Source organism: Apium graveolens, chromosome 2 (assembly GCF_009905375.1).
Source record: "Apium graveolens cultivar Ventura chromosome 2, ASM990537v1, whole genome shotgun sequence".
NCBI classification, from domain to species: Eukaryota; Viridiplantae; Streptophyta; class Magnoliopsida; order Apiales; family Apiaceae; genus Apium; species Apium graveolens.
In genome coordinates this window covers 48,551,053-48,839,410 of record NC_133648.1, presented here as the reverse complement: position 1 = coordinate 48,839,410, position 288,358 = coordinate 48,551,053, and positions in this window count along the sequence as shown.

Below are 288,358 nucleotides of genomic sequence, written 5' to 3'. Positions count from 1 at the left end.
TCTTGACATCCATACGGTTGGAATGTCAGACATCTCATTTAAAAAAATTATTCGGACGTTTGGCTAACATTCTCATTTCAGGGAGTAGCCTTTTACTGGATTTTCCTTATAAAGTCATGCACCGAATGTTCGGGATTTTTAAATATTTTTTCACAAACCCAAAATCAACATATCTTGACATCCATACAGTTGGATCCTCGGATAGCTCATTTAAAAAAATTATTCGGACGTTCAGCTAACATTCTCATTTCAGGGGATACGCCTTTTACTGGATTTTCCTTATAAAATCATGCACGGAATGTTCGGGAATTTTTAAATATTTTTACACAAACCTAAAATCAACATATCTTGACATCCGTACAATTGGATCCTCGGATAGCTCATTTAAAAAAATTATGCGGACGTTCGGGTAACATTCTCGTTTCAGGGGATACGCCTTTTACTGGATTTTCCTTATAAAATCATGCACGGAATGTTCGGGAAGTTTTAAATATTTTTTCACAAGCCCAAAATCAAATTATCTTGACATCCGTACGGTTGGATCATTGGACAGCTCATTTAAAAAATTATTCGGACGTTCTGGTAACATTCTCGTTTTAGGGAGTATGCCTTTTACTAGATTTTCCTTATAAAGTCATGCACAGAATGTTCGGGAATTTTTAAATATTTTTTCACAATCCCAAAATCAACATATCTTGACATCCGTATGGTTGGATCGTCGGACAACTCATTTAAAAAAATTATTCGAACGTTCGGGTAACATTCTCATTTCAGGGAGTACGCCTTTTACTGGATTTTCCTTATAAAGTCATACACAGAATGTTCAGGAATTTTTAAATATTTATTCACAAGGCCAAAAATTAACATATCTTGACATCCGTACGGTTGGATCGTCAGACAACTCATTTAAAAAAATTATTCAGACGTTCGGTTAACATTCTCGTTTCAGGGAGTACGCCTTTTACTGGATTTTCCTTATAAAGTCATGCACGGAATGTTCGGGAATTTTTAAATATTTTTTCACAAATCCAAAATCAACATATCTTGACATCCGTACAGTTGGATCCTCGGATAGCTCATTTAAAAAAATTATTCGGACGTTCGGGTAACATTCTCGTTTCACGGAGTACGCCTTTTACTGATTTTCTTTATAAAGTCATGCACGGAATGTTCGGGAAGTTTTAAATATTTTTTCACAAGCCTAAAATCAACTTATCTTGACATCAGTATGGTTGGATCGTCGGACAGCTCATTTAAAAAATTATTCGGATGTTCGGCTAACATTCTCGTTTCAGGGAGTACGCCTTTTACTGGATTTTCCTTATAAAGTCATGCACGGAATGTTCGGTAATTTTTAAATATTTTTTCACAAACCCAAAATCAACATATCTTGACATCCGTACAGTTGGATCCTCGGATAGCTCATTTAAAAAAATTATTCGGAACTTCAGGTAACATTCTCATTTCATGGAGTACGCCTTTTACTAATTTTCTTTATAAAGTCATGCACGGAATGTTCGGGAAGTTTTAAATATTTTTTCACAATCCCAAAATCAACATATCTTGACATCCGTACGGTTGGATCGTCAGACAGCTCATTTAAAAAAATTATTCGGACGTTCGGGTAACATTCTCATTTCGGGGAGTACGCCTTTTACTGGATTTTCCTTATAAAGTCATACACAGAATGTTCGGGAATTTTTAAATATTTATTCACAAGCCCAAAATAAACATATCTTGACATCCGTATGGTTGGATCGTCAGACAGCACATTTAAAAAAATTATTCGGACGTTCGGGTAACATTCTCATTTCGGGGAGTACGCCTTTTACTGGATTTTCCTTATAAAGTCATACATAAAATGTTCGGGAATTTTTAAATATTTATTCACAAGCCCAAAATCAACATATCTTGACATCCGTACGCTTGGATTGTTAGACTGCTCATTTAAAAAAATTATTCGGACGTTCCGGTAACATTCTCATTTTAGGGAGTACGCCTTTTACTGGATTTTCCTTATAAAGTCATACACAGAATGTTCGGGAATTTTTAAATATTTATTCACAAGCCCAAAATCAACATATCTGGACATCCGTATGGTTGGATCGTCAGACAGCTCATTTAAAAAAATTATTCGGACGTTCAGCTAACATTCTTGTTTCAGGGAGTACGCCTTTTACTGGATTTTCCTTATAAAGTCATGCACGGAATGTTCGGGAATTTTTAAATATTTTTTAACAAACCCAAAATCAACATATCTTGACATCCGTACAGTTGGATCCTCGGATAGCTTATTTAAAAAAATTATTCGGACGTTCGTGTAACATTCTCGTTTCACGGAGTATACCTTTTACTGATTTTCTTTATAAAGTCATGCACGGAATGTTCGGGAAGTTTTAAATATTTTTTCACAAGCCTAAAATCAACTTATCTTGACATCCGTATGGTTGGATCGTCGGAAAGCTCATTTAAAAAATTATTCGGACGTTCGGGTAACATTCACGTTTCAGGGAGTACGCCTTTTACTAGATTTTCCTTATTAAGTCATGCACAGAAGGTTCGGAAATTTTTAAATATTTTTTCTCAAGCCAAAAATCAACATATCTTTACATCCGTACTGTTGGATCATCGAACAACTCATTTAAAAAATTATTCGGATGTTCAGGTAATATTTTCGTTTCAGGGAGTACGCCTTTTACTAAATTTTCCTTAAAAAGTCATGCACGGAACTTCGGGAAGTTTTAAATATTTTATCACAATCCCAATATCAACTTATCTTGACATCCATACGGTTGGAATGTCAGACATCTCATTTAAAAAAATTATTCGGACGTTTGGCTAACATTCTCGTTTCAGGGAGTAGCCTTTTACTGGATTTTCCTTATAAAGTCATGCACGGAATGTTCGGAATTTTTAAATATTTTTTCACAAACCCAAAATAAACATATCTTGACATCCATACAGTTGGATCCTCGGATAGCTCATTTAAAAAAATTATTCGGACGTTCGGCTAACATTCTCATTTCAGGGGATACGCCTTTTACTGGATTTTCCTTATAAAATCATGCACGGAATGTTCGGGAATTTTTAAATATTTTTACACAAACCCAAAATCAACATATCTTGACATCCGTACAATTGGATCCTCGTATAGCTCATTTAAAAAAATTATTCGGACGTTCGGGTAACATTCTCGTTTCAGGGGATACGCCTTTTACTGGATTTTCCTTATAAAATCATGCACGGAATGTTCGGGAAGTTTTAAATATTTTTTCACAAGCCCAAAATCAAATTATCTTGACATCCGTACGGTTGGATCATTGGACAGCTCATTTAAAAAATTATTCGGACGTTCTGTTAACATTCTCGTTTCAAGGAGTATGCCTTTTACTAGATTTTCCTTATAAAGTCATGCACGGAATGTTCGGGAATTTTTAAATATTTTTTCACAATCCCAAAATCAACATATCTTGACATCCGTACGGTTGGATCATCGGACAACTCATTTAAAAAAATTATTCGGTCGTTCGAGTAACATTCTCATTTCAGGGAGTACGCCTTTTACTGGATTTTCCTTATAAAGTCATACACAGAATGTTCGGGAATTTTTAAATATTTTTTCACAAATCCAAAATCAACATATCTTGACATCCGTACAGTTGGATCCTCGGATAGCTCATTTAAAAAAATTATTCGGACGTTCGGGTAACATTCTCGTTTCAAGGAGTACGCCTTTTACAGATTTTCTTTATAAAGTCATGCACGGAATGTTCGAGAAGTTTTAAATATTTTTTCACAAGCCTAAAATCAACTTATCTTGACATCCGTATGGTTGGATCATCGGACAGCTCATTTAAAAAATTATTCGGATGTTCGGGTAACATTCTCGTTTCACAGAGTACGCCTTTTAATAGATTTTCCTTATTAAGACATACACAGAATGTTCGGGAATTTTTAAATATTTTTTCACAAGCCAAAAATCAACATATCTTTACATCCGTACTGTTGGATCGTTGAACAACTCATTTAAAAAATTATTCGGATGTTCAGGTAATATTTTCATTTCAGGGAGTACGCCTTTTACTAAATTTTCCTTAAAAAGTCATGCACGGAACTTCGGGAAGTTTTAAATATTTTTTCACAAGCCCAATATCAACTTATCTTGACATCCATACGGTTGAAATGTCAGACATCTCATTTAAAAAAATTATTCGGACGTTTGGCTAACATTCTCGTTTCAGGGAGTAGCCTTTTACTGGATTTTCCTTATAAAGTCATGCACGGAATGTTCGGAATTTTAAAATATTTTTTCACAAACCCAAAATAAACATATCTTGACATCCATACAGTTGGATCCTCGGATAGCTCATTTAAAAAAATTATTCGGACGTTCGGCTAACATTCTCATTTCAGGGGATACGCCTTTTACTGGATTTTCCTTATAAAATCATGCACGGAATGTTCGGGAATTTTTAAATATTTTTACACAAACCCAAAATCAACATATCTTGACATCCGTACAATTGGATCCTCGGATAGCTCATTTAAAAAAATTATTCGGACGTTCGGGTAACATTCTCGTTTCAGGGGATACGCCTTTTACTGGATTTTCCTTATAAAATCATGCACGGAATGTTCGGGAAGTTTTAAATATTTTTTCACAAGCCCAAAATCAAATTATCTTGACATCCGTACGGTTGGATCATTGGACAGCTCATTTAAAAAATTATTCGGACGTTCTGGTAACATTCTCGTTTCAGGGAGTATGCCTTTTACTAGATTTTCCTTATAAAGTCATGCACGGAATGTTCGGGAATTTTTAAATATTTTTTCACAATCCCAAAATCAACATATCTTGACATCCGTACGGTTGGATCGTCGGACAACTCATTTAAAAAAATTATTCGGACGTTCGGGTAACATTCTCATTTCAGGGAGTACGCCTTTTACTGGATTTTCCTTATAAAGTCATACACAGAATGTTCGGGAATTTTTAAATATTTATTCACAAGGCCAAAATCAAAATATCTTGACATCCGTACGGTTGGATCGTCAGACAACTCATTTAAAAAAATTATTCGGACGTTCGGCTAACATTCTCGTTTCAGGGAGTACGCCTTTTACTTGATTTTCCTTATAAAGTCATGCACGGAATGTTCGGGAATTTTTAAATATTTTTTCACAAATCCAAAATCAACATATCTTGACATCCGTACAGTTGGATCCTCGGATAGCTCATTTAAAAAAATTATTCGGACGTTCGGGTAACATTCTCGTTTCAAGGAGTACGCCTTTTACTGATTTTCTTTATAAAGTCATGCACGGAATGTTCGGGAAGTTTTAAATATTTTTTCACAAGCCTAAAATCAACTTATCTTGACATCCATATGGTTGGATCATCGGACAGCTCATTTAAAAAATTATTCGGACGTTCGGGTAACATTCTCGTTTCACAGAGTACGCCTTTTAATAGATTTTCCTTATTAAGACATACACAGAATGTTCGGGAATTTTTAAATATTTTTTCACAAGCCAAAAATCAACATATCTTTACATCCGTACTGTTGGATCGTCGAACAACTCATTTAAAAAATTATTCGGATGTTCAGGTAATATTTTCGTTTCAGGGAGTACGCCTTTTACTAAATTTTCCTTAAAAAGTCATGCACGGAACTTCGGGAAGTTTTAAATATTTTTTCACAAGCCCAATATCAACTTATCTTGACATCCATACGGTTGGAATGTTAGACATCTCATTTAAAAAAATTATTCGGACGTTTGGCTAACATTCTCATTTCAGGGAGTAGCCTTTTACTGGATTTTCCTTATAAAGTCATGCACGGAATGTTCGGGATTTTTAAATATTTTTTCACAAACCCAAAATCAACATATCTTGACATCCATACAGTTGGATCCTCGGATAGCTCATTTAAAAAAATTATTCGGACGTTCGGCTAACATTCTCATTTCAGGGGATACGCCTTTTACTGGATTTTCCTTATAAAATCTTGCACGGAATGTTCGGGAATTTTTAAATATTTTTACACAAACCCAAAATCAACATATCTTGACATCCGTACAATTGGATCCTCGGATAGCTCATTTAAAAAAATTATTCGGACGTTCGGGTAACATTCTCGTTTCAGGGGATACGCCTTTTACTGGATTTTCCTTATAAAATCATGCACGGAATGTTCGGGAAGTTTTAAATATTTTTTCACAAGCCCAAAATCAAATTATCTTGACATCCGTATGGTTGGATCATTGGACAGCTCATTTAAAAAATTATTCGGACGTTCTGGTAACATTCTCGTTTCAGGGAGTATGCCTTTTACTAGATTTTCCTTATAAAGTCATGCACTGAATGTTCGGGAATTTTTAAATATTTTTTCACAATCCCAAAATCAACATATCTTGAGATCCGTACGGTTGGATCGTCGGACAACTCATTTAAAAAAATTATTCGGACGTTCGGGTAACATTCTCATTTCAGGGAGTACGCCTTTTACTGGATTTTCCTTATAAAGTCATACATAGAATGTTCGGGAATTTTTAAATATTTATTCACAAGGCCAAAATCAACATATCTTGACATCCGTACGGTTGGATCGTCAGACAACTCATTTAAAAAAATTATTCGGACGTTCGGCTAACATTCTCGTTTCAGGGAGTACGCCTTTTACTGGATTTTCCTTATAAAGTCATGCACGGAATGTTCGGGAAATTTTAAATATTTTTTCACAAATCCAAAATCAACATATCTCGACATCCGTACAGTTGGATCCTCGGATAGCTCATTTAAAAAAATTATTTGGACGTTCGGGTAACATTATCGTTTCAAGGAGTACGCCTTTTACTGATTTTCTTTATAAAGTCATGCACGGAATGTTCGGGAAGTTTTAAATATTTTTTCACAAGCCTAAAATCAACTTATCTTGACATCCGTATGGTTAGATCGTCGGACAGCTCATTTAAAAAATTATTCGGACGTTCGGGTAACATTCTCGTTTCACAGAGTACGCCTTTTAATAGATTTTCCTTATTAAGTCATGCACAGAATGTTCGGGAATTTTTAAATATTTTTTTACAAGCCCAAAATTAACATATCTTTACATCTCTACTGTTGGATCGTCAGACAGCTCATTTAAAAAATTATTCGGATGTTCGGATAACATTCTCATTTCAGGGAGTACGTCTTTTAATGAATTTTCCTTATAAAGTCATGCACGAAACTTCGGGAAGTTTTAAATACTTTTTCACAAGCCCAAAATCAACTTATCTTGACATCCATACGATTGGATCGTTAGACAACTAATTTAAAAAAATTATTCGGACGTTCGACTAAAATTTTCGTTTCAGGGAGTACGCCTTTTACTGGATTTTCCTTATAAAGTCATGCACGAAATGTTCGGGAATTTTTAAATATTTTTTCACAAACCTAAAATCAACATATCTTGACATCCGTACAGTTGGATCCTCGGATAGCTCATTTAAAAAAATTATTCGGAAGTTCGGCTAACATTCTCATTTCAGGAGTACGCCTTTTACTGGATTTTCCTTATAAAGTCATGCACGGAATGTTCGGGAATTTTTAAATATTTTTTCACAAACCAAAAATCAACATATCTTGACATCCGTACAGTTGGATCCTCGGATAGCTCATTTAAAAAAATTATTCGGACGTTCGGGTAACATTCTCGTTTCAGGGAGTACGCCTTTTACTAATTTTCTTTATAAAGTCATGCACGGAATATTTGGGAAGTTTTAAATATTTTTTCACAAGCCCAAAATCAAATTATCTTGAAATCCGTACAGTTGGATCATCGGACAGCTCATTTAAAAAAGTATTCGGACGTTCGGATAACATTCTCGTTTCAGGGAGTATGCCTTTTACTAGATTTTCCTTATAAAGTCATGCACGGAACTTAGGGAAGTTTTAAATATTTTTTCACAAGCCCAAAATCAACTTATCTTGACATCCATACAGTTGGATCGTCGGCCAACTCATTTAAAAAAATTATTCGGACGTTCGGGTAACATTCTCATTTCAGGGAGTACGCCTTTTACTGGATTTTCCTTATAAAGTCATACAAAGAATGTTCGGGAATTTTTAAATATTTATTCACAAGCCCAAAATCAACATATCTTGACATCCGTATGGTTGGATCGTCAGACAACTCATTTAAAAAAATTATTCGGACGTTCGGCTAACATTCTCGTTTCAGGGAGTACGCTTTTTACTGGATTTTCCTTATAAAGTCATGCACAGAATGTTCGGGAAGTTTTAAATATTTTTTCACAAGCCCAAAATCAAAATATCTTGACATCCATACGGTTGGATCGTCGGCCAACTCATTTAAAAAAATTATTCGGACGTTTGGCTAACATTCTCGTTTCAGGGAGTACGCCTTTTACTGGATTTTCCTTATAAAGTCATGCACAGAATGTTCGGGAATTTTTAAATATTTTTTCACAATCCCAAAATCAACATATCTTGAGATCCGTACGGTTGGATCGTCGGACAACTCATTTAAAAAAATTATTCGGACGTTCGGGTAACATTCTCATTTCAGGGAGTACGCCTTTTACTGGATTTTCCTTATAAAGTCATACATAGAATGTTCGGGAATTTTTAAATATTTATTCACAAGGCCAAAATCAACATATCTTGACATCCGTACGGTTGGATCGTCAGACAACTCATTTAAAAAAATTATTCGGACGTTCGGCTAACATTCTCGTTTCAGGGAGTACGCCTTTTACTGGATTTTCCTTATAAAGTCATGCACGGAATGTTCGGGAAATTTTAAATATTTTTTCACAAATCCAAAATCAACATATCTCGACATCCGTACAGTTGGATCCTCGGATAGCTCATTTAAAAAAATTATTTGGACGTTCGGGTAACATTATCGTTTCAAGGAGTACGCCTTTTACTGATTTTCTTTATAAAGTCATGCACGGAATGTTCGGGAAGTTTTAAATATTTTTTCACAAGCCTAAAATCAACTTATCTTGACATCCGTATGGTTAGATCGTCGGACAGCTCATTTAAAAAATTATTCGGACGTTCGGGTAACATTCTCGTTTCACAGAGTACGCCTTTTAATAGATTTTCCTTATTAAGTCATGCACAGAATGTTCGGGAATTTTTAAATATTTTTTTACAAGCCCAAAATTAACATATCTTTACATCTCTACTGTTGGATCGTCAGACAGCTCATTTAAAAAATTATTCGGATGTTCGGATAACATTCTCATTTCAGGGAGTACGTCTTTTAATGAATTTTCCTTATAAAGTCATGCACGAAACTTCGGGAAGTTTTAAATACTTTTTCATAAGCCCAAAATCAACTTATCTTGACATCCATACGATTGGATCGTTAGACAACTAATTTAAAAAAATTATTCGGACGTTCGACTAAAATTTTCGTTTCAGGGAGTACGCCTTTTACTGGATTTTCCTTATAAAGTCATGCACGAAATGTTCGGGAATTTTTAAATATTTTTTCACAAACCTAAAATCAACATATCTTGACATCCGTACAGTTGGATCCTCGGATAGCTCATTTAAAAAAATTATTCGGAAGTTCGGCTAACATTCTCATTTCAGGAGTACGCCTTTTACTGGATTTTCCTTATAAAGTCATGCACGGAATGTTCGGGAATTTTTAAATATTTTTTCACAAACCAAAAATCAACATATCTTGACATCCGTACAGTTGGATCCTCGGATAGCTCATTTAAAAAAATTATTCGGACGTTCGGGTAACATTCTCGTTTCAGGGAGTACGCCTTTTACTAATTTTCTTTATAAAGTCATGCACGGAATATTTGGGAAGTTTTAAATATTTTTTCACAAGCCCAAAATCAAATTATCTTGAAATCCGTACAGTTGGATCATCGGACAGCTCATTTAAAAAAGTATTCGGACGTTCGGGTAACATTCTCGTTTCAGGGAGTATGCCTTTTACTAGATTTTCCTTATAAAGTCATGCACGGAACTTAGGGAAGTTTTAAATATTTTTTCACAAGCCCAAAATCAACTTATCTTGACATCCATACAGTTGGATCATCGGCCAACTCATTTAAAAAAATTATTCGGACGTTCGGGTAACATTCTCATTTCAGGGAGTACGCCTTTTACTGGATTTTCCTTATAAAGTCATACAAAGAATGTTCGGGAATTTTTAAATATTTATTCACAAGCCCAAAATCAACATATCTTGACATCCGTATGGTTGGATCGTCAGACAACTCATTTAAAAAAATTATTCGGACGTTCGGCTAACATTTTCGTTTCAGGGAGTACGCTTTTTACTGGATTTTCCTTATAAAGTCATGCACAGAATGTTCGGGAAGTTTTAAATATTTTTTCACAAGCCCAAAATCAAAATATCTTGACATCCATACGGTTGGATCGTCGGCCAACTCATTTAAAAAAATTATTCGGACGTTTGGCTAACATTCTCGTTTCAGGGAGTACGCCTTTTACTGGATTTTCCTTATAAAGTCATGCACAGAATGTTCGGGAATTTTTAAATATTTTTTTACAAGCCCAAAATCAACATATCTTTACATCTCTACTGTTGGATCATCGAACAGCTCATTTAAAAAATTATTCGGATGTTCGGATAACATTCTCATTTCAGGGAGTACGCCTTTTACTAATTTTCTTTATAAAGTCATGCACGGAATATTCGGGAAGTTTTAAATATTTTTTCACAAGCCCAAAATTAACTTATCTTGACATCCATACGGTTGGATCATCGGACAGCTCATTTAAAAAATTATTCGGACGTACGGGTAACATTCTCGTTTCAAGGAGTATGCCTTTTACTAGATTTTCCTTATAAAGTCATGCACGGAACTTAGGGAAGTTTTAAATATTTTTTCACAAGCCCAAAATCAACTTATCTTGACATCCATACGTTTGGATCGTCGGCCAACTCATTTAAAAAAATTATTCGGACGTTCGGGGAACATTCTCATTTCAGGGAGTACGCCTTTTACTGGATTTTCCTTATAAAGTCATACACAGAATGATCGGGAATTTTTAAATATTTTTTCACAAGCCAAAACTCAACATATCTTTACATCCGTACTGTTGGATCATCGGACAGCTCATTTAAAAAATTATTCGGATGTTCCGGTAACATTCTCGTTTCAGGGAGTACTCCTTTTACTGGATTTTCCTTATAAAGTCATTCACGGAACTTCGGGAAGTTTTAAATATTTTTTCACAAGCCCAAAATCAACATATCTTCACATCCGTACAGTTGGATCCTCGAATAGCTCATTTAAAAAAATTATTCAGACGTTCGGCTAACATTCTCGTTTCAGGGTGTACACCTTTTACTAGATTTTCCTTATAAAGTCATGCACGGAATGTTCGGGAATTTTTAAATATTTTTTCACAACCCCAAAATCAACATATCCTGACATCCGTACAGTTGGATCCTCAGATAGCTCATTTAAAAAAATTATTCGGACCTTCAGGTAACATTCTCATTTCATGGAGTACGCCTTTTACTAATTTTGTTTATAAAGTCATGCACGGAATGTTCGGGAAGTTTTAAATATTTTTTAACAATCCCAAAATCAACATATCTTGACATCCGTATGGTTGAATCGTTGGACAACTCATTTAAAAAAATTATTCGGACGTTCGGGTAACATTCTCATTTCAGGGAGTACGCCTTTTACTGGATTTTCCTTATAAAGTCATACACAGAATGTTCGGGAATTTTTAAATATTTATTCATAAGCCCAAAATCAACATATCTTGACATCCGTACGGTTGGATCGTCAGAAGCTCATTTAAAAAAATTATTCGGACGTTCGGGTAACATTTTCATTTCAGGGAGTACGCCTTTTTCTGGATTTTCCTTATAAAGTCATACACAGAATGTTCGGGAATTATTAAATATTTATTAACAAGCCCAAAATCAACATATCTTGACATCCGTACGGTTGGATCCTCAGACAGCTCATTTAAAAAAATTATTCGGACATTCGGCTAACATTCTTGTTTCAGGGAGTACGCCTTTTACTGGATTTTCCATATAAAGTCATGCACGGAATGTTCGGGAATTTTTAAAAAAAAATTAACAAACCCAAAATCAACATATCTTGACATCCGTACAGTTGGATCCTTGGATAGATTATTTAAAAAAATTATTCGGATGTTCGGGTAACATTCTCGTTTTAGGGAGTACGCCTTTTACTGATTTTCTTTATAAAGTCATGCACGGAATGTTCGGGAAGTTTTAAATATTTTTTCACAAACCCAAAATCAACATATCTTGACATCCATATGGTTGGATCGTCAGACAGCTCATTTAAAAAAATTATTCGGACGTTCGGCTAACATTCTTGTTTCAGGGAGTACACCTTTTACTCGATTTTCCTTATAAAGTCATGCACGGAATGTTTGGGAAGTTATAAATATTTTTCACAAGCCTAAAATCAACTTATCTTGACATCCGTACGGTTGGATCGTCGGAAAGCTCATTTAAAAAATTATTTGGACGTTCGGGTAACATTCACGTTTCAGGGAATACGCCTTTTACTAGATTTTCCTTATTAAGTCATGCATAGAATGATCGGGAATTTTTAAATATTTTTTCACAGGAAAAAAATCAACATATCTTTACATTCGTACTGTTGGATCGTCAGACAGCTCATTTAAAAAATTATTCGGATGTTCAGGTAACATTCTCGTTTCAGGGAGTACGCATTTTACTGGATTTTCCTTATAAAGTCATGAACGGAACTTCGGGAAGTTTTAAATATTTTTTCACAAGCCCAAAATCAACATATCTTGACATCCGTACAGTTGGATCCTCGAATAGCTCATTTAAAAAAATTATTCAAACGTTCGGCTAACATTCTCGTTTCAGGGAGTACGCCTTTTACTGGATTTTCCTTATAAAGTCATGCACGGAATGTTCGCGAATTTTTAAATATTTTTTCACAAATCCAAAATCAACATATCTTGACATCCGTACAGTTGGATCCTCGGATAGCTCATTTAAAAAAATTATTCGGACCTTCAGGTAAGATTCTCATTTCATGGAGTACGCCTTTTACTAATTTTCTTTATAAAGTCATGCACGGAATCTTCAGGAAGTTTTAAATATTTTTTCACAATCCCAAAATCAACATATCTTGACATCCGTACGGTTGAATCATCGGACAACTCATTTAAAAAAATTATTCGGACGTTCGGGTAACATTCTCATTTCAGGGAGTACGGCTTTTACCGGATTTTCCTTATAAACTCATACACAGAATGTGCGAGAATTTTTAAATATTTATTCACAAGCCCAAAATCAACATATCTTGACATCCGTACGGTTGGATCGTCAGACAACTCATTTAAAAAAATTATTCGGACATTCGGGTAACATTTTCATTTCAAGGAGTACGCCTTTTACTGGATTTTCCTTATAAAGTTATACACAGAATGTTTAGAAATTTTTAAATATTTATTCACAAGCCCAAAATCAACATATCTTGATGTCCGTATGGTTGGATCGTCGGACACCTCATTTAAAAAAATTATTCGGACGTTCGAGTAATATTCTCATTTCAGGGAGTACGCCTTTTACAGGATTTTCCTTATAAAGTCATACACGGAATGTTCGGGAATTTTTAAATATTTATTCACAAGCCCAAAATCAACATATATTGACATCCGTACGGTTGGATAGTGAGACAGCTCATTTAAAAAAATTATTCGGACATTCGGGTAACATTCTCATTTCAGGGAGTACGCCTTTTACTGGATTTTCCTTATAAAGTCATACACTGAATGTTCGGGAATTTTTAAATATTTATTCACAAGCCCAAAATCAACATATTTTGACATCCGTACGGTTGGATCCTCAGACAGCTCATTTAAAAAAATTATTCGGACGTTCGGCTAACATTCTCGATTCAGGGAGTACGCCTTTTACTGGATTTTCCTTATAAAGTCATGCACGGAATGTTCGGGAATTTTTAAATATTTTTTAACAAAGCCAAAATCAACATATCTTGACATCCGTACAGTTGGATCCTCGGATAGCATATTGAAAAAAATTATTCGGACGTTCGGGTTACATTCTCATTTCAGGGAGTACGCCTTTTACTGATTTTCTTTATAAAGGCATGCACGGAATGTTCGGGAAGTTTTAAATATTTTTTCACAAGCCTAAAATCAACTTATCTTGACATTCGTATGGTTGGATCATCGGACACCTCATTTAAAAAATTATTCGGACGTTCGGGTAACATTCTCGTTTCAGGGAGTACGCCTTTTACTAGATTTTCCTTATTAAGTCATGCACAGAAGGATCGGGAATTTTTAAATATTTTTTCACAAGCTAAAAATCAACATATCTTTACATCCGTACTTTTGGATCATCGGACAACTCATTTAAAAAATTATTTGGATGTTCAGGTAACATTCTCGTTTTAGGGAGTACGCCTTTTACTAATTTTTCCTTATAAAGTCATGCACGGAACTTCGGGAAGTTTTAAATATTTTTTCACAAGCCCAATATCAACTTATCTTGACATCCATACGGTTGGAATGTCAGACATCTCATTTAAAAAAATTATTCGGACGTTCGGCTAACATTCTCGTTTCAGGGAGTACGCCTTTTAGTGGATTTTCCTTATAAAGTCATGCACGGAATGTTCGGGATTTTTAAATATTTTTTCACAAACCCAAAATCAACATATCTTGACATCCGTACAGTTGGATCCTCGGATAGCTCATTTAAAAAAATTATTCGGACGTTCGGCTAACATTCTCGTTTCAAGGAGTACGCCTTTTAATGGATTTTCCTTATAAAGTCATGCACAGAACTTCGTGAAGTTTTAAATATTTTTTCACAAGCCCAAAATAAACATATCTTGACATCCGTAAAGTTGGATCCTCGAATAGCTCATTTAAAAAAATTATTCAGACGTTTGGCTAACATTCTCGTTTCAGGGAGTACGCCTTTTACTGGATTTTCCTTATAATGTCATGCACGGAATGTTCGGGAATTTTTAAATATTTTTTCACAAACCCAAAATCAATATATCTTGGCATCCGTACAGTTGGATCCGAGGATAGCTCATTTAAAAAAATTATTCGGACGTTCGGGAAACATTCTCATTTCAGGGAGTACGCCTTTTACTGGATTTTCCTTATAAACAAGCCCAAAATCTACATATCTTGACATCCGTACGGTTGGATCGTCAGACAGCTCATTTAAAAAAATTATTCGGACGTTCGAGTAATATTCTCATTTCAGGGAGTACGCCTTTTACAGGATTTTCCTTATAAAGTCATACACGGAATGTTCGGGAATTTTTAAATATTTATTCACAAGCCCAAAATCAACATATATTGACATCCGTACGGTTGGATAGTGAGACAGCTCATTTAAAAAAATTATTCGGACGTTCGGGTAACATTCTCATTTCAGGGAGTACGCCTTTTACTGGATTTTCCTTATAAAGTCATACACTGAATGTTCGGGAATTTTTAAATATTTATTCACAAGCCCAAAATCAACATATTTTGACATCCGTACGGTTGGATCCTCAGACAGCTCATTTAAAAAAATTATTCGGACGTTCGGCTAACATTCTCGATTCAGGGAGTACGCCTTTTACTGGATTTTCCATATAAAGTCATGCACGGAATGTTCGGGAATTTTTAAATATTTTTTAACAAAGCCAAAATCAACATATCTTGACATCCGTACAGTTGGATCCTCGGATAGCTTATTGAAAAAAATTATTCGGACGTTCGGGTTACATTCTCATTTCAGGGAGTACGCCTTTTACTGATTTTCTTTATAAAGGCATGCACGGAATGTTCGGGAAGTTTTAAATATTTTTTCACAAGCCTAAAATCAACTTATCTTGACATTCGTATGGTTGGATCATCGGACACCTCATTTAAAAAATTATTCGGACGTTCGGGTAACATTCTCGTTTCAGGGAGTACGCCTTTTACTAGATTTTCCTTATTAAGTCATGCACAGAAGGATCGGGAATTTTTAAATATTTTTTCACAAGCTAAAAATCAACATATCTTTACATCCGTACTTTTGGATCATCGGACAACTCATTTAAAAAATTATTTGGATGTTCAGGTAACATTCTCATTTTAGGGAGTACGCCTTTTACTAAATTTTCCTTATAAAGTCATGCACAGAACTTCGGGAAGTTTTAAATATTTTTTCACAAGCCCAATATCAACTTATCTTGACATCCATACGGTTGGAATGTCAGACATCTCATTTAAAAAAATTATTCGGACGTTCGGCTAACATTCTCGTTTCAGGGAGTACGCCTTTTATAGGATTTTCCTTATAAAGTCATGCACGGAATGTTCGGGAATTTTTAAATATTTTTTCACAAACCCAAAATCAACATATCTTGACATCCGTACAGTTGGATCCTCGGATTGCTCATTTAAAAAAATTATTCGGACCTTCAGGTAACATTCTCATTTCATTGAGTACACCTTTTACTAATTTTTTTAAAAAGTCATGCACGAAATGTTGGGGAAGTTTTAAATATTTTTTCACTATCCCAAAATCAACATATCTTGACATGCGTACGGTTGGATCATTGGACAGCTCATTTAAAAAATTATTCGGACGTTCGGGTAACATTCTCGTTTCAGGGAGTACGCCTTTTACTAGATTTTCCTTATTAAGTCGTGCATAGAATATTCGGAAATTTTTAAATATTTTTTCACAAGCCCAAAATCAACATATCTTTATATCCGTACTGTTGGATCGTCGGACAGCTCATTTAAAAAATTATTCGGAAGTTCGGGTAACATTCTCGTTTCATGGAGTACGCCTTTTACTGGATTTTCCTTATAAAGTCATACACAGAATGTTCGGGAATTTTTAAATATTTATTCACAAGCCTAAAATCAACATATCTTGATATCCGTATGGTTGGATTATCAGACAACTCATTTAAAAAAATTATTCGGACGTTCAGCTAACATTCTTGTTTCTGGGAGTATGCTTTTTACTGGATTTTCCTTATAAAGTCATGCACGGAATGTTCGGGAATTTTTAAATAATTTTTAACAAAACCCAAAATCAACATATCTTGACATCCGTACAGTTGGATCCTCGGATAGCTTATTTAAAAAAATTATTCGGATGTTCGGGTAACATTCTCGTTTCCGGGAGTATGCCTTTTACTGATTTTCTTTATAAAGTCATGCACGGAATGTTCGGGAAGTTTTAAATATTTTTTCACAAGCCTAAAATCAACTTATCTTGACATCCGTACGGTTGGATCGTTGGACAGCCCATTTAAAAAATTATTCGGACGTTCGGGTAACATTCCCGTTTCAGGGAGTACGCCTTTGACTAGATTTTCCTTATTAAGTAATGCACAGAAGGATCGGGAATTTTTAAATATTTTTTGACAAGCCAAAAATCAACATATCTTTACATCCGTACTTTTGGATCGTCGGACAACTCATTTAAAAAATTATTCGGACGTTCGGCTAACATTCTCGTTTCAGGGAGTACGCCTTTTACAGGATTTTCCTTATAAAGTCATGCACGGAATGTTCAGGATTTTTAAATATTTTTTCGCAAACCCAAAATCAACATATCTTGACATCCGTACAGTTGGACACTCGGATAGCTCATTTAAAAAAATTATTCGGACGTTCGGCTAACATACTCTTTTCAGGGAGTACGCCTTTTACTGGATTTTCCTTATAAAGTCATGCACAGAATGTTCGGGAATTTTTAAATATTTTTTCACAAACCCAAAATCAACATATCTTGACATCCGTACAGTTGGATCCTCGGATTGGTCATTCAAAAAAATTATTCGGACCTTCAGGTAACATTCTCATTTCATTGAGTACACCTTTTACTAATTTTTTTAAAAAGTCATGCACGAAATGTTGGGGAAGTTTTAAATATTTTTTCACTATCCCAAAATCAACATATCTTGACATGCGTATGGTTGGATCATTGGACAGCTCATTTAAAAAATTATTCGGACGTTCGGGTAACATTCTCGTTTCAGGGAGTACGCCTTTTACTAGATTTTCCTTATTAAGTCGTGCATATAATATTCGGAAATTTTTAAATATTTTTTCACAAGCACAAAATCAACATATCTTTATATCCGTACTGTTGGATCGTCGGACAGCTCATTTAAAAAATTATTCGGAAGTTCGGGTAACATTCTCGTTTCAGGGAGTACGCCTTTCACTTGATTTTCCTTATAAAGTCATACACAGAATGTTCGGGAATTTTTAAATATTTATTCACAAGCCCAAAATCAACATATCTTGATATCCGTACGGTTGGATCATCAGACAGCTCATTTAAAAAAATTATTCGGACGTTCAACTAACATTCTTGTTTCAGGGAGTATGCCTTTTACTGGATTTTCCTTATAAAGTCATGCACGGAATGTTCGGGAATTTCTAAATAATTTTTAACAAACCCAAAATCAACATATCTTGACATCCGTACAGTTGGATCCTCGGATAGCTTATTTAAAAAAATTATTCGGATGTTCGGGTAACATTCTCATTTCAGGGAGTATGCCTTTTACTGATTTTCTTTATAAAGTCATGCACGGAATGTTCGGGATTTTTAAATATTTTTTCACAAGCCTAAAATCAACTTATCTTGACATCCGTACGGTTGGATCGTCGGACAGCTCATTTAAAAAATTATTTGGACGTTCGGGTAACATTCTCGTTTCAGGGAGTACGCCTTTTACTAGATTTTCCTTATTAAGTCGTGCACAGAAGGATCGGGAATTTTTAAATATTTTTTCAGAAGCCAAAAATCAACATATCTTTACATCCGTACTGTTGGATCGTCGGACAACTCATTTAAAAAATTATTCGAATGTTCAGGTAACATTGTCGTTTCAGGGAGTACGCCTTTTACTAAATTTTCCTTATAAAGTCATGCACGGAACTTCGGGAAGTTTTAAATATTTTTTCACAAGCCCAAAATCAACTTATCTTGACATCCATATGGTTGGAACGTCAGACATCTCATTTAAAAAAATTATTCGGACGTTCGGCTAACATTCTCGTTTCAGGGAGTACGCCTTTTACTGGATTTTCCTTATAAAGTCATGCACGGAATGTTCGGGATTTTTAAATATTTTTTCACAAACCCAAAATCAACATATCTTGACATCCGTACAGGTGGATGCTCGGATAGCTCATTTAAAAAAATTATTCGGACGTTCGGCTAACATTCTCGTTTCAGGGAGTATGCCTTTTACTGGATTTTCCTTATAAAGTCATACACGGAATGTTCGGGAATTTTTAAATATTTTTTCACAAACCCAAAATCAACATATCTTGACATCCGTACAGTTGGATCCTCGGATAGCTCATTTAAAAAAAATTATTCGGACCATCAGGTAACATTCTCATTTCATTGAGTACGACTTTTACTAATTTTCTTTATAAAGTCATGCACGGAATGTTGGGGAAGTTTTAAATATTTTTTCACAATCCCAAAATCAACATATCTTGACATGCGTATGGTTGGATCATTTGACAGCTCATTTAAAAAATTATTCGGACGTTCGGGTAACATTCTCGTTTCAAGGAGTACGCCTTTTACTAGATTTTCCTTATTAAGTCATGCATAGAATATTCGGGAATTTTTAAATATTTTTTCACAAGCCCAAAATCAACATATCTTTACATCCGTACTGTTGGATCATCGGACAGCTCATTTAAAAAATTATTCGGAAGTTCGGGTAACATTCTCGTTTCAGGGAGTACGCCATTTACTGAATTTTCCTTATAAAGTCATGCACGGGACTTCGGGAAGTTTTAAATATTTTTTCACAAGCCCAAAATCAACTTATCATGACATCCATGCGGTTGGATCATCATAAAGCTCATTTAAAAAATTATTCGGACGTTCAGGTAACATTCTCGTTTCAGGGAGTATGCCTTTTACTAGATTTTCCTTATAAAGTCATGCACAGAATGTTCGGGAATTTTTAAATATTTCTTCACAAGCCCAAATCAACATATCTTGACATCCGTATGGTTGGATCGTCAGACAACTCATTTAAAAAAATTATTCGGACGTTCGGGTAACATTCTCATTTCAGGGAGTACGCCTTTTACTGATTTTCTTTGTAAAGTCATGCACGGAATGTTCGGGAAGTTTTAAATATTTTTTCACAAGCATAAAATCAACTTATATTGACATCCATACGGTTGGATCATCGGACAGCTCATTTAAAAAATTATTCGGACGTCCGGATAACATTCTCGTTTCAGGGAGTACGCCTTTTTACTGAATTTTCCTTATAAAGTCATGCACGAAACTTTGGGAAGTTTTAAATATTTTTTCACAAGCCCAAAATCAACTTATGTTGACATACATACGGTTGGATTGTCAGACAGCTCATTTAAAAAAATTATTCGGACGTTCGGCTAACATTCTCGTTTCAGAGAGTACGCCTTTTACTGGATTTTCCTTATAAAGTCATGCACGGAATGTTCGGGATTTTTAAATATTTTTTTACAAACCCAAAATCAACATATCTTGAAATCCGTACAGTTGGATCCTCGGATAGCTCATTTAAAAAAATTATTCTGACGTTCGGCTAACATTCTCGTTTCAGGGAGTACGCCTTTTATTGGATTTTCCATATAAAGCATGCACAGAATGTTCGGGAATTTTTAAATATTTTTTCACAAACCCAAAATCAACATATCTTGACATCCGTACAGTTGGATCCTCGGATAGCTCATTTAAAAAAATTATTCGGACCTTCAGGTAACATTCTCATTTCATTGAGAACGCCTTTTCCTAATTTTCTTTATAAAGTCATGCACGGAATGTTGGGGAAGTTTTAAATATTTTTTCATAAGCCCAAAATCAACTTATCTTGACATCCGTACGGTTGGATCATCGGACAACTCATTTAAAAATTTATTCGGATGTTCGGGTAACATTCTCCTTTCAGGGAGTATGCCTTTTACTAGATTTTCCTTATAAAGTCATGCACGGAATATTCGGGAATTTTTAAATATTTTTTTACAAGCCCAAAATCAACATATCTTGACATCCGTACGGTTGGATCGTCAGACAGCTCATTAAAAAAATTATTCGGAGGTTCGGGTAACATTCTCGTTTCAGGGAGTATGCCATTTACTAGATTTTCCTTATGAAGTCATGCACAGAATGTTCGGGAAGTTTTCAATATTTTTTTACAAGCCCAAAATCAACTTATCTTGACATCCGTATGGTTGGATTGTCGGATAGCTCATTTAAAAAATTATTCAGACGTTCGGGTAACATTCACGTTTCAGGGAGTACGCCTTTTACTAGATTTTCCTTATAAAGTCATGCACGGAATGTTCGGGAAGTTTTAAATATTTTTTCACAAGCCCAAAATCAACTTATCTTGACATCCGTACGGTTGGATCATGGAACAACTCATTTAAAAAATTATTCGGATGTTCGGGTAACATTCTCGTTTGAGGGAGTATGTCTTTTATAGGATTTTCCTTATAAAGTCATGCATTGAATGTTCGGGAAGTTTTAAATATTTTTTCATAAGCCCAAAATCAACTTATCTTGACATCTGTACGGGTGGATCATTGGACAGCTCATTTAAAAATTATTCGGACGTTCGGGTAACATTCTCGTTTCAGGGAGTACGCCTTTTACTAGATTTTCCTTATAAAGTCATGCACGGAATGTTCGGGGAGTTTTAAATATTTTTTCACAAGCCCAAAATCAACTTATCTTGACATCCGTACGGTTGGATCGTCGGACAGCTCATTTAAAAAATTATAAAGACGTTCGGGTAACATTCTCGTTTCAGGGAGTACGCTTTTTACTGGATTTTCCTTATAAAGTCATGCACGTAATGCTGGGGAAGTTTTAAATATTTTTTCACAAGCCCAAAATCAACTTATCTTGACATCTGTATGGGTCGATCTTTGGACAACTCATTTAAAAATTATTCGGACGTTCAGGTAACATTCTCGTTTCAAGGAGTACGCCTTTTACTAGATTTTCATTATAAAGTCATGCACGGAATGTTCGGGGAGTTTTAAATATTTTTTCGCAAGCCCAAAATCAACTTATCTTGACAATTCGTATGGTTGGATCGTCGGACAGCTCATTTAATAAATTATTCAGAAGTTCGGGTAACATTCTCGTTTTAGGGAGTACGCCTTTTACTAGATTTTCCTTATAAAGTCATGCTCAGAATGTTCAGGAATTTTTAAATATTTTTTCATAAGCCCAAAATCAACTTATCTTAACATCCGTACGGTTGGATCATCGGACAACTCATTTAAAAAATTATTCAGATGTTCGGGTAACATTCTCCTTTCAGGAAGTACGCCTTTTACTAGATTTTCCTTATAAAGTCATGCACGGAATGTTCGGGAATTTTTAAATATTTTTTCACAAGCCCAAAATCAACATATCTTGACATCCGTACAGTTGGATCGTCGGACAGCTCATTAAAAAAAATTATTTGGACGTTCGGGTAACATTCTCGTTTCAGGGAGTATGCCATTTACTGGATTTTCCTTATAAAGTCATGCACGGAATGTTCGGGGAGTTTTAAATATTTTTTCGCAAGCCCAAAATCAACTTATCTTGACATCCGTAAGGTTGGATCATCGGACAGCTCATTTAATAAATTATTCGGACGTTCGGGTAACATTCTCGTTTGAGGGAGTATGCCTTTTATAGGATTTTCCTTATAAAGTCATGCATGGAATGTTCGGGAAGATTTAAATATTTTTTCACAAGCCCAAAATCAACTTATCTTGACATCCGTATGGTTGGATCATCGGACAGCTCATTTAAAAAATTACTCAGATGTTCGGGTAACATTCTCGTTTCATGGAGTACGCTTTTCACTGGATTTTACTTATAAAGTCATGCACGAAATGTTGGGGAAGTTTTAAATATTTTTTCACAAGCCCAAAATCAACTTATCTTGACATCCGTACGGGTGGATCATTGGACAGCTCATTTAAAAAATATTCGGACGTTCTGGTAACATTCTCGTTTCAGGGAGTACGCTTTTTACTCGATTTTCCTTATAAAGTCATGCATGGAATGTTCGGGGAGTTTTAAATATTTTTTCACAAGCCCAAAATCAACTTATCTTGATATCCGTAAGGTTGGATCGTCGGACAGCTCATTTAAAAAATTATAAGGATGTTCGGGTAACATTCTCGTTTCAGGGAGTACGTCTTTTACTAGATTTTCCTTATAAAGTCATGCACGGATTGTTCGGGGAGTTTTAAATATTTTTTCACAAGCCCAAAATCAACTTATCTTGACATCCGTACGGTTGGATCGTCGGATAGCACATTTAAAAAATTATAAGGACGTTCGGGTAACATTCTCGTTTCAGGGAGTACGCCTTTTACTAGATTTTCCTTATAAAGTCATGCACGGAATGTTCGGGGAGTTTTAAATATTTTTTCACAAGCCCAAAATCAACTTATCTTGACATCCGTACGGTTGGATCATCAAACAACTGATTTAAAATATTATTCGGATGTTCGGGTAACATTCTCCTTTCAGGAAGTACGCCTTTTCCTAGATTTTCCTTATAAAGTCATGCACGGAATGTTCGGGAATTTTTAAATATTTTTTCACAAGCCCAAAATCAACTTATCTTGACATCCGTATGGATAGATCATTGGACAACTCATTTAAAAAATTATTCGGACGTTCGGGTAACATTCTCGTTTCAGGGAGTACGCTTTTTACTGGATTTTCCTGATAAAGTCATGCACGGAATGCTCGGGAAGTTTTAAATATTTTTTCAAAGCCCAAAATCAACTTATCTTGACATCTGTACGGTTGGATCATTGGACAACTCATTTAAAAAATTATTCGGACGTTCGGGTAACATTCTCGTTTGAGGGAGTATGCCTTTTATAGGATTTTCCTTATAAAGTCATGCATGGAATGTTCGGGAAGTTTTAAATATTTTTTCACAAGCCCAAAATCAACTTATCTTGACATCCGTACGGTTGGATCATCGGACAGCTCATTTAAAAAATTACTCGGACGTTCGGGAAACATTCTCGTTTCAGGGAGTACGCTTTTTACTGGATTTTACTTATAAAGTCATGCACGAAATGTTGGGGAAGTTTTAAATATTTTTTCACAAGCCCAAAATCAACATATCTTGACATCCGTATGGGTGGATCATTGGACAGCTCATTTAAAAATTATTCGGACGTTCGGGTAACATTCTAGTTTCAGGGAGTACGCCTTTTACTAGATTTTCCTTATAAAGTCATGCATGGAATGTTCGGGGAGTTTTAAATATTTTTTCACAAGCCCAAAATCAACTTATCTTGACATCCATACGGTTGGATCGTCGAACAGCTCATTTAAAAAATTATAAGGACGTTCGGGTAACATTCTCGTTTCAGGGAGTACGCCTTTTACTAGATTTTCCTTATAAAGTCATGCACAGAATTTTTAGGAATTTTTAAATATTTTTTAATAAGCCCAAAACCAACTTATCTTGACATCCGTACGGTTGGATCATCGGACAACTCATTTAAAAAATTATTCGGATGTTCGGGTAACATTCTCCTTTCAGGGGGTACGCCTTTTACTAGATTTTCCTTATAAACTCATGCACGGAATGTTCGGGTATTTTTAAATATTTTTCACAAGCCCAAAATCAACATAGCTTGACATCCGTATGGTTGGATCGTCGGACAGCTCATTAAAAAAATTATTCGGACGTTCGGGTAACATTCTCGTTTCAGGGAGTATGCCTTTTACTGGATTTTCCTTATGAAGTCGTTCACAGAATGTTCGGGAAGTTTTCAATATTTTTTCACAAGCCCAAAATTAACTTATCTTGACACCAGTACGGTTGGATTGTCGGACAGCTCATTTAAAAAATTATTCAGATGTTCGGGTAACATTCTCGTTTCTGGGAGTACGCCTTTTACTAGATTTTCCGTATAAAGTCATGCACGGAATGTTCGGGAAGTTTTAAATATTTTTTCACAAGCCCAAAATCAACTTATCTTGACATCCGTACGGTTGGATCGTCGGACAACTCATTTAAAAAATTATTCGGACGTTCGGGTAACAATCTTGTTTGGGGGAGTACGCCTTTTATAGGATTTTCCTTATAAAGTCATGCACGGAATGTTCAGGAATTTTTAAATATTTTTTTACAAGCCCAAAATCAACATATCCTGACATCCGTATGGGTGGATCATCGGACAACTCATTAAAAAAATTATTCGGCCGTTCGGGTAAAATTCTCGTTTCAGGGATTACTCATTTTACTAGATTTTCCTTATAAAGTCATGCACAGAATGTTCAGGAAGTTTTAAATATTTTTTCACAAGCCCAAAATCAACTTATCTTGACATCCGTACGGTTGGATCATTGGATAGCTCATTTAAAAAATTATTCGGAAGTTCGGGTAACATTCTCATTTCTGGGAGTACGCCTTTTACTAGATTTTCCTTATAAATTCATGCACGGAATATTCAGGAATTTTTAAATATTTTTTTACAAACCCAAAATCAACATATATTGACATTCTTTCTGTTGGACCATCGAACAACTCATTTAAAAAATTATTCGGATGTTCAGGTAACCTTCTCGTTTCAGGGAGTACGCCCTTTACTGGATTTTCCTTATAAAGTCATGCACGGAATGTTCGCGAAGTTATAAATATTTTTTCACAAGCCCAAAATCAACTTATCTTGACATCCTTATGGTTGGATCGTCAGACAGCTCATTTAAAAAATTATTCGGACGTTCGAGTAACATTCTCATTTCAGGGAGTACGCCGTTTACTAGATTTTCTTTATAAAGTCATGCACGGAATGTTTGGGAATTTTTAAATATTTTTTCACAAGCCCAAAATCAACATATCTTGACATCTGTACGGTTGGATCATCGGACAGCTCATTCAAAAAATTATTCGGACATTCGGGTAACATTCTCATTTCTGGGAGTACGCCTTTTACTGGATTTTCCTTATAAAGTCATGCACAGAATGTTCGGGAAGTTTTAAATATTTTTTCACAAGCCCAAAATCAACTTATCTTGACATCCGTACGGTTGGATTGTCGGAAAGCTCATTTAAAAAATTATTCAGACGTTCGGGTAACATTCTCATTTCTGGGAGAACGCCTTTTACTAGATTTTCCTTATAAAGTCATGCATGGAATGTTCGGGAAGTTTTAAATATTTTTTCACAAGCCCAAAATTAACTTATCTTGACATTCGTATGGTTGGATCATCGGACAGCTCATTTAAAAAATTATTAGGACGTTCGGGTAACATTCTCGTTTCGGGGAGTACGCTTTTTACTGGATTTTCCATATAAAGTCATGCACGAAATGTTGGGGAAGTTTTAAATATTTTTTCACAAGCCCAAAATCACTATCTTAACATCCGTATGGTTGGATCATCGGACAACTCATTTAATAAATTATTCGGAGGTTCGGGTAACATTCTCGTTTTAGGGAGTACGCCTTTTACTAGATTTTCCTTATAAAGTCATGCTCGGAATGTTCAGGAATTTTTAAATATTTTTTCATAAGCCCAAAATCAACTTATCTTGACATCCGTACGGTTGGATCATCGGACAACTCATTTAAAAAATTATTCAGATGTTCGGGTAACATTCTCCTTTCAGGGAGTACGCCTTTTACTAGATTTTCCTAATAAAGTCATGCACAGAATGTTCGGGAATTTTTAAATATTTTTTTACAAGCCCAAAATCAACATATCCTGACATCCGTAAGGTTGGATCATCGGACAGCTCATTAAAAAAATTATTCGGATGTTCAGGTAACATTCTCGTTTCAGGGAGTATGCCATTTACTGGATTTTCCTTATGAAGTCATGCACAGAATGTTCGGGAAGTTTTCAATATTTTTTTACAAGCCCAAAATCAACTTATCTTGACATCCGTATGGTTGGATTGTTAGACAGCTCATTTAAAAAATTATTGAAACGTTCGGGTAACATTCTCGTTTCAGGGAGTACGCCTTTTACTAGATTTTCCTTATAAAGACATGTACCGAATGTTCGGGGAGTTTTAAATATTTTTTCACAAGCCCAAAATCAACTTATCTTGACATCCATATGGTTGGATCGTCGGACAGCTCATTCAAAAAATTATAAGGACGTTCGGGTAACATTCTCTTTTCAGGGAGTACGCCTTTTACTAGATTTTCCTTATAAAGTCATGCATGTAATTTTCAGGAATTTTTAAATATTTTTTCATAAGCCCAAAACCAACTTATCTTGACATCCGTACGGTTGGATCATCGGACAACTCATTTAAAAAATTATTCGGATGTTCGGGTAACATTCTCTTTTCAAGGGGTACGCCTTTTACTAGATTTTCCTTATAAACTCATGCACGGAATGTTCGGGTATTTTTAAATATTTTCATAAGTCCAAAATCAACATATCTTGACATCTGTACGGTTGGATCGTCGGACAGCTCATTAAAAAAATTATTCGAACGTTCGGGTAACATTCTCGTTTCAGGGAGTACGCCTTTTACTGGATTTTCCTGATGAAGTCATGCACAGAATGTTCGGGTAGTTTTCAATATTTTTTCACAAGCCAAAAATTAACTTATTTTGACATCCGTACGGTTGGATCATCAGACACCTCATTTAAAAAATTATTCGGACGTTCGGGTAACATTCTCGTTTCTTGGAGTACGCCTTTTACTAGATTTTCCTTATAAAGTCATGCACAGAATGTTCGGGAAGTTTTAAATATTTTTTCACAAGCCCAAAATCAACTTATCTTGACATCCGTACGGGTGGATCATCGGACAACTCATTAAAAAAATTATTTGGACGTTCGGGTAACATTCTCGTTTCAGGGAGTACTCATTTTACTGGATTTTCCTTATAAAGTCATGCATAGAATGTTCGGGAAGTTTTAAATATTTTTTCACAAGCCCAAAATCAACTTATCTTGACATCCGTACGGTTGGATCGTCGGACACCTCATTTAAAAAATTATAAGGACGTTCGGGTAACATTCTCGTTTCAGGGAGTACGCTTTTTACTGGATTTTCCTTATAAAGTCATGCACGCAATGTTGAGGAAGTTTTAAATATTTTTTCACAAGCCCAAAATCAACTTATCTTGACATCTGTACGGGTCGATCTTTGGACTGTTCATTTAAAAATTATTCGGACGTTCGGGTAACATTCTCCTTTCAGGGAGTACGCCTTTCACTAGATTTTCCTTATAAAGTCATGCACGGAATGTTCGGGGAGTTTTAAATATTTTTTTGCAAGCCCAAAATCAACTTATCTTGACATCCGTATGGTTGGATCATCGGACAGCTCATTTAATAAATTATTCGGACGTTCGGGTAACATTCTCGTTTTAGGGAGTACGCCTTTTACTAGATTTTTCTTATAAAGTCATGCTTGGAATGTTTAGGAATTTTTAAATATATTTTCATAAGCCCAAAATCAACTTATCTTGACATCCATACGATTGGATCATCGGACAACTCATTTAAAAAATTATTCGGATGTTCGGGTAACATTCTCCTTTCAGGGAGTATGCCTTTTACTAGATTTTCCTAATAAAGTCATGCACGGAATGTTCGGGAATTTTTAAATATTTTTTTACAAGCCCAAAATCAACATATCCTGACATCCGTAAGGTTGGATCATCGGACAGCTCATTAAAAAAATTATTCGGATGTTCAGGTAACATTCTCGTTTCAGGGAGTATGTCATTTACTGGATTTTCCTTATGAAGTCATGCACAGAATGTTCGGGAAGTTTTCAATATTTTTTTACAAGCCCAAAATCAACTTATCTTGACATCCGTATGGTTGGATTGTCGGACAGCTCATTTAAAAAATTATTCAAACGTTCGGATAACATTCACGTTTCAGGGAGTACGCCTTTTACTAGATTTTCCTTATAAAGACATGCACGGAATGTTCAGGGAATTTTAAATATTTTTTGACAAGCCCAAAATCTACTTATCTTGACATCCATACGGTTAGATCGTCGGGCAGCTCATTTAAAAAATTATAAGGACGTTCGGGTAACATTCTCTTTTCAGGGAGTACGCCTTTTACTAGATTTTCCTTATAAAGTCATGCATGTAATTTTCAGGAATTTTTAAATATTTTTTCATAAGCCCAAAACCAACTTATCTTGACATCCGTACGGTTGGATCATCGGACAACTCATTTAAAAAATTATTCGGATGTTCGGGTAACATTCTCTTTTCAGGGGGTACGCCTTTTACTAGATTTTCCTTATAAACTCATGCACGGAATGTTCGAGTATTTTTAAATATTTTCATAAGCCCAAAATCAACATATCTTAACATCCGTATGGTTGGATCGTCGGACAGGTCATTAAAAAAATTATTCGAACGTTCGGGTAACATTCTCGTTTCAGGGAGTATGCCTTTTACTGGATTTTCCTGATGAAGTCATGCACAGAATGTTCGGGAAGTTTTCAATATTTTTTCACAAGCCAAAAATTAACTTATCTTGACATCCGTACAGTTGGATTATCGGACAGCTCATTTAAAAAATTATTCAGATGTTCGGGTAACATTCTCGTTTCTTGGAGTACGCCTTTTACTAGATTTTCCTTATAAAGTCATGCACGGAATGTTCGGGAAGTTTTAAATATTTTTTCACAAGCCCAAAATCAACTTATCTTGACATCCGTACGGTTGGATCATCGGACAACTCATTTAAAAAATTATTCGGACGTTCGGGTAACAATCTCGCTTGGGGGAGTACGCCTTTTATAGGATTTTCCATATAAAGTCATGCACGGAATGTTCGGGAATTTTTAAATATTTTTTTATAAGCCCAAAATCAACATATCCTGACATCCGTACGGGTGGATCATCAGACAACTCATTAAAAAAATTATTTGGAGGTTCGGGTAACATTCTCGTTTCAGGGAGTACTCATTTTGCTGGATTTTCCTTATAAAGTCATGCATAGAATGTTCGGGAAGTTTTAAATATTTTTTCACAAGCCCAAAATCAACTTATCTTGACATCCGTACGGTTGGATCGTCGGACACCTCATTTAAAAAATTATAAGGACGTTCGGGTAACATTCTCGTTTCAGGGAGTACGCTTTTTACTGGATTTTCCTTATAAAGTCATGCACGCAATGTTGAGGAAGTTTTAAATATTTTTTCACAAGCCCAAAATCAACTTATCTTGACATCTGTACGGGTCGATCTTTGGACTGTTCATTTAAAAATTATTCGGACGTTCGGGTAACATTCTCCTTTCAGGGAGTACGCCTTTTACTAGATTTTCCTTATAAAGTCATGCACGGAATGTTCGGGGAGTTTTAAATATTTTTTTGCAAGCCCAAAATCAACTTATCTTGACATCCGTATGGTTGGATCATCGGACAGCTCATTTAATAAATTATTCGGACGTTCGGGTAACATTCTCGTTTTAGGGAGTACGCCTTTTACTAGATTTTTCTTATAAAGTCATGCTTGGAATGTTTAGGAATTTTTAAATATATTTTCATAAGCCCAAAATCAACTTATCTTGACATCCGTACGATTGGATCATCGGACAACTCATTTAAAAAATTATTCCGATGTTCGGGTAACATTCTCCTTTCAGGGAGTATGCCTTTTACTAGATTTTCCTAATAAAGTCATGCACGGAATGTTCGGGAATTTTTAAATATTTTTTTACAAGCCCAAAATCAACATATCCTGACATCCGTAAGGTTGGATCATCGGACAGCTCATTAAAAAAATTATTCGGATGTTCAGGTAACATTCTCGTTTCAGGGAGTATGCCATTTACTGGATTTTCCTTATGAAGTCATGCACAGAATGTTCGGGAAGTTTTCAATATTTTTTTACAAGCCCAAAATCAACTTATCTTGACATCCGTATGGTTGGATTGTCGGACAGCTCATTTAAAAAATTATTCAAACGTTCGGATAACATTCACGTTTCAGGGAGTACGCCTTTTACTAGATTTTCCTTATAAAGACATGCACGGAATGTTCAGGGAATTTTAAATATTTTTTGACAAGCCCAAAATCTACTTATCTTGACATCCATACGGTTAGATCGTCGGGCAGCTCATTTAAAAAATTATAAGGACGTTCGGGTAACATTCTCTTTTCAGGGAGTACGCCTTTTACTAGATTTTCCTTATAAAGTCATGCATGTAATTTTCAGGAATTTTTAAATATTTTTTCATAAGCCCAAAACCAACTTATCTTGACATCCGTACGGTTGGATCATCGGACAACTCATTTAAAAAATTATTCGGATGTTCGGGTAACATTCTCTTTTCAGGGGGTACGCCTTTTACTAGATTTTCCTTATAAACTCATGCACGGAATGTTCGGGTATTTTTAAATATTTTCATAAGCCCAAAATCAACATATCTTGACATCCGTATGGTTGGATCGTCGGACAGCTCATTAAAAAAATTATTCGAACGTTCGGGTAACATTCTCGTTTCAGGGAGTATGCCTTTTACTGGATTTTCCTGATGAAGTCATGCACAGAATGTTCGGGAAGTTTTCAATATTTTTTCACAAGCCAAAAATTAACTTATCTTGACATCCGTACAGTTGGATTATCGGACAGCTCATTTAAAAAATTATTCAGATGTTCGGGTAACATTCTCGTTTCTTGGAGTACGCCTTTTACTAGATTTTCCTTATAAAGTCATGCACGGAATGTTCGGGAAGTTTTCAATATTTTTTCACAAGCCAAAAATTAACTTATCTTGACATCCGTACAGTTGGATTATCGGACAGCTCATTTAAAAAATTATTCAGATGTTCGGGTAACATTCTCGTTTCTTGGAGTACGCCTTTTACTAGATTTTCCTTATAAAGTCATGTACGGAATGTTCGGGAAGTTTTAAATATTTTTTTACAAGCCCAAAATCAACATATCCTGACATCCGTAAGGTTGGATCATCGGACAGCTCATTAAAAAAATTATTCGGATGTTCAGGTAACATTCTCGTTTCAGGGAGTATGCCATTTACTGGATTTTCCTTATGAAGTCATGCACAGAATGTTCGGGAAGTTTTCAATATTTTTTTACAAGCCCAAAATCAACTTATCTTGACATCCGTATGGTTGGATTGTCGGACAGCTCATTTAAAAAATTATTCAAACGTTCGGGTAACATTCACGTTTCAGGGAGTACGCCTTTTACTAGATTTTCCTTATAAAGACATGCACGGAATGTTCAGGGAGTTTTAAATATTTTTTGACAAGCCCAAAATCAACTTATCTTGACATCCATACGGCTAGATCGTCGGGCAGCTCATTTAAAAAATTATAAGGACGTTCGGGTAACATTCTCGTTTCAGGGAGTACGCCTTTTACTAGATTTTCCTTATAAAGTCATGCATGTAATTTTTAGGAATTTTTAAATATTTTTTCATAAGCCCAAAACCAACTTATCTTGACATCCGTACGGTTGGATCATCGGACAACTCATTTAAAAAATTATTCGGATGTTCGGGTAACATTCTCTTTTCGGGGGGTACGCCTTTTACTAGATTTTCCTTATAAACTCATGCACGGAATGTTCGGGTATTTTTAAATATTTTCATAAGCCCAAAATCAACATATCTTGACATCCGTATGGTTGGATCGTCGGACAGCTCATTAAAAAAATTATTCGAACGTTCGGGTAACATTCTCATTTCAGGGAGTATGCCTTTTACTGGATTTTCCTGATGAAGTCATGCACAGAATGTTCGGGAAGTTTTCAATATTTTTTCATAAGCCCAAAATTAACTTATCTTGACATCCGTACGGTTGGATTATCGGACAGCTCATTTAAAAAATTATTCAGATGTTCGGGCAACATTCTCGTTTCTGGGAGTACGCCTTTTACTAGATTTTCCTCATAAAGTCATGCACGGAATGTTCGGGAAGTTTTAAATATTTTTTCACAACCCCAAAATCAACTTATCTTGACATCCGTACGGTTGGATCATCGGACAACTCATTTAAAAAATTATTCGGACGTTCGGGTAACAATCTCGTTTGGGGGAGTACGCCTTTTATAGGATTTTCCATATAAAGTCATGCACGGAATGTTCGGGAATTTTTAAATATTTTTTTATAAGCCCAAAATCAACATATCCTGACATCCGTACGGGTGGATCATCGGACAACTCATTAAAAAAATTATTTGGACGTTCGGGTAACATTCTCGTTTCAGGGAGAACTGATTTTACTGGATTTTCCTTATAAAGTCATGCATAGAATGTTCGGGAAGTTCTAAATATTTTTTCACAAGCCCAAAATCAACTTATCTTGACATCCGTACGGTTGGATCGTCGGACACCTCATTTAAAAAATTATAAGGACGTTCGGGTAACATTCTCGTTTCAGGGAGTACGATTTTTACTGGATTTTCCTTATAAAGTCATGCACGCAATGTTGAGGAAGTTTTAAATATTTTTTCACAAGCCCAAAATCAACTTATCTTGACATCTGTACGGGTCGATCTTTGGACAGCTCATTTAAAAATTATTCGGACGTTCGGGTAACATTCTCGTTTCAGGGAGTACGCCTTTTACTAGATTTTCCTTATAAAGTCATGCACGGAATGTTCGGGGAGTTTTAAATATTTTTTTGCAAGCCCAAAATCAACTTATCTTGACATCCGTATGGTTGGATCATCGGACAGCTCATTTAATAAATTATTCGGACGTTCGGGTAACGTTCTCCTTTTAGGGAGTACGCCTTTTACTAGATTTTTCTTATAAAGTCATGCTTGGAATGTTTAGGAATTTTTAAATATTTTTTCATAAGCCCAAAATCAACTTATCTTGACATCCGTACGGTTGGATCATCGGACAACTCATTTAAAAAATTATTCGGATGTTCGGGTAACATTCTCCTTTCAGGGAGTATGCCTTTTACTAGATTTTCCTAATAAAGTCATGCACGGAATGTTCGGGAATTTTTAAATATTTTTTTACAAGCCTAAAATCAACATATCCTGACATCCGTAAGGTTGGATCATCGGACAGCTCATTAAAAAAATTATTCGGATGTTCAGGTAACATTCTCGTTTCAGGGAGTATGCCATTTACTGGATTTTCCTTATGAAGTCATGCACAGAATGTTCGGGAAGTTTTCAATATTTTTTTACAAGCCCAAAATCAACTTATCTTGACATCCGTATGGTTGGATTGTCGGATAGCTCATTTAAAAAATTATTCAAACGTTCGGGTAACATTCACGTTTCAGGGAGTACGCCTTTTACTAGATGTTCCTTATAAAGACATGCACGGAATGTTCAGGGAGTTTTAAATATTTTTTGACAAGCCCAAAATCAACTTATCTTGACATCCATACGGTTAGATCGTCAGACAGCTCATTTAAAAAATTATAAGGACGTTCGGGTAACATTCTCGTTTCAGGGAGTACGCCTTTTACTAGATTTTCCTTATAAAGTCATGCATGTAATTTTCAGGAATTTTAAAATATTTTTTCATAAGCCCATAACCAACTTATCTTGACATCCGTACGGTTGGATCATCGGACAACTCATTTAAAAAATTATTCGGATGTTCGGGTAACATTCTCCTTTCACGGGGTACGCCTTTTACTAGATTTTCCTTATAAACTCATGCACGGAATGTTCGGGTATTTTTAAATATTTTCACAAGCCCAGAATCAACATATCTTGACATCCGTACGGTTGGATCGTCGGACAGCTCAATAAAAAATTATTCGGACGTTCGGGTAACATTCTCGTTTCAGGGAGTATGCCTTTTACTGGATTTTCCTGATGAAGTCATGCACAGAATGTTCGGGAAGTTTCCAATATTTTTTCACAAGCCCAAAATTAACTTATCTTGACATCCGTACGGTTGGATTATCGGACAGCTCATTTAAAAAATTATTCAGATGTTCGGGTAACATTCTCGTTTCTGGGAGTACGCCTTTTACTAGATTTTCCTTATAAAGTCATGCACGGAATGTTCGGGAAGTTTTAAATATTTTTTCACAAGCCCAAAATCAACTTATCTTGACATCCGTACGGTTGGATCGTCGGACAACTCATTTAAAAAATTATTCGGACGTTCGGGTAACAATCTCGTTTGGGGGAGTACGCCTTTTATAGGATTTTCCATATAAAGTCATGCACGGAATGGTCGAGAATTTTTAAATATTTTTTTATAAGCCCAAAATCAACATATCCTGACATCCGTACGGGTGGATCATCGGACAACTCATTAAAAAAATTATTCGGACGTTCGGGTAACATTCTCGTTTCAGGGAGTACTCATTTTACTGGATTTTCCTTATAAAGTCATGCATAGAATGTTCGGGAAGTTTTAAATATTTTTTCACAAGCCCAAAATCAACTTATCTTGACATCCGTACGGTTGGATCGTCGGACACCTCATTTAAAAAATTATAAGGACATTCGGGTAACATTCTCGTTTCAGGGAGTACGTTTTTTACTGGATTTTCCTTATAAAGTCATACACGCAATGTTGAGGAAGTTTTAAATATTTTTTCACAAGCCCAAAATCAACTTATCTTGACATCTGTACGGGTCAATCTTTGGACAACTCATTTAAAAATTATTCGGATGTTCGGGTAACATTCTCGTTTCAGGGAGTACGCCTTTTACTAGATTTTCCTTATAAAGTCATGCACGGAATGTTCGGGGAGTTTTAAATATTTTTTTGCAAGCCCAAAATCAACTTATCTTGACATCCGTATGGTTGGATCATCGGACAGCTCATTTAATAATTTATTCGGACGTTCGGGTAACATTCTCGTTTTAGGGTGTACGCCTTTTACTAGATTTTCCTTATAAAGTCATGCTCGGAATGTTCAGGAATTTTTAAATATTTTTTCATAATCCCAAAATCAACTTATCTTGACATCCATACGGTTGGATCATCTGACAACTCATTTAAAAAATTATTCGGATGTTCGGGTAACATTCTCCTTTCAGGAAGTACGCCTTTTACTAGATTTTCCTTATAAAGTCATGCACGGAATGTTCGAGAATTTTTAATTATTTTTTCACAAGCCCAAAATCAACATATCTTGACATCTGTATGGTTGGATCGTCGGACAGCTCATTAAAAAAATTATTCGACGTTCGGGTAACATTCTCGTTTCAGGGAGTATGCCATTTACTGGATTTTCCTTATGAAGTCATGCACAGAATGTTCGGGAAGTTTTCAATATTTTTTACAAGCCCAAAATCAACTTATCTTGACATCCGTACGGTTGGATTATCCGACAGCTCATTTAAAAAATTATTCAGACGTTCAGGTAACATTCACGTTTAAGGGAGTACGCCTTTTACTAGATTCTCCTTATAAAGTCATGCACGGAATGTTCGGGAAGTTTTAAATATTTTTTCACAAGCCCAAAATCAACTTATCTTGACATCCGTACTGTTGGATCATCGGACAGCTCATTTAAAAAATTACTTGGACGTTCGGGTAACATTCTCGTTTCAGGGAGTACGCTTTTTACTGGATTTTACTTCCAAAGTCATGCACGAAATGTTGGGGAAGTTTTAAATATTTTTTCACAAGCCCAAAATCAACTTATCTTGACATCCGTACGGTTGGATCGTCGGACAACTCATTTAAAAAATTATAAAGACATTCGGGTAACATTCTCGTTTCAGGGAGTATGCCATTTACTGGATTTTCCTTATGAAGTCATGCACAGAATGTTCGGGAAGCTTTCAATATTTTTTTACAAGCCCAAAATCAACTTATCTTGACATCCGTAAGGTTGGATTGTCCGACAGCTCATTTAAAAAATTATTCAGACGTTCGGGTAACATTCACGTTTCAGGGAGTACGCCTTTTACTAGATTTTCCTTATAAAGTCATGCACGGAATGTTCGGGAAGTTTTAAATATTTTTTCACAAGCCCAAAATCAACTTATCTTGACATCCGTATGGATGGATCATTGGACAACTCATTTAAAAAATTATTCGGACGTTCGGTTAACATTCTCGTTTGAGGGAGTATGCCTTTTATAGGATTTTCCTTATAAAGTCATGCACGGAATGTTCGGGGAGTTTTAAATATTTTTTTGCAAGCCCAAAATCAACTTATCTTGACATCCGTACGGTTGGATTGTCCGACAGCTCATTTAAAAAATTATTCAGATGTTCGGGTAACATTCACGTTTCAGGGAGTACGCCTTTTACTAGATTTTCCTTATAAAGTCATGCACGGAATGTTCGGGGAGTTTTAAATATTTTTTCACAAGCCTAAAATCAACTTATCTTGACATCCGTATGGATGGATCATTGGACAACTCATTTAAAAAATTACTCGGACGTTCGGGTAACATTCTCGTTTCAGGGAGTACGCTTTTTACTGGATTTTACTTATAAAGTCATGCACGAAATGTTGGGGAAGTTTTAAATATTTTTTCACAAGCCCAAAATCAACTTATCTTGACATCCGTACGGGTGGATCATTGGACAGCTCATTTAAAAATTATTCGGACGTTCAGGTAACATTATCGTTTCAGGGAGTACGCTTTTAACTGGATTTTCCTTATAAAGTCATGCATGGAATGTTCGGGGAGTTTTAAATATTTTTTCACAAGCCCAAAATCAACTTATCTTGACATCCGTACGGTTGGATCGTCGGACAGCTCATTTAAAAAGTTATAAGGACCTTCGGGTAACATTCTCGTTTCAGGGATTACGCCTTTTACCAGATTTTCCTTATAAAGTCATGCACGGAATGTTCAGGGAGTTTTAAATATTTTTTCACAAGCCCAAAATCAACTTATCTTGACATCCGTATGGATGGATCATTGGACAACTCATTTAAAAAATTATTCGGACGTTCGGGTAATATTCTCGTTTCAGGTAGTACGCTTTTTACTGGATTTTCCTGATAAAGTCATGCACGGAATGTTCGGGAAGTTTTAAATATTTTTTCACAAGCCCAAAATCAACTTATCTTGACATCCGTACGGTTGGATCCTTGGAAAACTCATTTAAAAAATTATTCGAACGTTCGGGTAACATTCTCATTTGAGGGAGTATGCCTTTTATAGGATTTTCCTTATAAAGTCATGCATGGAATGTTCGGGAAGATTTAAATATTTTTTCACAAGCCCAAAATCGACTTATCTTGACATCCGTACGGTTGGATCATCGGACAGCTCATTTAAAAAATTACTCAGAAGTTCGGGTAACATTCTCGTTTCAGACTTTTTACTGGATTTTACTTATAAAGTCATGCACGAAATGTTGGGGAAGTTTTAAATATTTTTTCACAAGCCCAAAATCAACTTATCTTGACATCCGTACGGGTGGATCATTGGACAGCTCATTTAAAAATTATTCGGACGTTTGGGTAACATTCTAGTTTCAGGGAGTATGCCATTGACTGGATTTTCCTTATGAAGTCATGCACCGAATGTTCGGGAAGTTTTCAATATTTTTTCACAAGCCCAAAATTAACTTATCTTGACATCCGTACGTTTGGATTGTCGGACAGCTCATTTAATAAATTATTCAGATGTTCGGGTAACATTCTCGTTTCTGGGAGTACGCCTTTTACTAGATTTTCCTTATAAAGTCATGCACGGAATGTTCGGGAAGTTTTAAATATTTTTTCACAAGCCCAAAATCAACTTATCTTGACATCCGTACGGTTGGATCATCAGACAACTCACTTAAAAAATTATTCGGACGTTCGGGTAACAATCTCGTTTGGGGGAGTACGCCTTTTATAGGATTTTCCTTATAAAGTCATGCAAGGAATGTTCGGGAATTTTTAAATATTTTTTTATAAGTCCAAAATCAACATATCCTGACATCCGTACGGGTGGATCATCAGACAACTCATTAAAAAATTATTCGGACGTTCGAGTAACATTCTCGTTTCAGGGACTACTCATTTTACTGGATTTTTCCTTATAAAGTCATGCACAGAATGTTCGGGAAGTTTTAAATATTTTTCCACAAGCCCAAAATCAACTTATCTTGACATCCGTATGGTTGGATCGTCAGACAACTCATTTAAAAAATTATTCGGACGTTCGGGTAACAATCTCGTTTGGGGGAGTACGCCTTTTATAGGATTTTCCTTATAAAGTCATGCACGAAATGTTCAGGAATTTTTAAATATTTTTTTACAAGCCCAAAATCAACATATCCTGACATCCGTACGGGTGGATCATCGGAAAACTCATTAAAAAAATTATTCGGACATTCGGGTAAAATTCTCGTTTCAGGGAGTACTCATTTTGCTGGATTTTCCTTATAAAGTCATGCACAGAATGTTCGGGAAGTTTTAAATATTTTTTCACAAGCCCAAAATCAACTTATCTTGACATCCGTACGGTTGGATCGTTGGATAGCTCATTTAAAAAATTATTCGGAAGTTCGGGTAACACTCTCGTTTCCGGGAGTACGCCTTTTACTGGATTTTCCTTATAAATTCATGCACGGAATATTCGGGAATTTTTAAATATTTTTTTACAAACCCAAAATCAACAAATCTTGACATGCGTTCTGTTGGACCATCGAACAACTCATTTAAAAAATTATTCGGATGTTCAGGTAACCTTCTCGTTTCAGGGAGTATGCCCTTTACTGAATTTTCCTTATAAAGTCATGCACGAAATGTTCGCGAAGTTTTAAATATTTTTTCAGAAGCCAAAAATCAACTTATCTTGACATCCTTATGGTTGGATCATCAGACAGCTCATTTAATAAATTATTCGGATGTTCGGGTAACATTCTCGTTTTAGGGAGTACGCCTTTTACTAGATTTTCCCTATAAAGTCATGCTCGGAATGTTCAGGAATTTTTAAATATTTTTTCATAAGCCCAAAATCAACTTATCTTGACATCTGTACGGTTGGATCATCGGACAACTCATTTAAAAAATTATTCGGATGTTCGGGTAACATTCTCCTTTCAGGGAGTACGTCTTTTACTAGATTTTCCTAATAAAGTCATGCACGGAATGTTCGGGAATTTTTAAATATTTTTTTACAAGCCCAAAATCAACATATCCTGACATCCGTACGGTTGGATCGTCGAACAGCTCATTAAAAAAATTATTCGGACGTTCAGGTAACATTCTCGTTTCAGGGAGTATGCCATTTACTGGATTTTCCTTATGAAGTCATGCACAGAATGTTCGGGAAGTTTTCAATATTTTTTTACAAGCCCAAAATCAACTTATCTTGACATCCGTACGGTTGGATCGTCGGACAGCTCATTTAAAAAATTATTCAGACGTTCGGGTAACATTCTCATTTCTGGGAGAACGCCTTTTACTAGATTTTCCTTATAAAGTCATGCATGGAATGTTTGGGAAGTTTTAAATATTTTTTCACAAGCCCAAAATCAACTTATCTTGACATCCGTACGGTTGGATCGTTGGATAGCTCATTTAAAAAATTATTCGGAAGTTCGGGTAACACTCTCGTTTCCGGGAGTACGCCTTTTACTGGATTTTCCTTATAAATTCATGCACGGAATATTCGGGAATTTTTAAATATTTTTTTACAAACCCAAAATCAACAAATCTTGACATTCGTTCTGTTGGACCATCGAACAACTCATTTAAAAAATTATTCGGATGTTCAGGTAACCTTCTCGTTTCAGGGAGTACGTCCTTTACTGAATTTTCCTTATAAAGTCATGCACGAAATGTTCGCGAAGTTTTAAATATTTTTTCATAAGCCAAAAATCAACTTATCTTGACATCCTTATGGTTGGATCATCAGACAGTTAATTTAAAAAATTATTCGGACGTTCGAGTAACATTCTCATTTCAGGGAGTACGCCTTTTACTAGATTTTCTTTATAAAGTCATGAACGGAATGTTTGGGAATTATTAAATATTTTTTCACAAGCCCAAAATCAACATATCTTGACATCTGTACGGTTGGATCATCGGACAGCTCATTCAAAAAATTATTCGGACATTCGGGTAACATTTTCATTTCTGGGAGTACTCCTTTTACTGGATTTTCCTTATAAAGTCATGCACAGAATGTTCGAGAAGTTTTAAATATTTTTTCACAAGCCCAAAATCAACTTATCTTGACATCCGTACGGTTGGATTGTCGGAAAGCTCATTTAAAAAATTATTCAGATGTTCGGGTAACATTGTCATTTCTGGGAGAACGCCTTTTACTAGATTTTCCTTATAAAGTCATGCATGGAATGTTCGGGAAGTTTTAAATATTTTTTCACAAGCCCAAAATACCCTTATCTTGACATCCGTAAGGTTGGATCGTCGGACAGCTCATTTAAAAAATTATTAGGATGTTCGGGTAACATTCTCGTTTCAGGGAGTACGCTTTTTACTGGATTTTCCATATAAAGTCATGCACGAAATGTTTGGGAAGTTTTAAATATTTTTTCACAAGCCCAAAATCAACTTATCTTGACATCCGTATGGTTGGATCATCAGACAGCTCATTTAATAAATTATTCGGATGTTCGGGTAACATTCTCGTTTTAGGGAGTACGCCTTTTACTAGATTTTCCCTATAAAGTCATGCTCGGAATGTTCAGGAATTTTTAAATATTTTTTCATAAGCCCAAAATCAACTTATCTTGACATCTGTACGGTTGGATCATCGGACAACTCATTTAAAAAATTATTCGGATGTTCGGGTAACATTCTCCTTTCAGGGAGTACGTCTTTTACTAGATTTTCCTAATAAAGTCATGCACGGAATGTTCGGGAATTTTTAAATATTTTTTTACAAGCCCAAAATCAACATATCCTGACATCCGTACGGTTGGATCGTCGGACAGCTCATTAAAAAAATTATTCGGACGTTCAGGTAACATTCTCGTTTCAGGGAGTATGCCATTTACTGGATTTTCCTTATGAAGTCATGCACAGAATGTTCGGGAAGTTTTCAATATTTTTTTACAAGCCCAAAATCAACTTATCTTGACATCCGTACGGTTGGATCGTCGGACAGCTCATTTAAAAAATTATTCAGAAGTTCGGGTAACATTCTCATTTCTGGGAGAACGCCTTTTACTAGATTTTCCTTATAAAGTCATGCATGGAATGTTCGGGAAGTTTTAAATATTTTTTCACAAGCCCAAAATCAACTTATCTTGACATCCGTACGGTTGGATCATCGGACAGCGCATTTAAAAAATTATTCGGATGTTCGGGTAACATTCTCGTTTGAGGGAGTATGCCTTATATAGGATTTTCCTTATGAAGTCATGCACGGAATGTTCGGGAAATTTTAAATATTTTTTCACAAGCCCAAAATCAACTTATGTTGACATCCGTACGGTTGGATCATCGGACAACTCATTTAAAAAATTACTCGGACGTTCGGGTAACATTCTCGTTTCAGGGAGTCCGCTTTTTACCGGATTTTACTTATAAAGTCATGCACGAAATGTTGGGGAAGTTTTAAATATTTTTTCACAAGCCCAAAATCAACTTATCTTGACATCCGTACGGTTGGATCATTGGACAACTCATTTAAAAAATTATTCGGACGTTCGAGTAACATTCTCGTTTAAGGGAGTATGCCTTTTATAGGATTTTCCTTATAAAGTCATGCATGGAATGTTCGGGAAGTTTTAAATATTTTTTCACAAGCCCAAAATCAATTTATCTTGATATCCGTATGGTTGGATCATCGGACAACTCATTTAAAAAATTATTCGGATGTTCGGTTAACATTCTCCTTTCAGGGAGTACGCCTTTTACTAGATTTTCCTTATAAAGTCATGCACAGAATGTTCGGGAATTTTTAAATGTTTTTTCACAAGCCCAAAATCAACATATCTTGACATCCGTACGGTTGGATCCTCGGACAACTCATTAAAAAAATTATTCGGACGTTCAGGTAACATTCTCGTTTCAGGGAGTATGCCATTTACTGGATTTTCCTTATGAAGTCATACACATAATGTTCGGGAAGTTTTCAATATTTTTTTACAAGGCCAAAATCAACTTATCTTGACATTCGTATGGTTGGATTGTCGGACAGCTCATTTAAAAAATTATTCAGACGTTCGGGTAACATTCACGTTTCAGGGAGTACGCCTTTTACTAGATTTTCCTTATAAAGTCATGCACGAAATGTTTGGGAAGTTTTAAATATTTTTTCAGAAGCCCAAAATCAACTTATCTTGACATCCGTACGGTTGGATCATTGGACAACTCATTTAAAAAATTATTCGGACGTTCGGGTAACATTCTCGTTTGAGGGAGTATGCCTTTTATAGGATTTTCCTTATAAAGTCATTCACAAGCCCAAAATCAACTTATCTTGACATCCGTACGGTTGGATCATTGGACAACTCATTTAAAAAATTATTCGGACGTTCGGGTAACAATCTTGTTTGGGGAAGTACACCTTTTATAGGATTTTCCTTATAAAGTCATGCACGGAATATTCGGGAATTTTTAAATATTTTTTCACAAGCCCAAAATGAACATATTTTGACATCCGTACGGGTGGATCATCGGACAGCTCATTAAAAAAATTAATCGGACGTTCGGGTAACATTCTCGTTTCAGGGAGTACTCATTTTACTGGATTTTCCTTTTAAAGTCATGCACAGAATGTTCGGGAAGTTTTAAATATTTTTTCACAAGCCCAAAATCAACTTATCTTGACATCCATACGGTTGGATCGTTGGACAGCTCATTTAAAAAATTATTCGGACGTTCGGGTAACATTCTCGTTTCTGGGAGTACGCCTTTTACTAGATTTTCCTTATAAATTCATGCACGGAATATTCGGGAATTTTTAAATATTTTTTTACAAACCCAAAAACAACATATCTTGACATCCGTTCTGTTGGACCATCGAACAGCTCATTTAAAAAATTATTCGGACGTTCAGGTAACCTTCTCGTTTCAGGGAGTACACCCTTTACTGGATTTTCCTTATAAAGTCATGCACGGAATGTTCGCAAAATTTTAAATATTTTTTCACAAGCCCAAAATCAACTTATCTTGACATCCTTATGGTTGGATCATCAGACAGCTCATTTAAAAAATTATTCGGAAGTTCGAGTAATATTCTCATTTCAGGGACTACGCCTTTTACTAGATTTTCCTTATAAAGTCATGCACAGAATGTTCGGGAAGTTTTAAATATTTTTTCACAAGCCCAAAATCAACCTATTTTGACATCCGTACGGTTGGATCGTTGGACAGCTCATTTAAAAAATTATTCGGATGTTCGGGTAACATTCTCATTTCTGGGAGTACGCCTTTTACTAGATTTTCCTTATAAATTCATGCACGGAATATTCGGGAATTTTTAAATATTTTTTTACAAACCCAAAAACAACATATCTTGACATCCGTTCTATTGGACCATCGAACAGCTCATTTAAAAAATTATTCAGACGTTCAGGTAACCTTCTCGTTTCAGGGAGTACGCCCTTTACTGGATTTTCCTTATAAAGTCATGCACGGAATGTTCGCGAAGTTTTAAATATTTTTTCACAAGCCCAAAATCAACTTATCTTGACATCCGTACGGCTGGATTGTCGGAAAGCTAATTTAAAAAATTATTCAGACGTTCGGGTAACATTCTCGTTTCTGGGAGTACGCGTTTTACTAGATTTTCCTTATAAAGTTATGCATGGAATGTTCGGGAAGTTTTAAATATTTTTTCACAAGCCCAAAATCAACTTATCTTGACATCCATACGGTTGGATCATCAGACAGCTCATTTAAAAAATTACTCGGACGTTCGGGTAACATTCTCGTTTCAGGGAGTACGCTTTTTACTGGATTTTCCTTATAAAGTCATGCACGAAATGTTGGGGAAGTTTTAAATATTTTTTCACAAGCCCAAAATCAACTTATCTTGACATCCGTACGGGTGGATCCTTGGACAGCTCATTTAAAAATTATTCGGATGTTCGGGTAACATTCTCGTTTCAAGGAGTACGCCTTTTACTAGATTTTCCTTATAAATTCATGCACGGAATATTCGGAAATTTTTAAATATTTTTTTACAAACCCAAAAACAACATACCTTGACATCCGTTCTGTTGGACCATCGAACAGCTCATTTAAAAAATTATTCGGACGTTCAGGTAACCTTCTCGTTTCAGGGAGTACGCCATTTACTAGATTTTCTTTATAAAGTCATGCCCGGAATGTTTGGGAATTTTTAAATATTTTTTCACAAGCCCAAAATCAACATATCTTGACATCTGTACGGTTGGATCATCGAACAACTCATTCAAAAAATTATTCGGATATTCGGGTAACATTCTCATTTCTGGGAGTACGCCTTTTACTGGATTTTCCTTATAAAGTCATGCACAGAATGTTCGGGAAGTTTTAAATATTTTTTCACAAGCCAAAAATCAACTTATCTTGACATCCGTATGGTTGGATTGTCGGAAAGCTCATTTAAAAAATTATTCAGACGTTCGGGTAACATTCTCGTTTCTGGGAGAACGCCTTTTACTAGATTTTCTTTATAAAGTCATGCATGGAATGTTCGGGAAGTTTTAAATATTTTTTCACAAGCCCAAAATCAACTTATCTTGACATCCGTACGGTTGGATCATCGGACAGCGCATTTAAAAAATTATTAGGACGTTCGGGTAAAATTCTCGTTTCAGGGAGTACGTTTTTTACTGGATTTTCCTTATAAAGTCATGCACGAAATGTTGGGAAAGTTTTAAATATTTTTTCACAAGCCCAAAATCAACTTATCTTGACATCCGTATGGTTGGATCGTCGGACAGCTCATTTTATAAATTATTCGGACATTCGGGTAACATTCTCGATTTAGGGAGTACGCCTTTTACTAGATTTTCCTTATAAAGTCATGCTCGGAATGTTCAGGAATTTTTAAATATTTTTTCATAAGCCCAAAATCAACTTATCTTGACATCCGTACGGTTGGATCATCGGACAACTCATTTAAAAAATTATTCGGATGTTCGGGTAATATTCTCCTTTCAGGGAGTACGCCTTTTACTAGATTTTCCTAATAAAGTCATGCACGGAATGTTCGGGAAGTTTTCAATATTTTTTTACTAGCCCAAAATCAACTTATCTTGACATCCGTACGGTTGGATTGGCGGACAGCTCATTTAAAAAATTATTCGGACGTTCAGGTAACATTCTCGTTTCAGGAAATATGCCATTTACTGGATTTTCCTTATGAAGTCATTCACAGAATTTTTGGGAAGTTTTCAATATTTTTTTACAAGCTCAAAATCAACTTATCTTGACATCCATACGGTTGGATTGTCGGACAGCTCATTTAAAAAATTATTCAAAAGTTCGGTTAACATTCACGTTTTAGGGAGTACGCCTTTTACTAGATTTTCCTTATAAAGACATGCACGGAATGTTCGAGAAGTTTTAAATATTTTTTCACAAGTCCAAAATCAACTTATCTTGACATCCGTACGGTTGGATCATTGGACAACTCATTTAAAAAATTATTCGGACGTTCGGGTAACATTCTCGTTTGAGGGAGTATGCCTTATATAGGATTTTCCTTATGAAGTCATGCACGGAATGTTCGGGAAATTTTAAATATTTTTTCACAAGCCCAAAATCAACTTATCTTGACATCCGTACGGTTGGATCATCGGACAGCTCATTTAAAAAATTACTCGGAGGTTCGGGTAACATTCTCGTTTCAGGGAGTCCGCTTTCTACCGGATTTTACTTATAAAGTCATGCACGAAATGTTGGGGAAGTTTTAAATATTTTTTCACAAGCCCAAAATCAACTTATCTTGACATCCGTACGGTTGGATCATTGGACAACTCATTTAAAAAATTATTCGGACGTTCGGGTAACATTCTCGTTTGAGGGAGTATGCCTTTTATAGGATTTTCCTTATAAAGTCATGCATGGAATGTTCGGGAAGTTTTAAATATTTTTTCACAAGCCCAAAATCAACTTATCTTGATATCCGTATGGTTGGATCATCGGACAACTCATTTAAAAAATTATTCGGATGTTCGGTTAACATTCTCCTTTCAGGGAGTATGCCTTTTACTAGATTTTCCTTATAAAGTCATGCACGAAATGTTCGGGAATTTTTAAATATTTTTTCACAAGCCCAAAATCAACATATCTTGACATCCGTACGGTTGGATCCTCGGACAACTCATTAAAAAAATTATTCGGACGTTCAGGTAACATTCTCGTTTCAGGGAGTATGCCATTTACTGGATTTTCCTTATGAAGTCATACACATAATGTTCGGGAAGTTTTCAATATTTTTTTACAAGCCCAAAATCAACTTATCTTGACATTCGTATGGTTGGATTGTCGGATAGCTCATTTAAAAAATTATTCAGACGTTCGGGTAACATTCACGTTTCAGGGAGTACGCCTTTTACTAGATTTTCCTTATAAAGTCATGCACGGAATGTTTGGGAAGTTTTAAATATTTTTTCAGAAGCCCAAAATCAACTTATCTTGACATCCGTACGGTTGGATCATTGGACAACTCATTTAAAAATTTTTTCGGACGTTCGGGTAACATTCTCGTTTGAGGGAGTATGCCTTTTACTGGATTTTCCTTATGAAGTCATTCACAGAATTTTCGGGAAGTTTTCAATATTTTTTTACAAGCTCAAAATCAACTTATCTTGACATCCATACGGTTGGATTGTCGGACAGCTCATTTAAAAAATTATTCAAAAGTTCGGTTAACATTCACGTTTTAGGGAGTACGCCTTTTACTAGATTTTCCTTATAAAGACATGCACGGAATGTTCGAGAAGTTTTAAATATTTTTTCACAAGTCCAAAATCAACTTATCTTGACATCCGTACGGTTGGATCATTGGACAACTCATTTAAAAAATTATTCGGACGTTCGGGTAACATTCTCGTTTGAGGGAGTATGCCTTATATAGGATTTTCCTTATGAAGTCATGCACGGAATGTTCGGGAAATTTTAAATATTTTTTCACAAGCCCAAAATCAACTTATCTTGACATCCGTACGGTTGGATCATCGGACAGCTCATTTAAAAAATTACTCGGAGGTTCGGGTAACATTCTCGTTTCAGGGAGTCCGCTTTCTACCGGATTTTACTTATAAAGTCATGCACAAAATGTTGGGGAAGTTTTAAATATTTTTTCACAAGCCCAAAATCAACTTATCTTGACATCCGTACGGTTGGATCATTGGACAACTCATTTAAAAAATTATTCGGACGTTCGGGTAACATTCTCGTTTGAGGGAGTATGCCTTTTATAGGATTTTCCTTATAAAGTCATGCATGGAATATTCGGGAAGTTTTAAATATTTTTTCACAAGCCCAAAATCAACTTATCTTGATATCCGTATGGTTGGATCATCGGACAACTCATTTAAAAAATTATTCGGATGTTCGGTTAACATTCTCCTTTCAGGGAGTACGCCTTTTACTAGATTTTCCTTATAAAGTCATGCACGAAATGTTCGGGAATTTTTAAATATTTTTTCACAAGCCCAAAATCAACATATCTTGACATCCGTACGGTTGGATCCTCGGACAACTCATTAAAAAAATTATTCGGACGTTCAGGTAACATTCTCGTTTCAGGGAGTATGCCATTTACTGGATTTTCCTTATGAAGTCATACACATAATGTTCGGGAAGTTTTCAATATTTTTTTACAAGCCCAAAATCAACTTATCTTGACATTCGTATGGTTGGATTGTCGGATAGCTCATTTAAAAAATTATTCAGACGTTCGGGTAACATTCACGTTTCAGGGAGTACGCCTTTTACTAGATTTTCCTTATAAAGTCATGCACGGAATGTTTGGGAAGTTTTAAATATTTTTTCAGAAGCCCAAAATCAACTTATCTTGACATCCGTACGGTTGGATCATTGGACAACTCATTTAAAAAATTATTCGGACGTTCAGGTAACATTCTCGTTTGAGGGAGTATGCCTTTTATAGGATTTTCCTTATAAAGTCATGCATGGAATGTTCGTGAAGTTTTAAATATTTTTTCACAAGCCCAAAATCAACTTATCTTGACATCCGTACGGTTGGATCATTGGACAACTCATTTAAAAAATTATTCGGACGTTCGGGTAACAATCTTGTTTGGGGGAGTATGCCTTTTATAGGATTTTCCTTATAAAGTCATGCACGGAATATTCGGGAATTTTTAAATATTTTTTCACAAGCCCAAAATCAACATATTTTGACATCCGTACGGGTGGATCATCGGACAGATCATTAAAAAAATTAATCGGACGTTCGGGTAATATTCTCGTTTCAGGGAGTACTCATTTTACTGGATTTTCCTTATAAAGTCATGCACAGAATGTTCGGGAAGTTTTAAATATTTTTTCACAAGCCCAAAATCAACTTATCTTGACATCCATACGGTTGGATCGTTGGACAGCTCATTTAAAAAATTATTCGGACGTTCGGGTAACATTCTCGTTTTAGGGAGTACGCTTTTTACTGGATTTTCCTTATAAAGTCATGCACGAAATGTTGGGGAAGTTTTAAATATTTTTTCACAAGCCCAAAATCAACTTATCTTGACATCCGTACGGGTGGATCCTTGGACAGCTCATTTAAAAATTATTCGGACGTTCGGGTAACATTCTCGTTTCAAGGAGTACGCCTTTTACAAGATTTTCCTTATAAATTCATGCACGGAATATTCGGAAATTTTTAAATATTTTTTTACAAACCTAAAAACAACATACCTTGACATCCGTTCTGTTGGACCATTGAACAGCTCATTTAAAAAATTATTCGGACGTTCAGGTAACCTTCTCGTTTCAGGGAGTACGCCATTTACTAGATTTTCTTTATAAAGTCATGCCCGGAATGTTTGGGAATTTTTAAATATTTTTTCACAAGCCCAAAATCAACATATCTTGACATCTGTACGGTTGGATCATCGAACAACTCATTCAAAAAATTATTCGGACATTCGGGTAACATTCTCATTTCTGGGAGTACGCCTTTTACTGGATTTTCCTTATAAAGTCATGCACAGAATGTTCGGGAAGTTTTAAATATTTTTTCACAAGCCAAAAATCAACTTATCTTGACATCCGTATGGTTGGATTGTCGGAAAGCTCATTTAAAAAATTATTCAGACGTTCGGGTAACATTCTCGTTTCTGGGAGAACGCCTTTTACTAGATTTTCTTTATAAAGTCATGCATGGAATGTTCGGGAAGTTTTAAATATTTTTTCACAAGCCCAAAATCAACTTATCTTGACATCCGTACGGTTGGATCATCGGACAGCGCATTTAAAAAATTATTAGGACGTTCGGGTAAAATTCTCGTTTCAGGGAGTACGTTTTTTACTGGATTTTCCTTATAAAGTCATGCACGAAATGTTGGGAAAGTTTTAAATATTTTTTCACAAGCCCAAAATCAACTTATCTTGACATCCGTATGGTTGGATCGTCGGACAGCTCATTTTATAAATTATTCGGACATTGGGGTAACATTCTCGTTTTAGGGAGTACGCCTTTTACTAGATTTTCCTTATAAAGTCATGCTCGGAATGTTCAGGAATTTTTAAATATTTTTTCATAAGCCCAAAATCAACTTATCTTGACATCCGTACGGTTGGATCATCGGACAACTCATTTAAAAAATTATTCGGATGTTCGGGTAACATTCTCCTTTCAGGGAGTACGCCTTTTACTAGATTTTCCTAATAAAGTCATGCACGGAATGTTCGGAAAGTTTTCAATATTTTTTTACTAGCCCAAAATCAACTTAGCTAGACATCCGTATGGTTGGATTGGCGGACAGCTCATTTAAAAAATTATTCGGACGTTCAGGTAACATTCTCGTTTCAGGGAATATGCCATTTACTGGATTTTCCTTATGAAGTCATTCACAGAATTTTCGGGAAGTTTTCAATATTTTTTTACAAGCTCAAAATCAACTTATCTTGACATCCATACGGTTGGATTGTCGGACAGCTCATTTAAAAAATTATTCAAAAGTTCGGTTAACATTCACGTTTTAGGGAGTACGCCTTTTACTAGATTTTCCTTATAAAGACATGCACGGAATGTTCGAGAAGTTTTAAATATTTTTTCACAAGTCCAAAATCAACTTATCTTGACATCCGTACGGTTGGATCATTGGACAACTCATTTAAAAAATTATTCGGACATTCGGGTAACATTCTCGTTTGAGGGAGTATGCCTTATATATGATTTTCCTTATGAAGTCATGCACGGAATGTTCGGGAAATTTTAAATATTTTTTCACAAGCCCAAAATCAACTTATCTTGACATCCGTACGGTTGGATCATCGGACAGCTCATTTAAAAAATTACTCGGAGGTTCGGGTAACATTCTCGTTTCAGGGAGTCCGCTTTCTACCGGATTTTACTTATAAAGTCATGCACGAAATGTTGGGGAAGTTTTAAATATTTTTTCACAAGCCCAAAATCAACTTATCTTGACATCCGTACGGTTGGATCATTGGACAACTCATTTAAAAAATTATTCGGACATTCGGGTAACATTCTCGTTTGAGGGAGTATGCCTTTTATAGGATTTTCCTTATAAAGTCATGCATGGAATGTTCGGGAAGTTTTAAATATTTTTTCACAAGCCCAAAATCAACTTATCTTGATATCCGTATGGTTGGATCATCGGACAACTCATTTAAAAAATTATTCGGATGTTCGGTTAACATTCTCCTTTCAGGGAGTACGCCTTTTAGTAGATTTTCCTTATAAAGTCATGCACGAAATGTTCGGGAATTTTTAAATATTTTTTCATAAGCCCAAAATCAACATATCTTGACATCCGTACGGTTGGATCCTCGGACAACTCATTAAAAAAATTATTCGGACGTTCAGGTAACATTCTCGTTTCTTGGAGTATGCCATTTACTGGATTTTCCTTATGAAGTCATACACATAATGTTCGGAAAGTTTTCAATATTTTTTTACAAGCCCAAAATCAACTTATCTTGACATTCGTATGGTTGGATTGTCGGACAGCTCATTTAAAAAATTATTCAGACGTTCGGGTAACATTCACGTTTCAGGGAGTACGCCTTTTACTAGATTTTCCTTATAAAGTCATGCACGGAATGTTTGGGAAGTTTTAAATATTTTTTCAGAAGCCCAAAATCAACTTATCTTGACATCCGTACGGTTGGATCATTGGACAACTCATTTAAAAAATTATTCGGACGTTCGGGTAACATTCTCGTTTGAGGGAGTATGCCTTTTATAGGATTTTCCTTATAAAGTCATGCATGGAATGTTCGTGAAGTTTTAAATATTTTTTCACAAGCCCAAAATCAACTTATCTTGACATCCGTCCGGTTGGATCTTTGGACAACTCATTTAAAAAATTATTCGGACGTTCGGGTAACAATCTTGTTTGGGGGAGTATGCCTTTTATAGGATTTTCCTTATAAAGTCATGCACGGAATATTCGGGAATTTTTAAATATTATTTCACAAGCCCAAAATCAACATATTTTGACATCCGTACGGGTGGATCATCGGACAGATCATTAAAAAAATTAATCGGACGTTCGGGTAACATTCTCGTTTCAGGGAGTACTCATTTTACTGGATTTTCCTTATAAAGTCATGCACAGAATGTTCGGGAAGTTTTAAATATTTTTTCACAAGCCCAAAATCAACTTATCTTGACATCCATACGGTTGGATCGTTGGACAGCTCATTTAAAAAATTATTCGGACGTTCGGGTAACATTCTCGTTTCTGGGAGTACGCCTTTTACTAGATTTTCCTTATAAATTCATGCACGGAATATTCGGGAATTTTTAAATATTTTTTTACAAACCCAAAAACAACATATCTTGACATCCGTTCTGTTGGACCATCGAACAGCTCATTTAAAAAATTATTCGGACGTTCAGGTAACCTTCTCGTTTCAGGGAGTACACCCTTTACTGGATTTTCCTTATAAAGTCATGCATGGAATGTTCGCGAAATTTTAAATATTTTTTCACAAGCCCAAAATCAACTTATCTTGACATCCTTCCGGTTGGATCGTCAGACAGCTCATTTAAAAAATTATTCGGACGTTCGAGTAACATTCTCATTTCAGGGAGTACGCCTTTTACTAGATTTTCCTTATAAAGTCATGCACAGAATGTTCGGGAAGTTTTAAATATTTTTTCACAAGCCCAAAATCAACTTATCTTGATATCCGTGCGGTTGGATCATTGGACAGCTCATTTAAAAAATTATTCGGACGTTCGGGTAACATTCTCGTTTTTGGGAGTACGCCTTTTACTAGATTTTCCTTATAAATTCATGCACGGAATATTCGGGAATTTTTAAATATTTTTTTACAAACCCAAAAACAACATATCTTGACATCCGTTCTGTTGGACCATCGAACAGCTCATTTAAAAAATTATTCGGACGTTCAGGTAACCTTCTCGTTTCAGGGAGTACGCCCTTTACTGGATTTTCCTTATAAAGTCATGCACAGAATGTTCGCGAAGTTTTAAATATTTTTTCACAAACCCAAAATCAACTTATCTTGACATCCGTACGGCTGGATTGTCGGAAAGCTAATTTAAAAAATTATTCAGATGTTCGGGTAACATTCTCGTTTCTGAGAGTACGCGTTTTACTAGATTTTCCTTATAAAGTCATGCACGGAATGTTCGGGAAGTTTTAAATATTTTTTCACAAGCCCAAAATCAACTTATCTTGACATCCATACGGTTGGATCATCAGACAGCTCATTTAAAAAATTACTCGGACGTTCGGGTAACATTCTCGTTTCAGGGAGTACGCTTTTTACTGGATTTTCCTTATAAAGTCATGCACGAAATGTTGGGGAAGTTTTAAATATTTTTTCACAAGCCCAAAATCAACTTATCTTGACATCTGTACGGGTCGATCTTTGGACAGCTCATTTAAAAATTATTCGGACGTTCGGGTAACATTCTCGTTTCAGGGAGTACGCCTTTTACAAGATTTTCCTTATAAATTCATGCACGGAATATTCGGAAATTTTTAAATATTTTTTTACAAACCCAAAAACAACATACCTTGACATCCGTTCTGTTGGACCATCGAACAACTCATTTAAAAAATTATTCGGACGTTCAGGCAACCTTCTCGTTTCAGGGAGTACGCCATTTACTAGATTTTCTTTATAAAGTCATGCTCGGAATGTTTGGGAATTCTTAAATATTTTTTCACAAGCCCAAAATCAACATATCTTGACATCTGTACGGTTGGATCATCGAACAACTCATTCAAAAAATTATTCGGACATTCGGGTAACATTCTCATTTCTGGGAGTACGCCTTTTACTGGATTTTCCTTATAAAGTCATGCACAGAATGTTCGGGAAGTTTTAAATATTTTTTCATAAGCCAAAAATCAACTTATCTTGACATCCGTATGGTTGGATTGTCGGAAAGCTCATTTAAAAAATTATTCAGACGTTCGGGTAACATTCTCGTTTCTGGGAGAACGCCTTTTACTAGATTTTCCTTATAAAGTCATGCATGGAATGTTCGGGAAGTTTTAAATATTTTTTCACAAGCCCAAAATCAACTTATCTTGACATCCGTACGGTTGGATCATCGGACAGCGCATTTAAAAAATTATTAGGACGTTCGGGTAACATTCTCGTTTCAGGGAGTATGTTTTTTTCTGGATTTTCCTTATAAAGTCATGCACGAAATGTTGGGAAAGTTTTAAATATTTTTTCACAAGCCCAAAATCAACTTATCTTGACATCCGTATGGTTGGATCGTCGGACAGCTCATTTTATAAATTATTCGGACGTTCGGGTAACATTCTCATTTTAGGGAGTACGCCTTTTACTAGATTTTCCTTATAAAGTCATGCTCGGAATGTTCAGGAATTTTTAAATATTTTTTCATAAGCTCAAAATCAACTTATCTTGACATCCGTACGGTTGGATCATCGGACAACTCATTTAAAAAATTATTCGGATGTTCGGGTAACATTCTCCTTTCAGGGAGTACGCCTTTTACTAGATTTTCCTAATAAAGTCATGCACGGAATGTTCGGGAAGTTTTCAATTTTTTTTTACTAGCCCAAAATCAACTTATCTTGACATCCGTACGGTTGGATTGGCGGACAGCTCATTTAAAAAATTATTCGGACGTTCAGGTAACATTCTCGTTTTAGGGAGTATGCCATTTACTGGATTTTCCTTATGAAGTCATTCACAGAATGTTCGGGAAGTTTTCAATATTTTTTTACAAGCTCAAAATCAACTTATCTTGACATCCGTATGGTTGGATTGTCGGAAAGCTCATTTAAAAAACTATTCAAAAGTTCGGTTAACATTCACGTTTTAGGGAGTACGCCTTTTACTAGATTTTCCTCATAAAGACATGCACGGAATGTTCGAGAAGTTTTAAATATTTTTTCACAAGTCCAAAATCAACTTATCTTGACATCCGTACGGTTGGATCATTGGACAACTCATTTAAAAAATTATTCGAATGTTCGGGTAACATTCTCGTTTGAGGGAGTATGCCTTATATAGGATTTTCCTTATGAAGTCATGCACGGAATGTTCGGGAAATTTTAAATATTTTTTCACAAGCCCAAAATCAACTTATCTTGACATCCGTACGGTTGGATCATCGGACAGCTCATTTAAAAAATTACTCGGACGTTCGGGTAACATTCTCGTTTCAGGGAGTCCGCTTTTTACCGGATTTTACTTATAAAGTCATGCACGAAATGTTGGGGAAGTTTTAAATATTTTTTCACAAGCCCAAAATCAACTTATCTTGACATCCGTACGGTTGGATCATTGGACAACTCATTTAAAAAATTATTCGGACGTTCGGGTAACATTCTCGTTTGAGGGAGTATGCCTTTTATAGGATTTTCCTTATAAAGTCATGCATGGAATGTTCGGGAAGTTTTAAATATTTTTTCACAAGCCCAAAATCAACTTATCTTGATATCCGTATGGTTGGATCATCGGACAACTCATTTAAAAAATTATTCGAATGTTCGGTTAACATTCTCCTTTCAGGGAGTATGCCTTTTACTAGATTTTCCTTATAAAGTCATGCACGGAATGTTCGGGAATTTTTAAATATTTTTTCACAAGCCCAAAATCAACATATCTTGACATCCGTACGTTTGGATCCTCGGACAACTCATTAAAAAAATTATTCGGACGTTCAGTTAACATTCTCGTTTCAAAGAGTATGCCATTTACCGGATTTTCCTTATGAAGTCATACACATAATGTTCGGGAAGTTTTCAATATTTTTTTACAAGCCCAAAATCAACTTATCTTAACATTCGTATGGTTGGATTGTCGGACAACTCATTTAAAAAATTATTCAGACGTTCGGGTAACATTCACATTTCAGGGAGTACGCCTTTTACTAGATTTTCCTTATAAAGTCATGCACGGAATGTTTGGGAAGTTTTAAATATTTTTTCAGAAGCCCAAAATTAACTTATCTTGACATCCATACGGTTGGATCATTGGACAACTCATTTAAAAAATTATTCGGACGTTCGGGTAGCATTCTCGTTTGAGGGAGTATGCCTTTTATAGGATTTTCCTAATAAAGTCATGCATGGAATGTTCGTGAAGTTTTAAATATTTTTTCAGAAGCCCAAAATCAACTTATCTTGACATCCGTATGGTTGGATCATTGGACAACTCATTTAAAAAATTATTCGGACGTTCGGGTAACAATCTTGTTTGGGGGAGTACGCCTTTTATAGGATTTTCCTTATAAAGTCATGCACGGAATATTCGGGAATTTTTAAATATTTTTTCACAAGCCCAAAATCAACATATTTTGACATCCGTACGGGTGGATCATCGGACAACTTATTAAAAAAATTAATCGGACGTTCGGGTAATATTCTCGTTTCAGGGTGTACTCATTTTACTGGATTTTCCTTATAAAGTCATGCACAGAATGTTCGAGAAGTTTTAAATATTTTTTCACAAGCCCAAAATCAACTTATCTTGACATCCATACGGTTGGATCGTTGGACAGCTCATTTAAAAAATTATTCGGACGTTCGGGTAACATTCTCGTTTCTGGGAGTACGCCTTTTACTAGATTTTCCTTATAAATTCATGCACGGAATATTCGGGAATTTTTAAATATTTTTTTACAAACCCAAAAAAACATATCTTGACATCCGTTCTGTTGGACCATCGAACAGCTCATTTAAAAAATTATTCGGACGTTCAGGTAACCTTCTCGTTTCAGGGAGTACACCCTTTACTGGATTTTCTTTATAAAGTCATGCACGGAATGTTCGCGAAATTTTAAATATTTTTTCACAAGCCCAAAATCAACTTTTCTTGACATCCTTATGGTTGGATCATCAGACAGCTCATTTAAAAAATTATTCGGACGTTCGAGTAACATTCTCATTTCAGGGAGTACGCCTTTTACTAGATTTTCCTTATAAAGTCATGCACAGAATGTTTGGGAAGTTTTAAATATTTTTTCACAAGCCCAAAATCAACTTATCTTGACATCCATACGGTTGGATCATTGGACAGCTCATTTAAAAAATTATTCGAACGTTCGGGTAACATTCTCGTTTCTGGGAGTACGCCTTTTACTAGATTTTCCTTATAAATTCATGCACGGAATATTCGGGAATTTTTAAATATTTTTTTACAAACCCAAAAACAACATATCTTGACATCCGTTCTGTTGGACCATCGAACAGCTTATTTAAAAAATTATTCGGACGTTCAGGTAACCTTCTCGTTTCAGGGAGTACGCCCTTTACTGGATTTTCCTTATAAAGTCATGCACGAAATGTTCGCGAAGTTTTAAATATTTTTTCACAAGCCCAAAATCAACTTATCTTGACATCCGTACGGCTGGATTATCGGAAAGCTAATTTAAAAAATTATTCAGACGTTCGGGTAACATTCTCGTTTCTGGGAGTACGCGTTTTACTAGATTTTCCTTATAAAGTCATGCACGGAATGTTCGCGAAATTTTAAATATTTTTTCACAAGCCCAAAATCAACTTTTCTTGACATCCTTATGGTTGGATCGTCAGACAGCTCATTTAAAAAATTATTCGGACGTTCGAGTAACATTCTCATTTCAGGGAGTACGCCTTTTACTAGATTTTCCTTATAAAGTCATGCACAGAATGTTTGGGAAGTTTTAAATATTTTTTCACAAGCCCAAAATCAACTTATCTTGACATCCGTACGGTTGGATCGTTGGACAGCTCATTTAAAAAATTATTCGGACATTCGGGTAATATTCTCATTTATGGGAGTACGCCTTTTACTAGATTTTCTTTATAAAGTCATGCACGGAATGTTCGGGAATTTTTAAATATTTTTTCATAAGCCCAAAATCAACATATCTTGACATCTGTAAGGTTGGATCGTTGGAAAGCTCATTCAAAAAATTATTCGGACATTCGGGTAACATTCTCATTTCTGGGAGTACGCCTTTTACTGGATTTTCCTTATAAAGTCATGCACAGAATGTTTGGGAAGTTTTAAATATTTTTTCACAAGCCCAAAATCAACTTATCTTGACATCCGTACGGCTGGATTGTCGGAAAGCTAATTTAAAAAATTATTCAGACGTTCGGGTAATATTCTCGTTTCTGGGAGTACGCGTTTTAGTAGATTTTCCTTATAAAGTCATGCACGGAATGTTCGTGAAATTTTAAATATTTTTTCACAAGCCCAAAATCAACTTTTCTTGACATCCTTACGGTTGGATCGTCAGACAGCTCATTTAAAATATTATTCGGACGTTCGAGTAACATTCTCATTTCAGGGAGTACGCCTTTTACTAGATTTTCCTTATAAATTCATGCACGGAATATTCGGGAATTAATTAAATATTTTTTTACAAACCCAAAAACAACATACCTTGACATTCGTTCTATTGGACCATCGAACAGCTCATTTAAAAAATTATTCGGACGTTCATGTAACCTTCTCGTTTCAGGGAGTATGCCATTTACTGGATTTTCCTTATAAAGTCATGCACGGAATGTTCGTGAAGTTTTAAATATTTTTTCATAAGCCCAAAATCAACTTATCTTGACATCCTTACGGTTGGATTGTCAGACAGCTCATTTAAAAAATTATTCGGACGTTCGAGTAACATTCTCATTTCAGGGAGTACGCCTTTTACTAGATTTTCTTTATAAAGTCATGCACGGAATGTTCGGGAATTTTTAAATATTTTTTCACAAGCCCAAAATCAACATATCTTGACATCTGTAAGGTTGGATCGTTGGAAAGCTCATTCAAAAAATTATTCGGACATTCGGGTAACATTCTCATTTCTGGGAGTACGCCTTTTACTGGATTTTCCTTATAAAGTCATGCACAGAATGTTTGGGAAGTTTTAAATATTTTTTGACAAGCCCAAAATCAACTTATCTTGACATCCGTACGGCTGGATTATCGGAAAGCTAATTTAAAAAAATATTCAGACGTTCGGGTAACATTCTCGTTTCTGGGAGTACGCGTTTTACTAGATTTTCCTTATAAAGTCATGCACGGAATGTTCGCGAAATTTTAAATATTTTTTCACAAGCCCAAAATCAACTTTTCTTGACATCCTTACGGTTGGATCATCAGACAGCTCATTTAAAAAATTATTCGGACGTTCGAGTAACATTCTCATTTCAGGGAGTACGCCTTTTACTAGATTTTCCTTATAAAGTCATGCACAGAATGTTCGGGAAGTTTTAAATATTTTTTCACAAGCCCAAAATCAACTTATCTTGACATCCGTACGGTTGGATCATTGGACAGCTCATTTAAAAAATTATTCGGACGTTCGGGTAACATTCTCATTTCTGGGAGTACGCCTTTTACTAGATTTTCCTTATAAATTCGTGCACGGAATATTCAGGAATTAATTAAATATTTTTTTACAAACCCAAAAACAACATACCTTGACATTCGTTCTGTTGGACCATCGAACAACTCATTTAAAAAATTATTCGGACGTTCAGGTAACCTTCTCGTTTCAGGGAGTACGCCATTTACTGGATTTTCCTTATAAAGTCATGCACGGAATGTTCGCGAAGTTTTAAATATTTTTTCATAAGCCCAAAATCAACTTATCTTGACATCCTTACGGTTGGATCATCAGACAGCTCATTTAAAAAATTATTCGGACGTTCGAGTAACATTCTCATTTCAGGGAGTACGCCTTTTACTAGATTTTCTTTATAAAGTCATGCACGGAATGTTCGGGAATTTTTAAATTTTTTTCCAAGCCCAAAATCAACATATCGTGACATCTGTAAGGTTGGATCGTTGGAAAGCTCATTCAAAAAATTATTCGGACATTCGGGTAACATTCTCATTTCTGGGAGTACGCCTTTTACTGGATTTTCCTTATAAAGTCATGCACAGAATGTTTGGGAAGTTTTAAATATTTTTTCACAAGCTCAAAATCAACTTATCTTGACATCCGTACGGCTGGATTGTCGGAAAGCTCATTTAAAAAATTATTCAGACGTTCGGGTAACATTCTCGTTTCTGGGAGTACGCGTTTTACTAGATTTTCCTTATAAAGTCATGCATGGAATGTTCGGGAAGTTTTAAATATTTTTTCACAAGCCCAAAATCAACTTATCTTGACATCCATACGGTTGGATCATCAGACAGCTCATTTAAAAAATTACTCGGATGTTCGGGTAACATTCTCGTTTCAGGGAGTACGCTTTTTACTGGATTTTCCTTATAAAGTCATGCACGAAATGTTGGGGAAGTTTTAAATATTTTTTCACAAGCCCAAAATAAACTTATCTTGACATCCGTACGGGTGGATCCTTGGACAACTTATTTAAAAATTATTCGGACGTTCGGGTAACATTCTCGTTTCAAGGAGTACGCCTTTTACTAGATTTTCCTTATAAATTCATGCACGGAATATTCGGGAATTTTTAAATATTTTTTTACAAACCCAAAAACAACATATCTTGACATCCGTTCTGTTGGACCATCGAACAGCTCATTTAAAAAATTATTCGGACGTTCAGTAACCTTCTCGTTCCAGGGAGTACGCCTTTTACTGGATTTTCCTTATAAAGTCAAGCACGGAATGTTCGCGAAGTTTTAAATATTTTTTCACAAGCCCAAAATCAACTTATCTTGACATCCTTACGGTTGGATCGTCAGACAGCTCATTCAAAAAATTATTCGGACATTCGGGTAACATTCTCATTTCTGGGAGTACGCCTTTTACTGGATTTTCCTTATAAAGTCATGCACAGAATGTTCGGGAAGTTTTAAATATTTTTTCACAAGCCCAAAATCAACTTATCTTGACATCCGTACGTCTAAATTGTCGGAAAGCTCATTTAAAAAATTATTCAGATGTTCGGGTAACATTCTCGTTTCTGGGAGTACGCGTTTTACTAGATTTTCCTTATAAAGTCATGCATGGAATGTTCGGGAAGTTTTAAATATTTTTTCACAAGCCCAAAATCAACTTATCTTGACATACATACGGTTGGATCATCTGACAGCTCATTTAAAAAATTACTCGGACGTTCGGGTAACATTCTCGTTTCAGGGAGTACGCTTTTTACTGGATTTTCCTTATAAAGTCATGCACGAAATGTTGGGGAAGTTTTAAATATTTTTTCACAAGCCCAAAATCAACTTATCTTGACATCCGTACGGGTGGATCCTTCGACAGCTCATTTAAAAATTATTCAGACGTTCGGGTAACATTCTCGTTTCAAGGAGTACGCCTTTTACTAGATTTTCCTTATAAAGTCATGCACGGAATGTTCGGGGAGTTTTAAATATTTTTTCACAAGCCCAAAATCAAGTTATCATGACATTCGTACGGTTGGATAGTCAGACAGCTCATTTAAAAAATTATTCGGACGTTCGGGTAAAATTCTCGTTTTAGGGAGTACGCCTTTTACTAGATTTTCCTTATAAAGTCATGCACGGAATGTTCAGGAATTTTTAAATATTTGTTCATAAGCCCAAAATCAACTTATCTTGACATCCGTACGGTTTGATCATCGGACAACTCATTTAAAAAATTATTCGGATGTTCGGGTAATATTCTCCTTTCAGGGAGTACACCTTTTACTAGATTTTCCTTATAAAGTCATGCACGGAATGTTCAGGAATTTTTAAATATTTTTTCACAAGCCCAAAATCAACATATCTAGACATCTGTACAGTTGGATCATCGGACAGCTCATTAAAAAAATTATTCGGACGTTCAGGTAACATTCTCGTTTCGGGGAGTATGCCTTTTACTGGATTTTCCTTATGAAGTCATGCACAGAATGTTCTGGAAGTTTTCAATATTTTTTTACAAGCCCAAAATCAACATATCTTGACATCCGTATGGTTGGATTGTCGGACAGCTCATTTAAAAAATTATTCAGATGTTCGGGTAACATTCTCGTTTCTGGGAGTACGCCTTTTACTAGATTTTCCTTATAAATTCATGCACGGAATATTCGGGAATTTTTAAATATTTTTTTATAAACCCAGAAACAACATATGTTGACATCCGTTCTGTTGGACCATCGAACAGCTCATTTAAAAAATTATTCGGACGTTGAGGTAACCTTCTCGTATCAGGGAGTACGCCCTTTACTGGATTTTCCTTATAAAGTCATGCACGGAATGCTCGCGAAGTTTTAAATATTTTTTCACAAGCTCAAAATCAACTTATCTTGACATCCTTACGGTTCGATTGTCAGACAGCTCATTTAAAAAATTATTCGGACGTTCAGTAACCTTCTCGTTTCAGGGAGTACGCCCTTTACTGGATTTTCCTTATAAAGTCATGCACGGAATGTTCGCGAAGTTTTAAATATTTTTTCACAAGCCCAAAATCAACTTATCTTGACATCCTTACAGTTGGATCATCAGACAGCTCATTAAAAAAATTATTCGGACGTTCAGGTAACATTCTCGTTTCAGGGAGTATGCCTTTTACTGGATTTTCCTTATGAAGTCATGCACAGAATGTTCGGGAAGTTTTCAATATTTTTTTACAAGTCCAAAATCAACATATCTTGACATCCGTATGGTTGGATTGTCGGACAGCTCATTTAAAAAATTATTCAGACATTCGGGTAACATTCTCGTTTCTGGGAGTACGCCTTTTACTAGATTTTCCTTATAAATTCATGCACGGAATATTCGGGAATTTTTTAATATTTTTTTATAAACCCAGAAACAACATATCTTGACATCCGTTCTGTTGGACCATCGAACAGCTCATTTAAAAAATTATTCGGACGTTGAGGTAACCTTCTCGTATTAGGGAGTACGCCCTTTACTGGATTTTCCTTATAAAGTCATGCACGGAATGCTCGCGAAGTTTTAAATATTTTTTACAAGCCCAAAATCAACTTATCTTGACATCCTTACGGTTCGATCATCAGACAGCTCATTTAAAAAATTATTCGGACGTTCAGTAACCTTCTCGTTTCTGGGAGTACGCCCTTTACTGGATTTTCCTTATAAAGTCATGCACGGAATGTTCGCGAAGTTTTAAATATTTTTTTACAAGCCCAAAATCAACTTATCTTGACATCCTTACAGTTGGATCGTCAGACAGCTCATTTAAAAAATTATTCGGATGTTCGAGTAACATTCTCATTTCAGGGAGTACGCCTTTTACTAGATTTTCTTTATAAAGTCATGCACGGAATGTTCGGGAATTTTTAAATATTTTTTCACAAGCCCAAAATCAACTTATCTTGACATACATACGGTTGGATCATCTGACAGCTCATTTAAAAAATTACTCGGACGTTCGGGTAACATTCTCGTTTCAGGGAGTACATTTTTTACTGGATTTTCCTTATAAAGTCATGCACGAAATGTTGGGGAAGTTTTAAATATTTTTTCACAAGCCCAAAATCAACTTATCTTGACATCCGTACGGGTGGATCCTTCGACAGCTCATTTAAAAATTATTCAGACGTTCGGGTAACATTCTCGTTTCAAGGAGTACGCCTTTTACTAGATTTTCCTTATAAAGTCATGCACGGAATGTTCGGGGAGTTTTAAATATTTTTTCACAAGCCCAAAATCAAGTTATCATGACATTCGTACGGTTGGATAGTCAGACAGCTCATTTAAAAAATTATTCGGACGTTCGGGTAATATTCTCGTTTTAGGGAGTACGCCTTTTACTAGATTTTCCTTATAAAGTCATGCACGGAATGTTCAGGAATTTTTAAATATTTGTTCATAAGCCCAAAATCAACTTATCTTGACATCCGTACGGTTTGATCATCGGACAACTCATTTAAAAAATTATTCGGATGTTCGGGTAATATTCTCCTTTCAGGGAGTACACCTTTTACTAGATTTTCCTTATAAAGTCATGCACGGAATGTTCAGGAATTTTTAAATATTTTTTCACAAGCCCAAAATCAACATATCTAGACATCCGTACAGTTGGATCATCGGACAGCTCATTAAAAAAATTATTCGGACGTTCAGGTAACATTCTCGTTTCGGGGAGTATGCCTTTTACTGGATTTTCCTTATGAAGTCATGCACAGAATGTTCGGGAAGTTTTCAATATTTTTTTACAAGCCCAAAATCAACATATCTTGACATCCGTATGGTTGGATTGTCGGACAGCTCATTTAAAAAATTATTCAGATGTTCGGGTAACATTCTCGTTTCTGGGAGTACGCCTTTTACTAGATTTTCCTTATAAATTCATGCACGGAATATTCGGGAATTTTTAAATATTTTTTTATAAACCCAGAAACAACATATGTTGACATCCGTTCTGTTGGACCATCGAACAGCTCATTTAAAAAATTATTCGGACGTTGAGGTAACCTTCTCGTATCAGGGAGTACGCCCTTTACTGGATTTTCCTTATAAAGTCATGCACGGAATGCTCGCGAAGTTTTAAATATTTTTTCACAAGCTCAAAATCAACTTATCTTGACATCCTTACGGTTCGATTGTCAGACAGCTCATTTAAAAAATTATTCGGACGTTCAGTAACCTTCTCGTTTCAGGGAGTACGCCCTTTACTGGATTTTCCTTATAAAGTCATGCACGGAATGTTCGCGAAGTTTTAAATATTTTTTCACAAGCCCAAAATCAACTTATCTTGACATCCTTACAGTTGGATCATCAGACAGCTCATTAAAAAAATTATTCGGACGTTCAGGTAACATTCTCGTTTCAGGGAGTATGCCTTTTACTGGATTTTCCTTATGAAGTCATGCACAGAATGTTCGGGAAGTTTTCAATATTTTTTTACAAGCCCAAAATCAACATATCTTGATATCCGTATGGTTGGATTGTCGGACAGCTCATTTAAAAAATTATTCAGACATTCGGGTAACATTCTCGTTTCTGGGAGTACGCCTTTTACTAGATTTTCCTTATAAATTCATGCACGGAATATTCGGGAATTTTTTAATATTTTTTTATAAACCCAGAAACAACATATCTTGACATCCGTTCTGTTGGACCATCGAACAGCTCATTTAAAAAATTATTCGGACGTTGAGGTAACCTTCTCGTATCAGGGAGTACGCCCTTTACTGGATTTTCCTTATAAAGTCATGCACGGAATGCTCGCGAAGTTTTAAATATTTTTTTACAAGCCCAAAATCAACTTATCTTGACATCCTTACGGTTCGATCATCAGACAGCTCATTTAAAAAATTATTCGGACGTTCAGTAACCTTCTCGTTTCTGGGAGTACGCCCTTTACTGGATTTTCCTTATAAAGTCATGCACGGAATGTTCGCGAAGTTTTAAATATTTTTTTACAAGCCCAAAATCAACTTATCTTGACATCCTTACAGTTGGATCGTCAGACAGCTCATTTAAAAAATTATTCGGATGTTCGAGTAACATTCTCATTTCAGGGAGTACGCCTTTTACTAGATTTTCTTTATAAAGTCATGCACGGAATGTTCAAGAATTTTTAAATATTTTTTTACAAGCCCAAAATTAACATTTCTTGACATCTGTACGGTTGGATCATCGGACAGCTCATTCAAAAAATTATTCGGACATTCGGGTAACATTCTCATTTCTGGGAGTACGCCTTTTACTGGATTTTCCTTATAAAGTCATGCACAGAATGTTCGGGAAGTTTTAAATATTTTTTCACAAGCCCAAAATCAACTTATCTTGACATCCGTACGTCTAGATTGTCGGAAAGCTCATTTAAAAAATTATTCAGACATTCGGGTAACATTCTCGTTTCTGGGAGTACGCGTTTTACTAGATTTTCCTTATAAAGTCATGCATGGAATGTTCGGGAAGTTTTAAATATTTTTTCACAAGCCCAAAATCAACTTATCTTGACATACATACGGTTGGATCATCTGACAGCTCATTTAAAAAAATACTCGGACGTTCGGGTAACATTCTCGTTTCAGGGTGTACGCTTTTTACTGGATTTTCCTTATAAAGTCATGCACGAAATGTTGGGGAAGTTTTAAATATTTTTTCGCAAGCCCAAAATTAACTTATCTTGACATTCGTACGGGTGGATCCTTCGACAACTCATTTAAAAATTATTCAGACGTTCGGGTAACATTCTCGTTTCAAGGAGTACGCCTTTTACTAGATTTTCCTTATAAAGTCATGCACGGAATGTTCGGGGAGTTTTAAATATTTTTTCACAAGCCCAAAATCAAGTTATCATGACATCCGTACGGTTGGATAGTCAGACAGCTCATTTAAAACATTATTCGGACGTTCGGGTAATATTCTCGTTTTAGGGAGTACGCCTTTTACTAGATTTTCCTTATAAAGTCATGCACAGAATGTTCAGGAATTTTTAAATATTTGTTCATAAGCCCAAAATCAACTTATCTTGACATCCGTACGGTTTGATCATCGGACAACTCATTTAAAAAATTATTCGGATGTTCGGGTAATATTCTCCTTTCAGGGAGTACGCATTTTACTAGATTTTCCTTATAAAGTCATGCACGGAATGTTCAGGAATTTTTAAATATTTTTTCACAAGCCCAAAATCAACATATCTTGACATCCGTACAGTTGGATCATCGGACAGCTCATTAAAAAAATTATTCGGACGTTCAGGTAACATTCTCGTTTCAGGGAGTATGCCTTTTACTGGATTTTCCTTATGAAGTCATGCACAGAATGTTCGGGAAGTTTTCAATATTTTTTTACAAGCCGAAAATCAACATATCTTGACATCCGTATGGTTGGATTGTCGGACAGCTCATTTAAAAAATTATTCAGACGTTCGGGTAACATTCTCGTTTCTGGGAGTACGCCTTTTACTAGATTTTCCTTATAAATTCATGCACGGAATATTCGGGAATTTTTAAATATTTTTTTATAAACCCAGAAACAACATATCTTGACATCCGTTCTGTTTGACCATCGAACAGCTCATTTAAAAAATTATTCGGACGTTGAGGTAAGCTTCTCGTATTAGGGAGTACGCCCTTTACTGGATTTTCCTTATAAAGTCATGCACGGAATGCTCGCGAAGTTTTAAATATTTTTTCCGAAGCCCAAAATCAACTTATCTTGACATCCTTATGGTTCGATCGTCAGACAGCTCATTTAAAAAATTATTCGGACGTTCAGTAACCTTCTCGTTTCAGGGAGTACGCCCTTTACTGGATTTTCCTTATAAAGTCATGCACGGAATGTTCGCGAAGTTTTAAATATTTTTTCACAAGCCCAAAATCAACTTATCTTGACATCCTTACGGTTGGATCGTCAGACAGCTCATTTAAAAAATTATTCGGACGTTCAGTAACCTTCTCGTTTCAGGGAGTACGCCCTTTACTGGATTTTCCTTATAAAGTCATGCACGGAATGTTCGCGAAGTTTTAAATATTTTTTCACAAGCCCAAAATCAACTTATCTTGACATCCTTACGGTTGGATCGTCAGACAGCTCATTTAAAAAATTATTCGGATGTTCGAGTAACATTCTCATTTCAGGGAGTACGCCTTTTACTAGATTTTCTTTATAAAGTCATGCACGGAATGTTCGGGAATTTTTAAATATTTTTTCACAAGCCCAAAATCAACATTTCTTGACATCTGTACGGTTGGATCATTGGACAACTCATTCAAAAAATTATTCGGACATTCGGGTAACATTCTCAATTCTGGGAGTACGCCTTTTACTGGATTTTCCTTATAAAGTCATGCACAGAATGTTTGGGAAGTTTTAAATATTTTTTTACAAGCCCAAAATTAACTTATCTTGACATCCGTACGTCTAGATTGTCGGAAAGCTCATTTAAAAAATTATTCAGACGTTCGGGTAACATTCTCGTTTCTGGGAGTACGCGTTTTACTAGATTTTCCTTATAAAGTCATGCATGGAATGTTCGGGAAGTTTTAAATATTTTTTCACAAGCCCAAAATCAACTTATCTTGACATACATACGGTTGGATCATCAGACAGCTCATTTAAAAAATTACTCGGACGTTCGGGTAACATTCTCGTTTCAGGGAGTACGCTTTTTACTGGATTTTCCTTATAAAGTCATGCACGAAATGTTGGGGAAGTTTTAAATATTTTTTCACAAGCCCAAAATCAACTTATCTTGACATCCGTACGGGTGGATCCTTGGACAGCTCATTTAAAAATTATTCAGACATTCGGGTAACATTCTCGTTTCAAGGAGTACGCCTTTTACTAGATTTTCCTTATAAAGTCATGCACGGAATGTTCGGGGAGTTTTAAATATTTTTTCACAAGCCCAAAATCAAGTTATCATGACATCCGTACGGTTGGATAGTCAGACAGCTCATTTAAAAAATTATTCGGACGTTCGGGTAATATTCTCGTTTTAGGGAGTACGACTTTTACTAGATTTTCCTTATAAAGTCATGCACGGAATGTTCAGGAATTTTTAAATATTTGTTCATAAGCCTAAAATCAACTTATCTTGACATCCGTACGGTTTGATCATCGGACAACTCATTTAAAAAATTATTCGGATGTTCGGGTAATATTCTCCTTTCAGGGAGTACGCCTTTTACTAGATTTTCCTTATAAAGTCATGCACGGAATGTTCAGGAATTTTTAAATATTTTTTCACAAGCCCAAAATCAACATATCTTGACATCCGTACAGTTGGATCATCAGACAGCTCATTAAAAAAATTATTCGGATGTTCAGGTAACATTCTCGTTTGAGGGAGTATGCCTTTTACTGGATTTTCCTTATGAAGTCATGCACAGAATGTTCGGGAAGTTTTCAATATTTTTTTACAAGCCCAAAATCAACATATCTTGACATCCGTACGGTTGGATTGTCGGACAGCTCATTTAAAAAATTATTCAGACGTTCGGGTAACATTCTCGTTTCTGGGAGTACGCCTTTTACTAGATTTTCCTTATAAATTCATGCACGGAATATTCGGGAATTTTTAAATATTTTTTTACAAACCCAGAAACAACATATCTTGACATCCGTTCTGTTGGACCATCGAACAGCTCATTTAAAAAATTATTCGGACGTTGAGGTAACCTTCTCGTTTCAGGGAGTACGCCCTTTACTGGATTTTCCTTATAAAGTCATGCACGGAATGCTCGCGAAGTTTTAAATATTTTTTCACAAGCCCAAAATCAACTTATCTTGACATCCTTACGGTTCGATCGTCAGACAGCTCATTTAAAAAATTATTCGGACGTTCAGTAACCTTCTCGTTTCAGGGAGTACGCCCTTTACTGGATTTTCCTTATAAAGTCATGCACGGAATGTTCGCGAAGTTTTAAATATTTTTTTACAAGCCCAAAATCAACTTATCTTGACATCCTTACGGTTGGATCGTCAGACAGCTCATTTAAAAAATTATTCGGATGTTCGAGTAACATTCTCATTTCAGGGAGTACGCCTTTTACTAGATTTTCTTTATAAAGTCATGCACGGAATGTTCGGGAATTTTTAAATATTTTTTCACAAGCCCAAAATCAACATTTCTTGACATCTGTACGGTTGGATCATCGGACAGCTCATTCAAAAAATTATTCGGACATTCGGGTAACATTCTCATTTCTGGGAGTACGCCTCTTACTGGATTTTCCTTATAAAGTCATGCACAGAATGTTCGGGAAGTTTTAAATATTTTTTCACAAGCCAAAATTAACTTATCTTGACATCCGTACGTCTAGATTGTCGGAAAGCTCATTTAAAAAATTATTCAGACGTTCGGGTAACATTCTCGTTTCTGGGAGTACGCGTTTTTACTAGATTGTCCTTATAAAGTCATGCATGGAATATTCGGGAAGTTTTAAATATTTTTTCACAAGCCCAAAATCAACTTATCTTGAAATACATACGGTTGGATCATCAGACAGCTCATTTAAAAAATTACTCGGACGTTCGGGTAACATTCTCGTTTCAGGGAGTACGCTTTTTACTTGATTTTCCTTATAAAGTCATGCACGAAATGTTGGGGAAGTTTTAACTATTTTTTCACAAGCCCAAAATCAAGTTATCATGACATCCGTACGGTTGGATAGTCAGACAGCTCATTTAAAAAATTATTCGGACGTTCGGGTAATATTCTCGTTTTAGGGAGTACGCCTTTTACTAGATTTTCCTTATAAACTCATGCACGGAATGTTCAGGAATTTTTAAATATTTGTTCATAAGCCCAAAATCAACTTATCTTGACATCCGTACGGTTTGATCATCGGACAACTCATTTAAAAAATTATTCGGATGTTCGGGTAATATTATCCTTTCAGGGAGTACGCCTTTTACTAGATTTTCCTTATAAAGTCATGCACGGAATGTTCAGGAATTCTTAAATATTTTTGACAAGCCCAAAATCAACATATCTTGACATCCGTACAGTTGGATCATCAGACAGCTCATTAAAAAAATTATTCGGACGTTCGGGTAACATTCTCGTTTCAGGGAGTATGCCTTTTACTGGATTTTCCTTATGACGTCATGCACAGAATGTTCGGGAAGTTTTCAATATTTTTTTACAACCCAAAATCAACATATCTTGAAATCCGTACGGTTGGATTGTCAGACAGCTCATTTAAAAAATTATTCAGACGTTCGGGTAACATTCTCGTTTCTGGGAGAACGCCTTTTACTAGATTTTCTATATAAAGTCATGCATGGAATGTTCGGGAAGTTATAAATATTTTTTCACAAGCCCAAAATCAACTTATCTCGACATCCGTACGGTTGGATCATCGGACAGCGCATTTAAAAAATTATTAGGACGTTCGGGTAAAATTCTCGTTTCAGGGAGTACGCCTTTTACTAGATTTTCCTTATAAATTCATGCACGGAATATTCGGGCATTTTTAAATATTTTTTACAAACCCAGAAACAACATATCTTGACATCCGTTCTGTTGGACCATCAAACAGCTCATTTAAAAAATTATTCGGACGTTGAGGTAACCTTCTCGTTTCAGGGAGTACGCCCTTTACTGGATTTTCCTTATAAAGTCATGCACGGAATGCTCGCGAAGTTTTAAAATTTTTTTCACAAGCCTAAAATCAACTTATCTTGACATCCTTACGGTTCGATCATCAGACAGCTCATTTAAAAAATTATTCGGACGTTCGAGTAACATTCTCATTTCAGGGAGTACGCCTTTTACTAGATTTTCTTTATAAAGTCATGCACGGAATGTTTGGGAATTTTTAAATATTTTTTCACAAGCCCAAAATCAACATATCTTGACATCTGTAAGGTTGGATCATCGGACAGCTCATTCAAAAAATTATTCGGACATTCGGGTAACATTCTCATTTCTGGGAGTACGCCTTTTACTGGATTTTCCTTATAAAGTCATGCACAGAATGTTCAGGAAGTTTTAAATATTTTTTCACAAGCCCAAAATCAACTTATCTTGACATCCGTACGGCTGGATTGTCGGAAAGCTCATTTAAAAAATTATTCAGATGTTCGGGTAACATTCTCGATTCTGGGAGTACGCGTTTTACTAGATTGTCCTTATAAAGTCATGCATGGAATGTTCGGGAAATTTTAAATATTTTTTCACAAGCCCAAAATCAACTTATCTTGACATCCATGTTGAACACATTCCAAGGGAAGAAAATGTTAAGGCAGATGCGCAATCAAAGTTCGCTTCGTCTGAGATTGAAGAAAGTTCAGGAAGTGTGTACTTCCGTGTTTTGAAGACACGAAGCATAGATGTTAAGCTGCTGGCTCCCATAGGCTTGGGGACGTCATGGATTGATCCCATCAAGGCTCACATTCAGACCGGTTGGTTGCCAAGTGATGCAACTGAAGCACGGAAGTTAACTGTTCGGGCACTAAGGTACTCTTTGATAGATGGGATTCTTTACAAAAGATCTTTCGTGGTTCCCTACTTGAGGTGTCTCAGGCCCGATGAGGCACGCTTGGCTCTTGAAGAAGTGCATGAAGGTATTTGTGGACAACACTTGGGGGGCAGGGCCTTGGCTCATAAGATAACTCGTTTAGGCTTCTATTGGCCAGAAATGATGGCTGATGCCAAAGAATATGTGAAGAAGTGTGATCGCTGTCAGAAGCATGCACCAGTTGTTAGACAACCCCCTGAGATGCTGACCTCTATCAACTCGCCTATTCCCTTTGCCATGTGGGGGATGGATATTCTAGGGCCTTTTCCTATGGCCACGGCACAAAGGAAATTTCTGATTGTAGCCATTGATTATTTCACCAAGTGGATCGAAGCCAAACCCTTGGCCAAAATCACAACTAAGCAGGTTGCACAATTCCTTTGGGAAAACATTATGTGCCGATATGGAATTTCCCGTATCCTCGTCACTGACAATGGAACGCAATTCAACAATGAGGAATTCAAGAAGTATTGTGAAGAAAATGAAATTGAGTTACGATTCACCTCTGTGGCTCACCCGCAAGCCAATGGGCAAGCAGAGGTAGCAAATCGGATAATCTTGGATGGACTAAAAAAGAGGATCGAGAAGTCAAGAAATAATTGGGTGGATGAGATACTTCCAATATTATGGGCCTATAGGACTACCTGTAGAGTCACGACAGGAGCAACCCCTTTCATGTTGGCATATGGGGCAGAAGCAGTAGTTCCTGTGGAGATATCGCATTCCTCTCCAAGGATTCAGACTTTCAATGCTGTAGAAAATGAGGAAGGGCAGAGGTTAGCCCTGGATCTAATTGATGAAGTGCGAGATGAGGCACATGCCAAGATAGTAGAATATCAGAAAAAGGCTTCATTCTATTACAACCTAAGGGTTAAAGAGAGATTTTTTAAACAAGGAGATCTAGTCTTGAGAAAAATAGAGGCTTCTGGTGTTGGACAGAAAGGAAAGCTTGCCCCAAATTGGGAAGGGCCGTACAGAGTCAAGAGCGTTCAGGGTAGAGGAACCTACAAGCTGGAAACTATGGAAGGTTTTGAAGTCCCGAGGACCTGGCACGCACAAAACCTGAAGGTTTACTACGTGTAAGATAGGTGAAGTATGATTCTCACTTGTCATTGACAAGTAGGTTTAAAAGCACCATGAAGCTTTGCTTGCGTAGGATTTTATATTCCAGTAGAATTTATATTGTCTAGTTATTGTTGATTAGGGTCGAACCCATGCTGTGTAAGGTTTTGGAAAACCAGACTTCATATTAAAGAGTTTGAAATTATTTCTATCTAAGGATGTTTAAAGTTCAAATGCGTATTAAGATTGTAAAGTTAAAACAGAAAGAAGAAAAGCAACATATGAAATATAACCCCGAAGGGTGACAAGTTTAGATATGAATGAAGTTCAAATAGAAGATATACAAAAATTTAGGCCTTGGAAGGCTGAGATTCCTCAGAACCACTATCTGAACTCTCCTCGGAAGTCTCGGTCGTTCCTTCGGACGTCTCGGTTGTCCCCTCCGAAGTCCCTGTAGAAGTTCCCTCTACAGGAGATGCTGGCTGTTGAGGCGTTGCTTTTGGAGGCTCTTCCACCCTGGCCTTCTTAGCGACAGGCTCGAACTCCTCTTTGGAAGAATCTTCCTCCTCTCCGTCCTTGATCATAACAGCAAGCTTCTCAGTAACCCCTCCAAGCTCTGGAACCCGCACAGGGCAAGGAAAGGGAGACTGCTCAAGGACCTCGGGAAACTCATCCTGGATGGCCTCCACAGCAGCATCCCAGCCCTCTTTATAGCTAACTGGGTGAAGAAGGGTATCATGCTCCACCATCAAGTCCTTGAATTCTTGGGTGTCCATCCAGCCATCAAAGGCTTTGTCCTTCTGCGCCTTCAAAATGACATTTTCGGCCTGGGCCGATTCTAGGTCAGAAGTGGAAGAGGCCAGTTGAGCTTCAAGGGCCTCTATTTTTTGGTTGGCCTCTTCCAACTTCTTGTTGGCATCTTCCCGGCCAACCTTCCAAGCTTTAGCTTGGTGGATTGCCCCCTGGAAATGGGCATTAGCCTGCAAGAGAAACAGCGAAAGTTCAGAAAAGAAACATGGAAAAATAAGTAAGAAGAGCATAAGTAAAGGACGTACCGTCGCCAGAACCTGGGCTCCAAATAGCTCATTCCCCTCTAAGTCCTGTTGAAGGACAAAATCTTGATAGTCCACCGGGGAGACGGAATGCTTAGACCATTCCTTGGACAGCGCCGTGCTGCCCACGATAGAGTCCTTGCCCCGGATCCCCCAGGCAGGTTGAAAATAGGCCCCTGGCCTCTGCTTGGTGTGCAAAACTTGGCTGGGGCCTTCCTCGCTTGGCTCCATTGCCTGAAGGAGGAACTCAGGGAAGCGATCACCAAGTCGAGGGTCTTTAAAGACCTTCCCAGCCCTCTTCATCCTGGTTGTCTCCAGGTCCTTCGGCTTGGTAGCCTCCTCAATCTTCTCATCCAATGCAACAAACAAAGTCAGTTGAAAATCAATGAAATAAAAGTGCAGGAAATAAAGGAGATAAGAAAGGGAACTTACTTTTCTTATTAACGGGCGAAAGGCCGCGTTGTACCAGGACGGTCTCCCGGATAAGGTCCCAACAATGGGAAGTGCCGTTGTCTTGCGTAAGGAGGTTGAAACCTCTAGCCTCCTCCTCAGACAAAGTTATGTCATTCGGGCTCCCGTCCACGGCCAGCCCAAAGGATGATCGAAACAAGGAACCCCAATCTCCACCTTCCCAAATAACAAACAAAAAATCTTTCTTCCACCCTAAGTTGTTGTCAGGGATGGACTTCCCATTCACGATATGGGGGATAGTGGGGCGCTGGTTGATAGAAACCCAACCCGGACTTTTATCAGGGCTGTTTTTGAACTGAAAAATCTTCCTGAAGACAGCAACAGATGTGGGGACGTTGTGCTTGGCGCATTGCGACAGATAACACGGAATCAACCTCCAGGAATTAGGGGGAAGTTGGCAAGGGCTGATGCCCACATCAGCCAGTAGCAAAGGAATGAATGGATGAAAAGGGAGTCTAATACCTGCCCTTAGAGTATCCCTATAGACGCATAGCGCGTCCTTCTTCCACTGACAGGCCCTGTCGGCCGGACCCGCAAGAACCAGCTTAAAAGGCTCCTTGATTTTGAAGCAGCTGCTCAACTTTTCCAGCTCCTTGGGATCCCGTAAATCACTGATATGATCGTGCGCGTCCAGATGCGCATCAGACGGATACTCGTCCCCTCGAGTGTTGATCATGTCGATTAAGGAAGTATACCTCGATCGAATAGGAAAATCGTTGGACTTTCTAGCCACGTTCATCTTGGCCAAACGGGTCATTCTTTTGTCAACCATCTGAAAAAAAGTAAGGGGCACGTAAATAGGCTATCTTAAAGTGGCACACAATGGAAAAATAGACACGAAAAGCAAAGGGAGGAATCTTACCTGCAGAAGCGCTCCTAAAAAAGGCTTTGAGCTCCGACTTGCTGTTATTCCTCTGAGAATCTTAGCAGGAAGATGAAGAAGAAAACTAAGAAATGAGAAAGTGAGGAGTAATAGCCTTTCCTCATTCCTTTATATAAGAGGAAAAGGAAGTTGAAGGGACGAAAAGCCCATTGAGGACAAAAGCCCATAGGAAAAAGCCCAGGAAAAAGAATATTCCAGAATATTCCTAGGAATTCTAGAGCATTCTAAACAGGGTGTATTAAGCCCAGATCAATAAAAGAGGCCCAATAAGATTTTGAAAAGGCCCAATAAAAGAGGCCCAATAAGATTTGGAAAAGCCCAATAATAGAGGCTCGGTAAAATGTAATAAGGCCTAACAAAAAAGGCCAGGCCCAAATCCAATTAGGATTTGGAAAATACAATATCTTAAATTAAAGCTAAATAAAGAAGGCTAGTGGAAGACCAGGAACCAGGTCGAAATCCAGGTCGTGAATCCTGCCCGAAATCTTTCGAGCAGACACCCGAAAATAACGGGTAAAAAAGACCATAATCCAGGTCGAATTCCAGGTCGTGAATCCTGCCCGAAATCTTTCGAGCAGACACCCGAAAATAACGGGAAAAAAGACCAGAATCCAGGTCGAATTCCAGGTCGTGAATCCTAGTCGAAATCTTTCGACCAGGAAGAAGAAAATCAAAGAATTTTCGAACAGGATTCAGGTCGAAATATCGACTAGAATCCTAGTCGAAATCCTAGTCGATATGCTCATAGCAAGAAGCTGGAATAACGGGACTGAATTGAGGTCGAAAATTCGACCAGGAATGAGGTCGAATAAACCAAGCGTCTTTCAAAAAAAAAAGAAAAAAAAGAAGGGGATTAAAAACTCAGGACGAAGTTCGACTAGGATCCTGGTCGAATTCCAGGTCGTGAATTCTAGTCGAAATCCTTCGACCAGGAAGCAAGAAAATCAAAGAATTTTCGAACATGATTCAAGTCGAAATATCGACTAGAATCCTAGTCGAAATCCAAGTCGATAGGCTCATGGCAAGAAGCTAAAAAAAAAAAGGTGGAATTTTCGACCTAGATCCAGGTCGAATTTTCGACTAGGATCCTGGTCGAATTCCAGGTCCTAGATCCAGGTCGAAATTTCGACTAGGATCCTGGTCGAATTCCAGGTCGTGGATCCTAGTCGAATTCTTTCGACCAGGATGGCAAGGCTGACCCCTATTTTCGACTAGGATCCAGGTCGAAATTTCGACGAGGATCCTGGTCGAAAAAGGGCTGGAAATCAAAAAATTAGGGAAAATCCCAGAAAATTAGGGAAAATCCCAGAAAATTAGGGAAAAATCCCAGAAAATTAGGGAAAATCCTAGAAAATTAGGGAAAATCCCAGAAAATTAGGGAAAATCCCATAAAATTAGGGAAAAATCCCAGAAAATTAGGGAAAAATCCCAGAAAATTAGGGAAAATCCCAGAAAATTAGTGAAAAATCCAGAAAATAAGGAAAAAATCCCGGAAATAAGGGAAAAATTCCTGAAAATTAAGATAATTCCTGAATAAAAGGAAAAATTCATTGTAAATGTGTAGGTCGCTCCACACTTTACGGAAAAACGAAACCCTGTAAGGAAACGAATAGACTTAACTTCTGCGAAACCTAATCAATGTTTCCCAAAAGTTGGGGGGCAAATGATAGGGATAAATAAATTATGCTTGTATAATTAAATACTGCATTAATTGTACAAGCTGTGGGCTGCTAGGCCCAATAAAAAGATATATGATACTCAGACGAGAAAGGTTAAACCTGATGGACCAGATCAGGCCTGATGGAATAAAAAAGGCCCAAAAGCCCTGATTATTAATTAATTTCGTAATTAATTAATAAGGGACAAATCAGATGTTGAAAAGAGTCCCGATAAGGATATAAATCCTTGGAGATTAGCCTCAAGGGGACCTAAAAGGATAAGGAATCAGTTTCCTACTATCTAGGACTCCAAAGTCCATTCTAATTATGAGACTTGCCCACCAAGTCTCCTATACCAAGTCCAATTCAAGGACTCCCAACATCTATATAAGGGGTCTCACCCCCACCAATCAGAACTACGTTTTTTGGCTTGATTCTCTAATTCACAGAGATACGTAGGCATCTCGTAAAGGCAGATTGAGTCACGAAACACGAGAGCAGCCATTAAAGGCCTTGAGCTCCCGAATCTTAGTATTAAATACAGCAAGTAATAACCTTAGTTTTTTATCCATAACAATATGGTTTCGAAGTGAACTTGGTGGAACATTGTACATATCACAAGTTCAGTGGGAGCAAATTTATCTTTCTTCTCTTATACGTTGATGACATCTTACTTGCTACTAATGATTTAGGCTTATTGCACGATACCAAGAAATTTCTCACAAATCAATTTGAGATGAAGGATCCTGGTAACGCCTCTATTTTATTAGGAATTCAGATACATAGAGATCGCTCTCGTGGTATTCTTGGATTGTCATAAAAGAGCTATATCGAAAAGATCCTGGAAAGGTATGGCATGAAAGATTGTGCACCAATGGATACACCTGTGTGTAAGGGAGACAAATGTAGTCTCAAACAGTGTCCCAAGAATGAACTTGAGATAAGGGAAATGCAAAGGATACCATATACATCGGCAGTGGGAAGCCTAATGTATGCTCAAGTTTGTACTCGTCCTGACATAGCATTTATTATTGGAATGTTAGGAAGATATTTGAGTAATCCGAGAATGGAGCAATGGAAAGCAGTGAAATGAGTCTTACGGTATTTGAAGAAAATAAAAGACTATATGCTCACATACAGGAAATCAGATCATCTAGAAATCATTGGATATTCAGATTCTGACTTTGGAGGATGCAAAGATGTAAGAAAATCTACTTCAGGCTATATTTATCTACTGGCTGGTAGAGCGATTTCATGGAGGTATGCCAAACAGACACTCATAGCTTCATCCACCATGGCTGCAGAATATATAACATGTTTTGTGGCATCCAATCAAACTTTATGGCTGTGAAACTTTATCACTGGTTTGCGTATCCTTGATGGTGTTGAAAGACCATTAAAGATATTTTGTGATAATAAATCAGCAGTGGAGTATTCAAACAACAATAGGAGCACTACAGATGCAAAACATATAGATATTAAGTTCATAGTTGTTAAAGAAAAGATTCAAAGTGGACAGATTTCGATAGAGCACATTGGCACTAAGTCCATGATTGCGGATGCGCTCACTAAGGCGTTAACACCTAAGGTCTTTCACGAGCATACTGCTCATATGGGTATTACCTTATGTGATACTTTGGTTTAGTGGGAGTTTGTATTTTGGTGATTTATGTAATAAACATTGAGTTGTTTATGTTCTGCAGATTATAGTTGATAGAATTTTCATTAAGTGTCACTCTACTATTGTTTAATTTTCTTATTGTGGTTTAACATTGAGTTGAGAAAATTGGAATCAATCTCGTTAGAGATTGCCTAAGGACTAGCTGGGAATAGACATTATATAGATCATATTACATGTAATATCCATGCCACTTATCCATGCATTGATTCATGTCATTGAATATATTTGTGTGGTGACCCTGGAAGGTTTAGTCACATAAAGTTTATGACGAATGCCGCCAGAATCTCATACATATATAGTAGACGGACCGAATTGTTTTGGTAAAATCTAAGGACGGTAAATCGCATAAAGTTGCGTACTAAAGTTTTGTATAATTGATTCTGGATTCATATGAAGCCCAAGTGGGAGATTGTTATTATTATTATTTTGAATAATAATAATTATTTTATGGGCTACATATAAATATATCAATTATATTTTCTATTTATTATATTGGGTTAAATTAAGTGATCAAATAAGAAACCCAATTAGATTTTAATTTATTGTATGGATCTAATAAGTGGATACCTAATACCAGTCCCAATTAAATTATAATGGGAGATTTAATTAGGTGGTATATAAAAAGGGTAATAGTCGCCAATATATTAAGTACACGTAATGGCTTATATTCTACACATCAGAGAGAGCCATTGAGAAACCCTAAGGAGTATTTGGTTGAGGAAGACAATAATCAAGGACACTATACATATTCAAATACGGTTACGATTATAGCCTTATGGATTCAGGTACGCTTCTGCCTTCGGTTTAATCTCGATAATTAAAGATGATGACTACGGTCCTTGTCTCTATTCTAGAGAATTATATGTTTATAGAATTATTAAATTCTATCACTTGAAACCCAACAGAGCTCTCATTCTTTCAAATTTCACAGTGGCCAATGCCTTCGTCAATATGTCAGCTCTCTAGAGATCAGTACTCATATGTGTTAGTGTAGGTGCCCTAGAGGCAATACATTATTCTTTTATAATCTTTATGTCAGTTGATCATTCAATAAATATATTTATTATGACCTTAATTACTGCGATATTTTGTTAGCATAATAAATGTCCTTAGAATCATGATACAAATTGTATAGTTTAAGTACATGACTTGAACTTGAGATTATATAATATATCATATTCTTAAAGGTCCCTAGTCGAGTATTATTATATAGGACAATAATAATACATAGATAGACTATTATGTTGTTTGACAAGATAACCACATCTCATTGGTTATAAGTATGGGGATACTAAAGTCAATACATAGGTACATGTGAGAGTACATGGTACTGGACAGACCCACAGTGAGATTCTTCATGTTTAATAAAGTCATAAGAAAGACACACAGTGATAATGGTGTAACGATCCTTTGAATTGAAATCATTATATTTTTATATGAGGATTAATATACTTTGACTACATTAAAAGTTACTTTTGATCGGGTGATGATAAAAGTGGACATCGGGTATATCATGAGTCGTATGAGAAATATGAATGATAGATAAAGGATTTAACCCTCCTATAATTAGGAGATATATTATTGGCCTCTTGATTGAGTGAGATTATAAAAGCATGACCATGCTCAAATAATGATTTGTCTTGATAATCTACTCATGGATCAAGTAAACCCGGATTAAATGTTGAAGAGGATGACTAAATACATGCCTCGAGTTTAATCTATAATATGTATGGTTAAAGGGATTATATTACATGAAAAACATTAATCACGAAAGGTTTTATCTAATCACGATTTAATTATTGTTTAATTGGGTAACAATGATGTATTACTAGATACCGCTCATTGTTTATAATTTTATTAGAGAATAAAATTATTGCCAATTAAATAATAGCCTATAGGGTCGCACAAATAGAGCACTTAATGGAATAGTTAATTTAAATTATGGATTTAAATTAATTGATGATTATTTGAATTTTATTATAATTAAGTAAGACTTAATTGAGATAATATAAATTCGAATTAAAAGGAATATTTTTGCCCATAATAATTAAGTATGACTTAGTTATTAATTAAATAATAGAAATTTGTTTTTATTATTTAATCCAATACCTACTAGGGTTGGGCTTTGCTGTTATGGGCCTTTTTAATCAGCCATTATAAATACATAATGATAGGTTAAAGAGACTTGTACGTTTTTGAGAAAACCCTAGCAGCAAAGAGAGGCAGAGGCAATTCAGATCGTCAAGAAGGAGGCTAGTACATCCATTCCGTAGTCAAGTTCGTGAGACGTTCTTGAAGGTGCTCGTGTGGATACCATAGAGGTGTTTCTCCGAGAGGTAGACACAAAGCGTGATAGCTAGGATCTCCGTTGAGTTCGTGAAAGTTAAGCTCTTGAAAGGTATGATTCGTTATCTCCATAATCTGTCCATAATTATACATGGATCCTGTTTTTGGGTTTCGAAATTTTTGTTTTATTTACGTTTATCCGCTGCGTTTTATGCCTTCGAAACCCAACATATGCTTATGACATATGCTTTACTTATTTATTATTCTTGATTGGATCATGATAAGTGATAAATAGTATGTCATCTTTATATGATCTATCATGTTCTTTAATGGTTACTTGAGCATGGTGCATAGTTATGGCCTTAAGACCTTAGTTGTAATGGTTTATTCTTTTGGTTTGTAATAAATACGACTTGTATGTCGTTTTCTATTTGTAGTTGTTTTATCTCGAATGTAACTCGAGTTCTTTTGTAAGTTCATTAGTATAATTCTTAATGTAACATCCAAGAAGGACAAGGGATAGAGGAGGCATCCTATGGAGGCCAAGGAGACAATAGAAGCAATAGAGAAGACATATGTAATAGTTATTTTTACACCATAGACTGACCTTGATCTTTTCATTAGCCTGAAAAGATCACATAGGATTGGGCCATAACTATTGCACGTTTACTTTACGCACTTTTCATATGATGTATAAATAGTATGTGTAGAGTAGAAAATGCATGTTTTAATTAGAATAATGATGCATGTATGTATTAGATACATCACCCATGCCATGCCTTTAAACAAGATAAAATCTGTAACGACTCAAGATTTAAAATTAACAAACGATCATAAGATTTTCGTGTTTATGAAACACGGAATAAAATATGAATTTTCTTTATTTCTAACATGGGGTGATTTTGTCAACAACGGGTTTATAGAACTTGTAAGGCTGTGGGTTTTAAGCGAGACCGATGTGACTCCTCCACTACCTGGAAATCAAACCATTGACGAGTATTGATTTGATGTATTTTATTCAAGGAAAAATTGGGAATCTCTTTATGATGGGATCATGATCGTTCTAAATTAAAAATCCCTAAGTAAAAATATTAAGTTTTAATCAGATGCTTTCCAATGAATAAACACTCATTAAATCCTAGATCGATAAGGGGAAGGGCTGTCAGTGGCAGGGGACTCCTATCTATCATGGTGAAATACGACGAATATAAACGGTTATATTCGGACATTGTATCATTGGGTCTAACTTAACTGAGTCATCATAATAAGGTGAATATAAACGGTTATATTCAACTATTATGAACTTAGAAGCATAGAGTTTGGTTAAAAATCTATTAGATAGATAAGATCAATTGGTGTTCACCAAATTATCCAAGAATTATATATGATATAATTGACAATTGTTGTCTACCTAAATAATCATGTTTTAAGGATACCAGTGGTTGACTTAGAACATGACGAAATATGGATCTTGGCTCACTAGAAAGATTTATGGGATATACTTTCTGAATTAATAGCTAGGGCTATTAATTTAATAAAAAAAATAGTGGGAGATATATTATGTATATATCATAATCATATGAACATAAAATTTTAACTCAGACAATCTAATGTTTATTTTGCACTTTTATTTTTGTAGATACTGAGTAATGGCAAACAACACAAACACACTATCCGCACGTTCAGTCCTTGAGAAGGACAAGCTGACAGGAGGAAACAACTTCCTAGACTGGCAGAGGAATTTGAGGATTGTCCTCAGGTAGGAGCGCAAGCTTCATGTCATTGATATTCCTCCTCCAGGCCCCCTTCCTGAGGGTGCTACTACTGATGAACGATCACGCACAAGGGATGAGAATGATGCAAATGATGTTGCATGTCTTATGTTGGCAACTATGAGTGCTGAGCTTCAAAGACAACATGTGCATATGGATGCATATACTATCAATGAGCACTTACAAAGTATGTTTGCAAGCCAAACTCGTCAAGAAAGGTTCAACACGAGTAAGTCACTTTTTAATTGCAAACAAGGGGCGAGTGAACCAGTTCGCCCACATGTTCTGAAGATGATTGGTTACATTGAGTACCTTGAAACTTTGGGTTTCCCGATTGGTCCGGAAACTAGTATTGACCTAATCATGAATTCTTTGAACAACAAATTCACTCAGTTTGTTGTGAACTACAATATGAATGAATTTGACAAAACACCTACTGAATTGTTGCATATGTTGAGAACATATGAGACCAACATGAAGACAGCTGAACCTGCTCCCATACTGATGGTGGGAAATAAAGGTAAGGCCAAAGGGAAGGGAAAATGGAAGGGTAAGAAGAAGATTGGATCTGATTCTACACCCAAGCCAAAGTCAGGTCCCAAACAGGCTTTAAAGCCTAAAGGTGGTGTGGCCAAGGGTGAATGTCACTACTGTAAGAAAGATGGTCACTGGAAGAGAAACTGTCCAATTTACTTGGAGGATCTGAAGAAAAAGAAGGCAGTTCAGATTTCTGGATCAGGTATTTATGTTATAGAAGTCAATTTGTCTATTTCTACATCTTGGGTATTTGATACTGGATGTGCTTCTCACATTTGTATAAATGTGCAGGGCCTGCAGAGAAGTAGAACTTTGGCTAAGGGAGAAGTGGACCTAAGAGTAGGTAATGGAGCAAAAGTTGCTGCTTTAGCTGTAGGGACTTATTATTTATCTATGCCCTCTGGGCTTGTTTTAGAACTAGAAGACTGTTTTTACGTGCCTGCGATTCGCAGAAACATTATTTCTATTTCTTGTTTGGACAAGAAAGGTTTTTCGTTTACAATAAAGAACAACAATTGCTCTTTTGCTTTGAATGATTTAACCTATGGTGTTGCGCATTTATTTAATGGTTTATATGTTCTTGATTTAGATAACCCTGTCTGTAATATAGAAAACAAATGACTTGAAATGAATGACTCAAATCAAACATACCTCTGACATTGTCATCTAGGCCACATAAATGAGAAACGCATATCCAAATTACATAAGGATGGATACTTGGATAAGTTTGATTTTGAATCATACCAAGAATGCGAATCTTGTTTGCTTGGTAAGATGACTAAAGCCCCTTTCACTGGTAAGGGTCAAAGGGCCACTAAACGTCTGGAGCTAATACATAGTGATGTATGTGGCCCAATGCGTGTAATGGCTATAGGAGGCTACTACTACTTCATAACATTTACTGATGATTTCAGTAGATATGGATATGTATATCTTATGAAGAACAAATCTGATTCTTTTGAAAAATTTAAAGAATACAAGGTTGAAGTAGAGAAGCAAATAGGCGGAGATGCGAGTATTAAGATCTTACGATCCGATCGCGGGGGTAAATACTTAAGCACTGAATTTAAAGAGTTTTTTGAAAAAGTGTGGTATTGTATCACAACTCACTCCGCCAGGAACACCTCAATGGAATGGAGTTTCAGAGAGGAGAAATCGCATCTTGTTGGACATGGTGCGATCGATGATGAGTCATGCAGATCTTCCAATTAGTTTATGGGGTTACGCTCTAGAAACAGCGGCTTTCACACTTAACCGTGTTCCTACTAAGAAGGTTCAAAAGACTCCATATGAGATATGGAAGGAGAAATGGTCAGGCATGAACTTTATGAAAGTTTGGGGATGTAAGGCGTTTGTGAAATGTCAAGAATCTGACAAGCTTGGACCTAAATCCGAAGAGTGCATTTTTGTAGGCTACCCTAATGAAACAAAGGCGTATTATTTTTATAGTCCTTCTGAGCAGAAAGTGTTTATTGCTCGAGATGTTGTCTTCATAGAAAGAGATTTTGTTTCCAAAAAAAACAGTGGGAGAACTATAGATCTCGATGAAGATCGAGAACCGCAAAATAACATTGAACCTGAAGTGGAACAAGAGCAGAATAATGATAATGCTCAACAAACACAGGTTATTCGTAGATCTGGTAGATTTTGCCATGAGCCAGAGAAATATGGATTTCTCATGACTCAGTGTGGTGATTTGATGCTCATAGATGAAGATGAGCCTCTCACGTACCAAGATGCTATGAACAGTCCAGACTCTAAGAGATGGCTTGAAGCCATGAAATCCGAGATAGATTCCATGTACGAAAACCAAGTATGGACTTTGGTTGATCCACCCGAAGGGGTAAAACCCATAGGGTGCAAATGGGTTTTTAAGAAGAAAAAGGGCATGGATGGAAATGTTCAGACCTATAAAGCTAGGCTGGTTGCAAAAGGTTTCAAACAAATTCATGGTATTGACTATGATGAAACTTTCTCACCAGTGGCTATGGTCAAGTCCATAAGGATTTTACTTGCCATTGCAGGATTCCATGATTATGAAATCTGGCAAATGGATGTCAAAACAGCCTTCCTTAATGGAAGCCTTGAAGAGGATGTGTACATGACACAACCTGAGGGTTTTGTCGATCCAAGGAATGCTGGCAATGTATGTAAATTATGTCGATCCATTTATGGATTGAAGCAATCCTCTAGGAGATGGAATATCCGTTTTGATGAAATAGTCACAGAGTATGGCTTTGTTCAAAACGAAGATGAACCGTGTGTTTACAAGAAGGTTAGTGGGAGCTATGTGGCATTCATAGTACTATATGTTGATGATATACTACTAATGGGGAATGACATACCTTCTCTAAAGGCTGTTAAGACTTGGTCAGGGAGCAATTTCTCCATTAAAGACTTAGGAGAGGCATCCTACATTCTAGGAATGAGGATCTATAGAGAAAGATCTAAAAGGATGATTGGTCTAAGTCAGAGCACATACGTTGATAAGGATTTGCATCATTTTGGAATGCAAAATGCAAAAAAGGGATATGTCCCCGTGTCTCAAGGGATAACGATGTATAAGGACCAGTGTCCAAAATCATTAGATGAGAAGGACCACATGAATAAAGTTCCATATGCTTCAGCAATTAGATCTATCATGTATGCAATGGTATGTACTCGCCCAGATGTCTCGTATGCTTTGAGCATGACGAGCAAATACCAGTCTAATCCGGGTGAAGGTCACTGGACGGCAGTTAAGAATATTCTTAAGTACCTGAAAAGAACTAAAGATTCATTCTTGGTGTATGGAGGAGAAGAGAAACTCGTTGTAAAAGGTTACACCGATGCAAGTTTCCAAACAGACAGAGATGATACTGTATCACAGTCTGGTTTTGTGTTTTGTCTAAATGGAGGTGCTGTAAGCTGGAAGAGTTCAAAGCAAGAAACAGTAGCTGATTCTACAATAGAGGCTGAGTACATTGCAGCTTGTGAAGCAGCTAAGGAGGCCGTTTGGATTCGAAAGTTCATTTCTGATTTGGGAGTGGTTCCATCGATCGCAGATCCCATTTATCTATACTGCGATAATAATGGAGCCATTGCACAGGCTAAAGAACCTAGATGACACTCCCGGGCTAAACATATACTCAGGAGATTTCACCTTATTCGAGAGATTAATGAAAGGGGTGATATACATATATGTAAAGTGCACACAAATGATAACATTACAGACCCACTGACCAAAGGCTTGTCACAGCAGAAACACGACGGTCACACTAGTTCCATGGGTATTAGATATATGGGTGATTGGCTCTAGTGCAAGTGGGAGATTGTTAATGTAGGTGCCCTAGAGGCAATATATTATTCTTTTATAATCTTTATGTCAGTTGATCATTCAATAAATGTATTTATTATGACCTTAATTACTGCGATATTTTGTTAGCATAATAAATGTCCTTAGAATCATGATACAAATTGTATAGTTTAAGTACATGACTTGAACTTGAGATTATATAATATATCATATTCTTAAAGGTTCCTAGTCGAGTATGATTATATAGGACAATAATAATACATAGATAGACTAGTATGCTGTTTGACAAGATAACCACATCTCATTGGTTATAAGTATGGGGATACTAAAGTCAATACATAGGTACATGTGAGAGTACATGGTACTGGACAGACCCACAATGAGATTCTTCATGTTTAATAAAGTCATAAGAAAGACTCACAGTGATAATGGTGTAACGATCCTTTGACTTGAAATCATTATATTTCTATATGAGGATTAATATACTTTGACTACATTAAAAGTTACTTTTGATCGGGTGATGATAAAAGTGGACATCGGGTATATCATGAGTCGTATGAGAAATATGAATGATAGATAAAGGATTAACCCTCCTATAATTAGGAGAGATATTATTGGCCTCTTGATTGAGTGAGATTATAAAAGCATGGCCATGCTCAAATAATGATTTGTCTTGATAATCTACTCATGGATCAAGTAAACCCGGATTAAATGTTGAAGAGGATGACTAAATACATGCCTCGAGTTTAATCTATAATATGTATGGTTAAAGGGATTATATTACACGAAAAACATTAATCACGAAAGGTTTTATCTAATCACGATTTAATTATTGTTTAATTGGGTAACAATGATGTATTACTAGATACCGCTCATTGTTTATAATTTTATTAGAGAATAAAATTATTGCCAATTAAATAATAGCCTATAAGGTCGCACAAATAGAGCACTTAATGGAATAGTTAATTTAAATTATGGATTTAAATTAATTGATGATTATTTGAATTTTATTATAATTAAGTAAGACTTAATTGAGATAATATAAATTCGAATTAAAAGGAATGTTTTTGCCCATAATAATTAAGTATGACTTAGTTATTAATTAAATAATAGAAATTTGTTTTTATTATTTAATCCAATACCTACTAGGGTTGGGCTTTGCTGTTATGGGCCTTTTTAATCAGCCATTATAAATACATAATGATAGGTTAAAGAGGCTTGTACGTTTTTGAGAAAACCCTAGCAGCAAAGAGGCAGAGGCAATTCAGATCATCAAGAAGGAGGCTAGTACATCCATTCCGTAGTCAAGTTCGTGAGACATTCTTGAAGGTGCTCGTGTGGATACCATAGAGGTGTTTCTCCGAGAGGTAGACACAAAGCGTGATAGCTAGGATCTCCGTTGAGTTCGTGAAAGTTAAGCTCTTGAAAGGTATGATTCATTATCTCCATAATCTGCCCATAATTATACATGGATCCTATTTTTGGGTTTCGAAATTTTTGTTTTATTTACGTTTATCTGCTGCATTTTATGCCTTCGAAACCCAACAATATGTTCAACAATAATCTCACCCCATTCAATGCACTCACGGATAAAATGGTAGCGAATGTCTCTGTGTTTGCTACGTCCATGGAACACAGGATTTTTTGCTAAATCAATCGCTGATTTGTTATCAATATAAAGTACAACAGGACCAACGTAGCTTCATGTTGCTTGACTTAACAGATTTCTCAGCCAAATAGCTTGGCAGGCAGCTGCCGTTGCCGCCATAAATTCTTCCTCACAGGAGGAAAGAGCCAAGCAACGTTGTTTTTGAGAGACCAATGTCACGAGGCTGTCATTCAGGTAGAAAGCCATACCACTGGTGCTTCTTCGATCGTCCACATGCCCTGCAAGATCACTGTCAGAGTAGCCACTCAACATATTGTTGTTGCTATTTTTCATGTATACCAGTCCGTATTCCAAAGTTCCCCTGATGTATCTAAGAATTCGCTTTGCAGCTTGTAAATGCAGTACAGTTGGTGTATCCGTATATCTACTAATTATATCCACCGAATAGGCAATATCCGGCCTTGTATGAACCAAGTAACGTAAACCCCCAACAATGCTCTTGAATTCAGTTGCATTTACAGGTTTTCCACCTACATCCTTAGTTATACTCTCCTTTGGATCGATGGGGTACTTAGTGGGATTGCATCCCATCATCCCAGCTTTCTCGAGGACTTTTTTAGCATATGCTGTATGTCTCAACTTAATGTAATCTCCTCCTTGCTCCACTTCAAGCCCCAGGTAATATGACAATTTTCCAAGGTCGCTCATCTCAAAATGAGCACTCGTTTGATCCTTAAACCTTTGAATGAGGGACACATTCACCCGTTATCAACAAATCATCGACATAAACCCCTATTATTAACAATTCTTTTGCAGTCCTTTTAGTGTAAATAAATGTTCATACAGACATCATATAAAACCCAGTTCTTCTAGACACTTACTCAATTTCGCGTACCAAGCACGGGGTGCTTGACGCAAGCCATATGTGCCTTCACAAGCCTGTAGACAAGTTGTTCTTTTCCTTGCTTCACAAAACCCTCGGGCTGAGTAATGTAGACTTCTTCGTGGATTTCCCCATTCAAAAAAGCATATTTGACATCCATATGAAGCACTTCCCATGAATTTTTCGCAGCAAGGGCAAGAAGAGTCTCACTGTCTCCAGGCGCGTTACAAGCATGAATATTTCATCAAAATCCCTCCCTTGTTGCTGAATATACCCCTTCGCTACTATACGAGCTTTGTGCTTTGTTACTTCTCCGTTTGCATCCTTCTTAACCTTAAAAATCCATTTCAGTCCAATAGCCTTTTTACCAGCCGGGAGTTCCATTAATCTCCAAGAGTTATTCTTTTCGACTGCATCAATTTCATTTTTCATGGCATGTTGCCAATAATGTTCCGTCGTAGCCTTACTATAACTTGTAGGTTCGGTTGTCCCAATTAACATAAGTTCGTCCTCATCTAGCTCAATTTCTTCAGTAGCATCGTAGACTTCTGCTAATGTTTTAAATCTCTTCGGTTGCTCGCTGTTTGTCTGTGCTTCTGAACTCCCAGATGCATCACAAGTAGAACCACTCACAGAGGATGGAGTGGTGACAGATTCATCAGCGGAAGAAAGTGAATTACTTTGTGACACATAGCTTGCCTCTATATTGTCCTCGCTAACAGGTGACTAACTAGTAGTGGGTTATGAAATATGGCATCTTCAACTTCATTCCTATCATCTTCCTTATAAAAATTATAGACAGTAAACATACCTTGCTGATTGTCCGCCACTGTATCTACTTTCGCCCAATCCCATCCTTTCCCTTCTTCAAAAATCATATAACGACTCACGTGAACACCTCCGCTTTCAGGATCATACACCCTGTATGCGTTGGTTGATGGTTTTTTTCCCAGGTTGATAACCATTTTCCTGCGATCACTAAGTTTGCTCACTTGGTTACCTGGAAACTTCATGTGAGCTAAGCATTCAAATACTCTGACATGTGCTATATCTGGATTTCTTGCTAACCATGCCTCACACGGTGTCACCCCGGTTCAGGCTCGTGTAGGTAATCGATTCAGTATGTAGACTGGATGTCTGACCGCTTCTTCCCAGAACATGACAGGCATATTTTTATCCTTTAGGAAACTCTGGGCCATTTTTACTATGGTTTGATTTCTCCTCTCCACCACACCGTTCTGTTTTGGTGAGTACGGAGCTGTGAGTTTTCTATATATTCATGCCTCATCACAATAATCATTAAATAATTTAGACGTGACTCACCTCCTCTATCTGTCCGAAGTGTTTTGATTTTCCTTTCGGTTCCCTTTTCAACTTTTTCCCTGAAATTCTTGACGCCTCAAATGCACCATCTTTGCTCTTTAAAAAATAAACCCACATAACTCGCGTGTAGTCATCCACTAGTAGAAGAAAATACTTATTTCCAGCCATTTTTGGAGGTGAAATAGGTCCACACAAGTCTCCATGGACCATTTCCAAGATTTCTTTTGCACTATAAGTTGCCTGGCTTGGAAAATAATTTCGGGTCTGCTTTGACATAAGACACCCTTTGCACACGTCATTCTCGGATTTTATTTCAGGCATTCCAACCACCATTTTTCCGGTCGTCATTAAGGTCCTGGCTTTGAAGTTCACGTGCCCAAGTTGGGCGTGCCAGAGCCATGAACTCTCACTGGTCTTTGACAATAAACAGTTTGTATTTTCACTGTTAATGAGAATTTTGTAAAGACGATTAGTCGAGTGTTTTACCTTCATTATCAATCTGCCTCCTTATTCGTAAACCCAGAGATACTCCCCGCTTAGTACGACCTTGTTACCTTCTTCAGCTAGCTGGCTGATTAAAATGATATTGTTACACAATGAAGGGATGTAGTATACCTTTTACAAAACTCTTTCTTCTCCATTTTTACATTTCAATAGTATTGTCCCTCTCCCCTCGATATACACCACAGACCCATCTCCAAATCTGACCTGTCCCTTGATGCTTTCATCCATTTCCTTGAACTTAGATAGCGGGCCTGACATGTGGTTGCTGGCCCTGTTGTCGAGATATCAGAGATTTGAGTCATTTTGCTTGTCTTTACCGGCTTGATTCAGCTTTGGTGTTATATTTCCTTCATCTAACAATAACACCTTCTCTAATACTAATAATGCAGGCTCATCATCATGCATTTGCACCAGATTTGCCTCTTCCTTTTGTTCTCATCGGCCCTTTGATTTTCTACATTCCGCAGCATAATGACCGTAGCCAAGGCAGTTGAAACAACGCACCCTGCTCTTATCATGAACTCCGCGCACAAATTCCTTATTATTTCTACCTCTTGAAGACCCCTATGTTCCGCTTTTTCCACTCCGCTTAAGCCACTCTTCTCTGGTGAGTAGCAATTTTGTATCGTCTTTCTCTCTTCTGGACCATTCTTCAGCTGTCAACAATAGTTGTCCACTACCAGTGTCATTGTTCTGACCTATAAGCCTCTCTTCATGTGCTTTAAGTGACCCAACTGTTTCCTCTACAGTCATGGTCTACAGATTCCCGAATTGCTCAATAGTCAAAGAAATTTAAAGGAATTTGATGGGTACTGCTCGTAGCAGTTTCTTCACCACGTAGGCCTCCTCAATTTCTTCCCCCAGAGCTCTAATGGTGGTCACTAAGCCATTAAGCTTCATACAGTTTTCATCTAGTGCCTCAATTTCCTTTATACTCATTGGTTCAAACTCAGACTTTAGAGTTTGTATCCTTGCTTTCTTCACACACTCAGCTCCCAAACACATGGATTTGACCACTTCCTAAGCCTCCTTTGCTGTCTTTTTCTCTGCAATAGACTGGAGAATGTCCTCCAGAATACCTTGATAAATAGCTGCCAGTGCTATATTATCTGTCTTTTCTTCGATCACTGTTTTCAAGTCTGTAGTTTTGACAGCAGACCACACACTTTGTGCTTGTATGTATACCCGCATTTTAATCGACCAGGCTGTATAATTTCCCCTATTTAACATGGGGTAATTTAGCCCGATCGTCCCCTCTTTAGCCTTACAGTCTCCATCGTAACCCCTTTTGGCATGAACTTTGGCATACACTGGTATGCCTTAGATCTGATACCAGAATGTTGATTAACAATAAGATCACAAACTGGAAATTAAAGTGTTTATATGAAATTGTAAAACAAAGAGTATTTATCTGAACATGCTTTTTATTATAATGCAAAACAAGATATATATGCACCTGTATACAGATGTCAAGCCTAAAAAACAGGACCAGACTAACCTACAAACTAGCTAACACCTAAAGTTTATTTTCATGACTTCCTAGAAACTCTCAGTGGAATATATGACCCAGTCATATGCAGACACATGAAATAAATTAAAACAGACAGTAAATCAAATAAGCACGCTTTAGATTAAACCAACACTACCTTTCATACTAATTCCTTCTTTTCTTGCAACTTTAAAAATTCTTTCGTCAATTGTACCTTCTATAACAAACCTCACAATCCTATAAATTAGAGAAGAAATTTGTTAAATTTGTAAAAATTTAAAGCTAGAAGATTGATGTGAACAACTAGAAAGCCAAAACACTTGCCTTATAGGTTTATAATGCCTATTCAATGTATTATATCTTGGGCCTGTCGCTCACCGAAGGATCCTGAAAGAATAGCTGCAAGGATTAAAGACCAAAACAGGCTTTAATGTGTAATCTAAAAAAAAGTTTTGGAAGAATATGTAACCATTACAAACATATAAGTTAACATACAATAAGGCATATTTACATTTTTTGCTTATCTTCTCTTAAAATACATAGACATTGTTAAAACTTAATTAAAACAACTGGAATCACAAAATCACATCGTTACTCAATTCACATATGTAAACGGCATAGATCTATAGGTCATCTAGCAACCAAAGATATGAAAGTTGTACCACTAATCAAAGTGAATTTTTGGAGCATATTCTTCATTATTTATGTGGTCTACCTCCTTGTATGTGCACATAATCCTCCTCCTGTATGTATAGAATACATATTTGAAAAGATTTAAGAAGATTAACGAATGAAAGTCAAACAAAAAATCAACCATAATTTAAAAGAATTAGAAATTACAAAAACAAAAGGATGTATGTGGAAAGAAACAAAAATCTTTCTATACTACAAATATTGAATGATGGGTAATGATCAGTAATAAATTTTGAAAAATCCTCTCTAGGAACTATGATATGAGAATTTCTTTGAACATAGTTCTAATTAGGGGTGAGCAAAAAAAACCGGAAAACCGAAACCGGACCGAAAAACTGAAAAACCAAACCGAAAAAAACCGAAACTGATAAAAACCGAAAGAAACCTTAACCAAACCAAACCGACGGAGCGGTTTGGTAACGGTTACGGTTTTGTCCCTAAAACCGAACCGAAAAACCGAACCGTGAATAAACTAAAAAATAATAAGATATTTTTAATAATTTAAATATAATTATATGTAATATATTGTTTACTATACATGCAATCTAATATAATTTAGTAAAATCAATAGAATTCTCTACTCCATTTGAGTACACACTGTTATCCTATAATAAAAACTAGGTCTACAGAATACCATTCTAAATATCAAATATCAAAATACTCAATCCAGCCACTACTTACTTAAGAGCTTTCAGAGTATAGTCCATTCCATTTTTAATTTAAATATGAATATACTTGTAATATAAATATGAATATACTTGTAATTTTATAAAAATAAAAATTATGTCATTTTAAATTTCAAGTAACTTTTGTTTGTGTTCATTTTTTTCTACCAAGTAAAAACAAAAAAAAACGAAACCGACAACAGTTAACCGAACCGAAAAAACCCGTTAAGTATGGTTCGGTTATGGTTAATAAGTAAAAACCGAACCGAACTGACATGCATGGTTTGGTTATGGTTTATGGTAAAAACCGAACCGAATACAGAACCGAACAGTGCACACCCCTAGTTCTAATGAAATTTCTCGAAATCGATGTGTGTGTGTATATATATCACTGAATAAGGGCTTAGTAATCACCTAGTGGATATTCCTTACATAGGATAAGGTATAAGGTGTGCACTTTTTCAATTTTTAAGTCAATTTATTTTTAAATTTGTTAAATATTAGCTTATGGAGATTCCTAAAAGATTTTTCCTAGCTCTTGTCTGAGATTAAGATTAAAAAGGGTGTATTCATTTCAGATTTTAAAGGAATGATAATAATATACGGATTATAAAATATTTTCTTTGAGTTTTATTTTTTGCAGATTTTGTCGTAGTTGTGATAAAAATCGGGCAAGAATCTTGTGAACTTTTCTAGAAATCTTTCAAAATCTCATGGATTTTGGAGAGATTTCAAAACCATAAAAATGTACTAGCAAATCCAATAAAATTCACCACTTTTCAATGAAACAAAATCCATGAATTTTTGAATATCTTTGGATTTTGATGGAAATCGAAATTGAATACCAAAATTTTTTTAATAAACTTTTTAAAATTCAAATTGAATACACCCAGATTTTAAAAGACTTTTTGTAATCCTTATTGGATACCCTCATGTTTTAAAAGATTTTTTTTAAATTTAAATTGAATACCTTCAAATTTCAAAACAAAAAAAATCCTTCAAAATCTGATTTTTGTGGAGTTGTGTATCTATCAAATATTAAATTCTCATTTTATATACTCTTTATGAAATGAACACTACAAGGAAAATAGGGTGACACAACGGTTTTAACCGTTGTCTGATACCCCTTAATACCGTGGAGTACTGAGGCGCCATCATATTTGCGTATCAGACAACGGTACCCAATTTTAGTGCAATACAACAACACATATAGAAGAAAGCGTTGTTAGAATGTTGGTATACACAAGTATTTTGGTATAACAGAGTGTCGTAATATACGGTCATATATATGTGTTTCTTATATGCACACCACATGTCTAATATGCTTAACACAAGACAAAGCGTTGTTTTTCCTTCCTACAGTCATCAGTATCGAAAACAAGACATATTATTTGAAATAAATCCAAGAAACATTGTAGTTATAAAAAAGTGTTGTGAGACCATGTATTAGTCCACAATATCGAAAATAAAACACATTGTCTGAAATGAATCCAAGCAATGGTGTAGTTATAAAAATGTGTTGTGAGCAACGTGTTAGTCCACAGTTCACATGAGACAAAGTGTTGTGCTTCCACCCTATAGTCAACAGGGTTTAAAATAAAAATTATTGTGTGAAATATTTCAACACAATTGTTTCCATATAACAATATGTTGGCTATACCCGGTTGTGAGTATTACCACAATGATTTTTCAAAACAAACATTTGTGTGAAGATTATATTGCAACGGTTCCATATGATAATTTTATAGTCTCTAATTTGTTATTACAATGGTTTTTCGAAACAAAAGATTTATGTGTAACACATTAGATAATGGTTCTCTTGCTAAAAATTGTGGGGGTGAACGACTTGTCCACAACCTTTCTTCCTTTAAAAATCATTGTCTGATTCGTATGTTATGTTACTTTAGTTATCAATAAAGCATTGTATAAACATCCAACCCACAATGAATGATTACAAACATTACTAACCAAACAATTGTCTGATACAACTTATAACAAGTAAAAAATAATTAACACGTTGTCTAACAATAGAACACCCAACAGTTTTAGTAAAACTAATAAATCAAAATCATACCAAATAAATAACCAAACATAACTAACATTAATATATTAACCAAACATTAAGAACATAATTCATACAAAAAATTCACCAAACATACAATTCATCCTCTAGCAATCCCAATTCATCCTCCAACAATCCCAATTCATCCAAAATATTACCACCACCTATTTCAAAGAATATTCCCCATGAATTAGATCCCATAACAGAACATTCATAATTAGTTACTTAAACAACCCTAAAATAATTCATATATACTTAAACAACACCCATAATAGTTCAACTTCAAAATCTAAAAACCAATAAAGTTCAAGCACCAAAATATGATGCTTCAGGAATAACTTTACCCATGCATTCTTAATGTCATTTACATCATCTTCTGTAAAACTGTTGTTGCCCCTCCGAAGCCACTAAAAAAATTTCAATTTCAGTGAAAGTTAGATTTTACTAGAAAATGGAGAACAAGAGAAAATACAAGTGTGTCGTAAAGAAAATAAGATCATTTTTTAATATAGAGCATCACAAATAATCCACTGTCCTTGCTTTCATTCTGGACCGGAACTCTCTGAAGAATACAAGTTTAGACATATACATGTAACATGGTACACTGAATTAAAACTGTTAATATCGATGCTTTTAAAAAAACATACCGCCAGATTCTCCCAGACTATCACTACAAGAATAATGTCAATAGACATCACACATTAGACATCGATTAACTTTTCCACTGATGTTAAAAACAGTATTGACATCACCCCGTGTTTTTGTGATGTCTTTGTTATTTGTAGACATCGGTTAAAATTAAACCGATGTCTAAAATTCACCAAAAAAAACTAATTTCGCGCCCACCTTTTCTTTCCCCCTTAGTTCTACATTCCCTCCAATCCAAAAATTCTCCCCCCTTAACCAAATTTTGGTTCCCCCAAATCAATCTTCAGACACAACAAAATCAAAACAAAGAACTAAAAAAAAAAACTAAAAACTAACAACAGGAACTCTCTCTCTCTCGAACCCCCCTCTCTCTCTCTCGAACCTCTCTCTCTCGATCGAACATCTCTCCCCTCAAAATCTCTTTGAACTCCGGTCATCATCTTACCATCACAATCTCTTGAACCTCTCTCTCTCGAACCTGTCTCTGGAACCCCCCTCTCTCTCTCTCTGTCTGTCTCCTCGCTCTCAATCTCTCTGTTACTCCTCTTTCAGTTAACCTCTCTACTTCGGTAAGTGTTGTATCTACTTGAATCAAACTGCTCTTCTCTGCATGAAGACCATTTTTAATAGTTGAGGATTTTTGAATTCAAAGCCCTAATTTTGTAAATTGGGGTTTTATCTAATTCGAAACCCTTATTTTTTTATTAATTTAATGTCTAAACTTGTTGCTAATACTTTTCTTCTTGTTGTATATAGGACCTAATCTGAGAAAAAGATTTAAAGTTTTAGGTAATTTGGGTGTTTTTGGTTGTACATTTGTATTTTTGTTTATTTTCATAAATTAGGTTTTCATTTGTTTGTAATATTGTGATTTGTTTTTTGCAGGACATTAGTGCTGTTTAATTTTTCGATCTTCGGTGAGTTTTCTTTTCCAACTCTGTTTTATACGCTTATACATTTGATTTGTTTTGTTAGTTTTGATAGTGTTTTTTTTTGTCTATGTGCTATGTAGTTGGTTCTTATATTGATCTATGTGTTGTGTATATTATGCATTATATATTATATGAAATCTCAGATTTGTTTTGTTTGCAATTATGTGCAGGAGAATTCATTTTGGTATTAGTATGTTATATTTAAATGTAGTCGTGTTCTGAATTTGGTATGCAAGTGTGTGGTTAATTTAGTCATTGTGTAAGCAAGTGTTTAGTTGAAAATAGTACATTTATAATTTAATAATCTGCATCCGTAATATGACTATTATACTATGATTAATTATAGTTAATTATATAGTGATTATACATTAAGTATTGAATGACTAGTTAATATATAGGACTAGTACTATAATTAAATGTATAATATGAATTACGTAATGCATTACAAATCGATTCATATCATATTATAATAAAATGTATAACATTAAAATGTATAATATGCATTATGTATAATATGAATTCTCACTTGCCTTATATCGTTTATAGTCTGCCCTATGTGTGGTTGTCATACTTAAAATCAAGTTAGACTTCTAAAATAAATATTAGACTTATCAAATAAATATAAGCCTTATACTGAATTTTTTAGTGACATACTAGGTGGTTTTAAATGGATAAGTCTTGGATAAAAGCCGATAGGGATTCTCTACAGTATGAAATTGGTGTTGAAAACTTCTTGATATTTGCCGAGGAAAATGCTAAAAACCCCAAGAAAATTCCCTGTCCTTGTGCACACTGCTCTAACTTCAAAAAGTTTTCTGTGAATATAATCAGAGGTCATCTTTATGAATCAGGGTTTAGTTTAGGATATTCTGATTGGATTTGGCATGAAGAAAACCATGATAAAAGTACTAGGTCATCTGTTGGTAGTACTTTTCCTCCCTCGAAGCCCATACCAATTTCAGAAACATTTAACGTGTGTGAAGCAGCCTATAGTAGGGAAGATTGCGATAAAGAGTCAGATAACTTTAAGAGGTTTGTTGCCGATGCAAAACAACCTCTGTTTGAGGGAAGTGAGTGTACTAAACTAGAGTCGTCTTAAAATTACATAATTGGAAGGCTAGGTTTGGAGTTTCCGATAAAGCTTTTATTGATCTGCTTCAATCAACTGGATCAATTCTTCCTAAAGATAATCTGCTTCCGTCTAATATGTATGAAACAAGAAAACCTTGACTGATTTAGGCCTCGAGTATATTAAATTCCACGCTTGTCCAAATGACTGCGTATTATACAGGGGTCCAGTTCTCGAGTCTTCTTCCGAGTGTCCCAAATGCCATCTCTCTCGCTGGAAAGTTGGGAAAGATGGTCAAGTTAGGGTAAATGTGCCAGCTAAGGTTATGTCGTATTTTCCGATAATCCCCAGATTTAAAAGAATGTTTAATTCTTCATCTACTGCTGAATTAATGAGTTGGCATGCAAATAATCGATCCAAAGATGGAAAGATGCGTCACCCCTCTGATTCTCCTTCTTGGAGAAATTTAGATTATAGGTGGCCTGAGTTTCGTAGCGAGGAAAGAAATATATGTTTAGGATTAGCGGCAGATGGTATAAATCCACACAACAATGGATTAAATAATCGGTACAGCTGCTGGCCAGTTATGTTAGTAACGTATAATCTTCTTCTATGGTTATGCATGAAGAGGAAGTATATGATGTTAACAACATTAATTTCAGGCCCACAAGAGCCTGGTAATGATATTGACGTATATCTCCAGCCACTGATCGACGATTTAAAAAAATTGTGGGAGGAAGGTGAACCAAACGTGTACGATGCCCATATCAAATCCTTTTTCACTCCAAAGGCAATCTTGATGTGGACAATAAATGACTTCCCGGGATATAGAAATTTATCGGGGTGTGTTAATAAGGGTTATATGCCCTGTCCAATATGCGATGATCAGACCGTGGCTAAATATCTAAGTCGTAGTAGAAAAATGAGCTACCAAGGACATCGTCGTTATATATATCTTTATCATCCGTATAGGAGACAAAGGATAGCTTTTAATGCAGAAGCAGAATTTGGTTCTGCACCTGAACCACTTAGCAGAGAGGAAGTGTTGGGGCAACAACAACAACTTAGGTTCAGTTTTGGGAAGGGGAAGCCAAAAAAGGTGGAGTCTCCATGGAAAAAACATTTAGTTTTTTTTTGAGTTAGAGTATTGGAAGTTTCACCATGTTCGACATTGTTTAGATGTCATGCACGTCGAAAAGAACATGTGTGATTATATAATTGGGACACTTCTGCACATGAAATTCAAGAGTAAAGATAGCCTTGCCTCGCATCTTGATTTGGTTGACATGGGAATACGGCCTGATTTAGCTCCAGAAGTAGGTGAGAAAAGAACATACCTACCTCCTACCCCTTATACTCTCTCCCGGAAAGAAAAATAAACAATATTGGCTTCATTATATTGTTAGTGTAGGTGCCCTAGAGGCAATACATTATTCTTTTATCTTTATGTCAGTTGATCATTCAATAAATGTATTTATTATGACCTTAATTACTGCGATATTTTGTTAGCATAATAAATGTCCTTAGAATCATGATACAAATTATATAGTTTAAGTACATGACTTGAACTTGAGATTATATAATATATCATATTCTTAAAGGTCCCTAGTCGAGTATTATTATATAGGACAATAATAATACATAGATAGACTAGTATGTTGTTTGACAAGATAACCACATCTCATTGGTTATAAGTATGGGGATACTGAAGTCAATACATAGGTACATGTGAGAGTACATGGTACTGGACAGACCCACAGTGAGATTCTTCATGTTTAATAAAGTCATAAGAAAGACTCACAGTGATAATGGTGTAACGATCCTTTGACTTGAAATCATTATATTTCTATACGAGGATTAATATACTTTGACTACATTAAAAGTTACTTTTGATCGGGTGATGATAAAAGTGGACATCGGGTATATCATGAGTCGTATGAGAAATATGAATGATAGATAAAGGATTTAACCCTCCTATAATTAGGAGAGATATTATTGGCCTCTTGATTGAGTGAGATTATAAAAGCATGGCCATGCTCAAATAATGATTTGTTTCAATAATCTACTCATGCATCAAGTAAACCCAGATTAAATGTTGAAGAGGATGACTAAATACATGCCTCGAGTTTAATCTATAATATGTATGGTTAAAGGGATTATATTACACGAAAAAACATTAATCACGAAAGGTTTTATCTAATCACGATTTAATTATTGTTTAATTGGGTAACAATGATGTATTACTAGATACCGCTCATTGTTTATAATTTTATTAGAGAATAAAATTATTGCCAATTAAATAATAGCCTATAGGGTCGCACAAATAGAGCACTTAATGGAATAGTTAATTTAAATTATGGATTTAAATTAATTGATGATTATTTGAATTTTATTATAATTAAGTAAGACTTAATTGAGATAATATAAATTCGAATTAAAAGGAATGTTTTTGCCCATAATAATTAAGTATGACTTAGTTATTAATTAAATAATAGAAATTCGTTTTTATTATTTAATCCAATACCTACTAGGGTTGGGCTTTGCTATTATGGGCCTTTTTAATCAGTCATTATAAATAGATAATGAGAGGTTAAAGAGGCTTGAACGTTTTTAAGAAAACCCTAGCAACAAAGAGAGGCAGAGGCAATTCAGATCGTCAAGAAGGAGGCTAGTACATCCATTCCGTAGTCAAGTTCGTGAGACGTTCTTGAAGGTGCTCGTGTGGATACCATAGAGGTGTTTCTCCGAGAGGTAGACACAAAGCGTGATAGCTAGGATCTCCGTTGAGTTCGTAAAAGTTAATCTCTTGAAAGGTATGATTCGTTATCTCCATAATCTGCCCATAATTATACATGGATCCTGTTTTTGGGTTTCGAATTTTTGTTTTATTTACGTTTATCCGCTGCGTTTTATGCCTTCGGAACCCAACAATGGCATCAGAGCTACGTGTATAAGGGGCTGATTTGGTTACGTGTTTACTGTATTTTTACAAGTATGCATGTGTGATGAGTCTGCCATGATAACAGTTATGTTATATGAGTCTGCCATGATAACAGTTATGTTATATGAATGATATGATGAATCTGTTAATGATCTATATGATGATACTAGTATGTTTAAGATCTTCCATAACTCATATGTATGCGATCTCTTAAAATATGTATACTGATACACATTTTTGGTAACTGGGATATGGATCGTGTGTATACTGATACATGCTTCTAGTATTCGAACCGCGTGGTTAGGGTTTCGTTTTTAATTTGTGCTTATGACATATGCTTTACTTATTTATTATTCTTGATTGGATCATGATAAGTGATAAATAGTATGTCATCTTTATATGATCTATCATGTTCTTTAATGGTTACTGAGCATGGTGCATAGTTATGGCCTTAAGACCTTAGTTGTAATGGTTTATTCTTTTGGTTTGTAATAAATACGACTTGCATGTCGTTTTCTATTTGTAGTTGTTTTATCTCGAATGTAACTCGAGTTCTTTTGTAAGTTCATTAGTATAATTCTTAATGTAACATCCTAGAAGGACAAGGGAAAGAGGAGGCATCCTATGGAGGCCAAGGAGACAATGGAAGCAATAGAGAAGACATATGTAATAGTTATTTTTACACCATAGATTGACCTTGATCTTTTCATTAGCCTGAAAAGATCACATAGGATTGGGCCATAACTATTGCACGTTTACTTTACGTACTTTTCATATGATGTATAAATAGTATGTGTAGAGTAGAAAAATGCATGTTTTAATTAGATTAATGATGTATGTATGTATTAGATACATCACTCATGCCATGCCTTTAAACAAGATAAAATCTGTAACGACTCAAGATTTAAAATTAACAAACGATCATGAGATTCTCGTGTTTATGAAACACGGAATAAAATACGAATTTTCTTTATTTCTGACATGGGGCGATTTTGTCAACAACGGGTTCATAGAACTTGTAAGGCTGTGGGTTTTAAGCGAGACCGATGTGACTCCTCCACTACCTGGAAATCAAACCATTGACGAGTATTGATTTGAAGTATTTTATTCAAGGAAAAATTGGGAATCTCTTTATGATGGGATCATGATCGTTCTAAATTAAAATCCCTAAGTAAAAATATTAAGTTTTAATCAGATGCTTTCCAATGAATGAACACTCATTAAATCCTAGATCGATAAGGGGAAGGGCTGTCAGTGGCAGGGGACTCCTATCTATCATGGTGAAATGCGACGAATATAAACGGTTATATTCGGACGTTGTATCATTGGGTCTAACTTAACTGAGTCATCATAATAAGGTGAATATAAACGGTTATATTCAACTATTATGAACTTAGAAGCATAGAGTTTGGTTAAAAATCTATTAGATAGATAAGATCAATTGTTGTTCACCAAATTATCCAAGAATTATATATGATATAATTGACAACTGTTGTCTACCTAAATAATCATGTTTTAAGGATACCAGTGGTTGACTTAGAACATGACGAAATATGGATCTTGGCTCACTAGAAAGATTTATGGGATATACTTTCCGAATTAATAGTTAGGGCTATTAATTTGATAAAAAAAAAATAGTGGGAGATATATTACGAATATATCATAATCATATGAACATAAAATTTTAACTCAGACAATCTAATGTTTATTTTGCGCTTTTATTATTGTAGATACTGAGTAATGGCAAACAACACAAACACACTATCCGTACGTTCAGTCCTTGAGAAGGACAAGCTGACAGGAGGAAACAACTTCCTAGACTGGCAGAGGAATTTGAGGATTGTCCTCAGGCAGGAGCGCAAGCTTCATGTCATTGATATTCCTCCTCCAGGCCCCCTTCCTGAGGGTGCTACTGCTGATGAACGAGCAGCACGCACAAAGGATGAGAATGATGCAAATGATGTTGCATGTCTTATGTTGGCAACTATGAGTGCTGAGCTTCAAAGACAACATGTGCATATGGATGCATATACTATCAATGAGCACTTGCAAAGCATGTTTGCAAGCCAAACTCGTCAAGAAAGGTTCAACACGAGTAAGTCACTTTTTAATTGCAAACAAGGGGCGAGTGAACCAGTTGGCCCACATGTTCTGAAGATGATTGGTTACATTGAGTACCTTGAAACTTTGGGTTTCCCGATTGGTCCGGAAACTGGTATTGACCTAATCATGAATTCTTTGAACAACAAATTCACTCAGTTTGTTGTGAACTACAATATGAATGAATTTGACAAAACACCTACTGAATTGTTGCATATGTTGAGAACATATGAGACCAACATGAAGACAGCTGAACCTGCTCCCATACTGATGGTGGGAAATAAAGGTAAGGCCAAAGGGAAGGGAAAATGGAAGGGTAAGAAGAAGATTGGATCTGATTCTACAACCAAGCCAAAGTCAGGTCCCAAACAGGCTTTAAAGCCTAAAGGTGGTGTGGCCAAGGGTGAATGTCACTACTGTAAGAAAGATGGTCACTGGAAGAGAAACTGTCCAATTTACTTGGAGGATCTGAAGAAAAAGAAAGCAGTTCAGATTTCTGGATCAGGTATTTATGTTATAGAAGTCAATTTGTCTATTTCTACATCCTGGGTATTTGATACTGGATGTGCTTCTCACATTTGTATAAATGTGCAGGGCCTGCAGAGAAGTAGAACTCTGGCTAAGGGAGAAGTGGACCTAAGAGTAGGCAATGGAGCAAAAGTTGCTGCTTTAGCTGTAGGGACTTATTATTTATCTATGCCCTCTGGGCTTGTTTTAGAACTAGAAGACTGTTTTTACGTGCCTGCGATTCGCAGAAACATTATTTCTGTTTCTTGTTTGGACAAGAAAGGTTTTTCGTTTACAATAAAGAACAACAGTTGCTCTTTTGCTTTGAATGATTTAACCTATGGTGTTGCGCGTTTATTTAATGGTTTATATGTTCTTGATTTAGATAACCCTGTCTGTAATATAGAAAACAAATGACTTAAAATAAATGACTCAAATCAAACATACCTCTGGCATTGTCGTCTAGGCCACATAAATGAGAAACGCATATCCAAATTACATAAGGATGGATACTTGGATAAGTTTGATTTTGAATCATACCAAGAATGCGAATCTTGTTTGCTTGGTAAGATGACTAAAGCCCCTTTCACTGGTAAGGGTCAAAGGGCCACTAAACGTCTGGAGCTAATACATAGTGATGTATGTGGCCCAATGCGTGTAATGGCTAGAGGAGGCTACTACTACTTCATAACATTTACTGATGATTTCAGTAGATATGGATATGTATATCTTATGAAGAACAAATCCGATTCTTTTGAAAAATTTAAAGAATACAAGGTTGAAGTAGAGAAGCAAATTGGCGGAGATGCAAGTATTAAGATCTTACGATCCGATCGTGGGGGTGAATACTTAAGCACCGAATTTAGAGAGTATTTGAAAGAGTGTGGTATTGTATCGCAACTCACTCCGCCAGGAACACCTCAATGGAATGGAGTTTCAGAGAGGAGAAATCGCACCTTGTTGGACATGGTGCGATCGATGATGAGTCATGCAGATCTTCCAATTAGTTTCTGGGGTTACGCTCTAGAAACAGCGGCTTTCACACTTAACCGTGTTCCTACTAAGAAGGTTCAAAAGACTCCATATGAGATATGGAAAGAGAAACGGTCAGGCATGAACTTTATGAAAGTTTGGGGATGTAAGGCATTTGTGAAACGTCAAGAATCTGACAAGCTTGGACCTAAATCCGAAGAGTGCATTTTTGTGGGATACCCTAATGAAACAAAGGCGTATTATTTTTATAGTCCTTCTGAGCAGAAAGTGTTTATTGCTCGAGATGCTGTCTTCATGGAAAGAGATTTTGTTTCCAAAAGAAACAGTGGGAGAACTATAGATCTCGATGAAGATCGAGAACCGCAAAATAACATTGAACCTGAAGTGGAACAAGAGCAGAATAATGATAATGCTCAACAAACACAGGTTGTTCATAGATCTGGTAGATTTCGCCATGAGCCAGAGAGATATGGATTTCTCATGACTCAGTGTGGTGATTTGATGCTCATAGATGAAGATGAGCCTCTCACATACCAAGATGCTATGAACAGTCCAGACTCTAAGAGATGGCTTGAAGCCATGAAATCCGAGATAGATTCCATGTACGAAAACCAAGTATGGACTTTGGTTGATCCACCTGAAGGGGTAAAACCCATAGGGTGCAAATGGGTTTTTAAGAAGAAAAAGGGCATGGATGGAAATGTTCAGACCTATAAAGCTAGGCTGGTTGCAAAAGGTTTCAAACAAATTCATGGTATTGACTATGATGAAACTTTCTCACCAGTGGCTATGGTCAAGTCTATAAGGATTTTACTTGCCATTGCAGCATTCCATGATTATGAAATCTGGAAAATGGATGTCAAAACAGCCTTCCTTAATGGAAGCCTTGAAGAGGATGTGTACATGACACAACCTGAGGGTTTTGTCGATCCAAGGAATGCTGGCAAGGTATGTAAATTGCGTCGATCCATTTATGGATTGAAGCAATCCTCTAGGAGATGGAATATCCGTTTTGATGAAATAGTCATAGAGTATGACTTTGTTCAAAACGAAGATGAACCGTGTGTTTACAAGAAGGTTAATGGGAGCTATGTGGCATTCATAGTACTATATGTTGATGATATACTACTAATGGGGAATGACATACCTTCTCTAAAGGCTGTTAAGACGTGGTTAGGGAGCAATTTCTCCATTAAAGACTTAGGAGAGGCATCCTACATTCTAGGAATGAGGATCTATAGAGAAAGATCTAGAAGGATGATCGGTCTAAGTCAGAGCACATACATTGATAAGGTTTTGCATCGTTTTGGAATGCAAAATGCAAAAAGGGGATATGTCCCTGTGTCTCAAGGGATAACGATCTCTAAGGACCAATGTCCGAAATCATTGGATGAGAAGGACCACATGAATAAAGTTCCATATGCTTCAGCAATTGGATCTATCATGTATGCAATGGTATGTACTCGCCCAGATGTCTCGTATGCTTTGAGCATGACGAGCAGATACCAGTCTAATCCGGGTGAAGGTCACTGGACGGCAGTTAAGAATATTCTTAAGTACCTGAAAAGAACTAAAGATTCATTCTTGGTGTATGGAGGAGAAGAGAAACTCGTTGTAAAAGGTTACACCGATGCAAGTTTCCAAACAGACAGAGATGATACTGTATCACAGTCTGGTTTTGTGTTTTGTCTAAACGGAGGTGCTGTAAGCTGGAAGAGTTCAAAGCAAGAAACAGTAGCTGATTCTACAATGGAGGCTGAGTACATTGCAGCTTGTGAAGCAGCTAAGGAGGCCGTTTGGATTCGAAAGTTCATTTCTGTTTTGGGAGTGGTTCCATCGATCGCAGATCCCATTGATCTATACTGCGATAATAATGGAGCCATTGCACAGGCTAAAGAACCTAGATCACACTCCCGGGCTAAACATATACTCAGGAGATTTCACCTTATTCGAGAGATTAATGAAAGGGGTGATATACACATATGTAAAGTGCACATAAATGATAACATTGCAGACCCACTGACCAAAGGCTTGTCACAGCAGAAGCACGATGGTCACACTAGTTCCATGGGTATTAGATATATGGGTGATTGGCTCTAGTGCAAGTGGGAGATTGTTAGTGTAGGTGCCCTAGAGGCAATACATTATTCTTTTATCTTTATGTCAGTTGATCATTCAATAAATGTATTTATTATGACCTTAATTACTGCGATATTTTGTTAGCATAATAAATGTCCTTAGAATCATGATACAAATTATATAGTTTAAGTACATGACTTGAACTTGAGATTATATAATATATCATATTCTTAAAGGTCCCTAGTCGAGTATTATTATATAGGACAATAATAATACATAGATAGACTAGTATGTTGTTTGACAAGATAACCACATCTCATTGGTTATAAGTATGGGGATACTGAAGTCAATACATAGGTACATGTGAGAGTACATGGTACTGGAAAGACCCACAGTGAGATTCTTCATGTTTAATAAAGTCATAAGAAAGACTCACAGTGATAATGGTGTAACGATCCTTTGACTTGAAATCATTATATTTCTATACGAGGATTAATATACTTTGACTACATTAAAAGTTACTTTTGATCGGGTGATGATAAAAGTGGACATCGGGTATATCATGAGTCGTATGAGAAATATGAATGATAGATAAAGGATTTAACCCTCCTATAATTAGGAGAGATATTATTGGCCTCTTGATTGAGTGAGATTATAAAAGCATGGCCATGCTCAAATAATGATTTGTTTCAATAATCTACTCATGCATCAAGTAAACCCAGATTAAATGTTGAAGAGGATGACTAAATACATGCCTCGAGTTTAATCTATAATATGTATGGTTAAAGGGATTATATTACACGAAAAAACATTAATCACGAAAGGTTTTATCTAATCACGATTTAATTATTGTTTAATTGGGTAACAATGATGTATTACTAGATACCGCTCATTGTTTATAATTTTATTAGAGAATAAAATTATTGCCAATTAAATAATAGCCTATAGGGTCGCACAAATAGAGCACTTAATGGAATAGTTAATTTAAATTATGGATTTAAATTAATTGATGATTATTTGAATTTTATTATAATTAAGTAAGACTTAATTGAGATAATATAAATTCGAATTAAAAGGAATGTTTTTGCCCATAATAATTAAGTATGACTTAGTTATTAATTAAATAATAGAAATTCGTTTTTATTATTTAATCCAATACCTACTAGGGTTGGGCTTTGCTATTATGGGCCTTTTTAATCAGTCATTATAAATAGATAATGAGAGGTTAAAGAGGCTTGAACGATTTTAAGAAAACCCTAGCAACAAAGAGAGGCAGAGGCAATTCAGATCGTCAAGAAGGAGGCTAGTACATCCATTCCGTAGTCAAGTTCGTGAGACATTCTTGAAGGTGCTCGTGTGGATACCATAGAGGTGTTTCTCCGAGAGGTAGACACAAAGCGTGATAGCTAGGATCTCCGTTGAGTTCGTAAAAGTTAATCTCTTGAAAGGTATGATTCGTTATCTCCATAATCTGCCCATAATTATACATGGATCCTGTTTTTGGGTTTCGAATTTTTGTTTTATTTACGTTTATCCGCTGCGTTTTATGCCTTCGGAACCCAACATATATGGCATAAAACTTCCATATGGACATGCTTCAAATATGAGAAACTGTGTATCGATGATTGATATGAAGTTGTATGGTTTAAAGTCCCATGACTTCCATATCCTTCTCCAACAACTACTACTTGTTTATATTCGTTTAGTGCTTCCGAAAAATGTTAGGGTTACTATCATAAGATTGTGTTTTTTCTTCAACTCTCTTTGTAAAAAAGTTGTAGATGTGTCGAAGTTGAATAAATTACAAGCAGATGTGATATTGACCCTGTATGAGTTAGAGAAGATATTCCCTCCATCATTTTTTGTTGTTATGATACATCTTATGGTCCACCTAGTAAGGGAACTGCGATTATGTGGACCGATTTTTTATAGATGGATGTTTCCATTTGAACGCTTCAATAAAATATTGAAGAGTTATGTAATAAGAGTCAATAGAATTTTGCAGTGAGTTCTATAGCGGGAGTAGTAGAACATTCGGTCTTCCGAAAGATGAAGAAAAAATTTCTGGTCCAATCGGTGGTGTGACTATGAAGTTAGTTGCGGAAAAAGAATGAGATGAGGCTCATCTTTCAGTTCTTCATAATAATTCAGAAGTGGAACCATATGTTATGTAAGTAAAACATAAAAAGTATACATATAATTGTTAAAGTTGTATTTGGTGTAGTTTGGTCGAATCTGATGTAAGTAATTTTAGGTTGGATAAAAAATATTTGGAAGAGATTTATCGAGGGAAAAAGAAGAGTGTACAGTGGCTATTGGGAGAGCACAATCGATAATTTTCTGATTGGTTTGAACAAAAAGTTGGTTTACATTCTTTTTCCTTCTCTTTTATTTTTATAAGTCATGTTTTTAAATTTGTAGCCACTTATATGCATCAATAAATTATATGTAGGTCAGTACAGAAAAGAGGGAGAATGGGAAGCCGTATCTGAAACTATAAGATGGTTGGCTGGGAAACCTTCATTTTCGGTTTTGAAATACGAAAGTTATGCTATTGAAGAGGTCCGATACCACACAAAGGATCGAGATAATGCAAGGGTAGTTCAGAATAGTGGTGTGTCATTAGTTGCGAGGACAGTCCAAGTCTCTAGTGCTAAGGACATGAATCCTATAGAGCGTGATAATTTTATGTGGTGATCAGGGAAATATGGGAATTAGACTACCACGCATTCAAGGCCCTTCTAATTTTATGTACATGGGCAGCAAGTGACAAAGGTGTCAAGTCCGATGATCTTGGTTTCACCCTTGTCAACTTCAATCGACCAGGTCACAAAGAGGACAAATATGTCTCTGTTGACCAAGTCAACCAAGTATTTTATATTGAGGATCTAGTTGATGCTAATTGGTCCGTTGTGTTATCGGCGACAACTCGAGACTATCATGATGTTTACAATGAAGATGCTCCTGAAGACACCTCCTGGAACCCTCCCCCATTTTGTTCTAATATCCCTACATGTGACCCTACTAATATTGATGATGCAATTATTTGTAATAGAAGAAAAAATGTTGAGGGTATATGGGTCAAAAAGTTATAGGAGTCTAGCTATATATTCTCCTTATTTGTAATTTTTCTTGTTTTTTGTAATTTTTCTTGTTATTTGTAATGTATCTTGTGATCTCTGTTTTCTTCTAATTTTTCAATGTAGTTATAGAACTCTATCTGTAATGTTTCTTGACAATTAAATGAGAATTTTGTTTAATTTTATGCATATCTCTTAGACATTATACCAAGAACTGTGTAGTTGTTCTAATCTGTTAAATAGTAGTTAATTTTTCAGATTAGAGGAAAGGAAAGAATGGCACCAAAAAAGCAAGTGCGAAAGCAATCAGAAAAGACTGCATCACAGAATCTTAGCGGTGGAAGCCCCAAGCGGCTGGAGGATGTTCTGAATAATGATGAAAACAATGAAGGGCATGCATCAGAATCTCAACCGACTAACTCAGAACATACAAATACTACAACTAATACTGCTACAAGGAAGTCTGGGGGTAAGCGAGGCGTATGCGCAATGTATAAAGTGATTATCAAGAAAGCTCACGGGAAGAAAGTTAAAGTCACTGCCAATGAATGGGGGATTCCTAATAGGGAAACTAGAGCCCGTTTGCAGTCTTACATTGGTATGTTGGCCAGGACTACGATTCCAATCGACATTCCTACGTGGCCAAATGTAGACCCTGAATTAAAATCAAAACTTTGGTTAGATCTTCAGGTACTAGATCAATTGTAAAAAATTATTATCAAATGTAGATCTTGAATATAAGTTTTTCCTGTTATGATTTTGTGAACTTGTGTTTTTTCAGGCTACCGTCAAAGTTAAACCAGAAATTGAAAACATGGTCCTAAAGTCAGCAGGCTCTAAATGGCGACAGTTTAAGACTGATTTGACGAGAAAGTATGTGCTACCATTTATTGGAGAAAAGAATAAGCTGAGTAAGCCGCCAAGAGGCTATGGTTATGTTAGTAAGGCAACCTGGAAAAGGTTTGTGAGACAGAGGACTAATTCTAAGTGGAAGGTATGTTTTAATTTTGTAATATATGATTTTGGTGAATTTTTTGCATCGTCTATTGTAATTTTTGTAATCTTGTGATATGTTTTTAGGAAATTCATGAAACACAAAGTGAAAGAGTGTCTAAGAGAAAATATCATCACCGGTTGTCAAGAAAGGGCTACATCGGTTTAAAAGAAGATGAGGTAAGAAAAGTTCATTTAATTGTATAACTGTATTTAATTTATAATAGGCCAGTCCATAATAAATTATAGTCCTATATTTTTTAGCCTTGGAGTTATTTGTATTACTGTATCTAATTTTATTTGGAACAGATAAAAAAAGGAAGGTTGAATCCGGGAGAAGAACCGGATAGAGCGATTTTTTGGCAAAAGGCTCGTAAGCGGAAAAACGGACAAGAGGTCGAAGAGGTCGATGAAGATTTGGTTGTTGTATGCAATAAAATTGTAAGTATTAATTTTGGTTAAATTACATTAAAGTAGGAGAATCAGTAAAATTAGGACGACATAAATTAGTAAAGTAGGCGAATCAGTATAAATAGGACCCTTGTCAGTGTTTTGTATTGTTTTTTTCATGTTTGATTTAGCAAGCTTGTGTAATGTAAATAGGTATAGTTAATTGGTCTTTAATCATACTTTTTACAATTTAGGACGCATTACATGGCCACTGATTATAATTATGCGAAATAATTATAATTTATCTTTAATGAAAACTAGTTAAGTCCATTTTGGTTAATTTATTTTCTTTTAATTTATTTTCTTGTTAACAGAACTCTTTGTTGGAAAAAAAGATGAAGGGTGAGATTCAGTTTTCTGGTGCTGAAGATGTTCTGACAACGGCTTTGGAGAGTCGTGAGCATTTTGGGAGGGTTCGGGCTATTGGAGGGTACATGACTCCAAATAAATATTTTAATTTGCCGAGAGAGCCAAAGCTTCGAATCACAAAGGCAAAGTTGATGGCCCATGATCGACAAAGGGATTAACTGCTTGGAAAAAAACACAAGCTCTCGAGGCAGAGATTGATCGCTTGAAGTCAGTGATTGAAAGTGGAGGTACTTTTCACTCTCCAATGCCGTCTGAAAAGGCAAGTTTCGATTCGGAAAAGGATAAAGAAATGAAGTCAAATCCACCATCGGCAAGAGGAGTTGTGTTGGTATATGAAGATGATGACTGTGTTTTGACAGATGGCCCAACTAGGACTTCACCTCCTGGAAGTCACGTAAGTTATTTTAATTTTGTGAGCAACCTTGTGATTTATCTTACTAAGGTAAATCATTGTTACCTTAATTTTTTAATTTTGTTTATTTAAATATTATAGGCCCAACGATCTTGTGAGTTATCTGTCGAGAGACTAGAGAATAAAGTTGCATTTGGTATGGTATATCCTCGCGAGGATAATTTAAGTGATTTGGTACATGGAGTTGATATACCAATTGGACATCAATGTGTCTCCGTTGATGGCCTCATAAAACCAGATGCCTTGCTTCTAGGTGAGACACGTGGTGATGATATGATGACTGTCCGCGATGCTCTAGAATCTTTTTTGGCATGGCCAGAGGAATTAATTAGCTACACAAATGTTGCGGTATGATGAATAATATATATATGTATAATATTGTCTGAATTTTGAAATTAAATTGTTCATTTCAAGATATTAAAAAATTAAGTGGTATGTATATTTTATTTTGGTTTTATATTATCATCACGTGCAGAAAAAAGAAAGGCCCTGAACATGTACTGAAAAAATAAAAAAGAATGACGGGTTGCAGGATTTGAAGGAACAATTTTTTCAAGCAAAGCCAGGTGCAAAAGTGCCAAAGGGCTTTAAGCTGTTGTATAAACATGCAATAACTTGGATGAAAACTACCGGGGTCAGTATCCAGGTTCGATGTGTTTGGACATGAAAAAACAATTTATTTGTTGCATGAGAATGTTGTGTCTTTATTGGAGTTTGAAATGTTGGTCCAAGCAGTAGTTGCAAGTTACATGGCGTAAGTTACCTTTTTTTCTTTTTAATGATCATTTCTTTTTAATGTTTGTAATTCTCCAGAACTTGCATTTTGATATCAGCACTCTTTCGATATGCACTTGCATTCTGAGATTAGTGAAATACCAGAACTGGCGGAGACATTTGCTTTTATTGACCCCGGATCCACATATCACGTGAATGCTGATTTTGAAGCATACATTTTAAACCGGTTGAGAGAGGGTAACCCGGATCGCCTATTCTTTCTTCCGTATAATCAGAAGTAAGTACTTATTATAATACTGAAAATTAAAAACATGGATAGTACAGTACAAACTTCTATGTGATGTGTCCTATCTTTCTTTGTTTTTTTTGTGAAAATAGTATGCATTGGATTTTGGTCGTTATCTGGGAAGGGGAAATATATATTCTGAAACCACTACCTCACCCGACACAATTTTCAGAACTAAAAAAGGCGTTATCAAGGTAAATTTTTATTAACGTAACAGTTTGGTATAATTGCATGTTCATTTCTGTACATTGTATGAGATTTTATGTTTTTTATCCAGGGCTTTGAAAAGTTACAACTCTGAAATCGGCAGGGGCAACAAGATGGCCAAGGAAAAGTTTCTTAGTGTAAGTATAATAGATCGAGAACCTAATATATGTGCTTAATATATATGATTTATTTGACATGCCTGATTTGTCTTTTAATTAATGAAATAGGGATCTCACAAACATCCCGGTGGGATTGAATGTGTGTATGTAATAATGCGATACATGAAAGAAATTATCGATGATGACAAGTTAAATTTTTCTAAAAAGGTATTACTTTGACGCTTCCAGTTTGCTATATACTGAGATATAGTTACTTTTCGTTATGGTTACTTTTCATTCATGTACTAAATTTTGTTTGTTTGGAATTTTTAGTGGTTGGCGAAGACTCGATCGTGTTATAACATTGAACAGCTAGATGAAGTTCGCATTGAGGCTCTGCAGTTCATCCAAGAGCATATCTGATCAATTCTTGTACTCAAGGTCTTTTCTTTTGCATAGTCGTACATTTGGTAATTTAGACGGTTCTGTGTAGTAAGAATGTAAGTTTACGAATGTTGGGGTTGGTGTATAGGTTTGTAAATGGTTGGGGTTGTAAATTTGGTAATGTAGATTCTTTAGTTTTTGAATGATTGATGCAGATGACGGGGTTGGTGTTGGTGATTTTTGGATGATTGATGCAGATGATGGGGTTGGTGTTGGTGGTTTTCGGATGATTGAATGGTTAAATGTATGAATGATTGACTGGTTGGATTTGTATGGATTCTTGTTATTCCAATGTTTTAGTTTTGGTTATGTAGTAAAGGACATTGGTTTTATTTATAACAAATGTCTATTAGTAACGAGTACATCACTTTTTTAGAAAATTAGTGATGTAAAACTTTACACAATTTGGTCTATAAATTTCTTACACATCACTTTCAATTAAGAAAAGCTGATGTCAAAAAAGATAATGTACATCACTTTAAGGTAAAAAACTGATGTCAAAGAAATCCAGGTTCAAGTCTAAATGAAACATAAAAATCACTTTGTTTAAGATAAAACTGATGTCAAGTAACGTTATAAACATTAATTTTAACCAAACAAAACTGATGTCAAAAAACGCAATGTACATTAGTTTAAGACAAATAACTGATGTGAAAGACTAACATGTTCAAGTCTAAATGATACATAGACATCACTTCATTCTAGAAAAAACTAATGTCTATACACTAAATTAGACATCACCTTTCATTAAAGAAACGAATGTTTAATATGCCATTTTACATCACCTCTGTCAAAATTATCGATGTTTTTGTGACAAAAAACATAGCTCAATATATGTTTAATATGTTTTAATAGGTGTAATTTAGTTATTAAATAATTTTGTTATAGCATTTTTTGAAAAAATCATCACATAGACATCAGTATTTTTTACTAAAATCGAAGTTTTTGTGACAAAAAACATAGCTCATGATGTGTTTAACATGTTTAATGAGGTGTAATTTAGTTATTAAATAATTTATTTATAGCATTTTATGTAAATAATCAACACATAAACATCTATTTTTTAACTAAAATCGATGTCTAATCGAGTAGAGACATCAATTATCCACCGATGTCTAGAATAGACATCACCGACATCAACATCGGTTGTGAAACAACATAGACATCAGTCAAAAAGTGATGTCTATGGACTTTTTTCTTGTAGTGTATGTTTTTCTTCAACATCATTCTCGCATTATCCTTGTGCAGTTTAATGGCACGTAAATAATATATTGAAAGAAATATTAGAAGCCACTCGTCAACCACTTTTATCCATTCCAAACTTGGTAAATAAATAAATTAAATGCTAAATAAGATAAATATTATGCGTTACTCACTTCTCAACATCCCCCATCAATTATGAACTTGCAATTCACCGCTTCAAAGGGTCCATGTGATAGTATACTTGTGTATCTGGATTAACAACACTCAAAACCCAATGATTACTAGTAAAGTGATGAACAAAACATAAACATATATTACAAAAATGCAGAATTGGGAAATTACAAGTTAAGAGAACATTTTTTGTTATAGGTAATTAATAGGCTATGAATTTTTAGTTCATTGGGAAAGAAGTAAATTAAAAAATACTTACATATGGCAAAAGAAAGCATTGCTCTTTCTTAATAATTTTGAATCTATAAGAAAGAGCACGCAACCTTTCTGCAGTAGAACCACGAGATTTAGCACCTATTGTGTTAGGGTCAACAAAAGTTACCATATTTGTCATTTTGTTCCTTTTCAAATTTTCATGCAATAAAAGGTATATAAAATATAGCAGTTGTTAACACATGCTCTTATCGTATTCAATATCATTGATAAGAAATTATAAATTTAAACTTTGACACTTACTGAATGTAGAATCAAATGATAGAGGACGATATTTCACCTCTACTTCATGAAGCATAGACAACTGATAGGAAAACATAATACTTTTTGGTTGAATAAAAATCTTTTTGGCACAAGTTAAAAGAGGTTGTTTGACCATTACCTAAGGCTTCATTTGCCCAAATCCATAGAAGCTTTAAAGCATAAGGATAATTTGGACCCATTTCAACCGCATACTCTCTAACACAGTCCTTAACATGTCTCCATCTCTTTATAACACTTTTCTTCACTCCCTGAAAAGGAAAAATGAAAACCAAATTAAAGGTGCACACGTACAAAACTAGACAAAAATCTCTTAAAAATTTAACATTTAGACAATGTTTAACCTTTTTAGCTTCTAGCACCGGTGCGACAAATTTGTTTGTTTTTAGTATAAGGTCCTTTCACCAAGATATGTATCTTCCAATAGCTTCATTTACAGTCTTGATTTCATCCCTGACTGGAACGGGAATTGTAGCAGATCCTTTGACTACACGAATGATTGACACTCGTGCATTTTCTTTTGCGAGTGGCACTCCGTGCATAATTTGCTCCCCACCTGAAACATCATTTTCCATTGTTGCATAAGAAACAACATTGTCCGGGGTCCCAAAGGCTAACAACCACTCCAAATAACCTGCTTCAGTCTCAACACCCTTTTTGACCAAAGTCTCCACCTCAGCTCCAACCTGGTCAACATCATCTCCAACTTGTTCAATATCTGTTTTAACTTCTGCCACATCAGCTCTAACTTGTTCAACATCTTCATTTATTTCTCACATTTTTATGTTTAATAAGTTCAAACTTCTTATTCACAGATTCAAGCCCATTTAAGGCCTTTAGAATGCCATATCGACCCTTAGAATAACTCCCTTGTTGTGAATTAATATTTGGACTGCCCTCAGACCTTGCATTCTTTACCATAAATTTTTCTTTTAACTTTTCTAGATGTCTATAATGCATCTCTTTGTTTCACAATCTTTTCTGTCTCCTCTGCCACAACCTTTTGAAGACTATCTTATATCCTCTCATCCGTGGTCTTTTTCTTCCTTTGTCTTGGAAGTTTAAAGTAGGTTGATTGTTTTACATGAACTCCCTGTCCACGTACTCATCCTTTGTGCTCCGCGTAACCGAGCAATTTTTCCAAAACATCATCAATACTAGAAACCGTCACTTCTCCTTCACGAACCGCCTTTTTCATATTTTCGTACAGATAATCAAAACATAAAAGAAATAGTTAAGTAATATACAACTAATTAGATAGTATCCTGTTGCCTATGTTTTTTTCAAAATGAAAAGAAAGACTTACAATAACTTCAATAACTTTTTTAACTTCATCATTTTGAAAATTTCCTTCCTCAACTTGACGCGCTCGGACCCAAGTGTCTGACCTATATATCTCGGTGGTTAGATCAGATTCAATCTACATGTATAAGCATGTTTGAGAGCATAACCATTTCCTGTTCTAGATTGGCATAACCTTTGCGAGACATACGATGATTATATTTATTGAACTCCTTGTTTTTTGATTGCTTGTCATAAATTTCCTAAACAATTACCTTAAAATGTTAGCAAAAAAGATGCTCTAGTCATTAATTGCTAAAAATTCACAAAATTGATAACATAAATAGTGCAAAAAATATAGTTACGAGAGATTCATCTATTGTGTGTTGGGCAATGAACATGTCCCAATGAGCCTTCTTACTAAAATTGTAATCTAAGAAAAGGAGGCAGCTGCGTATTTAAACGGTTGTATTTACAACCAATTTTAACTGAAAACGGTTAAAATTAAAGCGTTCAAAATTAAACCGGTTGAATTTAGCCCCTGAATTCGACCAAATTTTTTTCGTTTGAGATTAGCCCCAATAAAAAAGTAGAGGGAATTTTCCCGCAAAATAATTTGTTTCAGACTCCTAAATTCAACCGATTTGAGTCAAATTTTATATTTAAAAACGGCAGGAAAAATTACTCATATTTTTAAAAATTTTGACAAAAATGAGGGAAATTTCCCGCCCTTTTTGAAGTTATATTTAAATGGAATTCAGTTTTATTATATATTTATCATAATTTTAATTTTTAATAAAAAAAACTTTTTTAAATGGTATTGGATATTTTGAAATTATGAATATGAGAGAGAATAAAACTTAACCAAATAAAAAAATTTAGTTCTTGAAAAAATAAATTATGCGCTAAAAGTATTTTCTAATTTCTTTATTTGTGTAAAAAATAAAATTGATGCTAGTTAGTTGTACTAGTCAAACTGAGGCTTGACTCTTAAATGGGAAACCAAATAAAATTATTTTGATCTTAAAATTTTATTATATTACTAATATATATATATATATCCACATCCATAATGTTGGATCGATAAAAAATATTTTTAAAAAAATTCAGGACTAAACACTAGTTGGTTGTACTAGTCAAACTGATGTTCGACTTTTAAAATAGCAAACCAAATAAAATCTTTTTATTTGAAACTTTTGTTATATGACTAGTATATATATATATCTATTGACATCCATATGCTTGGATGAATGAAAAATATATTTAAAAAAATTGAAACTCCAATTTAGGACCAAAAACTAGGTAGTTTTTGTAGAGAAACTGATGTTTGACTGTTAAAATGGCAAACCAAATAAAATTGTTTTGATCTGAAATTTTCTTTATATTCGTACGGTTGGATCGATGAAAAATGTTTTTAAAAAAATCGAAACACCAATTTAGGATGAAATACTAGTTATTTGTGCTAGTCAAGCTGATGTTTGACTTCTATAATGGCAAATCAAATAAAATTATTTTTATGAGAAACTTTGGTTTATCACTAATATGTATATCTATTGACATCCGTATGGTTGGAATGATGAAAAATATTTTTAAAAAAATGAAAACACCTATTCAGGACTAAACACTAATTACTTGTGCTAGTCAAAGTGATGTTTGACTTTTAAAATGTTAAACCAAATAAAATTATTTTGATATGAAACTTTGGTTATATCACTAATATGTGTATCTATCGACATCCATAAGGTTGGATCAATGACATTTGTTTTAAAAAAAATTGAAACACCAATTGAGGACTAAACACTATGTAGTTGTACTAGTCAAACTGATGTTTGACCTTGTTAATAGCAAACCAAATAAAATTATTTTGATACGAAACTTTGGTTATATCACTAATATATATCTATTGACATCCAAACAGTTGGATGGGTGAAAAAAAAAATTTCAAAAAAAATAAAACACCAATTCATGACTAAATACTAGTTAGTCGTACTAGGAAACTCATGCATGACTGTTAAAATGGCAAATCAAATTAAATTATTTTGATATGAAACTTTGGTATATCATATATATATATATGAAATCTATACAGTTATATGACTAGTATATATATTTATATATTGACATACATATATATATAAATAATTAAATTTAAATTACGTTTACAAAATCAAATTTAGGGGCTTCCTAACCTAGAATGTTCCTTATATTCGAAATAAATATTAAAAAGTCCAACCATAGAGATATTAAAATGAATTCAAAAAATTAATAAATGAACTTTTTAAAGTTTTTTTAATCGCCAGACCTTGATTATTTTTACCAATAAGATTTAATAAATTTTTTTACTAAATTTCACTACACACTTATATTTGAAGAATTTATGATAAAATGAGTCAAAATCATGTTTAAGACATAATCCTATAATGTTTTTCCTATTCAAAATAAATATTGGACGATCCAACCATATTGATGTTAAAATGGTTTTAAAAAATATAATACACAAAATTTTAAGAAATTAAAGTTATTAGAGTTTGAATATTTAAGCAAATATGGTATATTAAAACAAAATCCCAAATTCAAATGCACACTCTTATTGATGGAATTTATATTAAAATAATCCAAAATCACGATTCTAAGTTTTTATTAAAATATTGAGTTTTAATAAAGGTTTGTTCTTACGAAAAATTCTTTGATAAAGGAAATTTTCAAATTTCCATGTGCATAGTAATTAGGGTATAAATAGTTAAATTTAGTGATTTATGTTTGACATTATTGCTATTACATAGTCATACTGATCAACTGATTCAATGTGATGATTGTGAGATAGACAGTAATGTTGTAATGGATGTGAATGTGTTTAATATGTAGTAACTCTCTATCAATTTTTACTAATTTTTACAATATCAATTAGTGATTTTTATAAAACATATTAGTGATTTTTGTAAGATAAATTAGTTATTTAAGCATTAACCCGTGTTTTAGTAATTTGTGTAATATAAAATAGTATTTCAATTTAATCTCAAAAGAGTTGGTGAACAATTTGTGTAAATCGACGATTTATGATAAAGTTTTGGTGATTTTGTGTTTAATTATAATGAATGGGTGATAAAAGAATGAAGGAGTAGCTGATTAGTTTTGTGTGATTAAAAATTATTTAATCTTTTATTCAATGTAGTTTCATTATGTGTCGTGTACCTATTTCGAAAAACCAAACTCGACATTAATTATGTTTGTATTTTTTGTGTTTGTGTACTTTCTTATTAGTGTGACAAATTTTTGAATCTAAATACTAATTATTTATATCTTTTGGTACCGTATTCAGGTGTCATGTACCAAAATTTCCTACCGACCGCGTCTAATTACAATGCACATTATTTATGTGTAATTGAAACCATTCAACTCCACAAAGTTATTTTCACCTCATTCTTAACCCCTCATCCACCATCACAAGTGTATATTATTTTCTTGAAGTTTATAAGACATTAACTGGTCCAAACACGTCCATGTAAATAAGTTGCAGAGGTGCTCTTATCGAATTAATAACTTTACTTTTATGGCTAGACCTTTTTATTTTGCCTTTTTGACAAGCCTCATAAACTTAATCGTGAGCAAACTCCAGATTTGGCATGTCTCTCACTAGGTTCTTTTTAACCAGGGTATTGATTGCTTTGTAATTAAGGTGAGAAAGCTTCGTGTGCAACATCTTGCTTTGTTCAATAGATGCCATGGTGTAGAAGCAACATATTCCATTTTATTTGATGAGTATAAATCTGCAACCAACAAGTTTCCTTTTCATGCTCATTTCAAAGCAACTTCACCAGTCTTTTTGCTGATAATTGAGCATTCTCCTTTGTCAAATGAAACCTTGAATCCTCTATCTGTGAATTGACTGACACTCAGGGGATTCACCTCAAGACCAACTACTATTGCTACATCTTCAATGACAATAATTCTAGAAACTAACTTTCCATATCCCATTGTGAATCCTTTGTCGTTGTCTCCAAAAGTCACTAATCGGCCATCCATTTCCATAAATTGTGATCGCAGGGCTTTATCACCTGTCATTTTCTTGGAGCATCCACTATCTATGATCCATAAAACCTTCTTCACCTTGCCCTGCACACAATGAGGTTTAAGTGTGTTTAGCTACCCAAACAGTGTTCGGTACTTTCTTCATTTAAACAGAAGTTCCAGAAGTAGAATTTGATGATTCAGAAAGAACAGTGTTCAATGACTGATTTACATTTTCCTTTTTAGCAGTAGATCCAATTTTAACTTCTTTGAGTTCTACTCTCAGTTTATGACAACTTGTCATCACTTTCATATTGCAAGGAATGCAATCAAATTTATCACAAAAGGAATAGGGATCTTCAGCCTTTGCTTCATTGTATTTGCATGCTCCCACTTTTGGCTCACTAACAGCCTTTTTATAAAGGTGAGTTAGATGACTTTTAGAGCCATACTTCTGACATTGATTTCTAGGATCATCTGTAGTAAATTAAAAGTTATTGCTCTTGTTTACTGAAATATTCCCATTCCTGTTTTTCTTCATTTTCCTGTATTCTTAGTCTTAATTTCTTTGATTGGTGTCTTAGAAACTTGGTTAACCATGGGCTTCTTCTTAATTTCAGCAGAAGGAGTGGTTTCTTCATTTTTCTTTTCAATATCTTCATCTGCAAGTTATTGCTTGATGACCAACTCTTCTTCACTGAAATTGACTTCACATGCCTTGAACAAAGGTGCATCAACTTTTCTCAGCATAACTGGGACATCTTAATTTTTAATTTCTTTACCTTTGTCACCTTCATTTTTCTTATTAAAGTTTAAGGCATCATAGTCCAAACCAATAGCTATATTAGCACAAGGTTTATGTTTCTCATGGTACTGTCCAATCAACTGAGAAGCATTTCTGAAAGAATTCAGTTTCACCTCTTTCTTCTCCAACTTTTCCCTTAATACAGCTTCTATTTCAATTGCACAGTACTTGAGCTTGTTCTTCAAATATTCATTTTCTTTTTTGACAGTTTCAAGCTCAATAAGCTGCAGTTCCAAATCTTGCTTCTCAATCCCAAGCTTCTCATTTATCTTTGACAGCCTACTCACTTCTTCAGTAGCTTCCACCATGCTTGTATGCATATCAAACAACTCTACACTCATATTTTCAACAGTTTCTTTATATTAGCTTGTATATAAATCAATGGTAGTTAGAGTTGGTACCTCTGATTTTGATGAGGATGAGTCTCCTTTCTCAAGAGCCAAAAGTGCATAGTTTCCAAACTCTTCATTCTCATCTTCTTCATCAATATCATCCCAACTCTTGCCTTCAACTATGTAAGCCTTTCCTTACCGTTTCCTCAAGAGAGCTTCACTTTTCCTCCAATTACAAATAGGCATTATCCTTTTTCACTTTCTTTGGATTCTTGCACTAAGTAGCGAAGTGACCCAACTTATCACAGTTGAAGCACCTTATCTTTGATTTGTCAACAGATCCAGTTTTGTAGCCATCTTTTCTAGTTGAGTTATACTAATTTTTTGGTTTCCAACTGTTGCTATTTGAGGACCGTCCCTTGCTCTTGAAAAACTGTGGCTTTTTTACTCTTATTTTAAAAAAAATTCTAACCAAGTAAGCCATATATTGGTCCATCTCATCTAGCTCATCAAGTGTGTAGAATTCATCTTTCTCTAGCTCTAAAACAACTTATTTCTGAGGTCCTTTGTTCTTTTGCTCCACAACATGAATAATTGGAGCTTGAGCATCTTGTTCATCTTCACTTGCTTCACTTTCATTAATAACTAAGGCACCACAACCATCAACCACATGTCCTTGGTTTACCTTTAATGACTTTTTTTGCTATATTTCAAGCTCATAAGTTTTCAAGATCTCATACAACACTTCCCGTATCATTCTGCTCAAGTCTATTCCTTCTCTTATAACTGTTATTTTCTGCTCAAGATGGTCGGGAAGAGCTAGCAAAAACTTTAGGTTCACCTCCTTATCATTATAAAATTTATCATGAATTTGCAAGTCATTTATCAATTTGTTAAACTTTTCAAAAACTTCAGTAATTCCTTCTTTAGGCTTTACATTAAAACCCTCATACTGAGACACCAGTATTCTCCTTTAATTTGATCTTATTTCCTCTGTACTCTCACACAAAATCTCAATCCTTTCCCAGATCTCTTTGGCTGTGTCACAGTTGATAATATTGTTGTACATAACATTGTCAAGTGACTCTATCAGAACTAATTGCAGGCCACTATCCAGAGAGACTTTTTCCTTCTCAGATTCAGTATATTTTAAGGGGACTTTAGAAGCATAATGAATTGTGATGACCATGTCTCCATCAGTAGACTCCTCAACCCATTCTATTGGAGTAAAGATGTCATTCTTGAGAATCTGGATATACACTAGGTTGGCCATCATTGTTAACAACATTATATTCTTTTTCCAAAGTGTATAGCTAATTTTATCAAATATTGGTATCTTGATACTGCTTATCTTTTATGCACTCATATTTCCAAGATCTTTATCTATTTACTTTCAATTTTTGCTCTGATACCACTTATTAGATATTGAGTACAACACATGGGGGTGAATGTGTTTTATGGATTTTTAGTCTTTTGAAACAGTTTAGATGTTAGGTGAACAAAGCAATTTCTAATTTGCAGATATATTGTGTTTAACAGAAATAAAACAACAAGAACAATATTTCAAAACTCACTTAATTTGTATTAATTAAGTTTGTCTTGCTACAAATTATGTGTTCTTAAGAATATAAGAACTCAGCTTCTTCCTTGAGAGAATACAAGAAAATATGAATCTGTTTGTAACTCCTAAACTAAGGACCAGTGCATGCTTACACTAGCAATACAGGTTTATAAGACTAGCACTAAAATATACTAAACATTTTTCTAAAGAAACCTTTTTTCTATTTCCATTTTTAGCTTAGCGAATTTATTGAGAATCTTGTAGGTATTTGTCCATCCTCTGTCTAGTAAATTTTGTCCCTTGATCTTATATTCTCCAAGCTACTTTGTAGACTTTTCAATCTAGTTGATAGATCATTTGTTGACTGATAATCTTTGATATTCAACTTATTTGCATTTTATACTTGAGAGGCATATATAGATCTCCAATTTGTTTTATAGAGAAGCGACATCGCGATAAGTATAATGACTTATCGATATCTTTGAGTTCTTTATAAGTATATATGACTTGTCGAGGTTTCTTGATCTTTGCATATGAAATGACTTGTCGATATGTCTGAGATCTCTACATGTAGAATTGCCTTGTCGATATGTCTGAGATCTTTATATATATTTTGACTTGTCAATATCTCTGAGATTTCTAATGAGAAATTGACTTTTTGATATCTCCAATTCTTCACATCTTCATTTGACTTGTCCATATCTCTGAGTTCTCTACATGCACAAATGACTTGTCGATATCTTTAGTTCTCTACATATTCATTGATTTGTCGATATCTCCGAGACTTCTCTATAAGCCATTTTTTACTTCTCGATATCTCATTCTAGACTTCTCGAATGACTTCTCGATATAACTTGATATGTGACTTATCGATACCTTGACTTACAACATTTTTCATAAAACGGTTTTATTCAACTTCAAGATTCTACACTTTTCTCTAAGTCATGATCATGGTTTGATCTTCATCTAGAGTTTATTCCTTATCTTGATTTTTTTTCAAAAAATACTCTAGTCTAATTTTCTAAGCTTTTTACAAACTCAAGAAATACAATATAGAATACAAAATTGATTATCAAACAACTAAATCTCAGGATTGTCAATGTGACTTAATCTTGTTATTATATATGCATGTCTTACAAAACAGACGGTATTAGCTTTGAAGGTAATCATGTGGAGGATGACAATATTCAAATTTTGAAAAAAATATTTGAGTTGAGGTGGGACATATGCGAAACTGGTATTAGAGCTTGTTATATATTTGACTTAATATGTCAAATAAGTAAAAAGAATAAAATTCATTTATTAAATTAGAGTTACAATTGTAGATTTAATTAAGTGATTAATATCATTTACATTTAAAACTTCTATATTTTTATTGAGAAATTAACCGTGATGTTTCTTTTTGGGTGGAGGTGTGACAAACCGGGTCAAATCCAGAGCCTTTTCTGAAAATCGGGTCAAGTCCTAATTCCGAGTTTAAAAATAAGCCAAAGTCTTCTGGCTTAAATGCAACCAACTTGGGTAAACAACAATCCCACCACAGGCCCCCAAATGATCATGATTTGTTGGTGCACATAGTATTAGTACTTTACCTTATAAACTGAACAGAAGTTCTAAATCTCCTCATTGTGGGGTATTATAAACTCCCCTACTTCAACTCATGACGTCCTTGTCATGCCCGAACTATAGCCCATAGGTCTGAATAGTTCCTCTCTAGCCATTTTGGGATAATATCGGATGGCTTTGTATCCCCCATCTCCGGATCTGTGTGCATTGTGTTATAATACCACCAGCCTTCATGTCCCCACCTCCGCCAACTTGACGAATTAAGCTTTAGAGAGTCATCTCTGATACCATATGTGATAACCGGGGTTAAATCCCGAGCCTTTTTAAAAACTAGGTCAAGTTCCGATTTGGAGCCCGAAAGTAAGCCGAAGTCTATCGGCCTAAATGCAGCCCACTTGGGTAAACAACATGTCCACCATAGGCCCTTAAAAGATCATGATTTGTTGGTGCACATAATAATAGTTCTTTGCCTTATAAACTAAACAATAGTCCACAATCTCCTCGATATGGGATTGGGGTGTTATAAGATGTGTGATCATGAAGCCCATATATTATGGTTTATTCTACCATGAAAAAGATCGTAAAAGCTCGTCCTTAATCCTGATTGGAACTCCAAAAATCACTTTAAATCCTTTTCTCCTAAAATAACTTTGGAACCTACACATATCTACATATCGTGACACAAATATTATTTAGTTTATTACATTGGTATTAATGTCATGCATGTCTTTCTTCTCCTCGCCCGTCGTTCACTTCAACAACTATTTTCGTCTCATTTTTGAAATTTATCTTATATTTATATTCATTTCCATGTTTATGTTCATTGCGATGCTCATCGTTTTCTTTACCTTACGCACTACCTATATTAATAAAATTATTCTACTCCATATGCATAAATACAACATAAGTTTTCCTGTAAATTTACCTTATTACTATCTGTTTTCATTTTATGCATACATCACACATTCAATTTGTTTTCGGTTGTCGCATGTGTTTCGCATCTCTATATGCTAGTAATGTATGTTTAGTCTCTTATGTGTTTTTTTGTAACATTTATTGATTTAATGTGCACCATTATGTCCATTTTTTTTATATTTTCTCATTTTCGTTAGTTTTAGTTTTTGTTTTAAGAACATCTGTTAGTTTCTTATTTATGCATCATGGTTCATTTTAGTTAAATAATATATTTAGTTTTTACTAGTTGCTATTTTTTACATTGATTGATTATCAATGGTCCCATGTATGCATCTTTATTGTTAATAATGGTTATTCTTAATTTGGACACATTATTTTAATATGTTATATGTCTTTTTTTATTAGTGTAATATTTGCATGGCTCCTCTCATATTAATTGGAGAAGGAAAAAAAATGTGAATGATAAAATTTGATGTATTTTTAAATGATATTTAAGTAATAATCATTAATTTGAAGGATTTTTTTTTCATCAAAAAGAGAATAACTGAAACATATTTTTGGCTCAGGTCCTAAGGTGAACAATGCTGAAAAAGCATATACCTCAGAACCTGAGGCTGAGGTTCAGAGGCTCAACCTCATGAAAGTTATAATCAAATAGCTTTCCCATCAGAATTCTCTTCTAGTTATATTGTGTGACTTTTAAAAGCCTATCCAAGTTTATGTAAACAGATTTATTAGGGGTTTTTAGATGTATTGTACGATAGATAACCATTTTTGAGAGAAGGGAAAAAAGCAGTTTGAGGGATATTCGAAGAAGGAGTTAAGGGATTCATCCAGATTTTAAAAGAACTTCAAAGATATATTCTTCGTATAATAATTTTATACTCATAGTTTGTGTTCTTATTATATATATTGTTGATCTTATCATGGGTAGCTAATCCCTTATCCATGAGATGGGTAATATTCTTTCGCTTGTTGTGTTGTTTAGTTTTATTTTAATTTTCTTGTCAATATTAATTTATCATTGAGAGCTTAACACAATTAAGGGAATCACTAATATTTAATTGAATCGATAGAAATTTTAATGAATCATGAGAGAAGTTTTAATTCTAGTACAATATATGATATACACAATTTAAATATTAGATCTGGAGATTGATATGCGAGTTGTGATACTAAAAATTCTTCGTTCTTAATAGTTTATAATTGTACTTTGTATAACAATGGGAGTGGCATCCAAGTGATAGTTTTATGCACTATAATCTACCTTGGGAGAGGATTTTATAAACATTGGAAAGATTATTTTTAACAAAAAAAGAACATATATTAGACATTCATGATAGCCAAATTAAGAATCCTGATATTTGGATTATTTTCTCTCACACTTATATATAGTTTTATTTGTTTAATAGATTAAGTTAGTTGTTAATCACACACACCACCAATTAATTTTTCCACCCTCCTAAACTATAAGAAATAAGAGACTTGAGATTGGTGTTGATAACAGTCCTTTCCCGATAACGAACTTCTAAAAATATACATTCATTTTTTACCACTAATAAGATTTGTTTTTTATATTCTATTGGCTATCTCTCTCTCTAGACACATACACACATACAAATTGATGATAAATGTGTTCTTTTTATTTTAATTGTTAGATTGGGCACGATTCGGAAATTCACCGTTAAAATAGGCGGCATTGTATTGAAATGAAATTCTTGTAATGCTGGAAATAGAGAGCAAGTGAAGACGAAAATAGTTTTTATGTGTAATTTGAGATATTTCGTTGAAATAGACGATTTTATATAATTTTTTAAAATGTTCGGAATTGAGAGCAAATAAACTTTATTATCGTAATATTGGTACTTTAATCAGTGTTATAGATGGATGTTGGTTTGACTGGATTGCTACCCTCGCAAGTTGAAAATGAATTATTTTAAAATAATTCAAAAACTTTTTATGTATTTTGATTATAATTTTAATTCTTTTCAATAGATTTAAAATGGTAATTATAGTGATGTTACGGGATTTGAGTTGGTCCATATTAATAAGGAGCCGAAAAACTAATCATTTCGAGATAACATAAAATTTTAACGAAAAAATTGGCGGAAAGGAACTTTATATCAGAAAGTTTGTGGCACTCACAATAGAGTAGACAAATTTAAATTTAAGTGATATGCATAACTGGATCATTATTTTGAGATATGTATGATTATTTTGATATATATGTTTAAGTTAATTTGATAAAAATAATGAATCGAATCTGAATATTGAGAATGAACCATTATATATGGCTGAAGATAATTTAGAGATCGAGAATTTTATCAAAGTGAATGAAAAATTATTATGTATATAATAATCTAATATCATCAGTTAGTATAAACATATGAGATTTTGTCGATTAACGAGATTGTAAGCATCTAACTCGAGAATGAAAATCATACAATGCGTGGGAAATAAACAAATGTGGAGTTGTATGATTTTTCCCAAAAAAAGAAAATTCACAAGTTGGAAGTGAATTTTGAAAAGATAAATGTAAAAATCGTAAATATTATATGGAGAATGTATTAGATAATTTTGTGTACATTTTGACTAGTGGGAGTTTATTTATAAATTTATGACCAATTGAAGAACTGGGTCTTTTTTTAAGAAGTGGCAGTTTCTTTTAAAAGTTCTTGCGGAAAAGATGTGGCTAAAATATGATATATTTTAAAAATCGATACCAGGGGATTGAACATGTTTAACTCGTTGAGGTTGATTTTTGAAAATTATTGGAGAATTTTTTTAATCGTTTTAGATGCAAAATTACAGTCTGACATTAATCCCTTATTAAATATTGTAAAAATGGTTAATCCGGAAAAGAAAAATACTAAATGTATGATATGTGCAAGTGGTCGGAAATTCGACAATTGTTTTTTCGTAATCTAAGTATTGCAAGTGAATTATGAAATAAATTTTTGATTTAGCTCAACGAAAGATTGTACAGAGGATCATGATCATGTACTTCATGAGTACGTTGTGCACATTGGTTATTAAGTAGATGTGCTTGACGTTATTAATTTTTGTGATGAAGACAACAAATGTTATATTGATATTGAAAATTAAACTTTAAGGTGCCAATTTAATTTTGAATAAATTGTGCGTGTAATAAGAAAAATAAACGTGTTATAAAATGTAAAAGTAAAAAGTTGATTTACAATCTTACTTGTCATTATATTCAACAGTTATTTGTCAAATTTGTTGTTTTATTGAATTTTGCGATGTAATTAAGTTCATGACATGGTCGATATTATTTTAACGAATAAATGTGACTGATTAAAAAAATGGTCACAAGAAATATTTGAGGAGACACGGGTAGGGTGATGCTAGTTTGGTTGGACTCGAACATATACTAGTCATCCTATATATCGTATATGGAATGTTAGTGTAATATATAATGAGAATATAGCATGGAATTATAAATTTGAGAAAAGGGGAGAGTCACATATAAAATTTGACAAATACGTCAAGTGAGAGATATTGTATATTTGACTTAATTTGTCAAATAAATAATAAGAATGAAATACTTTTATTAAATAGGAGTTACAAATGTAGATTTAATTGAGTGATTAATTTTATTGCATTTGTAGGAGTTATATATCTTTAGTAAGAAATTAATTGCGAAATTACTTTTGGGTTGGAGGTGTGTTGCCCATATATTGTAATTAATTTTATCATGAAAAAGAACAAAAAAAAAGCTTGTTTTTTATCCTCACTTGAACAGTTAAAAATCACTTTAGATCCATCTCCTAATATATCTTTGGAGCTTACATATATCTTAACAGGAATATTTTTTTTTTTGACAAATGCAGAAAACTTTCATTAACTTCAATATAATACAATCGGGACAAACCCCCAACTGTCGATACAATCAGGTGGTAAAACAAATATCATACTAAAAACAATTAGATAATTTGTTTCCTGATCGTTTAACACATAGAATTTAAAAATTCTTGAAATTAAAAACGAAATCAAAGACATCCCGAGCAATCCAAATTGTACCAACATCTCTGAAAATAGCAACATCGCAATTAACCATATCACATAAAAACCATTGTTAGCCCAATGTTCAAAAACACCAATCACTGAGATTGGAGAAACGACACCACAGCTATCTACTTGCCGGACACCGGCTATAGACATGCCGAAAACACCCCAGCTATCTACATGCAGAGTTGTGCTTTTACAAGAAGGTGGGCCCATTGCTTATCATAGTGAAAAGCTTAACCAACCTCGTTAGAAATGGTCGACATATGAGCAAGACTTATTTTCAGTTATTTAAACCCTAGGGAATTGGGAGCCCTATCTTATTCAGCGGGGATTCATTATAAATTATAATCATCAAGTTTTAAAGTACTTTCAAACATAAAAATATTTAAACAAAGTGCTTGCTAGATAGGGTACATCTTTTGAGAAAAACAACTATGTAAGGAAGATAAACATGAAGTTTTAAATCATGTGACTTAGTAGATGAAACACTTTATTTGTCACCATCAAAATTGAAGTTGTTGGTTTCAAACATGTACAATAATTTACGAGGATTAGCCAGATTGCACAGACATTTGGGAGAACATAAAGATCCATCAAGTTAAACTGACTTCCTACTTCAAGAAGGATTCTCATTTAAAGAGAATCATGTAGGAGGCTTGAGAGGACATCTTGGTAGGAATAAACAGTTTGATGGTAGAGCAGCTCTACTACTGGCCCTAATAAAGAGAGATGTCACACATCTGGTAAATAAAACTTTAGGAAATTTGGTTTATTGTATTTGTGGGAACAAGACAAAACAGTGGGATATAGCCTTAGCACATGCAGAATTCGCGTATAATAGTGCTATTCATAGCTCAACTAGTGCCTCTCATTTTTGTTGTGAATTTACAAACCAAGGCATGTGGTAGATTTGTTTTTCTCACCAAAGTAGCCTAATAATTCTGCTAATAAAAGTTGGAGGATATTCAAAACATATAAGGGAAAGTAAAAAATAAGATTGAGGAATCTAATGCGAAATATAATACTGAATATGAGAAACATAGATGCATCAAAATTTCAAAGTCGGAGATGAAGTGTTGGTTTTTTAGGATATACCGATTTTCGAAAGAGACTTATTAAAAGTTAAGTCACAGAAAGTATGGTCCTTACAAGGTACTAAGAAAGATAAATGACTATTTCCAAAATATTTTGTGGCTGATATTTATCAATATTATACTCCAGAAATTAGCAAGTCTCTTGATAACTCGAGGTCAAGTCCTTTCCAACTGGGGGGATGACACAAATCGTTAGGACCAGTTGGATGAGGGTATATGGCCCTCCTGGATAAAAAGAATATAATTTAATGTGATCATCTTAAATTTTTTTAATGTGATCGGATTAATTTTTTTAAATTTTTCATTCCTTTATAGTTTGATATAATTTGATCATTTTAAATTTTTTTAATGTGATCTGATTAGTTTCACCAAATGGGATATTCTGGTTTTGTTTGATTTGATCTCATCTGATTCAATAATATTTTTGTGATTGATTCTGGAAACTTCCAGACTATGTATAATTTGAGACACTCCACTTATAAAAAGGAAATTAGATATAATGTACTGAAGAAGGAATAAAAGTATTTATTCCTTAGTTTTTCTCTATGGTAAGTTTATTCTTTATCATTTATTGTTGTTTTGGAAAATATTTACAGGGGTAAAAATATTGACGTTGTAAGCTAGACTATGGATTCTTAAAGATGAAAAAAATATATACATTGGTAAAATTGTTTTTAGGTAAAAAATTGTTACAATTATATTGAAAATATTAAATCGGTAATATACCAATAATTTATCAAAGTTGAGTAATATGGTTATGAAAACTACCAATTTTGTTAAACCAAAATAATGAATAAAATATAAAAAAAGATGTATAATGATGAGAAAACAATTAAATTATGTATAAAGTAGGGAAGTCTATCAAATTGATTGAAGATAATGCTCAGGTATGTTTTGTTCACCATATGCTCAAACTACAATTAAATAAGTTATGAAAAAAGATCATCAGATGATCATGTCTCAAATTTGGAATAATAAAGCTTGAAAATAATAATGGAAGATGTGAGTTGAAAATCATTCTAAGTACCATGTCGAGCTGTTACATATTGATTATGTATCATAGACTCAAGATTGCACCGCAATTTCAAGACCTTGATTAGTATTTTTGCTTGTTGAGATGTTAGAACGATAAGAAATGTATTCAACACTCTAGATATGAAAAATGTCACAAACTATGATGTTGTAGAAATGTTTTAACTTGTAGAAATGTGTCACATAACAATGTCGAGAACAATATATAGAGATGTCACAATACCAGAAGTCATGTTATATATCAATATTTGACACATTTTTCACATTGGAAGAGACAAAAATCAGGCAAAAATAGTTGGAGAAATCCATAAAGTACTTGGTACAAATAATACAATACGCCTTCCGAGATAAATAAATCAAACTACCCAAATATTCAGAAATATTCTTTTTTGAATAAACATATGGTAAGCCTATAATAAAACTTGGAGCTTACCCAATAGATTAAGGGCTAGGATGGAATGGACAAAGACTGTGTAATAAAGAATATAGTGGCACCGGGGTTGCATGTTCCAAAATAGTGGTGAAGGATAATCGGCTGAGCAGAAAAGTTGTTAGCCTGTTTTAGCAGTATTCTTGTAACATAGTTCATACTTGTATTATAAAATATGCTACCATTTTTCTTTCTAGAGAGGGAGAGAGAGAAAAGTGAGAGAAATAATAGTGAAAGAACAATTTACATATCTTTCATTTTTCGAGTAATTTGTGAGAAAATGCTTATAATTCATATCATTGAATTCCCAGATTGTTGCATCTTATCATAAATTCAATACATCTTCTATGTGAACTCATACCCTAATATGTTCTAAAATTCTTTAGAAGTAGTAGGTAATAAAATTATTACACGTGTTTTAGTCGAGACCATAAAATAAAATGTTCATCACCCTTATGCATTTCTTTGATGTTTTTTTTAATTCATTTAGTAACCAGATTGGTAATAGTTCTATCAACATATGATCCATCTATATATACTCCAGTTCAATTATTCCTAGGAATTTGAGGTCCAAACGCAATAAACATGACTTAAGAAAAATCCAGAAAAATCAAATGTGAATGTCTTTTAACTGTTCAGTGATAGCAGTTTTCTTTTTTCAAGAGCTGAAATCTAGATGCATGTATCATTTTGTGTTAATATTTCAATTTCTTCTATTGTAGAAGCCCCCCTTCATACCAATTGGTTTTACCTACCTAACAATAATGAATTGTGACAATATATATGTAGAGGAGTGAGATTGAATATAAATTACAAAATTTGAAATATAAAACTAACTTGAAAACAACACAATAATTAAAATTTTAGGTCGTTATTTAATTACCACCCTAGAGGTTTTTATATATTCTTCTCCAAGAATGTGTGTGAGCACCCATATGCTAACTTTACAAAGTAAAAATTAATTTTAGATAAAATATCACAAGTGTACACTTTTTACTATGCTACTACTCCTTTTTATATGACTTAGGAGTATAACAAAATTTATCTATATCTCCTTGAAATAACGCTATTATAATTATGGATACTTTTATTTCACATGCATTATCTATCTTCTTTCTAAAATAATATTAGATTAGTCTTGATTACATCTTAGGCTCATTCCATTTTGTCTTTTCAGTGATCATGTCATTTTCTTCAAGAAATAACAAGATTAGATATGTTAGACTTAGTTTTGAGGATACATGTGATATTTGTTAACAACCACATATATGTTTCGTCTTATTATGTATGATATTTTTTTGTCAACTGATAATTGATGTTAAACTTACTAGTTGACTGTTGTTATATCAATTTATTCTTTAGTTTGAATAACAGTACATGCATATTTTCTTCTTATTATTTGATTCTTCACTAGCCCAAAAGTGCACATTGGCAACGGTTTTTAGCTAGCGTTGCACGAAAAGCTTTGCATTACCTACACAATTTTTACTTTATTGCACCATAGTGGAAAAAATGATGCATTACATTGAAGATACCGTTCCTACTAATAACTGTTACTGTTGCGCAGCATGCAATAGTAGAAGTCATAGCAATGCATTAGACATTTTTTTTATTTAATAAATCTTGACCTGGCATGCTGACGTCAGCATGTTGACGTGGCATGACGTGGCATCAGTTGGTCCCACATGTGGGGCCCATATACTAACATGGCATGCTGATGTGGCACAAGTGGGGTCCACATGCTGACGTGGCCCAAGTCGGATTCACTTGCTGACGTGGCAGCTGACATGGCACTTTAAAGCGTTGCATTTACTTTCTTGTACTGCAATAGGTTATTTAGTGTTTCTGTAACCATTGTACTATTTTTAAAATTTATTAGTTATATTCAAGTTCTAATTTTTTTTAAATTATTTTTAAATGATCCAACTGTAAGGATGGTTCTTTTTACAAAGTCTTGTACCGGGTGGTGATTTTATTTTTAAAATTCTTATTCGACGATTCAACCATACGGATGATGTTACCTACTAATTTTAGGTATGTATAAATTTTTTAAAAAAAATTAGATTTTATATCATGTGTTTTTTTAATAGTCAAATTACGGTCAACACGGGTTCATGTTACCAAGTCTTGTACCGGGCGAATATTCTATTTTTTTAATTCTTCTTCAACGATCAAACCGTACGGATGATGTTATCTACTAATTTTAGAGATGTATATATTTTTTAAAATTTTAGATTTATATCATGTGTTTTTATAATAGTCAAATTACGGTCAACATGAGTTCATGTTACCTAGTCTTGTCCTGAGTGTTGATTCTATTTTTTTTAATTTTTTTCACTGATCCAACCGTAGGGATGATGTTACCTACCAATTTTAGAGACATGTAATGTTTTTTAAAAAAATAGATTTTATATCGTATATTTTTATAATAGTCAAATTACGGTCAACACGAGTTCCTGTTACCTAGTCATCTAAAGTTTATCCTTCAGGAAAGAAACATATAGTACTTGCCAACAATTACAAGTGGCGAGACTTATTCGTTTAAATCAAGAACTGATCATATTTGCAATGTAATCACATGTTTACACGAGCACCGTTTAAAAGGTCATTACTTATAAGTTATCATGTCTAGGAGTGTGAGATCATGTACGTTTCTGGGTGGGAGCAAGTTTGATGCGAGCGGAGGAATAAAATCAAAGTTTTATAACCATGCTCGGGGAAAGACTAGCCTGCTATATTGCAGCATAACACCATCCCCTTCTCATGTACCCTCTCGGTGCACTCTGTTCTCTTGTCATGTTTACTATGAGTATATAAGGTTATTATGGTGCAATATTGTTGGTGCATGCATCGTACTAGATCAAGAAGGAAGATTGCTGAGCATGCGAATATCCAAGACAATCCTCTTGATACCAAGTATAACTTCTAAAGTTTGCATATTGATTTTTGACCTGGAAAATGTTGAAGTTAGTTGATAGTATTTTTATTATTTTACTAGACTATTCCTGTGAATTTTTTTTTACTAGACTATCAAAAATCAAGCATGCTTTATGGAATCAAACATGATAGCAGCTACTGGAGAGATGATTCATTTTTCGACTCTTTATTCTAAAGAGTTCTGGTATTAAACATTGAGAGATGAGTTCTTCAAAAAAATGATTGTAGTGGACCATCTGTGCATGTAATTCATGTGTGAATCCGACCATTTTTTTGATCGTTAATTACCTGTTTTCTTATAGTATACGTATGTAATTGTTCGGTAACATTCTGATAAATCTACAGGGAGTGACAACATCTTTTATCATGCCAGTACCTTGGAATCTGCGGAGCAACCTCGAAAAATGGAAATATTGAGCATGGGAAGTGAACAACAATATTTAGGATAAATAAAGATGAGTTATCTACAGAGGCTAGAGTTGAAATAAGTAGGTGACATTATTTTAGAAAAGAAAAGGAAACAAATTGCTCATTTGTTCTTTTGAAGTTAGAATTTGGTACTTTGATTGTTAAAATCAAGTATCATTTAATCTATACTTGTTGATAAGTCTTCAGAAACAGTTTAGTAAGTTTTAAATTTCATTGGATGTTTGTTGTATTGATTGTTGGATGCCTTGTTTGGCAGGAATAATGTAAAAGCAGAATAATTATGTCAATTTTTTTTTAATTTTTGAAGTGTTGCATTTGACTCTATATGGTGTTGCATAAGACTAAACATGATGTTACATATGAATAAAAATGGTATTACAAGTGACTAAAATCGGTGTTGAATTACATATTGTGGGACCCACTCCTGACATGGCAAAAGTGGAGCCCACTGCTGATGTGGGAAATGTGGGACCTCTTGATGATGTGTCAAAGTAGGGACCAGTGCTAACATAGAAAAATGATGTGTCACTTGCCATGGAGGACACAGTGGTTATGTTGCTTAATTTTATTCAATACTAAGTGTTGTTGTCATTGAACACTTTAATTGTTGCAAAAGATGCATAATGCAACGCTTTCTGGTGTTGCATAATTCGTTGCCTTAGGGCTCTATGGCCATGTCCACTTTGGCAACCCCTGCCTGGTGTTACCTATTACCTTATGCAACACCATTTAGGCCTTATACAGCTGTATAGTAGGGGTTGCTTATGTGCACTTATGGCGTAGTGCTTCGAGTAGAATTGATCTAATTCACTTCACTTGAAGTAAAAGACAAGTCACATAAATGTGCAATTTGATTCTTTTTTAATTTCATTCATTGATAGTGTAAACATCATTCGTTGACTCATAATATTATTAGCGATATTTGAAAATCAACAAATAAGTTACATTTAACTTGTTATAAAAATCCTAAATTCGGTTTATCCATCGATCTATATAATATTTGAAAAATATGAATTTAAAACTACAAAGAAGAATGTTTCATGATAAACTCGCACTCAATAAAGATACTATCTGTTTATTAGTTACACACCAAAATAAATATCTAATTGAAGTTGTTATCACTAAACTAATATATTATTCCTCACAAATTCTATCACCCAGATTAAACAAGAGGAATGCGAGTTCAAGTGTAAAAAACTCTTTTGGTTTGGATCCACCATGATGCCGGGCTCCGGGCTCATTTCCACTGTTAAGTAGTTATGAATATTTACCAGGAGATAATGCGCCAAATACAACACTTTATAATAAAATATCTAAAATGAAATCTTACTTGTGCTTACATTGTTGTTTTGAAAATATTGTAGGGAGTGCGTGAGAAATAAAAAGATAGAGCTGGGTCCATGGCAATTTGTTGGATCATTTTTCGCATTTTTGATTTTCTTGTTGTGTACTAAAATCTTTTGAATTGATTGGGTAATGATAATTAATATTTGGGTTAATAGATACGATAACACTAATTGATTTTTGTTTTTAGCATTTTATTATGTATATGATTAGCTAAGCTAAATAGTTAACAACATCAGTTTATATACCTATAAAAAAGTCTAAAATGCTTACATCACATTTAAAAAACCGATGTAGAAACCTCATGCTCTACACCTACGAAGATATCAATTTTAAACTAATTAGATATCAGTTTACAGATAATGTATATTAACTAGAAATTGTCTAAAATCAATGTATGTATAGGATGACATTTTGCAACAATTCAAAAGAACTAATGTTTATGGTGACATTTTTACATCAATTTTGGACATATGTGAAAAAACATACTCTCTTCACACCCTCTTAGACATCAATTTTGAAGCAAATAGACATGAGTTCAAATTGACCTCTATTGATATTTTTCTAGTTGTAGACTTGAACCAAGCATTTTTATGTCATTTACATCATACTACATTTAATATATATAAAAGTCCTTACCAATTATTATCTAAAATGATACTTTTGGTGACTTTTAAAGTAAAACATCACTAAATTATAAAAATTATTTCTTCGGCTTCGCATAGGCTCTAAAATGTCAAAAGCTAATTTTCAAAGAAATAAAATTAAATACTTAAAACCCGATATTATTTTTTAGTTTCATCTGTCATTTGATTTTATTTTCAGGTATTATTCAAAATTTCAAATTTTTTCTTTTAGCTAATAAAATGTTAAAATTTATCTAATACAAATTCAGTACAAAATATAATTAATCTAAAAATCAACTAAATTTATTATATATATATTTAGATGAAATTTGGTTAATTTTTCTTAAATCTTACAAAGTTAAAAATTTTCTTTTCCTAAATTAAAATATTTATCTACTACAAATCTAATTCAATATAAAACATAATCGGTGTGAGAATTAAATCAAAAAATATGTTATTCATAAACTTTTACCTATTTATGAAAAATGATTGACAAATTGTTATTAAATTATCCTTATACACTTACACACAAGTAAATAATACAAACCAACCCAATACAAACCAACACACAACTATTAGAGTTATCTTAGAATATTATAATACTGAACCAGTTAGTACACAAGTAGTTTTATATACATCTATGTAACAAGAAGGATTTTCATGTCAGACTATATCTTCATATAATTAGAGCACTATAACTGGGAAGAATTAGAAAAACTGTTAAACATTGAGAAAAATATGCAGATAGCCTTCTATGTGATAGGAGGATCTATTTAACAAAAGAGAATTTCATGTCAGCCTCAGTAAACTTTCCCAGGAACTCTGCAGAGCCACCAATAGTTCTGTGAGATGTAAAACAATGAAACATTACAATTTAGATGGATATATATATGCCAGGCAAAGTAAAGAGTATTTTGCAAATAGATGTGCTACCTTTCATACTAATTCCTTCTTTTCTTGAAACTTTAAAAATTCTTTCCTCAATTGTACCTTCTATAACAAATCTCACAATCCTATAAATTAGAGAAGATATTTGTTAAATTTGTAAAAATTTAAAGCTAGAAGATTGATGTGAACAACTAGAAAGCCAAAACACTTGCCTTACAGGTTTATAATGTCCTATTCTATGTATTCTATCTAGGGCCTGTCGCTCAACGAAGGATCCTGAAAGAATAGCTGCAAGGATTAAAGACCAAAACAGGCATTAATGTGTAATCCAAAAAAAAGTTTTGGATGAATATGTAACCATTACCCACATATAAGTTAACATACAATAAGACATATTTACATTTTTGGCTTATCTTCCCTTAAAATACATAGACATTGTTAAAACTTAATTACAACAACCTGAATCACAAAATCACGTCGTTACTCAATTCATATAATTCATATATGTAAACGGCATAGATCCAAAGGTCATCTAGCAATCAAAGATATGAAAGTTGTACCACTAATCAAAGTGAATTTTTGGAGCACATTCTTCATTGTTTATGTGGTCTACCTCCTTGTTCATGTGCACATAATCCTCCTCCTGTATGTATAGAAAACATATTTGAAAAGATTTAAGAAGATTAAAGATTGAAAGTCAAACAAAAAATCAACCATTATTTAAAAGAATTAGAAATTACAAAAACTAATGGATGTATGTGGCAAGAAACAAAAATCTTTCTATCTTAAAAATATTGCATGATGGGTAATGATCAGTAATAAATTTTGAAAAATCCTCTCTAGGAACTATGATATGAGAATTTCTTTGAACAGAGTTCTAATGAAATTTCTCTAAACCGATGTGTGTATATATATATCACTGAATAAAGGCTTAATAATCAAGCAGTGGATATGCCTTACATAGGATAAGGTATAAGGTGTGCACTTTTTCAATTTTTAAGTCGATTTATTTTTAAATTTGTTAAATATTAGCTTATGGAGATTCCTAAAAGATTTTTCTTAGCTCTTGTGTGAGATTAAGATTAAAAGCGTGTATTCATTTCAGATTTTAAAGGAATGATAATAATATACGGATTATAAAAGATTTTCTTTGATTTTTATTTTTTGCAGATTTTGTCGGAGTTGTGATAAAAAAATCCGGCAAGAGTCTTGTGAACTTTTTTAGAAATCTTTCAAAATCTCATGGATTTTGGAGAGATTTTAAAACCTTAAAAATGTAGTAGCATATCCAATAAAATTCACCACTTTTCAAATGAAACAAAATCCATGAATTTTTGAATATCTCTGTATTTAAATGGAACTTTTAAAATCCAAATTGAATACCAACAAATTTTTAATAAACTTTTAAAAAATTTAAATTGAGTACACCAGATTTTAAAAGACATTTTGTAATCTTTATGGGATGCCCTCATGTTTTGAATGAATTTTTTAAATCCAAATTGAATACCCTCGAATTTCCAAAATTCAAAAAAATCCTTCAAAATCTGATTTTTGTGGAGTTGTGTATCTATAAAACATTAAATTCTGATTATATATACTCTTTATGAAATGAACACTACAAAGAAAATAGTATTGAGGCACCGTTAGATTTGCGTATCAGACAACGATACCCAATTTTTGTGCAAGACAACAACACATATACAAGAAAGCGTTGTTAGAATGTTGGTACATACATGTATGTTGGTCACATACATGTGTTTCTTATATGCACACCACATGTCTAATATGCTTAACACAACAGATCAACTGAGACAAAGTGTTGTTCTTCCTTCCTATAGTCATCAGTATCGAAAACAAGACATATTGTTTGAAATAAATCCAAGCAACTTTGTAGGTATAAAAAAGTGTTGTGAGACAATGTATTAGTCCATAGTATCGAAAATAAAACACATTGTTTGAAATGAATCCAAGCAACGGTGTAGTTATAAAAAAGTGTTGTTTGCAATGTGTTAGTGAAGAGTTCACAGGACAAAGTGTTGTGCTTCCTCCCTATAGTCAACAGGGTCAAAATAAAAATTATTGTGTGAAATAACTCAACACAAGTGTTTCTATATAACAATATGTTGGCTATACGCGGTTGTGAGTATTACCACAATGAATTTTCGAAACAAACATTTTTGTGAAGACTATATTACAACGGTTCCATAGGACAATTTTATAGTCTCTAATTTTATGTTACAATGGTTTTTCAAAATAAAAGATTTATGTGTAACACATTAGATAATGGTTCTCTTGATAAAACCTTTGGGGTGAACGATTTGTCCACAACCTTTCTTCCTTTAATAATCATTATCTGATTCGTATGTTATGTTACTTTAGTTGTCAATAAAGCATTGTGTAAACTTCCAACCCACAATGAATGATTACAAACATAACTAACCAGACTGTTATCTGATAAAAATAATTAACTCGTTTTCTAACAATAGAACACCCAACAGTTTTAGTAAAACTAATAAATCAAAACCATACCAAATAAATTACCAAACATAACTAACATTAATATATTAACCAAACATTCAGAACATTATTCATACAAAAAATTCACCAAACATACAATTCATCCTCTAACAATCCCAATTCATCCTTCAACAATCCCAATTCATCCAAAATATTAACACCTCCTATTTCACATAATATTCCCCATGAATTGGATCCCATAACAGAACTTTCATATTTAGTTACTTAAACAACCCCAAAATAGTTCATATGTACTTAAACAACCCCCAGAATAGTTCAACTTTAAAATCTAAGAACCCATAAAGTTCAAGCACCTAAGTGTTATGCTTCAGGAAGAACTTTGCCCATGCATTCTTAATGTCATTTACATCATCTTCCGTGAAGCTGTTGTTGCCTCTCCGAAGCCACTGAAAAAATTTCAATTTCAGTGAAAGTTAGATTTTACTAGGAAATTCAGAACAAGAGAAAATACAAGTGTGCCGTAAAGAAAATAAGATCGATTTTTAATATAGAGCATCACAAATAATCCACTGTCCTTACTTTCGTTCTGGACCAGAACTCTCTGAAGAATACAAGTTTAGACATTTACATGTAACATGGTACACTAAATTATAACTGTTAACATCGATGCTTTAAAAAAACATACCGCCAGATTCTCCCAGACTATTTTTTTCTTCAACATCTTTCTCGCATTATCCTTGTGCAGTTTAATGGAACTTAAATATTATATCGAAAGAAATATTAGCAGCCACCCGTTACCCACTTTTATCCATTCCGAACATGGTAAATAAATACATTGATTGTTAAATAAGATAAATATTATGTGTTACTCACTTGTCAACCACCCCCATCTATTTTGAACTTGCAATTCGCTGCTTCAAAGGGTCCAAGTGATAGTCTACTTGTGCATCTGGATTGACAACACTCAAAACCCAATGATTCCTAGTAAAATGATGAACAAAACAGAAACATATATTACAACAATGCATAATTGGGAAATTACAAGTTAAGAGAACATTTTTTGTTATACTTAATAATATGCTGTGAATTTTTAGTACATTGGGCAAGAAGTAGATTAAAAAATACTCACACATGATTATATGGCAAAAGAAAGCATTGCGCTTTCATAGAAGTTTTAAATCTATAAGAAAGAGCACACGACCTTTCTGCAGTAGAACCACAAGATTTAACGCCTATTGTGCTAGGGTCAACAAAAGTTACCATATTTGTCATCTTGTTCCTTTTCAAGTTTTCAAGCAATAAAAATGTTTATAAAATATAGCAGTAGTTAACACATACTCTTATCGTATACAATATCATTGACAAGAAATTATAAATTTAAATTTTGACACTTACTGAATGTAGAATCGAATGATAGAGGCCGATATTTCACCTCTAATGCATGAAGCGTAGACAACTGATAGGAAAAGACAGTACTTTTTGGTTGAACAAAAAGCTTTTTGGCACAAGTTAAAAGAGGTTGTTTGACCATTACTTAAGGCTTCATTTTCCAAAATCCATAGACGCTTTAAAGTATAAGGATAATTTGGACCCATTTCAACCACATACTCTCTGACACAGTCCTTACACTAGAGTTATTGGTGTTGCATTAGACATTTAAAAAAATTAAAAAAATGCTGACATGGCGAAGTGGGGCACACCACTGTTGAAAGGGGTTTTAAAAATTTACAACAAATTTTTGCTGCCCATAGGAGTTGAACCCTTAACCTCTCACTTGTGAGATCAGGCTCCAACCATTAAACCAACCTTGTACTTATGTTTTATTTTGGATAACTAATATATAAAGGATTACAAATATTTATATTTTCTTTAAATTAGACAAATTCTTTAGCAATTTTTGATTTTATTTTTCAAAAATTCATAACAGATAAAAATATTTGTTCAAATAGTAGTTTTTTAATTATAATTATAACTTTTTTATTTAAAAATTATACATGATTTATTTGATATAATTTTTTAAATAGTCATAGTTTTTCTTACAAAAATCACAGTTTTTATCTCAACTGAAGTTTTTTATTTTTTTTAAACCTGTTTTGTAACGAAATTTTCGTAGTGATGTTAGAAACTATTAATTTCAGCAATGTGATTATTTTGTGCTTTTATAATGGTAAAACGGTCAAAAGTCTAAATCCCAAACCCCAAACCCCAAACCCTAAACCCCAAACCCTATATGAGTATTAATTTGAATTTTAAATTTTTGGATAAAAATTTATAATATAATTTATAATAAATTTATGTTTTTATATTTTTTACATTCAATTAAAATATAAAATGCAAAATATTTTTTTATATTCAATTAAAATATATAATGTACAAATAGGGGGACTTGGTCCCACATGCGTTACACATTCAGACCAGGAGAACCGTGGGACCCATGCACAGGTGGACCCCACTTTGTGGGACCAGAGAATCGAATTCTGTTAGATATATTTGAGATGTCTTGTCTAATATGTTTTATATTTAGTTTTCAAATCTTAACAAACATGAAATATCAGGACTTACTGGAAGTCGGAATATAATATCAGGACTTAAGGTCATGTCAGAACTTAAGTACGGGAGGACTTAGAGTTAAGGAAGGAAGCTGATTAACAGTAGAAGATCGAGACTAAAACAAAAGAAGATATGCATAGAAAGAATTAGAAGACTGGAAGACTTGTATAAGATATCTGATTGATATATTTTAGGAGACTGGATTATATTCCATATCAATTAGAATTTATCTTGTAACTGTGTAGTATATAAACACATACATAGATTTATACTATATGTGTTATCATTATCGAGATACATTATTCATTGTAACCTAGCAGCTCTTAGTGATATTTGTTCATCACTAAGAGAGAACAGTTTTATTGTATCAGAGTTTATTATATTGAATATATCTGTTTACTGGTACTTGTGTTCAAGATCGATTTGATTATAATAACACTGTATTCAACCCCCTTCTACAGTGTCGTGTGACCTAACAATTGGTATTAGAGCTTATTTGTTAACACACATACAGTAAAGATCCAAAAAATCATGCCTGAAGAAACACAAACTCCAACCAAGCCCACCAAAAACTGAAGAAACTAAAAACAATCAAATCCACAGTCGATATGAGACTATTAGGGTTCCCATACTGAGACCTTCTGAGTATCCCATATGGAAAATGAAGATGGCTATGTTTCTGAAAGCTACATATCCGAAATACCTTGATAGGATTAATGAAGGATCATATAAGGCTATCAAGCTCTCTATTGCAGTTGCAGATCTACCAGCAAAGTCCATACCAAAGGATAAAGGTGATTACATAGCTGAAGACATCTCATCTATTGCCAAGGATGCAAGGGTAAGGCATTTGCTGCATAGTGACATTGATAATGTCATGTTAAACAGGGTAATTAATTGCAAGACTGCAAAGAAGATATGGGATGCTTTGGAGACAAGATGCCAGGGAACTGATGCAATCAAAAAGAACAGGAGGACTATACTCACTCAAGAGTATGAGTACTTTGACTCAAAAGCTGGTGAGTCATTAACTGAATTATATGACAGGTTTGTCAAACTCTTGAATGATTTATTACTACTGGACAAGGAATATGAACTTGAAGATACAAATCTGAAATTCCTTTTAGCTCTTCCTGAAAATTGGGATTTGAAGTCTACTACCATAAAAGATAACTATGCTCTTGATGAAACTACTCTTGATGAAATTTATGGTATGCTCAAGACTTATGAACTTGAGATGGATCAAAGGAGCAAGAGACATGGGAGAAAGTCAAGGATAGTTGCTCTTAAGGCTGAGGAGGAATCTCCTAAAGTTGCTGTCTCAAAGAAGGGAAAAGAAAAGGCTCTCATCATAAAGTCTGAATCAGAGTCATCATTATTTGATGATGATGATTCAGAAACTGGAAGCTTACTTGAAATGGATGATGATGCAGAGATGATGAAATTGTGTAATCTTGTGGTGAAGTGTATCACAAAGATATCCTACAAGAAATTCAGAACGGGAAAGCAGTTTTCCATGAAAGTTGTAAGTGCTGATAAGAAAGGGTTCAGAAAATCTGAAGGCAAAAGTGCAAAGTCTGACAGAGGAGACAACTCAAATGTCAAGTGCTACAATTATGGTGAAATAGGCCACATATCCCCTGACTGTAAGAAAGGAAAGAGTGACAAAGGCAAGGTACTTGTCACAAAGAAGAAAAGCTGGACAGACTCTTCAGATTCTGAAGATGAGGTGAATTATGCCTTGATGGAAAATGCTGACGGCAGCCCTGAAACTGCTGAATTGAAGGTACCTCAAACAACTTATGCTTTTCATACTGATGATATTACTGAGTTAAGATTATATCTTAAAATCATGTTTATTAGTTACAGAGATCAAACTTTAACATGTGAAAGATTAACTTCTGAAAATCTTGCTTATAAGAAAATGAATGACTATTTAGAAAAAGAGTTAGTTATGTTTCATCAAACTCAGAAAGAAAGAGATGATGCTTTTTATGTTAGAGATGAAGTGCTAAAATTGAATGAATCTCTAAAAATTGAGTTAGAAAAAGAAAGAGAGATTATCAGGACTTAGACTAACTCTGGAAGAACAACTCAGAATTTATTAAGTAGTGGAAACTGGAAAGAGGGCTTTGGTTATGGAGATGATAAAAGTGAAAAAAGAAATGAACAAATTGAGCCAATTTTTGTTAAACAGACGGCTAAGCGAAAGGTGAATCCTGTTAAGTTTGTAGCTAAAACTGTAAAGTCTAATTCTGAAAAGATGAAAGAGTCTGTAGCAAAAGTTAAGGAAAAGTCAACTTCTAACAAATTAGAACAGGATAAACCAGTTGAAGTTAACATAGGCTTAATGACAAAGAAGTAGCTTAAGCATAAGCTGAAAGAAATTAGGAATGTCAACAAGGTAAAGACAACTAGGAAAAATATGAATGGAAAGAAAGGTGTGAACAAAAGCAATAATTATATGTCTGTTCCTCTATAAAGAAATGTTATAACTGTGGAAACTCTAACCAGCTTGCTTCATTTTGCATGAAGAATAAGAATATAAACTCTTTACCTCCTAAGTCAGGAATTAAGAGTCAGTCTGTTAGGTTTAAGCCACAAAATCCTTGTTTACATTGTGGTAGTTTATGGAATTCCATTTATACTTGTAAGGAATATCATAGTTTGTACTATGATTATTATTAAATAAAACCTTCTTTGAAGAAAGTTACTTTAATTCTTTCTAGTATAAAGTCTGATGCAAAGTCTGATATAAGTTATGATAAATAGCATGTTAGCATAAACTCTGATATTAAATCCGCTGCAAATGCTAACAAACTTAAAAATACCAAAGGATGCAAACAAGTCTGGGTCCTTAAAACTAACCATTAGTGGTCTTTGTGATTACAGGGCAACATGAAAGATATCCTAGTGCTGGATAATGGATGTTGAGGACATATGACTGGAAATAAGCCCTGCTATCAGACTTTGTGGAGAAAGCTGGCCCAGAAGTTTCTTATGGAGATGGAAACATGGGAAAAATCGGGGATATGGTAATATCAATCTTGGGAATGTCATCACTGAAACAGTAGCTCTTGTCTCAGGACTTAAACTCAATATGCTAATTGTGAGTCAAATCTGTGACAGAGGTTATCATGTGGATTTCTTTGAAAAATACTGTGAAGTTGTAAGCACTTCTACTGGACAAGTGGTTCTAAAAAGTTACATGCATGGTAACATTTATAAATCCAGACTTTCAACAAGTTCTGATGGTTCTACAATCTGTCTGTTGAGTAGAGCATCAATTGAAGAAAGCTAGAATTGGCATAAAAGACTCTCTCATTTGAATTTCAACAACATAAATGCGCTTGTAAAGAAATGTAATAACCCCAATTTTTGAGAAATTTTGAAACCCTTATGAATAGTGTTTTTGCTGAACGAGAAAACTTTTCATGCCACGCTATGTAGGGGTTCTGTTATTGATCTTATGGGATATTATTAGTACTCTATGTGGTATATAAGTGTATGTAAAGATCGTCAGAATCCAATTCCGAACACTTTGATTTTTCCCCGAAATCCACAAGATACGGAGAGAATTGAGTATAAGGTAACAGGATAAAAATGATTTAAATTAAAGGATTATAAGAGAGGATCATAGAAGGAATACAATATATTGAGAAAGGTTAAGGGAACCTAAGTAATAAGATCCCGGGTATGATCCCTCAAACGATAAACGAGAACGAAAGATAAGCAAACCATAAAACAAATAAGTGACCAAGAGACAAGCTTGTACAAGAAGCCAGGGATTGTGACATCATCAAACCACAAGGTGTGGACAAGTTGGAGCATTATGACATGTGCAAGGTGACACAAGCATGACATGGGAAGGAAGGAGGTGTAGTGGCTTTTTAACCACACAAATTCAAGGGCAACAAGGTAATTAACTAAATCAAACACAAAAACAAGCCAACCAAGCCAAGAAAAATCATTTTCAACAAAATCAAAAAGAAACCAAGGCATGGTTATCATGCTCTCGGCTTTTTACTATTGCAAATGGCCAAGAATTCAAAAACTCAAGATCCAAGCCTCCTAAATTGGTGAGTTAATTCCCTAATCATCTTCATGCTTAGTTAGGGCTATATCATGAGTTTAAGCCATCAATTCCTTCTTAATCTTCTTCATTTAATCAAAGAAGAAGACAATGAATAGTATTTTCAAGTTTTTAACTTGAAGTTTTTCTTGTTTTCCTTGAAGATCCAAGCATTCCTAAGACTCCTCAAAGCTTCTTAAGGCTTCCTAGCTCCTCCCACCACTTCAAGGAAGGTATACCATCTCCAAACCCTAGATTCCTATGTATTATAAGATGATTTTGATTAGTAGGGTGATATGGTAGCTTAATGTTGGTGATTTAGAGTTTGGGATTGAATTGGTATTGAAATGGAATGGTAAATGTTATTGTTTTGATTAAAAGAACTTAAGTATGATTAAAGTTAAGCTTAGGTATAAGTATGAATGATTAAATTGAATTGGTTGGGGTTGTTATGATGTGATGAGAATGGATGTTGGTTGTATGTTGGATTTGAGGTTGATTTGGAATGGGTTTGAATGGTTTAAAATATTGGAAATCGCGTAAATATAGCCGTCGTAACGTCCGATTTTCTTTAGACTGTTTTTGTGCATAACATTAGGACCCGAGAACCCCCTGCTAAATTATGACCACTGCCATGTTTAGATAGCTCATGTTACGAGCTTCGTTTTGATATGTAGTTCGTTCGATTCCGATGCACGGTTTAGGAGAAACGACCGTTTCAAGTAACGGCGTTTCGCGAACGAAACTTTTCCCCTCGCCTTACTTTGAAACATAGGTTAAAGACCAATAATGGTTAATTAATGTATGAAACATTTATGGTAAGTGTGTTAGGCAGTTGGTAAGACACTCGCGAAGGAATCGCTTTAAAACTCGTAAAGGTTAAATTATTAAAAATGGTGGAGCCGAGGGTACCCGAGTGACTTAAGCGAATCAGTGAGCGCAAAACAAGCGTTAGAGTCTAAGTTAGTTAAAGTATAGATTTACAAGTGATTTTGGTTTAATTCCAACTTACTTGTTGTTTATAGGTTACCAGACTCGTCCCGAGCCTTTTATCACCCCAAGTCGCTCAGGCAAGTTTTCTACCCGTTATACTGTTGTTGTGATGTATATGTGTATATGCATGATCTTGCGATAAATGCATATTTGTTATTAGCAAATTCTTGCGATATATTGTAGCATGTGATATGGTATATATGCATGCCTGTTTCATATTCTTGGATTATATATCTGTTGGTTAAAATGCTTACAGTTGCATAATACCTATGCTAGAGATAAGCGGTATTGAGTTTACCCTTAGTATAGGGGATCAAAAGGTGAACATATTTCTAAACCGGGAGTCGATGTTCCCGAGTATAATATATATTTATATATATATATATATATATATATTATAGTTTTCAAAACTATTAATCGAATAAGATTTATTCGATAACTTTAACTTTATTTTATTATTGAATATTATTTCGAATATTCATCTGAGGACTTATGACTCATTTATTTTATTATTGAATATTATTTCGAATATTCATTCGAGGGCTTATGACTCAGTTTATATTATTTAATGATTATTAATTGGATAGTCATTTGAGGATGTATTAACTCCTTTATTTTATTTAATGAATATTATTTATAATATTCATTCGAGGTATTATGACTCCGCTTATTATTTAATAATATTCTTTATTTTATTTAAGAATAATGTTCGATAATCAAACTTACTTTTGATATTCAAATAATGATATTACTTTCGTATAAGTATATATTTGGTTATTTAATACTCATTTCAAGTATAAGTCTTACAACTTCTACTTCAATTATTTGTATAAAGATTATTCTTTATGAGAATATTATTTAAATAATAATATTCAGACATTTTCTAAATATATTGGGACTGATTTACTTCATTAAATCAGCATAACTCCAAACACTCTTTAAAGTGTTTTCGAGTCTTCAAAATGATTTTTAAAAGTTAGAGCGGATCCCAAAACTCATTTTTATATTTAAGATCTTCCTTTTAAAAAGGGGATTTAAATACTCGCTCAAAACCTGAGGGATCCGGCTCTATGGTGTATTTTATATTCGCAACAAGGTTGCAGTTTTGGTAAATGAATTGATTACTTACCCAACGTTCGGGAAGTAAGTCCATCTATCGAGTCGGCATAAGCAACATGGGCTCAGTGGGCGTCCATGATAGTGTAAGTGGCTCAGTGGGAGTCCATCAAATGCATAAGTGGCTGAGTGGCAGTCCAGCATAAGGTCCTATTGCGACCAGGGTGATGACCAGTGGGGAATTCGTCCATCTACTAGTAGAAAAGGTTACTTATTGGTATCTTTGCCTGATCAGCAAGATATCTGGTTTATGCCAAAATTCTTTTCCTTTCCAAAATTCATTGGATGTTTCAAACTCTGTTCATACTTTACATAACAGAGGTTCCAGGAAATGTTTAAGAGATATATATATGTGGATATATATATATATCGGGACTAAATAAAGTATCTCGTAACTTTATTTCATTCTATAATATTTTAAAGATTGAATCTATTCAAATCTTGTCTTGTAGTCTCATCTATGTGATGAACTTTTGAAACTGATTATAACTTGAACGGTGGTAGTTCAAGTAGTATTGGGAAAGATATAAGTATATTGGGGTATTTGGTAACCTCATCTTTTAAACTTATATCTAATTAATAATTGTCTTATGAATGGCAAAGATTTTCAGAAAAACGTTGAGACAAGGTTAGATATATGAGATCACCTTGTAACGATATTTTTTTATACAGTTATAAACTGGGACTTTGTGTATATTATGCATGGAAGAGGACTTCCAATATTTTGAAAAGTATATATGTATATATACTGAATATTTTGCGACTTCATCGCATTAAGATATCAAACTTGGTTCATTTCTTTTGACCAAGACTTTCATGAGTATTATGAGTAGGCTCATATATTGTAAATCATTATACATATTATTTTGGTGGGCTTGCTGCTCACCCTTGCTTTATTTCTTCATCACACAACAACAGTTAGGAAAGATGGCCAGACTCCAGCAGACCCAGCGCAAGCGCGTGGGAAGCGTCCCGCGTCTTCCCGTTGATGTTGTAGCTGCTATAGCTGCAGAGGTAGATCTATTGTAGATCAGACCATCTACTTTTGAGAATCAATTATGTATAATTATAACTTGTGGCAGATAATGGTAATTAACTGTAAATTTATCAAGTAATCATTTTGGGTTGTAATAACTTTTAAATTGTGGATTCAAAGACTTGTACTTATTTAAATTCATCTCTGAGACTATAACGGGTTGTGATGTGTGTTAGTGTGGGGTCACAGCATAAGGTTATTTATTATTAATTAAGTGAAGTGATATTGTGGAAAGAAAGACCGTGACGACCCGGATCCCCGACCCCGGATCTGGGGGTGTTACAGAAATGGTATCAGAGCTAAGCGTTATAAACCTCAGAGATGATGTGACGTTAAGATAATAAGTTCACTAAGATAATAAGAACTCTTGCCAAGTTCATAGTCGGGCTACCTAACGTAGCACTGACAGTTAAAACCCTTACGGGAACCCTTATAAGTATCGTGATAGTAACATAGTTTATTCTCGTATAGGGCAGCGGGGCACCAAACCTTGAGGTTCAGGAGCATCAGCATGAGGATGTTTTATTACAAATTGGAGATCAAATTGTGAATCCGATGGAGTACCCTAATGAGGGACCGGATGAGGTTCAGATAGAGAATGTTGCGGTTGAGGATGTTATTTCGGAAAGGATTGTGGCTGAGGAGGATCTCATGGAGGATCCTGATGAGAATGAAGAAAGGGCCGTTGAGGAACAGATGACCGTAGTCAGGGCGACTACCAGAGCAAGGATGGCCGCGAGGGTGGCACTAGAGGATGAAGAGTTACCAAGGGCACAAAGGTTAATGAGGGCAGAAGGAATGGGGCCTTCCACGACCCCAATTATACCAGTATCAGACCCTCTTCCAGAGGCTCCTGTCAACATCCATGAGGTTCCACCAATTCCTGTTCCCTCCCCTGTACAGAGCCCAGCACATACTGAGGAAATGCGACCTTTATCCCCTGCACCATTGTCACCTGATACCGTGCTTGGTTATCCGTTTGGATCTCCTGGGTCTACGCCACCTGCACCCCATGGACTGCTAGATGCTACCACTCAGGCTTCTCTTATCGCTGATTATCATATGACTTTGGGTGGCCTGTCAGAGGCCCGGAATGTTAGGAGTGATCTGTTGGATCAACTTACTGCACCAAGGATTGAGGGTGGGATACTTCCGGCAGGATTAGCGTATAGCATGGAAAGGATTGAGGCTACCACCCGTGTTACAGCTAGAGGCCATCTTGAGGGTCAGGTTGATCCAGCTCTACTTGCGACTATCTTAGACCTCATCACCTCTGTGATGGAGCAGGTTAGGGATGTCGTGCGTGCTCGCATTTCTTGATCCATGGTAGTGTGCAGAGTCAGAGCTATCAGACAAGAATTTCATGCAGCACCACTTTTGGAGGATTAGCCTAAGTTACAGATGATTAGTTTTAATGATGAGATGACTATCTATGGTAGTACTTTTGGGATAGGAGCGATAAGTTCAAATGATGTAATCCTCTTTAATATGTTCAGTTGTTGTACCCTCGAACAAATGGTTATGTATATATTCGTTAATTTCAGTTCAGGTCAGTTTGTTTGTGATAAATCATATTGTTAATTGCTCTATTAACACTTAAGAGAGTGTCATGAAGTTTATCGAACTTAAGAATTCATAATTTGCAATCGTGCAAGGACTAAACGAGGGGAAGACTTAAGCAAAGTAAGTAAGAAAAATATCCGGAGATTCTCAAAATTTTCCGCGTAATATGCCCCCACAAGGAATAAGATTAAGGGCAAACCTGGAACGTGATAATCAGGGAGGTTGCAATTAAGATATAAAGAACCCGGAATATAATAAAGTGGAAAATGAAGATTTTAAATTAAAAGATGACTCCAATTATGGGGAGTAGGAAGAAATATTTAGACTAAGAAAGTAAAAGTGGAGCGAGATAAGGAGACCCGAGACGGTACTCCTATACGGAAATTCATGAACCTGTCTAAACAGAACTTATATTTTATTCCCAACCACCACCTTGAGGAAACAATGTGGTGTGAAATTCTTTCAGGACCTCTAAGTCGCTAAGCTCTCAGAGTTCCAAGGAACAAGCTGACCCAGTCGAGGCAAGAGCCTGGCTAAAGGAAATATAGGAATCATTTGAGATTCTAAATGATTGACGAATCTCAAAAGGACTGTTTTTGTCACTTACCCTCCCAAGAGAGAGACCACCCGCTGGTGAAAGGCCAAGGAAGGCACGGAGCAAGAGATTATAATAAACTGATTAAAGATTAGCCAATTGTTTTCGGGAAAGTAATTCCCAAGGTTATGGAATAGTGTAAAAGCTTTAGAGCCAGAACAAAGGCAGACGAGTATGATGAATTATGAATCTAAGTTGTAAAAGTTATCAAGATTCGTTCTGAAGACACGAATCCAGAATGACGGGATGTTTGAAATCAATGCTTATGTTGTGTTGGTTCATGAAATAACGATAAGAGAAAGGAATATAAAGGCAAGAGAGTTTGAGGAATGATAAGGGAGTTGGGTATGAGGAAACCCTAAAGACTCGTAGAAATAGAAATAGAAAAGTATGCATTCGTCAGGATGAGGGTGATTCACCATGAGTTAAAATTGATGGTTGAAGGCATAAGAGTTATGTATATTTTATCCCCTTTAAGTTGGGAGGATTTGAGGAAACCTTGAGGTAATTCGAAGGATAAATAATGAGACGCGGATAGACTGAGGAGACAAGAAAGTAAGAAATTAAGAAAATTGGATGAAGGAAGTGACCTTCAAGAATGGGAAATGTAAGACCGGTGGCTTGATACCCAGAAAGGGAGACGCCAGGTATGAAAGATATCCCAACATTGAGGTGACTGTTGAGATAAACAACAAAAGTAAATAAGGAATTATTAAGAAGAAGTTCACGTTGAACACGACCAATATCTTCCAGAACATCCTTGTTATCGTTACCAAATTAGGCAAGACAAGCGGATAACCGTTGTTATCTTTTGGAGGCCATATGAATTGACCTCAATTTGAATAAGGATGCTATTATGAAGTTAGGTATAGACTATCGAGGTGGGAATGATGAATATGATAATCTATCAAGGAAATATGACTTGATTTATTCGTGGAAGGATGCGAGTACCTTTTAAAGGTGGAATTAAGGATAGAACATTGGTAACTTAAAATGAATCCTAGGGGACTGCATAAAGGTTGGCATGTCACCCTTAATAGGGACAGTATGAGTTTTGACAATATGATTGGGAAAGGGTTAAGGTAACAACAACCTTTAAGAATCAGTGGAGAAATTTTGCAGAAGTATATAGACAATGGTTCTACTATTAGTAAATGGTATTGTGATATGCCCTGTATCTAGGGAATACAGGAGGAACGACTGAAGGATAACCTTAGAGGTTTTATAAGGAAAAAGGTAATATTCAAAATTCTCAAGAATAGAAATGTGGATAAAGGAAATATGACGTAATTATAATGATGCCAAGTGGGGCACGTGTTAAACCACGAAAAAGTATGGATCGAACTAGTAATGGTCGAAATTATTCAGGGCAATTAGGACTTAAGATAAAAGATGTTCTAAGTATGATTGAGAGTCAGTCGTGACAGTGATTAACCTCTAAAGACTGAGGCAATAACTTATGGAAAAATGGTGATATTTTTTTACTCATCAGATTTTAAGAAAAACATCTTCACATAAGTTGTGATTGAAATGAGGTAGAAAATTTATTTGGAGGTGGTTAAAATGACATTGACTGTAAGGAAATTTTACTATCAGGAAAGGCCAAAGAGGTGGCCGACACTTTAAAGGTAAGAGGATAATTATAGGCGCTTGTGCCAAAGGAATACAGTGATGATGGTTAAAGCTAAGAAGGTTGTATTATGGTTTGGAAGATTGACATTCCTTCTGATGACTGTGCAATACCCAACCGTAATAGTAGTTGGTAAAGGTTTAATTCGTGTAATTGCTATGAGCGGGCTATCTATCTCAGAAGACACTATCTTGAGATAAGCCAGGACCATGTTTCAAAAAGGACTAGATGAACCCTTGAGTTAAGTCTTCTATTTAATGCATACGATTAAGAATGGTATTAACCTGCTATCGTTGCTTTGACTGAAACTCTTCTGCAATTTTATCTACTTCATGTCATGAAAGTACGTCAGAGTTTGGAGTGTTCTTCATGAATTGTGATTGGTGGTTATGTTAACTCCTTAGGAGAATTTGATACGACATGTATAGACTCCGTATGGTTAGATATTAAGATTTTATGGAAAAATGAATGACGACAGTAGGTCAGTGGTGGACCATAGTAAGGCAGCAATGATTCTGCGAGTATTGAGCTGATTACAACCGTGAGAGTTGTATTGGAATGGATGTTGAGATTGAGTACCACTAATCGGGTCGTGGTAGTGTATAAGTTATCATTGATAGACTAATTAAGTAGAGTATCTACCTAGTGAATAATTATTCTTTCTTATCAATAGAGAGTCGTATTATTATATGAGGAAGGTTGCGGTGCAAGCATAGAATTCTAGTAACGATGATGTATAGAATGAGATCCCATATTCGATTTTCGATGTCGAGGGAGTTTCAAAGGTGATTATGTATAAGCTCGAGGAAGAGTGTGGGTCCATAGAATGATGGACGGGATAGAGAAAATATTTAGGCATGGGAAATATGAGGCTATAATGCTTGATGCTGATATAAATACGTATATGTTTTGTTCTCCTATGACAAACCTCTATAGTTCAGAGGTAGGTTCCAAGCCAGATATTTTGTGGCAGTATATTTTTTTCATATATACAATTCTCTTCAGTTCGTTCTTTTCTCTTCTTTTCATTTCATGTAAGCTGAGAAGAACAACCCTTCCAGAAGGGGAGGTATTGCCGAATGACTATCTATCTGTGTGATAGAAGCCGAGTAGGATACCAGCTATTGTTTAATTGCTTGTCAAGTACTAAAGGCTGGCCACCTTCTGTACTAACTATGCGATATAACAAGTGTTCATGATCATAGTGATCTCTCAACAAATTCCTTTACTTCTATTTGATTGATCAAATTTTGGAAAATAGAAACAACTGAAAAAGGAGTAATAAAGTGGTGGTAGTATGCGAAATGGGAACACATTCGTGATACTAAGGTTGACGTGGTTATTAAAAGGTTATAGAACGCTAACGAGCAAAAGTATAGCCAGTATAATATTAGGAACGAAAGGTAGTAGCGATTACGAACTGGAAAAAAATGGGTATTGAGAAGCAAAAGCTCTAATGCTAAAAGCAATAATGAGAGTCTGTGCAATAGACTTGAAAGAATTTGGAATGATCACTTAATTCGGATTGAGTTATCTTACGACAATAGATCATATGTCATTATCGAGATGTCGCCTTATGAGATCCTTGAGGGAAGACAATGTCGATCTCCCTTATGTTAGGATGAAGTTGTAGAGCGCAAGATGATCAGACCCGCAGTAGTCCAAAGGACCAAGGATATGATAGATCTAATCAGAGGACGGCTGGTAGTAGCCCAAGATGGACATGATAAGTATGTTGATTTGACACGAAAGGATAAAGAGTATGAAATAGGGGACCTAGTAATGTTATAGGTATCCCTTGGAAAGGATTGATGAGGTTCGGAAAGAAAGGAAAGCTAAGTCTACAATTTGTTGGACCCTTGGATATATTAAGACGTTTGGGAAGTTAGCATATGAGCTAGCCCTAACCCCGAACATGTAGCAGGTCGTAACGTGTTTCACGTATCAATGTTAAGGAAGTGTAATTCAGATGCCAGATAAATAGAGGCATATGAGCGCATAGATATGCAACCCGACGTAACCTATATGGAGCAACCAGGAAGGGTTATAGAGTGAAAAGGAACAAGTACTTAGGAGAAGGATTATCAAACTAGGCAGAGTTTGGTGGTAGAACCACAATGTGGGAAAATTGACTCGAGAGTTAGAAAGTGTAATGCTAAGAAAGTATCCCCATTTGTTTTCTATCTGATTCCGGGACGGAATCCTTTTAAGGAGGGGAGACTGTAATAACCCCAATTTTTGAGAAATTTTGAAACCCTTATGAATAGTGTTTTTGCTGAACGAGAAAACTTTTCATGCCACACTATGTAGGGGTTCCGTTATTGATCTTATGGGATATTATTAGTACTCTATGTGGTATATAAGTGTATGTAAAGATCGTCAGAATCCAATTCCGAACACTTTGATTTTTCCCGGAAATCCACAAGATACGGAGAGAATTGAGTATAAGGTAACAGGATAAAAAGGATTTAAATTAAAGGATTATAAGAGAGGATCATAGAAGGAATACAATATATTGAGAAAGGTTAAGGGAACCTAAGTAATAATCCCGGGTATGATCCCTCAAATGATAAACGAGAAAGAAAGATAAGCGAACCGTAAAACAAATAAGTGACCAAGAGACAAGCTTGTACAAGAAGCCAGGGATTGTGACATCATCAAACCACAAGGTGTGGACAAGTGGGAGCATTATGACATGTGCAAGGTGACACAAGAATGACATGGGAAGGAAGGAGGTGTGGTGGCTTTTTAACCACACAAATTCAAGGGCAACAAGGTAATTAACTAAATCAAACACAAAAACAAGCCAACCAAGCCAAGCAAAATCATTTTCATCAAAATCAAAAAGAAACCAAGGCATGGTTCATCATGCTCTCGGCTTTTTACTATTGCAAATGGGCAAGAATTCAAAAACTCAAGATCCAAGCCTCCTAAATTGGTGAGTTAATTCCCTAATCATCTTCATGCTTAGTTAGGGCTATATCATGAGTTTAAGCCATCAATTCCTTCTCAATCTTCTTCATTTAATCAAAGAAGAAGACAATGAATAGTATTTTCAAGTTTTTAACTTGAAGTTTTTCTTGTTTTCCTTGAATATCCAAGCATTCCTAAGACTCCTCAAAGCTTCTTAAGGCTTCCTAGCTCCTCCCACCACTTCAAGGAAGGTATACCATCTCCAAACCCTAGATTCCTATGTATTATAAGATGATTTTGATTAGTAGGGTGATATGGTAGCTTAATGTTGGTGATTTAGAGTTTGGGATTGAATTGGTAATGAAATGGAATGGTAAATGTTGTTGTTTTGATTAAAAGAACTTAAGTATGATTAAAGTTAAGCTTAGGCATAAGTATGAATGATTAAATTGAATTGGTTGGGGTTGTTATGATGTGATGAGAATGGATATTGGTTGTATGTTGGATTTGAGGTTGATTTGGAATGGGTTTGAATGGTTTAAAATATTGGAAATCGCGTAAACATAGCCGTCGTAACGTCCAATTTTCTTTAGACTGTTTTTGTGCATAACATTAGGACCCGAGAACCCCCTGCTAGATTATGACCACTGCCATGCTTAGATAGCTCATGTTATGAGCTTCGTTTTGATATGTAGTTCGTTCGATTCCGATGCACGGTTTAGGAGAAACGACCGTTTCAAGTAACGGCGTTTCGCGAACGAAACTTTTCCCCTCGCCTTACTTTGAAACATAGGTTAAAGACCAATAAGGGTTAATTAATGTATGAAACATTTATGGTAAGTGTGTTAGGCAGTTGGTAAGACACTCGCGAAGGAATCGCTTTAAAACTCGTATAGGTTAAATTATTAAAAATGGTGGAGCCGAGGGTACCCGAGTGACTTAAGCGAATCAGTGAGCGCAAAACAAGCGTTAGAGTCTAAGTTAGTTAAAGTATAGATTTACAAGTGATTTTGGTTTAATTCCAACTTACTTGTTGTTTATAGGTTACCAGACTCCAAGTCGCTCAGGCAAGTTTTCTACCCGTTATACTGTTGTTGTGATGTATATGTGTATATGCATGATCTTGCGATAAATGCATATTTGTTATTAGCAAATTCTTGCGATATATTGTAGCATGTGATATGGTATATATGCATGCCTGTTTCATATTCTTGGATTATATATCTGTTGGTTAAAATGCTTACAGTTGCATAATACCTATGCTAGAGATAAGCGGTATTGAGTTTACCCTTAGTATAGGGGATCAAAAGGTGAACATATTTCTAAACCGGGAGTCGATGTTCCCGAGTATAATATATATTTATATATATATATGTTATAGTTTTCAAAACTATTAATCGAATAAGGTTTATTTGATAACTTTAACTTTATTTTATTATTGAATATTATTTCGAATATTCATCTGAGGACTTATGACTCATTTATTTTATTATTGAATATTATTTCGAATATTCATTCGAGGGCTTATGACTCAGTTTATATTATTTAATGATTATTAATTGGATAGTCATTTGAGGATGTATTAACTCCTTTATTTTATTTAATGAATATTATTTATAATATTCATTCGAGGTATTATGACTCCGCTTATTATTTAATAATATTCTTTATTTTATTTAAGAATAATGTTCGATAATCAAACTTACTTTTGATATTCAAATAAAGATATTACTTTCGTATAAGTATATCTTTGGTTATTTAATACTCATTTCAAGTATAAGTCTTACAACTTCTACTTCAATTATTTGTATAAAGATTATTCTTTATGAGAATATTATTTAAATAATAATATTCAGACATTTTCTAAATATATTGGGACTGATTTACTTCATTAAATCAGTATAACTCCAAACACTTTTTAAAGTGTTTTCGAGTCTTCAAAATAATTTTTAAAAGTTAGAGCGTATCCCAAAACTCATTTTTATATTTAAGATCTTCCTTTTAAAAAGGGGATTTAAATACTCGCTCAAAACCTGAGGGATCCGGCTCTATGGTGTATTTTATATTCGCAACAAGGTTGCAGTTTTGGTAAATGAATTGATTACTTACCCAACGTTCGGGAAGTAAGTCCATCTATCGAGTCGGCATAAGCAACATGGGCTCAGTGGGCGTCCATGATAGTGTAAGTGGCTCAGTGGGAGTCCATCAAATGCATAAGTGGCTGAGTGGCAGTCCAGCATAAGGTCCTATTGCGACTAGGGTGACGACCAGTGGGGAATTCGTCCATCTACTAGTAGAAAAGGTTACTTATTGGTATCTTTGCCTGATCAGCAAGATATCTGGTTTATGCCAAAATTCTTTTCCTTTCCAAAATTCATTGGATGTTTCAAACTCTGTTCATACTTTACATAACAGAGGTTCCAGGAAATGTTTAAGAGATATATATATATGTGGATATATATATATCGGGACTAAATAAAGTATCTCGTAACTTTATTTCATTCTATAATATTTCAAAGATTGAATCTATTCAAATCTTGTCTTGTAGTCTCATCTATGTGGTGAACTTTTGAAATTGATTATAACTTGAACGGTGGTAGTTCAAGTAGTATTGGGAAAGATATAAGTATATTGGGGTATTTGGTAACCTCATCTTTTAAACTTATATCTAATTAATAATTGTCTAATGAATGGCAAAGATTTTCAGAAAAACGTTGAGACAAGGTTAGATATATGAGATCACCTTGCAACGATATTTTTTTATACAGTTATACACTGGGACTTTGTGTATATTATGCATGGAAGAGGACTTCCAATATTTTGAAAAGTATATATGTATATATACTGAATATTTTGCGACTTCATCGCATTAAGATATCAAACTTGGTTCATTTCTTTTAACCAAGACTTTCATGAGTATTATGAGTAGGCTCATATATTGTAAATCATTATACATATTATTTTGGTGGGCTTGCTGCTCACCCTTGCTTTATTTCTTCATCACACAACAACAGTTAGGAAATATGGCCAGACTCCAGCAGACCCAGCGCAAGCGCGTGGGAAGCGTCCCGCGTCTTCCCGTTGATGTTGTAGCTGCTATAGCTGCAGAGGTAGATCTATTGTAGATCAGACCATCTACTTTTGAGAATCAATTATGTATAATTATAACTTGTGGCAGATAATGGCAATTAACTGTAAATTTATCAAGTAATCATTTTGGGTTGTAATAACTTTTAAATTGTGGATTCAAAGACTTGTACTTATTTAAATTTCATCTTTGAGACTATAACGGGTTGTGGTGTGTGTTAGTGTGGGGTCACAGCATAAGGTTATTTATTATTAATTAAGTGAAGTGATATTGTGGAAAGAAAGACCGTGACGACCCGGATCCCCGACCCCGGATCTGGGGGTATTACAAGAAAGATCTTGTAAGAGGATTTCCCAAATCAGTATTTGCTCCTGATGGCCTTTGTGATTCATGTAAAAAGGTAAAATAAAGAAGAATGAAATCCTTGAGCCTTATCACCTACTTCATGTTGATTTTTTTGGACCAGTCAATGTCATGTCTATTTCAAAGAAGAAATATGCTATGGTTATAGTGGATGAGTTCACAAGATACACTTGAGTGTATTTCTTGCACAAGAAGAATAAAACTGCATCTACTCTAACTGATCATGTCAGACAGCTGGATAAGTTGGTCAAAGATTCTATTAAAATTATAAGAAGTGATAATGGCACTGAGTTCAAGAATTCAATCATGGAAGAGTTCTGCAAAGAGCAAGGAATCAAACAGGAATTTTCTGCACCTGGAACTCCACAGCAAAATGGAGTTATAGAAAGAAAGAACAAGACTCTCGTTGAAGCTGCACGAACTATGCTTGATGAAGCAAAGCTACCAACCTACTTTTGGGTTGAAGCTGTGCAGACTGCTTGTTTTATACAGAATGCTACAATCATAAACAAGCATGGACACCATATGACATGGTGAAGAAAAAGAAACCAAATCTGAAATACTTTCATGTATTTGGATGTAAGTGTTATGTTCTTAAGACTCATCATGAAGAGCTATCAAAATTTGGTCTAAAAGCTGATGAAGGAATTTTTGTTGGATATCCACCTTCCACAAAAGCCTTCGGAGTCTACAATTTAAGAACAAGGGTTGTCATGGAATCTATCAATGTATCTTTTGATGATAAGAAGATTACTGGACTTGAAGATTTCAATGATCACGATCAGCTGAGATTTGAAAATGAAGACTTAAATTCTGATTCTCTAAATTCTGATGACTTAAACTCTGATCCTGTAAGTTCTGACGGGTTAAGTTCTGATGTCATTAAAACTGTGGTAACAACTCCAAAGGAAAATGCACCTATCCAGGAGGGGCAAGCTGAAGATCCTACCATAACTCAAGAGTCTCAAGAGGCATCAGAATCTGTTTCTGGCTCTTCAAGTTCTGATTCATAAAGTTCCGATGAGCCAAATTCTGATAATTCGGGAAACTCTGATACTTCAAGTCCTGAACGATCCAACTCAAATTCTGAAGTCTCAAAGAGCATAACTACATGGGGGCATCAGAAAATGCTAATGGACATAGCATGGATCGTGGGGGAGGATCCAGTTCAAGAAATCAACTTCCATCTGCAAGGAAGTGGACCAAATCACATACACCTGACTTATTTATTGGAGATCCTGAAGCTGGTGTCAGAACTAGAACTGCAACATCAAATGAATGTCTTTATCATTCTTTTCTATCTCAGACTGAACCAAAGAAAGTGGAAGAAGCTCTTCAAGATGGTGATTGGGTGCAAGCAATGCAGGAAGAGTTCAATGAATTGAAAGAAACAAAGTCTGGACCCTAGTGCCAAGGCCAAAGAATAGATCAGTTACTGGCATAAAATGGGTGTTCAGAAACAAAACTGACAGTGATGGCATAATTACAAGGAACAAAGCTAGGCTGGTTGCTAAGGGTTACTCTCAACGGGAGGGTATTGATTATGATGAAACATTTGCACTAGTTGCTAGATTGGAAGCCATGAGAATCTTTTTGGTTTATGCTGATCACAAAAAGTTTGAAGTCTTTCAAATGGATGTAAAAAGTGCTTTTCTCAATGGAGAATTGGAAGAAGACGTCTATGTTGAACAACCTCCAGGCTTTGTAGATTCAAAATTTCCAAATCATGTCTACAGGCTTGACAAAGCACTTTATGGCCTTAAGCAAGCTCCAAGATCATGGTATGAGACTTTAGCTCAATTCCTTCTGGAAAGTGGATTTCACAGAGGTACAATTGATAAAACACTATTCTACCTCAACCATGGAAATGACTTACTTTTGATATAAATATATGTTGATGATATCATATTTGGTTCTATAAATACCAAACTCTGTGAAAGGTTTGCAAAGCTAATGCAGTCAAGATATCAAATGAGTATGATGGGAGAACTTAGTTATTTTCTAGGCTTTCAAGTCAAGCAAAATGAAGAAGGTACTTTTATCTGTCAATCCAAGTACAACAAAAATTTACTCAAGAAATTTGGAATGCAAGACAGTTCAACAGCATCCACTCCCATGGCCACTGTAACCAAGTTAGATAAAGATACTAGTTCATTAGTAGATATTACTAACTACAGAGGTATGATTGGCTCTTTAATCTATTTAATAGAAAGTAGACCTGATATCATGTAGGCTACCTGTCTTTGTGCAAGATTTCAGGCTGATCCAAGAGAACCTCATCTAATAGCTGTGAAAAGAATATTCAAGTACCTTAAGGGTACAGCTGATCTAGGATTGTGGTATCCTAGAGAATCAGATTTTAAGCTAATATGTTACTCAAATACAGATTTTGCATGATGCAAAATAGACAGGAAAAACACAAGTGGAAGCTGTCAGTTTCTTGGAGGCAGATTAGTTTCTTGGTTTAGCAAGAAACATAAATCAATTTTCACATCAAGTGCAAAAGCAGAATATATTGCTGCAGGAAGCTGTTATGCACAGATTCTTTGGATGAAGAATTAGTTACTGGATTATGGGTTAGAATTTTCTAAAATACCTATTGACTGTGATAATCAAAGTGCTATTGCTACGACAGGTAATCCGGTTTAACACTCAATGATAAAGCACATTAGCATAAGGTACCATTTCATAATGGAACATGTGATGGAAGGCACAGTGGAATTGAATTTTGTTCCAACAGATCAACAACTAGCAGATATCTTCACAAAACCACTATGTGAAGCTACTTTTACAAGACTGGTAAATGAACTTGGAATGGTTTCAGGTTCTTTCTCTAAGTCTGCTTAGTTTTTGTTCTCATGCATCAGACTTTATGATCAGTGTTTACAGATTGTCTTATCTTCATGTAATCTATGCTTAAATTGAAATACATTAAATACTGATTGTTATCTGATGTGGATCTTAATACTCTGATAGTGATTTGAATGTTCTATGATCATTCAATCCAATGAGGATACAGTGCTAGATGATGACCTAGTAGTCTTTAACATACTAGAAATCCCATGTTTGAATTAGTTTTTTATGTGGAAACTCATTAACACAAGCAAATTCTGATTTTGAGCTTAGTCAAATTTACTTTGTGTATCTTATTACTAAGTCACAAACTAGATTCTGGCTTCTTATCTGTCAAATTCTGATGTCAGTAAATCTTAAGGATGAACTAAATGCTTGGTAAGCCTCACTTATCTGAAGAAAATAAAAGAAAAGAAAAGAAAAGTCATGTACTCTTTTGAGATCTAGAGTAAATATGTGGAAGGGAAGACCCTAGTGCATTGCTGGTATTAAGTAATATGCATTAGAAAAGTAAATAATTTTTTCCTGGTAACTTTTCACATTCTCTGATTACTGGAAAAATACTCCGATAATAGCATAAATTCTGATAAGCAGTTGTGACTCACTTACATTGAGAAGCCACTGTAAAAAGAAATTTCAAAAGATGCATAAAATGAGCACAAATAGTTGAGGTGGACTCTTGCATAAATTTTTTATATAGTAGACTTCATGATTGCTGATGTATTTTAAGCACTTTTCTTAGTTATGCCTTATTTCTAAGATGTACTGAAGTTTATCAGACTTTAATCTTTATTTGATATTCTGCTAAATGCACACACTCTCACTCCATATGAATGATGAAAATTACTGTGGTGATTAAGTTGTTTTTGATAAATAGTTAAGTGTCATTTGCATATATTCTGAGGACAAGTTCTGATGGAAGTTCTGATGATTAAACTCTGAAGAATCAAGTCAGTATTTGTATGAAGAACCACAAAAAAAGATATTCACTTTTGAGTTGATAAGCCATATTCTGATGACTGTTAAAATCTGATGATAGTCGAGTTCTGATATTAAATCCTGATAGAAACTCTGATGCTTACGTGGCATTATTCTTTACTTGACTTATTTGTGCTAAATACTGAAACGGTCATATTTAATCAGAATATATTTAGGTGAGATAAAAACAGTCATAATCATTTGGGTTAGTGGTAAACGTGTTTGTCCTGAAAAACGGCATGTGCACAGTAATTATTGCTTATTTCTCGTGCCCATTAACTCCTGCTTTAACTTTTTACTGACTGTTCACACGTTGCCAGGTGTAAATTGTCTGCCATGCTTCATAAATATAATTGTTGAGTGGAGTGAGTATATATATGGGAGTTAAAAGATTTTCTAATCTTTTACCTACTTTTCTATTTTTAATCTTTTTTATTCTCTCTCTCTCTTTTTAATACACTCTGAAGCTTTTTCTTACAGGACTTTTATCAAACACCTTGCCAACATTCTCTTTCTCACTTAATCTCTTACAGAGATGGCACCAAAAGACATTATTTTCAATGGAGCAAAGTTTGTCCCTAACAATTACTTGGCCAGTTTGGGGTATGAAAATACATTGGCAAAACTGGGTCAATTGAAGGGATCCAACATAAGGAGGTAATGGAGTTTCTTCTTTGACTGCATCACAAAGGCTTTTGCAAACAAATGTTCTAATTTTGATGCAATCCCAATTCTCAGTCAACAAATCGGGTATGCTCTCATTAATCAAAATGATTTTGATTATGCAAGTGCTATTTTAGGCTTTATTGGGGATAGGAGGACAGAAGATACGAATATAATTTACTTTGCTAGATTCTGTCAGCTTATTTATAGTTTTTGTTATTCTGATAAGCCCCAATTAGCTAGTTAGTCCATTTCACCATTTAGACTAGCTAAAAGAGCTTTGAATGACTTATTATCTCTGATAATAAGAAGGCTATGTTGCGACCCCTCCAAATTCCCATCACTGTCAAACAAGCCTTAATAAACTATGATCCAGTTAAATACACTGCACTATATCCTGATGTCCAACCATCTCAACCTCACCCATTAGAACCTCCAACCACTACACAACCAACCACTTCTCAACCACAACCAAAAACTACCATCAGGACATCTTTCAAACCATCAACTCAATCATCTCAAACTGAATCATCAACACATGCTATCAGACCTTCACCTTCTAGGCCAAAAAGGAGAAAGTTTGTTCCTCAGCCTCCACAAAAGAGAAGACAAATGATTCTCAGGGATGAATCTGATAGTGAAGAGGAAGCACCTCCTTAGCTTTATAAAATTTATCATGAATTTGCAAGTCATTTATTAATTTGTTAAAATTTTCAAAAACTTCAGTAATTCCTTCTTTAGGCTTTGCATTAAAACCCTCATACCGAGACACCAGTATTCTCCTTTGATTTGACCTTATTTCCTCTGTACGCTCACACGGAATCTCAATCTTTTCCCAGATCTCTTTGGCTGTGTCACAGTTGACAATATTATTGTACATAACATTGTAAAGTGACTCTATCAGAATAAATTGCAGGCCATTATCCAGAGAGACTTTTTCCTTCTCAGATTCAGTGTATTTTAAGGGGTCTTTAGGAGCATAATGAGGTGGGATGACCATGTCTCCATCAATAGATTCCTCAACCAATTCCATGGGAGTAAAAGGGCCATTTTTGAGAATCTGAATATATAGTGGGTTGGCCATCCTTTTGAACAACATCATTTTATTTTTCCAAAGTGTATAGTTAATTTTATCAAATGATGTATCTTGATACTGCTTATCTGTTATGCACTCATACTTCCACGACCTTTATCTGTTTACTTTCAAATTTTGCTCTGATACCTTTTGTCAGATATTGATTACAATACATGGGGAGTGAATGTATTTATGGATTTTTAGCCTTTTTAAACAGTTTAGATGTTAGGTGAACAAAGCACTTTCTAATTTGCAATGATATTGTGTTTAACTGAAATAAAACAACAAACATAATATTTCAAAACTCACTTAATTTGTATTAATTAAGTTTGTCTTGCTACAAATTATATGTTCTTAAAAATATAAGAACTCAACTTCTTCCTTGAGAGAATACAAGAAAATATGAATCTGTTTGTAACTCCTAAACTAAGGACCAGTGCATGCTTTATAAACTAGCAATACAGGTTTATAAGACTTGCACTAAAATGTACTAAACTTTTTCTAAAGCATCCTTTTTCTATTTCCATTTTTAGCTTAGCAAATTAATGCATAATCTTGCAGGTCTGTGTCCATCCTCTGTCTAGTTAATCTTGGCCCTTGATTTTGTATTCTCCCAGCTACTTTGTAGACTTTTCAATCTAGTTAATAGATCGTTTGTTGACTGATAATCTTGGATATTCAACTTATTTGCATTTTATACTTGAGAGGCATATCGAGATCTCCAATTTGTTCTATAGAGAAGTTACATCTCGATAAGTACAATGACTTATTGAGATCTCTAAGTTCTCTTTAAGTATACATGACTTGTCGAGGTCTCTTAATCTTTGCATATGAAATGACTTGTCGATACGTTTGAGATCTCTACATGTAGAATTGACTTATCAATATCTCTGAGATCTCTATATACATTTTGACTTGTCAATATCTCTGAGATCTCTAATGAGAAATTAAATTTTCGATATCTCTAATTCTTCACATCTTGATTTGACTTGTCGATATCTCTAAGTTCTCTACATGCAGCAATGACTTGTCGATATCTTTAGTTCTGTACATCTTCATTTGACTTGCCGATCTCTCTAAAATTTCTTTATAAGCCATTTTGTACTTCTCGATAAGCCATTGTGGACTTCTCGAATGAATTCTCGATATAACTTGATATGTGACTTGTAGATACCTTGACTTTTAACATTTTTCATAAAACAGTTTTATTCAACTTCAAGCTTCTACACTTTTCTCTGAGGCATGATCATGGTTTAATCTTCTTTCAGAGTTTATATTTTATCTTGAATCTGTTCAAAGAAAAATACTCTATTATAATCTTCTAACCTTTTTACAAACTTAAGAAATATAATATAGAATATAAAATTGATTATCAAACAACTAAATCTCAGGGTTGTCAATGTGGGTTAAACTTGTTATTGTATAAGCATGTCTTGCAAAACAGACGTTGTTAGCTTTGAAGGTATTCATGTGGAGGATGACAATATTCAAATTTTGAAAAAAATATTTGAGTTAAAGTGGGACATATGCAAAACTAGTATTAGAGCTTGTTGTATATTTGACTTAATCTGTCAAATAAATAAAAAGAATAAAATTCATTTATTAAATAGGAGTTACAAATATAGATTTAATTGAGTGATTAATTTCATTTACATTTAAAACTACTACATTTTTATCGTGAAATTAACTGTGAAGTTTCTTTTTGGGTGGAAGTGTGACAACCCGGCTCAAATCTAGAGCCTTTTCTGGAAACCATGTCAAGTCCCAATTCCGAATTTGAAAATAAGCTAAAGTCTGCTGGCTTAAATGCAGCCAACTTGGGTAAACAACAATCCCACCACAGGCCCCCAAATGATCATGATTTGTTGGTGCAAAGAGTATTAGTACTTTGCCTTAGAAACTGAACAGAAGTCCTAAATCTCCCCGTTATGGGACTAGGGTGTTTCAAACTCCCCAATTTAAACTCCTGACATCCTTGTCACACTACGCCATAAGAGGCCTATTGTAATGCCTAAATGGTGTTACAATAGGTCCCAAAAGCATTACAATAGGTCTATTGTAACACCAGGGGGCGTTATGTATACGAGCATTACAATAGACACCATATTGTAACACTTTACTGATCTATTGTAAAAGAGAAGAAAATGTTACAATAGACACCTACTGTAACACTAACTGGCCCAAATGTAATACAAATTGAGTGATACAATAACTTGATCAAGATTGCATAACTGGGACCCACAAGGAGGGGCCACGTCGCCCCTCCTTATGGGTCCCACCAAACCTATTGTAACACTAGGTTTTATCTATTGTAACACCAATTTTTTTAGTTAGGCAACACTGGAATATGTGTACTGTAACAGTCTTTTTATCTATTGTAACACTAGTAACATATATAATGTAACATTATATGTAAACAAATGTTACACTATAATAAGCAAATATAACAGTTATTATAAACATTTTTGAAATATAAAGTTTGTTTTTAGAACAATCCATAATCAACAAAAACATCAAATCTGAGTACATAAGAGTCTCAGCTCTGCAAACCAAACAACTACATAACAGAACATTCTCCAAACCATCTCCAACGACAACCAAAGTACTACAAATAGTCTCATCCCAATGCCAATGATAACCAAATACTACATAATTAATTCTAAACACCAAGGCAGGAGAGTCTCATCTCGCCAACACCAACAAGTACGACATAACTACTACACAGTCAAGTTTATAAATACCAGGGCAGGAGAGAACAAAAGTAACCAAGTAGATGATAAACATGAAACTTAATAATATATTTAACAAGTGGGCTTATTTTAGAACTGGCGCCTGCTTGAGTGGCGGGAGTGATTGGAGTGCCATAGTCGTCTTGATCGCTTGAGATGGTAAAAGTCTCCAATATCACACTTCATACAAGGATTCGCCTCTGCTAGTTTTTTCAGCATCCAAGCCATGTTCTCCTGGATTTTTCTATGTACCTTGGATTCCATTTCACTCTCCAGATTTCGAGATATCTTTGCGGTCAACTCATCAATAGTAGGTTCGGGAATAGATGAATTGTTTTCTGAGGCAAGTAACGTACCTTGCCTTCCCACCAACCAATCTTGTCCATGTTTGCCACCAGGAAGCATCGCGTCGGCATCATTTCCTTCTTTCAGCATCTCATCAATGGAATCCTATAAGACAAATTTGCATAAATTTGTTAATGGACAAACTAAGTTTTTTTTTATTTACAAGTAAATATAGCTGCAATTCTTCAATGAACTATATGAGAAATTTACTTAAATTTGTTACAGGTAAAATAAACTCAGGTTCATTATCTACAACTAAATTTACTTACCATTTTTTTCTGAATTGCATCCCTGTTTGTCTTATACTTGCGCCCTTTTTTTGTGCTTGTGACTTTTGAAATTAACTTTAGCTTGTGATGGGGAGGCCTAATTTGGGTCTTTGGTTTTCTGGCATGTACCAAAAATAAAATGACAAATATGGACTACATTATCATAAATGTGAAAGAAAAAATAAAAACAACAATGATATATGGGCCAAGAAAATATCAATATGATTAATAATAATCAGAGCAACTAAATTTAATATTAATCTGATTAATTATTAGTCTGATTAATAATCTGACGAATAATGAGAGTATATTTGTTTTTCAATTATACCTAAATCGAATAATTTCCCTTTTAAAATAAAAATAATGTCATACCAGTTTCTCTTTAACTTCAGCAAGAGCTTTACGACCAAGTGTGTGGGGGTCAGTATAGGAATTATGACGGGCTACATTTTCCTGTGCAAGTACCTGTTACGAATAAAAAAAATCAAATCTCATATCGTAACTCATATTAGTATTAGATGCCAAACAGATAAAGATAGAATTATTGACCTGAACTTCTTCATCTGCTCAATACTTCAACAAAACCTTAAAATCTTCAAGGGGAATTTGATGCGGCCTGTTTTGAATCTGTTTCTCATCACTGTCATATATTGTATAATGTACCTTTTTGACACGTGACTTGTGTACTCTGCAAAGATTATTAAGTGTCTTGTTTAAATACTTTTCCCCTTGTGCAAGAATATAATACCTATCATATAATATGGCAAACACAATCTTTGCATTATCTCAATGCACATGTACTAATAAGACTGAAATTTCAGGCTAATTGGTAAAATTGAGAATACTAGAGTATATTACACCATATTCTTCTTCAATTCTTGTGGAAAGACATGCCAGTTTACATGAGTAAGCGACACATGATCCTTGACTAGTGTCCCCAGAAAATTACTCAACTCAGATCTAATCTTCCTATCTCCAATTGGCTGACCCCGTTTACTGAATTTAATGACTGGCTTATCATTAGCACTCCTATCATGAACTTTCAACATTTTTGTCCGTTCTCAAGGTTTTTTAGGACCTGGACACATATGAACAATATAATAAAAAATTGCGGGTCGTAGTTGCTATATTATTGTTAATAATCTTATAAGAACATACTCAGGTGTCATGTTTATTACCTTTTTCAACAACTTCCTGGGCATTCTGTAAACTCGACTCACCAATATCCTCTATCATTGGATCAGCTTTAAGATTCTGCATCTGACGTTCCCGCAACGCTATATAAGCGGCAGCTGATCCACTTTCAAAATTGCCACACTGTTTCAACAGTTTACTCAGTACAAGAAAAATAGCATCAGACAATAGTTGTCAGACAACAGATGAAAAAAAACCGTTGTCCCGAAATAACAGACAATAGTTTTATTTTTCCCTCCAATAACCATTGTGTAAACCAGATTCATACAACGGTTTTATGAACCGTTGTGAAAAAAATCACCAAAAAAAGGAGTTTGCACAACAGTTTTTAAGAACTATTATCTTCATATGTTTCATACAACCGAAAAAGGAACCGTTGTAAAACATGAGACAATGGTTTTACAAAATTGTTGTTGGTAGACATTTCACACAATAGTTCAGAAAACTGTTGTTAAACAATGCACAACAGTTTGTAAAACCTATTGTTTTAATATGGTTCATACAACGGAAATATAAAACCATTATAAAATATGAGACAATGGTTTTATATTTCCGTTGTTCTATTTTGTTTCACACAATTGCTTGTATTTGCATTGTGTGTTTAACATATCACACAACAGTCCCGAAAGTGTTGTCTTTAATCATACAACTATTTCTGCCTTGTTGTCTATAAAATATTCAGACAAGATTTTGTATATAAAATGCTTGTCTATAACATTGTATTTTTTTAAAAAAAAATTGACAGGAAGAGTGCATCCCTTTCATTGCCAAACAACTAATGGACAGGAAAACAAACATATTATCCATTTGGAGCAAACATAAAAACCACCATGAACAACAAACATCACCAAACCAAAATTTTAAAGTTATACATAGCAATAATGAAATATACAAAAAAAAATCAGTCTTGTTGAATTTGTTCATCTACATCCCGGATGTAACTAGCATCATCGTCAAAATCATCATCTGGTAAGTTGGGCATAAAAAACTCAGACTCAAGCTCTACTTCCATGGATCCCTCATTTTCATCTTCGCTATCATCATAGTGTTTTCTTTCGGGAAATTTCAACACCACGGACCATAATTTTTCAAGAGGATTGTCGATATAACAGACCTGCTTAACATGTGTTGCCAACACAAATAGATCATTAAAAAAACCAGGCATATTCAAATTAACTAATATATATCCTAATTAATCGACCTTGATTCCTCTGTTCATATCCACCCACTTACAGAGAAAAAGAGGGATCCTAAAGCTGTTATAGTCCAACTCCCATATAAAATTTATAACACCGTAGTATGTATGTGATGTATGCTGAATATTTTTTTCCGTACACTGCACAACCATTGTATCAGCATCTACACACACTCCACTACACTGAACTTGACACGCATCAACACGAGACTTGGTGCTAAATGTAACCCCATGCACCTTGTAGCCACTGAATGTAGGCACATCGTTATTAGGCCCGTCTACGACCCACCTTATATGTTGCGGTACCTCCTCTCCATCTAGTAAATTTGATACAATCTGTGAAAAATTAAATTACACATAATTTGCAAGGTTTCTAATAATAAAAATGGAGGTAAATGACCGAATATTAACAATTAAGAAAACGTAAAACCTTTTCTTTAAACCATTTTGCAAAAGTTTCATTTTGCTTATTCTTTATCCAGATTTCATCATTTCCACGTTCCGGAAATTGGTCCACCAAAAATGACAAGTGTTCACTACAATTAAAATGGCAGATGTAAAGAATTATGATATAGGTATGGTTATAGCTAAACTGCACATGAAGGAGAATAAAAATACTTACTCAAAATATGGCACAATATCCGTACTACTTTGTACGACACACAAATGCGCAAGGTGCAAATCTTTGGTGCTCGAGGTGATCATTGTTGCACCAGATAGTGGTCTGCATATTGCATCCTTTGTACGTCTGCCATTTTTTGGAACTCCGACAGTCGATTCCTCAAAGTTAACCAAACATTCAACTGCATCCTCAGCAATATATGCCTCAACATTACAACCCTTCGCGCGAGCCCTGTTCCTTACATATGCTTTAAATGTTTGCATTTACCTTTCTAATGGATACATCCACCTAAGGAAAATTGGCCCGCATAGCTCAACCTCTAGTACTAAATGAATTTAAAGGTGAATCATTATGTCAAACAAGGAAGGGGAAATATTTTTCAAGTTGGCATATTGTTATAATTAGTTGAGACTGCATTTTTTCCAATTCATCGGCTTCAATAACTTTGCTACAAATAGCCTTAAAGAACAGAAAAAATATAATAACGGTGTCCCTGAACTTTTTATGCAGTGATGATCGAATTATAATTGGGAGTAGGTGATTCAAAATCATATGGCAGTCATGGGATTTCATTCTGGTAAGTCAGAGAGTTTCCATCGATACCAAGATCCTAATATTAGAACAAAATCCATCAGGAAACTTCATTCCCAAAAATGATGAGCAAATAGTTTTTTTCAGAATGTTTCAAATTTTAAGATGCTAGCGGTAATTTCTCCTTCTTCCCTGCCATTCCGGGCCTCAGATTCAATCTTATTCCCATTGCAGCCATGTCAAGATAAACAAATTCCTTGTCTTTTGTCTTTTTGGTATATTTAGCAAAAAAGTAAATACACAGCTGAAGATATCTCATCTATTTCCAAGGATGCAAAGGTAAGGCATTTGGTGCATAGTGCCATTGATAATGTCATGTCAAATAGGGTAATTCAATGCAAGACTGCAAAGGAGATATGGGATGCTTTGGAGACAAGGTGTCAGGGAACTGATGCAATCAAGAAAAATAGGAGGACTATACTTACTCAAGAGTATGAGCACTTTGACTCAAAAAGTGATGAGTCATTAACCGACTTATATGACAGGTTTGTCAAACTCTTGAATGATCTGTCACTTATGGTCAACGAATATGACATTGAAGATTTACATCAAAAATTCCTTTTAGCTCTTCCTGAAAGTTAGTATTTGAAAGCTACTATTATAAGAGACAACTATGCTCTTGATGAAACTACTCTTGATGAAATTTATGGAATGGTCCAGACTTATGAACTTGAGATGGATCAAAGAAGCAAGAGACATGGGAGAAAGTCAAGAATAGTTGCTCTTAATGCTGAGGAGGAATCCCCCAAAGTGGCTGTCTCAAAGAAAAGAAAAGGAAAGGCTCTCATCATAAAGTCTGATTCATAATCATCAAGTTCTGATGATGATGATTCAGAAACTGAAAGTCTACCTGAAGTAGATGCTGATGAAGAGATGATGAAGTTGTGTGCTCTTATGGTGAAGGGTATCACAAAGATAGCCTACAGGAAATTCAGAAGGGGAAAGAAGTTTTCCAGGAAAGGAAGAAGTTCTGATAAGAAGAGCTTCAGAAAATCTGAAGGCAAAGGAGGCAAGTCTGACAAAGGAGATTACTCAAATGTCAAATGCTACAATTTTGGTAAGAAAGGCCACATATCTCCTAACTGCAAGAAAGGAAAGAGTGACAAAGGCAAGGCACTTGTCACAAAGAAGAAAAGTTGGACAGAGACCTCAGATTCTGAAGATGAGGAGAACTATGCCTTGATGGCAAATGCTGATAGCAGTTCTGATGCTGCTGAGTTAAAGGTACAACTTATGCCTTTCATACTGATGATATTACTGAGTTGAGATTATATCTTAAAACCATGTTTTGTTAGCTATAGAGATCAAACTTTAACATGTGAAAGATTAACTTCTGAAAATCTTACTTCTAAAACGAGGAATGATTATTTAGAAAAAGAGTTAGTTATGTTCCATCAAACTCAGAAGGATAGAGATGATGCTTTCTATGTTAGAGATGAAGTTCTAAAAATGAATAAATCAAACTTTAACATGTGAAAGATTAACTTCTGAAAATCTACTTTCAAGAGCAAAACTGAATCATCAATTCTTGAGCCTTATCACCTACTGCATGTTGATCTATTTAGTCCAGTCAATGTCGTGTCTATTATAAAGAAGAAATATGCTATGGTTATAGTGGATGAGTTCACAAGGTACACTTTGGTGTACTTCTTGCACAAGAAGACTGAAACTGCATCTACCCTAACTGATCATGTCAGGCAGTTGGATAAATTGATCAAAGATTCTGTTAAAATCATAAGGAGTGATAATGGCACTGAGATCAAGAATTCAGTCATGGAAGAGTTCTGCAAAGATCATGGAATCAAACAGGAATTTTCTACACCAGGAACTCCACAGCAAAATGGAGTTGTAGAAAGAAACAACAGTACTCTCATTGAATTTGCACGAACAATGCTTGATGAAGAAAAGCTACCAACCTATTTTTGGGCTGAAGCTATGCATACTACTTGTTTTATACAAAATGCTACATGTTAGGTCACACACACTGTAGAAGGGGGGTTGAATACAGTGTATACTACAATCAAATCGAATTAAGAACACAAGTATAAAACACAGAATAATCTTATTAATATAACAGTATTACAATGGAACCGTTCTCTCTCAGTGATGAACAAATATCACGAGAGGTGCTAGGGTTACAATGAATAATATTCTCAATTAAGATAACACATATAGTGTAAACCCTATTATGTGTTTATATAGACACAAAGTTACAAGATAATCTTCTAATTGATATCGAATATAAGTCTGCATCCTAAAATATATCAACTAGTTATCTTTTCTTCTGAGTATTCTATTCTTCATAGAATTCTTCTCCATGCATATCTCTTCTTGTGTCTGTCTTGATCTTCTTTCCTTTCAATCAGCCGCCTTCCTTATCTGAAAGTCTTCTTAAGTCCTGATATTATCTTTTGATATCTTAAGTTCTGATAACTTATGTTCTGACTTCAGTATAAGTACTGATTTCCACTTAAGTCCTGATTTGTCCTGTTAGTTAAGATCTGAAAAAACTAAAAATAAATCACTATTACACATGACATCACAAATATATCTAACAATCTCTCCCAACTTGTAAATTAGCGTAATATACAAGTTCAATAGATATTTGATGATGTCAAAAACATTAAGTACAAATGCATATGAGAATTGGACTAAGTAACTACAACTCACAGTCCTTGTAGCTTTTACCACCCTTAAAGTTTGATATCAGCTTTAGCCTGTATATACTTCAGAATTTAACAGCTGTAGTTCTTGACTTGGCTTCAGTATGTGATCTCTTTAATATCAGGAGTTGTTCTGAGATAGTTCTTCAACAGACTTCTCTCAGCATATTCAAGTTCATTCAGCATCCTCTTTTTTGCATCTTTAAGTTCAACTGTATATTCGCCTATCTGAATGATAGCAGCCCTGAGATCATTTATTTTTGCTTTCCTTATATCCTGATCCAGTCTGATGACATAGGCTTTATCAGACTCTAGATTGAATTCAAGACCTTTAATACCAAGAAAAGTAGTGATGATTTTGGCGGTATTAGGCTTCATCTCAACTATATCACCATTGTGAGCTTTGTACTTAGGATATTATGGCCTGTCAGACTTTACAGAGTAAAGTTTCTTCTGCCTTTGAATATCAGATTTTAAGTAACTGGCAGCACCATCTGTTGATATTTTTTTCACTTGAAGTAGAAATAACACATCTTGTAATTCTTCAAAGTACTTCAAATGAATAGCATTCTTTCTAATCTGGAATACCCAACCATCTATCATGAAATATAGCATGATATATTCTTTCAGTAGAGAGTTGTAGACCGTTTGTACAGACTCCAGTTGATTCAATCTTTCAGGAGTTGTTCCTACTCCTGGTTCACTCAAAGAAGTTGGATCAGAGGTATTATTATTTACTCTCTTTTCTTTATAACTACCCAATCCTGATTTGTCTTTAGCTTCCTTTCCTCTAATTACTCTTGCTTCAAAACCACTTGATGTAGTCTTCAAAAGTTGAGTAGATTGTTGAGCTTTAGTAAACCCAGGTAGTAGAATTTTTGAAGGTTTAATATGAACAATGTCAGAGGTTTCCTTTTCTCTATCTTCTGATATCAAGCCAACTTGAGCTCTGTCAGAGGTTGCTTGCTTCATTATAATATCAGAATTTACTAAGTTTTGATCTTGAATAACATGAGCTATGTCAGAGGTTGTTTGAATATTTTTTTCTTCAAAATCAGACTAGTATCTTCATCAGATTTTGCTTCCAGATCCATGATTGGCATATATACCTTTACAGATTCATCAATTTTTGCTTTACCCTTGGATCTAGGATCAACTTCCACCTGTGATTTGGACTTCGCCTTAAATGCCTCAGTATTTGTCCTCTCTTTAATCACAATGCCCTTAGGCTTAGGTGGTTTCTTTGCAATAACTTGAGCTTTAGACTTTGACTCGACATTTTCTACTTTAAGTCTGGCTTCTTCTTCCTTCAGACTTTCAATATCCATGCTTGGATTGTCCTTCAGGAACAGCCTTTTAGAAATCTCTTCATCAAGTTTCAAAGTTTGTTCACTAGAACTCATCCTTTTACCAGTATGAGAACTTGTTCTTCTCCCAGCATCAGAACTTGTTCTCTGTGAAGAAATTCCTGCTTTCCTAGATGAAGAACCTTTGCCTTGACCATGACCTTTACAACTTTCAAGGTTTCCCTGGTCATCATTATCATCATCCTAACCCTTTAGTGGTTGATCAGTTTTGCATTTGGACTTAATCACTTTCTCCCCATTTTGGGCATCATCAGGTAATAGGAGAGAGACAAGCAATTCCACAGAGTTTTGGATTTCATTGAGTTGATCTTGTTGAGCAGCTTGATTCTTCAAAATATCAGATATTTGAGCTTGCTGCTTTTCTTGATTCTTTTCTATATACCCAATGCGGTCAAAGGCTGACTTAAAAAACATGTTCTTTTCCAATTTGACACTCATGTCTTGCTAAATCAGGGTTTCTTGAATTATGTTCACCTCGGCATGAGTTATTGAAGGTGCCTTGTACTCGATGAAGTAACTTTGAGCTGTGCTTTGAAATCATCATTCACAAGAATCTCATCACCTTTAGCCAGGTGCTCAGCAAGAATATTTGCAGTAGGAACAAAATCAACTTTGTTCCACTCCTTGATCCATTCTTTTCCTCTTGGAGTTTCACTCCAAGGTACTGGTGCATCCTCTTTCACAAGCTTTTTAATCAAATCAGCTTTATTAACAGGTTGTAGAGGTGCATGTCCTGAAGGACCAACTGCATCAGCATTTTCATTTGTAGCAACTTCACCAGTATTTTCAGCATTTACAGCATCAGAACTTACAGATCCTGCAGAATCAGCTTCCTCTGATAAAATGATAATGTGTGAGGCTATAGAGGTTTCAAAATCATCCTCTAAGTTCTGATCAACATCCAAATTCTGATGCTCACCTAATATCTGATCTTCATCATCTAGATTCAGAAGAGGTGTTGTTGGAATATCTGCAGTTAAAATTGGTGTTGTTGGTGGAGTAGATGAAGAATGGTTGGAGCTTCCAAGTACATAACCTCAGGCACATTCAGGTTGTGAATATCTATTTCATCACTTATACCTGTAGTTTCAGCATGTACTTGATCAATGATAGGAGACACATGAGGTGTAGGCATTGGCTCTGGAATTTTCTCTGGCCCTTGAATAGGAGATTTGTGAGCTTTAGTAAGGTCTGGTTCAGGAGTGGGAAGTAATTCAATGACAATTGGTTCTGTTGGGATCAGAGATTCCTGACCCCCTTTCTTAGCTGCTGCTTCCATCTCTTCTTCAGAGTTTGATGATTCACTTACAACCCTCCTTTCTCTTTGCTTTTTAAGTCTCTTAGCTGAAGTAGAGACTCTGGGAGTTTCATCATCAGAGTTTAGCTTTCTAAGCCTTTTTAGAGGCCTAGAACTCCCAGTTTCATGAGCTTTCTAAGAAGACACTTACTCAGCTACTTTTGCAATAGGTTCTGATGTGTGAACATGTGCCTCATCTTCTGATTCATCTCTCTGAATCATCCTCCTTCTTTTCTGTTGTGTCTGAGGTATAGTCTTTGTCCTCTTTGCTCTTGAAGAAGGCTTCACTGTAGGTGCTGATGGTTGATTGGCATGTGCTGATTTTTGTGGTTGTTGTGGTTGAGTGATGGTTGGTTCTACTGGTTGTTGTGTGTTGGTGGGTTGGACATCAGGATATAGCAATGAATATGTAGTAGCATCAATATTTACAAGAGCTTGCTTTACTGATAAAGGGATTTGTAAAGGTCTCAAAACTCTCTTCTTGTTGTCAGCAGTGAAAAGATCAGTAAAAGCCCTATTTGCTAACCTAAAAGGTTCTATGAGGTCACCTACTAGTTTTGGTTCATCTGATGTACAGTAATTGTAAATTAATAGATAGAACTTAGCAAAGTAAACTACATTCATGTTCTCTTTCATTCTATCTCCAATAAAATATAGCATAGTCTTTGCATAATCAAAATGAGACTGGTTTAAAAGTGCATACCCAATTTGTTGTGTCAGAATAGGAATGACATCAAAATTTGAGCATTTGATAGCAAACATCTTCGTGATGCAATCGAAGAAGAAGCTCCATTCCTTTCGAATATATGGCCGTTTGATTTGACCCAACTTAGCCAAACTCTGTTCATACCCAAGATTAGCCATCATTTGCTGTAGCAGGGGCTCTTCAACAGTAGAATTAAACTGACAGGATTCAGGTAGATGTAGAGCTTTTTGAACTACTCCAGGAGTAGCAACATACTCAACCTCATTTGCTGTAAATACGATGCTTGGAGTCCCATGCTTACCACCATCATCATAATGTCTAGTATGCCAGAATGTCAGAACTTGAGTTCTAGATATACTGGTTGGTTGTGTCAATGCGAACCCAATTTCACTACTAGATAAGAAATCCTGGATAAAATGAAGTTCCGAAGGAGCTTCACTCTTAGTGAGAATGGCAGCATAGTTGTTGGGGACGAACTTTGCTCCATCAAAGATTATATCCTTGAGTGCCATTGAAAATGAGTGAGAATTTAGAATGCCTGAAAAGTGTTTGATAAAATGTCTGTATAGTAAACCGTCAGAAAATATGAGAGTATAAGAAAAAGAGAAAGAGAGTAGATAGAATAGAAATGTAAACAAAAGATTTGAAAATCTTTTATCTCTTTTACTTAGACACCCCCGCGTGACAACATTTATTGAGAAGTGGAACAGACGTTACACCTGTCAGGCATGCAACAGTTAAGACAGTAGTTAATGGGCACGGTAAATAAGTAATGATTACTATGCACATGCAGTTTTTTAAAAAAAACTGTTTCCACTAATCAAATGATTATGACTGTCTTTATCTCATATAAACCAATATTCTGATAAAATATAACCGTCCAAGTATTGACCTAAAAAATAAATCAAGGAAATAAATACTGCCACGTTAGCATCAGAACTTGATTATTATCATGATTTAAAAGTCATCAGAATATGGCTTCTTTACTCAAAAAGTGAATGTTTATTTATGTAATTCTTCACAAAAATACTGATATGGTTTCAATAGAACTTACTCATCAGAATTTCCATCAGAACTTGTTCTCGGAATTTATGCAATTGAAACTTAAACTGTTCATGTAAAACAATATTTATCACCACAGTAATTTTCATCATTCATATGGATTGTAAGTGTGTGCATTAAGCTAAATATCAGACAAAGATTAAAGTCTGATTTACTTCAGTACATCTTAGAGATAAGGCATAACTAAGAACTTTGCTCAAAATCTTTCATTAGTCTGAAGTCTACTATAGAATGAGGGCATGAATGAATCCACCTCAACTGTTTTGTGCTCATTCTATGCATCTTTTGAAATTCCTTTTTATAGTGGCTTCTCAGTGTAAGTGAGTCACGACTGCTTATTAGAATTTATGCTATTATCAGAGTATTTCTCCAGTAATCAGAGAATGTGAAAAGTCACCAAAAAAATTTTATTTTGCTTTTCTAATGCATATTACTTAATACCAGCAATGCACTTGGGTCTTCCCTTCCACACACATTTTTCTCTAGATCTCAAAGGAGTACCTGATATTTATTTCTTTTCATTTTCTTTTGATAAGTAAGGCTTATCAGCACTTAGTACATCAATAAGATTTACTAACATCAGAACTTAACAGAGAAGAAGCACTATTCTACTTTTTGACTTAGTAATAAGATACACAAAGTAAACCTAACCAAGCTCAATATCAGAATTTGCTTGTGTTAAAAGATTTCCACATAAACAATTACTTCAAACATGGGATCTTTAGTATATTAAAGACTACTAGGTCAGCATCTAGCACAGTTATCCTCATTGGATTGAATAGTCACAAAAGTATTCATATCACTATCAGTGTTTAGAAATTCACATCAAACAACAATCAGCACTTAGTAAATTTCAATTTAAGCACAGATTAGTAAAGTCTGTAAATACTGATCATAAAGTTTGATGTATCAGAACATAAATTAAGCAGATTTAGAGAAAGAACCCGAAACCATTCCAAGTTCATTTACCAATCTTGTAAAAGTAGCTTCACATAGTGGTTTTGTGAAGATATCTGCCAGTTGTTGATCTGTTGGAACAAAATGCAATTCCACTGTACCTTCCATCACATGCTCCCTTATAAAGTGGTACCTAATGCTGATGTGCTTTGTCATTGAGTGTTGAACTGGATTACCTGTCATAGCAATAACACTTTGATTATTACAGTAAATAGGGATTTTAGAAAATTCTAACCCATAATCCAGTAGCTGATTCTTCATCCAAACAATCTGTGCACAATAGCTTCCTGCAGCAATGTACTCTGCCTCTACATTTGATGTGGAAATTGTCTTTTGTTTCTTGCTAAACCAAGAAACTAATCTGCCTCCAAGAAATTGGCAGCTTCCACTTGTGCTTTTCCTGTGAATTTTGCACCCTGCAAAATATGCATCTGAGTAACCTATTAGCTTAAAGTCTGATTCCCTAGAATACCACAATCCTAGATCAGATGTACCCTTAAGGTACTTGAAAATTCTTTTCACAGCTGTTAAGTGAGGTTCTCATGGATCTGCTTGAAATCTTGCACAATGACAGGTAGAATACATGATATCAGGTCTACTTGCAGTTAGATCGAGTAGAGGCAATCATACCTCTGTAATCAGTAATATCTACTGATATACCAGTATCCTTATCCAATTTTGTTGGAGTGGCCATAGGAGTGGATGCACTTGAACAATCTTGAATTTTAAATTTCTTCAACAAATTTATGGTGTACTTAGATTGACAAATAAAAGTTCCTTCTTCATTTTTCTTGACTTGAAGGCCCAGAAAATAGCTAAGTTCTCCCATCATACTCATTTGATATCTTGACTGCATTAGCTTTGCAAACCATTTACAACGTCTGTCATTTGTAGAACCAAAAATGATATCGTCAACATATATTTGCACCAAAAGTAACTCCTTTGCATGGTTGAGATAGAATAAGGTTTTATCAATAGTCCCTATGTTAAATCCACTTTCCAAAAGAAACCGGGCTAATGTCTGATACCATGCTCTTGGAGCTTGCTTAAGGCCATAAAGTGCTTTATCAAGTCTGTAGACATGATGAGGAAATTTTGAATCTACAAAACCTGGAGGTTGTTCAACATATACTTCTTCTGCAAATTCTCCATTAAGAAAAACACTTTTTACATCCATTTGAAAGACTGTAAAATTTTTGTGAGCTGCATAAGCCAAAAATATTCTTATGGCTTCCAATCTAGCAACTTGTGCAAATGTTTCATCATAATCAATTCCCTCATGTTGAGAATATCCTTTTACAACAATCCTTGCTTTATTCCTTGTAATTATGCCATAACTATCAGTTTTGATTCTGAAGACCCACTTTGTACCAACAACAAATATGTTCTTCTGTCTTGGCACTAGGGTTTAGACTTTATTTCTTTCAAATTTATTTAACTCCTCTTGCATTGCTTGCACCCAATCAGCATCTTGAAGAGCTTCTTCCACTTTCTTTGGTTGGGCCTGAGAAAGAAAAGAATGATAGAGACATTCATTTGATGTTGTTGTTCTAGTTCGAATACCTGCTTCAGGATCTCCAATAATCAAGTCAGGTGTATGTGCTTTAGTCCACTTCCTTGCAGATGGAAGGTTATCTCTAGAACTGGATGCTCCCCCGTGATCCATGCTGTCTCCATCAACATTTTTTTATTCTCCCCCTGAAATCATGCTTTCTGAGTTGGATCCTTCAGAATTTGAGTTTCGAGAACTATCAGAACTTGGCCCATCAGAACTTGATGAATTAGAACTTGTAGAGTCTGTTCTAGGTTCTGATGCTTCTTGAGATCTGATTTGATCTTCAATATGCTCCCCCCTGCACAGGTGCATTTTCTTTTGGCGTAGTCACCACAGTTTCAATAATATCAGAGTCTGCAGTATCAGGATTTAGACTATCAGAATTTAAAGCATCATTCTCAAATCTCAGCTGATCATGATCATTGAAATCTTTAAGTCCAGTAATCTTCTTATCATCAAAAGAGACATTGATAGATTCCATGACAACCCTTGTTCTTAAATTGTAGACTCTGAAGGCTTTTGTGGAAAGTGGATATCCAACAAAGATTCCTTCATCAGCTTTTAAATCAAATTTGGATAGTTGTTCAGGATGAGTCCTAAGTACTTCAAATTTGGCTTATTTTTCTTCACCATCTCATATGGTGTCTTTCCATGCTTGTTAATTAGTGTTGCATTCTGAGTAAAAGAAGCAGTCTGCACAGCTTCAGCCCAAAAGTAGGTTGGTAACTTTGGTTCATCAAGCATAGTTCTTGCAACTTCAATAAGAGTTCTATTCTTTCTTTCAACAACTCCATTTTGCTGTGGAGTTGCAGGAGCAGAGAATTCCTGCTTTATTCCATGGTCTTTGCAGAACTCTTCCATAATCAAATTCTTGAACTCAGTGCCATTATCACTTCTTATAATTTTAACAAAGTCTTTGACCAACTTATCCAGTTGTTCGACATGATCAATCAAGATAGATGCAGTTTCACTTTTTGTGTGCAAGAAATACACCCATATGTATCTGGTAAACTCATCTACTATGACCATATCATATTTCTTCTTTGCAATAGACATGACATTCACTGGACCAAATAGATCAACATGTAGTAGGTGATAAGGCTCAAGAATTGAAGATTCAGTCTTGCTCTAGAATGAAGATTTTCTTTGTTTTGCCTTTTGACATGAATCACAAAGGCCATCAGGAGCAAATACTGATTTTGGCAGTCCTCTCACAAGATTTTTCTTGACTAGTTCATTTATATTGCTAAAATTTAAATGAGAGAGTTTATTATGCCAATCCCAGCTTTCTTCAATTGATGATCTGCTTAACAGACGGATTGCAAAACCATCAGAACTTGTTGAAAGCTTGGCTTCATAAATGTTACCATGCATGTATCCCTTTAGAATAACTTTGCCTGTAGATTTCCTTACAACGTCACAGTGTTCTTCAAATAAATCCACATGATAACCTCTGTCACAGATTTGACTAACACTTAGCAGATTGTGTTTAAGTCCTGAGACTAGAGCTACTTTTTCAATGATGACATTCCCAAGATTGATATTGCCATATCCCAGAGTTTTTCCCATGTTGCCATCTCCATAAGAAACTCATGGGGCAGCTTCTCCATAAAGTCTGATAGTAGGGCTTTATTTCCAGTCATATGTCCTGAACATCCACTGTCCAGAACTAGGATGTTTTTTTGTTGCACTGCAATCACAAAGACCACTAATGATTAGTTTTAAGGACCCAGACTTGCTTGGATCCTTTGGCCTTTTTAAGTTTGTTAACATTTGCAGCGGATTTAACATCAGAGTTTATGTCAACATTTTTCTTATCAGAATTTATAGTATCAGACTTTACATCAGAACTTACACTAGAAAAAATAATGCTAACTTTCTTTAAAGAGGGTTATATTTGATAATAGTCATAGTACAAACTATGATATTCCTTACAAGTATAAATGGAATGTCATAAACTACCATAATGAAATCAAGGATTTTATGGCTTAAACCGAACAGTCTGACTCTTAACTCCTGACTTAGAAGGTAAGGAGTTTATATTCTTATTCTTCCTGCAAAAAGAAGCCAGATGGTTAGAATTTCCACAAGTATAGCATTTCTTTCTAGGAGCATTAGGAATAGGCATAAAATTATTGCTTTTATTTACACCATCCTTTCCATTCCTCTTTTTCCTAGGCGGCTTTACCTTGTTTGCATCCTTAATCTCTTTCAGCTTATACTTAAGCTGCTTCTTTGTCATTAAGCCTATGTCAACTTTAGCTGGTTTATCCTATTTTAATTTGTCAGAAGTTGACTCTGCCTTAACTTCTGTATCTTTATCTTTCATCTCTTCAGAATCAGACTTTACAGTTTTAACTAGAAACTTAACAGGATTTACCTTTGGCTTAGTAGTCAGTTTACCAATAATTGGCTTAACTTGTTTAGTTCCTGTTTCACTTTTATCATCTCCATAACCTAAGCCTTCTTTCCAGTTTCCACTACTTAACAAATTATGAGTTGTTCCGTCAGAGTTAGTCCAAGTTATGATAATCTCTCTTTCCTTTTCTAACTCAGTTTTTAGAGATTGATTCAATTTTAATAATTCATCTCTAACATAGAAAGCATCATCTTTTTCTTTCTGAGTTTGATGGAACATAACTAACTCCTTTTCTAAATAGTCATTCATTTTCTTAAAAGCCAAATTTTCAGAAGTTAATCTATCACATGTTAAAGTGTGATCTCTGTAACTAATGAATATGGTTTTAAGATAAGATCTCCACTCAGTAATATCATCAGTATGAAAAACATAAGTTCTTTGAGGTACTTTTAACTCAGCAGCTTCTGAACTGCTATCAGCATTTGCCATCAAGGCATAGTTCACCTCATTCTCAGAATCTGAAGTGTCTGTCCAGCTTTTTTTCTTTGTGATAAGTGTCTTGCCTTTGTCACCTTTTCCTTTCTTACAATCAGGAGATATGTGGCTTTTCTCACCATAATTGTAGCATTTAACATTTGAGTAATCTCCTCTATCAGACTTTCCTATTTTGCCTTCAGATTTTCTGAATCCCTTCTTATCAGAACTTCCACTTTTCCTGGAAAACTTCCTTCCCTTTCTGAATTTCCTGTAGGCTATCTTTGTGATTCCCTTCACCATAAGAGCACACAATTTCATCATCTCTTCATCAGCATCCATTTCAGATAGACTTTCAGTTTCCGAATCCTCATCGCTATCAGAGCTTGATGACTCAGTATCAGACTTTGTGATGAGAGCCTTTACTTTGTCTTTCTTTGAGACAGCCACTTTGGGGGATTCCTCCTCAGCCTTAAGAGCAACTATCCTTGACTTTATCCCATGTCACTTGCTTCTTTGATCCATCTCAAGTTTATGAGTTTTGAACATTCCATAAATTTCATCAAGAGTTGTTTCATCAAGAGCATAGTTGTCTCTTATATTAGTTGCCTTCAAATCCAAACTTTTAGGAAGAGCTAAAAGGAATTTAAGATTAGTATCTTCAATATCATATTCCTTATCCACCAGTGACAGATCATTCAAGAGTTTGATAAATCTGTCATATAAACAAGTTAATGACTCATCAGGTTTTGAGTCAAAGTGCTCATACTCTTGAGTGAATATAGTCCTCATGTTCTTCTTAATTGAATCAGTTCCCTGGCATTTTGTCTCCATGGCATCCCATATTTCTCTGTAGTCTTACAGTTAATTACCCTGTTTGACATGACATTATCAATGGCACTAGGCATCCCATATCTCCTTGGCAATAGATGATATATCTTCGGCTGTATATTCACTTTTCTCCTTTGGTACAGTATGTGCTGGCAAATCAGCAACTACAACAGAAAGCTTGGTTGGCTTATGTGGTCCTTCATTAATTCTATCAAGGTATTCTGGATCTGTAGCTTCCATAAACATAGTCATCATCACTTTCCATATGGGATACTCAGAAGGTTTCAGTATGGGAACCCTAATAATCTCATATCGATTATGGATTTGAGTCTTTAGAGTTTCTTCAGTTTTGGTGGGCTTGGTTGGAGTTTTCTCTTCTTCAGACATGATTGTTTTGGATCTTTACTGTATATGTGTTAACAGATTGGCTTTGATACCACTTGTTAGGTCACACACACTGTAGAAGGGGGGTTGAATACAGTGTATACTACAATCAAATCGAATTAAGAATACAAGTATGAAACACATAATAATCTTATTAATAAAATAGTATTACAATGGAACCGTTCTCTCTCAATGATGAACAAATATCACGAGAGCTGCTAGGGTTACAATGAATAATATTCTCGATTAAGATAACACATATAGTGTAAACCCTATGATGTGTTTATATAGACACACAGTTACAAGATAATCTTCTAATTGATATCGAATATAAGTCTGCATCCTAAAATATATCAACTAGTTATCTTCGCTTCCAAGTATTCTATTCTTCATAGAATTCTTCTCCATGCATATTTCATCTTGTGTTTGTCTTGATCTTCTTTCCTTTCAATCAGCCGCCTTTCTTATGAGAAAGTCTTCTTAAGTCCCGATAAATATCTTTTGATATCTTAATAACCTAAGTTCTGACTTCAGTATAAGTACTGATTTCCAGTTAAGTCCTGATTTGTCCTATTAGTTAAGATCTGAAAAAACTAAACACAAATCACTATTAGACATGACATCACAAATATATCTAACACTACACTTATAAACAAGCATGGAAAAACACCATATGAGATGGTAAAGAAGAAGAAGCCAAATCTGAAATACTTTCATGTATTTGGTTGTAAATGTTTTGTTTTTAAGACTCATCCTGAACAGTTGTCAAAATTTGATTAAGGAATTTTTGTTGGATATCCACTTTCCACAAAAGCCTTCAGAGTCTACAATTTTAGAACAAGAGTTGTCATGGAATCTATCAATGTCTCTTTTGATGATAAGAAGATTACCGGACTTGAAGATTTTGATGATCATGATCAACTGAGATTTGAGAATGAAGATTTAAATTCTGATTCTGGAAATTTTGATGACTTAAATACTGATCCTGTAAATTCTGATGGATTAAGTTCTAACGTCGTTGAAACTGTGGTAATAACTCCAAAGGAAAATATACCTATCCAGGGGGGCAAGCTGAAGATCCTACCATATCTCAAGACTCTCGAGAAGCATCAGAACCTGTCACTGGCTCTTCAAGCTCTGATTCTTCAACTCCTGAAAAATTAAATTCAAATTCTGAAGTCTCAGAGAGCATAAGTACAGGGGGAGCATCAGAACATGCTGATGGAGACCGCATGGATCATGGGGGAGGATCCAGTTCTAGAGATCAACTTCCATCTACAAGGAAGTGGACTAAAGAACATACACCTGATTTAATCATTGGAGATCCTGAGGCAGGTGTGAGAACTAGAACTGCAACTTTAAATCAATATCTCTATCATTCTTTTCTATCTCAGACTGAACCAAAGAAAGTGGAAGAAGCTCTTCAAGATGCTGATTGGGAGCAAGCAATGCATACAGAGTTAATTGAATTTGAAAAAATAAAGTCTGGACCCTAGTGCCAAGACCAAAGAACAGATCAGTTGTTGGTATAAAATAGGTGTTCAGAAACAAAACTGACAGTGATGGCATAATTGCAAGGAATAAAGCAAGACTGGTTGCTAAAGGTTACTCTCAGCAGGAGGGTATTGATTATGATGAAATATTTGCACCAGTTGCTAGATTAGAATCCATAAGGATCTTTTTGGCTTATGCTTCTCACAAGAAGTTTAAAAGTCTTTCAAATGGATGTAAAAACTGCTTTTCTCAATGGAGAATTGGAAGAAGAGGTATATGTTGAACAACCTCCAGGCTTTGTAGATCCTAAATTTCCCAATCATGGCTAAAGGTTTGAAAAAGCACTTTATGGCCGTAAGTAAGCTCCAAGAGCATGGTATGAGACACTAGCTCAATTGCTTCTAGAAAGTATATTTCACAGATGCACAATTGACAAGACTTTATTCTACCTCAACCATGGAAAGGACTTACTTTTGGTACATATATATGTTGATGATATCATATTTGGTTCTACTAATAATAAACTATGCGAGAAGTTTGCAAAGCTAATGCAGTCAAGATATCACATGAGTATGATGGGAGAACTCAGCTATTTTCTGGGCCTTCAAGTAAAGCAAACTGAAGAAGGAACTTTTATCTGTCAATCCAAGTATACCAGAAATTTACTGAAGAAATTTGGAATGCAAGATTGTTCAACTGCATCCACTCCCATGGCCATTGCAACCAAGTTAGATAATGATACTGGTAAATCAGTAGATATTACTAACTACAGAGGTATGATTTGCTCATTACTCTATCTAACTGCAAGTAGACCTCATATCATATATGCAACCTGTCTTTGTGCAAGATTTTAGTCTAATCCAAGAGAACCTCACTTATTAGTTGTGAAAAGAATTTTCAAGTATCTTAAGGGTACAGCTGATCTAAGATTGTGGTATCCTAGGGAATCAGATTTTAAGCTAATTGGCTACTAAGATGCAGATTTTGCAGGATGCAAAATAGACATGAAAAGCACTAGTGGAAGCTGCCAATTTCTTGGGGGCAGATTGGTTTCTTGGTTTAGTAAGAAACAAAATTCAATTTCCACATCAACTACAGAAGCAGAATATATTACTGCAGGAAGCTGTTGTGCACAGATTCTTTGGATGAAGAATCAGTTACTGTGATAATCAAAGTGCTATTCCTATGACAGGTAATCCAATTCAACACAAAATGACAAAGCACATCAGCATTAGGTACCATTTCATAAGGGAACATGTGGATGAAGGTACAGTGGAATTGCATTTTGATCCAACAGATCAATAGCTAGCAGATATCTTCACAAAACCACTATGTGAAGCTACTTTTATAAGATTGGTAAATGAACTTGGAATGGTTTCAGGTTCTTTCGCTAAATCTGCTTAGTTTTTGTTTTGATACATCAGACTTTATGATCAGTGTTTACTGATTGTATTATCTATATGTAATCTGTGCCTAATTTGAAAATTTATTAAATGCTGATTGTTATCTGATATGGATTTATATACTCTGATAAGTGTTTCGAATGTTCTGTGACTATTCAATCCAATGAGGATAACTGTGCTAGATGCTGACGTAGTAGTCTTTAACATACTAGAAATCCCATGTTTAAATTAGTTGTTTATGTGGAAACTCATTAACACAAGTAGATTCTGATATTGAGCTTAGTCAAGTTTACTTTGTGTATCTTATTACTAAGTCACAAACTAGATTCCTGTTTCTTATCTGTCAAATTCTGGTATCAGTAAATCTTAAGAATGAACTAAGTGCTGATAAGCCTCAATTATCAAAAGAAAAGAAAATAAAAGAAAAGAATAAAAGTCAGGTACTCCTTTGAGATATAGAGTAAAAATGTGAAAGGGAAGACCCAAGTGCATTGCTGGTATTAAGTAATATGCATTTGAAAAGCAAATATTTTTCTTGGTGACTTTTCACACTCTATGATTACTGGAGAAATACTCTGATAACAACATAAATTCTGATAAGCAGTCGTGACTCACTTACACTGAGAAGCCACTGTAAAAAGGAATTTCAAAAGATGCAAAAAATGAGCACAAACAGTTGAGGTGGACTCATGCATAAATTTTTTCTATAGTAGACATTATGACCGATGACATATTTTAAGCATTTTTCTGAGTTATGCCTTGTTTCTAAGATGTACTGAAGTTGATCACACTTTAATCTCTATATGAAATTTTGCTGAATGCACACACTTTCACTCCATATAAATGATGAAAATTACTATGGTGATTAAGTTATTTTTGGCAAACAGTTAAGTGTCATTTGCATGAATTTTGAGGACAAATTCTGATAGAAGTTCTGACGATTAAACTCTGAAGAAAACAAGTCAGTATTTGTATGAAGAATAATAGAAAAAGAGATTCACTTTTTGAATGTAGAAGCCATGTTCTGATGACTGTTAAAATCTGATATGAGTTAAGTTCTGATATTAAATCCTGATGGAATCTTTGATGCTTACGTGGCATTTTTCTTTACTTGATTTATTTATGGTAAAATCTGTAGCATTCGTATTTAAATCAGAATAATTTGGGTGAGATAAAAACAGTCATAATCATTATGGGTTAGTGGTTAACGTGTATGCCTTGAAAAACTGCATGTGCACAATAATTGTTAATTATTTCCCGTTCCCATTAACTCTTGCTTTAGATCTTTTACTGACTGTTATTATTACATATCAGTCTAAGGAGTCGAGGGATCATTATTTTTACTTGTAATTGTTAAAAAGTCCTCGCGTCCCTTGGTATTCTATTGGCTATTTAAACCAACTATTCATCTCAGCCAATACATCTTCTATTTTCTCCCAAACTCACTCTCTGTTCATTCTCATCAAACAAAAATGGTTTGTTTCAACCTGTTCCTGAACTATGAAACCTTCAAAATCGAGTTGAGTTGTGATGATTGGCAACAGGAGTGGCATGTCACTGCCATTCCTGAAGAGACCTAGAACTCAGTTCCACAAGAGGTTCATATAGACCTCTTGTTCTTTTCGATGGACTACCGCCTCCATCTTGATCGTCCGGAAGAGGAAAGGAGAGAAGCTCTCCGTCAGCAAGAACGGATCATCCATCTTGCAGTGCTCTTCGTTAGCAGTAGAAGGAGCTAGTCGATAGGTCTTCTTAGACTAGGACTGGGGTTGCTGATGTTAAGATTCTTAGAATAGAACTATCTTGTAATTTTTGCATGTAATTGATAAATTTCATGAAATGTACTCATCTGATATATTAATGAAATTTCCTTTAATTGCAAGATTTGTTCTTTGTTTCTCAAATTATATGACTGTGCATGTCTTAATTGCAATTTGTTAATCTTTAGTTCATCGATTTTTAACTTTATCATGTGATGAATGTTTTGATTTAATAATGGTCAATAATAAATTTTGATGATCTGAGGACACAATTGAAGCACGAGTTCATGCATCTGAACCTGTGATAGTTGAAGCTGAGAATGTTACTTCTCAGAAAGAAAAAGTAGCTCAACGTTTTGATAATTTGAAAAGGAAATCTTTAAATTCTGATGCTGCTGAAGCAACTCCTTCATTGGCAAGGAGATTGAAGAAAATGAAGGCAATGAGGTATTTGGCTGAGGCTATATCAGAAGATACTGAAGAAGCTAAGGAAGGGGATCAGGAATCTCTGATCTCACAAGAACCAATTATCATTGAAGCCCTTCCAGCTCAAGCCAAAGACACTGCTAATGACACAATTCTTACCCCTCCCGTCTCTCCAATTAAAGCTAAAGATGATGCTAAAGAACAAACTAATATTTCTGAAATAGATAATCATAATTTGAATATACCTGAAGTTCTTTATCTGGAAGCTCCATCTTCATCAAAGACACCAGCTCTGGAGATAAATTATGCTGATCAGAATTTAGATGATGTTATTCCTGAATCTCAAATGGCTTCACACACTGTTGAGCTATCAGAATAAAATGAGTCTTCCTCAAGTTCTGATGACAGTGTTTCTGCTGAGACTCCAGTACCTATTCTGGGCAAGGAAGAATTGGTGAAGAAATTTGTTAAAAAGGAAGCACCTATTCCTTGGGAGGATACTCACAGAGGTATTGAGTGGACCAAGAAGTGGAATGAATCAGATTTTATTCCATGTTCTAAAATTCTGACAGAGCATATTGCAAAAGCTGATGAGTTGCTCACAAATGCTGATTTGAAGACACAACTCAAGATCAAAGCTCTGTCTACAAAACATCTTCAAGGTCTACATACTCCTACTCATGAAAAGGATGATACACTCAGAGAACAAGCTGATAAGCTCGATCAGGTGCTCAAGCTTGAGAAAAACAGGTATATCAGACCTATTTCTGAAAAAGTTACAGCCATTGAGAAAACTCAAGAGAAGCAACAGGCCCAAATTGCTGAGGTTCTGGTTAATCAAGCTTCTCAGAAAGCTCAATTGGATGAAATCCAATCTTCAGTTGAACTTCTTCTTTCTCTCTTACTTCCTGATGATGCCAAAAAGGCGGAGAAGGTAGTTAAGTCCAAATGTTCACCTACTCAAGAACTGAAGAAAAAGGATGATAAAGGTGATGACCAGGGAAACTCTGAAAATAGCAGAGGCAAATAAAAGTTCAAGGAAAATCTTCAAAGATGTTTTAAATAAAAATTAGTATCCCTGCTCCGGGAGTACAAAGATGTTTTTGCCTGGAGTCCAAGAGACATGCCCAGACTACATTAGTCCATAGCAATGCACAGCCTGGATGTCAAACCAAAAAACAAACCAGTCAAACAGCAGAGATGAAATTTTGCCCCGGAGAGGCAAAAGGCCATAGATGAAGAAGTAGAAAAGTTACTCAAAGCAGGAATCATCAAAAAAATCAAATATCCGGAGTGGCTAGCCAATATTGTTGTGGTGAAAAAGTCCAATGGCAAATGGAGAATGTGCGTGGACTATACTGATCTGAATGATGCATGTCCGAAGGACCCATACCCTCTCCCAAATATTGATCAATTGATAGATGCAACCTCCGGACACATCATGCTAAGTTTTATGGACGCCTTCTCCGGATACAACCAAATCAAGATGAACCCGAAGGACATACCTAAGACAACATTCATAACTCACAGAGCAGCATATGCTTATTGATGCTTCTCTTTAGACTAACAAGCGCAGGATCAACTTACCAAAGAGCCATGAACAAGATATTCAAACACGTATATTATGGAATACAAAACTACAATCATTAATATATGTAGTTCATTTTCTAGCAATCATAACAATGTAGCAATTTAAACGTATAACAAACTACATAAAGGAAATTCACTAAACTGAAAACTAAATGTCTGAACAGTAATCAATTGCAATTTCTTCCAGCCCCATTTCCTAGCATCATGAGTTAATGCTCCACATTTCGCATAATTGCGAGGCCTTTTCTTTGATTTGATCACAACCTTTTCCCTATCACTATCATCCTCTTGAAGTAGTTTAATTTGTTCTTGCAAATATTAGGAGGAAGAATGGTAACCTTTTCTACAGGTTGTTGGTCAACCATAACTGCCATATGATCCTTTTTTTATAAAACTAATAGATCCAACATACTCATCAAGATCAGTATTTAAATTTTTTATAGTAGTGTGTACAAGCTCAAGCCTGTCCATTTGAACTCCGCTTTTTTAACGGATTAACGAAAATCAAACCAAATACTTGTCAGCTTCAAAGATACCTTTTTTTTACGACTTTAAATTAGTCGACAATAGCCAAGACATTGGCTCATCCCTAAAATATGCTAGAATCCAAGACGACCTTAGAGCATACATATCCTGCAATAATTTATTTTTTTCAATTTAAATTCCTTCAAGACTGCTTCCCATCCACTCTCAAATTCATCAATTTCAATAATTGATGACCATATATATATTTTTATTTTCTTCATAAAATCAGTCTCTTTCCATAACTGATTACCAAGATGCAAACAAAACCAAAACTATTATAAAATATTTTATGTAAATATAAGAAAAAACATCTAGAAAAGACCTTAATTTGAATCTTTTACATAATATGCCACATGCATAAATGGGGTTTACTAGCAACAAGACCATTGGCATTTGAAAATATATCACGAACTGAAGCTCTCATATAAGGACACTAATCAGTGATAATCAAAACCGGATTTTGTCCCATCAATTTTACAAGATGACCAAAAGCCCATTTATAATCAGTAAATACTCTCTTGTTAAAGCAGACAAGAAGCAATAGTCACTCATTTATCACGCTTATCAACACTAGTGAAACACGCGAAATCATGTTAAAGATATTACAAAACATTAGAATTAAATAAAAATAAACAATAACCAAGATAATTCATAATAAATAAGTATAAAAAAATTGATCAAGAGAAGAAAAAAATTGTTACTTATTTGTATCAAACATAGCATCAAAAGACAATGCATCATTGTACAACTCAAAATATCTCCGACCAATTGAATTAACCCAAAACAGCTTGTTTAGGTGTCCATTGGAATCGACATTATAAGAGTAATAGAAACCTTTTGCACTTTCTTGAATAATTTTGAATTTATCAATCATCAGTTGCACATCATTATCACCAATAAACAATCTCAAATCTCTATAAAAATTCTGAAAGTCTTGCAAACATGCACAAATATTAGAATATCCACCATACAGTTTCTTGGAAAAATTAAATGACTTGCTGAAACCAATGTTCACCTTTGCACCCTTATAACAAATATCTCTTAAACTAATGTCCATCTTTTGACTAGCCCTCAAAAAATGGTGACCTTTTTCACATGTTAATGGTTGATTGTGATGTTCAATAAAGAATGATATATAGTACTTATCAGGAGCCATAAACTTCAATAACATCTTTGCTCTACATCTATATCTATGACAGGAAGTACGCCTTTTTTAACCTAGTTTTTACTATCAATCTTATGATCATTAAATCCTTCACAACTGAAAACATAGAGTTTCATGGTAGCAATACTATCATCATCTATCCTCTTTGCTGTCTTCCAAATACTAAAACCACTAAACAAAGCCTAAGACTTGTAAAACTTGAAACCTTTATCTAAATTATCAAAAACCTGATTGATATATGGGAACACATTATCTCCAACACAGATATGGATAAAATACATACTACAACCAGGAGAAACATCATAGTCCTTTATACTACTTTCATTTTTTGTTGAAGTCAAATCAACAAAAACACTTGTACCAACATCACAAGTAATCCTAAAACAATCACAACAAATTGAACCTAACAACAGAAAAAAATTATAATTAAAAAATAGTTCAATATTATTATTAAGAAAAATAGTAATATTATTACATGGTAAACAATTCTACTATAAAATTGACAAAATAATCATCAACAACACACTACAAATCAATAGGATATTCATAAGTAATCTCAAAAAACAGAATGGAAAACAATTGATAAAGAAAATTATAGAGTGGTATATTAGAGTAGTACAATCCTCTTGTTAACACATAGCACAAGCTCTTCAAATAGTGTAACAAAAGTTGACGATGAACTATTAATTCTGAATGGATAAAACAGGAACACGAGTGTATCTTTCAGTACCATCACTTATCATAGGATTTATAACTGTTTATTCACCTTAGATTAATTATAATCATAAGTTGTCTCATTGATAAGAATTATGTATCATGTAATATTTAACATAAGTCAATATATCATTATTATCTAACCGAATAACTCAAAAACACAAAATTATCTACTACACTATAACACGAGTTATTTATAGGACTACAAAATCTAATAACAGTGACAAAAGGTGACAAAATTATAACAATAGAATAGACACTACAACATATTTGCAATCATACAACTGTTTTTTTGTCGTTGTGTAACAAGTATATTTTCTTTTGTCTATCCAACACTCGTGTGATTGAACATCAGACAATGGTTGTTTTATAAACGTCAAACATTAAAACCTAAAGCCAAAAAAAATCTAAAAAATACTGAAAAACATAATATGAATAATATCTTAAAGCTAAAAAATGATAAAACTCATTGAAATCAAAATACAAAATCTAATAACAATGATAAAACAATACTATAACAATGATAAAACATGAAAAACTATAACTAAAGATGTGTTCACATTGATAGAATATAATAAATAATTAAAGTAATATTGACAAAATAAGAATTAAAATTAAAATTAAAAATGATCCCCAAACTTCAATTTCATATCCCATTTCTCTCATTTCTCTTTTCATTCAAAACCTTAAATCACCTCTCAATCTAAACACTCAAACGCTCAACAGTCAACACCCACTGGCTCATTTCTCTCTCGGACAGCTCAGATGATTCAATCACCTCAAAATATTCACTCACTAAACACTCACTTTGTTTTGGTCTCCAAACCGGTTTTCAATCCGGGTCTTTTACTCTCAATCGAGTCCTTTAATATTATAGTAATTAGGTTTTCATTCTCATTTAAGGTTTTTTACCTTTCCGTTTCTCAATTACGGTTTCGGAATTAGGCTTTGAGTAATCGGATTTCTTCTACATGTATGTTTTCTCACATTAATATGTGTTTATTATTTGTTTTTTATAATGTTTGAAAGAACCATTCCTGAAATTTCTAATAATATTTCTATATTTCGTCTTTTCCCTTCCTATCAACTTTTTATCTCCAATTTCATAAATTACTCTGTTGTGAGTAGTTTGGTATGACCTTTATTATTATATGATACTATAATTGTTGTTTCTTGATAGTGTTTATGTTTTGATGTACTATTTTTTTGTTATGAGTACTGGTTGATTATTCTCAATATTATTTCTTTGTGGAGAATATCAATACTAAAAACTCATTAGGATATGGTTATTTCCGTTCTTATTATATCAATGCTTACACTTGGTTGTGACTCTATTCTTGTTCCGTTTCTTTCTGTGCAGAGGTGCATTTTCACTCCAGATATATTGAATGATTGTAGTTTTGTGTAGTTAGCTACTAAATTGAAGATTAAATATTGATCTTAATGAATTATTTGTTGGAAATATAAAGCTTAATGTATGAAAGAATCAAACTGATTGAGCATAAACTCGATTTTGTATTACTACAAGAAGATAGATACACACATACAGACTTAGTTGTCAAACAGAAAATGCAAGACCTGCCTTTTATCTAAACTGGAAGATATGGGTTGCTACAAAATAGCACCACCTCCCTATTATTTCTCTAACTCTCTAAACGACTACTACTTATACTGCTATAAACACGTAGCTGACTTATTCATACATAAATAAATCCACACTAGTTTGGATTATCCAAACAACACTCCCCCATAATCTAAGCTATGTCTGTAAATTCTTCACACCCAACAGCATTCTTATTTTCTCAAACTTGACTGCGTGTAGCGCCTTTGTAAGACAATTAGCCCTCTGTTCATCAGTTTTAACATGCTTAATAACAATTAAACCTTGTTCTACGCACTCTCCGATGAAATGGAAATGCACATCAATGTGCTTACTATGACCGTGAAACACCGGGTTTTTCGTCAGGTCGATTGCAGATCGATTATCAATGTATAGAACAACTGGACCTGGTTAAATACCTGCTACCTGACTAAGAACCTTATGCAACCAAATTCCTTGACACGCAGCTACTGTGGGTGCCATGAATTCAGCCTTGCAAGATGACGATGCCATATATCTTTGCTTTTATGACACCCACGTAATCAAGCACTCGTTTAAATAAAATACCATGCCCCCCGTGATCTTTCTGTCCTCCAAATTTCCTGCACTACTAAAAATAGTAGCTACGACATCGGTGCTTAGACATCGGAGTGTAATGCACCCGATGTTAAAATCCTGTTTAAAATCGGTTTAGAAAAAAGCGATGTTAAATACGAATACTGACATCGGTTTTACATAGTAGGCGTTATCTATGTTCAGAAATTAAAAAGGCTAAATATATGCTTTTAACTTTGACATCGGCTGATTTTGTGAACCGTTGTCTATGGTCATTTTTTTAAAAAAAAATTATTGTCTTTTCCCCCCACGATTTCAGTACATTTCCCCCCCTTTAATTTTAACAAATTATTCATTTTATCCTTATTCCCCCCTTTTCCAAAATATATTTCACCCTCCCCCCTCTCTCTCCCGCGACCCTCATCTCTCTCGCCGCCTCTTTCTCATCTCTCTCGCCGCCTCTTTCTCATCTCTCTGACCGCCTATCTCTTTCTCATCACTCATATGTCCCCTCTTTCTCTCTTAAAACTCTCACTCATATATCATCTCTTTCTCTCCTTTGGCATAAACCCTAGTTTAAGGCCCAATTCAAATTCAAGCTCTGGAGCTTCAACTTGAGCTTCAAACTAGTAAGATATAGTTTAGTAGAAGCTTTGGGGCTTGAAAGGAGCTCTGGAACTTTGAGGTTTTGGAGCATCAGGAGATTCACAGATTTGGAGCTTTGGAACTTTCTGTAAGATAATCTTCTATATCCCTCTTTTTTACGATTTAACTAGTAAGAAACGTATGTAAGAAATAGTATATCCTTTTTATATCTTTTCTTTTGTGCATGTATATAAAAAACATTTTATGGGGTTTTATGTTCTATTCTTTGGGGGTTTCTTTTGTGCTTGTTTGTGTTTGCATTTAATGTGGTTTTTTTTATTATGGATTGTCCTTTTTTTTTACATTTTTGCTCTGTTTTTGGAAGAATGTGTATTTAATTATGTGATATTCTCAAATCCGGACTAATAGAGCTATAGAGCATAATTTGGAATTTTAAAGTTTGAATTTTTAAGGTATAGCTGCCTTTGCTAAATGCTATATATGTTATGTTCACCCATTTTCCAGTCCTGTGAGCAACCTCTCTCCAAGTAGAGAGGTAAGATGTTTCTGATGTGTCAGATTCAATATATTGTTCTCTTGAATTACCTCAGGCCAATTCTGAACATGGAGAATCTAGCCCCATTAATTGAAATACTGACACCTCATAAATTAATCTTACCACAGTAGCCAATAGCAGTGGGATTAGTGGTATTTCATCTGTATAAATCGAAGAAAGAAAATGTCCATCAGTAATAGATGATAGTTCATCCACATGCTCAACAGACTCACTCCCATTAGTAATAGCTAATGGGCCTAGTAAAGGAAGCTCACTTGTAAAACAAAAAAGCCAAAAATCATTATTTAGGTAATAAATTTTTCTCTAATGTTGATTCAGTTGTAGCTACACCTTCACTTAAACGTTTGTCTTTAATATTTTCAGAGGAACAAATCAGAAGGTTAAAGCTGTTGGAGCAAATGGACAAGTAAATGACACTAATATCCACCTATCAGATGTTTCTTGTGACGTGGGGCAGGTAATTGATTCTGCAAGAATTTGCAAAGTAGCTGAACCAGAGAAGGATGTCTCAAATTTATACACTTACTATACGGGAAACAGTCTACACTTACTGATGAGCCGTATCATAACACTAGCTCAACAAGACAAAATAACCATTACATCCTATGAGTGGAAGCTTTCCCGTGCTAAGCGTCTTGCTCGTATTGCTCATTCTACTATTACTCTTGTTGTTCCTGATCCTCAGGGTTGTCGAATTGGTTCCAGTGCTGCTACTCTCAATGCCATTATTGCCCTTGCTAAATATTACCAGCTCCATTTCGACTCTCATGTAATTATTCTCATTCCCCCTTTTTGATATTTGTTTCGAATATAGGTACTCTGAATTATACTTGATTATGATCACACCATATTTGAATAGTATATTATGCTTGATGAATTATGATCACACTACTTTTAGATAGTATATATAGTTGAAGTGACTTCAATGAGGATTACATTTAGATGAAAAGTATAAGGATTAAATCACTCTCATAGGGATTTACATTTAGATGGAAATTATAAAAATTACATTTAGATGGAAGGCAAGCGAGCAACAAGTGGCCTTTTTTTTCTTTCTAATTGGAGTTATACAATACTTGTATTTTATGTATTATATATGAATTATATATACCTACACTATTTTTTGATACAGAAAACTGTATTGTGATACAGAAGTAATCAATTTATAGAAAAATATGTCTATATGGTGTTTTTCTTATAGGTAATGAGCCGAATACCGGCACTGCCTCTATCAATCAATGATGAACTTGCAGATGTTATCTTGCCTGGTATGAGTCAGGTAATTTTCTCGCACTTCACTCTTTTTGTGCATATGTTGTTGGAAGTGCATCCTTCTTAAATTACAAATTTAGGATACACATGTCCACAAACCACAGTCATAACTTTTGATTTTACCCTACTCAATGCTTCTCCAAGGTTCTCTCTTTCACTTTACTAGCATGCATAAACTAGTTAATTATTTGTTTTTTAGTTTTCTGGATTTCTTAGTTGCGTTTTCTTTGTGTAGAGACTCGATGTAGTTGAATTTTCAGGGCTTCAATCCAGTGTTTCCCTTACATACTCTAGGAGTGCTAGGGAAGGGTCATTCTTTGATGTGGTGGCTGCCCAACTTACTCCTAAGGTTAGACTATTCTGTACATATTTACAAATCATAAATACTTATAGTTTGGGTTAGTAATAAATTTATTCTCTGATATCCTTCATACACTTAACAAACCATGATTTTGACAATGCATGACTATAAAAATTCTCTTTTTAAATGACAATATCAGGAATGTTTTCTGTTGCTTTTTAGGAATTAGACTACAGGAACGTCACCTGTTAAAGGAAAGACAGTTGCCAAATTGAAAGTTGCAATCAATGGTTTTGGTCGTATAGGTAGAAACTTTCTCCGCTCCTGGCATGGGCGTAAAAATTCTCCACTTGAAGTCGTCGTTCTTAATGACAGTGGTGGTGTCAAGAATGTGAGTGGTATTTTTATAGTTCTAATATATACTATGATGATTCCTGAAAGTTAATTTATTAGTTGGCATAGTAACATCTGTTAACAGTTTGATGACTAGTTAATTTGCATTGCAAGTGCAGGCATCACACTTGCTGAAGTATGACTCTATCTTAGGTACTTTCAAGGCCGATATTCAAAAAGTAGACAATGAAACCATGAGTGTTGATGGAAAGCTCATCAAGGTTGTCTCCAACAGAGACCCTCTACAGCTTCCATGGGCAGAGCTTGGAATTGACATTGTTATCGAGGTATCTGTTTGATTTAAGAGTACCATATTTGTTTTCATTTAATTTCGGAACTGTTCCTACTTCAGATATCATATTCTGTTAAAATTCTGATTATCATAAAACATAACTTTTTTTTACTAACTGGATTATATGAATTGTAGGGGACAGGTGTGTTTGTGGATGGCCCTGGTGCTGGGAAACACATTCAAGCAGGTGCCAAGAAAGTTATTATCACTGCACCAGCCAAAGGAGCTGATATTCAAACATATGTCGTTGGAGTAAACGAAAAGGAATATGACCATGATGTTGTAAATATTGTCAGGTCAGCAAATTTGAAATTCATTGACTAGCAAAAAAAGTTATTAGCCAAGAACTGAATTACTGTAACAAAAGTTATGACTGTGGTTTGCGGACATGTGTATTCTTCTTGGTAGTTGATAAGTCACTAAAGTCTCTTAGACAACCAACTACTTCTCAAGTTGGAGGATTCGTCTTGGGGGCAGTATCATCCTTGAACTTCGGAGATGCAAATTATAAAATGTACTTTGTTAGTTTTGTAGTATTAAATGCTATACAGTTCTGATTGGTTATCTTCAGCATTTCCTCCAAACAGAAGCTGTATATTTGGACATTCTAGCAAAATTTGTTCCCGGTTGATTTGTTCACTATTTCTTATAGGTAATCTGTTCTCAGAAGGATCTCTGAATCCATATGCAGCTGATCCTTATGCATTTGATTAGAGGTAATTATAATTCTTCTTAATCTATCTTTTATGAAAATCAATAAAACAAATCTGTTGTGACCGCCACTCTTACTATCATAGGTTGGATTAGAAGCAAACAGATCTATACACACACATACTCACCGTTATAACATTTTAAGGGAAGAAGTCAAGCAGGCTGCCTACAACTGACAGTTTTAGCTGATACTTTGGCAATTGCACAACATCATGATGCAGTTAGTGGTACTTGCAAGCATTAGAGATGTTTATAATGTCGGATGTAATAACTAGGGAATTTGGGTTTTATTATTTTTAGTTGGGATGTTTATTTTAGAATTGAATATATGTACGAATTGAGTTTGTTGTAGTGAATGTTAAGAAATTTTCTATCAATTTATATTTATGTTTCTATTGGATGTTTTTGGATGTTTTTTGTTGGGATGTTAGAATTGTTTGTTTTTTTTGGTTGAAGATGCAATTGGTTCCCTGTGGCTGTAAATAGTACCAGGATGGCATGCAATTTACAGAACATTAACATCATAATGATTAATGTAAATCGATGTAAAAAATGTACAAAAGACATCAGGTAAAATAATATTAAATGAAAAAGAACTAAAAAATGATGTGAAATAGTCATTTGACATCGGTTCCGAAAAGAAACTCAATCTATATTAAGTCAAATAACATCGGTTAGAGAAATTGGCTGATGTTAAACAAAAAGATTTAACATCGGTTTCGTGAAGAACACCTGTGTCTTATCCATCATTTCATATCGGGAGGCTAATATAACCGATGTCTGATCAAACATTTCACATCGGGCAACTAATCTAACCGATGTCTGATCTAGCATTTCACATCGGTTTGTTCAAAAGAATTTTAATAAATGACTTTAGAGCTTGTAGATTTCCCGTTTTAATGGATAAATACCTCATAATATACTCATATTCACCTAAAAATAGTGTAATATATGCTGAAATTTATTGCAAAGACATCACATTTAATCTTAAAACCGATGTATAGCACTGTATTAGACATCGGCTGTTAACCGATGTCAAAGGCTGATGACATTTAACATCACACGCGAAGACATCGGTTCCGATTTTTTTTAACATCGGTTCTAAACCGATGTCTGATCCTATATTTCTAGTAGTGCTGCAAGGTCACTGTCAGAAAAACCAGACAACAGATAGTCACCTTTCCCTTCGTTGTACACCAAGCCATATTCTAGTGTCCCTCGCACGTATCAAAGTATACGTTTTATAGAATTAAGATGGAGAGTGGTAGGTTTCTCCATAAAACGACTAACCACACCAACATAATATGCATTATCGGGTCTTGTGTGTACCAAGTAACGCAGCCCCCCAATCAAACTTTTGAATTCAGTTAAGTTTACCAGCTTTCCGCCTTCATCCTTGTGCATCTGTATCTTTGATTCCATAGGATACTTAACTGGGTTACACTCCCCCATGCCATGTTTCTCGAGCAGCTTCTTGGCATAGGCTGTCTGCTTCAGTTCGACAAAACCCCGCCCTTGATAAACTTCAATACCAATGTAATAAGAAAGTTTAGCCAAGTCAGTCATGTCGAATTCCCTTCTCATTTGTTCTTTAAATTTTACTATGTTTGAGACACTAGTACCCGTAACTAACAAATCATCAACATAAACGCCAATAATCAGTGACTCACCTCCTTCATGTTTAATGTATACTGCATGCTCAAACGGGCATTTCGTGAAACCCAGTTCAGTGAGACACTTACTTAGTCGTGTATACCAAGCCCTTGGTGCTTGATGTAGGCCATACAGGGCTTTGTAAAGTCGATATACTTTATGTTCTTCACCTTCTTGTGTCATATAAACAACTTCTTGAAGCTCTTCATTTAGAAAAGCAGACTTCACATCAAGATGATAAATCTGCCAACCATTCTTTGCAGCCAACGCTAGAAAAAGTCTGACTATTTCCATTCTCGTTACAGGAGCGAACACCTCCTCATAATCAACTCCAAGACATTGAACGTACCCTTTCGCTACTAGATGGGCTTTGTGCTTGATAACTTTCCCGTCTGTGTCCTTCTTGAGTTTGTATACCCACTTCAAGTCGATGGGTTTCTGTCCTTCGGGCAAATTAGTTAAAACCCTAGTGTCGTTTCTCTCTATTGCGTCAATCTCCTCTTTCATCGCTGAACGCCATGCTTTTTCTTTCACAGCCTCCTGGTAGGTTATTGGTTCATCCACCACAACGAGCAACAGTTCTTCCTCAATTTCTACTTGCTCAGTCACATCGTAGATGTCGCTCAGGAGGTGAAATCTCTGTGGTCCACCATCAGTGTTGCTGCTGGTCGAATTTGTGTTGTTTTGTTCCTGAGAACTACTGTCAGACTCTGTTCTCGATGACTGAGGTGTTTGTGGTGGTGACATGTCATCACTGCCCTGTTCTACATTAATAGTTGTACTGTCCACTTCACTTTCAGTTTCACAATGGTTTACAGGCTCTGTAGGTATATCAAAGTTAATTACGGAGGAAGTGACATTTGTATGTGCATTATCAGCTCCACCTTGCTGCCACGGCCAAGCCTTCTCCTCTTCAAATACCACGTCACGGCTAACATGAACAGCACCAGAGATGGGATCAAACAAGCGACAGGCTTTGGTGCCTGGTTCCTTGCCTAAGTAAACCACAGTTTTACTTCTATCATCGAGCTTTTTGAGATGAACTGCGGGAACCTTCATATGAGCCAAACACCCAAAAATTCTCAAATGTTCAAGATGAGGCTTTGTTCCATGCCACGCTTCATAAGGTGTTTCTTTTGAGAGTGCCCGAGTTGGTACCCTGTTCAGAATATAAATGGCGGTCTGAGTGCCTCTCCCCAGAAGTAAGATGGGAGGCTTCTTTCCTTCAGTAGGCTTCGAGTCATGGCCAAAGCAGTTCTATTCCGGCGTTCAACGATGCCGTTTTGCTGTGGCGAGTAAGGTGTAGTGAGATGTCACATGATTCCATTGTCTTTACAGAATGAAGTGAGCTCGTGAGAGTTAAACTCTCCCCCCTATCTGTGCGTAGCACTTGAATTCTCTGCGTTCTATTCTTTTCCACCATTGTTTTGAATCTCTTGAAGGCCCCAAATGCTTCGTCCTTCGATTTTAGAGCAAACACCACATCATCCGTGTGTGGTCATCTACCAACAAAAAAAAGAATCTGTTTCCACTCGGTGTTGGCGGTGTAATCGGCCCGCATAAATCTCCGTGAATGAGTTGTAGAGCTTCCTTAGCAGTAAAATTTGATTTTGTAGGAGACGGTTGTCGTGTTTGCTTAGACAGAAGACAGTCATTGCACACCTTCTTGGGTTGAACCAGTGATGGCAAACCAAGTGCCATTTTGTTGCTGCACATGAATTGAATCGTATGGAAATTGACATGCCCAAGTCGAGCATGCCACAACCATGAAGTCTCCTCCATTTTACTCAACAGACACATGACACTGGCTTCCTTGATATTAATTTTATACAGACGATTGAGAGACCTTGTGACCTTCATTAACAGCTTTCCATCCTTCTTGTACACTCGCAGATATTCTCCATCCAAAATTACCTTCATCCCTGTTTCAGACAGCCTCCCCAAACTAATTATATTATTGTGTAAATTGGGGATAAAGTATACCTCATTCAATATTTTCTCTTCGCCATTTTTGGACTGGAACGCCACACTCCCTTTTCCTTCAATTGTCACGGTGGATCCATCACCAAATTTTTAACGTGGAGTTACAGTTTTGTTTAGCTCCTTAAACTTCGATCTTTGCCCCATCATATGGGTTGTTGCCCCGCTATCCACATACCAGACGTCAGAGTCTTCTCCACTTTTTATCTCACTAGTAGCTCCAATACCTTTAGTGCCCGGGAACACGTTGTCTTCATTGAGCATTACTGTATCCTCCTTGACCTCTCCAACCTTAACTAACAATAAAGTGGGCTCCTCATCGACCTGTGTCAGGTTCACCTCAGGTTTATTATCCCTGTCTCTTTTGGGCTTTCGACATTCAGCCGCGTAATAGCCATACACCCCACAGTTAAAGCACTGTATCTTGCTTTGGTCACGGTTACCTCGCACCCACTCTCTTCCTCGCGTTTCACCACTGCTTCGAGCCCCATCTCTCTGGGGTTTAAGCCATTCCTCTCTGGTGAGCAAAAGTTGGCGTTCAGTTTGCTCCCATTTTCTCCACTCATCCTCTATTAGTAACAGCTTTCCCTCGTTGATATCAACTTATCCACGGATTCTTTCCTCATGGGCCTTCAAAGACCCGATCACTTCTTCCACTGTGAGTTCCTCCAAATTTCCAAAATTGTTCAATGGAAGAAGCGATTTGTAAAAATTTGGATGGGACTGCTCGCAGTAGTTTTTTCATAACATAAGTCTCCTCAATCTTCTCTCCCAAAGCCCGAATATTTGTGACCAATCCGTTCAATTTCATGTAAAATTCATCGATCTACTCTATGTCCTTCATATTTAAAGCTTCAAATTCCCCTTTCAGTGTCTGAGCCTTGGCCTTTTTGACCTTGTCTGCACCTTGACATACTGTTCTGATAGCCTCCCAGGTTTCCTTCGCGGTTTGCTTCTCAGCAAGAGTCAACATCAAATCCTCCTGAATGCCCTGATAGATCACAGCCATCGCTCATTTGTCAATTTTTGTGTCGATTGCTGCCTTAGGATCCTTAGGCTCAATTGCTTCCCACACCCCGTGAGCCTGCATAAAGACTTTCATTTTCATGACCCACGCGGTGTAGTTCGTTTTCGTGAGCATAGGGTAATTGAGACCAATTGAACCCTCTTTGCTTTTCCTCGTCTCCATTCACGCCAAGTGCAGCAGTGTCTAATGAGTGTTGAATTGTGGCTCTGATACCACAATGTTGGAAATATAATGCTTAATGTATGAAAGAATCAAACTGATTGAGCATAAACTCAATTTTGTATTACTGCAAGAAGATAGAGACACACATACAGACTTAGTTGTCAAACAGAAAATGCAAGTCCTACCTTTTATCTAAACTGGAAGATATGGTTTCCTACAAAATAGCACCACCTCCCTATTATTTCTCTAACTCTCTGAACGAGTACTTCTACAGCTATAAACACGTAGCTGACTTATTCAAACATAAATAAAACCACAATAGTTTAGATTATCCAAACAACATTATTGTCACTCAAGGCAAGGCTATAATATATATTGCTTTACTTGTATTTTATTTATTGATTTGCAGAATTTTAGTAAATAAAATTTTGTTGATGTAGCCATAGAAGAGATTAAATTGGCGACATAGTAATTGCAATGTTGTAAAAAATCGGTTATTTTCTCTTGCCCCATATCATTTTAACTCTTCACTTTTGGTTAGTTTCGTCTTCATTCCTTTTTATCTTCATTTTAACTCTTTTCTTTTAATTTTCTTGATTGTCTAATTGGGTTGTCATTGGGTTTGTGATTTAATTGTTAGAGTTAGCTTAGTAGCTCCTATTGCTAGTATAGAACTTGATAATGATAGAATTATGCTCCTATATTTGCATATGGAATATGCAGTGTATAAATGATTATAATCTTGTATTTTATTGTGTTTTGTATTGAAGTGTGGTGCTGGTGTTTTGCATTTTTGGCCGTTTCAAGTTTGAACCATTATCTTGTGATCATTTGAGTTGAATGTTATGGTTTATTGTCTTATTGTATTCTCTTATTCTAGAAATATTGAGGTAGTCTTTTTACAATTTAGACATATGAGTCCCCAGTAGAACTTCTCACTGTTGAGAAAAATTTTGTGGAAAGGATCAAGAGATGTCTCATTTTTACAGAAATTTTATAGTACTGTATTGCAAATTCATGTCATATACCAAACTATAATGTTTTTTTTATATTCAGACTTATTTCATGTTGTAGGAGTTTTTTATTTAAGGATTTTTACTTGATTTGAGTTCTGATTCCCTTATTTCACTTTTTATGTAGCAACAACCTTAACCGGGTGCTTGCCAATTTATACATGACATTACTTGAAAACTAAAGAAAGAACTTAAAAGGCACAAACTAAAAAACTAAAACTAAATATAAGAGAATATTCATTTCAAGTGATCAATCCCTTAGTTAAAGACCGTGTAAGTAATGCATATAAATGAGATTTAAATGAGTTTAAGAATCAAAAGCATATAAAAATCTAAAATGGTGATAGTTCTTAAATTAATTTTTTTGTTTCTCTCTCGTATATTGGTAATAATCTAGCACAAGAATGATCAAATAGCCTTGACGCTAGAATGTGTTTTCTTTTCATTCAATAAGCTTGCATTGTGTATTGTTTAACTGTATTGATATTTTTCCATGTCTTGTAGGGTCTCCAACAGCAGCAACACTAGTTTTTGCAGCACCATCAAATCAGAGGTGATTTGGTAAAAAGTAATCAATTAATGTTCTTAAATTTTCATCTAAGCCTATATTCTTCAACCTTTTTGAGATGAGATAATTCTTTTATTAGATAGTTACACATTTGGACTACTAGTAGTAAATAGCCTTTAACTTCTTTTAATTAATTTTTGTTTACCATGTTAAGTGATAGTTAATTAATATTTAAGTTGCTTTAACTTAGTATATTTAAGATATACCATTTTCATAATAATTTGGTAATGTCTCCTTGTTTGTTTGCTTAGCAGATTAGTATAAAATTTGTATTTGGTCTATAGAATTCCCTTGCACATAAACTATTATATAGCCTATTTCTAATTTCTTTTTATTACATTTAAGAAGTAGTTGATTTTTAAATCCATGTTTTATTTTTAGTTATATTCCTTCCATTAGTTGATTTTTAAATGTATAATTCTAATTATGTCTTCTACATTTATAATTCTTCTGCTTCCTACTACCCATTTGTAGTTTGATTTCTTTATTTTTTTCTCTGTTTACTTATTTGAGTGGTGTATACATGTAACAATCTCACCCACGTTCTAAATTTAGAATATGTAATTTATTATTTTCTTTGTAATGTACAATCTATTATATGTTTCTATTGTCTTTTGGTTTTGATGTTTGCCATAATAGCTATAATCATTGTGTGCAAGTTCTATGTATTCTCTCACTTTAAATACTTCTATGTTGAAAGTCACTAGGTTTAGTCAGATTTCTCACAATTGTTTAATTCTAATTATCCCCAGTAATTTTTTGAAATTTCTGCTACACTGAATTATTATTTTAATTTATGGAATTCAGCTACTCAAAAACTTGATAAATTGTCCATCGGTATTGATGACGATGAAACGGAAAAACTGTTAAAATAATTTTGATATTGATGTTTATTTTAATACACATAAATGAAATTAGAAGCGCAAGTACAAGATAACAGATGAGATGGTTAACGAAAAACTTGTAAGTCCTTTTTTATGATATTCAAGTTCACTTTAATTTCACAGTCAGTCTATTAGTTCATACATCATTTTTTATTTTTTTGACTTATTTGCCTATGTTATGAGCTCTGATTTTGCCTTTTTATAGGCCAAAGTCCAAAAATCTCTATAGACCGAAGGTATCGAGGCTAGTAAAAAGAGCACAACCCATCTTACCTGATTGGAAGGCTTGTTCGCAAAAAACAAGAAAAACAACAAAAGGCCCCTTCACCACGGCTTCACGAGGAACAACACATAAAGAAGTAGCAGAGTCATTTGAGTCTAATCCTTAGTAATACTTTATGCAGTTAACTCTCTTTTGGTTTTATATTGTACCGATCCAGTAATAATCATGATCCTGATGTGGTACCAAGCTAGCAAAGTTAGTTTTAGCTACAATACTTGTTTTGGTATGTATGGTGGTTGGTAGGCTTGGAACTGGTTGGTGGTTTATAGTACTTATCTTGTTGTTTTGGTGGTTAGATTGTTTTTGTTGATGAATGTTTGGTAAATTTTGAAATGGGAAAGTTCTATTTTAAAACATTATATTGCTTTTTTTCGTCATAAAGTGTTGGCAAAATGTTCTGTAAAGTGTAGCTATTGGTATAAAGTGTACATATTCTCTGTTGGTAAATACCAAAAAAAATGTTGATAAAGATTTAAAAGTGTAGGTAAAGGCATAAAAGTTCTGTATAAAAGTGTTACTATAGATAACAAGTTGTAGGTATTGATAAATATGTTTCTCGAAACTTAGTTTTACAGTGACTTAAATGGTGATACCATAGGGCTTATGGTTATACCAAATGTGATGTAACAAATATCATAATGGTGTTACTATAGGTCTATAGTTACACCAATTTTTATGTTACCAAAACAACAAAAGTGTATGCATAGATGTTCTATGGTTACACTTTTTCTGATGTTACACTACAAGAAATATTGAATCAGACAATGCTTTTCCACCGTTGTCTAAAAGATGAATTTTTCATTGTCTATCGAGGGGCGGTGTGTTTGGAACTTATACAACGGTTACACACCATTGTAACAAATACATCACACAACTGAATATAAAGCCTTTGTCTCTTTTTATTCACACAACGCATATGACCCTCTATAATATTCTACAAACAACAGTTTTTTAGCCGTTGTAACAATTTACCGGCACAATAGTTAAAAATAGTGTTATGAGAATTGACTCATACAACATTTATGTACTTATTTCATCTAGTTATACAATGGTTTTTATTAAGAAACAAATGTAAGAGATACTTTAGTCAACGTTTTTTGTTTTTTGGGTATTGTGTTTTAGCTATCACTACAAGAAATTTATAAACACACAACAATTTTGCACCGTTGTCTGAAAGGTAGATTTTTCGTAGTCTATTCACCGTTTTTCAATATTTGTTAGAATCAAGAAGGCACAACTGGTATTCTATATTAACCATTGTTGGAACTTTTTAAACAACAGTTTTTTTTTTAAATATGTGCACAACTCTTTAGAAAATTAATCTCATTATTTAAAATAAACCAATTTTAAAATAAAATGGTATTATGGTAATCGAATTTGTTATTTCACAATTGAAATTAAATCAACAATACAAAGGTTCTCTACAAGAATTACAACTATAACTTAAAAAATTTATTTCTAAACATGCTTATTAAGGTACACAATAAATAGTTTGCATAGGTCCAAGAGAATGATCATTCCAATTAGCACACCAAGTCTTAGTTCTTGTTCTTGCCCACCAAGTTCTTGTTCCAAGTATCATATATACATGAAGGTTTGCTGCATCAAGAATTAAATGTGAGAAGAATATATAGAACATCAAGAACAGTTAAAAAGAAGGCAGAAAAAAATAAAATTAAAGAGTAAAACCTATAATTAACAATATTATGCCTTCACCCAATTTGTAGATACACTCAGTAGCATTACAGAGATAATAAACATCAACCACTACAAGCAATATCATGGCCAGGAGGGTATCTAATATATAAATTTATAATAAAGATAGAAACATTCACTTAATAAAAGAACACTAATTTTTGATATTTTTAATATATGGCTAACCCTAAGAGTTTGTGTGTTCTTGTGTATAATTAATTATTTTCAACTAAAAGAGAGGCTGAGAAATATGAAAAATCTTACCTCAACAGAATCGGTATTAATTCAATAACATGTTTTTATATCATGATAATTGTTATGGTCTTATATTAAAATATTTCTTACAAGAATGCCACTTAAATTGCACCATAAATCATAAAACAAAATTGAAAAATTGAGATGAAGCAAAATATATAGTATGCATAATAATACAATACATTGCACATCCCAGCACATTATAACAATATATAAACTCCAGGGCATGAGTAGTTAAATCACCAAAGGAAATGGCCAGGTTACTTCTGGTTTCCTCGCACCTCCTATAAATCTATGAAACCAAGAAGTCCTCTTCACCTCCTCACCTCTTTATCTCTTTTATTTTCATTTCAGAAAAGACATAACAGTGATTCCATGTGATTTCTAGCAACAGAGTTACCTCTGAATGCCATGGATTTGCCTCTAACAATCTTAAGAAACAACTTTAGATTAAACCTCGAAATTTGACAAGTATCAGGCTGCCATCTCCACTTGAGAAAATCTGTATCTACCCTTCCGTTCAAAAAATAATTCCTTGAATCACCTATTATAGGACAACTTTTACTTGTATATACAGGCTAAGCCTAGGGGCGTCTACTTCATAGCTACATAAGAATGTTTGAAGGTCAGCAAATAGCAGTATCAAGGATTCAAAGTTATACAACCAAATACATTTTTTTATGGTGTTCTTCCTTAAATTAATATTATATCGAGAAGGGATCAATTCTAAGAGAAAATGTAACTTCAATTGTCTAGGTATACTGAGGGTAGCATCTCAAGAATATGAAGCAAAATTCTTACCAATTTCAGTACAAGAATCGAATGAAAACTCAAACAGCATCATGCGGAACCCCAGGAATAGATATTTCTAAATACTGGGGAAGCTACGCCTTGACAAGTTCTAAACCAACAAGAAGTTGACATCATTCCGAAACCAGCACTCATAAAAGCCAAAATCACCACCCATAATCCAAACACTCAAAACTACCACGAAACACATTAAGTATCACGTAAATTCACATAACATACCAATTCAATTCATAGAAATTACAAAAACAAAACAGAACACATATTCGGAAATGACAGATTCAGTAAAAGCAACCAAAATGAATCGAAGTTTCCATAAATTCAACTCCAAAACAATAAAAAAAGAACAATACAACTGACAAGAAATACAGACCGAATCAACGGGAGCCTCCACAACAGGTTTTTTAAAAATTGGCATCTCTTTGGCAGTCGATTTGTCTTTCTCAACAGCTCGATTAGCGTCCTTGACAAGCTTCTTCCAAGACACGATCGTCATCTCTCTAGGCCTCAATTCAACTTGAAATCTCTGGTGGCCACCGTAGATCAAAACCCTCGGAAGATCACTTAATCGATGTGATTTTGAAAAAAATCAGTTAAGAAGCTAAAGAGGTGAAGTGTTTTGAACAAATAAGGGTAAGAATAGTGCAGAAATTTCTTTTTTTAAACATAAAAGAGTGGTAGCAAGACTTACCTGCCTGTTATTTTAATATCAATGTCCGAACTCCGAATCACTAAAAGTCTTGCAACAAAATAGTTCCTAAGTCATGAAATTTTATAACCAAATTTTTCATTTTTATAAGATTTTAACGCTAGATAAGCCCTGTGTCAACATATGCAGGGCCAGGTACAAGGACATTTACAATTTTCACCATAAAGAATTTAAAATGCTCGCCAGCCATTCTCATGCATACCGACTACATACATTCAAAATTCTACAAAAATACACTAGGAAACACCAAAAAATCCAAACTTTAAATTATGTTTGTCAGAATACTACTACATAAACCAACATTCACTAAAACAAAAATAAAATTCCCTAAAAACACAAATCCAATTCACCTGATTAGTACATAAACATGATCCCATACATATTGGCATTAAAAAATTAAAGGGGGACGAAACATACTTGTAAGAACAAGAAGAACAAAATTCATTTTTTACTGTATGGCCAATACCAATTCCTCCAATACCACAACTAACTTTCTGAAATCACATAAATCACAAATAGGGGTCAGCAAGATTCATCAAGAATTCAAAAGGGTATATCAAAAATCCAACAATTAACATAAAATATGAACCTGGATAGGAAACTGAAGAGTTTCTTGAATGACTGGCGATGAAGATTCCTGTTACATGACTACAAGTATAAGGGGTTTAGTACACTAAAAGCTAATACTGATGACTGATGTGACTTTTTATGAAGCAAATGAATAGGAGTAATGATACTGTAACATAGAAGCAGGAAGATTGAAAAACTTAAGGAACAACTAACCTCATACATTACTTTCTTATTGACTGGTGTAGTGTTGTCACCAAGAAGCCACTCACTGGTTGTTTTCAGTTTTAAGAACCCGCCCTCACTTTCGTCATCTACGGACTATAAAACTAGAATCAATCAGCAATTGCAAGATAAGCTGGAAATTATTACTCAACAATAATAATAAAAAAGAAAAAAGTGGGTAACAAGTTTCAGACCTCCTGGTACAGTTGTGACGAGTGAGAGCGCAGTTGAGTTTTGACATTGACAATGTGTTTGACATCCCTGAGCCAGAGACTATCCTTTCTCTTTGATTTTTATTCAATTATTAATCTGCAAGTTGGGAATAGAAGTTGTTCCCGTGGAGTAAATTAAGCACAACAAACATAGAACCTAACCTTGCAAATGATAAACAGCTACTCATCAGTCATGCCGTGAGCTTGAAAGGTCAAATCAGAACCCCAAAAACCTAACCTTGCAAATGATAAACAGCTACTCATCAGTCATGCCGTGAGCTTGAAAGGTCTAATCAAGGAGATTAGAAATTCCAACATTCATTTTTCTACTTGAGAAGCTGAATTCATATGCAATTTTGTTAAAGAGAAACAAGATTGGGTGAGGGAGATGGTTAAGGGAGATGGAAGAGTAGAGACAAGCACGAGAAGAAGAGGAGAAGAGGAGAAGAAGAGGGGTCAGATCTAAGAAAGGGGAAGGGGAGAAGTAGGGGGAAATAAAAATTAGAAGGAAGGGGGAAATCAAAATTAAAGGGGGAAAATTGTGTGAAAATGAAAAAAATCATAAAATATTTTTTATTTATATATTATAATTAAATACTTATTTGTATTTTACTTTGTATTAATAGAATATTTTTATTTTAAATAATTTCACATAATTTTTTATATAAAATTATTCGAAACAAATTTGAAAATTCTAAATTATTTTTCTACATAACAAAAATTAATATATATTAACATTTTGCAAGATGACCCTAAAAGCATTTTTTAAGAAATTAATTAATTAATCAAAAAATAGTCTTATTTTTTTGAGTTGCACTTCTATTCGATTTTCAACAAAAAATCATACAAGATAAATTTAAAATTTTATGAATAATTCTTTTTATGATTACAATCGATATATCTCAATACAGTATTTCCTCACATAAAAGATTATTTTGAATTTTTTAATAATTTTTTCGTATGATTAAAATCAATATATCTTCGTATCTATATGGTTGGATCATTGAAAAAATGAATTAATAATCCTGACGTGCAAGATGGATTTCAAATTTTTTAATAATTTTTTCATATTACTAAAATTGATATATCTTAACATTCGTACGGTTGGATCATCGAAAAAAGTATTTTAAAAATTAATCTTGTAAATCGGGAACGAGTCTCGTTGTCGGGAGGGGTACTTTTAACGGATTTTTCTAATCTTGACATGCAAGATGAATTTCAAATTTTTTAATAATTTTTTGTAATGAATAAAATTGATATATCTTAACATCGGTATGGTTGGATCGTCTAAAAAATCATTTTAAAAATTAATCTTGTAAATCGGGAACGAGTCTTCTTGTCGGGAGGGGTACTTTTACCGGATTTTTCTAATCCTGACATGCAAGATGGATTTCAAATTTTTTAATAATTTTTTCATATGACTAAAATTGATATATCTTAACATCCGTACGGTTGGATTATCAAAAAAATCAATTTAAAAATTAATCTAGTAAATCGGGAACCAGTCTCGACTACTTTTACCGGATTTTTCTAATCTTGACATGCAAGATGGATTTCAAATTTTTTAATAATTTTTTCTAATGAATAAAATTGATATATCTTAACATCGGTATGGTTGGATCGTCTAAAAAATCATTTTAAAAATTAATCTTGTAAATCGGGAAAGAGTCTTCTTGTCGGGAGGGGTACTTTTACCGGATTTTTCTAATCCTCACATGCAAGATGGATTTAAAATTTTTTAATAATTTTTTCTTATGACTAAAATTGATATATCTTAACATCCATACGGTTGGATCGTCGAAAAAATCATTTGAAAAATTTATTTCGTTAATCGGCAACGAATCTTGTTTTAGGGAGTTGTACTTTTACCTCATTTTCCTTAAAAACTCAAACAAGATATATTTTAAATTTTTTTATTATTTTTTTACATGGTTAAAATCAATATATTTTAACATCCGTACGGTTGGATCGTCCAAAAAACCATTAAAAAAAATATGTTGTTAATCAGCATTGAATCTTGTTTCATGGAGTTGTACCTTTACCTCATTTTTCTTATAAAGTCAAGCAAGATAAATTTTGAATTTTTTTATTATTTTTTTACATGGCTAAAATCAATATATTTTAACATCTGTACGGTTGGATTGTCCAAAAAAGCATTTTAAAAAATTATTTCGTTAATCAGCAACAAATCTTATTTTAGGGAGTTGTACTTTTACGTCATTTTCCTTAAAAACTCAAGCAAGATAAATTTTGATTTTTTTTTATTTTTATACGTGACTAAAATTAATATATGTTAAGATCCGTACGGTTGGATCATCCAAAAAATCATTTGAAAAATTTATTTCGTTAATCGGCAAAGAATCTTGTTTTAGGGAGTCGTACTTTTACCTCATTTTCCTTATAAAGTCAAGCAAGATAAATTTTGAAATTTTTTATTATTTTTTTACATGGCTAAAATCAATATATGTTAACAGCCGTAAGGTTGGATCGTCTAAAAAATCATTTGAAAAGATTATTTCGCTAATTATCAACCAATCTGAATTTTAGATGTTACACAACGGTTTCTGCAAAATACCGTTGTGTGATAAATTCTCACAATCGACGGTTCTCATTCTTCCAACTAAGCAATCCAAGTAAAATCAATCAACGACTCTCATTTCGCCAAGTAAAATAATTTCCACCTATCAGGTGGTGCCATGATTTCTTGTAAACAGACGACAGTTATTCTGTCAAAATTGTAAAACCGTTGTATGATGCTTCTCTATTGACTCCTTTATACAACAGACTCCGTAAACCGTTGTTTATATGTATATTTTGTAACAACTATTTTTTCAAATTAGTCCAAAACCATTGTCCGAGATTACAATAAGTTAGCTTATTAACAACGGTTTTGGACTGTTATGTTAAAGATCTATGACAACAGTGCAATTTAAGAACTGTTGTCTACCTCAATAAGAGGATACCACAGAGACAAGTCTTTCGAAAAACTGCTATAACCGTTGTTCTACATGTTGTCTAACAACAGTTATTCATGAAAAAAAAATTCTCCGTCGTCTCCTAATTTGGGGCAACGGTTTTTTGGTCGACCGTTGTTTCATAGGTGTTGTGTGATTGCAAATTTCTTGTAGTGTTACCAAAAATTGAGAAAGTGTTACCATAGACCCCTATGGTAGCCCCAATATTAGTTACGATCCTATTTCTTGAAAATGTGTTACCATACTTATTTTTTTCACTTTTACCAATGCTTTTTGGCTTTTATTCACACTTTTTAGGTGTTACAATAGGTTGTTTACGGTGTAAATAAGAAATGAACAAAAGTTTCGTAATTGCCACTAAGCACAAATAGAGATGACAGATATAATAAAAAATGAAGATTAAAATCGAAAAAAGATCCAAGAAGATGTGTAAAATTGAAGAAGAAGAAGAAGACTTTGAGAGATAAAATAATTCGAAGAGAGAGATAGTAAAAGACAATTATGAGAATTAATTAACGTAATCTTTGTATTTTTATATTTTTTCTAATAAAATGAATGAGTGGTTGAGATTAAAAGTTAGTTATAAATAATGAATGGCGTATATTCATTTATATTTTGTATTTTAAGTCTTGTTTCATTTTTACGACTAGCATATATATATAGGCAAATGGTCAAATATAAATTAATTTAAAATAGAAACTAGAAATTAATATAAGCCATTAGATCAATCTAATCTAATGGTATAATTTGTAAGTAAAGATGTCAAAGATCACTGAAGATAACAATATCATCAGTTTCCCTGATCAAAGTATGAAGCAAGACAAATGGACATATGATCTAAGGAGGAGATTAATGGACAGTTATTTTTGGTAATCAGCTAAGCTTTGGGTCAACCCTAAGTAAGTTGCATTGTTATATTAATCTGTATTTTTTATTTGTAACACTTAAAGTCAATAAAAATACAAATGAGCAGACTGGAGTCTTTTTTCTAAAACAGTATTAGGCCTAAGGATTCTATCTGGAAGAAGATCAAGAAGATCGTGCCTCAGAAGAATTTTGGAAAAAGCTTGGAGTTGAATAAATCTGTTTGGAGAAAAATACTCAAAGTCAAGATCTCTACAAGTCATATATTTAATGTTATAGAGAAGTCATTCGAGAACTCTATAATGGCTTATCGAGAAGTCAGAAAAGCTACTACAGAATGCAGAAAGATATCGACAAACCAAATTGAAAACATGAGACAAGTCATTTCTTCACTAGAGAACGCAGAGTTATCGACAAGTCTACATTTATTAGAGAACTCTGAGTTATCAATAAGTCAAGTTCTAGTGGAGAACTCAGAGATATCGATGAGTCAAAATTCACTAGAGAACTCAGAGATATCGACAAGTTAAAATTCACTAGAGGACTCTGAGATTTCGACAAGTTAATTTGACTAGAGAACTCTGAAAAATCGACAAGTCAAGAAGCCACTAGAGAAGTAAGAGTATCGATAAGTCAATGTGAAGATGTGAAGACTAGAGATCTCGACAAGCCAAAATTCTCTTATAGAGTACTAGAGATCTCGATAAGCCAATATACTTATCGAGATGTCGAGTATTCTATAGACCTAAACTAGAGATCTCGATGTACAATCTCAAAGTACAAGGCTGCAGATCAGTTCAATATCCAAGATAAACAATCAACAAACAATCCAACAGTTGGATTGACAAGTCTACAAAATGTAGTTTGAAGAATGTGCAAGATCAATGGTAAAGATTAACTGATAAAGGAAGATTGAAGTGAACACGGGATGCTGAAGATATGCTAAGCCAGAAATGGAAGATCTACTTTTCTATAAATAGAAATGACAAGTGACAGTTTAGAAAAGCTAATAGCATGTCTTATTACACACTTTGTAAACCAGCAATTAACTGAGTTATAAAGTTAACACTAGTCCTAAGTCAGTTGTAACAATTTTAGATGAAATTTCTTGTAACACTCTGAAGGAGAAGCTAAGCTCTTTAATATCAAAGAGCCTAAAAATTTTATAGCAAAATATTCTTAATTTTAATACAAAATTAAATGAGTTTTGAAAAGATCTTTGTTCCTTATTCTTGCATATTTAAATTCCTGCAGTAACACATTTCTACAAGGTTAAATTTACTTTGTTCAACCAAGCCAAAAACTTTCAAGAAAAGCCTAAAAATAGTAAAACACATTCACCCCCCTGTGTGTTATTCATTTCCTAACAAGTGGTATCAGAGCAAAATCTGAAAGTAAACAGATTTAAGATCTTGGAAGAATGAATACACTGAAAATCAGTAGCATCAAAATTCCTACCTTTGATAAAACTAACTACACTCTTTAGAAAAAGAAAATGATGTGGTTTATCAGGATAGCCAATCCACTCTACATTCAGATCCTCAAGGATGGACCATTCATCCCTGTGGTTAGAATTGAGGAATCTATAGATGGAGACAGGATTATACAAGCTCGTTATACTCCAAAAGAGCCTGCTGAGCATACTGATCTTAAAAAGAGAAAGTTTCCATGGATAGCAGCTTATAATTAATTTTGATTGAGTCACTTGACAATGTAATGTACACCAATATTGTCAACTGTGGCACTGCCAAGCAAATATGGGAAAAGATTGAGATACTCTGTGAGGGAACTGAGGAAGTTAGATCTAATCAAAGAAGGATACTGATGTGTTTGAAAGATTCAATAAGCTGATAAATGACTTGCAACTTCATGACAAATACTATGAAGCTGAAGAAGTGAATCTAAAGTTCTTGCTTACTCTTCCAGATCGTTTAGAACAAAAAATCCCAGTAATCAGGGAAGGGAGAGACTTGAGCAGAATAACACTGGAAGTTCTATATGGAATTCTTAAAACATATGAACTAGAGATGATTCAAAGACAATCATTGATATCTGGTCAAGGACATGTTATGAATGGCTCAAGTGCTTTAATTATAAATGAAGGTCAAACATCCAATGATAAACCAAGATCTCAAACTCCAGTTGCCTCAACAAGTGAGCAAAGAACAAATGATTTACGGGAACAAGTCATTCTGGAAATGGAAAAAGATGAGTTCTATACTATTGAAGAACTGGACGAGCTAGATCATTCAATGGCCTACTTGGCTAGGAAATTCTCTAATATTAGAGTAAAGAAACCAAGATACTTCAAGAATAAAGGATAGTCTTTCAACAAAGACAGCAGCTGGAAGGAAAAAAGAAAGTACAATTCTGATAGTAAGAATGGCTACAAAATTGGATCTGTTGATAGATCTATTATAAGGTGCTTCAATTGTGATGAACTGGGCCACTTTGTTACAGAATGCAGGAAACCCAAGAAGGCAACGAAAGATAAAGCTTATCTTGAACTTGAAGCAAAGTATGAAGCTCTTCTGAAGAAAGAGCAAAAAAAAGCTTATATTGCAGAAGGTAAAAGTTGGCATGACTATAAAATTGATGAAGATGAAGAACTTGGAAACTATGAACTCATGGACTTGGAGCAAGGAGAATCATCCTCATCTAAATCACAGGTACCAACTCTTACCACCACTAATTTAAATGTGAATCAATATAAGGAAACTGTTGAGAAGATGAGCAAAGAAATTTTTCACATCCACACAAGCATGGTTGCTGCTAATGAAGAAGTTAGCAAATTAACAAAGTTGAATGAGAAGTTTGGGAATGAAAAACAAGGAAGTAAATTGTTGATAATGGAGCTTGAAGCTTTGAAACAAGAAAATGGTTATATAAAGAACAAGCTCAAGTGTGCAAATAAGATTGAGGCTGTGCTAAGGGAAAAACTGGAGAAATGAAGTAAAGTTGAAGTCCTTCAATAATGTATCTGAATTGGTTGGTCAGTATGATGAGAACATCAAACCATATAAAAACATTGCTATTGGTCTTAATTATGATGCTTTGAACAGCAAAAAAAAGAACACAAGGGACAAAGAAAAAGCAATAGAGAATGAAAATATTCCAGTAATACTGAAAAAGGTTGGGTGACCTGTGTTCAAGGCTTGTGAAGTAGACTTCAGTGAAGAAAAATTTATTATCAAGCAAGAAATTACAGATGAGGATAATGTTAAGAAAAATACAAACTCAACTAAATCTTCTATGGTTGAAAAAAATCTCATGGACAATCAAAGCACCAAGACTCTTGTCAAAGGAATAAAGATTGAAGATGCAAAAAAGAAGAAGAAAAATAGAAATGGGAAAATAGGGATAAATAAAAGCAATGATCTGGCTTATGTTGCAGATGCTCTTGGAAATAAGTATGAGAAATGTGGCTCTGCAAATTATCTAACTCACCTTTGTAAAAAGGTTGGTAGTAAGCCAACTGAAGGAGCTTGCAAACACAATGAAGCAGATTTAAATGATCCATATTCATTCTGTAATAAGTTTGACTGCATTCCTTGCTACTTGAAAGTGATGAAGAGTTGCCACAAACTGAGAGTAGACCTTATAGAAACAAAAATTGAGTCTACATTAGAAAGGGATAATGCACAACAATCATGGAACTATATTTTATCTAAAACAACTCACTCTACTTCTGCTAAATCAGTTAATAAGAAGAAAGTACCCAACATACCTGAATCTCATTGTGTGCAGGGCAAATGGAAGGAAGTCATATGGATCATTGATAGTGGATGTTCCAGACATATGACAGGTGATAAGGCCCTACTATCATAGTTTGAGGAGAAAGCTGGCCCATTGGTGACCTTTGTAGACAAAATCAAAGGATTCACAATGGGATATGGCAAGATTGTTTCTGAAAATGTTGTCATTGATGATGCAGCACTACTAGCTGGTCTTGAAGTGAATCTTCTTAGTGTTAGCCAATTTGCAGACAGAGGCTTTGATGTTTTATTCAACAAAGAAGAATTCACTTTAATCAGCAAGAGAACTGGTGAAGTTTCTCTAAAAGGAGCAAGGAAAGGAAGCTTGTTTATTACAGACTTGGACTCAACAAATAAGGATGGCATTTGCTGCTTCTATACCAAGGCATCAGAAGAACAAAGCAAGCTATGACATAAGAAGCTATCTCACTTGAATTTCAAGGCAATTAACATCTTAGTCAAAAAGGAGTTACTAAGAGACATGCCCAAACTGAAATTTTCTCAAGTTGAAGTTTGTAAAGCTTGTCAAAAAGGAAAAATGAAAAGATCTAGTCACAGGTCAAAAACTGTGAATTCTATAAGTGCACGCTTGCAACTTATTCACATGGTCTTATTGTTAGTGTTTGTGCCCTAGAGACAATACTATAATTTTTTAGTTTAAGACATTAGGATTATTAATGTTGATGTTCTATCGATTATTCCCTTTATAATTTATTAATTCTTAATTTACTGCGATATAAATGTTGGGTTAATAAATGTCCTTGGAATATGATATGCAATATCTATATCTCTAAGTACGTGACTTAGAAATGAGATTATGAGAATAGTATCAATAATCCTAAAGGTCCTTAGTCGAGTATTATTATTAAGGGACAATAATAAAGCATTAAGACTGGTGTATTTGTTGACTGATGATCACATCTCATTGATCATAGGTATAGTGATACCAAAATAAAAAAACACAGGAATATGTATATATACATGGTGCTGGAAAGACCCAATGTGAGATTCTACAAGTCTGTTGTGTCATAAGTAATTCTCAAAATGATAATGATGTAATGGTCCTTAGACCTGAAGTCATTATATTTCTATACAAGAATTAATATATATTGATTCCGTTAAAAGTTATCCTTCACCGGGTAATGATAAAAGTGGATGTTGGGTATATTATGAATCGTATGAGAAATATGAATGATCTAGATGCGATTTAACCCTCCTATTTTAGGAGTGATATTATTGGCCTCTTGTGTGAGCTAGACTACGAAATGTGTGGCCACGCTCAAATATTGATTTGATATGATAGTCTACTCATTGATGAAGGAAACATGGATTAAACTATGATGAGGATGACACATTACATGCCTCTAGTTTAATCTATAATATTTGGTTAAAGGGATTATATTATATTGTACATTATTCATGAAAGGTTTAATCGATCACCAATTCAATTATTATTACGTGGGTAGCACTGATGTATTACTAGATGTTGCTCATTGTTTATGATTTTAAATTAAATTTAAAATCCGTTGCCAACATAATAATAACCTATAGGGTCACACACTAAGAATGCTTGAATGATTATTTAATTTAAATTGGACTTAAATTATATTAAAGTAATTTGAATTATTTATAATATTAATTAATTATGACTTAATTAATTAGATAAATATTGATATTCAAATTTACTAATATTAATTATAAAATTTATTTGTTAAATAATTAATTGAGACTTAATTATAATACAAATAGAAATTTGAATTAATAATAACTCCTAATTAGTTAAGAGTTATAATTCATTTTTCTACTCTCTATATATCTCTTATGTGGCTAATTTTTGATGTGAAAAAGGCTTTTACTAAAACCCTAGCCACCAAGAGAGAAGATGGAGAGAGCAAGAAGAAACGGGTTTGTGCCAATACACATCCAATCCTTGAGTTCAAGCATTCGTGTGGATACCGATAGAGCGTATATCGCGAGAGTAGGATGCGTGGTGATTGAACAAGCTTTGGATCTCCATAAGTCAACCAATTGGTAATGCTTTTTAAGGTAAACAATCTCATATGCGAATGAAATATATATTTTTCGCATGGATCCTGCGGTGGATTTTGAAAATTCTTATTTTTATGTTATTTAATTATTGTTTTTGTTGTGTTTATGTGCTCGAAACCGAACAATGGCATCAGAGCTACTTGCAAAAAGTGTATAATTCGTTTATGTCTTTACTGGTTTTATGATGATAACATTTATAAAATATTCCATGACTGTTATGTATGCGATTTTGAATGTTTTACATGTTATATTTATATATGCGTATGTATATATATGTTTTGAATATATGATATTCATGAGAGCAATATAATCATATGTTGATTATATAATCTGTATATATACTGATATATACATGTTTTATGTTTGTTCTTATTATAAGAATCGTATTTGATACGATTCTAAATCGGATGCCACAGATTTGCTGAAATATGTGTCTGGTGTCTGATTTTGGCGAACGAATACGCTATTTCATATGAAATCGAGCGTCGAAACATAACAGATAGCATATGCTATCATCGACTGATCTGTAAGGCATTTGACGTCATTTAGGCCATGTAATATTCAATTTAATATTATCAGAATTAATTTCGAATTTTCTGATTTTTTCAATATTTAGTTTTTATGATTAGATTATGATGGGTATGATATGTTAAGATCAGATTATGTTTTTTAACATGTTATTTTGTGTTAATTGAGCATGGGGGATGGTTATGGCTTATGACCTTAGGTTTATGGTTTTGGTTTTTCAAATACGGCTTGCATGTCGTTTAATCTTGTAATTATTAAATCTCGAATGTAACTCGAGTTCTTCTTGTAAGTTCATTAGATTAGTTTTCATATTTCATTCTTGTAATGTACATGAAGACATGATGATTTGAATATCAAGGGTAATCCCACACGGAGGCCATTCAAGGAAGCAATACAAGAAAGAAGACATGTAATAGTTAGCCTGTATTTATTTTTCACCTTAGATTGACCTAGATCTTTGTCATTAGCTTGATAAAGATCACATAGGATAAAGCCATAACCAACCACATTTATTTATTGCACTTACATATATATGTGCATACGATGAATGTATGTGTAGAGTATTTATAAAGATGCATGCTTAATTAGATTAAGGATGTATGTATTAGATATGACACCCATACCATACTTGCTAAACAAGATAAAATATGTTAGGTCACACACATTGTAGAGGGGGTGAAAATATTTCAAGTAACAGAAAATAAAATTTATTGAAATAATAAACTCTGTTACAGTATGGAACTGTTACCTCTCAGTGATGAACAAATATCACGAGAGCTTCTAGGGTTACAATGAATAATCTTCTCGAATATGATAACACATATAGTGTAAACCCTATGTCTGTGTTTATATACTACACAGTTACAAGATAATCGCTAATTGATATGGAATATAATTCTGCTTCCTAAAATATATCAATCAGATATCTTTTCTTCCAAGTATTCTATTGTTCATAGAATTCCTTCTTCATGCATATCTCTTCTTATGTTTATCTCGATCTTCTTTCCTTTAATCAGCTACTATCCTTATCTTGAACGTCCTTCAGCACTTAAGTTCTGATATCCATCTTCTGATGATTATCTCCTGATAATATAAGTACTGATATCCTTAAGTCCTGACTTCCAGTAAGTACTGATTTATCCTGTTTAAGTAAGAACTGAAAACTAAACATAAATCATATTAGCCATAACATTATCAAATATATCTAACAATCTCCCCCAACTTGTAAATTAGCATAATATACAAGTTTAATAGATATTTGATGATCTCAAAAACATTAAGTACAAATGCATGAAAATTAGACTAGATAACTACAACTTACAGTCCTTAAAGCTTTACCAATATTTAACTTCTGATAACAGCTCCAGTCTGTACAAATATCAGAATTTAATCAGTTGTAGATCTTGACTTGGCTTCATCTTCTGATCTCTCTGATGTCAGGAGTTATTCTGAGATAGTTCTTCAACAAACATCTTTCAACATATCTAAGTTCATCAATCATCCTCCTTTTAGCATATTTAAGCTCTGTATTATCTTCACCAATTTGAAAGATTGCATCCCTGAGATCATTAATCTTTGCTTCTCTTATATCCTGATCCAGTCTGATTAAATAAGCTTTAAAAGACTCAATATTGAATTCCACAGCCCTGTAACCCAGAAAGGTAGTTATAATTTTAGCAGTGTTGGGCTTCATTTCAACTATATCACCCATGTGATCTCTGTACTTTGGAACATATGTGTTGTCAAACTTAACAGAATAAAGCCTTTTTTGTCTCTGAATCTGATCCTTCAAATAGTTTGCAGCACTTTCTGTCAATCTGTCATCCACTTGAAGTAAGAATAATACATGCTCCAATTCTTCAAAATACTTCAATGGAATGGCATTTTGCCTTATATGATAAACCCTACCATCTGTCATAAAGTACAACAAGATGTGTTCTTTCAAGTAGGTATGGTAAACCATTTGTATAGATTCCAGTTGATTCAATCTCTCAGGAGTTGCTCCAATACCTGGTTCACTCAAGGAAGTTGGATCATTGGTAGTGTTCTGTATTCTTCTTTCATCAGCACTTCCCAATCCAGTTTTATCTCTTGCTTCCTTTCCAGTAACTACTCTTGCTTCAAAACCACTTGCAGCAGTCTTCAAAGGTTGAGTCTGTTTTGCTTTAGTGAATCCTGGTAGGAGTGTCTTTGGTCTAACTTCTGATATCAAGTTAACTTGAGCTATGTCAGAGGTTACTTGCTTCTTTGGAGTATCAGAACTTACTGTCTCTTGACTCTGAACAACTTGAGCCATGTAAGAGGTTGTTTTAAGAACTTTTCTTGAAGTCAGAGCAAGATCATCCTTTTCATCAGTGATTTCTTCATTCTCAGGAGGCACATAAACCTTGATAGGTTCACCAACCTTTTCTTTACCCTTGGATCTTGGATCTGTCTGTGGTTGTGATTTAGCCAATGTTGCTTCAGTATTTGTTCTTTCTTTTATCACAATGCCTTTGATTTTTGGAAGTGTCTTTTTACCAGAAGCTTCAGATTTAGATATGACTTTTTCTGATTTAAGTCTGGCTTCTTCTTCCATTAAACTCTCCAAGTCCATTCCTGGATTTTCCTGAAGAAATAACTGTCTTGACATTTCTTCATCAAGATCTAAAAGTTCATCAAAACTTATCCTTTTACCAGTAGCGGAACTTGTCCTGTGACTTGTGATTTCAGCTTTTCTTGATGAGAAACCTCTACCTTGACTATGACCTCTACCCATTCCAGAGTTTCCTTGATCATCATTTTCATCATCCTTCCCTTTCAGTGTCTTGCCAGTCTTGCATTTGGACTTAATTACTTTCTCCCCCTTTTTGGCATCAGCAGGTAGTAGAAGAGAGACAAGCAATTCCACTAAGGCTTGGATTTCAGTAAGTTGAGATTGCTGAGAAGCTTGATTTTTCAAAATATCATCAATATGAGCTTGTTGTTTCTCTTGAGTCTTCTCAATATAAGCAATCTTGTCAAAGGTAGGTTGGAAGAACTTTTTCTTGTCAATTTTCTGAATTTAGTCCTGTTTGATGAATTCTTCCTGAATCTTGTGTAGCTCTGCATGAGTAGTTGAATGGAGACCTTGTAGATGTTTAGTAGTCAATGCAGTGACTCTAAGCTGGGTTTTGAAATCATCAGAATTTAACATTTCATCAGCTTTTGTCAAGTGCTCAACAAGATGCTTTGCATTTGGAACACAGGAAACTGAGTTTCATTCCTTAGTCCACTCCTGTCCTGCAGGAGTTTCACTCCAAGGCACTGGTCCTTCTTTGGTAACAAACTTCTTAACAAGTTCAGATTTAAGAATAGTTTGTTGAGGAGCATGTCCTGAAAGACCTGCTTCATCAGCATCTGTAGTTGGAGTAGCATCACCAGTTATAGCATCAGAACTTACAGAATCAGTATCTTCTGATAAAACATCAGTGTGAGTAGAAATAGAGGCTTCAGCATCCTCTAAATGTTGATCTGGTTATAAGTTCTGATCAACAGCCATATCCTGATACTCACCTATATTCTGATCATCAGCATCTAGATGCCGAGAAGGTGTAGGAGAGAAGTCTGGATTTTGAGCAGCATCAGTAATAGGTGTTGTTGATGGATTAGTTGTTGTTGGAGCTTCTAAGAGAATTACTTCAGGCACAACCAAGGTCTGGATATCAATATCAGCACTTGTGCCTGTATTAACAGGAGATACAGAATTTTGAACAGGAGATACAGATGGTGTGTTGGCCTGTTCAGGAACAGCGTCCTGAGTTAGAGTTGATGGAGAAGTAGTGACTTTAGCAGATTCCTTTTCTTATGAGATCATAGATTCCTGATCTCCTTCCTGAGCTGCTGCTTCTTCATCATCTGAAACTGGCCTTTTTGCCCTCTGTTTCTTGTATCTCTTTGTAGATATGGATTCCTTGGGAGTGTCAGGAACAGTCATTCTTCTAAGGCTCTTAAGAAGCCTAGATCCCCCAATTCCAGAATCCTTCTAAGAAGTCACTTTCTCAGCTTCTTTGACAACAGGTTCTGATGTAGAAACCTATTCCTCACTGTCAGACTCATCTCTCAAAGCAATCTTCCTTCTCTTTTGAGGTGTTTAAGGAACAGTCTTTATCCTTTAGGCTTGGAAGATGAAGGCTTCACAGTAGGTGCTGAGGATGAGGGTTGAACTGTCTGTGAAGTGGAGAGATAGGATTTGATATATTGCCTGAGGGTTGGTTGAGTAGAATGAGTGGTATGTTCTGATGGTTGTTGTGGTGTATGGGAGGTGGTTGTTGGTTGGACATCAGGATAAACAGATCTATAGGAATCAGGATCAGCATTTACTAAAATCTGTTTTACAGACTGAGGAATCTGTAAAGGTCTAACCACTAGTTTCTTAGTGTCAGCATTTACCAAGTCATTAAAGTATCGTTTTGCAACCTTAAAAGGTGGAGTTAAGGAACTGACTAAGTGAGGTTCATCAGTACAAAAAGTATATATAAGTTGACAGAATCTAGCAAAGTAGACAACATTCCTATCCTCTGTTATCCTATCCCCAATAAAACCTATTATAGCAGTTGCAAAATCAAAATGAGTTTGGTTTATAATGGCATACCCAATGTGCTAACTCATTATGGGGATGGCATCAAAATTCGAACACGTGTTCCCAAAAGCTTTAGTGATGCAGTCGAAGAAGAAACTCTATTCCCTTCTGATATGAGCCCGTTTCAACTGCCCAAGCTTTGCCAAACTCTGTTCATACCCCAAACTGGCCATTAACTCCTGAAGAGCTGATTCCTCTGGAATTGAAAAAGTACATCCTTCTGGGAGATGTAGAGCCTTGCGTATTGTACCAGGAGTGACTGCATATGGAGAATCACCCACTTTGAAAACAATACTAGGAGTACCATGTTGACCACCATTATCAAAGTTTCCAGTCCTCCAAAGTGTCAGAACTTGTTGGCTTGAGAATACTGAAGGTTGGGTCAATGCATACCCGATTTCACTGTGTGCAAGAAGATCTTGCACAAAATGCAATTCAGACGGAGCTTCAGCATTATCAAGAATTGCAGCATAGTTGTTTGGAACAAATTTAGCTCCTTCAATGATTAAATCCATAGGTGCCATGAAATTAATTGAGATGTATAAGTGCCTGTTAGGTGTTTGATAGAATGTCTATATGAAAAACCAACGTTAGAAGAAGAAAGAGAGTAAAAGCAAATAGAGAGAAAAAGTGTGAAAGGAAATAAAAGATTAAAAAATCCTCTCTCTGTCTTACTTATACTTTTGAGAAAAAATGTAACCGTTGGACACCTGTCAGACATGCAGTAAAAACGAATAGTTAATGGGCACGAGAAAACAGTAATCATTACTTACCCACTTGCAGTTTTTCAAGGAAAAACCGTTCCACTTACCAAGTTATTCCATTAATCAAGGTGAAACAGTTTTAATTCAAAATTGAAACTGTTCCCACTTATTTAATTAATTTTCACTGCAACATCAATATTTAAAAAAAAATCCGAGTGAAAATGACCATAATAAATCAGATGAGCAAGTACTGATAAAATAAAATCAGAACTTAAGTTAAAACAGAATTTATATGGTCATCAGAATATGAATATGTATCAGGATTTATCAATGCATTACAAAATATCTCAGAGACAAGATCTTGAAACAAAAACAAATTTCATTAATATATCAAGAGAATACATTAATGAAATTTAAATTACATCAGAACTTGTACAAGATGTCCCTAAGCTGCTAAAACCTAACATCAACAGCCTTTGTCCTAGCTCAAGAAGCAGGGCAAGGCTGATGATGAAGAAAAATAGGAAGAAGAAAATAAATCATTTCTTCTTCCTACTGTCGACAAACAGAATAGCGACTCGTATGATTCGCTCTTGCTGGCGGAGAGCTTCCAGCCTTTCCTCCTCCAATCGCTCCAGATGGCGATGGTAGTCCATGTAGAAGAACATGAGGTGGGTGAGTACCTCCTGGGGAACGGAGTCCCATATCTCATCAGGAATGGCAGTAACGTGCCATTCCTGCTGCCAGTCGGCACAGCTCAGCTCCATGTTGAATGTTTCGTAGTTCAAAAACATATTGTAATTGACCATGGTGTTTTTGATATAAATATTATGAAGGTGAGTTTGTGATAAAAGATTTGATGGAAAGGCTGATGTGAAGTGGTTGCTTATATAGGCAAGAGAATGCCAGGAGACGCAAGGATATTTAATGCTTACAGGTAGAATTAATTCTACCTCATCTCCCCAGACTTGGAAAAATAAAAAACATTCATTGGAAAGAGAAAACATGGTTTAATGCGCACAAGAAGCAAGTAAAAGTTGACTGTTCATGTACGAGTACCACTATCCCTAACTATAGTGACTATTAATCTTCCACTTCAAGATATTCTGGTTTAAACTGAGACTGTTGTCAAATTTTATCCACAAATAAGTCAAGTAAAGAATCAGACTGTAATATCAGAACTTAAACTTATATCAGAACTTAACAGTCATCAGAACATAATTTCTTAACTCGAAAAAGGAATGCCTATCTTAGTAAGTCCTCACACAAATTCTGATTTATATTCTTCAGAACTTAATCCTCAGATCAGAACTTGTCCTTAGAATTTGTGCAATGTGACACAATGACTGTTCATCTAAAACAACATAGATCCCCACAGCGATTTTCATCATTCATATGGAGTGGTTAGTGTGTGCATTAATCTAAATATCAGACAAAGAGAAAAGTCTGATTCACTTCAGTACATCTTAGAAATAAGGCATAACTAAAACTTTACTAAAAACCTGTCAATATTCTGAAACCTACTATTGAATGAATTCATGCTTGAGTCCACCTCAACTATTTTGTGCTAATTTTGTGCAACTTTTTAAATTCTATTTTACAGTGGCTTCTCAGTGTAAGTGAGTCACGACTGCTTATCAAAATTTATGCTATTATCAGAGTATTTCTCCAGTAATCATAGAGCGTGAAAAGTCACAAAGAAAATATTTTATTTGCTTTTCTGATGCATATTACTTAATACAAGTAATGCACTTGGGTCTTCCCTTCCACATTTTTACATTAGATCTCAAAGGAGTACCTGATTTTTAATCCTTGTTTCTCTTTCTTGTTCTTTTGATAAGTCAGGTTTATCAGCACTTAGTACATTCAACAGATTTATTAGCATCAGAATTTAACAGATGAGTAGCATTATTCTAGTTTGTGACTTAGTAATAAGATAGACAAAGTAAACTCAACTAAGCTCAATTATCAGAATTTGCTTGTGTCAATAGATTTCCACAGAAATAATTACTTCTTACATGGGATCCCTTGTTTATTGAAGACTACTAGGTCAGCATCTAGCACAATTATCCTCATATGATTGAATAGTTACCTAAACAGACATATCTCTATCAGAGTTTAGAAACATTGATCAGACAACAGTGAGTACTTATACATATTTTTCAATTAAGCACATAATACACAAAGAGATTGAATTCTGTAAATACTGATCATAAAGTCTGATGCAACAGAACAAAACTAAGCAGATTTAGAGAAAGAACCTGAAACCATTCCAAGTTCATTTAATAATCTAGTAAAAGTCGCTTCACACAATGGTTTTGTGAAGATATCTGCTAGTTGTTGATCTGTTAGAACAAAGTGCAATTCCACTGTACCTTCATCTACATGTTCCCTGATGAAGTGGTACCTAATGCTGATGTGCTTTGTCATAGAGTGTTGAACTGGATTACCTGTCATAGCAATAGCACTTTGATTATCACAGTAAATAGGGATTTTGAAATATGTTAACCCATAATCCAGTAACTGATTCTTCATCCAAAGAATTTGTGCACAACAGCTTCCTGCAGCAATATATTCTGCTTCTGCAGTTGATGTAGAAATTGACTTTTGTTTCTTGCTAAACCAAGAAACCAATCTGCCTCCAAGAAATTAGCAGCTTCCACTTGTGCTTTTCCAGTCAATTTTGCAACCTGCAAAATCTGCATCTGAGTAACCTATTAGTTTAAAATCTGATTCTCTGGGATACCACAATCCCTGATCAGCTGTGCCTTTAAGATACTTCAAAATTCTTTTCACAGCTGTTAAGTGAGGTTCTCTTGGATCTGCTTGAAATCTTGCACAAAGACAAGTAGCATTCATGATATCAGGTCTACTAGCAGTTAGATAGAGTAGAGAGCCAACCATACCTATGTAATTAGTAATATCTACTGATTTACCAGTATCCTTATCAAGTTTTGTTGCAGTGGCCATGGGAGTGGATGCACTTGAACAATCTTGCATTCCAAATTTCTTCAGCAAGTTTCTGGTGTACTTAGTTTGACAAATAAAGGTGCCTTCTTCATTCTGCTTGACTTGAAGGCCCAGAAAATAGCTAAGTTCCCCCATCATACTCATCTGATACCTTAACTGCATCAGTTTGGCAAACTTCTTGCAAAGTCTGTCATTTGTAGACCCAAAAATGATATCATCAACTTAAATCTAGACCAGAAGTAAGTCCTTTCCATGGTTGAGGTAGAACAGTGTTTTGTCTATAGTTCCTCTGTTAAATCCACTTTCCAGAAGAAACTGAGCTAAAGTCTCATACCATGCTCTGGAAGCTTGCTTAAGTCCATAAAGTGCTTTATCAAGCCTGTAGACATAATCTGGATGTTTGGAATCTACAAATCCTGGAAGTTGTTCAACATATACTTCCTCCTCCAATTCTCCATTAAGAAAAGCACTTTTCACATCCATTTGAAAGACAGTAAACTTTTTGTGAGCAGCATAAGCCAAAAATATCCTTATGGCTTCTAACTTAGAAACTGGTGCAAATGTTTCATCATAATCAATTTCCTCATGTTGAGAATATCCTTTTGCAACCAGCCTTGCCGTATTCCTTGTAATTATGCCATCACTGTCAGTTTTGTTTTCAAATACCCACTTTGTACCAACAACAGATCTATTCTTTGGTCTTGGCACTAGGGTCCAGACTTTATTTCTTTCAAATTCATTTAACTCTTCCTGCATTGCTTGCACCCAATCAACATCTTGAAGAACTTCTTCCACTTTCTTTGGCTTAGTCTGAGAGAGAAAAGAATTGTAAAGACATTCGTTTGAAGTACCTGTTCTAGTTCTGACACCTGCATCAGGATTTTGAATTATCAAATCAGGTGTATGTGATTTAGTCCACTTCCTTCCAGATGGAAGGTTTTCTTTAGAACTGGATGCTCCCCCATGATCCATGCTGTCTTCATTTTCATTTTCTGATGCTCCCCCTGAAACTATGCTCTCTGAGTTGGATTCTTCAGAATTTAGATTTTCAGAACTATCAGAACTTGGCTTATCAGAACTTGACGAATCAGAACTTGAAGAGCCAGATGTATGTTCTGATGCTTCTTGAGATGTGGTAAGATCTTGAGTATGCTCCCCCTGCATAGGTGCATCTTCCTTTGGCGTAGGCACCACAGTTTCAATAACATCAGAGTTTAATCCATCAGAGTTTACAGTATCAGGACTTAGACTGTCAAGATTTTCAGTATCAGAATTTGAGTCTTCATTTTCAAATCTCCGCTGATCATGATCAATAAAATCTTTAAGACCAGTAATCTTCTTGTCATCAAAAGAGACATTAATAGATTTCATGACCACTCTTGTTCTTAAATTATAGACTCTGAAGGCTTTTGTGGAAAATGGAAATCTAACATAGATTCCTTCATCAGCTTTTAGATCAAATTTAGATAGCTGTTCAGGATGAGTCTTGAGAACAAAACACTTGCATCCAAATACATGAAAGTACTTCAGATTTGGCTTCTTTTTCTTCACCATCTCATATGGTGTTTTTCCTTGCTTGTTAATGAGTGTTGCATTTTGAGTAAAACAAGCAGTCTGCACAGCTTCAGCCCAGAAATAGGTTGGAAGCTTTGCTTCTTCAAGCATTGTACGTGCAGCTTCAATGAGGGTTCTATTATTCCTTTCAACAACTCACATTTTGCTGTGGAGTTCCAGGAGAAGAAAATTCCTTCTTAATTCCATGATTTTTGCAGAACTCTTCCATTATCAAATTCTTGAACTCGGTGCCATTATCACTCCTTATGGTTTTCACAGAATCTCTGACCAATTTATCCAGATGTTTGACATGATCAATCAGGATAGATGCAGTTTCACTTTTTGTGTGCAAGAAATACACCCATGTGTATCTGGTGAACTCATCCACTATGACCAACGCATATTTCTTCTTTGCAATAGACATGACATTCACTGGACCAAATAGATCATAATGTAGTAGATGATAAGGCTCAAGAATTGATGATTCAGTCTTGCTCTTGAATGAAGATTTTCTTTGTTTGGCCTTCTACCAAGAATCACAAAGGCCATCAGGAGCAAATACTAACTTTGGCAGTCCTCTCACAAGATCTTTGTTGACTAGTTCATTTATATTGTTGAAATTTAAATGAGAGAGTTTCTTGTGCCAATTCCAGCTTTCTTCAATTGATGCTCTACTCATTAGACAGATTGCAGAACCATCAGTATTTGTTGAAAGCTTAGCTTCATAAATGTTACCACGCCTGTATCCTTTACGAACAACTTTGCCTTTGGATTTACTCACAACTTCACAGTGTTCTTCAAAGAAATCAACATGATAACCTGTGTCACAAATTGGACTTATATTCAGCAGATTATGTATAAGTCCTGAGACCAGAGCTACTTCTTTAATGATGAAATTCCCAAGATTGATATTGCTATATCCCAATATTTTTCCAATGTTGCCATCTCCATAAGAAACATTTGGGCCAGCTTTCTCCACAAAGTCTGATAGCAGGGCTTTATTTCCAGTCATATGTCCTGAACATCCACTGTCCATAACTAGAATATTTTTCCTGTTGCCCTGCAATCACAAAGACCACTAATGATTAGTTTTAAGGACCCAGACTTACTTGGATCCTTTGGCCTTATCAAGTTTGTTAACATTTGCAGCGAATTTAGCATCAGAGTTTATGTTAACATTTTTCTTATCAGAATTTACACTATCAGACTTTGTATCAGAATTTACACTAGAAGGAACAATGGAAACTTTCTTTAAAGAAGGTTTTATTTGATAATAATCATAGTATAAACTATGATATTCCTTACAAGTATAAATGGAATGCCATAAACTACCACAATGAAAACAAGGATTTTGTGGCTTATATCTAACATACTGACTCTTAAATCCTGACTTTGAAAGTAAGGAGTTTATGTTCTTATTCTTCCTGCAAAAAAGAAGCCAGATGGTTAGAACTTCCACAGTTATGACACGTTTTCCTAGGAGCTTCAGGAAAAGGCTTATAATCATTGCTTTTATTCACACCTTCCACTCCATTCCTATTTTTCCTAGGTGAATTTACCTTGTTTGCATTCTTAACATCTTTCAGCTTATGCTTAAGCTGCTTCTTAGTCATTAAGCCTATGTTTACTTCAGCTGTCTTTTCCTGTTTTAGTTTGTCAGAAGTTAATCCCTCTTTAACTTCTGATTTATCGTTATCAGACTTTACAGTTACAAACTTAATAGGTTTTAACTTTGGCTTTTGCTTAACAACAGGCTTAATTTCTACAGTTCCTTTATCATTCTTATCCTCTCCATAACCTAAGCCCTCTTTCCAATTTTCACTACTTAGCAAATTTTGAGTTGTTCTGCCAGAGTTAGTCCAAGTCCCGATTATCTCTCTTTCCTTTTCTAACTCAGTTTTTAGAGATTCATTCATTTTTAGCACTTCATCCCTAACATAAAAAGCATCATCTCTATCCTTCTGAGTTTGATGGAACATAACTAACTCTTTTTCTAAGAAATCATTTCTTTTTTTAAAAGCAAGATTTTCAGAAGTTAATATTTCACATGTTAAAGTTTGATCTCTATAACTAACAAACATGGTTTTAAGATATCTTCTCAACTAATTAATATCATCAGTATGAAAAGCATAAGTAGTCTGAGGTACCTTTGTTTCAACAGCTTCAGAACTGTTCTGAACACTTTCTTTATCAGCATTTGCCATCAAAGCATAGTTCTCCTCACTTTCAGAGTCCGAGGTGTCTTTCCAGCTTTTCTTCTTTGTGACAAGAGCCTTGCCTTTGTCACCCTTCACTTTCTTACAATCAGGAGATATGTGGCCTTTCTCACCACAGTTATAACATTTGACATTGGTATAATCTCCTTTATCAGACTTTCCTCCTCTGCCCTCACATCTTCTGAAATTCTTCTTATTAGAACTTATGCCTTTCCTGGAAAACTTCTTTCCCTTCCTGAACTTCCTGTATGCAATCTTTGTGATCCCTTTCACCATAAGAGCACACAGCTTCATCATCTCCTCATCAGCATCAGTCTCAGGAAAGCTTTCAGAATCTGAGTCATCATCACTTTCAGAACTTGATGACTCAGTATCAGACTTTGTGAAAAGAGCTTTACCCTTGTCTTTCCTTGAGGTAGCTGCCTTGGGGGATTCTTCTTCAGCCTTAAGAGCAACTGTCCTTGACTTTCCTCCTTTCCTCTTGCTTCTTTGTTCCATCTCAAGTTCATGAGTCTTAAGCATTCCATAAATTTCATCAAGAGTTGTTTCATCAAGACTGTAGTTGTCTCTTATTGTTGTTGCCTTCAAATCCCAACATTCAGGAAGAGCTAACAGGAATTTAAGGTTTGAATCTTCAAGATCATACTCCTTATTAACCAGTGACAGATCATTCAAGAGTTTGACAAATCTATCATATAAATCAGTCAATGACTCATTAGCCTTTGAGTTAAAGTGTTCATACTCTTGAGTGAGTATTGTCTTCCTGTTCTTCTTAATTGTATCAGTTCCCTGACACCTTGTTTCCAGAGCATCCCATATCTCCTTAGCAGTCTTGCAGTTAATTACCCTGTTTGACATTACATTATCAATGGCACTATGTAGTAAGTGTCGTACCTTAGCATCATTAGCAATTGATGCGATATCTTCAGCAGTATAATCAATCTTCTCCTTTGGTACGGTCTTTGCTGCTTTACCTGCAACTGCAACAGCGAGCTTGGTTGGTTTGTGAGGTCCTTCCTTGATTCTATCAAGATATTCTGGATCTGTAGCTTCCAGAAACATGATCATCCTCACCTTCCATATGGCATATTCAGATGGTCTCAGTATGGGAACTCTGATGGTTTCATACCGACTTTGAATTTGTGTCTTTGGAGGTTCTTCAGTTTTGGTAGGCTTAGTTGGAGTTTCTATGTCAGACATGATTGTGTTTGGATCTTTAACTGTATGTGCGTTAACAGATAGGCTCTGATACCACTTGTTAGGTCACACACACTGTAGAGGGGGTGAATACAGTATAAAAATATAATCAAATCGAACTTTTAATATTTCAAGTAACAGAAAACAAACTTTATTGAAACAATAAACTCTGTTATAGTATGGAACTGTTACCTCTCAGTGATGAACAAATATCACGAGAGCTGCTAGGGTTACAATGAATAATCTTCTCGAATATGATAACACATATAGTGTAAACCCTATGTCTGTGTTTATATACTACACAGTTACAAGATAATCGCTAATTGATATAGAATATAATTCTGCTTCCTAAAATATATCAATCAGATATCTTTTCTTCCAAGTATTCTATTCTTCATAGAATTCCTTCTTCATGCATATCTCTTCTTATGTTTATCTCGATCTTCTTTCCTTTAATCAGCTACTATCCTTATCTTGAACGTCCTTCAGCACTTAAGTTCTGATATCCATCTTTTGATGATTATCTCCTGATAATATAGGTACTGATATCCTTAAGTCCTGACTTCTAGTAAGTACTGATTTATCCTGTTTAAGTAAGAACTGAAAACTAAACATAAATCATATTAGCCATGACATTATCAAATATATTTAACAAAATATGTAACGACTCAAGATTTTAAAATGAACAAACGATTATGAGATTTCTCGTGTTTATGAAACACATAATAAAATACAAATTTTCTTTGTTTCTGACATGAGGTGATTTTGTCAAAAACGAGTTCATTGGACTTGTAAGGTTGTGGGTTTTAAGCGAGACCGTTGTGACACCCTTAGTACCTGAAAATCAAACCATTGAAGAATATTGATTTGAAGTATTTTATTCAAGGAAAAATTGGGAATCTATTTATGATGGGAACATGATCATTTTAAAATTAACAAAATCCTAAATTTAATGTTAAGTTGATCAGATGTCTTCCAATGAGTCCAATGCGTTAACCCCTAGATCGACCAGGAGTGGGTTCGCCAAAGCGAAGTACTCCTATCTTTCGTGGGAGATGTGTTGAAGTATATTGATACTTTTTGACTATTGGGTTTGACTTAACTAAGTTATCACAATAGGATTGTGAACTTAGAGGCATAGAGTTTGGCGAGATTAATTAGATAAATATGAATAAATGTTGTTCCATCAAGCTATCCAAGAGTTATATAGTTGATATAATTGACAAATGTCTACCTAAATAATCATGTTTTAGGAGAAAAGCCAAAGCTGGCCTAGCGCATGGTGAAATATGGATCTTGGCTCACTAGAAAGGATATAGAAGATATTTTTTCCGAATTAATAGTTAGGGCTATTGATTTGATAAAAATAGTGGGAGATATATATTGTGAATATATAACGAATAATCACTTAAACATAATTTAATGATCATCTGTAGACTAAGTCATTTTATGCACTTTAATATTTTAGATATCAAATGATAAATAACACAAATAACTTCTCTATGTAATAGTCCTTGAGAAAGACAAGCTAACATGCAATAATTTCCTCAATTGACATGGGACCTTGAGGATTGTCCTCTGCTTGAATGATGTCACTCAAACCCCTCCCTTATTTCTTCTAGGTGAGAATGAAACATGTGCTGAACAAAATGCTTACCAGAAGCAAATTAATTATGCAACTGATGTTTCATGTCTCATGCTTGTAATTATGAGTGTTTAGCTTTAGAAGCAACAAGAGGATAATGATGCTTATGATATGATTGAGAACCTTCAAAGGATGTTTGAAGGATAGGCTCGTCCGAAAGATTTGACAATAATAAGGCACCATATTTTTGCATTAATGGGAGAATGATATCCGGTTGGACCACATATTCTAAAGATGATAGGTATATGTAACTTGATATTTTGGGCTTCAAAAATAGTCTAGAGACTCAGCTTGATTTGACCAAACGATCTTTGAACAACTTATGTTCTCAGTTTTTTAAGAACAATAGAAATGAGATAGACAGAACACTCATTGAGTTGTTAAGCATGTTTAGAACTGCTGAAAATAACACGGTAAAGGCATGAATTACGTCCATATTGATAATGTACACATGGAATGCAAATGGAAAATGAAAGTGGACATGCAAGGTGAAGATTTGATCTTATTCGGTGCAAAACCAAAGTCCAATCCAAAAGGGCTTTTGAAGCCTAATAGTCGTGTTGCTAAAGGAGATGATTGTCATTTCGGTGGAAATAACTGGATGAATGGAAGTTAATTTTTCGAGCTTATTTGGAAGATCTAAAGAAGAAGACTAGCAATGGTCAAGCTTCAGGTTTAGGGTTAGAATTGGAGCAAAAGTTATTGCTCTAGTTGAAGGAACTCGATAACTAATTTTGCCCATAAGGCGAGATTGAGAACTTGATAAATTGTTATTACATGTGTGCCTTTAGTGAATACATTAAGTAAGGTTAAGAAAGGTTTTCCTTTTAATTAAACAAAAAATAGTTGTGTATTCTATTTCAATGACAAGACTTATAATGTTGCACAATTAGTTAACAATTTATATGTTTTAAGTTGACTCAAATCAAACATTACCTCTAGCATTGTCGTTAAGCCATATTAATGAGAAATGCATTTTTGAGTTATATATAGATAAGTACTTGGACAAGTTTGATTTTGAATCATACGGAAGATGCGAACTTTTTATCATTGGTAGAATGACTAAAGCTTCTTTTACCTGATCTGGTGAAAGGGCCACTAAATGATTATGACTTATACATAATGATATATGTGGTCGAATGCGTAGGATGACAAGGGTGTTGGGTTCCGAAGGCATAAAACGCAGCGGATAAACGTAAATAAAACAAAAATTCGAAACCCAAAAACAGGATCCATGTATAATTATGGGCAGATTATGGAGATAACGAATCATACCTTTCAAGAGATTAACTTTTACGAACTCAACGAAGATCCTAGCTATCACGCTTTGTGTCTACCTCTCGGAGAAACACCTCTATGGTATCCACACGAGCACCTTCAAGAACGTCTCACGAACTTGACTACAGAATGGATGTACTAGCCTCCTTCTTGACGATCTGAATTGCCTCTGCCTCTCTTTGCTGCTAGGGTTTTCTTAAAAAACGTTCAAACCTCTTTAACCTCTCATTATCTATTTATAATGACTGATTAAAAAGGCCCATAATAGCAAAGCCCAACCCTAGTAGGTATTGGATTAAATAATAAAAACGAATTTCTATTATTTAATTAATAACTAAGTCATACTTAATTATTATGGGCAAAAACATTCCTTTTAATTCGAATTTATATTATCTCAATTAAGTCTTACTTAATTATAATAAAATTCAAATAATCATCAATTAATTTAAATCCATAATTTAAATTAACTATTCCATTAAGTGCTCTATTTGTGCGACCCTATAGGCTATTATTTAATTGGCAATAATTTTATTCTCTAATAAAATTATAAACAATGAGCGGTATCTAGTAATACATCATTGTTACCCAATTAAACAATAATTAAATCGTGATTAGATAAAACCTTTCGTGATTAATGTTTTTCCGTGTAATATAATCCCTTTAACCATACATATTATAGATTAAACTCGAGGCATGTATTTAGTCATCCTCTTCAACATTTAATCTGGGTTTACTTGATGCATGAGTAGATTATTGAAACAAATCATTATTTGAGCATGGCCATGCTTTTATAATCTCACTCAATCAAGAGGCCAATAATATCTCTCCTAATTATAGGAGGGTTAAATCCTTTATCTATCATTCATATTTCTCATACGACTCATGATATACCCGATGTCCACTTTTATCATCACCCGATCAAAAGTAACTTTTAATGTAGTCAAAGTATATTAATCCTCGTATAGAAATATAATGATTTCAAGTCAAAGGATCGTTACACCATTATCACTGTGAGTCTTTCTTATGACTTTATTAAACATGAAGAATCTCACTGTGGGTCTGTCCAGTACCATGTACTCTCACATGTACCTATGTATTGACTTCAGTATCCCCATACTTATAACCAATGAGATGTGGTTATCTTGTCAAACAACATACTAGTCTATCTATGTATTATTATTGTCCTATATAATAATACTCGACTAGGGACCTTTAAGAATATGATATATTATATAATCTCAAGTTCAAGTCATGTACTTAAACTATACAATTTGTATCATGATTCTAAGGACATTTATTATGCTAACAAAATATCGCAGTAATTAAGGTCATAATAAATACATTTATTGAATGATCAACTGACATAAAGATAAAAGAATAATGTATTGCCTCTAGGGCACCTACACTAACAATCTCCCACTTGCACTAGAGCCAATCACCCATATATCTAATACCCATGGAACTAGTGTGACCATCGTGCTTCTGCTGCGACAAGCCTTTGGTCAGTGGGTCTGCAATGTTATCATTTGTGTGCACTTTACATATGTGTATATCACCCCTTTCATTAATCTCTCGAATAAGGTGAAATCTCCTGAGTATATGTTTAGCCCGGGAGTGTGATCTAGGTTCTTTAGCCTGTGCAATGGCTCCATTATTATCGCAGTATAGATCAATGGGATCTGCGATCGATGGAACCACTCCCAAAACAGAAATGAACTTTCGAATCCAAACGGCCTCCTTAGCTGCTTCACAAGCTGCAATGTACTCAGCCTCCATTGTAGAATCAGCTACTGTTTCTTGCTTTGAACTCTTCCAGCTTACAGCACCTCCGTTTAGACAAAACACAAAACCAGACTGTGATACAGTATCATCTCTGTCTGTTTGGAAACTTGCATCGGTGTAACCTTTTACAACGAGTTTCTCTTCTCCTCCATACACCAAGAATGAATCTTTAGTTCTTTTCAGGTACTTAAGAATATTCTTAACTGCCGTCCAGTGACCTTCACCCGGATTAGACTGGTATCTGCTCGTCATGCTCAAAGCATACGAGACATCTGGGCGAGTACATACCATTGCATACATGATAGATCCAATTGCTGAAGCATATGGAACTTTATTCATGTGGTCCTTCTCATCCAATGATTTCGGACATTGGTCCTTAGAGATCGTTATCCCTTGAGACACAGGGACATATCCCCTTTTTGCATTTTGCATTCCAAAACGATGCAAAACCTTATCAATGTATGTGCTCTGACTTAGACCGATCATCCTACTAGATCTTTCTCTATAGATCCTCATTCCTAGAATGTAGGATGCCTCTCCTAAGTCTTTAATGGAGAAATTGCTCCCTAACCACGTCTTAACAGCCTTTAGAGAAGGTATGTCATTCCCCATTAGTAGTATATCATCAACATATAGTACTATGAATGCCACATAGCTCCCATTAACCTTCTTGTAAACACACGGTTCATCTTCGTTTTGAACAAAGCCATACTCTATGACTATTTCATCAAAACGGATATTCCATCTCCTAGAGGATTGCTTCAATCCATAAATGGATCGACGCAATTTACATACCTTGCCAGCATTCCTTGGATCGACAAAACCCTCAGGTTGTGTCATGTACACATCCTCTTCAAGGCTTCCATTAAGGAAGGCTGTTTTGACATCCATTTGCCAGATTTCATAATCATGGAATGCTGCAATGGCAAGTAAAATCCTTATAGACTTGACCATAGCCACTGGTGAGAAAGTTTCATCATAGTCAATACCATGAATTTGTTTGAAACCTTTTGCAACCAGCCTAGCTTTATAGGTCTGAACATTTCCATCCATGCCCTTTTTCTTTTTAAAAACCCATTTGCACCCTATGGGTTTTACCCCTTCAGGTGGATCAACCAAAGTCCATACTTGGTTTTCGTACATGGAATCTATCTCGGATTTCATGGCTTCAAGCCATCTCTTAGAGTCTGGACTGTTCATAGCATCTTGGTATGTGAGAGGCTCATCTTCATCTATGAGCATCAAATCACCACACTGAGTCATGAGAAATCCATATCTCTCTGGCTCATGGCGAAATCTACCAGATCTACGAACAACCTGTGTTTGTTGAGCATTATCATTATTCTGCTCTTGTTCCACTTCAGGTTCAATGCTATTTTGCGGTTCTCGATCTTCATCGAGATCTATAGTTCTCCCACTGTTTCTTTTGGAAACAAAATCTCTTTCCATGAAGACAGCATCTCGAGCAATAAACACTTTCTGCTCAGAAGGACTATAAAAATAATACGCCTTTGTTTCATTAGGGTATCCTACAAAAATGCACTCTTCGGATTTAGGTCCAAGCTTGTCAGATTCTTGACGTTTCACAAATGCCTTACATCCCCAAACTTTCATAAAGTTCATGCCTGACCGTTTCTCTTTCCATATCTCATATGGAGTCTTTTGAACCTTCTTAGTAGGAACACGGTTAAGTGTGAAAGCCGCTGTTTCTAGAGCGTAACCCCAGAAACTAATTGGAAGATCTGCATGACTCATCATCGATCGCACCATGTCCAACAAGGTGCGATTTCTCCTCTCTGAAACTCCATTCCATTGAGGTGTTCCTGGCGGAGTGAGTTGCGATACAATACCACACTCTTTCAAATACTCTCTAAATTCGGTGCTTAAGTATTCACCCCCACGATCGGATCGTAAGATCTTAATACTTGCATCTCCGCCAATTTGCTTCTCTACTTCAACCTTGTATTCTTTAAATTTTTCAAAAGAATCGGATTTGTTCTTCATAAGATATACATATCCATATCTACTGAAATCATCAGTAAATGTTATGAAGTAGTAGTAGCCTCCTCTAGCCATTACACGCATTGGGCCACATACATCACTATGTATTAGCTCCAGACGTTTAGTGGCCCTTTGACCCTTACCAGTGAAAGGGGCTTTAGTCATCTTACCAAGCAAACAAGATTCGCATTCTTGGTATGATTCAAAATCAAACTTATCCAAGTATCCATCCTTATGTAATTTGGATATGCGTTTCTCATTTATGTGGCCTAGACGACAATGCCAGAGGTATGTTTGATTTGAGTCATTTATTTTAAGTCGTTTGTTTTCTATATTACAGACAGGGTTATCTAAATCAAGAACATATAAACCATTAAATAAACGCGCAACACCATAGGTTAAATCATTCAAAGCAAAAGAGCAACTGTTGTTCTTTATTGTAAACGAAAAACCTTTCTTGTCCAAACAAGAAACAGAAATAATGTTTCTGCGAATCGCAGGCACGTAAAAACAGTCTTCTAGTTCTAAAACAAGCCCAGAGGGCATAGATAAATAATAAGTCCCTACAGCTAAAGCAGCAACTTTTGCTCCATTGCCTACTCTTAGGTCCACTTCTCCCTTAGCCAGAGTTCTACTTCTCTGCAGGCCCTGCACATTTATACAAATGTGAGAAGCACATCCAGTATCAAATACCCAGGATGTAGAAATAGACAAATTGACTTCTATAACATAAATACCTGATCCAGAAATCTGAACTGCTTTCTTTTTCTTCAGATCCTCCAAGTAAATTGGACAGTTTCTCTTCCAGTGACCATCTTTCTTACAGTAGTGACATTCACCCTTGGCCGCACCACCTTTAGGCTTTAAAGCCTGTTTGGGACCTGACTTTGGCTTGGTTGTAGAATCAGATCCAATCTTCTTCTTACCCTTCCATTTTCCCTTCCCTTTGGCCTTACCTTTATTTCCCACCATCAGTATGGGAGCAGGTTCAGCTGTCTTCATGTTGGTCTCATATGTTCTCAACATATGCAACAATTCAGTAGGTGTTTTGTCAAATTCATTCATATTGTAGTTCACAACAAACTGAGTGAATTTGTTGTTCAAAGAATTCATGATTAGGTCAATACCAGTTTCCGGACCAATCGGGAAACCCAAAGTTTCAAGGTACTCAATGTAACCAATCATCTTCAGAACATGTGGGCCAACTGGTTCACTCGCCCCTTGTTTGCAATTAAAAAGTGACTTACTCGTGTTGAACCTTTCTTGACGAGTTTGGCTTGCAAACATGCTTTGCAAGTGCTCATTGATAGTATATGCATCCATATGCACATGTTGTCTTTGAAGCTCAGCACTCATAGTTGCCAACATAAGACATGCAACATCATTTGCATCATTCTCATCCTTTGTGCGTGCTGCTCGTTCATCAGCAGTAGCACCCTCAGGAAGGGGGCCTGGAGGAGGAATATCAATGACATGAAGCTTGCGCTCCTGCCTGAGGACAATCCTCAAATTCCTCTGCCAGTCTAGGAAGTTGTTTCCTCCTGTCAGCTTGTCCTTCTCAAGGACTGAACGTACGGATAGTGTGTTTGTGTTGTTTGCCATTACTCAGTATCTACAATAATAAAAGCGCAAAATAAACATTAGATTGTCTGAGTTAAAATTTTATGTTCATATGATTATGATATATTCGTAATATATCTCCCACTATTTTTTTTATCAAATTAATAGCCCTAACTATTAATTCGGAAAGTATATCCCATAAATCTTTCTAGTGAGCCAAGATCCATATTTCGTCATGTTCTAAGTCAACCACTGGTATCCTTAAAACATGATTATTTAGGTAGACAACAGTTGTCAATTATATCATATATAATTCTTGGATAATTTGGTGAACAACAATTGATCTTATCTATCTAATAGATTTTTAACCAAACTCTATGCTTCTAAGTTCATAATAGTTGAATATAACCGTTTATATTCACCTTATTATGATGACTCAGTTAAGTTAGACCCAATGATACAACGTCCGAATATAACCGTTTATATTCGTCGCATTTCACCATGATAGATAGGAGTCCCCTGCCACTGACAGCCCTTCCCCTTATCGATCTAGGATTTAATGAGTGTTCATTCATTGGAAAGCATCTGATTAAAACTTAATATTTTTACTTAGGGATTTTAATTTAGAACGATCATGATCCCATCATAAAGAGATTCCCAATTTTTCCTTGAATAAAATACTTCAAATCAATACTCGTCAATGGTTTGATTTCCAGGTAGTGGAGGAGTCACATCGGTCTCGCTTAAAACCCACAGCCTTACAAGTTCTATGAACCCGTTGTTGACAAAATCGCCCCATGTCAGAAATAAAGAAAATTCGTATTTTATTCCGTGTTTCATAAACACGAGAATCTCATGATCGTTTGTTAATTTTAAATCTTGAGTCGTTACAGATTTTATCTTGTTTAAAGGCATGGCATGGGTGATGTATCTAATACATACATACATCATTAATCTAATTAAAACATGCATTTTTATACTCTACACATACTATTTATACATCATATGAAAAGTACGTAAAGTAAACGTGCAATAGTTATGGCCCAATCCTATGTGATCTTTTCAGGCTAATGAAAAGATCAAGGTCAATCTATGGTGTAAAAATAACTATTACATATGTCTTCTCTATTGCTTCCATTGTCTCCTTGGCCTCCATAGGATGCCTCCTCTTTCCCTTGTCCTTCTAGGATGTTACATTAAGAATTATACTAATGAACTTACAAAAGAACTCGAGTTACATTCGAGATAAAACAACTACAAATAGAAAACGACATGCAAGTCGTATTTATTACAAACCAAAAGAATAAACCATTACAACTAAGGTCTTAAGGCCATAACTATGCACCATGCTCAGTAACCATTAAAGAACATGATAGATCATATAAAGATGACATACTATTTATCACTTATCATGATCCAATCAAGAATAATAAATAAGTAAAGCATATGTCATAAGCACAAATTAAAAACGAAACCCTAACCACGCGGAAATTTTTGCAAAATCAAGTATCAGAATACTAGAAAAACATGTATCAGAATACTATTCCAGAAGCATGTATCAGTATACACACGATCCATATCCCAGTTACCAAAAACGTGTATCAGTATACATATTTTAAGAGATCGCATACATATGAGTTATGGCAGATCTTAAACATACTAGTATCATCATATAGATCATTAACAGATTCATCATATCATTCATATAACATAACTGTTATCATGGCAGACTCATATAACATAACTGTTATCATGGCAGACTCATCACACATGCATACTTGTAAAAATACAGTAAACACGTAACCAAATCAGCCCCTTATACACGTAGCTCTGATACCATTGTTGGGTTCCGAAGGCATAAAACGCAGCGGATAAACGTAAATAAAACAAAAATTCGAAACCCAAAAACAGGATCCATGTATAATTATGGGCAGATTATGGAGATAACGAATCATACCTTTCAAGAGATTAACTTTTACGAACTCAACGGAGATCCTAACTATCACGCTTTGTGTCTACCTCTCGGAGAAACACCTCTATGGTATCCACACGAGCACCTTCAAGAACGTCTCACGAACTTGACTACGGAATGGATGTACTAGCCTCCTTCTTGACGATCTGAATTGCCTCTGCCTCTCTTTGCTGCTAGGGTTTTCTTTAAAAAACGTTCAAGCCTCTTTAACCTCTCATTATCTATTTATAATGACTGATTAAAAAGGCCCATAATAGCAAAGCCCAACCCTAGTAGGTATTGGATTAAATAATAAAAACGAATTTCTATTATTTAATTAATAACTAAGTCATACTTAATTATTATGGGCAAAAAACATTCCTTTTAATTCGAATTTATATTATCTCAATTAAGTCTTACTTAATTATAATAAAATTCAAATAATCATCAATTAATTTAAATCCATAATTTAAATTAACTATTCCATTAAGTGCTCTATTTGTGCGACCCTATAGGCTATTATTTAATTGGCAATAATTTTATTCTCTAATAAAATTATAAACAATGAGCGGTATCTAGTAATACATCATTGTTACCCAATTAAACAATAATTAAATCGTGATTAGATAAAACCTTTCGTGATTAATGTTTTTCCGTGTAATATAATCCCTTTAACCATACATATTATAGATTAAACTCGAGGCATGTATTTAGTCATCCTCTTCAACATTTAATCTGGGTTTACTTGATGCATGAGTAGATTATTGAAACAAATCATTATTTGAGCATGGCCATGCTTTTATAATCTCACTCAATCAAGAGGCCAATAATATCTCTCCTAATTATAGGAGGGTTAAATCCTTTATCTATCATTCATATTTCTCATACGACTCATGATATACCCGATGTCCACTTTTATCATCACCCGATCAAAAGTAACTTTTAATGTAGTCAAAGTATATTAATCCTCGTATAGAAATATAATGATTTCAAGTCAAAGGATCGTTACACCATTATCACTGTGAGTCTTTCTTATGACTTTATTAAACATGAAGAATCTCACTGTGGGTCTGTCCAGTACCATGTACTCTCACATGTACCTATGTATTGACTTCAGTATCCCCATACTTATAACCAATGAGATGTGGTTATCTTGTCAAACAACATACTAGTCTATCTATGTATTATTATTGTCCTATATAATAATACTCGACTAGGGACCTTTAAGAATATGATATATTATATAATCTCAAGTTCAAGTCATGTACTTAAACTATACAATTTGTATCATGATTCTAAGGACATTTATTATGCTAACAAAATATCGCAGTAATTAAGGTCATAATAAATACATTTATTGAATGATCAACTGACATAAAGATAAAAGAATAATGTATTGCCTCTAGGGCACCTACACTAACAGTTTCATCATAGTCAATACCATGAATTTGTTTGAAACCTTTTGCAACCAGCCTAGCTTTATAGGTCTGAACATTTCCATCCATGCCCTTTTTCTTTTTAAAAACCCATTTGCACCCTATGGGTTTTACCCCTTCAGGTGGATCAACCAAAGTCCATACTTGGTTTTCGTACATGGAATCTATCTCGGATTTCATGGCTTCAAGCCATCTCTTAGAGTCTGGACTGTTCATAGCATCTTGGTATGTGAGAGGCTCATCTTCATCTATGAGCATCAAATCACCACACTGAGTCATGAGAAATCCATATCTCTCTGGCTCATGGCGAAATCTACCAGATCTACGAACAACCTGTGTTTGTTGAGCATTATCATTATTCTGCTCTTGTTCCACTTCAGGTTCAATGCTATTTTGCGGTTCTCGATCTTCATCGAGATCTATAGTTCTCCCACTGTTTCTTTTGGAAACAAAATCTCTTTCCATGAAGACAGCATCTCGAGCAATAAACACTTTCTGCTCAGAAGGACTATAAAAATAATACGCCTTTGTTTCATTAGGGTATCCTACAAAAATGCACTCTTCGGATTTAGGTCCAAGCTTGTCAGATTCTTGACGTTTCACAAATGCCTTACATCCCCAAACTTTCATAAAGTTCATGCCTGACCGTTTCTCTTTCCATATCTCATATGGAGTCTTTTGAACCTTCTTAGTAGGAACACGGTTAAGTGTGAAAGCCGCTGTTTCTAGAGCGTAACCCCAGAAACTAATTGGAAGATCTGCATGACTCATCATCGATCGCACCATGTCCAAGAAGGTGCGATTTCTCCTCTCTGAAACTCCATTCCATTGAGGTGTTCCTGGCGGAGTGAGTTGCGATACAATACCACACTCTTTCAAATACTCTCTAAATTCGGTGCTTAAGTATTCACCCCCACGATCGGATCGTAAGATCTTAATACTTGCATCTCCGCCAATTTGCTTCTCTACTTCAACCTTGTATTCTTTAAATTTTTCAAAAGAATCGGATTTGTTCTTCATAAGATATACATATCCATATCTACTGAAATCATCAGTAAATGTTATGAAGTAGTAGTAGCCTCCTCTAGCCATTACACGCATTGGGCCACATACATCACTATGTATTAGCTCCAGACGTTTAGTGGCCCTTTGACCCTTACCAGTGAAAGGGGCTTTAGTCATCTTACCAAGCAAACAAGATTCGCATTCTTGGTATGATTCAAAATCAAACTTATCCAAGTATCCATCCTTATGTAATTTGGATATGCGTTTCTCATTTATGTGGCCTAGACGACAATGCCAGAGGTATGTTTGATTTGAGTCATTTATTTTAAGTCGTTTGTTTTCTATATTACAGACAGGGTTATCTAAATCAAGAACATATAAACCATTAAATAAACGCGCAACACCATAGGTTAAATCATTCAAAGCAAAAGAGCAACTGTTGTTCTTTATTGTAAACGAAAAACCTTTCTTGTCCAAACAAGAAACAGAAATAATGTTTCTGCGAATCGCAGGCACGTAAAAACAGTCTTCTAGTTCTAAAACAAGCCCAGAGGGCATAGATAAATAATAAGTCCCTACAGCTAAAGCAGCAACTTTTGCTCCATTGCCTACTCTTAGGTCCACTTCTCCCTTAGCCAGAGTTCTACTTCTCTGCAGGCCCTGCACATTTATACAAATGTGAGAAGCACATCCAGTATCAAATACCCAGGATGTAGAAATAGACAAATTGACTTCTATAACATAAATACCTGATCCAGAAATCTGAACTGCTTTCTTTTTCTTCAGATCCTCCAAGTAAATTGGACAGTTTCTCTTCCAGTGACCATCTTTCTTACAGTAGTGACATTCACCCTTGGCCACACCACCTTTAGGCTTTAAAGCCTGTTTGGGACCTGACTTTGGCTTGGTTGTAGTATCAGATCCAATCTTCTTCTTACCCTTCCATTTTCCCTTCCCTTTGGCCTTACCTTTATTTCCCACCATCAGTATGGGAGCAGGTTCAGCTGTCTTCATGTTGGTCTCATATGTTCTCAACATATGCAACAATTCAGTAGGTGTTTTGTCAAATTCATTCATATTGTAGTTCACAACAAACTGAGTGAATTTGTTGTTCAAAGAATTCATGATTAGGTCAATACCAGTTTCCGGACCAATCGGGAAACCCAAAGTTTCAAGGTACTCAATGTAACCAATCATCTTCAGAACATGTGGGCCAACTGGTTCACTCGCCCCTTGTTTGCAATTAAAAAGTGACTTACTCGTGTTGAACCTTTCTTGACGAGTTTGGCTTGCAAACATGCTTTGCAAGTGCTCATTGATAGTATATGCATCCATATGCACATGTTGTCTTTGAAGCTCAGCACTCATAGTTGCCAACATAAGACATGCAACATCATTTGCATCATTCTCATCCTTTGTGCGTGCTGCTCGTTCATCAGCAGTAGCACCCTCAGGAAGGGGGCCTGGAGGAGGAATATCAATGACATGAAGCTTGCGCTCCTGCCTGAGGACAATCCTCAAATTCCTCTGCCAGTCTAGGAAGTTGTTTCCTCCTGTCAGCTTGTCCTTCTCAAGGACTGAACGTACGGATAGTGTGTTTGTGTTGTTTGCCATTACTCAGTATCTACAATAATAAAAGCGCAAAATAAACATTAGATTGTCTGAGTTAAAATTTTATGTTCATATGATTATGATATATTCGTAATATATCTCCCACTATTTTTTTTATCAAATTTATAGCCCTAACTATTAATTCGGAAAGTATATCCCATAAATCTTTCTAGTGAGCCAAGATCCATATTTCGTCATGTTCTAAGTCAACCACTGGTATCCTTAAAACATGATTATTTAGGTAGACAACAGTTGTCAATTATATCATATATAATTCTTGGATAATTTGGTGAACAACAATTGATCTTATCTATCTAATAGATTTTTAACCAAACTCTATGCTTCTAAGTTCATAATAGTTGAATATAACCGTTTATATTCACCTTATTATGATGACTCAGTTAAGTTAGACCCAATGATACAACATCCGAATATAACCGTTTATATTCGTCGCATTTCACCATGATAGATAGGAGTCCCCTGCCACTGACAGCCCTTCCCCTTATCGATCTAGGATTTAATGAGTGTTCATTCATTGGAAAGCATCTGATTAAAACTTAATATTTTTACTTAGGGATTTTAATTTAGAACGATCATGATCCCATCATAAAGAGATTCCCAATTTTTCCTTGAATAAAATACTTCAAATCAATACTCGTCAATGGTTTGATTTCCAGGTAGTGGAGGAGTCACATCGGTCTCGCTTAAAACCCACAGCCTTACAAGTTCTATGAACCCGTTGTTGACAAAATCGCCCCATGTCAGAAATAAAGAAAATTCGTATTTTATTCCGTGTTTCATAAACACGAGAATCTCATGATCGTTTGTTAATTTTAAATCTTGAGTCGTTACAGATTTTATCTTGTTTAAAGGCATGGCATGGGTGATGTATCTAATACATACATACATCATTAATCTAATTAAAACATGCATTTTTATACTCTACACATACTATTTATACATCATATGAAAAGTACGTAAAGTAAACGTGCAATAGTTATGGCCCAATCCTATGTGATCTTTTCAGGCTAATGAAAAGATCAAGGTCAATCTATGGTGTAAAAATAACTATTACATATGTCTTCTCTATTGCTTCCATTGTCTCCTTGGCCTCCATAGGATGCCTCCTCTTTCCCTTGTCCTTCTAGGATGTTACATTAAGAATTATACTAATGAACTTACAAAAGAACTCGAGTTACATTCGAGATAAAACAACTACAAATAGAAAACGACATGCAAGTCATATTTATTACAAACCAAAAGAATAAACCATTACAACTAAGGTCTTAAGGCCATAACTATGCACCATGCTCAGTAACCATTAAAGAACATGATAGATCATATAAAGATGACATACTATTTATCACTTATCATGATCCAATCAAGAATAATAAATAAGTAAAGCATATGTCATAAGCACAAATTAAAAACGAAACCCCCCGATGGCGGAAATTTTTGCAAAATCAAGTATCAGAATACTAGAAAAACATGTATCAGAATACTATTCCAGAAGCATGTATCAGTATACACACGATCCATATCCCAGTTACCAAAAACGTGTATCAGTATACATATTTTAAGAGATCGCATACATATGAGTTATGGCAGATCTTAAACATACTAGTATCATCATATAGATCATTAACAGATTCATCATATCATTCATATAACATAACTGTTATCATGGCAGACTCATATAACATAACTGTTATCATGGCAGACTCATCACACATGCATACTTGTAAAAATACAGTAAACACGTAACCAAATCAGCCCCTTATACACGTAGCTCTGATGCCATTGTTGGGTTCCGAAGGCATAAAACGCAGCGGATAAACGTAAATAAAACAAAAATTCGAAACCCAAAAACAGGATCCATGTATAATTATGGGCAGATTATGGAGATAACGAATCATACCTTTCAAGAGATTAACTTTTACGAACTCAACGGAGATCCTAGCTATCACGCTTTGTGTCTACCTCTCGGAGAAACACCTCTATGGTATCCACACGAGCACCTTCAAGAACGTCTCACGAACTTGACTACAGAATGGATGTACTAGCCTCCTTCTTGACGATCTGAATTGCCTCTGCCTCTCTTTGCTGCTAGGGTTTTCTTAAAAAATGTTCAAACCTCTTTAACCTCTCATTATCTATTTATAATGACTGATTAAAAAGGCCCATAATAGCAAAGCCCAACCCTAGTAGGTATTGGATTAAATAATAAAAACGAATTTCTATTATTTAATTAATAACTAAGTCATACTTAATTATTATGGGCAAAAACATTCCTTTTAATTCGAATTTATATTATCTCAATTAAGTCTTACTTAATTATAATAAAATTCAAATAATCATCAATTAATTTAAATCCATAATTTAAATTAACTATTCCATTAAGTGCTCTATTTGTGCGACCCTATAGGCTATTATTTAATTGGCAATAATTTTATTCTCTAATAAAATTATAAACAATGAGCGGTATCTAGTAATACATCATTGTTACCCAATTAAACAATAATTAAATCGTGATTAGATAAAACCTTTCGTGATTAATGTTTTTCCGTGTAATATAATCCCTTTAACCATACATATTATAGATTAAACTCGAGGCATGTATTTAGTCATCCTCTTCAACATTTAATCTGGGTTTACTTGATGCATGAGTAGATTATTGAAACAAATCATTATTTGAGCATGGCCATGCTTTTATAATCTCACTCAATCAAGAGGCCAATAATATCTCTCCTAATTATAGGAGGGTTAAATCCTTTATCTATCATTCATATTTCTCATACGACTCATGATATACCCGATGTCCACTTTTATCATCACCCGATCAAAAGTAACCTTTAATGTAGTCAAAGTATATTAATCCTCGTATAGAAATATAATGATTTCAAGTCAAAGGATCGTTACACCATTATCACTGTGAGTCTTTCTTATGACTTTATTAAACATGAAGAATCTCACTGTGGGTCTGTCCAGTACCATGTACTCTCACATGTACCTATGTATTGACTTCAGTATCCCCATACTTATAACCAATGAGATGTGGTTATCTTGTTAAACAACATACTAGTCTATCTATGTATTATTATTGTCCTATATAATAATACTCGACTAGGGACCTTTAAGAATATGATATATTATATAATCTCAAGTTCAAGTCATGTACTTAAACTATACAATTTGTATCATGATTCTAAGGACATTTATTATGCTAACAAAATATCGCAGTAATTAAGGTCATAATAAATACATTTATTGAATGATCAACTGACATAAAGATAAAAGAATAATGTATTGCCTCTAGGGCACCTACACTAACAAAGGGGGCTTATACTACTTTATAACATTTACTGATGATTTCAGTAGATATGGATATGTGGTTCTTATGAAGAACAAATCCGATTCTTTTGAAATGTTCAAAGAATTTAAGGCCGAAGCAGAAAAGAAAACAAGGGAAAAAGTATAAAAGTTTTACGATCAGATCGTGAAGGAGTATAGTTAAACCTTAATTTCAAGAGTTTCTTGAAGGAGTGTGATAGTGTATCATAACTTACTCCTTCTGGAACACCTCAATGGTATAGAGATTCTGAGAGGAGAAATCGTACCTTGTTGGACATAGTGCGATCGATGATAAGTCAAGCGGATCTTCCATTCAGTTTCTAGGGTTATGCTCTAAAAATGGCTGCATATACACTTAACCAAGTTCCGACTAAAGTTGTTCAAAATACTCCGTATGAGATATTGAGTGATGAATGTCATAGCATGTCATTTATGAAAATTTAGGGACGTGAAGCGTTTGTATAATGTTTAGCCCCTGACAAGCTGGGACCAAAATTAGATAGATGTTATTTTGTGGGATATCCAAGTGAGACTAGGGTATAGTTTTATAATCCTTTCGAGAACAAAGTGTTTGTTACTCGGGCCGCTATATTTCTTGAGGGAAAACTAATTTCTAAGAAAATCAGTTGGACGATAATAGATCTCGATGAAGATCGAGAACCACATGATAACACTGAACCAGAGTTGGAATAAGATCAGGATGTACATCAAAATGTTGAAAGTAATCTTGTCCAAAAAACACAGGTTATTCGTAGATCTAGTAGGATTCACCATGAGCCCGGGAGAAATTGAATTTCTTTTGACTCAAGATGGTGATATGATGCTTACGGATAATGATACGCCTCTCACCTACCAAGATGCTATGAACAGTTCAGACTCCAAGAGAAGGCTAGAGGCCATGAAATCAGAGATAGAATCCAGGTATCAAAATAAAGAACTAACTTTAGTTGATCCACTCAAAGGGGTAAAACCTATAGGGTGCAAGTGGGTTTTCAAGAAGAAAACTGACATGGATGGTAAAGTACAGACTTATAAGACTCTACTTGTGAAAGCAGACAGGAAGCAATAGTCACACATTTATCATGCTTATCAACACTAGTGAAAGGCCCAAAAATCAGGTTAAAAATGTTACAAAACATTAGAATTAAATAAAAATAAACAATGAACAGGAGAATTCATAATAAATAAATATAAAAAATTGATCAAGAGAAGAACAAAATTGTTACTTATATGTATCAAAGTAGCATCAAAAGAAAATGCATCACCGTAGAACTCAAAATTCCTCCGACCAATTGATTCATTTCAAAATAGCTTGTTTAGGTTTCCATCAGAATCGACATTCCTTTTGAACTTATATGTATTAAATGACTTGATGCAATCAATGTTCACCTTTGCACCATTATAACAAATATTTCTTAAACTAAAGTCCATCTTTTGACTAGCCCTAAAAACATGGCGACCTTTTCAGATGTTAATGGATGATTGTGATGTTCAACAAAGAATGATATATAATACTTATCATGACCCAATAACATCTTTGCTGTACATCTATATCTACGAGAGGAAGTACGCCTTTTTAACCCATTTTTTACTATCAATCTTATGATCATTAAATCCTTCACAACTGCAAACATAGAGTTTCAAGGTAACAATATTATCATCACCTATCTTCTTTATTGTCTTCCAAATACTAAAACCACTCAACAAAGCGTAAGACTTCTAAAACTTGAAACCTTTATCTAAATTATCAAAAACCTGATTGATATATGGGGAAACATTATCTCCAACACATATAGGGATAAAATACATACTACCACCAGGACAAACATGAAAGTCCTTTATACTACTTTCATTTTCTGTTGAAGTCAAATCAACAAAAACACTCTTACCAACATCACAAGTAATCCTAAAAAAATCACCATAAACCGAACCTAACAACTGAAAAAGGTTATAAATAAAAAAAATTCAATATTATTATTAATAAAAATAGAAATATTATTACACGATAAATAATTCTACAATAAATTGACAAAATTATCACGAACAACACACTAAAAATCACTAGGATATTCACAAGTAATCTCAAAAAACATAATGGAATACAATTAATAAAGAAAAATATAGAGTGGTATATTACAACAGTACACTCCCCTTGTTAAGGGAATGACGATAATGGAATTTCAAATACATAGCACAAGCTCATCAAATAGCGTAACAAAAGTTGACGACGAACTATTGATTCTGAATGGATGAAACAGGAACACAAGTGTATCTTTCAGTACCATCACTTATCATAGGATTTATAAGTTAATCATTCACCTTATATTGATTGTAATCATAAGTTGTCTCATTGATAAGTATTACGTGTCATGTAATATTTAACATCAGTTTGGTTATATAACTAAAATATATATCTATTGACATCCATACAGTTGGATCGTTGAAAAATATTTTTATAATAATCGAAACACTAATTCAAGATTCAATACTAGTTAGTTATACTAGTCAAACTGATGATTGACTGTTAAAATGTCAAACCAAATAAAATTATTTTGATATAAAATTTTGGTTATATCAAAAATATATAAATCTATTGACATCCATATGGTTGGTTTGTTGAAAAATATTTTGAAAATAATCGAAACACTAATTCAAGATTCAACACTAGTTAGTTGTACTAGTAAAACTGATGATTGACTGTTAAAATGTCATACCAAATAAAATTATTTTGATAAGAAATTTTGGTTATATCACTAATATATAAATCTATTGACATCCATATGGTTGGATTGTTGAAATATATTTTAAAAATAATCGAAACACTGATTCAAGATTCAACACTTGTTAGCTGTACTAGTCAAACTAATGCTTGACTATTAAAATGTCAAACCAAATAAAATTATTTTGATATGAAATTTTGGTTATATCACTAATATATAAATCTATTGACATCCATACAGTTGGATCGTTGAAAGATATTTTTAAAATAATCGAAACACTCATTCAAGATTCAACACTAATTAGCTGTACTAGTCAAACTGATGATTGACTGTTAAAATGTCATACCAAATAAAATTATTTTGATATGAAATTTTGTTTATATCACTAATATATAAATCTATTGACATCCATACAGTTGGATCGTTGAAATATATTTTAAAAATAATCGAAACACTGATTCAAGATTCAACACTAGTTAGCTGTACTAGTCAAACTGATGCTTGACTGTTAAAATGTCAAACCAAATAAAATTATTTTGATATGAAATTTTGGTTATATCACTAATATATATCTATTGACATTCATAAAATTGGATTGTTGAAAATATTTTTATAATAATCGAAACACTAATTCAAGATTCAACACTAGTTAACTGTACTAGTCAAACATATGATTGACTGTTAAAATGTCAAACCAAATAAAATTACTTTGATATGATATTTTGGTAATATCAATAATATATAAATCTATTGACATCCATATGGTCGGATCTTTGAAAGATATTTTTATAATAATCGAAACACTAATTCAAGATTCAATACAAGTTAGCTGTAGTAGTCAAATTGATGCTTGACTGTTAAAATGTCAAACCAAATAAAATTATTTTGATATGAAATTTTGGTTATATCACTAATATATATATATTGACATCCATACCATTGGATCATCGAAAAATGTTTTTATAATAATCGAAACACTAATTCAAGATTCAACACTAGTTAGTTGTACTTGTCAAACTCATGCTTGACTATTAAAATGTCAAACCAAATAAATTTATTTTGATATGAAATTTTGGTTATATAACTAATATATATATCCATTGATATCCATATGGTTGGATCATTGAAAACTATTTTTAAAATAATCGAAATACTAATTCAAGATTCAATACTAGTTAGCTGTACTAGTCAAACTGATGCTTGACTGTCAAACCAAATAAAATTATTTCGATATGAAAATTTTTGGTTATATCACTAATATGTATATATATATCTATTGACATTCATATGGTTGGATCATTGAAAAATATTTTTAAGATAATCGAAACAGTAATTCAAGATTCAACACTAGTTAGCTGTACTAGTCAAACTAATGGTTGACTGTTAAAATGTCAAACCAAATAAAATTATTTTGATATGAAATTTTGGTTATATCACTAATATATATATATTGACATCCATACATTGGGATGGTTGAAAAATATTTTAATAATAATCGAAACACTAATTCAAGATTCAATATTAGTTAGCTATACTAGTCAAACTAATGATTGACTTTTAAAATGTCAAATAAAATAAAATTATTTTGATATGAAATTTTGGTTATATTAAAAATAAATAAATCTATTTTCATCCATAGAGTTGGTTTGTTGAAAATTATTTTTAAAATAATCGAAACACTAATTCAAGATTCAACACTAGTTAGATGTACTAGTCAAACTGATGATTGACTGTTAAAATGTCAAACCAAATAAAATTATTTTGAAATGAAATTTTTGTTATATCACTAATATATAAATCTATTGACATCCACAAGTTGGATCGTTGAAAGTTATTTTTAAAATAATCGAAACACTGATTCAAGATTCAACACTAGTTAGTTGTACTAGTCAAACTGATACTTAACTGTTAAAATGTCAAACCAAATAAAATTATTTTGATATTAAATTTTGGTTATATCACTAATATATATATATATTGACATTCATACAGTTGGATCATTGAAAAATATTTTTATAATAATCGAAACACTAATTCAAGATTCAACACTAGTTAGCTGTACTAGCTAGTCAAACTGATGCTTAACTGATAAAATGTCAAACCAAATAAAATTATTTTGATATAAAATTTTGGTTATATCACTAATATATCTATCTATTGACATCCATACAGTTGGATCATTGAAAAATATTTTTATAATAATCAAAACACTAATTCAAGATTCAATACTAGTTAGCTATACTAGTCAAAGTGATGATTGACTATTAAAATCTCAAACCACATAAAATTATTTTGATAAGAAATTTTTTTTACATCAAAAATATATAAATCTATTGACATGCATATGGTTGGTTTATTGAAAAATATTTTTAAAGTAATCGAAATACTAATTCTAGATTCAACTCTAGTTAGCTGTTCTAGTCAAACTAATGATTGACTGTTAAAATGTCAAACCAAATAAAATTATTTTGATATGAAATTTTGGTTATATCACTAATATATAAATCTATTGACATCAATACGGTTGGATCGTTGAAATATATTTTACAAATAATACAAACACTAATTCAAGATTGAACACTAGTTAGCTGTACTAGTCAAACTGATGCTTGACTGTTAAAATGTCACTACAAGAAAAAAGTCCACAGACATCGGTTTTTGGCCGATGTCTATGTTGTTTGGCAACCGATGTTGATGTCGGTGATGTCTATTCTAGACATCGGCCATAACCCGATGTCTTTACTGGTTTAGACATCGTTTCTGGGGGGAAAAACTGATGTCCATGCATTGTTTTTTTACAAAAAATGTTAGAAATAAATAATTTAATAAATAAATTACACCTATTACACCAGATTAAACATATAATGAGCTATGTTTTTTTCCACATAGACATCGAATATTTTCATTTAAGTGATGTAAAATCAGATATTAAACATCGATTTCTTTAGTGAAAGGTGATGTCTATGTCTACATTTAGACATCAGTTTTATCTCAAATAAAGTGATGTCTATGTTTCTTTTAGACTTGAACATGTCAGTCTTTGACATCAGTTTTTTTAGCAAAAATGATGTACATTAACTTTTTTGACATCAATTTTTCTTCATTAAAAGTGATGTACAATTATTTTTTAGACATCAGTATTTATTCATTCAAAGTGATGTACAATTATTTTTTTGACATCAGAATTTATTCATTAAAAGTGATATATAACAAATTTACAGACAAAGTCATCATGTCTCTCATGCTCAGCAAAGTTACACTTCAACAGAAGTTCTTTATACCGGAAAACCTCAAAATAACTAAAAGTCAAGAAAGGCGGTAACAAAAACTAAGTCTATAAATTTCATGGCCTTCCTAAACACCTACTATATTATCAACTGTATTATTTTTGTAGTCCATCTATCCGTGTATAATTTTATCAGCAAAGTTTGGTAGATGGGTATATTTAATACAACAACTTTTGTAAGAGGCATGAACTCAATTTTTCCAGCTATAGCTTTTGGATCGTTCATCTTCTTCGTCTTCCATGCTATCACCAATTGTAGTAGAAGTCCTTCTGGTGGTATCAGTCAGCCGTAGTGAACCTTCAGGAGAAGTAGACTTGGAACGGGTTTGGGTTGATGATTCAACATATCCAGAGATTCGTAAAGCTGATCCTAGAGTAAGTGCCGAATCTGCTGATTTGCTTGTTGGGGATCGACGGTCATAAAGTCGGTATTTCTGAAATAAACGGAAACCATTTTAGCATTTCACAAAAATTAAGGGATTATAGAAGATTATCTAATGGAGAGCTTAAACTTACTTGAAAATGACTCTTCACCTCGTCATTTGTAAGACCATCAACTTGCATTAGCTCTCTAATTAGTTCCAGGAGTCACAAGAGAAAGCCCTGCAACTGGAAATGCATACTTAGCTTCTAACTTTGCCTCCATTCTAACTGCAGCTTGAAAACATAGGAAAATAACAAAGAGAAAGTTTTCTAACAAAAATAGAAAATTACAGTTGCTTGCTTTGACGGTCCAGAGACCATATATTTTGCAGTACATATTTACAATAAAAAACGAGCCATTAAAAATGCAATTGACAGAGAAAATGTAAGGCGTTCATGTTAATATTTATCATATTAAATAACTCTAGTCCTTACCACAAAGAGTGTCCAAGTACCAGCTTTGAAAGGCTTGTGAAAACCACATTCTACACAAAAATATGTTGATTAAGCTTCCAACTCCAAACTTAGAATAGATAAATTGAAGTTGTCACTGAACCTCAGACTGTATTATACTTGTCAGAAATATTCCATAGTGGAAACAACAGTGTGCATATCTAAGCGATCAAAGATTTGTCATTCATAATTCTGTTGAAGAACTACTGCACTTACGCGTGATCCAAACTAACAGATGATGTTTTCAAACCCTTGGTTCGATGATGATTTAAACTTACTCTGAGAAACATCAGATCCAAAGTAAATGTTCTTATACATCTGCAGTCATATTACATATTTGTTAGCTCTGGAAAAACATAAATTCAAATTAAAGTCAGGTTACCTCTTGGCTTATAACCAAGGTATGCAAAGCTTAAGCCTCATGTGAGGTATTTAAATTCCCGCAATTGACCATTTCTATACACACAAGGTATTTATAATTTTAAAAAATTATGCTTCTTGATACCTGGCCCTGTATAAAATTCCAATGATATACAGAACTCATTGGTAATACTTCCAACTTTATTAACAACCGTCTAGATTGTGGGATAATTTTTATGAGGATTAAAAAGAAATAAAATATAAAACGATGCAAATGAGGGATGTCCATAAGCACTATTTTCTAAAACATGACACCATCTGACACCATCTAACTGATAGACATGCAAGCATGTGCACACAACCTATAATTAAATGTCTTTTTCTAGGTATTTATTTCCAGTTTGTGATATGTAGTTCTTAGTCAGGAACCGCTAACCTAATTTCCCATTTAAAAAAAAGAAACATAACTATTAAACTATAAGGCGTTTCACAAATGAAGTCAAGTTCTTCAATTTGGAGTTTCAACAACCTTCTTACAATAGATGGTCAGAGACATAGATTAATACTTAAGAACAAATAAGGAAGATATACATTGACAAATCATTTAGACTATTGAAAGATTCAGGCGGCATTTTCCAGTAAAGGACATGCCCTGCAAAAATACTGCATATATTTAATTAATCATAAGTTAGAGATAAAGGGTCTAGCAAAGATATAGGAAAACTCTTTTCATTAAACTTTATCAGGAGGCATACAACCGGGTAAAGAAAAAAATAAATAATACATAAATACATATAATACTTAACTATCGTTTCGAATGATGTCTGTGTTGTTAACCCAGGAGGAAGAATATGCTTCAACACGTGATCTATTATGAAGTATCAACCATTAAGCAGTCAGTAACAGGTCCAATTGGCTAATCCATCAGATGAACTGATTTACATAATCAATGTAGTAGTAAAAATGTAAAACAGTGTACACGATTGTTGCAAGAAGATAAGGTTTAACAAGAGTGAAAGTAGTTGAGGGGTGGAGTTTCGTTTACTAATGTAATAAAAAGCAACAAAATATTTAAGGCAAAGTATACATGCTTTACATGATGGAAGGAAACAACCATATTCATTGATCATACAGTTCATACATTTTATCCTGACGTGCGAGTCAAAACATCAATAAATATATGTATGTATCCGTCTTATTGCATGTGTTGCTTTCAAATCAGAGGCTTTACTTTTTATATTTACATCAACTAGGGTGCTTCTCATTGAAGCTCTAGCTTTTTAGTGGATTAGTCTTGACCAAGTAAAACACATAATGACAGGAGGAGGTTCAACCTCAGACTCGTGAAGATACTCGACACAAATCAACAAAGCTTTCTTTAACAATTTTAGGTAGAAAGGTAAGACTTAAAAAAAAGGAAAATGATAACATAGAACAATTAGAAGTTTTAACTGAAGCTTTTAAGTCAAGCTAGAATAGAAGCTTACACTATATTCGACCAGCATATGCAGCCTATCCCTAGCCATAACAGGGGAGAGGAAATGCTTTTTTTAACCCATAAAAAATATAGTATATGACAGTAATCCAACGAAAATTATTATGAATATACAGATTTAAATTTACAGAAAAGTACCGATCATCCATCAATTATGTTCCTTAAAGAAACACACATAACATTTTGAATTAATATCACTCACCTGCACTCCAATAGGAATAATTGAGGGTCATCGAATAAGGGACCACTTCCATTTTAAAAAACTTCTTCGGTTCATCAATTTTTTCACTTGGAATATCATATAATTCTGTTATGCAGAAAGATAAACAAATACATTATTATGAGTTTACGTTGGTTACTCAAAAAATTACATATTCATTCAATGAAAGTTCATATAGTCGATATTGTGCGTGTCTCATGTGATACATCCTACTGTTTACATACCTAATACTCCCTCAGACCTCCCAAAAGAATGTTTTAGGTTTAAGTAAAACAAGAAAAGTTAAAGTAAAGAAAAGAAGACACATGGGGTATATTTTAACCACAATAGATACACTAACATATTTCTTTATTTCTTAGAAGATGGACTGTAAGTACACTTTGAAGTTCAAAGCAAGCAAACGTACAAATGACAAGAACAGGAAATCTGGAACCAGCAATACAAGTAGGAAGACCGAAGAAATTATAAAAATGGTAGCACATCGAGAGACAGAGAGGGATAGAGGGAGATAGGGAGAGAGAGAGAGAGAGAGTACATCGATGATTTGTTGCTCAAGGTGGGCAACCAAGAGTTCTTCTTGAGTTTGAGCAATCATTTTGAGATACAATAATAACTCGGCCACAAGGCACTAGAGCAAAGCAGAAGTATATAAATCAAGTTATGGGTTTTAAAATTGTATTCTTTTCTGGAATCATGTACCAAGTAGCATTAGGAACAAATAGATCCTTGCTCAAACATGAACTGCAATTAGGGTTTAGAATTGAAATATCCCCAAATTAAAACTAAATAAAACTAAGAATCCGAGTTTTGTAGCTTACTTATGTACCAATTAGAGCTTTATATCTTCAAACAAATTGAATAAGCTTCCACGCGAACGAATCGGGTCATCGATAGTAGAACTTCAGACAAATTAAACCAAGTTCAACATCTAAGGGGAACTTCTGAACCTTCAGTGAAAGATTTAAGATTTGGGAGGGGGAGGGATAGAGAGAGAGGGAGAGAGGGGGGGTGAGGGTGGGATGAGAGAGAGTGAAAGTTTTAATTTTGTTTCTGAAAATTGGGGGGGAGAATAGGTAAAGGAGGGGGAATCTGAAAATATTTCGCTAAGGGAGAATAAAATTGAAGGAGCGCGCCCTGATTTGTTTTGGTAATTTTAGACATCAGTTACTAGATAACCGATGTCTTTAAATAACATAGACATCAGAAAAACACGGGATGATGTTATTGCTTCTTTTAACATCAGTGGCAACATCAACCAATGTCTAATGTATGATGTCTATTCAACTTTTTCTTGTAGTGTGTTAAACCAAATAAAATTATTTTGATATAAAATTTTGATTATATCACTAATATATATATCTACTGACATCCATACAGTCGGATTGTTGGAAATATTTATCTAGTCAAACTGATGATTGACTGTTAAATGTCAAACCAAATAAAATTAGTTTGATATGAAATTTTGGTTATATCACTAATATATAAATCTATTGACATCCATACAGTTGGATCATTGAAAGATATTTTTAAAATAATCAAAACACTGATTCAAGATTTAACACTAGTTAGTTGTACTAGTCAAACTGATACTTAACTGTTAAAATGTCAAACCAAATAAAATTATTTTGATATTAAATTTTGGTTATATCACTAATATATATATCTATTGACATTCATACAGTAGGATCGTTGAAAAATATTTTTGTTAGGAATATGTGTTTTAGTTTGATGATAAGTTAAACAAAATACTTAAGTAGAAATCTAGTGTTTGTAGCCTCAACGGATAAGACCATCTTGGCTATCCGTTGAAGAAGTAGCTTTACTTAGCAATAAGTTTAGTATTGTAGCACATTTCATTCTCTGGATTCAAGTTGTAATTCTTCGATGTTGTAGGAAATTATCAGTCATGTTGACTACTAGTGGATATGCAAATAGGAGGGCTAATTGTAAATATTTCATGCCTTGTCATTTTGTATAAGTGAAGAAGTATCAACTGATATTGAAGACCTTCAACGGATAAGAAGCAAAGCTTCAACGGATGTCTCTAAAGCTTCAACGGTTAATATCCATCAACGGATAAGTGCTTCAATGGATAAGACTTCAGCTGCTAATGCATCAACAGATAAAGCTTCAACGGATAAAGCTTCAACGGATAAGGCATCAACGGATGAAAGCTTCAACAGATGTTTAGTTCAATAGCAGTTGATAGCGACAATTCATAAGCTGACAGAGGCACATGGGATGACAGAGACAAACTGGAATGTGGCAGCCTCTAGGAGGAATCAAGAAAATGCAGCATTTCCATTCTGGTGCAAACAAGGGAGTATTCAAAGATTAACAGCTAAACCCAAATTGCATTGGATAGAGAAATGAAGAAGAAACATGTGAAGAGCCTTTTAATTGTATTTTACAATTTTGTCGTCACTTGTAAACTTGGTGATATATAAACCAAGTAGCAGCTAGTAATTAGGTGTAAATTTTCCAGAGCTGGTTAGAAAAATCCAGAGAGAAATCATCTAGTTTGTACTAGGAAGCAGTTGTGATTTAATTCTTTGAATCACAGATTTTTTGAAATAACACATCTTTGGTGGAACAACAAATCCACCAGAAATTTTTTTAAGTTCTTTGTGCTCTTTACATTTGTGTTTGAATATGTATCTGTCTGTATTAGCTTCAAGCAAATCACACACATTTGTTCACTAAAACACTTAGCTTTAGAAACTGCTCAAAACTTGAAAAAGTTTTGAGATTTACATTCAACCCCTTTCTGTAAATCTCATTGTTAGTCCACTAGGATTAACAATTGGTATCAGAGCAAGCTCTTAACATTCAAAGAGTTTAAAGATCTATTCAGCTAACATCATGAGTGCACGGAAGAACCCTCCTGCTAGGAAGGATATTGGTATAAAGATTCCAGTCCTGGAAAAAGATAACTATCATCACTGGAAAGTGAAGATGCATTTACATCTTCTTTCTCAAGATGAAAGCTACATCAACTGTATTGAAAATGGTCCTCACATGCCTCACAAAGTGGCCACAGCTGCTACTGCAACAGTTGCTGTTGGACAGTCCATTCCCAAGCCAAAAGCAGAATGGACTATTGAAGACATGAAGGAAATCCGGAAGGACAAGAAAGCCATGAACATTTTGTTTAATGGCTTAGATCAAGATATGTTTGACAATATCATCAATAGTCAAACTGCAAATGAAGTTTGGGATACTGTACAAATCATCTTTGAAGGTACTGAGCAGGTTAGAGAGAACAAGATGCAGCTTCTTATTCAACAGTATGAATATTTTCACTTTGAAGAAGGAGAATCATTAAATGATACCTTCAACAAATTTCAGAAACTGTTAAATTGATTGAAGCTGTATGGTAGAGTGTACCAAGTCAAGGATTCCAACTTAAAATTTCTGAGGTCTCTACCAAAGGAATGGAAGCCTATGACTGTCTCTCTATGAAATTCTCAAGATTATAAGAACATCACACTTGAAAGATTATATGGAATTTTGAAGACTTGTGAACTTGAAATGGAGCAGGATGAGCTGCTGGAAAAGGGAAAGAGAAAAGGAGGAACAGTTGCACTTGTAGCTGACAGTGAGAAGATTGAAGCCAGGAATGAGGAGAAGACAATGCCATGTCTCAAAATTGGCACAAGCAAATCAGAATCAAGCAAGGGTAAAGAGCAAGTAGCTGAGGATGAAGGCAATTCCAGTCAGGATGACTCTGATGATGTTGATGAACATCTGGCTTTTCTGTCCAGGAGGTTTGAAAAGATGAAGTTTAGGAAAAATTCAAAATTCACTAAGCCAAACAAAAACATGGTGGACAAATCCAAGTTCAAATGTTATAACTGTGGCATTAGTGGACACTTTGCAAGTGAGTGTAAGAAGCCAAACTCTGATAAGAAGAAATTTGAGCAAGTTGATTACAAAAAGAAGTATTTTAATTTGCTCAAACAAAAGGAAAGAGCTTTTCTCACTCAAGATGATTGGGCAGCAGATGGAGTCAATGGAGATGATGATATGGAATATGTCAACCTAGCCCTGATGGCTAATTCTGATAAAAATGAAACTAGTTCATCAAGCAACCAGGTAATTACTACTGATCTCTCTCAGCTTTCTAAAAATGAATGCAATGAAGCCATAAATGATATGTCCAATAAATTATATCTTTTACGTGTTTCCCTTAAATCACTAGCCAAAGAAAACACTAGGATCAAAGAGAATAATGTGTTTTTAAGTGATGGGAATGCTGTGTTAGAGGATCAGGTAATTGAGTTTGAAAAGATTAAACTTAAATGCTTGACTGTTGAGAGTGAACTAGAATAAGCTGTTAAGAAAGTAGAAATTCTTTCTAACCAGTTAGAGAGTGAGCAAGAGGTAATCAAGGCCTGGAAAACATCTAGGGATGTTAGTGTTCAGATTACCAAGGTTTAGGGAATTGAATCATTCTGTGAGGATGCCTGGAAGAAAAACAAAAAGGAGTTAGAATTAATTGATGGATTGTCAACGGATGTGGGATCAACAGATGATGAAAGTTATCCGTTGAAGGAAGAAAAAGAGCATCCGTTGAAGGCTCATCAATTAAAACAGGCAAGTAATTTTAAAAATAAAAATCTCAATAAGAATGATGGTTCAACTTTCAAGAACTTTGTCAAAGAAGGAGCTAGCACATCCAAATATGCCAGTAAGGTGAATATAGGACACATGATTTTAGATCAGCTGAAAAATAGGCTCAAGTTGGTTGAGGATAAAAAGGAAACTAAAAGAAAATCTAAAAGAAATGGGAAGGTAGGGATTAATAAACATAACAATTACACACCTGATAGGTATGCTCCTAGAAAAAGCTGTGTGCATTGTAAAAGTGTTAATCATCTATCTGATACCTGCAAATCTGTTAAGAATGTTCCCATGCCTTCAAATCCCTCCATTCCTAACATGTCTATGTCACCTCTGCATTCTATGCCTGTTATGTCTCATCAGAATCCCCATGCACATTTTGCAAATATGCCATATATTAATAATCCTTATTTTACTGCATTTAGTATGCCTCAAATGCCATACAATATGCCTATGTGGAATAACATGTTTGCACAATCTATGCCTTATTAAATTTAATCAAATGTGCTAAATGATTCTGTGACTAACCTTACACTTCAACCAACTACATCTGAGACCAAGGTTTACCCAATGTTACCTAAGTCAAAAGATGCAGGAGGAATGAAGTCTAGGAAAAAGACTAACAAGGCTGGACCCAAGGAAACTTGGGTACCAAAATCAACTTGATTGATTTTGTTGTGTGCAGGGAAAAAGAAGGAATCTATGGTACTTGGACAGTGGCTGTTCAAGGCACATGACAAGAGATTTCACACTGCTCACAGTGTTTAATGAGAGAGCTGGCCCTAGCATAACCTTTGGAGATGACAGCAAAGGATTCACTATAGGATATGGCTTGATTTCAAAATAAAATGTCATCATTGATGAAGTTGCATTGGTTGATGGTCTCAAACACAACTTATTGAGCATCAGTCAACTATGTGACATAGGGAATACTTTTTCCTTCAATTCTAAAGCCTTTATTGTCACAAGTAAGAAGGACAATAAAGTGGTTCTAACTGGAGTTAGAAAGGGGAATGTGTATTTAGCTCACTTCAACTCTACATATGCAGAATCTATTACTTGTCTTTTCAGCAAAGCAAGTCCAGTTTAAAGTTGGCTATGGCACAAGAAGCTGTCCCACTTGAATTTCAAGACAATGAATGATCTAGTCAAAAAGGACATAGTTAGAGGAATGCCTCTAGTAGAATTCACAAGGGATGGACTGTGTGATGCTTGTCATAAAGGAAAGCAAAAGAAAGTATCATTCAGTAAGAAGCTTGAATCTGCAATTGATGAACCATTACAACTGCTACACATGGATCTTTTTGGACCAGTCAATGTATGGTCAATTTCAAGGAAAAGATATTGCCTAGTGATTGTAGATGATTTCTCAAAGTTCTCATGGGTTTATTTTCTTGGATCAAAGGATGAAGCTAGTGAAATCATTATCAATCATATCAACCAAGTCAACAACCATTCTGATTTTAAAGTAAGGAATATTAGGAGTGACAATGGAACTGAGTTCAAGAATTCAACCATGAAGTTGCTCTGTGAGGAAAAGGGGATCATGCATGAGTTCTCAGCTCCAAGGACTCCACAACAAAATGGTGTGGTGGAAAGGAAGAATAGATCACTAATTGAAGCTGCAAGGACAATGCTTGAAGAGTCAAAACTCCCAATTTACTTTTGGGCTGAGGCTGTTAACTGTGCATGTTACACTCAGAATATTTCTCTAATCAATCAGGCAAAAGGCATGACTCCCTATCAATTATTCAAGAGAAGAAAACCAACTTTAAACTTTCTGCATGTCTTTGGTTGCAAATGCTACATCTTAAGGAATCAATCTGATCACAAAGGGAAGTTTGATGCAAAGGCTGATGAAGGAATATTTGTTGGTTATTCTGTTGGAAAATCATATAGGGTCTACAATCTAAGAACCAACATTGTCATGGAATCTGTGCATGTTGTGTTTGATGATAAAAAGATTGATGGACTAACAGATGAGGGACATCATGAAGGACTCAAATTTGACAATATTGAGATATATTATGATGATAGTGAAGATGAGAATGATGAAGAAGGCATCTCAAGAAGAATTCAAAATCTGCCTTTGGATAATGCACAGAATGCTGCATCCGTTGAATGTCATAGTTCAGCTTCCGTTGAAAGAAGCAATGCAGCATTCGTTGAAAGACAAAATGCATCATCCGTTGAAGTTCATAATGAAGCATCCGTTGATCACAGTCTGTCAACGGATAATGAATTCACTTCATCAGTTGATAGAGCTCCCAATTCCTTTCAAAGGATCAGCAACTCAGGGGGAGTTTCAACCAATCAACATTCTATCTCAAATCATGACAATACTGAGGCATCCTCATCTAGAGCTAATCTACCACCTCAAAGGAAATGGACAAACAATCATCCTTTTGAACTGATCATTGGTGATGCTACATCTAAAGTGCAAACTAGAAGGGCTACTGAAGATGAATGTCTGTATAGTAGCTTTCTATCAGAAGAGGAACCTAAGAGAGTGGAAGAAGCTCTATTGGATCCAGATTGGATTTTAGCAATGCAAGAGGAGCTAAACCAATTTGAGAGGAACAAAGTATGGAAGCTGGTACCCAAGCCAAAGAACAAGAGTTCTATTGACACCAAATGGGTATTCAGAAACAAGATGGATGAAAATGGCATTGTCATAAGGAATAAAGCCATATTGGTTGCTAAAGGCTATTCTCAACAAGAGGGAATAGATTTTGATGAGACATTTGCTCCAGTTGCCAGACTTGAAGCCATCAGAATCTTTCTAGCCTATGCAGCCCATGCCAATTTCAAAGTCTATCAAATGGATGTCAAGAGTGCATTTCTAAATGGGGAATTGGAGGAAGAAGTTTATGTAAGCCAACCTCCAGGATTTGAAGATCTAAACATTCCAGACTATGTGTATTATCTGTTGAAAGCACTCTATGGACTAAAACAATCACCTGGAGCCTGGTATGAGACTTTGTCAAAATTTATTCTAGATAATTACTTCACAAGAGGTACTGTTGACAAAACTCTTTTCTTTAGAAATGTTAATGGCTATACAATACTTGTTCAAATTTACGAAGATGATATTATATTTGGATCTACAGATGATAAGCTTTGTAAAACGTTTGCTAAGTCCATGCAAAGTAAATATGAAATGAGCATGATGGGAGAGCTAACTTATTTTCTTGGTTTACAAGTTAAACAAGTTAGTGGTGGAATTTTTATTAGTCAAAATAAATATATTTATGATCTTTTAAAGAAGTTTGACTTAATGGACTGTTCATCTGCAAAAACTCCCAGGGCCACTGCCACCAAGCTTGAATTAAACAAGGCTGAAAAGTCTGTGGACATTTCAAGTTATAGAGGCATGGTTGGCTCACTTTTATATTTAACTACTAGTAGACCTCATATAATGTTTTCTACATGTCTCTGTGCTAGATTTCAAGCTGACCCTAAAGAATCTCACTTAGTGACTATTAAAAGAATCTTCAGATATCTGAAAGGGACTCCAAATCTAGGAATTTGGTACCCTAGAGAGTCTGGTTTTGATCTAATTGGCTACTCAGATGCAGATTATGCAGGCTGTAAAATAGACAGGAAAAGCACAACAGGAACCTGTCAATTTCTAGGAAATAAGCTTGTGTGTCATGGTTCAGAAAGAAGCAAAATTTTGTTTCTACATGAACAGCTGAAGCTGAGTACATTGCTGCTCGTAGTTGCTATGCACAGATACTATGGATGAGGAATCAACTATTTGACTATGGACTAACTGTTGACAAAATTCCTATATTCTGTGCCAACACAAGTGCCATTGCCATTACTGAAAATCCAGTGCAACACTCAAGAACCAAGCACATTGACATCAAGTACCACTTCATTAGGGAACATGTGATGAATGGTACAGTGGAACTTCATTTTGTTCCAAGTGAATAGCAGATTGCAAACATATTTACCAAGCCACTTGATGAATCAACATTCACAAGATTAGTAAGTGAGCTAGGTATGCTTAATTATTCATAAATTTATGTCTTCTTTATAATCTGCCTTGAAGCCTGAAATGAATTTACTGCAAGAACAAAGTTGGCTTTAAGTAAAAATTATTCTATCAATGGATATCCCTATCCGTTGAGAGCCAAAATTGTTCTATCAACAGATGTTCATTATCCGTTGAAAGACAAATACATTTCTGGTAATTTTATACCTCAACGGATAAAATAGTGTTGATCATCAACGGATAACTATTTACCTTATCCGTTGAAGTGTCACTTCAGTTACTTTAAGTAAGTCACAGCCGTTGATTCTCTTACTTAACCGATTGATATAGATATACACTGTTGTATGTATTTGTATTAAAGGCAGTTTTCAGAATTTCTACAGTTTTCTTTATTCTCAAACGGCTGTAATTTATTTAAAAGTATCATTTAATCATTTTATTTACATTTTAATTCAAGAAGGTATAAAAGCCCATTGAATTCTTATTTTCACTTTACGCTTTCTTGCAATTTTTATTCTCTTTCTCTCCCAAAACTATCAAGTTTTTCTCTACAACCTCTACTCACAACAATGGCACCATTAGTCAAAATTATGTCTCAGTATGGATTTGTTTATGAAAAGAACAATTTCGTAGCCTTGGTTGAAAAGAATGAAGCCCATTCTGATTATCACAAGATGATGGACTTCATCAAAAACTATAAACTAAGCTATGCAATGCTGGAAGCCCCAACCATTTACTGTGAGGTAATTGAGGAGATTTGGACAACTGTAGAGTTTAACTCCATATTTATGACTATTGCCTTCTCTCTCAAAGGTAAGGATTATTGCATTAACTGTGATGATATACAGTCTTGCTTTAAGTTGCCTGAGAATAATGCCATGACACCACATACTGATAAAGATGTATCTTCTATGTTAGATTCCATAGGCTATGCTTTTAATTCTGCTAGTTTAGGTAGTATTAGAAGGAAGGGCCTTAGGAAAGAATGGAGTTTTCTTGGAGATGCCTTTATCAAGGTTTTCTCTGGGAAGATTAGCAATTTTGATGCCATAACTTCATCTCTTGTTAATATGCTCTATATGCTAGTTTCTGATAGGTACTTTAATTTTAGCAACTATGTCATGCTAGAATTAGGTTCGAGGTTAGGAAACAAAGCTAATAGACCCCATAACATCTACTATGCTAGATTCTTTATGTTATTGGCTAACCATGTTGCTGAAGGGTTGGTCATATCTAATGAGAGCAATATACTCAAATGCTGGGCTCAAGAGAAAAGGGTCCTTGCAGACCTTGTGAGAATCAACCTTAACAGCCAGGTGCCATTGGTATATTTTCCAATAATGAATGCACCACAGGTAAGTGAGGTAAACACTTCTATAAATCCTACTGTTTCCAACCCCATTGTTTCTTTGCCTTCTAGTGTGGCAATGGAATCTGTGTCTTTGTCCCAACAGGTTCCTACCAAAGCCACCAAAACTAAAATTTCAAAGAACAAGTGAAAGAAAACCACCTCTGTTGTTTCTCAAAAGACAACAGTTGTAACAACTACCATAAACCCTGAAGGGAGTGAACAGGGTGTGAGTTGTGAGGCGAGGGGTGAACATTAAGAAACCCCCTAGGATAAGGTGGGAGAGGTGAGTGGTACCCCAGCCAGCCAAGCCACAGTCTCTCCAAAGACTTTGACGGTTCAAAAGGAGTCAAACACATCCCTAGTTGCATCCTCCCAAAAGGATGCAGCTATTGAAAATAGTCCCCAACCAGGGACACATAACAAAAGAGGGAGGGACACTGAAGCCACACATTTACCAATCAAAGCCTTTTCAAGGAAGAAGAAGGCTAAAACCCTAGTTTCCACACAGGGGGCACACACAGCACAGATACATCCACCTGTATCTTTGCCTTCTCAAATTCAGCTTGATGTGACTCCAGCAAATGTGGAGTCACAGCCCCATTCTCTCATAATAGAAACACATCAATCATCAAACTCTCCATCACCCTCTCTGGATGTGGATATGATATTCACATCAATTCCTGATTCTCCCTCCTTAAAACTCAGGGAGGAGCCCCACTCAAATCGTGATGATCATCATCTTTTAGATGATTTGTTGGATCATCATCCAAATCTTTCAGATATAGTTGAAGAATCTATGTCACCTCACTTAAAATCAATTCACACAGATTCAAAAATTATGTCACTTTCAATATCCACATTTTTTCCTTCTTCAACGGATATCTCTCATCCGTTGACAAGTGGTTGTTCTTCGACGGATAAGCTTAACAGCAGGTATCCATTGATACCATCAGTTTCCACTTCAACGGATACTCCCTATCCGTTGATGGTCTCTATACATATAACAGACACAATTCCAACTGTAGAAGACATGGTTACTGTTTAATCACTTTTAGGTTTGAGGGAAGGGAGTGATAATTTGAGTGAGAGGCTGGGTTGCTCCCAGGCAAAAGGAAAGGTTGAGAGTCAACATATGCATGCTATTTCTTCCAGCATGGCAAAAGTAAGTGAGGGGAGTGCCACCTTAGAAGGTGAGGGTGAGGGTGTGAGGGTGTGTGTGAGCCAGGGGGAGCCCTTGATGCAAGAAAATAGAGAAAATGAGAGAAAGGAAGGTACATAAGCTATAAGGGTGGATCCAGCCATTGCTAGTGAGTCAATGATTGTGGATGATGCAGAAAAGAAAAGACAATTTCAGCAACATTACAAAGCTGTAATTGATAACATTTCCTTGGATGCTGACACTTTTAATCACCCTGTTCCAGCCTATCAATTGTTGGCTGCTCAGGGCAATGTGGAGGCATATCAGACTTTGAACATTATACACACTTCAGAATCTCTCCTAAAGCTGCTGTTAATAGGCTGCCTTCTCAAGCTGGTGAGCCATCTGAAGAATTTGGAGTAAATTCTAATGATGATGACTCTAATTCTTTGGATGAGAGCATGAACTTAGGGGGAGCAACAGGCCCAAGTTCTGTTCCAAATTTACCTGACTGGGCATGGGCAAAGGAATCTACACCAGGACAGTTTGGTGTAGCTTTGGTCAAGCAAGTAATGACTATACAGAAGGCCCTTCAGGAGACTACAGATGCTGGTACAAAGGCAATTCTTCAAGCCCATATAGACTCTCTGCATCTCTTGCAGTTGCAGCATATCAGACAGAATCTCAGTGTGGATGAACTCAAGCAGGATATTGCTAATCTGAAATCCTACAATGCTGAGAAGTTGGATTCAGTCATGCCTTATGGTACTATGCAAGATTTGTTAGTGAGATTGAGGAGAGAATCTGATGCTAACAAGAGGCTGGCCAGGTTGGAAAACAGAGTTCGGATCATTGAAGACTCTATGGTCACCATTCTTCAGAATTAACAAACTCAGACAAATCTACTAATGCAGCTGGCAAAAGCACAAGGCTTAACCCCTACCCTTGATGATAACAAAAAGGGGGAGAATAAAAGGGAAGGGGAAGGAGAGCCATCAACAACAGTTCAAATATCTAAAGTGCTAATTCCTGCCATCACCACTTCTCCAACTATTCAAATCAAAGGAAAGCTTGATGGAATTGATCTAATCCAGATAGCAACAGCTGAATTGCAAGTCAAAGAGCAAAGGTGGAAAATTGATGAAAAGATGCAACAAATTTTTTGTTCTACAGCTTCTAAATCACAATCTGTGAAGCATAGCACAAAGGTGGAATCAATTATTATGGAGCTCAAGCCAGTAAGGAGGAATAAGGTTGGAGAGACTTCTGCCAAGAATATGAAACCTATGGTTCTCAAGCCCAACAACAGATCCAATAAGGACTCTACAAAGAATCCTATAAGCCTTGCTCAGATGAAAGAAGTGGATTTTCCTCTTCCACGGCCTGATGAAGACAAGGTTTTGGGTGGAAGTATCATAAAGCACAAAGAGACCATGGATGTGATTGAAAGGATGAACTGCCAAGACTGAGATTCTCAACAAGATTGCCAACATAAGGAAGACTTGGTGGGAGCCCAATGCCTTACCTAGAACATTACTCATTCAAGAAAGAGGAATTAAAGTTCACAAATCACCTCATTGGTTGATGGAGTTCAGAGACAACAAAGGAGTCAGAAGATTTTTCAGACTTGAAGATCAGCTCAAGATTGCCAGTAATGAAACTCTCAAGGATATCCAATCTAAGTTGGACATCAATGAAGAAGATGAAGCTGAGTTCTACAGACAACTTCAACTTCAAATAGAGGAGAATGACAGGAGGCTAGGAAAGAAAACAAGGGATCAAAGGAAAAGAAATTAATCTGCTCAGGCTAAAGGAGCACCCTTGGAAACAATGTAATTCTTCAATCCCATCTCAGCATACACATTTTTGCAGCACTTTTGAATTTCTGCTTTATTGGAGTTAATATGTTTGTCAAGTGTTTTGTTATCATCAAGCTAAACCCAAATTTATGCCTACAGTTCTAGTAGACAAAAATAAGGGGAGATTGTTAGGAATATGTGTATTAGTTTGATGATAAGTTAAACTAAACACTTAAGTAGAAATCTAGTTTTTGTAGCCTCAACGGATAAGACCATCTTGGCTATCCGTTAAAGGAGTAGCTTTACTTAGCAGGTTAGTATTGTAGCACATTTCATTCTCTGGATTCAAGTTGTAATTCTTAGATGTTGTAGGAAATTATCAGTCATGTTGACTACAAGTGGATATGCAAATAGGAGGGCTAATTGTAAATATTTCATGCCTTGTAATTTTGTATAAGTGAAGAAGTATCAACTGATATTGAAGACTTTAAACGGATAAGAAACAAAGCTTCAACGGATGTCTCTAAAGCTTCAACGGATAATATCCGTCAACGGATAAGTGCTTCAACGGATAAGACTTCAACTGTTAATACATCAACGGATAAAGCTTCAACGGATAAAGCTTCAACGGATAAAGCCTCAATGGATAAGGCATCAACGGATGAAAGCTTCAACGGATGCTTAGTTCAATAGTAGTTGATAGTGATAATTCATAAGCTGACAGAGGCATATGGGTTGACAGAGACAAACTGGAATGTGGCAGCCTCTAGGAGGAATCAAGAAAATGCAGCATTTCCATTCTGGTGCAAACAAGGGAGTATTCAAAGATTAATAGTTAAACCCAAATTATATTGGATAGAGAAATGAAGAAGAAACATGTGAAGAGCCTTTTAATTGTATTTTACAGTTTTGTCTTCACTTGTAAACTTGGTGATATATAAACCAAGTAGCATCTAGTAATTAGGTGTGAATTTTCCATAGCTGTTTAGAAAAATCCAGAGAGAAAATCATATAGTTTGTACTAGGAAGCAGCTGTGATTTAATTCTTTGAATCACAGATTTTCTGAAATAACACATCTCTGGTGGAACAACAAATCCACCAGAAAAGTTTTTAAGTTCTTTGTGCTCTTTAAATTTGTGTTTGAATATATATCTGTCTGTATAAGCTTCAAGCAACTCACACACATTTGTTCACCAAAACACTTAGCCTTAGAAACTGCTCAAAACTTGAAAAAGTTTTGAGATTTACATTCAACCCCCTTCTGTAAATCTCATTGTTAGTCCACTGGGAATAACAATTTTTATAATAATCGAAACACTAATTCAAGATTCAACACTAGTTAGCTGTACTAGTTAGTCAAACTGATGCTTGACTGATAAAATGTCAAACCAAATAAAAATATTTTGATATAAAATTTTGGTTATATCACTAATATATATATCTATTGACATCCATATAGTTGGATCATTAAAAAATATTTTTATAATAATCAAAACACTAATTCAAGATTCAATACTAGTTAGCTATACTAGTCAAACTGATGATTGACTATTAAAATCTCAAACCAAATAAAATTATTTTGATAAGAAATTTTGTTTATATCAAAAATATATAAATCTATTGACATCCATACGGTTGGTTTGTTGAAAAATATTTTCAAAATAATCGAAACACTAATTCTAGATTCAACTATAGTTAGTTGTACTAGTCAAACTAATGACTGACTGTTAAAATGTCATACCCTATAAAATTATTTTGATATGAAATTTTGGTTATATCACTATTATATAAATCTATTGACATCAATACGGTTGGATCGTTGAAATATATTTTACAAATAATCGAAACACTGATTCAAGATTGAACACTAGTTAGCTTTACTAGTCAAACTGATGCTTGACTGTTAAAATATTAAACCAAATAAAATAATTTTGATATGAAATTTTGATTATCTCACTAATATATATCTATTGACATCCATACAGTTGGATTGTTGAAAATATTTTCATAATAATCGAAACACTAATTCAAGATTCAACACTAGTTAGCTGTACTAGTCAAACTGATGATTGACTGTTAAAATGTCAAACCAAATAAAATTATTTTGATATGAAATTTCGGTTATATAACTAAAATATATATCTATTAACATCCATATAGTTGGATCGTTGAAAAATATTTTTATAATAATCGAAAAACTAATTCAAGATTCAATACTAGTAAGTTATACAAGTCAAACTGACGATTGATTGTTAAAATATCAAACCAAATAAAATTATTTTCATATAAAATTTTGGTTATATCAAAAAAAAAATCTACTGACATCCATAAGGTTGGTTTGTTGAAAAATATTTTGAAAATAATCGAAACACTAATTCAAGATTCAACACTAGTTTGCTGTACTAGTCAAACTGATGATTGACTGTTAAAATGTCATACCAAATAAAATTATTTTGATATGAAATTTTGTTTATATCACTAATATATAAATTTATTGACATCCATATGGTTTGATCGTTGAAATATATTTTAAAAATAATCGAAACACTGATTCAAGATTCAACACTTGTTAGCTGTACTAGTCAAACTGATACTTGACTGTTAAAATGTCAAACCAACTAAAATTATTTTGATATGAAATTTTGTTTATATCAAAAATATATAAATCTATTGATATCCATATGGTTGGTTTGTTGAAAAATATTTTTAAAATAGTCGAAACACTAATTCAAGATTCAACACTAGTTAGCTTTACTAGTCAAACTGATGATTGACTGTTAAAATGTCATACCAAATAAAATTATTTTGATATGAAATTTTGTTTATATCACTAATATATAAATCTATCGACATCCATATGGTTGGATAGTTGAAAAATATTTTAAAAATAATCAAAACACTGATTCAAGATTCAATACTAGTTAGCTGTACTAGTCAAACTGATGCTTGATTGTTAAAATGTCAAACCAAATAAAATTATTTTGATATAAAATTTTGTTTATATCACTAATATATATCTATTGACATCCATACAATTGGATTATTGAATATATTTATATAATAATCGAAACACTAATTCAAGATTCAACACTAGTTAGTTGTACTAGTCAAACTGATGATTGACTGTTAAAATGTCAAACCAAATAAAATTACTTTGATATGAAATTTTGGTAATATCAATAATATATAAATATATTGACATCCATATGGTTGGTTTGTTGAAAAATATTTTTAAAATAATCGAAACACTAATTCAAGATTCAACACTAGTTAACTATACTAGTCAAACTGATGATCGACTGTTAAAATGTCATACCAAATAAAATTATTTTGATAAGAAATTTTGTTTATATCAAAAATATATAAATTTATTGACATCCATACGGTTGGTTTGTTGAAAAATATTTTTAAAAAAATTGAAACACTAATTCAAGATTCAACACTAGTTAGCTATACTAGTCAAACTGATGATTGACTGTTAAAATGTCATACCAAATAAAATTATTTTGATAATAAATTTTGTTTATATCAAAAATATATAAATTTATTGACATCCATACGGTTGGTTTGTTGAAAAATATTTTTAAAATAATCGAAACACTAATTCAAGATTCAACACTAGTTAGCTATACTAGTCAAACTGATGATTGACTGTTAAAATGTCATACCAAATAAAATTATTTTGATATGAAATTTTGGTCATATAACTAAAATATATATCTATTGATATCCATAAAGTTGGATCGTTGAAAAATATTTTTATAATAATCGAAACACTAATTCAAGATTCAATATTAGTTAGTCATACTAGTCAAACTGATGATTGACTGTTAAAATGTCAAACCAAATAAAATTATTTTGATATAAAATTTTGCTTATATCAAAAATATATAAAACTCTTGACATACATACCGTTGGTTTGTTGAAAAATATTTTGAAAATAATCGAAACACTAATTCAAGATTCAACACTAGTTAGCTGTACTAGTCAAACTGATGATTGACTGTTAAAATGTCATACCAAATAAAATTATTTTGATATGAAATTATGGTTATATATCTAATATATAAATCTATTGACATCCATATGGTTGGATCGCTGAAATATATTTTAAAAATAATCGAAACACTGATTCAAGATTCAACACTTGTTAGCTGTACTAGTCAAATTGATACTTGACTGTTAAAATGTCAAACCAACTAAAATTATTTTGATATGAAATTTTGTTTATATCAAAAATATATAAATCTATTGACATCCATATGGTTGGTTTGTTGAAAAATATTTTTAAAATAGTCGAAACACTAATCCAAGATTCAACACTAGTTAGCTGTACTAGTCAAACTGATGATTGACTTTTAAAATATCATACCAACTAAAATTATTTTGATATGAAATTTTATTTATATCACTAATATATAAATCTATTGACATTCATACGGTTGGATAGTTGAAATATATTTTAAAAATAATCGAAACACTGATTCAAGATTCAACACTAGTTAGCTGTACTAGTCAAACTGATGCTTGATTGTTAAAATGTCAAACCAAATAAAATTATTTTGATATAAAATTTTGGTTATATCACTAATATATATATATCTATTGACATCCATAAATATATTTATATAATAATCGAAACACTAATTCAAGATTTAACACTAGTTAGTTGTACTAGTCAAACTGATGATTGACTATTAAAATGTCAAACCAAATAAAATTACTTTGATATGAAATTTTGGTAATATCAATAATATATAAATCTATTGACATCCATATGGTTGGTTTGTTGAAAAATATTTTTAAAATAATCGAAACACTAATTCAAGATTCAACACTAGTTAGCTATACTAGTCAAACTGATGATTGACTGTTAAAATGTCATACCAAATAAAATTATTTTGATATGAAATTTTGGTTTTATAACTAAAATATATATCTATTGATATCCATAAAGTTGGATCGTTGAAAAATATTTTTATAATAATCGAAACACTAATTCAAGATTCAATACTAGTAAGTTATACTAGTCAAACTGATGATTGACTGTTAAAATGTCAAACCAAATAAAATTATTTTCATATAAAATTTTGGTTATATCAAAAAAAAATCTATTGACATCCATAAGGTTGGTTTGTTGAAAAATATTTTGAAAATAATCGAAACACTAATTCAAGATTCAACACTAGTTTGTTGTACTAGTCAAACTAATGATTGACTGTTAAAATGTCATACCAAATAAAATTATTTTGATATTAAATTTTGGTTATATCACTAATATATAAATTTATTGACATCCATATGGTTTGATCGTTGAAATATATTTTAAAAATAATCGAAACACTGATTCAAGATTCAACACTTGTTAGCTTTACTAGTCAAACTGATACTTGACTGTTAAAATGTCAAACCAACTAAAATTGTTTTGATATGAAATTTTGTTTATATCAAAAATATATAAATCTATTGACATCCATATGGTTCGTTTGTTGAAAAATATTTTTAAAATAGTCGAAACACTAATTCAAGATTCAACACTAGTTAGCTTTACTAGTCAAACTCATGATTGACTATTAAAATGTCATACCAAATAAAATTATTTTGATATGAAATTTTGTTTATATCACTAATATATAAATCTATCGACATCCATATGGTTGGATAGTTGAAATATATTTTAAAAATAATCAAAACACTGATTCAAGATTCAACACTAGTTAGCTGTACTAGTCAAACTGATGATTGACTGTTAAAATGTCATACCAAATAAAATTATTTTGATATGAAATTATGGTTATATATCTAATATATAAATCTATTGACATCCATATGGTTGGATCGCTGAAATATATTTTAAAAATAATCGAAACACTGATTCAAGATTCAACACTTGTTAGCTATACTAGTCAAATTGATACTTGACTGTTAAAATGTCAAACCAACTAAAATTATTTTGATATGAAATTTTGTTTATATCAAAAATATATAAATCTATTGACATCCATATGGTTGGTTTGTTGAAAAATATTTTTAAAATAGTCGAAACACTAATCCAAGATTCAACACTAGTTAGCTGTACTAGTCAAACTGATGATTGACTTTTAAAATATCATACCAACTAAAATTATTTTGATATGAAATTTTATTTATATCACTAATATATAAATCTATTGACATTCATTCGGTTGGATAGTTGAAATATATTTTAAAAATAATCGAAACACTGATTCAAGATTCAACACTAGTTAGCTGTACTAGTCAAACTGATGCTTGATTGTTAAAATGTCAAACCAAATAAAATTATTTTGATATAAAATTTTGGTTATATCACTAATATATATATATCTATTGACATCCATAAATATATTTATATAATAATCGAAACACTAATTCAAGATTTAACACTAGTTAGTTGTACTAGTCAAACTGATGATTGACTATTAAAATGTCAAACCAAATAAAATTACTTTGATATGAAATTTTGGTAATATCAATAATATATAAATCTATTGACATCCATATGGTTGGTTTGTTGAAAAATATTTTTAAAATAATCGAAACACTAATTCAAGATTCAACACGAGTTAGCTATACTAGTCAAACTGATGATTGACTGTTAAAATGTCATACCAAATAAAATTATTTTGATATGAAATTTTGGTTTTATAACTAAAATATATATCTATTGATATCCATAAAGTTGGATCGTTGAAAAATATTTTTATAATAATCGAAACACTAATTCAAGATTCAATACTAGTAAGTTATACTAGTCAAACTGATGATTGACTGTTAAAATGTCAAACCAAATAAAATTATTTTCATATAAAATTTTGGTTATATCAAAAAAAAAAATCTATTGACATCCATAAGGTTGGTTTGTTGAAAAATATTTTGAAAATAATCGAAACACTAATTCAAGATTCAACACTAGTTTGTTGTACTAGTCAAACTAATGATTGACTGTTAAAATGTCATACCAAATAAAATTATTTTGATATTAAATTTTGGTTATATCACTAATATATAAATTTATTGACATCCATATGGTTTGATCGTTGAAATATATTTTAAAAATAATCGAAACACTGATTCAAGATTCAACACTTGTTAGCTTTACTAGTCAAACTGATACTTGACTGTTAAAATGTCAAACCAACTAAAATTGTTTTGATATGAAATTTTGTTTATATCAAAAATATATAAATCTATTGACATCCATATGGTTCGTTTGTTGAAAAATATTTTTAAAATAGTCGAAACACTAATTCAAGATTCAACACTAGTTAGCTTTACTAGTCAAACTGATGATTGACTATTAAAATGTCATACCAAATAAAATTATTTTGATATGAAATTTTGTTTATATCACTAATATATAAATCTATCGACATCCATATGGTTGGATAGTTGAAATATATTTTAAAAATAATCAAAACACTGATTCAAGATTCAACACTAGTTAGCTGTACTAGTCAAACTGATGCTTGATTGTTAAAATGTCAAACCAAATAAAATTATTTTGATATAAAATTTTGGTTATATCACTAATATATATCTATTGACATCCATACAATTGGATTGTTGAATATATTTATATAATAATCGAAACACTAATTCAAGATTCAACACTAGTTAGTTGTACTAGTCAAACTGATGATTGACTGTTAAAATGTCAAACCAAATAAAATTACTTTGATATGAAATTTTGGTAATATCAATAATATATAAATATATTGACATCCATATGGTTGGTTTGTTGAAAAATATTTTTAAAATAATTGTTATTCCTAGAGGACTAACAATGAGATTTACAGAAGGGGGGGGGTTGAATGTAAATCTCAAAACTTTTTCAGGTTTTGAGAAGTTTATTAAAGCAGTGTGTTCTAGATGAACAAGTGTATGAATTGCTTTGAGCTAATGCAGACAGATATATATTCAAACACAAAATGTAAAGAACACAACAAACTTTAAAAACTTTTCTGGTGGATTTGTTGTTCCACCAGAGATGGTATATTAGAAAATCTGTGTTCAACAATGTTGATCACAGCTGCATCCTAGTACAAACTAGATGAATTTTCTCTCAAGATATTTCTTAACAGCTCTGGAAAAATCTCTTTCTAATTACTAGCTTCTTCTTGGTTTATATATTACCAAGTGTACAAGTGAAAAACAATATAAAATTACAATAGTAAAATAAGTTCTTCACTTGCTTCTTTTCCTGTTCAATCAAGTACTTTGTTGACTATTGCATCTTTGTACTAAAGAAGAACGGCTGCTTTTTCTGTTGATCCTGAAATTCGGCTACCACATCTCAGTTTTCTCTGACAACCCATGTGCCTCTGTTTGTAGGTACAACTACCACTTATCAACGGCTAATTAGCAGAACATCCGTTGAAGCTTTCATCCGTTGATGACTTCATCCGTTGAAGGATGTTATCCGTTGAAGCTTTCATCCGTTGATGCTCTCATCCGTTGAAGGATGTTATCCGTTGAAGCTTTTAGAGACATCCGTTGAAGCTTAGCTTCTCATCCATTGAAGGTCTTTAAGTCATCCGTTGATACCACTTCATTTATACAAAATTACAAGGCATGAAATATTTACAATTGGCCTTCCTATCTGCATATCATCTAGTAGTCAACATGACTCATAGTTTCTCTCAACTTCTAAGAATTACATTTTAAATACAGAGACTGAAATATGCTACAATACTAGACTTATTTCTAAGTAAAGCTACACCATCAACGGATAGCCAAAGTGGTCTTATCCGTTGAGGCTACAGACACTAAATTTCTACTTAAGTGTTTTGTTAACAATATCATCAAACTAATGCACATATATTCCTAACAATCTCCCCCTATTTATGTCTATAAGAATTGTAGGCATAAATTCAGGGTTAACTTGATGATAACAAAACACTTAACAAATATTTGAATTGAAACTAAGTAGAAATATAAAAGTGCTGCAAAAGTGTATGTACTAGGAGGTAATTGAAGATTTACAGTATTTCCAAGGGTGCTCCTCTAGCCTGAGCAAATCATCATTTTCTTCTTTGTTCCCTGGTTTTCTTTCCTAGCCCTTTGTCATTTTCCTCAATTTGGAGTTGGAGTTGTCTGAAGAATTCAGCTTCATCTTCATCACTGATATCCAACTTAGATTGCATTTCCTTGAGAGTTTCATTGCTGGCAATCTTGAGTTGGTCTTCAAGTCTGAAAAATCTTCTGACTCCTTTGTCATCTCTAAATTCCATCAACCAATGAGGTGATTTGTGAATTTTAGTTCCCCTTTCTTGTATGAGTAAGGTTCTGGGAAAAGCATTTGGTTCCCTCCAAGTCTTCCTTATGTTGGCAATCTTGTTGAGAATTTCAGTCTTGGCTGTTCTGGTAAAGCCAGAATCCTTTTTGATGGCTGAAAAGACTCTGATCAAGGTAGAGTAGCCTTCATTTAGAATCCTGTAGAGAGGCCATGTTCTTTCCCCAGCTCCCTTATATCTGAACACCAATCTCTCTGGTAGCTGTCTGTAGGCAGCTATTCCCCTTACTTCCTCCAGCTCATCCAGATAGAGATTAATGTCTGAAGCTTCTTTTATGTCACAGATGTGAACATAATCATCTTTAGAAATGGGTGGCTTAGGGTTAGGTTTTTGTTTTTGAGTGAATTTCTTAGAGGT